At 42.8% G+C, this 288,358-nt stretch overlaps 2 protein-coding genes and 1 pseudogene across 8 annotated transcripts; 2 read left to right on the top strand and 1 right to left on the bottom strand.

Moving 5' to 3' along the window:
• Positions 1-13,391: 13,391 nt before the first annotated feature.
• RPL39L (ribosomal protein L39 like) lies at positions 13,392-31,778 on the top strand. Its single transcript, XM_024244528.3, has 3 exons — positions 13,392-13,679; positions 24,679-24,742; positions 31,397-31,778. The coding sequence occupies exon 3, from the start codon at positions 31,425-31,427 to the stop codon at positions 31,578-31,580; it is 156 nt and encodes a 51-aa protein (XP_024100296.1). The 5' UTR covers positions 13,392-13,679; positions 24,679-24,742; positions 31,397-31,424; the 3' UTR covers positions 31,581-31,778.
• A 42,101-nt stretch (positions 31,779-73,879) lies between these two features.
• On the bottom strand, positions 73,880-230,831 carry ST6GAL1 (ST6 beta-galactoside alpha-2,6-sialyltransferase 1). Of its 7 annotated transcripts, XM_054550434.2 has the most exons (9): positions 230,332-230,829; positions 196,332-196,473; positions 121,742-121,883; positions 113,488-113,619; positions 109,050-109,706; positions 100,954-101,051; positions 79,494-79,592; positions 78,108-78,282; positions 73,880-76,879 (listed from the first exon to the last, which is right to left on the bottom strand). In XM_054550434.2, exons 5-9 carry the CDS (start codon positions 109,654-109,656, stop codon positions 76,638-76,640), a joined length of 1,221 nt encoding a protein of 406 aa, XP_054406409.2. In that variant the 5' UTR covers positions 109,657-109,706; positions 113,488-113,619; positions 121,742-121,883; positions 196,332-196,473; positions 230,332-230,829; the 3' UTR covers positions 73,880-76,637.
• A 7,504-nt stretch (positions 230,832-238,335) lies between these two features.
• On the top strand, positions 238,336-238,810 carry LOC100437982 (large ribosomal subunit protein eL29-like; annotated as a pseudogene).
• The last annotated feature ends 49,548 nt before the right edge of the window (positions 238,811-288,358 follow it).

Below are 288,358 nucleotides of genomic sequence, written 5' to 3'. Positions count from 1 at the left end.
TTCCACTGTGGTGTGAGAAAGTGCTTGATATAATTTCAATTTTCTTACATTTATTGAGGCTCATTTTATGGCCTATCATATGGTCTATCTTGGAGAAAGTTCCATGCGCTGTTGAATAGAATGTGTATTCTGTGGTTGTTCCGTATATATCTGTTAAGTCCATTTGTTCCAAGGCATAGTTTAAATCCATTGTTTCTTTGTTGACTTTCTTGATGACCGGTCTAGTGCTGTCAATGGAGTATTGAAGTCCCCCACTATTATTGTGTTGCCATCTATCTCATTTCTTAGGTCTGTTAGTAATTGTTTTATAAATTTGGGAGCTCCAACGTTTGTTAGGTGCATACATTTAGGATTGTGATATTTTCCTGTTGGACAAGACCTTTTATCATTTTATAATTTATCATTTTATAATGTCCCTCTTTGTCTCTTTTAATCACTGTTGCTTTAAAATTTATTTCATCTGATATAAGAATAGCTACCCCTGCTCACTTTTGGTGTCCATGTGCATGAAATGCCTTCTTCCACCTCTTTACTTTATGTGAGTCCTTATGTGTTAGGTGAGTCTCCTGAAGGCAGCAGATAGTTGGTTGGTGAGTTCTTATCCACTCTGTGTTTCTGTATCTTTTAAGTGGAGCATTTAGGCCATTTACATTAAATGTTAGTATTGAAATGTGAGGTACCATTGTTTTCAACGTGCTTTTTGTTGCTTGTGTACTTTGGGGTTTTTTGGTTTTTATTTTTGCTTTTTCACTTGTATTTTTGTCTTACAGGTCCTGCGTGATTTATGCTTTAAAGAGGTTCTGTTTTGATGTGTTTCCAGGATTTGTTTCAAGATTTAGAGCTCCTCTTAGCAGTTCTTATAATGGTGGCTTGGTAATGGCAAATTCTCTCAGCATTTGTTTGTCTGAAAATGACTGTATCTTTCCTTCATATGTGATGCTTAGTTTCACCGAATACAAAATTCTTGGCTGATCATTGTTATGTTTGAGGAGGCTGAAGATAGGTGCCCCATCCCTTCTAGCTTGTAGGGTTTCTGCGGAGAAATCTGCTGTTAATCTGATAGGTTTGCCTTTATAGGTTACCTGCTTCTTCTGTCTCACAGCTGTTAAGATTCTTTCCTTCATCTTAACTTTGGATAACCTGATAACAATGTGCCTAGGCAATGATCTTTTGCGATGAATTTACCAGGTGTTCTTTGTGCTTCTTGTATTTAGATATCTAGGTTTCTTGCAAGGCCAGGGAAGTTTTCCTCAATTATTCCCCCCAATATGTTTTCCAAGCTTTTAGAATTCTCTTCTTCCTCAGGAGCACTGATTATTCTTAGGTTTGGTCATTTAACATAACCCCAGACTTCTTGGAGGCTTTGTTCATATTTTCTTATTTTTTTCTTTGTTGGATTGGGTTAATTTGAAGACTTTGTCCTCAAGCTCTGAATTTCTTTCTTCGTTTGTTCAATTCTATTGCGGAGACTTTCCAGAGCATTTTGCATTTCTAAAAGTGTGACTAAAGTTTCCTGAATTTTTTTTATTGTTTTTCCTTTAAGCTATCTACTTCCTTAAATATTTCTCCCTTCATTTCTTGTATCATTTTTTGGATTTCCTTGCATTGGGCTTCGCCTTTCTCTGATCCTTCCCTGATTAGCTTAATAACTAACCTCCTGAATTCTTTTTCAGGTAAATCAGGGATTTCTTCTTGGTTTGGATCCATTGCTGATGAAGTAGTGTGATTTTAGGGGGGTGTTGAAGGGCCTTGTTTTGTCATATTACCTGGGTTGGTTTTCTGGTTCCTTCTCATTTGGATAGGCTCTGTCAGAGGGAAGGTCTAGGGCTGAAGCCTTTTGTTCAGTTTCTTTTGTCCTACAGGGTGTTCCCTTGACTCTCCCCCTTTTCCTATGGATGTGGCTTCCTGTGAGACAAACTGCAGTGATATTTGTCTGGGTCTAGCCACCCAGCGAGTCTACCCAGCTCCGGGCTGATGCAGGTGGTTGTCTGCACAGAGTCCTGTGATTTGAACTGTCTGTGATTCTCTCAGCCATGGATACCAGCTCCTGTTCCAGTGGAGGTGGCCGATGGTGCAATGGACTCCATGAGGGTCTTTAGCTTTGGTGGTTTAATGCTCTACTTTTGTGCTGGATGGCCTCCTGCCAAGAGGTGGCGCTTTTCAGAAAGCATTAGCTATAGTAGTGTGGAGAGAGACTGGCAGTGGGCACGGCCCTAGAACTCTCAAGGTTATATGCCCTTTGTCTTCTGCTGCCTGGGTGGGTAGGGAAGGACCATCAGGTGGGGGCGGGCCTAGGCATGTCTGAGCCCAGACTCTCCTCGGGTGGGTCTTGCTGAAGCTGCTGTAGGGAATTGAGGTGAGATTCCCAGGTCATTGGAGTTGTGTACCTAGGAGGATTATGGCTGCCTCTGCTAAGTCATGCAGGTTGTCTGGGAAGTGGAGGAAAGCTGGTAGTCACAGGCCTCACCAGGCTCCCATGCAAACCAAAGGGCCAGTCTCACTCCTGCCATGCTCCCCTCAACAGCCCTGAGTCTGTTTCCAGGTGGAGGACGAGATGTGCTTGAAAACTTGCCCGAGGCTATCCGTCTCCCAGCTGCGAAAGAAAAGGGCTTCAGTTCTTCCCCCACCTGTGAAGTCTGCGGTCCAGATTCCCGCCCTCCCCTGAGTTCTGGCCAGGAGGCTTCTCACCCTGTTCAAGTTGTTACAAAATTCAGCTAGAGAATTCCTTCTTCCTGTGGAGTTTTACTCACTGGTCCTCTGGCCACCCTCCCTATGGTTCCCTGTGGTGCCAGGCAGGAATGGGCTGCCTGGGGACGCAGCAAGCTCCTGGGACCTTTCTGCTGCTACCTCTACCCCTGTATTTCACTTAGCTCTCTAACTTGACTCAGCTCCAGGTAAAGTTGGAAACTTCTGCAAACAGATCTTCAGCTTCTCCAGTGGGAGTGTGTGTTCGGGAGAAGAGGGTCTCCCTTTCCCTCTTCTGCAGTACAGTATTTGGGGTGTCTCCCAAGTCCTACAGGAGCAGTTCGCTTTCTTCCGAGGGTCCGTAGGTCCTCTCGGGATTGCCATTTCTTTCTTGCAGTTGATCTGGAGCTAAAATTCACAACGCAAGCCTCTGCATGCTGCTCTGTCCAGAACTTCAATCTAGTCCTGCCTCCCGTCCGCCATGATCCCCTCTACCTCCCACCTGGAAATTTTGATTTCACAATTTTTAAATAATTCTTGGATAAAATGGAAATTTATCAGAACCTGTGGGATATAACTATGGAAGTTGTTCAGAGGAAATTCTATGGCCTAAATTCTTACATTAATAAACAAAACTAAAATAATTGAAGTAAGTATCCAATGTTAGAATTTAGAAAAAGAGCAATAAAAATAAATAGAAGGAAAGTAGAGGGATGGTATTAATAAAGAAAAAGACAGATATTGAATAAATCCAAAATTTTTTAAAAAGTCAGATTTTTTTTTTTTTTTTTTTTTTTTGAGACAGAGTCTTACTCTCTTGCCTAGGCTGGAGTGCAATGGTGCGATCTTGGCTCACTGAAACTTCTGCCTCCCAGTTTCAAGTGATTCTCCTTCTTCAGCCTCCGAGTAGCTGGGATTACAGGCGCCTGCCACTACGCCCAGCTAATTTTTGTATTTTTAGTAGAGATGGGGTTTCACCCTGTTGGTCAGGCTGTTCTCAAACTCCTGACCTCAGGCGATCCACCCACCTCGGCCTTCCAAAGTGCTGGGATTACAGGTGTGAGCCACTACACTCAGCCAGAAGTCAGAATATTTTTAAAGGGTCCAAAAGTTGGTTCTTTGCTGGGCAGTGTTCAAAGCAATAAACTTGCTGTTTTTCAAATTTTTTTTTTTTTTGACAGAGTCTTGCTCTGTCGCCCAGGCTGGAGTGCAGTGGCATGATCTTGGCTCACTGCAAGCTCTGCCTCCCAGGTTCATGCCATTCTCCTGCTTCAGGCCTCCCTAGTAGCTGGGACTACAGGCGCCCCCTACCACGCCCAGCTAGTTTTTTTCTTTGTATTTTTTAGTAGAGATGGGGTTTCACCCTGTTAGCCAGAATGGTCTCAATCTCCTGACCTTGTGATCCGCCTGCCTCCCAAAGTGCTGGGAGTACAGGCATGAGCCACCGCGCGTGGCCTTTTTTTCTAATTTTTAAAGAAAAAATTTAATTATATAAATGAGATATAATAAAAGAAATAATTACAGGTAGAGATTACCTTAACAAAACAATAAAATAATACTTTACTAAACCCTGTGCTACTAAATTTGAAAACCTGGATATAATATATAATGTTCTAATAAAACAATTTTATTAAAATATAACTTCCCAAAATTGGTCTAAATAGCTCAGTTACTATAAACTTACTTAAAACTTTTTAAAGACTTGTCTTCCCCAAAAGACTATGTCAAGACAGTTTCACATGGGACTCTTTTTCCTTTTTTGAGACAGGGTCTCAGTATTTTACCCAGGCTAGAGTGCAGGGGCATGTCATCCCTGCTCACTGCAGCCTCTGACCTCCCAGGCTCAGGTGATCCTCTCACCTCAGCCTCCCCAGTAGCTGGGACTACAGGTGTATGCCATCACACCTGGCTAATTTTTGTATTTTTTGTAGAGACGAAGTTTAGCCATGTTGCCTAGACTGTTCTCAAACTCCTGGGCTCAAGCGATCCACCTGCCTGGGCCTCCCAATGTGCTGGGATTACAGTCATGAGCCACCATGCCCAGCTGGGACTATTTCTAAGCCTATAAAAAACAGATAATCCCGGCGGAGCACTGTAGCTCACTGTAATCCCAGCACTTTGGGAGACCCAGGCAGGCAGATCACTTGAGTTCGAGACCAGCCTGGCCAACATGGCAAAACTCTGTCTCTACTAAAAATAAAAAAATTAGCCAGGTGTGGTGGGCATGCCTGTGGTGCCAGCTACTCTGGAGGCTGAGGGAGGAGAATTGCTTAAACCTGGAGGTGGAGGTTGCAGTGAGCCGACACGGTGCCACTGTACCTCAGCCTGGGTGACAGAGCAACACTCTGTCTCAAAAACAAAAAACAAACAAACAAAAAAGACAGGTAGTCCCAATGCTATTTGGACTGTTCAAGAGCAGGTATCACAAATCCCCAGACCACCAACCAGTACCCATCAGGGCCTGTTAGGAACTGGGCTGCACAGCAGGAGGTGAGTGGTGGGTGAGCAAGCATTAAGGCCAGAGATCTGCCTCCTGTCAGATCAGTGGCAGCATTAGATTCTCAAAGGAGCACAAACCCTCATGTGAACTGTGCCTGTGAGGGATCTACGTTGCCCGCTCCTTATGGAAATCCAATGCCTGGTGATCTGAGGTGGAACAGTTTCATCCTGAAACCCTCCCCCGACCCCCCAGCCTGTCCCCAGTCTGTAGAAAATTTGTCTTCCATGAAACCAGTTCATGGTGCCAAAAAGGTTGGGGACTGCTGCTTTAGAGCATAAAAAACACAGTTTCCATTTTGGAACTACTTCTCCCAAGAAAAGATTCTATAGAGAAAAACATATACAGGAAATAGATATAAAATTCTAAAGAAAATATTAGCAAAGAATTATATTCAAAATCAATACTACATGACCAAACATGGTTTATTCTAGGAATAAAAGACTGGTTCAATATCAGGAAATCTGTTCGTATAAATTACTATATTAGATACTGATAGATAAGTATCATCTTAATTATCATTTCCTTAGATACTAAAAAGCCATTAGATAAAATTCAATACTTGTTCTGGATAAAAACCTTGAACTATAAAATATATATAATATATTTTTAACTGTAAAATGATATATGCTTAATATGATAAAAATTTTTTCTCAATCCTCAAACTATCATTTATATTAAATAAGGGTAGATAAAAAGCATCCTCATTAAAGTCAAGAATAAGACACAAATGTGTATTTCACAGTACTAGATAACATTTCATCTTACAAGCTGCACAAAAGCATATCAGGGTAACAATGGAAAAAATAGAAGTTAAACATCTTATTCTATGCGTAATTATGTTTTTAAAAGAACGAATGACAGTGTAAAATGTGTCCAAAAATAAACTGCAATCAAACTAACTTTCATTACTATGCATGAACGCATCCTGTATGATAATACATGATAATGAAGCTTTGCTGTTCACCTGTTTAAGGTTTTAAGGGATTAAAAGATGTTAGAAGTCTTTTAACATCTTGGTGCTGGAGCAATTGCATATCTGCAGGTGATATGACTTGGCTCTGTGTCCCCACCCAAATCTCATCTTAAATTGTAATCTCCATGTGTCAAGGGAGGGACCTGGTGGGAGGTGATTGGATCATGGGCAGTTTCCCCCATGCTGTTCTCATGGCAGTGAGACAGTTCTCTCAAGATCTGGTTGTTTGATAAGTGTGTGGCAATTTCCCCTGCACTCGCTCTCTCTCTCTCTCTCTCGTTCTCTCTCTCTCTTGCTGTCTCTTACCTGCTGTCATGTAAGACAAGCCTTGCTTCCCCTTCACCTTCCACCATGAGGTCCCCCCAGCCATGAAGAATTGTGAGTCAATTAAATTTCCCTTCTTTATAAATTACCTAGTCTCAGGTAGTACATTTACAGCAGTGTGAGAAAGAACTAATACAGAGAATTGGTACTGGGAGTGGGGCACTGCTATAAAAATAACCTGAAAATGTGGAAGCAGCTTTGGAACTGGGTAACAGGCAGATGTTAGAATAAGTTTGGAGGTCTCAGAAGAAGACAGGGAAATGAGGGAAAGTTTGGAACTTCCTAGAAACTTGTTGAATGGTTTTGACCAAAATGCTGATAGTGAAATGGACAATGAAGTCCAGGCTGAGGTGGTCTCAGATGGAGATGAGAAACTTATTGGGAACTGGAGCAAACGTTACTGTTGCTATGCTTTAGCAAAGAGACTGGCGACAGTTTGCTCCTGTCCTAGAGATCTGTGGAACTTTGAACTTGAAAGAGATGATTTAGGGTATGTGACAGAGGAAATTTCTAAGCAGCAAAGCATTCAAGAGTTGATCTGTTTTTTCCTGAAAGCATACAGTTATATGTGTTCACAAAGAGATGATTTGAAATTGGAACTTATGTTTAAAAGGGAAGCAGAGCATAAAAGTTTGGAAAATTTGTAGCCTGACCATGAGGTAGAAAAGAAAAACCCATTTTCTGGGGAGAAATTCAAGCCAGCTGCAGAAATTTGCATAAGTAACCAGGATCTGAATGTTCATAGGCAAGAGAGTGGAGCAAATGTCTCCATTTCCATGTCACAGATCTTCAAGGCAGCCCCTCCCATCACAAGCCCAGAGGCCTAGGAGGGAAAAATTGTTTTGTGGGCCAAGCTCAGGATCCTGCTGCTCTGTGCAGCCTCACAACTTAGTGTCCTGTGTCCCAGCCGCTCCAGCTCCAGCTGTGACTAAAAGGGAGCAAGGTACAGTTTGGGCCATATTTCAGAGGGTGCAGGCCCCAAGCCTTGCCAGCTTCCATGTGGTGTTGGGCCTGTGGGTGCACAGAAGACAAGAGTTGAGGTTTGGCAGCCTCTGCCTAGATTTCAGAGGATGTATGGAAACGCCTGCATGTCCAGGCAGAAGCCTGCTTCAGGGGTGGAGCCCTCATGCAGAACCTCTACTAGGGCAATGCAGACGGGAAATATGGGGTTGGAGCCCCAACACAGAGTCCCCACTGGTGCACTGCCTCGTGCAGCTGTGAGAAGAGGGCCACATCCTCAGACCCCAGAATGATAAAGCCATCCACAGCTTGCACCTTGTGCCCGGAATAGCTGCAGACACTTAACACCAGCCTGTGAAAGCAGCCATGGGGGCTGTATCCTGCAGTGTCACAGAGGTGGAGCTGCCAAAGGCCTCAGGAGCCTATATTTTGCATCAGCATGACCTGGATGTGAAATGCGGAATTAAAGGAGATCATTTTGAAGCTTTAAGATTTAATGACTGCTCTGTTTGGATTTTGGACTTGCATGGGGCCTGTAGCCCCTTTGTTTTGTACAATTTCTCCCATTTGGAATGGGAACATTTATCAAATACCTGTACACCCATGTATCTTGGAAGTACTAACTTGCATTTGATTTTACAGGCTCATTGGTGGAAGGGAGTTGCCTTGTCTCAGATGAGAGTTTGGAATTGGACTTTTGAGTTAATGATTGAATGAGTTAAGAATTTGGGGAACTGTTAGGAAGGCATGACTGGTTTTGAAATATGAAAAGAACATGAGATTTGGGAGGGGCTGGGGTGGAATGATATGGTCTGGGGCTGTGTCCCCACCCAAATCTCATCTTAAATTGTAATCCCCACATGTTGAGGGAGGGACTTGGTGGGAGGTGATTGGATCATGGGGGCAGTTTCCTCTATGCTGTTCTCATGATAGTGAGTGATTTCTCATGGGGGTGGTTTCTCCAATGCTGTTCTCATGATAGTAAGTGTTTTCACCTGAGATCTGGTTGTTTGCTAAGTCTGGCAATTTCTCTGAGCTCTCTCTCTCTTGCCTGTCTTCACCTTGTGAAGAAGGTACTTGCTTCCCCTTTGCCCTCTGCTATGATTGTAAGTTTCCTGAGGCCTCCTCAACCATGTGGAATTGTGAGTCAGTTAAACCTCCTTTCTTTATAAATTACCCAGTCTCAGGTAGTATCTTTATAGCAGTGTGAGAATAGACTAATACAGCAGGCAAAAAAGCACTCATACCTTATATAACAATTAACTAAAAATGGATCACAGACTTAAATGTAAAATGTCAAACTATAATACTTTTAGGAAAAAAAGAGAAAATCTTTAAGAGCTAGGGCTAGACAAAGAGTCTTAACACTAAAAACATCACTCATAAGAGAAAAGTTGATAAATGTAACTTCACCCATTAAAAACTTTTGCTCTGTGACAGACCCTGTTAAGAGAATGAAAAGATAAGCTACAGAATGGGAGAAAATAATTTGTAAAACACATATCTGACAAAGGCCTAGCATTTTGAATATATAAAGAGCTCTCAAAATTCAATAGTAAAAGGAAACAAACATGGTAATGAAAAGAGATTTTACTGAAGAGGATACACAAGATTGCAAATTGGCAAATGAAAAAAGATGTTCTATATCATTAGCTATTAGGGAAATGCAAATTAAAACTGCAATGAGATATTGATATATACCTAGCAAGATTACTAAAACAAAGAAGTGACAACATCAAATTCTGGTGAGGAGGCAAAGAATCACTCATAGTTTACTAGTGGGAAAAAATGATATGGCCATTCTGGGAATCAGTTTGTCAGATTCTGAAAAATTAAGCATGCAACTACCATATGACTTAGGAATTGCACTTCTGGACATTTGTCTCAAAGAAATAAAGACTCATGTTCACACAAAAACCTAGACACAAATTTTATAGCAACTTTATTCATAATTAGCCCAGATGTTCTTCAACTGATAATGGTAAATACACTGTGGATATTATGGAATATTATTCAGCAATAAAAAGACACAAACTACTGATACAGGCAATAAACTGGATGAATCTCCAGAGAATTATGCTGAGCAAAAAAAAATGCCAATCCCAAAAGGTTACATGATATAGTTCTCCTTTATATTGCGATCTTGAAAGGACAAGTTTATAAAAATGGAGAACTAATGGCATATAGGAGGGGTGGAAGCAGGTGGAAAGTTGCTATGCCTATTAAAGAGCACCATGAGGGATTCTTATGGTGATGGAAGTGTTCTATATCTTGACTGTAACAATGCCAATATCCTGATAGTAATATTATTGTAGAGTTTTGCAAGATTTTACCTTTTGGAGAAACTGGGCAAAGGGCACAAAGAATCTCTGAACTATTTCTCTTTCTTTCTTTTTTTAGAGACAGGGTCTCACTCTGCCAACCAAGCTGGAGTGCAGTGATGTGATTGTAGCTCACTGCTGCCTGGAATTCCTGGACTCAAGCCACCCTCCCGCCTCAGCCTCCCAAGTAGCTGAATTACAGATGCACACCACCATGCCTGGTTAACTTTCAATTTTTTGTAGAGACAGGGTCTTGCTGTATTACCCAGACTGTCTTAAACTCCTGGGCTCAAGAGATCCTCCCACCTTGGCCTCCCAAAGCACTGGGATTATAAGCATAAGCCACCACATTCAGCCCCTATACTACTTCTTACAACTGCAGGCAAATCTGCAATTATCTCAAAATGAAAAGGGTAAGTTTTAAAAGGCTGATTGCTATACTTTGGACGTTCGTCCTCCAAACCGCATATTGAAATTTGATACCTAATGTTAGAGGTGGGGCCTGATGGGAAATATTTGGGTCCTGAGGTTTAAGGTGGATCCCTCATGAATACATTAATGCCCTCTCTGGGGGATGGTGACTTTGCACTCTTAGTTCTTTCGTGATAGGGTTTGGCTATGCCCAACTCAAATCTCATCTTGAATTGTAGTTCCCATAATCCCCATGTTGTGGGAGGGACCCAGTGGGAGATAATTTAATCATGGGGCAGTTAACCCTCATGCTGTTCTTGTTATAGCAATTGAGTTCTCACGAGGTCTGATAGTTTTATATGGAGTTTTTCCCCCTTTTGCTCAGCACTTCTCCTTGCTGCCGCCATGCGAAGAAGGACATGTTTACGCCCTCTTTCACCATGATTGTAAATTTTGTGTGGCCTCCCCAGCCATGGAGAACTGTGAGTCAACTAAACTGCTTTCCTTTACAAATTACCCAGTCTCCAGTATGTCTTTATTAGCAGTGTAAAAATGGACTCATACACCTTGAGTGCTGGTATTTAAAAAGAGCCTCCCTCTCCACTCTCTCTTGCCTCTTTTGCCATGTGATCTCTGCATAAGCTGCTCCCCTTTCCCTTGCACCATGAGTGAAAGCAGTTTGAGGCACTCACTAGATGCAGATGTCGGCACCATGCTTCTTATACAGCCTGTGGAACATGAGCCAGATAAATCTTTCTTCATAAATCATCCAGCCTCAAGTGTTCCTTTATAGCAATGCAAATAGGCCAAAACATTGATATAAAGAGAAGGAGGTTTTTTGTTGTTGTTGTCTTCAAAATTACTGACAAGGAATACAATGGGGTGTTAAGATTTAACACACACATTATTTCAGGAAAATAAATTTTAAAATCATATCCCAATGTCATTATTTGAGCATCAGCTGTAGTTGGGTAGTAAAGTGTAACATCAGGCTTTTGGCAACTAGTTGCATTGTTCATCAACAACATTAAGTCACTAAGCTTAAAACATCACAACAATGAATTTAATCAATGAACAATGAAATGTTATCAAGACCATTCACAAAATTAAAAGCAGGCCTGGCGTAGTGGCTCACCCCGTAATCCCAACACTTTGGGAGGCCGAGGCAGGTGGATGACCAAAGGTCAGGAGTTCAAGACAAGCCTGGCCAACATGGTGAAACCCTGTATCTACCAAAAATACAAAAATTAGCCAGGCATGTTGGCATGCACCTGTAATCCCAGCTACTTGGGAAGCTAAAGCATGAGAATTATTTGAACCTGGGAGGCGGAGGTTACAGTAAAATCGCGCCACTGCACTCCAGCACCGGCGATAGAGAGAGACTCCTTCTCAAAGAAAAAAAAAACTATATGAATTAAATGTTACATTAACAACAAATAAGAGTTTGAATGTGTTTTCCTGCATATGGAAATCAGATAGGTCTTTGAAGAAAAACTGCAACCTCCGCCTCCCAGGTTCAAGTGCTTCTCCTGCCTCAGCTTTCCGAGTAGCTGGGACTACAGGCGCGTGCCACCATGTTTGACTAATTTTTGTATTTTTAGTAGAAACAGGGTTTCACCATGTTGGCCAGGATAGTCTCGATCTCCTAACCTGGTGATCCACCCGCTTCGGCCTTCCAAAGTGCTGGGATTATAAGCGTGAGCCACTGCATCCGGCCAGAAAAACATTTTAAAATACTTTGTACACTATTTGAAATGACTATGGAATGCTTGTTTCAATCAATAAAAAAAAGAAATGTGAAATTGGCTTATCTTTTAGATACATTTAAAATGTCAAAGTCCTCCTTAAGCTTCAAGAAAATAAAATCAATCTCCTTAAAATGAACAAATTATGATGAATTCATCAAAAATATTTATATTGTGTTAACCTCATTTACCAAGACATTTCAAATTTACATCTTAGCATCTGTTAAAGACAAATTTAGAAATACACTGATTTTATTCAAATACAGTTTTTAAAGTTATGATGATTAGATTTAAAGATATGTGTGATCGATCAGTTTATGATTATGTAGAATAACATGTCAATATTTACAGGATAATGCAGGTAGGTAAGACACCTGTTCTACTATTGCATGAGTTCATGATTTAACTGGTGTAATTAGGAAAGGTTTTAGATCTAATTTGAACTGTCATACCCACTTTTTTTTTTTTTTCGAGATGCAGTCTCACTCTGTTGCCCAGGCTGGAGTACAGCTCATTGCAACCTCTGCCTCCAGAGTTCAAGCGATTCTCGTGCCTCAGCCTCCTGAGCAGCTGGGATTACAGGCATCCGCCACCACGCCCGGCTAATTTCTGTATTTTTGTAGAGACACGGTTTCATCATGTTGGCCAGGCTGGTCTCGAACTCCTGACCTGAAGTAAACCATCCACCTTGGCCTCCCAAAATGCTGGGAAGATACACTTCTAATAACAGCATTTCCAACTACATATTTGGTTGAAACAGTTGAAACTGCCATTGCAGTTACAGTAAAGATAACAAGAGGTAAACTTCTAATATGTAACAGGAGATTTGACTTTTCAGAGTTAGAACCAAAATCGTTAAATTTGTATAGATATTTGCATTAGCAGAAATCCCATTTTGTTCATGTTGTTTTTAAATAAAGTGACTCATTTAAAATTTAGTTGCATTTTAAAAATCTGTGTTATGGGAGTGGTAATACTGACTCCAGGCAGGTAGATGAGACAATTGTTACAGAGGCAGGGATGGAGCTGAGAGGTCCTCCTGGTCTCCAATGGCCCGGCGGTGGCGCGATGGGAGGGAGAGCGCCCCCTGGAGGCGCTGGCGGTTCCTGGCTTCTGTGCTTGCGGGAACCCAAGCTGTGAGCCTCTGGCTCCGCCAGGGCGTACGAATCCTTTCCTCGTTTATCCAGTATTAAGTCACGCTGTGTGCTAAGTACCGTGGCCAGGCAGCAGCTAGACAACGCGCTGAGGTAAAATAGAGAACTAAGGGAGAATGGGGGACCCCAAAGCCAACTTGGTGAGATCACACGCTGGAGTCGTACCCAGTGCCCCGCGGGCCACAGCTCAGCGGGGCGGGACCGCCCTGGCCTGGGCGGGGCAGGGGCGGGGCCTGTCACCCGGGAAATCGCCGCCCTAGCATCCGGGGAAATCGCCGCCCTAGCATCCGGGGAAATCGCCGCCCTAGCATCCGGGGAAATCGCCGCCCTTGCATCCGGCGCGCGGCGGTTGAATTGCTGCGCGCAGCGAGGCAACCGCCTACGAACGCCAGTTGGGGGCGAGGCGTCTCGGAGACTCAGAGACACCAAGGCCCCAGCGACAAAGTGGCTGCAGCTAGGCCGGGGGCGTCAGGACAACGGAGCGGGTTCGGGTCGGTGACAAGCAGACCTGAGGGAGCTGGGCCCGCCTTTTCCGCCCGCGCCCCAGGCCCTTGCAGATCGAGATTTGCGTCCTAGAGTGGGAAAAAAGCAGAGGCCAGGGCGCCGGTAAGTAAAGGTCCCTCCTCACCCGCCGCCTGGGCCCGGTCCGCCCAGCGAGCAGGGCGGCGTGAGGGTCACGGGCTGGAAACAATGCCACAGCTCAAGCCGACTCCAACGGTAGTAGCGTTTTTGTTTGTTTGTTTGTTTTTTGAGACAGGGTCTCCCTCCGTCGCCCGGGCTGGAGTGCAGTGGTGTGATCTCGGCTCACTGCAACCTCCGCCTCCGGATTCAAGCGATTCTCCCGCCTTAGCCTCCTGAGTAGCTGGGGTTACAGGCGCGCGCCACCACACCTGGCTAATTTTTGTATTTTTAGTAAAGACGGGTTTCACCATATTGGTTAGACCAGTCTCGAACTCCCGACCTCAGGTGATCCGCCCGTCTCGGCCTCCCAAAGTGCTGGGATTACAGCCGTGAGGCACTGCTCCTGGCCTACAGTAGTGGCTTCTGGAGGCCACTCAGGCACCCCCTGTTTCTAGCTTAGAGAAGGAGGAAATCGACAATGAAGTAGCCTTAAAGGGATCCATGTTCCGCCCTGCCACCTCTTCAGATGTCAGCGTTGTCCAACTAGTGTCCCTAGAATTACCCAGGATGTGAGTGGCACTGATTCATCAGTGGTTTAATCAGCAAAACCAAGTGTCTTACCTATCAGCCTCATCTGCTCACTGCCTCTTTCCAAGGCGTTCTCACAGGCGCAAACACTTTCTCTTCCTCCATTAATTCCAGTAGGTAAGATTTTGTAGTCTCCTTTAAGGTCCCCGTTTCTCAAAGATAGCCCAAGGAATCTCGCCATTTCCTTGCCTTTTACACATCTGGATTCATCCAGAGACATAAACCCTGACCAGGACTAGCTTCAAAGGGGTCCCACCCGTGCAGTCACATAGGGCTCAGAAGGGCCCTGTACTTATTTTCGTGCTCTGCTATGGCAATCTTGAAATTCTTAATTTTTAAACCAGCACCCGCCTCCCCTCCCCGCCATCCCCACAACATTTTCATTTTGCACTGGGCCTGGCCTTAATTCTCAATTTTCTCAAAGGCTGCCATGTAACTATATAAAAATATAGTTAAAAGAGATTCTTCTCTAGACATGCCATTAGTCACTAGGACATCAAGAGACAGGACGGATGCTTCTATTAACTAAGAGTTATTGGAATCATAAAGGCTTTGTAATCCAATACCCACCCTCCACCCCTTCTCAATTTCAGAACCTAAGAGAGTTTGCTTAGAGAAACAACCTGAGAGGTTGTAAAGCTGAGCTGACCAGAGCTCATTGAATCACAAGTAGCTGTTCAGCACTGGAAATGTGGCTGGTCTGAAAAAAGATGTGCTACAAATGTTAAAACGCATACCAGCTTTTAAAGTCTCTTTTTTTCCTTTTTTTTTTTTTTTTTTTTTTTGAGACGGAGTATCCTTATGTCGCTGGAGTGCAGTGGCGCAGTCCTGGCTCACTGCAACTTCTGCCGCCCGGGTTCAAGTGATTCGCCCGTCTCAGCCTCCCGAGCAGCTGGGATTGTGGTAGCTGTGCCTGCCACCACACCCGACTAATTTTTGTATTTTTAGTAAAGACGGGGTTTCACCATGTTGGCCATGGTTGGCCAGGCTGGTCTCGAATTCCTGACCTCAGGTGATCTGCCCGCATCAGCCTCCCAAAGTGCTGGGGATGCAGGCGTGAGCCACCGCACCCGGCCAATTTTTCTTTTTCTTTTTTGGAGACAGTTTTACTGTGTTGCCCAGGCTGGAGTGCAATGGCGAAACCTCGGCTCACTACAGCCTCCGCCTCCCGGGTTCAAGTGATCCTCCTGCCTCACCTTCCCAAGTAGCTGGGACTACAGGCATGTGCCACCACGCTGGCTAATTATTTTGTATTTTTAGTAGAGATGGGGTTTCACCATGTTGGCCAGGCTGGTCTGGAACTCCTGACCTCAGGTGATCCACCTGCCTTGGCCTCCCAAAATGCTGGGATTACAGGTGTGAGCCACAGCGCCTGAACATTTTTTTTTTTTTTTTGAGAAAGAGTGTTGTTCTGTTGCTCAAGCTGGAGTGCATTGACTCAATCATGACTCACTGCAACCTCAATCTCCTCGGCTCAAGCCATCCTCTTGCCGCCTCAGCCTCCCGATCACAGGCATGCAGCACCATGCCCAGCTAATTTTTAAATTTTTTTGTAGAGATGAGGTCTCACTATGAGAAACATACTCACTGATCTCAAACTCCTGAGCTGAAGCAATGCTCTCGCCTCCCAAAATGTTAGGATTACAGGTGTGAGCCACTGCACTCAGCCTAAAGTCTCCTTTTTAATTTAAAATATTTTATCCACCTTTATATTAATTACATGCTTAAATGATATTTTAAATAAATCAGATTAAAATATATTCAAATTAATTTTACCTGTTCCTATTTATTTTTTAACATGACTCAGAAAATTTTAAATTGTAACTATATATGGGGCTCACATTATATTTCTTCGGGAAAACACTATTACAAAAGTTTTGAGATATTGGAAACTTCTTATAATGTTCAGAAAAACTGCCTTTCCCGCCGCCCCCCCCCCACCCAAAAAACTACTCACTATGACTCTTATTATCTCCCAGAAAATACCACTACCTACTCTTATCCTATGTGATCCATATCAAACAACCTTACTAACCTTTCTAACCCAGCTTAACTCAAAGGCCTTGGCAGTTAAAGAACCACAGCCTAATTACAGATGGTCTAGGACTGCAGAGAAAGGCTCAGACTTCCCTCAGCTGTTGCATTAGAACCAATTCAGTTGCTGGCAGACCTATTTCTACTGCTTTGGCTGTTTGATTGTCCAGTTTTGCATAAGTGAACTGTAAAGAAACTATAGAGAAAGGAAGAAAGATGTCATCAGGGAGGGTGGTCACCTCACCAACTTTCACTCGTAATTATATTGTTACAAACTCTGACATTGCAGCATCCTTGGGCTGACTTCTTTTTGTCAGTCACACCACTTTAAAAAGTAATTAGCTTTAGTGAAGAAATTGCCGATGCTCTAGTCTGAAGTGTAGATAGGGACAGAAAATTTTCTGTAAATTTAAGCTTTCACTTGAGCAGTCTCCATTAGTTATGGAATATAAAATGGGTGGACTCCAATATCTCAATCTTTAGTGTTTTGAATGGCTCTCAAAAGCAGTGTGATGAGGGAAGATGTTAGCTCTACATCAGTGTGTACTGGATGCAGTCCTAATCCAGTCCTCCTAGAGCCTCTAGTTCCATGGAAAGAGTTCTTACTCTGTTAGTTCAAAAGAACCTGGCATCTCTCTCTTGCTCTGTCTCGCACCACGCAGCATGCCTGCTCCTCCTTTGCCTTCTACCAAGAGTTAAAGCGTCAGAAGCCTAGCAGATGCTGGTGCCATGCTTGTACCACCTGCAAAACCATAAGCCAAATAAAACTCCTTATAAGTTGCCCAGCCTCAGGTATTCCTTTATAGCAACGCAAAATGGATCAGCACACTTGGTTTATGTCTTCCTTTGGAAAGATAAGGCTCTGTTTGTGAGCTACCTCACCCACAAGTGTGTTTTGCCTATTCACTGCTTACCCGTCTGTATTAGTCTTTCACGCTGCTGATAAAGACATACCCGAGACTGGGCAATTTACAAAAGGAGGTTTATTGCGCTTACAGTACCACATGGCTGGGGAGGCCTCACAATCATGGCAGAAAGCAAGGAGGAGCACGTCACATCTTACATGGATGACAGCAGGCAAACAGCTTGTGCAGGGAGACTTCCATTTTTAAAGCCATCAGAGCTCATGAGACTTATTCACTATCACAAGAACAGCACGGGAAAGACCCGCCCCCATGATTCAATCACCTCCCACTGGGTTCCTCCCACGACATGTGGGAATTGTGGAAGTTACAATTCAAGATGAAATTTGGGTGGGGACACAGCCAAACCATATTACCGTCCCATCATGAGGCTCAGTCTCAGCTATGCTTCTGAACTGCTTTGCCTCAGGAGCCACAGTATTTGACAAAGCCTTAGAAGCTGGATCTCCACCCCAGTAGACACCTGCAGGTGACTGAAATGAGATTGCCCCATCAGAGTGGGAGGATCTACCATCACACAGCCATGTAATTTCTTAAGAATTTAAGAAAGCTTTAAGCAAAAAAGCCTTGGCAAGTTGAGTTGGGAAAGAATGTCTACCACTGGCTCAAATTACTGCCTTTCTGAGGCTTCCCTTTCACCCAACATGCAAAGGTCAATCTTATGTGCAACAGCACCTTTCAACTGTGATCAGGTCAGCACTCTGAGAGAATTGAGGTGTGTACACCACAGAATGCAAAATATTTGGGAATCCCTGGAAGCGTAACAGAGGTGGGAACTGGAAGTTGAAGCTCAAGCATTCCTCCTGGCACTGAGAAAGGCTTGGTCTTGTCCTGATCTCTGGCTTTTGGTAGTGAAGCCATTTGGGCTTGTAGTTTTGTTACAAGATTTTTAACTACACAATTCAACATTTTTAATAGACAGAACTACTTAGGTTATGCACTTACATGAGCTTTGGTGGTACCCATCTCTTAAGGAATTTGTCCATTTCCTTACAAGACTTTGATGACTAAGTTGACTTTATGGGCATACAATAATTTGTGATATTATTCTATCCATTTAATGTCCTGAGACCTGTAGCATTGTCCCCTTTTTCATTGCAGATGTTGGTAATTTGTGTTTTCTCTCTCTTTTTTTTTTTTAATCAGTCAGGCCAAAGTAGTTTGGGCACTACTGACATTTTGGGCTGGATAATTCTTTGTTGTATGAGGCTCACCTGTACATTGTAGGATGTTCAGCAGCATCCCTGGCCTCCACCCACTAGATCTAGCAGCACTCCTCCAGTGGTGACAACCAAAAATATCTCCAGGTATTGCCAAATGTCTCCAGAAAGGCAGAATTGCCCCTAGTTGTATACCACTGCTTTAGACTACTTATCTCTGTTACTGTGTTTTCTGTTTCAAGCATTTTCATTTAATGTATACGTTTTTTTCTGTGCTGAAATTCCCCTCTGGTCATTCATGTTGCTGTCTATTTCTTTCCACTAGAACCTTCAATATATATGATTAATATATTAATGAAATATATTTTAAGTTCCGTCTCTTTTAGTTCTAATACTTAGGTTATCTGAGAGTGTGCTTCTGTTGATTACTTTCCCTCTTCACAATGAGTTTTTTTCTTTTTCATGCTCATGATATTTTATCAAATGCCAAGCATCTTGTGTAGGACAGTAGGGGTTGAGATAATCTATGCCCCAAAATAAGCATGCTTTTTCTGCTAGGTCAGTAATGTGGGGTCTTGAATCAGCCTACTCAGTAGTTAAGCTGGGTTTGGGTTTTATTGGTCCATCTTCAGTACACTACCAGGTTCGATTTCCTCTAATATTACCTTTTGCTTAGGGTAGCATGCTAGAGGGATTTTCTCAATATCCTATTTCATTCTCAGCTTGCAGCCTTCCCAATGAGCCTATACCACACAGGAGTCTCTCTCCATGCTTTTGCCTTTCACCCTGCTTGTTACTTGGTGCTTGCTATCTTGGTAGAGGAGGCCAGAAGACTATTGGTCATCCTGGTCCAACCTCAGTCTTGGGTAAGGAATGGTCTGGGCAGATTTTTTGTCTTTTCCACAGTAAGAGCTTACGTCCCTGTATCAGTCTGTTTTCACACTGCTATAAAGAACTACCCAAGACTGGGTAATTTATAAATTACCAGTTCCACATGGCTGGGGAGGCCTCAGGATACTTACAATCTGGCAGAAGGCAAAGGGGAAGCAAAGCACGTCTTAGATGGTGGCAGGAAAGAGTGAAGGAGGAAGTGCCACTTTTAAACCATCAGATCTCATGAGAACTCCCTCACTGTCACAAGAACAGCACTGGGGAAACTGCCCACATGATCCAGTCACCTCCCACCAGGTCCCTCCCTCAACCGGTGGGGATTACAATTTGAGATGAGATTTGGGTGGGGATACAAAGCCGAACCATATCTTCCCCTAATAGATCTTCACCACCAAGGAGGCTCTCTCTAGTCTCCTGCCTTGTCCCGAGTCTTTTTCATCAGTACCCAGTAGAGATCATGGAAGAGAGACTGAAAGTGGAAGCAAACTGTCTTTATGTCTGAGGCTCCCAGGGGTTTTATACTCTTAAGCTAGTCCACACTTGACCTTTAGCAGTTCATTAACAATTTTAGCTGAATTCTTTTCAGTGTATGAGGTACTTGATGTCTCTTCTTCAGTGCTCATGTCCCTTTGCTCCTTTGCCAGGTCAGTCTTTCCTTGGATTTCAAGCTACTTTATTGGTCTGTGACCTTAGGTGGGGTGACCAGTTGTTCCAGTTTGCCTGGATCTGAGGAATTTCCCAGGATATGGGACTTTTAGTTCTCATACTGGGAAAGTCCAGTTGGTCTTCCTAACCTCAGTCCTCTGGGTTTCAGGAAAAATTATTTCATAGTTTTTCTGGTTGTTGGCATAGGAGTGATGCTCTTTCTAGGTTTCTACATCCTAGGCAGAAGACAAATTACTGAAATATTTATGCATGTTGAATATGGACAAAAGTGGCTCTTGAGATAGTGAGAAACCATACGGGGGAAACATCTGTTTCTTACTAAAGCAGGGAAGTTCTTGTGAAATCGTCCCAAAAATAGAGAATGAGGAAAATCATTTCAGCATCTGCCATTCTTTTGTCTGTCAGCATCAGATTTATCTGATTACCTAAATGAACTCTCGTTGAAGAGGTGGGTCCACACCTATTCCTTCTACATCTGTAGTCAGCATTCAACCAGCACCAGACTTATACTTTACCCCCAGCAACTGAGCATCTATCATAGATTTTTGAGCAAAACTTTTTTCAAAAAAAATCTGTATTCTCTCTTGTCAAAGGAAGATGGCTGAGTGTGGCAGTAATCTTTGAACATTAATATTGACCATCTCTGGGTGAATAAGCCTGTGTGTGACACATGTATGTATAATCTTGCTATCAGCTGCCTGGGGGCATATTTGGTTTATGTTACCATGGGCAGTACCTCTGGTATTGTGTTTTTTTATTTCAGATATTGTGAGAACCAGCAGTGTTTGTGACCCCTACAACCATCACTAATGGTTATGTGGTAGGCAGCCTCAAGGAAATGCTCTGTATCTGGTGTGACGATGAAAGCGTTATCATGTGCTCAATTACTCTTTTGAGCATCCTTGAGTATCCAAAAAAAAATAACCTCTTGAGGAGCTTATAGTCTGTGTATGTGATATCTTCCTATTAAATAGTCAAGATAGTGACATTAGTACAGCAGAATCAACACAGAAATCTTAAAACTGGGAATATTTATAATTTCAACAACTGTAGGCTTTATACAGCTGTAGATATTAACAGCTAAGACCTGTATTGTGTTTATTATGTGCCAAGCATTGTCCTAAATATTTTACACTCATTACTACACTAAATCCTCACCTACATAAGCTTCTTAACAACCCTATGATGTTAGATGTTATTATCCACATATTACAGATTAGAAAAATAAGGAACAACATGGCTAAGAAATGTGTTCAAGGTCACACTAACAGCAAGTGGTGGCAGTGAGACTTGAGCCTGTGCAGTTTGTTTCCACAGTTCTTTTTGTTTGTTTGTTTGTTTTAAATGAGAAGGAGTCTCGCTGTGTCTCCCAGGCTGGAGTGCAGTGGTGTGATCTTGGCTCACTGCAACCTCCGCCTCCTAAGTTCAAGCAATTCTCCTGCCTCAGCCTCCCAAGTAGCTGGGATTACAGGCACCTGCCACCATGCCTGACTAATTTTTGTATTTTTAGTAGAGACAGGGTTTTACCATGTTGGTCAGGCTGGTCTTGAACTCCTGACCTCAGGTGATCTGCCTGCTTCGGCCTCCCAAAATGCTGGGATTAGAGGCATAAGCCACTGTGCCCGGCCCTCCAGAGTTCTTTTAACCACTGTGACAGTGGTCTCAAATACAGAAGAGATAAAATATTTCAACTTGCAGGATGATGTAGAGAAAGTGAGAGTTGTATATGTGAAAAAAACCTTTTAAATACCACTTTGATTTTAGGTCATGTGCCAACCAAGGATGTACAGAAAGCTGAAAGAGGACATGCTAAGGAAAGTAAGTTAGCAAGTGGTATAGTGATGCCCTGGGCTCATAAGTCAACAAACAGCATGAAATACACAGACAGTTGTGCCCATTTGATACAAATGTCATGTGGTGCAGATGACTCAGTAACAGTGGAAGTGCTACAAAAAGAAAAAAACTTGTAAGAACAGCCCTACCTCTGCATATAAAATACTGGAGTACTTTCAGTTTCAAAATTAAAGATTGCTCAGAAACCACCTGCCATACAGAAGAAATTTAGGATGAAAATTTTTGTCAAATGATTGAGAATGTGTTAGGCCATTCTTACATTGCTATAAGGAAATACCTGAGACTGGGTAATTTATAAAGAAGAGGTTTAATTGGCTTACGTTTCTACAGACTGTACAGGAAGCATAGCACTAGCATCTGCTCTGCTTCTGAGGAGGCCTCAGGGAGCTTTTACTCATGGCAGAAGGTGAAGTGGGAGCAGGAAAGCCACATGGCAAAAGCAAGAGTGAGAGAGAGAGTTGGGGAAAGGGAAGTACCACACACTTTTAAATGACCAGACTCACAAGAACTCACTGTCACGACGGCAGCACCAAGCCACAAAGGATCCAGTCCTACGACCCAAACACCTCCGGCTAGGCCCCACCTCCAGCATTGGGGATTACAATTCAACATGAGATTTGGGCGGGGACAAATATCCAAACTATTAGATTGGTGCAAAAGTAATTGTGGTTTAATATATCAGAGAATAAAACCAGTGAATGGAAAGTACAAAGAACTTTGCTTTGAAGGTGACATCGTGGATGTTATCAACTCATGTGAAGCAAAGTAGATTCACAAATGACTAGAATATCTCACAAACCCCGAGACTGGTTCTTGTAAGAGGATACATAGGAAAGACAGGACAGTCAACAAGAACATTCAAAGCATTTGGCAAGGGCTGTCTTGAAGGAGTAGGATGCTTTGAGAGTTCTATGATGGGTTTTTTAAGCCAACTGATTATTATAACAAAGTATATTAAAACTATGTATGAGATGAAGTATTTTAGCCTAGCCCAAGGGAAATCACTAATACCCTCTCTATACCTACTGGGTGACCTAGATGATACAATACAGCTCTCTTATTAAGTCGCACTTATTTATATGTGAGCCTGATATTCTCACAGAGGCAAAAAAGAAAAAAAAAAAAAGGTGGAGGGGAGGGTATAGTGGTGACCTGGGAGTAGGGAGGAAAACTCAGATTGTGTTGAAAAATATAATGCAGCAATTTTATAGGATGGTTTCTTAAGGTTAACTTTATGGTCCAAAAGGTATAGAGGGTTCATAATCCAGTACAATTTGTAGACATTAATGAAAAGATACTACATATTTTGTGCTTTACTGTAGCACATTTTATCCTTAAGACCAGGTAAACACCATTTAATATAACAAGCTCAGCTAAGTCTTGGATAATTTAGAATTTTCTACTCAAAAGAACTGAGTGAGGATGTCCTTTTGTAGAACAAATTATGTGTTTAAGGTATTGTTGTCAATGAGGAGGAGGAGCACTGCTCTCCTAAGATCAGCTCTATTCCGAGGCCATGGTTATGCTTTTGTTTAAAAAAATTATTGCTTTCTAAATCGAAGTGATCCCAGAGAAGACTGGGTTTGAGGCTTGGTGAAGGTTACATTATGAGTAAAGGACACAGAGGACATTGGATTGGCAGTGTTCAGTGTGTGTGGCTTTTCACGTCTCCCCAAATCCGCCTAGGAGATGTATTTAGACTATTAAAACCCATTGTTCTACCTGCTCAGGAAGCGAGCTTATCAAACCTCTTTTATCCTGAACTATATTATCTTGAAATTGCAGTGTATTAACTCACATGGTTACAAAAACTGCCTTTCACTTGTCTGACCATCTGGATCTAACATTCAGTATTCAGGAACAATCCTTGCTAAGCTATCATCACTGTCTTGCCACATTGCCTGCAGTTGATATAATGATTAGGCATCATAACATATAGTCATTTTGCAACAGTGGAAGGAGAGGACGTTGTGAGGGATGGGTGCATACAGCTCTCTGCAAGCAAGAGGTATAATAGGGTCTGGCTAGGTGTTACCACATAAATGGATATTGGACGTGTCGTGATGTTCATAGGCATAATGAAACCCAGCTGCATATGTTTTTGCCATAGCCTCAGTCAGTACCTTGCCACAGGGAGGCATTACACACAGACCTTGCTGTGGGAACTATTTGGTTGTTCAGATACCTGTCTGGTACATCACAAGGCATAGACAGCTACTGCCTAGCTGCCAGAATCAGTAACTATAATAACTGTTATAGGCCAGGCGTGCTGGCACATGCCTGTAGTCCCAGCTACTCAGGAGACTGAGGCAGGAGGATCACTCAAGGCCAGGCATTTGAGGCTGCAGTGAACTAGGATCATGCTACTCTGCTCCAGCATGGACAACAGAATGAGACCCTGCTCAAAAAAGAGGGAAAGAAATGTATATTAAAAAAACTGTTATAATGGTTTCCTCACAGAGGAAAGGTGAGGAGGGCTTGTATAATAACTATGTTGATACCATGAATCAAAAAAAGGCAAATATTACTGTTTTTTGAAGTTTTTGGAAGAATCTAATCCCCCCAAAGAGCTTATTTTTCATAAACACAAGAAACAGGTGTACACATCCCAGATTTTATTAATGTTGTTTGAGGATTTGTGAGTGGGAATTCAAAAGCAAGCACAGGCTGCACTGATCAGTTTAATATTACATGTTTCGATTTTGTTGTCATTGCCTCTCTTTCTGCAAAAAGACTGCCTATATTTTCTCTTAAGGTTTTCACAAATTTCAAGCCAATTGATGAACATTACTTTCACCCATAGGTAAGGTTTAACTGAAAATAGTAGGATCTTACTGTTACCATACACACTGGATATTTTCTTTTCAGATTTTATTTGGAGAGAAGCAAGCATCTCTGCCTCTTTGGAGGAGGAAATTCAGACTTGAAAAAGGTAGGATTTTCTTCCTCTTTCTTTCAACTTGTGAAAAAAATTAAAGTGTAATTTTTAAAATTGTACACTTTGTTAAAAATTTAAGATAGTTTCTTTTTAGTTTTGTAGATATTTTTAAATTAGGGATGAAGGCTGTAGATAGTATATCTGAATTTTAAACAGTGTTTTAAATATGATTTTCAGAAACTTAGACTAAACTTTTCTCATCTTAATTTTCAAAGCTATTTTGTGAAGAATTACATTGCAAACTAAAGTGAAAGGAGTTATGTCTTGGAACTTCACAAACTTTTACATTTTATACTTTAGGCACTGATTATAAATGAAGGTGGTGGGATGATGGTAGACAGGATTTACGCCATGGCATTTGAACTGTATGATTGAATGGGAAAGGGAAACCAGTTATCTCATTATGCATTAAAATAGGCACTAAAGTGTAAATGTGTGGTTTAATAATGACACCTGTGTAATAACTACCCAGGCTAAGAAATAGAAAACTACCAGCATGCTAGGAAATATACGTATATTGCTTCTAAGTAACAGCCCTTCTCCTCTACACAGGTGACCACTATCTTTACCTGTATACTAAAATTCCTTTTTTCATACCAGTGGTTCTCAAAGTGTGGTCTGGCATCAGCATCATCTGGGAATTTGTTAGAAATGCAAATTCTTGGGTCCATTCTCTGATCTATTACATTTATGTATTTTTTATGGGATGTATATTTATATGATAAAAATGTAAAGCAATGATTCTCAAACTTTAACATGCATCAGAATGACCTGGATGGGCTTTTAAAACACAGATGTTGGGTCCTACCTAGAGTTTCTAATGATCTCTTTCTTTTGTCTGTTTTAATCATTGATTCCAATTTTCTTATATGCTGGATATGTTTGACCCTCTGCTAGTCATTGCACTTGAAATGTCATTTTGTGGAAATAATTGTCTGGCCTATAATTAAGATACTTTGCCCCAAAGATCACACATATTTGCTTTTGTTGGGTACCTGCAGGTACCACAAGTTTGGGCCCACCTGTTCAAAGTTTGATATTTCCTGGACAACTCAGGAGTCTCATCGCATTCAGATTATTACAATTCTTGTTCACCTTCACTCTGAGATTTTGGATCCCAGATTGTTGTAGGAGAAGGTCTCCTGACAGACTCCCCAACTTATATGAACCCAGGGTTTTATTTTCAATCTCCCCTGTACTCTGAAAGGCTGTCAAAATGGAGGTCCTAATGTTCTGGAATTAGCAGTGCTTTCAGTGGAAAAGTGGCTTCAGGCTTCTTTACTTCTCTTGATTCTTTGCTTCTCTTAACTTTTGGCCTGATAATTCCTTACTATTTTGTAATTTCTTTGAAGCTTTTAAAAATATTATTTGAAATATATTTTACCCAGTTTTTTAGTTGGTTTGTTTTCAGCTGGCAGACTGACCTAAATAACCTGGGCCACCATTACTAGAAATGGAAAATAAATTAATAAAGCACAGTATTTTTCAAAATACTGTGGTTTTTCAAAACATTAAAAAGCAATAGATGAGCTGGGCGTGGTAGCTCAAGCCTGTAATCCCAGCACTTTGGGAGGCCGAGGCGGGCAGATTGCCTGAGGTCAGGAGTTTGAGACCAGCCTGGCCAACATGGTGAAACCCCATCTCTACTAAAAATATAAAAAAATTAGCCGGGTGTAGTGGCAGGCGCCTGTAATCCCAGATACTCCTGCCAGGCTGAGGCAGGAGAATTGCTTGAACCCGGGAGGCAAAGGTTGCAGTGAGCCGAGATGGCGCCATTGCACTCCAGCCTGGGCAACAAGAGTGAAACTCCGTCTCAAAAAAAAAAAAAAAGAAACCAATAGATGTTTATATTTTTGGGAACAGAAAGTTCTTGTTTTTAGTCTACAAGTTTAATCAGACATGGGACATACAAGATGGTTTGGATACAAAAACTTTTTTGTTAAAAGATTCCCGGAGTTCCATATTTTAAAATATTTTATGACCTTTAACCTTATGACCTTAAATAGTAATATAACCTTTAACCACTCCCGAGTGCTCTGATACTTACTCAGTGGGTTCCAAGAAATCCTTCCCACAACTTCAGAAAGCCTCACAAAGTGCAGAGGTGTGCCTAATACAGATCCACTTCACGATTTGTGATAGTGATATCAAACACTAGGGGCTCAGTCTAGGTCCCATTGCTTACTGCGCAAAAAGAAGCAAGTATTGCCAGAGAAGACTTATTATTTTACAGTTGATGTCAACCAGAGAGACCAGAGCCAAACCTCAAATCCATCTCCTCGCTCCAACCAAAGTTAGGGGTTTATATAGTGGGGAAGGAAAACAGGAGAGGCAAGGAAGAGGAGTTGATCAACAGGCAGCAGGTGGTCGAATGGGGGATCTGGTATCTCACTGTAACCACATGTGGAAAGACAGTGATTAGGGATGGGTGAGGAAGAGGTAGTGGTCAGCAGGCAGCAGGTGCTTCTTATTGTCTGAGTGCGCGATTCAGAAGGCCACAAGATGCAGGAACTCTCCAGTTCCGAGCTACAAATAACGGAGGGTGCTTTTCACATCACATAGAGGCTCTCCAGCCATGATACTTCTTAAGTTACAAGGCAAGTTATGGCCAACCTCCATCCAACCCTTAGTTGATAACTTTTGTTTAAAACAACATATTGACCTTTAAACCAATATGATGCCACCATTATTTTCACACAACTTATCACTTAAAAATCAAAATATTGCTCTCACAAGTATAAAATTTCTTGGTATAAATTTCCATTTCTTATTATAAAATCCTACTTTATGAAAAGGTGTGGAGAGCCAGGACCACCATGAAGCCCACTCAGTTTAACCACTTCCTTATAGACATATCTTATTGCATCCCATGTGTTTTGTTGTCTGGGATATAGGTATTTGCCTTATTTAGTAGCACATGCTCCTCCTCCCTTCCCAGCTAGAATATGATCTAAAGACGTGGTTTTAGACCACATTTATTATGGCTACCATTTCTTTGGCATTACTTTTACATAGCTGGTCGTATATAATAGCTGTATCACTGATTGCTGAGGTTGCCCAGTCAACTGAACTTTGGAAATTATATAACGAATTCTGTTTCTGAGCCTAATAAGAATTTTGAGGAACCATTTAATGGCCCCAGCGGTCTAGTTATGCCCAAATAGCTGCCACTACTGTATTCCTCAGGCAGCCATTGGTGTGCACATGACCCCTATATCCAGTAAGTAGAAGAATGAGGAGTGGGCCTATACTTTTTGCCAAAATCCAGAGTCCAATTTTGATATTCAGTATAGATGTTAAAGAATGGGACCCTTATGAGCACCTTGATTTTACAAGCACTAGTGCCATGAACTCTCAGAATCACCTAGATATGGTTGAAGATTATGCTTAGGACAGCAAGGGGCAGGAAATGTATGTCTCGGGGTTTAGGGATATATCATCTTTCTTGAAGCGCCAGTTAAATGGCCAAGTATGATTGCATCTGATAGAGATTTAATAAATCTCATGAGCCTCCATCTCCACATGTGCTTTCTTTCAACTGCAGCAGGCCTTCCATTTATGATCACTTAATAAACTTTGCCTTTGCATAGGCTATCCAGGTTCTAGAATTTGCCCAGTTTTTTTACTTGGTACCATGATTTCCCATCTCTCAATTTTCTGGAATGAAGTGTGTATCTCCAGTACTTGGGATCTATATTATACTGTATTTGCAGCCTCTAGACTAATTAGATAACTTGGCATATAGCCAGAGGTATGTAATTCAGTATTTTCTTGAGAAAATTTAACTCCTGGAGGTCCTCTGAATCACCTGAGATGTGTAGGGCAATAAGTGTAATCATTCCTTTTAAGGTAAAACTGCCCTCATAACCATTACTATTCTACTAGAATGAGGACTACTGACTTACTGGCTATAAGCTTATTTCAGTTGGCATTATAGCCAGTTCTTTCAGTTCTTTCACTGTCTCCGGTGCAGATAGCAGATATCTCTTTGAGTTTCTTTTTAAAAGTTTCCATGAGAGTTAGTTCTAGCTAAGAGCTGTATGTCACTGGCATTGAGCTTTCAGGAAATACCTGGTCAGAGCTCCTAGCCCAAAGTGTCTCCAAAGGTGAGCACCCTATCATCCTCTTCATTGGAAACGAATACTTGGAATAGTACAGTAAACTCTTTGTCCTACTGTAGTTCTTTATCTTACTACAGTAAATTTTTCTTAGAGAAGACTTTCAAACAAGATTGGCTTCAAGAACCCTAACCAGTACAACCAGGGTTCCCAAGGGAGAGGGTGTTAAGACTCTGGGTTTATTGGCAACCCAGTCTAGTTCTTTCCCTGTATTCTTGAAGACTTTTTTTCTGAAGTGGTTGGAGAATAGTCACTGATAGAGATTGTATAGAGGGAATTAATATACAAAGGGTAGAACAGGGTCTGCTAGATAGCTAGCTAAAGTCCGCATGTGGTCAATTTAAGATGAACTGTGATTGGTAGCGAAAGGTTCTTTGCTGCTAATGTATGGGAAGAAAATAAAAGGATTGGACAGAAATAGTAGTGTACTTTCCCTATCTTTATCACCCATTCGGCATTTTCAGGCCTATTTGTTATTCTCTTAACTTGTAAACTCCTACAAGGATACTTGTGGCTTAGTTTTCAATGTTTTATATTTCATGAAACATTTGTATCTCAACCACACCCCACACTATACCCCAACTTAGTTGCCTACTCATCTGTTACTTGCACATAAAGTCTCCTGCTCCTGAAAGTTCCCAGTGGGAAGGTGTACAAATCTGGGGACGTTGGCCTCCCCACTAGGGCAGTTGTCTCAGAAGTGTCTGAAGTTTGGATATTTGGGTTGAAGGGCAGACAGTATAATTAGCACTCTTCTTTCTTCTGGTATTTCCTTACCATGACATTTATGGGTTGCCCATCAATTTGGACTTTTTTCCCACCCCATTTTTCAATACCTAGACTAATAGGTATTTCTATTGAGAACTTCCTTTTTCTCTTTTTTAAATTTTCCTCTATTTTCTTTTGGTTATTTTGAGAGCTGAAATTCACAGAAGTATCCTAAATTATCTTTTCCAAAATTGTTATAGGAAAGACTGCTAGTTATCTACTCTGCTATTCATTCTTCTTCCTTTTTCTTTAGCAGAACCTGATTTGTGTGGGGTTGGGGGCATCATGTGCTCAGCTAAAAAACTATAGTGCCCATCCTTCATTACTGCTAAGGATGGCAGTGGAACACAGTTCTTGCCAATAAGGTGTAATCAAAAGTATTGAGAGAGATACCTAGTAAAGCTCCTTAAAAGCCGGTAACCTCACAGCATGTCCTCTTGTGCCTTTCTTTCTTTCTTTCTTTCTTTTCTTTCTTTTCTTTCTTTTCTTTCTTTCTTTTCTTCCTGCCTGCATGTTAGGGGAGATGCCAGACATAGAATAAACATCTCACAACAGTGAGCCATAAGACAGAAGCCAAGATAATAGCTTGGGTCACATCTGAAAAGACTGGGTTAGACACTGTGTGTGAACTCAGGCAGTCAGAAACAGTCATACTTTTTGCACACTACCACTATCCCCATTATCTTAGGGTTAGAAAAAAATGCCTTTGTCATGACAGATCCATACTGTTTGTATAACTCCAACACTGTTTGCAGTAGGACTTTACTGCCGTCATGTAATTACTCTCACAATCTGAGATGTAGACGTTATTTTGCACCTGAATCATTAAAAATAACTACTGTGTCTCTGGCCCTAGGTTGATGTTCGTTAATTATGGAGGACCCAAGATCTTTAAACGGAGTGGTAGCATGCAATTCAGTAGATGGCGATGTGGTCAATTTTGATAATTAGATAAAAATACTAGTAGGCACAGCCAGTGGCTTTTAAAATAGTAGTAACATGAAAGTACCATGAGGTAGTTTTACAGCGAATCGCATGTTTTAAATGTATACATTCATATTTTAAGTGTTGTGGGGATGAATTACTTGTTTTATGGGTTTCTATTTTCAACCACGTTTTCCTGTTCTGTACTATTTGCCATAGCAGAACACTGGAAAAGATTTAAGACCTCCAAATGTAAAGGGTTATTGAGAAAGAGTTGCCAAAAAAGGGTCACATATTAGTTAGATAAGTTGTAGTTACAAAATAATACCTACAATATCTCAATTTATAGAAAGACAATATTCTACATGTACATCTGTCTTAACTGGAAGGCTCTTATAATATCAAGTTGTTAATATTGGGGCTTTTTCTAGCTAGATGGGATAATAGTTTTTTTTTAGTGTTCTATTGCTTTAATTTTTCTGTAATGAACTGGTATTGCCTGTTCGTAACTTTTTTAAAGTTGAAAATAATTCCTCTTGATGGACATTTAACAAGAGAAGCAGAAGTATGTTGCTGAGAAATGAGTAGCATCAAGTCAGGAACAGGAGGAACAAAGGGACTCCTGCCTTTGCTGCTCATCCACCAGAACAGCCTTCAGACTCCTCAGACTGCTGCTGGCTCCTGAGCTGCTCCTGAGCTGCCTGTGGAATCCTGAGTGGCAATGAGCCCTCACTGTGGCACCAAAGATGCTCTTTCTTGTCTTGTTATTTCTTCGTGTTACCTTATCCTATCCTATGGTAATATTGTCTCTGTCTCTCTCTCCCTTTCTCCACCATAGTGGTGTACGGTTGACTCTGTTTCTCGCCATGTCTTCTCACAAGACTTTCACCATTAAGCGATTCCTGGCCAAGAAACAAAAGCAAAATCGTCCCATCCCCCAGTGGATTCAGATGAAACCTGGTAATAAAATCAGGCACAACTCCAAAAGGAGGCATTGGAGAAGAACCAAGCTGGGTCTGTAAGGAATTGCACATGAGATGGCACACATATTTATGCTGTATCAAGGTCACGATCATCTTAACGATATCAAGCTGAAAATGTCACCACTATCTGGACAGTTGCACATGTTTTACTGGGAATATTTTTTTCTGTTTTTCTGTATGCTCTGTGCTAGTAGGGTGGATTCAGTAATAAATATGTGAAAGCTTTTGTTTCAAAAATGTCTCTGTCATCTTTAAAAACTGTCCCTTCATTTATTCAGTAAACATCAGGATCTGTGCTATATGCCAAACCCCTGGGTAATGCTGAGGATAAATGCTGAGCCAAATAGACCTTCAGCCTGTGGTGAGAGGGATAGATGCTACTCAGATCATGCAGATGTATAAATGGGACAAAATGAGATCAGGACTACAGAGGAAAATAAGATACAGACGAGGTAGAGTTCTGGGCAAGTGGGGAGACCCACTCTATGCCTTCAGTATGTGTTCAGAACTCAATATAAGTTAAAGACCTATAGGAGGCACGAGTCAAGTAAGTGAAGATTGTCATGGGGAGAACAAGTATTTTAGGCAGAGGAAACAGCATGTTTGAAGGCCTTGAGCAGCAATGAGCATTGTGTCCTTAGGGAAGTGAAAGGAGCATAGAAAGGAGCTGGCTAGAGCATAGAAAGCAGAGGGAATGACTAGGTGAGTGCAGAGCTAAGTAAAGGCCAAATCACATAGGGCTTTATAAATCATAAGAACTTTGTGCCTTTTTCTCCTAAGCAATCAGCAACCATTGAAAGGTTTTGAACTGAAACCATACTTCAATCAGGTCAGTTTTCACACTGGCTGTATTATGGAAAATGGATTTGAAAAAGAGACAAGAATGGTATTGGATGGAACAGGAGGCCATTGATAAAGTGCAAATATCAGTGACCAGTAAAGGGCCAGTCACAGATTTTGTCATTTATATTTCTGCTCTATTTAAATAGGACATTATGCAGAAGCAGTAGTAGGCCATAGTCTAGAATTTCTAACATTTCTAGCTAGCAGTCTCTGCCTGTCTTCTTCACTCTTCTCTACATGTGGGTTCTTGTGTTTGCCATAAACTTCTAGACAGCGGTCATGTCTGAGAGTTATGAACTAAGAGTTATGAGATAATCTTTTTGTTCTTCCCAAAGTATTGCAGCCACAGCTATTAAGAGAATTGAACAAGTAATGAGTGCTTATGATGTGCCAGGCACTATAGTGGGCACTGGCATATGGAGTGAGTAAAGACGGAGTCCCTACATTCATGGAACTCATTAAACTGGGAACAGATATTAAATCTTGCAAATAAGTAATTACAAACTGTGAAGTGACTGTGTCTACTTGCCTTGTCAGTTACTAAAAAAAATCTTAAGGAAATAATCTTCATGGACCCCAGTCCCACGGCTACCTTGTATGATTGTGCAGTTTGGCTGTTAGACAAAGATGGCTGGCCAAGGGAGTCAATCAGGACTACAACTCTGCTAGAATTCCACTTGCCAAGCCGCACCATTGTGCAAAGCTACATCCACCCAGAGAGTAGGATACATTTTTCTTTGTGCTAAGGTGTCATGTAGGTCAGCTTCTTCTCTCCCTCTGATATCAGGAGTGAATTCCCTATTCTCAAAATTGATTGGGAGGCTCTACCTCATAAATATGTAGCTGCCCTGAGCACAGAAGTGTATAGGAGGTGAAGGTCTAGGAATGAGTGTAATTTTATACTTATAAAAAAATGGAGTACACTCAATTCTCCATATTCATGGTCCGGCATCTGCAAATTTAACCCACCACAGATTAAAAATGTCCAAAAATTATAATACAGTAATAAAAAATAATACACATAAAAATACAGTATAACAATGATTTATATACCATTTATATTTTATTAGGTCTTATAAGTAATCTAGAAATGATTTTAAATATACAGAAGAAGTGAATAGGTTATATGCAAATAAGTATGGCCATTTCATATAAAGGACTTGAGCATCTGTGATTTTAGTATCTGTAGAAGTCCTAGAACTAATCCCTGGCAGATAACAAGTGATGACTGTACAAAGAAGGCCTCGGACATAGATACATTTTTAGCACATAGATAATTTTTTTAAGTGAGCCCTTCATCTTCAGGGATTAGATCAATGTTGTATAGACCTAAGACAACGTGTCCCGGTGGTGGAACAGTGGAGGAAAAATCTGGTCTGTGCATCACGAGATGGTTGTACTAGGGTTAAGAAAATTAAGGGAATCATCCTGGGAAAGCTATGATGGAAGAGGAAGGAGGAGCCCATATATAAAATCGAGTATTGGTTTCTATTCTTTTTTTTTTTTTTTTTTTTTGAGACCGTCTTGCTCTGTCGCCCAGGTTGGAGTACAGTGATGTGATCCTAGCTCACTGCAGCCTTGAACTTCTGGGCTCAAGTGATCCTCCCACCTCATCCTCCTGAGTAGCTAGGATAACAGGAGTGTACCACCATGCCCAGCTAATTTTTTACTTTTTATAGAGACAGGGCCTCACTATGTTGCCCAGGCTGGTCTCCAACTCCTAGCCTCAAGCAGACGTTCCACCTTGGCCTCTCAAAGTGCTGGAATTCCAGGCATGAGCCACCACACCCAGCTTGGTTTCTGTATCTTGAGTCTAGTTAATTGAACAAGGCTTTACTTCCATAATCTTAAGATTTCTGACTCAATTTTGAAATAATGGAATCTGCTTGTGGGAGTGATCCTGCTTCTGGGAAGAATTCTGCAACAATAGAAACAAAAAGCAAAGGACTAGGATTTGGGTAGGTTGAAGTTATGGCTCTTCCCAACAGTTTTATGATGTTGGACAACTGGTAGAGAACCTCTCTGGGCCTTAATTATTGTATTTCACCTGAATATATCAGACAGCCGACTTCCTCACTGAGTTACAAGGCTTGAATGAGATTGAAAACAGCTTCATAAACTGAGGCAATAAAACAAGGTTTTCATAAAATGCTGCTTTAGAGTGTCAGAGGTCTGACTCTGAGCTGAGTTGAGCTGGCTGGGTTGGCTGAACCTTTCTATCTTGGTGTGGTCTGTTTCTGAGTGGGGGTCTGGGCTCATGTGTCTTTAGGCTGCACCAAGGGCTGTGACTACACGCTAGCATTGATGATTGAAAACATTTTAATAATTTGCCATAAATATCCAAGACAATAGGTAGTTTTCTGATTCTAATAGATTATGTTCTGAGCATAGGCCATCTGTCACCTAATGAAATCTGAGGTCAATTATAGAGAATTTTTCCTCCATTTGATGGGATCCATAAAATTTAGGTCACTCTCAAGCACCAGCACCAACCTTAACAGAGAGCACATATCAAAAGATACAGATGTCTTTTGTTTGCCACATATCATATGAGAAAATATACTTGAAATTGTAGGATGATGTAAATAGGTATGTTCAGTATAGGTCTGTATTTGATACAGCAGTCCCACTACTGGTATCTACCCAGAGGAAAAAAAGTCATTATACGAAAAAGATACTTGCACACACATGTTTTTAGCAGCACATTTCGCAATTGCAAAAATGTGGAACCAACCCAAATGCCCATCAATCAATGAGTGGATGAAGAAACTGTGATATATATATATATGTGTGTGTGTGTGTATATATATATATAAATATAATGGAATACTACTCAGCCATAAAAAGGAATTAATTAATGGCATTCGCAGAAACCTGGATGAGATTGGAGACTATTCTAAGTAACTCAGGAATGGAAAATCAAATATTGTATGTTCTCACTCATAAGTGGGAGCTAAGCTATGAGGATGCAAAGGCATAGGAATGACACAATGGACTTTGGGACTCAGGGGGAAAGGGTGGGAAGGGGGTGAGGAATAAAAGACTACAAACTGGGTGCAGTGTATACTGCTTGGGTGATGGGTGAACCGAAAATCTCACAAATTACCACTAAAGAACTTAACTTATGTAACCAAACACCACCTGTTCCCCAATAACCTGTGGAATTAGAAAATTTTTTTAAAATGTATTAAATCCACTCTTTGGAACTCAGATAACATCTCCAGAACACCCCAGTGCTTTGTTCCCAACATCCTTCTAAGTGCACCAAACAGCACGGGCACTCTTCCCCTCACATATCTTCCTTGATCATCACTGAAACTTACGTAGAAGGATGAACTGGAGAGCTGAGTGCTGAAAACCCCTCACAGCTGTCTTCTCTTCTCACAGCCTTTCATCAGAATGGCATCACACTATCTAATTTTCCCCATCTGATAGGTGAGAAACGGTATCTCAGTATAGTCTTAATTTGCATTCATTTGTTTGAGTGAGGTTGAACACCTTTTCATATGTGTAAGGGCCATTTTTATATCGTGTGTGTGTAGTCTGTTCATGTTTTAAACCCATTTTCATGTCATATTTTTGGACTTTCTCCTCTCCATTTTTAAGAGTTCTCTATATATTAGGGATATTAGCCCTTTATGATGTATGTTGCAAATTTTTTCTTCAAATTTCTCAGTTGTATTTTTACTTTGTTTATGGTATTTTCCCACACAAAAGGTTTTTTATGCAACAAAATTTACCAAATTATTTTTACTATATCTAGATTCTGAGTCATAATTAGAAATCCTTTCTCTATACCCATTTTTTAAATGAATTTGCCTCACCTTTTCTTCCAGTATTTGTTTCTATGCATTAATGAAATTATTGTCTGGATACAAAAATCCCAAATATTCTATAAAATAGATCCTAGAACTAATAGATGAGGTTAGCAAGTCACAATATATATGGCTAATATTGAAAGCACAATTGAATTTCAGTATTATAAAAATAAATAATTGGAAATTAAAAATTTTTAAGTACTACCATAGTACCATTTACAATACATCAAAAAACAAAATACTTAAGAATAAATCTAACAAAAATATGCAAAGGATTGTATGCTGAAAACTGCAAAACACTGCTGAAAGAAAGCAAAGCCTTAAATGGAGAGATATAGTGTATTCATAGATTGGAGAACTCAGTAGTGGTAAAATGTCATTTATCTTCAAATTGACCTATATATTTAACACAATTCCAATCAGAAACATAATAGGCTTTCCTGTAGAAATAAGTTGATGCTAAAATTTATGTGGAAATGCAAAGAATGTAGAATACCCGAAATAATTTTGAAAAAAGCAACAAATTTGGAGGGTTCATACTGATTTTAGTTTTTTTAATTTTTAAAATTTTTTGTAGAGATGAGATCTCCCTGTGTTGCCCAGGTGGATCTCAAACTCCTGGGCTCAACTGATCCTTCTGCCTTGGCCTCCCAAAATGCTAGAATTACAGACATGAGCCACCACACTGGGCCCTAACTGATTTTAACACTTATGGTAAAGCTATAGTAATTGAGCTAATGTAGGCTTGGTGAAATAAGATAGACAAGTAGAATGAAGAAACAAGACAGGAAATTTAAAAAATAGATCCATGCATAGAGGATCAATTAACTTTTGACAAAGGTGCAAAGGCAATTCAGTGGACAAAGGATAGTGTTTACAACAAATGATGCACATCTACATGTTAAAAAAAAACCCACCTTGATCCATATCTTGTACCATATACAAAAATAAACTCTAATGGGATCATAGACCTAAATGTAAAATCTAATGCTATAAAGCTTCTAGAAAACAGCATAAGAGAAATCTTCTTAGGTTTGGGTGAGGCAGAGTTGTCTTAAATATGACAACAAAAACACAATTCATAAAATTAAAAACTTGGTAAGTTGGACTTTATTAAATTTAAAATCATTTCTCTTTAAGACATTAAGAGAATGAAAAGTAACATCAGAAGCAGAATATTTGCTCTCTCTAGATATCTCTATATACTACATATATCAAATAAGAGCCTTATATCCAGATTATAAAAAGAACAATCAAAAGTTCAATAATAAGGAAACAACACAATTTATAAAACAGGCAAAGAATTTGAACAGATGCTTCATCATAGATGATATGTAGTTGGCAAATAAGCACATTAAAAGAGGTTCATAGTGATATGCAATTAACATCATTATTAGGATATACAAAATAAAGCTACAGTAAAATACCACTATTGACCTATAAGAATGGATAAATATTTAAAGAAAAGCAAAAGAATACAGTTGACAATAGCAAGTGATGTCAAGGATGCAAAGCAACTGAAATTCTCATACATTGCTAGTGGGAATAAAAAATAGGGAATAATTTGGGCATTGTTAAAGTTAAACCTGTATTTACTCCTGGAAAGTTTTCTTCTTCTATTACTGTCACCCAGTTCAACAGTTCAATTATAGTTTTAAATGATAGTTACATTGTTTTCTATTTCTTCTTCATGTACTCCAGTTATACCAGTGTTGCTTTGGACTGTCTTCCCTGTCAATCACTTTCTTCCTGACCCGTTTCACTTCTTTATTTCATTTCATTTTCTTGCTTGTTTGCCTTTCTTCAGTGCCCGTATTAAATTTCCATCTGAGTACATTCTCCTTTGGGTGCTATAGCAAGGTGATTATGACCACGCCCACCCCCACACCCCAAAAATGTCTACTCAGAACCTGGGAATATGACCTTATTTGGAAAAAGGGTCTTTGCGGGTGTAATTAAGTATCTCAAGATAAAATCATCCTAGGTTTTCTGGGTGAGCCCTAATTCCAATTGCAAGTATCCTTAGAAGAGAAGGAGAGAAGACACATAGAAACGATGGTAATGTGGGAAGGAAGGCGGAGATTAGAGTGACACATCTACAGACCAAAGAACAACAAGGATTGCTGGCAGCCCCCAGAAGCTATGAAAGAGAGATAGAGCAGACCCTTCCCTCAGAGTCTTGGGAAGAAACAAGCCCTGCCAGCCCCTTGATTTCAGACCTCTGGCCTCCAGAACTGTGGGAGAATAAATTCCTATTGTTTCAAGCTCTCAGTTTATAGTAATCTGTTAAGACAGCCCTAGGAAACCAATATAAGTACCCTCTTAAAATTTATGTTTCAATCCTAAGATTATTTTTCTCTTTCTTTTATTTTCTTTCTGAGTTCAACCAACACACTGTTCATTACTTCCCATTTTTTTCTAAATCCATTTATATTTTAATTTCTGATTAAAGATAGTTTTTCAGGCCAGGCACAGCGGCTCATGCCTGTAATCCCAGCACTCTGGGAGGCCGAGATGGGTCGATCACTTGAGGTTGGGAGTTTGAGACCAGTCTGGACAACATGGTGAAACCCTGTCTCTACTAAAAATACAAAAATTCCCTGGGTGTGATGGCGCCCACCTGTAATCCCAGCTACTTGGGAGGCTGAGGCAGGAGAATCTCTTGAACCTGGGAGGTTCAAAAAATAAATATAGTTTTAAAATTTATTGTTTGAACCTGGGAGGTTCAAATATATACATATATATCTACATATATACACATATATACATATACATATATGTATGTTTATATATGTATATACATATGTATATGTAAATATACATATATGTATGTATATTTATATATGTATATGTAAATATACATATATGTATGTATATTTATATATGTATATGTAAATATATATGTACATATATACTTACATATATACGTATATATATAGCTTTTCACATGTCTGTATACTTGTTTGAGGTTGAGTCTGGAGTGTAGCATTGCAGTTTTCCTCTGCTTCATGGTCATTTTTGTATTTACCTCTCTTGGAGTGGTGGAAAATTTTTATCACTTGAGGTGTGTTGAGTCTCTTTCTTTCTTTAAGAAGCTTTGCATAGATTTATTCCATTTTTTGTAATTCTTTTTGTGGATGTGGGCTAATTTACAAGATTCTTCGTTTAATGGTGCCCTCTTCTGTCAATGTGGTGAAGTACAGCTTCTTTAATGATCATGTTTTGGTATTTGGGGGAGGAATAGTGTGTCTTCCAGGAGATATCCAAGCCTGTTATGCACACTAAAAAATATAAAGCTCTATCTTAAAGGCTTTACCTTTCAGATTCAGTATAGTTGAAATTTATTGTCTCTGAAGGAAGAACCTCCAAGAGCACACAACACGGTGTCCTTGCATTACTGTGAGGTGGTAACTTCACATTTCCTTATATGGGATGTTTCCTCTGAGCCATCCATTCCCACCTTCACCCTGCTGCCTCCTCCCGTGTGCCCTCTCTCTCTAAAAACCACGTTCTGGTATGTCCCACAAAAGTAAGGAGATGTAAACCAAGAAAGAAGCAGTGTGAAGGAAAAAGGAGGAAGATTCACAGAGGAGCAAAGGAAATTCCTAAGATGATGATGAAATGAAGTTCTAGGAGAACCCTTGTTTAATGTAGGGTTGGAGATCACTAGTTCAGGAGGGACAGTGCCCCCAGAGACTCCCCTCAAAAATGAAGGTTATAGGCCGGGCGTGGTGGCTCATGCCTGTAATCCCAGCACTTTGGGAGGCCAAAGCGGGCGGATCGCTTGAGGTCAGGAGTTCAAGACCAGCCTGGCCAACATGACAAAACCCTGTCTCCACTGAAAATACAAAAATTAGCCAGGTGTGGTGGCACACACCTGTAGTCTCAGCGACTTAGGAGGCGGAGGTGGGAGAATTGTTTGAGGTAGGGAGGCGGAGGTTACAGTGAGCCGAGACCGTGCCACTGTACTCCAGCCTGTGCGACAGAGTGAGATTCTGTCTCGAAAGAGAGAGAGAGAGAGACAGGAAGGAAGGAAGGAAGAAGAAAAGAGAAGAGAAGAGAAGAGAAAAGAGAAAGAGAAAGGAAGGAAGGAAGGAAGGATTAAAAAGAAGCTTATAGAATATTTAATATTTATAAGTAATTGTACCAACGAAAGTTTGACAGCTGTGTCAGAATTTGGGGATAAACTGGTGATATTGCAAAAGAATACTAAGCAAACAAAAAAATGTAATCATTAACTCCAGGGTAGGGGGATGGTTAAAGAAAAGGAAAGAGGCCAGGTGCAATAGCTCACGCCTGTAATCCCAGCACTTTGGGAGGCCGAGGCTGATGGATCATCTGAGGTCAGGAGTTCGAGACCAGCCTGACCAACATGGAGAAACCCTGTCTCTACTAAAAATACAAAATTAGCCGGGCATGGTGGCACATGTCTGTAATCCTAGCTACTCGGGAGGCTGAGGCAGGAGAATCGCTTGAACCACAGAGGCAGAGGTTGTGTTGAGCTGAGATCATGTCATTGCACTCCAGCCTGGGCAACAAGAGGGAAACTCTCTCTCAAAAAAAAAAAAAAAAAAAAATGCAGGGGGCGGGGAAAGAAAATATAACCATGAAACCCATACATAGCTCAGCTGTCAATAACATTTACGTAGTCAAAACATATAATCTTTGAATATTGACTTAACCAAATATGATGCTATTATAACTACATTAGGAGTGGGGTATAGAAGAATTGTATGTGGATGAGGGGTGAATTGTAAGATGGCTAAATCTTTATCATCTATTGTAGTAAATAATATTTAAAGTCAAAAAACAAAAACATGGCAGTATAATCATATCCTTTAGGAAAATGAAAGTAAATACTATAATAAATGGTGAAGATTTGAAAGTGGTTGCCTCTGGGAACAGGAATGTATAGGTGAATGGGAGAGAAGAAATGGAGAATGGGTGCTTTCATTATGATACTGAGGTGATGGTCTGAGGATCATGCAGAAGTATTAATGTAGCATTCTCCTGACTCTTCCATATCAAATACAGGCACTCCTCGACTTAAGGTGGGATTAAGTCTGAACAAACTGATATTTTCAACTTATAATTGGTTTATCCTGATGTAGCCCCATTGTAAATTGAGGAGCATACTGAATGCTTATAACTTTTGTACCATCCTAACATCAAAACCTCTGAAGTTGAACCATAGTAAATCGGGGACCATCTGCGTCTTCACTCACGCACACTACAGCTCCTTTGTAGGCCAATTCCCCTCCACCATCTCTACATCTTATATTCTAAGACTCAAATCAGGTCCCATATTCTCCTGAAAGTCTTCCCTGTTTGCTTGAACAAAACTGGTCTCTGAGCACTCATATTCATAATCTGTTACACTTCTTTGGGCAGTTCATCATATTCTCTTTCATAGTATTAGGTAAGAGTGATTTGGAACTTGCAGCAAATGCTAAGCCCTCAGAGGAGGCAGGGAAATCATAAATGCTTGTTCAATTAAAGCAAACACATCCTGAGAGAGGATGCAGTGTCTTCAGAGCCCTTACTGGTGACCAGCACCCAATACGTAGAAAAGAGGAAGGGATGGGAAGGAAAGAGTGGGGAATGGGATGGGGAGCAGGGAAATTAGGTAAAGATGGTCAGCACTCACCCCTCCAGAAGACATTTCTTAGAGGAGGACTTGAAATAAATATGCAGGAGAGATTAGTGAGAAAGGGTAGATAGTTAGGATGTTTGTGTTTTTGTTCTATGTTTTTTCTCCAGCCTAGGAAACGCACTAAGGAAAGTGTCAAAGAATCTCAACAGCAAGTACTGTGGTGATCAAATCCTGTTCCTCACACCCTTTTATGTTCTAGGCACTATTGACAACCCCACTAACGTTAACTGCGATGCCGTTGGTAATAATTGGAGTCAACGTCCACTGACTCTAGATTAATCTGCCTCAAGTCTGACCTCCAGGAAGCCTTCTTTGACCACTCCATCTCACACAGGATTGCTTGATTCCCTGAACTCAGCACGTTTCTTCCTGTATCACTTTGGAGTAGGCATAAGAGTGCCCTGGCCAGATCCCCTGAGATCCCTCTTCCCAGTTCTGTGCCTCCATCCTCTAGCTTCTACATGATCTGCAGCAGCAGCCAACACCTGTGACCTTCAGAGACCTTCTCCCAGGCACTAGGGCTGCCTGCCCCAGCTGAGAGCAGGAAGTGCCTGGGTGCTCTGTATCTAATTCTGCCCCCTCTCCCCAGCTCCTTTGCTGTGAAACTAAATGAGGAGTCAATCGTTACTCTCTACAAATTTGGGTTGAAACTGAGACTTCACCAAAAGTTGATGTCTTGTTTAGTCTCTTTTCCTCTCCTCTGCTGCTTCTCCCACTTCCTTACTGGTTTTTCCCTTAATAAATCACTAGCACCTGAATCCTTGACTTGGGATCTGACTCCAGGAGAGCCTATTTTAAGACAGTTGGCCCCAAAAGTGGTCTTAGGATGCACACTTTATGGATGAGATTCTGACCAGATGAAAATGACTTCATGTCTTGTGTTAATAGGCCCTGGCAGGCCATAGCAATGCCATTCCTAGAACTTTCACCTGTGGTTAACTAAGACAGGAAACAGAAAGGAATACTCTGATTTGTTCAATATCTTCAGCGTTTGAGAGATACAAAGGAAATCATTTATAGCTACTGCAGAACAATTTGACGACTATTGCTGAGTGTCCTCGATACACTGAAGAGAGAAAGGCCATGCCGTTCAAAGCATAAAATTATATACCATATGAAAAGCAGCTCCTGGCGAGGTAGGTATTAAGCTCTCATAGAGACGACAGAGCATCTCATCAAGTGACTCTAGGATCCAAGCTGCTTATCTTGAGCTGAGAACTTTCAGAACTACCAAGTCATAACGTTGGGCAGGCTCCACAGCAGTCTATCATGTGATAGAAGTGGTAGGTTCTAGATGCAGCTGCAGCAGATCCAGAGGGCACAGTAATCTGCATGAACAGGTGGCCCGAATCCCCATCACTCATCACCAATACAATGATACTTCTCCTTTGCTAACCCTTTGGCCTCGTGTGGGAGTTTCCTTTGACCAGCTATCAGAGGAGGAAAATTACCAGGTCTGATTCGTGGATACATTATTGAATATCTTGGTATGAACCAAAAATGGACAATTACTGAACTGTATCCCCACTCCTGGGTGGCCCTAAAAGACAATGGTGAGAGAAGTTCTCTAAGTGGACAAAGTTTGGACGTTGCATCTGGTCACCTACTTTGTGTACAGTGGGAAGTGCTATATGGTAATGATATGTGTACAGGAGGCCCTCTATATCCACTGGTTCTACTCTGAAGATTCAACCAACTGCAGATATCAGAAATATTTGGAAAAAAAGGCAACAATAAATAAAACAAATTTTTAAAAATATATAGTATAAGAACTATTTACATAGCATTTACATTGTGTTGAGTATTATAAGCAATCTAGAGATGATTTACTTTATACGGGATTGTGTGCGTAGGTTATATGTAAATACCATGTCATTTTATATAAGGGACTTGAACATCCACAGATTTTGGTATCCAAGGGGAATCCTGGCAACAATCCCCAGTGGATACCAAGGAATGACTGTATATAGCCTCATGGATAGCAGTGGCTGATTAACCAGGGGCCTAGAGGAAGAAAAATTGGAAAATCAGGAATAAATAGTCTGGAGATGAACATGTGGATTAACCTATGGAAGTGGTCTCAAAGTGTTAGCATCTTTATAGCACATATTTAAGGCCCACAAGTAAGCGTCTACCCAGAAGAGACATTAACCAGCTGAACAGTGTAGCTCTTCCAATGGATGTGAGCTCACCTTGGTTCTTGGCCATCCCAATGTTTGTGCAATAGGCCCACGAACAGAGAAGCCAGGATACCAGAAACAAAGACACTATGTACAGACCCATGGGCTCCCTCTTACCAAGGCAGATCTAACTACTGGCATTGCTGAACGTCTGAGCTGTCAGAAACAGAAGCTTACACTGGAGCCCAAATATGGTACTAACCCTCAAGTAAAACAACCAGTCACTTGGCAGCAAGTTGATTACATTGGACTCCATTCACTCTGGAAAGCCAAACATTTTCTTCCCATTGGGATTGTCACGTATTCCAGGAATGGGCTTGCCTTTCCTGCCCACAGGCCTCAAACAGCATCACTATCTGATGAAGGGTTAAAGAGCATCTGATTAACCATCAAGGCATACTATGTGACAATGCCTTGGATGTCTGGCCATGGGCACAAGACTGTGGAATCCACTCGTCCTACCACGTACTATATCATCCAGAGGCTGCTGGCCTAATAGTGTTAGACAGAGTTGAGGTGCCAGCTTGGAGATGATAATCCTCTGAAGGTGGGGTCCTATGTTGTCAATAGATAGAATAATTGATTCCAGAATTCAAGTGGTGAGAGTAGAAAGTGGACCTACTTACCGTCATTCCCACTTGGTGAATTTGTACTTCTTGTCTCCCCAAACTCAGCCACTGTGGGTCTCAAGTTCTGTTTCACAGAGGAGGTATACTTCTACCAGGGGACACATTAAGAATTTCATTTAAAAAGCTAAGACTGCTAACTGGTTGCTGCCACTATACCAGAAATAAAAGTCACCATACTAGCAGGAGAGTTGACCCCGACATCATGAGGACGTAGAATTGCGCTACCTAATGAAGGTGTGGAGGAATATGTTCAGAATTCAGGTGGTTCTCTGGGACATTTCTTGATATTCCCATGGCCAGCATTAAGTGAGAATGGGTAGTTACAGCAACCGTGGCCTGATAAAAGCACAGTAGCCAGGGGCTCAGGCCTTTAAGGGTTGAAGGTCAGGGTCGTGTCACCAAGAAAGCCACCTAAACTAGCAGAAGTGATAGCCAAGGGCAAGGGAAATCTAGAAAGGGTGGTAGAAGAAGAAAAGCACAAATAGATGGTACAATCTCAAGACAAACTGCAGTAGTGAGCATTCTAGCTTATTCCATTAACCTACTTCTTAGAAGTTTCCCCCAGGATCTTTAACCAACCAGAATTTTGAAGATGCAGTGATGAGATGGAGTGAGCTTAAGGATGGAGTGAGAGAAGCAAGCTCATCTGTGAAATACAAGAGGTGAACTATAGCAGATACATTGATACTCACCCTCCAGATCCTCTCAGACCTCTTCTATCAGTTCCGTGTACCCCAGCTTCTGCATGCTTTGTTGCAAATGGCTTAAACCCAAGATAATAAAAGGACTGATCTTGGGCATTGGAGCTGCCTACCCTGGTCCACCATTTCCACCACTTGACTGACATACCTAATATGCATGGGATTTTTACATTTTTCCTAACCACAGGGAGACTCACGAGCCAATTATTGATGGGGGGAGCATTCAGATACTCAGTTCCCTTGCTTCTAGGCAGGTAATCTGTATTAGTCAGGGTTCTCTAGAGGGACAGAACTAATAGGATAGATGTATATATAAGGGGAGTTTATTAAGGAGTATTAGCTCACACAATCACAAGGTCCCACAATAGGCTGTCTGCAAGGTAAGGAGCAAGGAAGCCTGTCCGAGTCCCAAAGCTGAAGAACTTGAAGTCCAATGTTCGAAGGCAGGAAGCATCTAGCGTGGGAGAAAGATGTAGGCTGGGAGGCTAAGCAAGTCTAATCTCTCCACGTTCTTCTGTCTGGTTTTATTCTGGCCAAGCTGGCAGCTGATTAGATGGTGCCCACCCAGATTGAGGGTGGGTCTGCCTTTCCCAGTCCACTGACTCAAATGTTAATCTCCTTTGGCAACACCCTCACAGACACATCCAGGAACAATATTTTTCATCCTTCAATGAAGTTGACACTCAGTATTAACCAACACAACATGCAAGGTATAATTTATACTCCAATATTCTCCATGGAATGGGGCTGAAGCTAGACCTTCCCCTGAAAGTACCCTTGTGCTGGCTTCTTCCTCTTTCCTATCTTTTTTCCATTCCTTACTGATTCCTCTAGAGAGCAATTTCCTAATCAATCATGACCATCCAAATCCTTAACTCAGTGTCTGCTTTTGGGAGAACCTGATGTAAGACACATTCCCTTGTACTGTATGAAACTATCCTATGCCATTAATTTTGCAAGCTTGCGTTGATACTTAGAACCAACAGTGTTAACTTCACTCTTTTATGCACACATAATTTGACTTCTTACTACTCTGTAAACTCCTTTGAAAGCAAAGACCATGTCTCATTAATCTTAGTTTCCTCATCTGCACATGGTAATAATAGTATCGTCTCATAGTTCAACAGCTAACAACTTCTCAATAGTTGTTACAAGGATTAACAGTTAATACGTTAAGAGCATAGAAGTGTTCCTGGCAAGTGGCAAGTGATATATAAGAGTCTGTCACTAATGTTGTCATTGTTATTTTTGTAACTCCCTCACATGGCACCAAGACTAGGCACAATGTATTTATGCTAATATCTCTCAGTTGAATGAAAAAGTGAATGGGTGGATGGATGGATGACAGAACAAATGTAGTAATTTTTAAAAGTTCTGAAAGAGGAGGGTGCAAAGAGATAGCTGCAAGATTAGGGGCACTGTATTAAAATACTTTAAAATGTTTTAAAGTAGAGAATCTGTTATAACTGAAAGTTGCTGAATTAGGCAATAGTAAAAAAAACTTCAATGTAAGGACAAATTTGGAAAGTGTTACACTTCATAAATTCCACAAAAAGGTGTGTTTCAAAGTTGCTGAATCAAAACACAGGTTCCACTGTGTTATATAAAATAGCACATAACAAAGCATTTTCACTGATGGCTTGTTTCTAGTTTTTAGGGCTGGATATTCATATGTTAATACAAGGGCTCAATAGACTCGGAAATGTCACTGCTTAGATTCTACAAAAAGTGCATTTGGGACCTGTTTCCTCAAAATGCAGGTTCAATTCTGTCCACTCTTGAGTAGTGGGCTGGTGTTGGTGTCCTTCCCGCTGGTAAACGTGAAGCACTGCTATGAGGCTCCTAGTGGAATTTACTGTGGTCTGGTGAGAAATAACTCACACAAGTGAAACTGACGGAAAAAGAGGTGGAGATTACTAGCTGCTGGCCAAGAATAGCAGACAGTGAAGTCAGCTTCGTTACCACAGGCCAAACCACTAACCCTTTTCTCTTCGTGAATACTGCCTGGGACATTATAATCTACCACAGTTGTATTATTTGATTGAAAAAGCAGCTACTCAGGGTTTCTATATTTTGGCTTGCTCCTAGAATTCTCAGTGGAATACTACTTTATAACTCAGTGCTTCCCAGGGCCACACACTTTCCCTGTGCAATATGTTCCAAGAATGGGATGTTCCACATTTGGAAAAGAAATACTCATATAAAGTCCTCACAGACATTTCTCTTTTGATTTCCTTCTACCATGATTTATGAAGCGGTCACAGCATTTGTCTCAACTGAGCTGCAGAGTTGAACAGATTTTCAGCATTTTCAGAGGAGTATGCCTGTGCCTACAGACCAATCCTTTTCCATTCATGTAACCGGGTCTCTAGATATGCCTTTGCCAAGCGGTTTTCTGAGCTTCCTGATGAAGAACTTTATGGAACTTCTCCCCACCTGTTTTAAGGCTCCTTCAATCTCTCTTTGGCAAAATGGTAAAACAAATATCTGAGGAAGCACCAGTGAGTGCTTGGATCATGCCCGGCCCTGAGCCTTCAGTCCTGGCCCCTGTTTATTCAGCTGGGCAGGCTCACCCGTAGGCTTCCGCAGAGCAGAGATGTGGCCAGCAGTGACAAACATAAGACCCCATCACCACAGAAAGACAGGCCAGATCTCATGTCCGGGGGTAAAAAAAAAAAGTCACTTTTGTCACTAATGACTTTAAAAATTCACTTATTCAAGCAAGCACACTACACTGCAGCTCCCACTATCATCCTGACTGGCCTGTGTATGCGCGTGCACAAGGACTTCTCGGTCACAGGCCATTTTTGCTTCCTGAGGTGTTGCTTTGACCTAGATCCTTTAGTTGGGGATCTAGCCCCCTGAAATGCCTACCCGAAAAGGACAGAGAGGGCTGGGTGCGGTGGCTTACGCCTGTAATCCCAGCACTTTGGTAGGCCGAGGAGGCGGATCATGAGGTCAGGAGATCAAGACCAGCCTGGCTAACATGGTGAAACCCCGTCTCTACTAAAAATACAAAAAATTAGCCAGGCGTGGTGGCAGGCGCCTGTAGTCCCAGCTACTCGGGAGGCTGAGGCAGAAGAAAGGTGTGAATCTGAGAGGCAGAGCTTGAGTGAGCCAAGATCGCACCACTGCACTTCAGCCTGGGCGACAGAGCGAGACTCTGTCTCAAAAAAAAAAAAGAAAAGGACAGAGAGGCACTGAAGCTGTCATAACAGCCATCACTTTCCTCCTTTTCTGTCTTTCTTCTATGAGCACTAATGCCAGACACCAACCATTCTTGTGGCCTCTTCCTGCTAACGCGATGCTGCCACTGAAGCTGCAGACTTCTCATGACACACTGAGATTTCAATATTTCATAGGTATTGCAGATAATCTGAACTCATGGGGTCTTCTCATATTTTCACTGTAGTCCTCTCTTCCTAGCCCACAAGACAGGGCCATAGAACAATCAGTGTTCCTATTCCCTTCTATTGTGGCCTCTTGAACTTAGGCCTCAGGTTCACCTAAGCTCTGCCCCCTCCCCTATGGACGATCAGGGAGCTCCTTACCGGTGGGGCCTGGGGCACGGAAGGCTGGAGGCAGTGAGGGATACAAGACTACATACTTGGTACAGTGTACACTGCTCAGGTGACGGGTGGGGTACGGGGAGGCCCGTAGGGTCCCTATTTCCAGTCTCTGAGAGAGAGCCACATGTTTGAATGAACCCAGATTCTGCTGAAGTAAAACTCCTGTAACATATTTATTTCAAGTTTTAATGAAGAGATATTTCAATTTCTGACCAAGATGGAGTAAAAGAGACTGGATTTACCCTCTTACATGAAACAAATAAAGAACATGAAAAAAATAACAATATTTAAGACACTGGAAATCAGGTAATAATGAACAGTAGATTCCTGAGGAACAGGAAACAAGCTTAGAAGTGGTATCCAAAGGGAACAAATTGTTGCCAGGAAACTTAATTGCATCCCAGAACAAAGCTCAAGATATTGATCAAAATACAAAAATATCTAGCACCCCAAAAGAAAATATTTGCAATGTCTGGCGTCCAATAAAAGATTAACAGTCATGCAAAGAAGCAGGAAAACGTTATCCATAGTTAGGAGTAAAATCAGCTAGAACTGACCCATAGATGATACACTTGATATAATTACTAGACAAAGACATAAAAATAGTTGTTAAAACTGTATTTTACATATTCAAGAAGCCAAAGGAAAGATCAAAACTATAATATCTCAGATAAAAACACTCTGGATGTGATTAATGGCAGACTTGATATTGCAGAAGAAAATATAAGTGAACTTGAAGACATGGCACTAGACACTACCCAAAATAAAATAGAAGAAATAATAATTTAAACAATTTAGAAAGGACCAATGAGCTATGGAACAGCCTTAAGCAACCTAACATTCATGTTATTTGGTTCTCCAAAGGAGGGCGGGCATGGGGGTCCATACCTATAATCCCAGCACATTGGGAGGCTGAGGCAGGGGGATCACTTGAGCCCAGAGGTTTGAGACCAGCCTGAGCAATAAAATAAAAATTTTCTTGACGAGACAGGGTCTTCTATGTTGAGGGAGCCAGGCATGGTAGCATGCACCTGTGGTCCCAGCTACTCAGGAGGCTGAGGTCGGATCGCTTGAGCCCAGGAGACTGAAGCTGCAGTGAGCTATGATCACACCACTGCACTCCAGCCTGGGCAACAGGAGGAGACTCTGTCTCAGGAAAAAAAAAAAAAAAAAAAAAAAAAGATTTTCCAAATCTGATTAAAACTATAAACACGGTTCCAAACAGCTCAAATAACCCTAAGCAGAAAAAAAAAAAACCCACAAAGAAAACTACAAGAAGGCATATCATACTCACATTACTTAAAACTACTGATAAAGATTAAAAAATCTTAAAAGCAGTAAAAGAAAAAAGACATTGAGAATGACATCAGCAAGATGACAGAATAGGAATTTTCCAGCTCCATTTCTCCTCCCTCACCACACATACATACACAAATCCACTGGCAACTACTCACAGACAAAAACACCCTTGTCAATATTCCAGAACTTGAGAGTGAAGCTAAGACACCCCCTTGCACCACAGAACTGAGAACAGCCACAGGCCAAGAATAAGAGGAGTAGTTTCACTTTGGCCACATTGCTCCTCCCCCAATCTGGCAACATGCCACAAATAGAGGATTCTCTGGGACCCACGGTTGTTCCACAGGGAGGAGAGAGTTGGAGGTGAACATTCAGCTTTGCAACCATTCTGGGACCCTTCACAGGAAGCGTTCTCTTGTCTCATCACACAGGAAGCACTGGGAGTATCAGCAGAGCTAGACATCTGAGATCACTTGGAGATAAAGAACAGATGTGGGGCTCACATCAACTAGTGCAGGAATCTTGGCAGCTGTCCTGCATTCAGGCCACTGGAGGTGCACCACCAGAGAGGCTAGCCAACAGCGCTGCTCTGCACGAAGCACAGTCAACTGGTCTCTCAAGTTCAGGTAGCTGGCCAGCTTCCACAGCCAGTCCTGTCACTCTCCTTGAAATTTACCCAGGCTGGGAGATAGGGGCAGGGCAGTGATTATCTGTAAAGGGAGTATCTGGCCCCACCCAGCTCCATCAGCCAAAGAGCTAAAACACCAAGCCTCAGTGCTCTGCTTAAGGTTACCCTGGGATGAGAAGCAAGCTCAAGTTCACGCATATCTGTGAAGCATCACTTCTGGCCCCATCCACCCGGAGTAGTTAAGTAGTGATCCGAGAAGCCTTGCTCAACCTCAGAGCCCACCCAGCATGCAGTCCTGCCCAACTACAGATTCAAAACTGCAGTACTGGCCAACCAGAGAAGACAGCCTACAACATGGCCTGTCCAGGAGCAATCAAACAGCTCAGCCACAACACGGCCTGTCCAGGAGCAATCAAACAGCTCAGCCTTACTGCAGAGTCCAGCCACTGGTCTCATCAGACTGCGGAGCACAGCCAGCATTTCGGTTTTTGTTTTTTTTTTCAAAGGAGGACATTTTATTAATACTAGCTATTTTCAATAAATTCTTTGAATTCCTGTAATGTTGTCTTTCTCTGTACTTCATGCCCTTAATATTTACAGTCATTTCTTTTATATATATGGTAAATTTAATTTCTCCTTTCTTAAAATTATTATTTTATGTCAGTAGCTTTTGGGGGTACAAGTGGTTTTTGGTTACATGGATGAATTCCATAGTGGTGAAGTCTGAGATTTTAGTGCACCTGTCACCCGAGCTGTGTACACGGTATCAAATATGTAGTCTTTTATCCCTCACTGCCCCCAACCTTCCCTGCCCCATGTCTCCAAAGTCCATTATATCACTCTGTATATCTTTGTATCCTCATAGCTTAGCTACCACTTGTAAGCGAGAACATATGGTATTTGATTTTCCATTCCTGAGTAATTTCACTTAGAATAAAGGCCTCTGGCCCCATCCAAGTTGCTTCAAAAGACATTATCTCATTCCTTTTTATGGCTGGGTAGTATTCCATATATCACATTTTCTTTATCCACCCATTGGTTGATGGGAACTTAGGCTGGTTCCATATCTTCACAATTGTGAATCGTGCTGCTATAAATATGTGTGTGTATGTGTCCGTTTCCTATAATGGCTTCTTTTCCTTTGCGTAGACACCCAGTAGTGGGATTGCTGGATTGAATGGTGAATCTGCTTTCAGTTTTTTTAAGGGATCGCCATAGACGTTGTGCTAATTTACATTCCTACCAGCAGTGTAAAAGTGTTCCCTTTTCATCACATCCTTGTGAACATCTGTTTTTTCTTAATTCATTTTTTATTTTTTAATTATGGCCATTCTTGCAGGAGTAAGGTTGCATCTCATTGTGGTTTTAATTTGCATTTCCCTGATGATTAGTGACGTTGAGCATTTTTCATATGTTTGTATACTTCTTTTGAGAATTATCTATTCCTGCCCTTTTCCCACTTTTTGAAGGGATTATTTGGTTTTTTACTTGTGGATTTGTTTGAATTCCTTGTAGATTCTGGATACTAGTTCTTCACTGAATGTGTAGTTTGAAATATTTTCTCCCACTCTGTGGGTTGTCTGTTTGCTGATTATTTATTTTGCTGTGCAAAAGCTTTTTAGTTTAATCAGGTCCCATTTATTTATGTTTGTTTTTGTTGCATTTGCTTTTGGGGTCTTGGTCATGAATTCTTTGTGTAGGCCAATGTCCAGAAGAGTTTGTCTAACTTTATTTTCTAGAATTGTTATGGTTTCAGGTCTTAGATTTAGGCCTTTGATCCATCTTGAGTTGATTTTTGTATAAGGTGAGAGATGCAGATGGTTTCATTCTTCCACAGGTGGCTTGCCAGTTCTCCTAGCACCATTTATTGAATAGGATGTCTTTTCCCAAATTTGTGTTTTTGTATGCTTTGTTTAAGATCAGCTGGCTATAAATATGTGGTTTATTTCTGGGTTATCTGTCCTGTTCTATTGGTCTACCTGCCTATTTTTATACTAGTACCATGCTGTTTTGGTAAGTATAGCCTTGTAGTATAATTTCAAGTTGGAATGTGATGCCTCCAGATTTTTTTTTTCTTAGTATTAATTCTTTCCATCCATAAACTTGGGGCATGTTCTCATTTGTTTGTGCCATCTGTGATTTCTTTCAGCAGGGTTTTGTAGTTTTCCTTATAGAGATCTTTCACCTCCTTGGTTAACTATATTTCTAGGTATTTTACTTTTTTTTTTGCAGCTTTGTAAAAGGGATTGAGTTCTTGATTTGATTCTCAGTTTGGTCGTTGTTGGTGTATAGCAGTGGTACTGATTTGTGTACAATGATTTTGTAACCTGAGGCTTTACTGCATTTGTTGATCAGATCTAGGAGCCTTTTGAATGAGTCATTAGGGTTTTGTATGTATACCATCATATCATCAGCAAACAGTGATAGTTTAACTTCCTCTTTTCCAAATTGGATGACTTTATTTCTTTCTCTTGCCTGATTGCTCTGGCTAGGACTTCCAGTACTATATTGAACAGAAGTGGTTAAAGTGGGCATCCCTGTCTTGCTCCAGTACTCAGGGGGAATGCTTTCAACTTTCTCCCATTCAGTATGATGTTGGCTGTGGCTTTGTCATAGACGGTTTTTATTATATTGAGGTAAGTCTCTTCTATGCCTAGTGTGTAGAGGGTTTTTATCATAAAATGATGCTGGATTTTATCAAATGCTTTTTCTGCATCTATTGAGATGATCATATAGCTTTTGCTTTTAATTCTGTTTACGTGATTTATTGCATTTATTGATTTGTGTATGTTAAACCATCCCTGCATCCTTGGTATGAAACCCACTTGATCATGATGTACTATCTGTTTGATGTGCTGTTGGATTCAGTTGGCTAGTATTTTGTTGAGGATTTGTGCATCTTTGTTCATCAGGGATATTGGTCTGTAGTTTTCTTTATTTGTTATGTCCTTTTCTAGTTTGGGTATTAGGGTGATAATGGCTTGATAGAATGATTTGGGGAGGATTCCCTCTTTCCTTATCTTTTGGAATAGTTTCAGTAGGATTGGTAGCAATTCTTTGAATGTCTGGTAGAATTCAGCTGTGAAACTCTGTGGCCCTGGACCTTTTTTGTGTCGCCAATTTTTTTTTATTATGGATTCAGCTTGTTGTTGGTCTGTTCAGGATTTCTGTTTCCTCCTGATTTAATCTAGGAAGGTTATATGTTTCCAGGAATTTATCCATTTCCTCTAGATTTTCTAGTTTGTGCACATAAAGCTGTTCATAGTTGTCTTGAATGGTCTTTTGTATTTCTGTGGTATTCTGTGTAATGTCTCCAGTTTCATTTCTATTTGAGCTTATTTGGATCTTCTCTCTTCTTTTATTGGTTAATCTCACTAACAGTCTACCAACTTTGTTTATCTTTTCAAAGAACCAGCTTTTTGTTTCATTTATCTTTTGTATTTTTTTATTGTTGTTATTGTTGTTTCCATTTTGTTTAGTTCCAGTTTGATCTTTATTTCTTTTCTTCGCCTGGCTTTGGGTTTAGTTTGATCCGGTTTCTCTTGTTCCCTGAGGTGTAAAATTTGGTTGTCAATTTGTGTTCTTTCAGACTTTTTGATGTAGGCATTTAATGCTATGAACTTTCCTCTTAAGAAGCACTGCTTTTGCTGTATCCCAGAGGTTTTAATAACTTGTGTCGATTATTATCATTCATTTCAAATAATTTTTAAATTTTCATCTTGATTTCATTATTAACACCAAAATCATTCAAGAGCGGATTATTTAATTTCCATGTATTTTATAGTTTTGAAGGTTCCTTTTGGAGTTGATTTCCAGTTTTATTCTACTGTGGTCTGAGAAGATACTTGACATGATTTAGATTTTCTTATATTTATTGAGACTTGTTTTGTGGCTTATGATACAGTCTATCTTGGAGAATGTTCCATGTTCTGATAAGAAGAATGTATATTCTCCAGTAGTTGAGTAGAATGTTCTGTAAATATCTGTTAAGTCCATTTGTTCTAGCGTATAGTTGAAGTCCACTGCTTCTTTGTTAACTTTCTGTCTCAGTGATCTTTCTAGTGCTGTCAGTGGAGTATGGAAATTTCCCACTATTACTGTGTTGCTGTCTATCTCATTTCTTTGATTTAGTAGTGATTGTTTCATAAATCTTGGAACTCTGGTGTTAGGTGCATATAAATTTATGGTTGTAATATCTTCTTCTTGGACTGATCCTTTTATCATTATATAATGTTATTGTTTGTTTTTTGTTTGCTTGTGTTTGGCTGTTGTTGCTTTAAAATCTGTTTTGTCTGATATAACAATAGCTACTCCTGCTCACTTTTGGTTTCCATTTGTGTGGAATATCTTTTTCCACTCCTTTACCCTGAGTTTACATGAATTTTTATGTGTTAGGTGAGTCTCTTGAAGACAGAAGATATCTAGTTTATGTTTTTTTTAATTCATTCTGCCATTCTGTACCTTTTAAGTGGAGCATTTAGGCCATTTACATTCATACATTCATTACATTTTATAGGCCCTATAGTTTTATGCTTTCAGGAGGTTCTATTTTGGTGCATATCAAGCTTTTCTTTCACGATTTAAAACACCTTTTAGTATTTCTTGTAGTGCTGGTTTGGCAGTGGCAAATAACCCCAGCATTTGTTTGTCTGAAAGAGACTTTATTTCTCTCTAATTTATGAAGCTTAGTTTTGCTGGATACGAAACTTTTGACTGAAAATTATTGTGTTTAAGGGGTCTAAAGATGGGACACCCAATCTCTTCTAGCTTGTAAGGTTTCTGCTGAGAAGTCTGTTGTTAGCTTGATATGTTTTCCTTTATAGGTTACCTGATGCTTTTGTCTCACAGCTCTTAGAATTCTTTCCTTCATATTGACTTTAGATAGCCTGATGACTTTTTGCCTTGGTGATGATCTTTTTGCAATTAATTTCTCAGATGTTCTATGCGCTTCCTGTACTTGGATATCTAAATCTCTAGCGAGGCCAGGAAACTTTTTCTCAATTATTCCTTCAAATACGTTTTCCAAACTTTTATCCTTCTCTGTTCCCTCAGGAACAACAACTGTTCTTAGGTTTGGCCATTTTACATAGTCCCATATTTCTTGGAGACTTTGTTCTTTTGATTCTTTATCTTTATCTGATTGGGCTAATTCAAAAGCCTTGTCTTCAAGCTCTGAAATTCTTTCTTCTATTGTTCTAGTTCATTGTTGAAAGTTTCCACTGTATTTTTATTTCCCTAAGTGTGTCTTCATTTCCAGATATTCTGATTAGTTTTTCCTTATATCTATCTCTCTGGAAAATTTCTCATCCACATCCTGTATTGATTTTTAAATTTCTTTATGTTGGTTTTCACCTTTCTCCAGTATCTCCTTGAGCAGCTTAATAATTAACCTTCTGAATTCTTTATCTGGTATTTCAAAGATTTCATCTTGCTTTGGATCCAGAGCTGGGGAGCTAGTGTGATCTTTTCAGGGCATTATAGAACCCCATTTTGTCATATTACCCGAATCACTTTTTTGGTTCCTTCTCATTTGGGTAGACTATTTCTTCTAATTGTTGTTGAATTTATTTTTGGTTTCATTTTTTTTTAATTTTTTTTTCTCTTAAGGATGTGACTTTAATATTTATAGTTTATTACAGCTGAATTTGGTTCTTGGTGCTTTTATGAGTGAAGATTCTGTAGGAGTTCCTTGCTTATAAAGAGTCTTTGTGTGGTGGCTGTCTCAGATGCTACTTGTAGTATGTATGTACTTGGTATAGGCAAGTTCATTGTCTCCTGTGGGATTGGAATGGCAGGGGTCTTTTGAAGCTTATCTGATTTCCCTGTGTTGTGCACTTTTATTTATTTATTTTTTCTCCACTATTTTATTTACTGAGTTAATGGCTCAAGCTTCAGGACAGTAGGGATGGTATTATATCCCTGGGTATGAACTGGTTGTACCTAAAGCAAGTGGGTAAATGCAATACCCAATGGTGGGCAGAGATCCCAGCCTTGATTAAGGTTGCTTGGGGGAGCTCCCAGATAGATGCACTGAGGTCTTATCAGAGTGAAGGTTGGGAGCTACCTCAGCTCCGCTGCCAGGCCAGCAGAAAAGCTATCCACCTCCCAGCCTCACGCCTGTCCCAGTGTTCCAGCTATTCAGATTAAACAGGCACTTCTTTTTGTCTGTAGGACTATTGATGTTTCAAGTAGAGAGAAATTGTGAGTCTGCTTCTTGTGCAAGCCCAAACCTGGGGAATGCTCCTCCTGTGGGGATGCAGTTACCCTGAAGTGTTCCAGGAAGGCTCTCTGTAGGTGAATCCACACAGAGTTCCTGTGAGAGAAGCCCCAGCTGTGTCTGCAGTGGTGGACAAGTGGAGAAAGAGGACCCCTTCTCTAAGACCCTTCATGAGCACCAAGCCTGTCTGACTGCTGGGTAGAGACACAGACGTCCCCTGCTGAGTCCAGTACTGCAATTGTGTCTCTGCTGAAAGAAACTTTCCCACAGGAATGATCTGGGACTCAAGGCCTGTCACCCAGATTATTTTGTCCCACATGGTGTTCCCATGATGTGGTACTCTCCCCCTTTTCCTAAGAGGAAGACCTCCTGAGAGTCAGACTATAGTGATTGCTATTACAGCCAGAAGTTTTGCCTGACACCAGAGCACAGTTAACAGCCCAGCCCAATTAGAGAACATGAAAGCAAAGTCTACCTGTCACCACCTACTGGCCCAACTAGAATCCTAGGCTATACTAAATAGTGAAGATCTGCACTGCCAAAGAATACCAGCAAAGACTGGAAAGTGTTTCTTCAAATGTGTAGGTACCAATGCAAAGACACAAGGATTATAAAAAATGAGGGAAGGCTGGGCGCAGTGGCTCATGACTGTAATCCCAGCACTTTGGAAGGCTGAGGCAGGTGGATTACCTGAGGTCAGGAGTTCAAGACCAGCCTGGCCAACATGGTGAAACTCCATCTCTACTAAAAATACAAAAACTAGCCAGGCATGGTGGTGCGTGCCTGTAATCCCAGCTACTTGGGAGGCTGAGGCAGGAGAATTGCTTGAACCTGGGAGGCAGAGGTTGCAGTGAGCTGAGATCGTGCCACTGCACTCCAGCCTGGGCGACAGAGTGAGATTCCGTCTAAAAAAAAAAAAAAAAATGAGGGACATGCAACTAATAAAGTTCTAATAGTGGACTCTGAAGAAGTGGAGATGTATGACATGACTGATAAAGAATTCAGAAGTTCAGAGAACCACAAGAAAATATAGACGAAAAATTGAATGAAACTTTGGGAAACAATTCATGTACTAAATGTGAAGTTTGACAAAGAAATATAAACAACAAAAAACCCAAATAGAAATTATAAAGCTAAAGAATACAATAACTAAATTTCTGAAATTAATAGAAAGTGTCAATAGCAGGTCTTGACCAGCAGAAGGAAGAATCAGTGAACTTGAATACAGGACATTTAAATTAGTCAGAGGAATGAAAAGAAAAAAAAAAAAAAAAAAGAAAAACAATGGAAAAGGCCTATGGGAATTATGAGACATTATCAAGAAAACAGATCTACGCATAATAGGAGTTCCTTAGGGAGAAGAAAAAGAAAAAGAACCAGAAAATTTATTTAAGATAATAATGGCTGAAAATTTCCCAAATCTAGGAAAAGATGACAATATCCAGGTACAGGAAGCTTAGAGATCGCTTATCAAATTTAACTCAAAGACAAGTTCACCAAGACACATCACATTCAAATGATCAAAAATTAAAGACAAAGAAAGAATACTGAAAGCAGCAAGAAATAAGAGGCATATTATACTGAACGGAGTCTCAATATAGCTATCAGTGAATTCCTAAGTAGAAACCTTGTAGTCTAGGAGACAGTGGGATGATACATTCAAAGTGCTGAAGGATAATAGACAACTGCCAATCAAGAATACTTTACCCAGCAAAGTATTCTCAGAATAAGGGAGAAATAAAATTTTCCAAATGAAAGCTAAGGGAGTTTACCATCACCACCAGGCCCACTCTACAGGGATTGCTAAAGGGAGTTCTTTTTTTTTTTTTTTTTTTTTTTTCTGAGACAGAGTCTTGCTCCATCACCCAGGCTGGAGTGCAGAGGCACAATCTCAGCTCACTGCAACCTCTGCCTCTAAAGGGAGTTCTTTAAGTGGAAACAAAAGACTACTAACTAATAATACACAACATATAAAATAAAAAACTTAATGGTAGAAGAAATACATAGTCATATTCAGAATACACCAAAAATGTAAATAAAGGTTGTGTGTAAAGCAATTTTATCTCTACTATGAGGGCTAAAATAAAACCACTAAAAATTGTAGCTACAATAGATTATTAAGGGATACAAATTATAAGAAAAGGAAAATTTTGACATCAAAAGCACAAAAGGTAGGGAGAAGGAGTAAAGTGTAGAGTTTTTGCTTGCAATTATAATTGTTATCAGTTTAAAATAGCCTGTTTTAAGTTTAAGATGTTTTATATAAGTTTTATGGTAACCATAAAGCAAAAAACTATAATAGATGCATAAAATATAAAAATAAAGAATTAAAAACAGACCACCACTGAAAACCATCAAACCACAAAAGGAGAGAGCAAGAGAGGAAGAAAGAAACAAAGAATCTGTAAAACAACCAGAAAACAAATTACAAAATGGCAGTAGCAAGTCCTTTACCTGTCACTGATTACTTTGAATGTAAATAAATTTAATTTTCCAATCAAAAGACATTGAGTGGCTGAATGCATAAAAAGAACATTCAGGCCAGGCATGGTGGCTCATGTCTATAATCTCAACATTTTGGGAGGCCAAGGCAGGAGGATCACTTGAGCCCAAGGGTTCAAGACCAGCCTGGGCAACATGGTGAGATCTCATTTCTACAAAAAATAAACAAAATTAGCTAGACATGGTGGTGAATGCCTGTAGTCCCAGCTACTTGGAAGGCTGAGGTGGGAGGATTGCTTGAGCCCAGGAGGTCAAGGCTGCAGTGAGCTGAGCACTGCACTACTGTACTCCAGCCTGGGCAACAGAGTAAAACTCTATCTCAAATCAAACAAACAAACAAAATACCAATATTCAATCATATGCTGTCTACAGGAGACTCATCTCACTAGGACACACATAGACTGTACATGAAGGGACTGAAAAAGATATTCTATGCATATGGAAACCAAAAGAGAGCAGGGTTAGCTATACTTATATAAGAAAAAATAGACTGTAATTCAAAACCTATACAAAGAGATCAAAAAGGCCATTATATAATGATAAAGGAGTCAGTTCATCAAGAGGACATAACAATTGTAAATATATTCATCCAACATCAAAGCACCTAAATACATAAAGCAATTATTAAGTGATTTCAAAGAGGAGGTAGACTGCAATGCAATAATAGTACGGGTATTCATTTTTAATAACAGACCATCTAGTTAGAAAATCAATGAGGAAACACTGGACTTGAATTACACTTTAGAACAAATGTACCTAACAGACATATGCAGAACATTGCATCCAGCAGAAACAGAATACACTTTCTTCTCAAGGGAACATTCTCCAGGACCACATGTTAGGCCACAAAACAAATCTTTTCAAATTTAAGGCGATTCAAATCATAGCAAGTATCTTTTCCAATCACAATGCCATGAAACTGGAAATCAATAACAAGAGAAATCTCGGGAAATACTGGAAAATTCACAAATGTGGAAATTAGTATGTGGAAATTTTGTGGAATTTTTATGATTTTTATGTGTTTATAAGATTATGCCATCAGTGAAGACAGAAAACTTCACTTTTTCCTTACCTATTCGATGCCTTTTATTTCTCTCCCTTGCCTGATTGCAAGACCAGAGTCACAAAAGAAATAAAAAAGGAACGAAAAATGTACCTTGAGACAAAAATGAAAATATATCATACCAAAACTTACGGCATGCAGCAAAAGCAGTCCCAAGAGGAAATTTTATAGCAATAAATACTTATATCAGAAAAAGAAAGATCTCAAATAAACAACCTAATATTACACCTCAAGGAACTAGAAAAAGAACAATGTTAGCAGAAAGAGAGAAATAACAAGAGCAGAAAGAGAAAAAAATAAATGAATAGAGACTAGCAAAGTAATAGGAAAAATAGATAAAACCAAGTATCTGTTTTTTGAAAAGATAAATAAAAATGATAAACCCTTACTTAAAGTTAAAAAATAGAGTGACTCAAATAAAATTAGAAATGAAAGTGGAGACAATTGATAACACAGAAATACAAAAGATCGTGACAAATTACTTGGAATAATTATATGCCAAAAAATTGGACAATCTAGATAAACAGATAAATTCCTAGACACATTCTACCTACTAAAACTGAATGATGAAGAAATAGAAAATATGAAGAGACCAATAAAAAATAAGGAGATCAAATAAGCGAGAAATCAAAGAAAGGCTCAGAACCTAATAGCTTCTTCACAGCTGAATCCCACCAATAACTAAAGAATACCTGATACCAAATTTTCTCAAACTATTCCAAAAAATCAAGGAAGAGGGAATACTTCCAAACCGATTTTATGAGACAAGCATTTCCTTGATACCCAAATCAGACAAGAACACTACAAAAGAAAAATTTACAGGCCAATATTCCTGATGAACATATATACAAGAATCTTTAGCAAAATACTAGCAAAACAAATTCAACAATGCATTGAAAGAATCATTCGCCATGATTAAATGGGATTTATCCCTGAGATGCAAGGTCGTTAAAGTATGAAAATCAATCAATGTGACTCATTACACTAACAAAATAACTAATAAAATAACTAATAAAAACCATATGGTCATCTCAACAGAGGCAGAAAAAGAATTTCACAAAATTCAACACCCTTTTGTAATAAAACCTCTCAACAGAATAGTTATAGAAAGAATGTACCTCAACATAATAAAAGCAATGTATGACAGACCCGTAACTAACATACTCAGCAGTAAAAAGCTGAAAGCGTTTCCTCCAAGAACTGGAAAACAAGTATTTTCATTCTCACGACTTCTATTCAACATAGTATTGGAAGTCCTAGCTAGAGCAATTAGGCAAGAGAAAGAAATAAGGCCGGGTGCGGTGGCTCACGCTTGTAATCCCAGCACTTTGGGAGGCCGAGGTGGGCAGATCACAAGGTCAGGAGATCGAGGCCATCCTGGCTAACACGGTGAAACCCCGTCTCTACTAAAAGTACAAAAAATTAGCCGGGCGTGGTGGCGGGCGCCTGTAGTCCCAGCTACTCGGGAGGCTGAGGCAGGAGAATGGTGTGAACCCGGGAGGCGGAGGTTGCAGTGAGCCGAGATCATACCACTGCACTCCAGTCTGGGCAACAGAGCAAGACTTCATCTCAAAAAAAATAAATAAATAAAAATAAAATAAAAGGCATCCTAATAGGAAAGGAAGAAGTGAAATTGTCTCTCCTCATTGATGACACAATCTTACAGATAGAAAATCCTCCCAAAAAAATTCACAAAAAAACTGTTAGAACCGATCAACAAATTCAGCAAAGTTGCAGTGTACAAATCCAATATACAAACATCAGTAATTTTTTATACAGCAATAATGCATTACCTGGAAAGGAATTAACGAGAGGAGCCACAGCAATACCTGGGTATAAATTTAACTAAGGAGGTAAAAGACTTGTATACTAAAAACTATAAAACACTGATTAAAGAAATTGAGGAAAACACCAATAAGTGGAAAGATATCTCATGTTCATAGATTAGAAGAATTAATATTGTTAAAATGTCCACACCACTCAAAGAAATCTATAGCTTCAATAAAATCCCTATTAAAATTCTAATGTCATTTGTCACAAAAATAGAAAAAATAATTCTTAAATGTGTATGGAACTACAAAAGACCATGAGAAGCTGAAACAATCCTGAGTAAAAAAAATGAAGCTGGAGGCATCATAGTATCACACTTCAAAATATATTATAAGGCAATTGTGGTCAAAACAGCATGGTTCTGGCATGAAAACAGACTCATCAACCAATGGAACAGGTAGAAAGCCCAGAAATAAACCCACCTGTTTATGGTCAATTGATTTTTGGAAAAGGTTCCAGGCACACAATGAGGAAAGGAAAATCTATTCAATAAATGGCATTGGGAAATCTGGTTATCCACATGCAGAAGAATGAAATTAGACCTTTACCTTACACCAAGCACAAAAATCAACTCAAAATGCACTGAAGGCTCAAATGTAAGACGTGAAACTATAAAACTACTAGAACAAAACACAGGGAAAAACACCTTAACATTGGTCTGGGCAAAGATTTTTTTTTTATATGACTCTGAAAGCTCAGGCAACAAAACCAAAAATAGACAAATGAGATTGCATCAAACCAAAAAGCTTCTGCACAGCCAAAGAAACAATCTGCAAAGTTCAGAAGAGACAGCCCACACCGAGTGAGAAAAAGTATTTGGAAACCATACATTTGATAAGGGGTTAATACTCAAAATATATAATGAACTCAAACAACTCAATAGCAGGAAAACAAATAATCCATGGGCAAAAGACTTGAGCAGATATGTCAAAAAAAGACATACAGATGGCCAACAGGTTACAAGAAAATACTCAGCATTACCACTCATCAGGAAAATGCAAATTAAAACCACAAGGAGATATCACCACACACCTGTTAGAATGGCTTTTATCAAAAAGATGAAACAAGCATTGGTGAAAATCTGGAGAAAAGAGAACATTTGTACACTGCTGATGTAAATGTAAGTTGTTACAGCCATTATGGAAAAAAGTATGGAAGTTCCTCAAAAAACTAAAAATAAAACTGCCATATAATCCAGCAATCTCACTTCTGGGAATATGTCCAAAGGAATTGAAATCAGTATGTCAAAGGGATATCTGCATTCCCATGTTTATTACAGAATTATTTACAATACCCAAGAGAGGAAATCAATCTAAGTGTCCATCAATAGATGAATGGATAAAGAAAATGCATATATACACAATAGCATGATGCTATTCAGCCTTTAAAAAGAATGGAATTTTGTCATTTGGGACAACATGGATGCATCTAAAGAACATTATGCTAAGTGAAATAAGCCAAGCACAGAAAGATAAATACCACATGATCTCACTTACATATGAAATCTTAAGAATGCTGAATTCATAAAAGTAGAAAATAGAAGGATGGTTACCAGATACTGGAGTCAGGGGAGTGAGAGAATGGGGAGTTACTACTGGTCAAAGGGTACGAAGTTTCAGCTAGACGGCAGGAACAAGATTTGAGATCTATTGGACACCAGGCTGGCTATATTCAATAATATGTTGTATATTTCAAAATAACTAAGAAAGTAAATTTCAAATGTATTGCCACAAAAAATGTCAAATAATTGAGGTGGTGAATATGTTAATTAGCTTGACTTAATCACTCCACATGTATGTGTATGTGTATACATCATATTGTATTCCATACATGTAATACAATTATGATTTGTCAATTAAAAATAAGTAAAAGTAAATTTTTAAAAAGACACATTATGGTAGCTGCACGTGGTGGCAGGCACCTGTAGTCCCAGCTACTCGGGAGGCTGAGGCAGGAGAATCACCTGAACCCGGGAGGCGGAGGTTGCAGTGAGGCGAGATCGCGCCACTGCACTCCAGCCTGGTGAAAGAGCGAGACTCCGTCTCAAAAAAAAAAAAAAAAGACACATTACATACAGAGGAACAAAGAAAAGGATGGCAGCAGATTTTTCACCAGAAACAATGCAAGAAGAAACTGTCTTTTTTTGCAGATGAAATGACTACCTATTAAAAAAAAAAAAGAAAAAACCAAAGAATTTACAAAAAAAAGCCCCTAGAACTAAATTTAGCAAGATCACTGAACACAAAATCAAGATACAAAAGTCAACTGTATGTCTATATACTAGCTACAAAGATTCAGACATTGAAATTAAAAACAAACATTTACAACGGCATCAAAAATATGAAATAGGGGGATAAATCTGACAAAAGATGTGCAAGACTTATAAACTAGAAATTACAAAGCATTTCTGAGAGAAATTAAAGAATTATATACAAAGCTAGTATATAGACAAAAGTCAACTGTATGTCTATATACTAGCTACAAAGATTCAGACATTGAAATTAAAAACAAACATTTACAACGGCATCAAAAATATGAAATACTTAGGGGGATAAATCTGACAAAAGATGTGCAAGACTTATAAACTAGAAACTACAAAGCATTTCTGAGAGAAATTAAAGAAAACCTAAATAAGTGCAGAAATATATTGCACTTACGAACTAGAAGACTTACTATTGTTAAGATGTCAATTTTTCCTGAATTGATCTATAGATTCAATGCAATCTCAGTCAAAATCTAGTAGGCTTTTTTTGTAGATGCTGGCAAGCTATTTCTAAAACTTATGTGGAAATGTAAAAGGACCAAAGATACCCTCTCCCTCCCAATTTTTTTTTTGTTGTTGTTCTTTGAGACAGGGTTTTGCTATGTTGCTCAAGATATCCTTGAACTTCCTGGGCTAAAGTGATCCTCCTGCCTCAGCGTCCCATGTACCTGGAACTACAGGCATGTACTACCATGTCTGGCTATACCAAAAAAAAATTTTTTAAGAAATTTGAAGCTACAATAATCATAACAGTGTGTAACTAGCATCCAGATAGGCAAATAGACCAATGGAACAGAGCAAAGTTCAGAAGTAAATCCATACATATATGGTCAATTTTTTTTTTTTAACAAAAGTGCAAAAGCTATTCAGTGGAGACAGCATATTCTTTTCAACGTGTTGTACTGGAACAATTGAATATCCATATGCAAAAACCCCAACTTTGTTCCATACATTGCACCAATACAAAAAAATTAGGATCATAGACCTAAATGTAACTAAAACTATAACGCTTTTAAAAGAAATCTTTATAACCTTGGGGTTAGGCCAAAACATCTTAGTTATGACACCAAAAACATGATCAATAAAAGATAAATTGGACTTCATCAAAATTTAAAATTTGATTTTTAGAGGCATTTTTAAGAGAATGAAAAAAACAGACCACAGATTGAGAGAAAGTGTTTACAAATCACAAGTCCTGATAAAAGCCTTGTATCTAGAATATATAAATATAAGATATAAATAATTTATATAAATTTATACATAAATATATAAATTCTTAAAAACTCAATAATATAACAATAAACAATCATTGTCCATTAAGAGATGGACAAATTATTTGAAAAGATTCTTCATCAAAGAAAATGGATAGGAAATAAGCACATGAAAAGATGATGAACATTATATGCCATTAGGGAAATGCAAATTAAAACCAAAATAAGGTAACACACCTATTATGATGTCTAAAATTAAAAAGACTTATACTAAGTTTAGCAATAATGTGTCAGAATTAAAATTTTTATGCACTACTGGTGGAAATTTAAAATAGTACAACCACTTTAGGAAACAATATGGCAGTTTTTTTAAAAATTAACTAAATGCCTATAATATGACTCAACCATTTCACTCATACAAGTCACCCAGCAGAAATAAAAGACTTGTATACAAAGGGTCACAGCAACTTTATTTATAATATCCCCAAACTAGAAAACAATCCAAATGTTCAACAACAAATATAACTGTTATACAAATACGGTATATCCACAAAGTGGAATACTACTCAGCAATAAGAGGAATAAGCTATTAATATACACTACAGTATGGATGAATCTCAAAACATTATGCTGAGTAAAAGAAGCTGGACAAAAAAAAAAAGAGTTTGTGGGCCGGCACAATGGCTCATGCCTGAAATCCTAGCACTTTGAGAGGCCGAGGCAGGTGGATTGCTTCAGCTCAGGAGTTCAGGACCAGCCTGAGCAACATAATGAGACCCTTGTCTCTACAAAAAACACAAAAAGTATCTGGGTATAGTGGTGTGCACCTGTCATCCCAGCTACTCAGGAGGCTGAAGTGGGAGGATTGCTTGAGCCCAGGAGGTGGAGGTTGCAGCGAACTGAGATTACACCACTGCACTCCAGCCTGAGCAACAGAGCCAGATCCTGTCTGAAAAAAAAAAAAGAGTATGTGGTTTAAGTGATGGATTTGTAAAGTTGTACTTGGCCAGTCTAAACCGTCCAAGAGTTCTACTTCCTGTATGTTTCCTATCAGAGTTAGCAACAAGGGACTTTAGAGGGTGGGAAAAAGGCAAAGGCAACAGCTATTTTGAAGCAGCATCTGGGCCTACAGTTGCTCTACTACCTACCCTTGGATTCACCAATTTTTCTGACTTTGGGACCATGTATGGGTTTAGTTCTGTGACAAAGGGCCCTGGCTTCTGCAGGATACCCTCATCACCAACATCAGAGGCAACAAGAATGGACAAGAGTTTCAGCCTGTCTTTGTGAGGCTCCAGCTCATGCTTCCCCATGCCAGCCCGCTTGCGATCGTCTTGACTTTTTGCCCAGTAGACTTCCAGCTCTAGCATCAGACATGGAAACAGCCTTAAAGAGACTCCTTGACCAGCTGCCACAATTGCATAAAGCCAATTTCCTGTAACAGATTCATACACGTATTTTACCCCCACCCCACTCTCTTTTGTTGAACGCTGACTGGTATAGATACAGGGTCCATACTGTATGGTTGCATTTATATACAATTCTGAAAAATGCAAACTAATCTGTAGTGCAGAAAACAGAAAGCTCCTGGGAATAGGGAGGAGCAGGGAGGGATGGAAGGAAGGGGTTATCAAGGGAATGAAGAAACAACCTTAGTAGGTGATATGTTTACATTTTGATTGTGATGATGATTTCACAGTTGTATACATAAGCCACAATTTATCAAATTGTGCAGTTTATTTTATGCCAATCATACTCACTGTTAATTTTTTTTTTTTAGTGCAGAAAAGAATTGGCACACTAATTTCCTGACACTAATTTCCTAGTTTAAGCTGCCTGGAAATGAAATTCTAGGAATCTTTCGGGCTTTGTTGTGCCACCTCCACTGTGCAGAGGAAGTTGTAAAAGATAAATAAATGACAGGAAGCTCTTTTAATTTACTCTTAAGAGAGACATAGCAAATTTTGGTCTAGAAAGAAATGTAACAAAGTGTGTTTTTATTTTCCTTTTATCTATACTAGTATGTTTTCCCACAATGAACATGAAGTAATTTTGTAATTAAAATAAAAGGAAAATATGGCACATCCTCCAGATGTATTTTTCTTTCTCACTGAAAGTCCCTTTTTATGTGTTTAAAGAAATATGCTGGCTGTGTTGGCTCAAGCCTGTAATCCCAGCACTTTAGGAAGCTGAGGCGGGTGGATCATCTGAGCTCAGGAATTCACGACCAGCCTGGGGAACATAGCAAAAATGTATTTTCTCTATCAAAAATACAAAAAATTAGCCAGGCATGGTGGTGCATGTCTGTAATATCAGCTACTCGAGAGGCTGAGGTGGGAGGATGGCTTGAGCCCAGGAGGTGGAGGTTGCAGTGAACCGAGTTTGCACCACTGCATTGCAGCCTGGGTGACAGAGTGAAACACTGTCTCAAAAAAAAAAAAAAAAAAAAAAAAAGGAAAGAAAAGAGAGCAGAAAAGAAATAAGAGAAAATAGAATTTCACAGGATAAGGTTCCTAGAGTAAATGACTATTGTCTGTGACACAAGAATCTACAAAGGGTCTGTGAAGCTATGATATAACAGAAATGTGGAATACTCTCTGACCACTGAGACCCCATCAATAAGGATTTGGTTATTTAATTATTTTATTAAACTTACCATTACTTTATTCCTCTGGAAGGCTGAGGTGATGAAACACTGTTCTGAGAAAGCAAGAGCATTTGCTTTAGAAACAAAGTGGGTTTATTGACGCATATTACCTTGGGCTTCTCACCAGCCCACTTAGCATAGGACATGAAACACCTAGGGATGAAATGTTCTCTGTTGATTTTTTCTTTTGAATGTGAAATGTACAGTTTTTGAAGTCACAACATTAGCACAATTAAGAAGTTTATCTGACAATAACAGAACCCAAGGAAATTGGTTAGTATTGTGTTTCTAGAATACTGTATCTTCCTGTTCAGTTTAACTAACTTTCAACCAGTCAATCATCAACATCAATTTTTTTTTTTTTTAGACAGAGTCTTGCTATATCACCCAGGCTGCAGTGAGTGGTGCCATCATAGCTCACTGCAGCCTCGACCTCTCAGGCTCAAGTAATCCTCCCACCTCAGCCTCCTGAGTAGCCAGGACCACAGGAGGGCATCACCACACCCAACACATTTTTTATTTTTTGTAGAGACAGGGTTTCCCAATGTTGCCCAGGCTAGTCTTGAACTCCTGGCCTCAAGCCATCCTCCCTCCTTGGCCTGCCAAAGTGCTGGCATTACAGGCATGAGTCACTGCACCCAGCTCATCTTCGTCTTCCATAGACACAAAGACAAATCAGACCCAAGCCCTGTCCCAAGTAGGCTCAACACATTACTTTACTGTAATGCAACGTATGCGGAGACAACCGCAGAATGGAAAAGAGAAGCACAGGGGCACCTACCAAAGCTTTCTTAGCGGGGAAGAGCTGCAGAATCAGGGAAAGCTTCTCAGAACAGATGGTTGACTTTGCCTGGTGGTCCTTCCAAGCAGACAGACTTCTTCCGAGGCCTGGGCCTTTGGGAGCAATCTACATAACTACATAGAATAATTTATGTTTTGCCTAACAAGAATCCAATTTCAAACTTTTGCTTTGCTAGCAGATGTTTGGCCTTCTCTGCCTCAGAGAAAGGGGAACTTCAGTCAAAGGCAAAAATAGAAGATCATCCTAGGCTTTTGAGTTTCCAAGGGCCCAGCCCTGGCATGATGGACATTTTAAGGAATTAAATTCAGGAGTGATTTTAACTTCTATGCATGATTTTTGCCTTCTATGCTAATTTTTTAACCTTGCAACTGAATCAGAATGATTCCACTGTACAGTGTTTTAAAAGAAAAAAATGTTACCTCTAGAATTTTACACCCAGGCAATTCAACTTTCATGTATTAAAACAGCTACATTCTCAGATATGCAAGGATTCATGTATCCTTGAAAAAATTATTTGAAGATGTACTACAACAGAGCAATAAATGGAGCAAATAAAGGGCATTAAGAATGGAGCTGTCAGCCAGGCATGGTGGCTCATGCCTGTACTCCCAGCACTTTGGGAGTCCGAGGCAGGTCGATCATGAGGTCAGGAGTTCGAGACCAGCCTGGTCTACATGGTGAAACCCCATCTCTACTAAAAATACAAAAAATTAGCCGGGTGTGGTGGCATGCACCTGTAGTCCCAGCTACTCAGGAGGCTGAGGCAGGAGAATCGCTTGACCCCGGGAGGCAGAAGCTGCAGTGAGCTGATATTGCGCCACTGCACTCCAGCCTGGGTGACAGAGTGAGACTGTGTCTCAAAAAGAAAGAAAAAGAATGGAGCTTGGTAATTCCAGCTACTTGGGAGGCTGAGACAGAAGAATCACTTAAACCCGGGAGGTGGAGGTTGCAGTGAGCAAAGATGGCACCACTGCACTCCAGCCTGGGTGACAGAGCAAGACCCCGTCACGAAAAGAATGGAGCTGTCACGTATAAAAGGGTAGATGCTGAGAAATTAACCAATTTAAAATAGAAATGTACCCTAAAAATACATTTGTAATTTTGATTATAAAGCCGAATGATATTACCAAAAATTATTTTCCAAAGAACAATGATATTCTGAATCCAAAATTCTAATGTTAATAAAAACTAAGGGTGGGTGATTAAAAAATAAAAGTGTGTCAAACTTCTTATCTTACAAAAATACAAGATACTGTTTCATTCCTGACTCTGGTAAGAGAGGAAATATAGGTTAAAGTATATTGTAAAACATAAGGCAACAGAAAACTTGGTAGTTTGAAAGGCAGAATGAAATATAGGGTATAGGCTGGGTGCAGTGGCTCACGCATGTAATCCCAGCACTTTGGAAGGCCGAGGCAGGCAGATCACGATGTCAGGAGATCGAGACCATCCTGGCCAACATGGTGAAACTCTGTCTCTACTAAAAATACAAAACTTAGCTGGGCATGGTGTTGCATGCCTGTAATCCCAGCTACTCAGGAGGCTGAGGCAGGGGAATCACTTGAACCAGGGAATCGGAGGTTGCAGTGAACACAGATCGCGACACAGCACTCCAGCTTGGTGACACAGCCAGACTCTGTCTCAAAAAAAAAAAAAAAAAAAAAGAAAAAAGAAAAGAATGAAATATAGAGTATATACTATACCAAGCTCTGATGATAATGAAGCCCTAGCTGCCATCTTGGCTGCAATCTTTGAGACCCCAAGCCAGAAGTATCTAGCTAAATGACTCGTAAATTTCTGACTCATAGTAACTGTGTGAGAAAATAATGTTTATTGCTTGTTACGAGCTCAACTGTGTCCCGTCAGAATTCATATGCTGAAGTCCTAATCCGCAATCCTCAGCATGTGACTGTATTTGGAGGGATGGCCTTTAAAGAGGTGATTAATTTAAAATGAGGCCGTTAGGGTGGGTCCTAATCCAATTTGACTGGTCTCCTTATAAGAGGAGTTTTGGACACAGAGACAACCAGGGATCAGCCATGTGAGGACACAGGAAGCAGGTGGCCGTCTGCAAACCAACAGGAGAGGCCTCGGGAGAAACCAATCCTGATGACAGTTTGACTTTGGACTTCCAGCCTCCAGATCTGCGAGAAAATAAATTTCTGTTGCTTAAGCCACACGGTCGGTGGCATTTTGTTATGGCAGCTTTAGCAAACTAATATACTTTTGTTTTAAGCTACTAAATTTTGAAGTCATTTGTTAGCCATATATAACGAATACAGATCTTCGTTTTGGAGGTTCTTATGACTAATTTGTATGGAGAAACAAACACCAAAAAATAACAAAATAATTAACCAGAGAAAGTAACAGAGTTCCCAGTAATCCTATAATGCTGCCTTCAGTTTATTCCCTGGTCTGTCTTTTTCTAATTCTGTAAGACTGTTCCAGAAGTTCCCCTAATATGATTCTGAGTTTCCCAGCCACAATTCCTGAGGGGAAAATAGTACCCAGCCCAACCCCTGAACCCACTTCTCACCTCAGGATACAATCAGAGATGAGAACATGTGCTTATTAAATATTTGGTATTTTGGAGAAAACAAATGTAAATAAACTGCATGCTCAACTCTAGGAACAAGTTGTGTGTAAACTGTAACCCATCCTTATGATAGAATATCATTCAACCATTACAAAGCCTGTTTTCAAAAAGGTCCTTAATGATCCAGAGGCATTTTTATAATGTATTTTTTAAATAAAAAGATGGGTTTTTATTTGTATAAAAATATTGTATTTTAAAGTAGGATTGGAAACTGCTGGTAGAGGTTACCTTTGGATCATAGGATGTGGAAGATGATTCTTTTTCTCTTTTTAAAATTTTCTGTTCTTTTGACACTGAATATGTATTACTTTCATAATCAGAAGTTGCATTTTACTTAAAGAAAAAAGAATCTTGCCCATCCTCAAGACTCCCCAAATCTCCCCGTTAAAATGAATGTCTCCTCTATAACGCCATTATTTTACTTTACCTTGTATTATCGCATGTCTTCATATTTGGCATTTGCATACTATTTTTCTTCTAAGCAGTTATGGATGTGTGCCTAACAGTAGCAGTGTTATCCAGGTTTAGCTTTCCAGAAACTAACATCACTAATCTCACATTAGTATGATAATACCTATCCACAGGCAGGGCAGGCCCATTCCCGTGGCCCTTCATTTCTTTGAGAGGCAGGTGCTGTGGGTTTTCATCCTGTTCCCCGTGCCAGGCACATGATGGCTGTTTAATGTATATTCACTGGATCAAAGAGAATTCCTCTTCCCATTATAAACTTGTTTTCTGATTAATCCTGAGAACACCTGGATGGGGACATCAATGCTTTGGGTGGTGGGATTTCAGGGGTACTGAGAAGGCCTTTTCCTCTCTCCTGAGCTGATGCCATTATCCCATCCCATAGCATGAGATTCTTGAGCGAGTGTTCCTGGCCTAAGTGAGAGTGGAAAGCGGTGTTAGAGCCACTTTCTGTCACATTACAACACATCCCAGAGGCTGCGCTGGGGGCCATGAAGGAAGTGGAAATCAAGGACATCCAGAGGACGAGGACCTGGGACTAGGAAGGAGGTGGCAGTCTCTGAGTCCTGTGTGGCCCTTCTCCCCATGTTGCTCATGGCTGTAGAGGCCAGGCGCTGGTACGGGTTCAGCACACTGTCAGGCCATGAAGCACTCTCTAAGAACAGTATCTAAGACACTGGAAGTCGGGCTTTGTCAGTGAGGAGAACCCTACTAGTGGGGTGGGAGCGGAGGTTGCAGGTGCTTGGTATCTGTGTGGGCTCAGCCTTCGTGGTGTTCTCCCTGTGTGCATGCCTGTCTCCAAATTTCCACGTTTCAAAAGGACACCAGTCATACTGGAGCAGGGGCCCAACCTAGTCCAACATGACCTCATCTTAACTAATTACATCTGCAATGACCCTATTTCCAAATAAGGTCATATTCTGAGGTACTGGGGGTTAGGACTTCAGACATCCGAATCTTGGGGGGACACAATTCAACCTGTAACAAGGGGGTGGGCAGTTCACAGGAGAAAGGAATTATCCTCTCTCCCCTAACTCATGCTCCTTCTCAAGATTTGTGTCCAAACATTTTCAGTCCTTTTAAGACATCATTCATTTAAGGATTTTAGAGTTTTGGAAACCGAGGGAAAGGTCTTCCTTATGTGCTGCTTTCTGCCCGACTCCATCTCTTCTTTGATGCAACAGGTTAGTTACGTGAATCCAGGCAAGAGCAAAAAATAAAAATAAAAAAATCAGTAAACCAGTGAATATTTCAAATAAAGTTCACATTTCTTTTCCTGGAGTATGGAAGAGTAAGTCTAAGGCTAGAGGAGCTAGTGGGTAAGGACTGGGGGGTTCAGGACCGCAGTTGTGTCCTCTTTGGAGATAAAAGTTGGCAATCAGCAGTTGTTCATTTAGCAAATAAGAAGACAGAAGCAGCTTAAAGAAACACACACATATTTATTTTAAAATTTGACATAATCCTTGGGTAATTATTAGCTTAGGCATTTTTCAGAAGTTTCCGAGACTGATATCTCAACTCCAAACCAACAGCAATAGCTTATTTAATTGGTGGAAGGATGAGAGAGGGTCCCATGATCCAGATGAATAGATGGCTATCAAAGAAGACAGAACCCCACAGACAGAGGCAGCATTAAGTCATAATTTTTAAATTAACTGTCACAAATATGAAACATCTCACCAGACCAACAATAACGTCCATATCATAATTTGCATTTTACCGGTGTCCACATATAGACAGCACAGAACTAAAAGCTCTGTAGACTTCAGAATCATATTTAAATTAATTTGATCCTTTATATTAATAATAATTAAAAACTAGATTCTACCCAGTGTCGTCCCAGTCTCCACACCAACACGTATGTCCTGCTGTCAGAATGCCACCTCCTCTGCACTCAGTGGTCATGATTCGAAGATTAAAATCAGTGTGTCAAATCAGAACATAAACCAAGCCAGGAATTCATGGGCCCAGAGAGGGGTAAGGGGCTTGTCCTATACAGCAGTTAAGCAGCCCACGTGCTCCGCCCGTTCCCAAGCAGAATCAGACTGGAGCTGCAGGCAGCGAGGAGGAGGGCATGTTCTGTGTTGTCCACTGCTTTGCATGGTTTCCTGGGTGTTCCAAGGAGGATAGTTGTTGTCTCCCAATAAGACAGTTAATTCCCTGAGGACAGGACCTCTTCCGCACTAGCCTCCGTCACAGCAGGGTGCATGCAGCCGAGGTGTGAGCACAGAGCAGGTCCCTACTGAAGGCAGGAAGGAAACCAGCATGAACTGAGCACCTACTACGTGCCAGGACGGGTGCTTTCCTGTAATCCTCACAAAAGCAGTGAGATAGGATCATCATCCCCACTTTACAGGTGTGGAAACAGAGGCTCAAGGAAGAGCATTTGCCCAGAGTGGCACAGCTAGTCAGTAGGGGAGCATCAATTTGAAAATCCAGGCCTTCTCACTCCAGGGCCCTTTCTAGCTACATAATCTGAGGGTTTGGCAGTAAATGAGGATCCCGGCTCCGAGATGGTTGGTTTGGAACCCAGACATTAGATCACCTTGAGCACATGGGGCCAGCCTTGAGAGTGCAGAGCCCTGGGTCTAGGAACCCTGGCTCTACAGCATGACTTGGTGATCTTGTGCAAGTCTTTTAACCTCTCCACACCGGGGCTGCACTGGTCCAGCAGGATTCCCTATCAGGGAGAGGGGACTTAATAAAACCATCTGGAGAGCATGTCTGCAAACTACAGTGGGACAGCCTCTGCCCAGAGACCCTGATGTTGCTCACTTGCAAGGAAGAGGTGCAGAGCATTGCAATCTGCTGTCACACCTCTCACACCTGGTGACAATCAGTTCTGATCTCCAAGGTTCTGACCTCTGAGAGTGACGTAAGTCCAGAGAGCCACACCACTACACCCTGAGAGACCTTCGGCAAAAGGCCCGTGAGCTCAAAGAAATTGGGGTCAGGATGCTTTTAAAGCAAAAAATGCTTAAAAAAAAACCAAACAAACAAAAAACAGATGGTGGTTAGGAGAAGATTTGGGGGGTAGGTATTGAAAAGGAAGAATGGGACTGTGGTATGCAAACCCAGCTGACAGCATTGGGTCAAGCCAGGCAGAGCCTGGAGAAATCAGGTTTTGCGGCTCTGGATTGCCTGGTATCTGTCGTGAGGCTGCACTTGCTACTTCAGACATGGGCAGAAGGTTTCCTAAAAAATTATCTTCAGTCTCTAAGTTCAGGTAGATCTTAGAAAATAAACATGGGAAGAAAGAAAAACACAATTCGAACGGCTCAGATGTAATCTGCTTGCCATGTTTCTTCTCTTCCTCTAAGACTCATCTGAATGCCCCGTGCTACAAAGCCTTCTCTGATTCACAAACACAGTTTAAGTGCGTGGCCCTCCTGGGTGCACAGAGAGAGCAAGCCCATCTCTCTCCAAATCCCCAGTGCACTGAGCACACTGAATCTTACCTGCCTGTTCAGATGTCTGCCTTTCTCACTGAACCGTAGCAACTTGAGGATAGACACTGTATCCTTCTCTACCTTCCATCTCCACATGGAGAGGGAAAGTGGGCTAACCAAGACCCTTTAATCATAAGCACCCAGTCTAAGGACCAGCCCAACCAGCCAGAGTGATAGGAACATGTTCCAGGGGCAAGGACCTCGGGAGCAACTTTTTTCTGGAGGCGCGGAGCATGTTTCCAATCCCCTGTACCACCTACTTGCCCCCCAGAGCCACCCTGCATTGGGCACAATTGTAATTTGGGAGAATTTCTTTAAAACGTGAAACCAATATTTAGATGCAGACTTCAAGCAATATAGAGCATTGGTTTGTGAGAATGGCATCATTCTGTTGGGAAAAACAAAGCCCAGCTTTGGCAGCCTTGATGGGAGAGGTAGATCTTGCATCTACCAAGGTGGAAGGTGGGGAGGATGCTGCCTGGAAAGAATGCTAGATATGTGTGCATGTGTGTGGCGGGAGGCTCTGGGCTCACAAACTGTCTGGCTACGGGGAAGGCTGGACCTGATTTCCTGACCACAGGCTCTTGAAGCCCCCGTGCTCTTGCTGACAGAGGCCCCTAGAGTAAAAGGAGCAGGCTGGAATTGTTCAGGAAAATGTTCTTCCCAGGCTGGGGTGGCCAAGAGACCATTCATTTAATGCCTGATGGAGAAGAGTGGGGAGCCTGTGCTTAGCAGTGAATGGTCCGGAAGCCAGGCAGTGTGGCTTTTCCAAGCAGGTAGATGTCCTCATCTGTGCCCTGGTTGAGATGCTTCACCAAATTCTTCTCATAGAGCAGCGGGTGGTAGGCACCCATCGTGCAGGCACTATCAAAGAACTTCTGGTAGTAGTAGCACACGTCAGTCTTGCGCTTGGATGGGAGGAACTCATAAATGTCCACCTGGTCACACAGCGTCATCATGATGATGATACCTGGAGAGGGGAGCAGAGGTGAGTCATGCCTGACAACCCACCCCAGCACCCCAGAGCTCTGCCCAGTGGGTCCAGCAGCTCATGACCCCAAATTTGGAGAGCTTTCCCTATGGAGTTTCTATTTATGACTGTGATTCCCAATCTAAGTTTCAGCAAGCCAAGCCCAGCAGTGTTCCTTAGGATGCAGGGCTGTGTGAGGGTTATACACCCTTGAATCCCCAGCACCTAGGCCAGGGCCTGGTGAAAAACAGATCCTCCCTAAATGCTAGTAGATTAAATGACTCCATCAATCAGCCAATGAATGTATCCACGGAATAATTTATTGGGAGAAAGAGAACAAGATTACTGAGCTGACTGAGGAGACAGTGGCATCATGTGTAGTTAGCACTTTCTAGCACTGTGACATCCTGCAGAACCTCTTGGATGGTGCTATTTGGGAGCAGATTTTTCCTTATAGCACTTGCATGAAACAGTGTTGGGGAGGGAAGACTTTTCTTCCCTTAGCTGGGCAAAGAGACAGCTGGAACAGGAGCACTCCACAGTCTGTATGATGAGGTGTGGAGAAAATCCAAGAAGAGGGCCCCTGGCCAGCATTGTTCCAATAAACTCTGCACAGCACCGTTACTGATCCTATCTTTATTTAAATATTTGATATTTCACTCATCATAATTTTTACATTAATTGTGTTTTCTGAAGATACTGTAGTAAAATATTATTTATCTGGATGACTGAGTTTTTAAGGGGTACCCCCTTAAATTGTACACCTGAGAAAAGTGCCTTGCTCCCCTCATCTGAGGTTCAGCCCCGCTCCTCATTTTCCCACCTCCCTCCCCTGTTCATGGCTTCCCTTCCCTCCATCTTCCTCTGCTAAACTCTCCCCTCTCCAAAGCCTACTGAACGCTACTTCCTCCATGAGGCTATATGCGACTGTCCAGCTAGAAGGTGTCCTCTCTCCTATGACACCAGGTTGTCTCTCCCTTCTGGCACAAATTGAATATTGCCTCAGACATCTGATTGACCTCACCAATAGATACCCTCAGGAAAAAGGACTTTATCTTATTTCCCTCTGTATTTTAGATAGAACTTGGCACGGTCTACAAGCAGAGCAAAATCCTAGCAACTGTTTAGTGAGCAAGCGAACGAATGAATGAATGAATGAGACCCCAGAAAAAAAGCTCATCTCTTCTAGAAACAAACATGCAAGGTCTTTTCCCCGACATGAACTCACCAAGCATCCCAGAGGATGGGGGGTTTGGCTGAATCTCTTCTGGGGAGATTTCTTGAAGAATGTCCCATAGCTCCCAAGGCATCTGGGGCTTGAGGATGTAAAAGGGCTGATTGGGGTGCAGCTTACGATAACTCTTGTAGTTATTAAAGAAATTATAATCTGGATTCTGGTACCACTGAAAAAGAAAGAATTGGTCCTCTCAAGGGAGAAATGGGCCAGTGAGCTGCTCCCCCCAGGAGTCATCCTCATCAGTGGACATGGGGAGGGGAAAGGACCAACAAGGGTTGCTCTTGAGGCACAGCCCTTTTCTTGCAGCAGACTACAGGCTTCTCTTCCAGCCGCAGGTTTCACTGGATAGCAGGGTGGGGCCTGGCCTATAGCCTGTGCTTTTGGGGAGAGTTGAGCTTGGCGACCCAAGATCAGCTTCAGGCTTCAGGATCAGAGTCGGGGAATATTATCAGAGCTGAAAAGAGCCCCAGGTACCATCTGGACCCATCTCTCATTTTTAAAGGGGAGAAAACTAGAGCATAGGACATCTATGAGTTCAGAGTCCTTGTCCTGACCTAGGCAAATTTGAGTTCTAAGTGAGATCAGTGCAAAACTGTTGAAAGTCAGATAGTGAGGGTGCCAGGGGTCGCCAGAGCCTGTCAGGCATTGGTAGATCCAACTTAAGAGTTAAGTGTCCCAAGATTAGTGCTCTCTCCCCTTCTCAGGCCATGCTCCTGAGGCCACAGCAGCCTACATCAGGGAGAGGTCAACTGACATGCATTAACAGTGAGAGGACTATTCCAGAGAGGTTAGAATCCAGCAGGCCTGCCACTCATGTCTCCTTCCCTGGAAACAGCTGCTGTTGCAGATCTGCGCCTTCTGCTTAGTAAATCAAGCCCTGGAATGGGGGACTTTCATTCACCACATTCCAATTTCCCCATCTGTAAAATGGGAACAACCACGCTTCCATCTATCGCCTTAAATTGTTAGGAGAGTGAAATGGGAAGAATTCTGGATATTGGAAGTGTGAAATAAAAGTGTGCTAATATTATTTACAGGAGTAACGGCAACTACTCTTGAGTTCTGCTGATGCCATTAGGAATAATTGCATTAATGAACAATCTACCCCAGATGTTGGGAACTCCAGCCACTATCCCAGTAAATACTGTAACTGGGAGACAATACCTGGCAGTGCTTGGCAGGGCAAGGAGAGTAGCTGGCATAAGACAGGAATACTTCTGAATCTGCTAGTCCAGATGAAATGGGGTACCCTAAAACTCAAATACCCAGCCTTTAGGGATAGCCAATGTCAGCCATGACTTTAAAAACCTAGGCAATCAGGAAAATCTGTAGACAGACAGGAAACCCAACCCCTATTTCCCATGGACACCCACTTACCTTTGGGATATCTGAATGGTATACAGATGGGTCCCATACAATTAGGATTCCTTCATTGTACAAACTGTCTTTAAGGAAGCGCTTCTCTGTGGTAACCAACTGCGGGAAGAAAGAGATAAGCTGTCATTTGAACATTCATATGCAAATGTTTGACATGAAGTAATAGCTGACATAGCACAAGGTACAGCCTGAGGCCCCAGAGCCCCATGAGGCTTCTAAGTTCTGGTGCGGCACTTAACTTTGGTGAAAGAAAGGTAAAGATACCAGCCTGCGCTGTGTTGACCTGAAAGGACATTTATCACAAGCCACTAGCCATAGAATAGGAAGGGTTCCATCCAGTCAGGCTTTGAGATTACAGGGGCAAGGGTACAGTGAAAATAGATGGCATCCCAGCCTCCTGGAGTCACACCTTGTGTGGGGGTCACAAGAATGGAGTCTGAAGTCAGGGACTCATATAATCAAAATTATCTCTGGAATCCTTTCAGTCACCTAGAGAGTCCAGTACACTACATACACATCATGATGGAGACTGACATAGGATCTCTCACGAAGTCCAACACAGCCAATAGTTTCTGCAGCACGGAACAGATGGCTGTGCTTGTGGTTGAGCACCAGATGAAATATTCAGTTTGTGTGCAGAGGCCAGAGTGCATGCAAAAATGCACACCTCCCAACAGGAGACCCTCACCGGGCTGGTGAGACGCTCATGTGTGCCTCTGCTGGCTGAGGGAACCAGCTATGGCTGGCTATGGCCTCTCCCCACCACACTGGCCCCTGGGCTGGCCTGCACATGGGTGTTACACCTGCCTTAAACATGAGTGTAACAACCTTGCTTGAAGAATTCTGCAAAATGTATTAAGAGCATTTTTTTTTAAGCACATTTATACTCTTTGACTCAATAATTCTATGTTTAGGAATCTATCCTAAGAAAGAATTCAAATTCTGGGGGGAAAATAATGCATGTAAATGTTCATTATTTATCAAAATATAGAAAAGTATTTGCAAAAGATACTGGTCTTGGATCTTGAGCAAATAGAGTAATCTTACTAGGCCCTCATTTTCTTTTTTTTTTTTTTTTGAGGCGGAGTCTCGCTCTGTCGCCCAGGCTGGAGTGCAGTGGCGCCATCTTGGCTCACTGCAAGCTCCGCCTCCCGGGTTCACACCATTCTCCTGCCTCAGCCTCCGAGCAGCAGGGACTACAGACGCCCGCCACCACGCCAGGCTAATTTTTTTTTTTTTTTTTTTTTTTTGTATTTTTAGGAGAGACGGGGTTTCACCTTGTTAGCAAGGATAGTCTCGATCACCTGACCTTGTGATCCGCCCGCCTCGGCCTCCCAAAGTGCTGGGATTACAGGCGTGAGCCACCGCGCCCGGCTGGCCCTCATTTTCTTACCTGTGAAATGGGAATAACACATTTGCTCTGCTCTCTCAAACACGAGCTGTCTTGCCGATCAGATGGAAATCATGAGTGAATGAGAAAGAAAAGTAGCCCCAAAGGCTTAAGAATGAAGGGAGCCATGTCCCTCTTAAGAAAGCCAGAACTCATACATGAAATCAGCTGTCAACATTCACCTTAAAAAGCAGGCGAGAGATGATGTTGCCCAGGTAAAAACTGAGAGGAATAAATGGCAGAAATCAAATCAAGAACTGACAGAAATGAAAGCAAGAATCGTGACAATAATCCCTCTCCACCTCGGCCTACATCGCTAAGGCTGAGACCTAATCAATGTCACTGCAGTATCTGGAAAAAACTATGGCAAGAGAGACAGCCTGTGTGCAACTCAAAGAACAGCAATCTGCCACGAGCCTCTACAATCACTGAGCTATCCCCACGCCCATACCTTCCTACAGATGTAAGGAAGTTCATGGAAGCCTGAAGAATATACTCTCATTTCCTCAATATATCTTTGAGACAAGAAATATTGGTGGTCGGTCTACCTTGGCTGGAGATTGTGCAGCTATGCTGGGTGCTAAGAAGCCGAAGGAAAGACACAGTCCCTGTCCTCCAGGAGGTCACAGGGCAGTGGGAAAGGTAAACAATTGAACGATGGTTAACACGCTGTGATGGTGCAACAACAGAGGTAGTATGAGGATGGCCATAAAGTGAGCGAGTGTTGGGCCGGGCGCCGTGGCTCACGCCTGTAATCCCAGCACTTTGGGAGGCCGAGGCAGGTGGATCAAGAGGTCAAGAGATTGAGACCATCCTGGCCAACATGGTGAAACCCCGTCTCTACTGAAAATACAAACATTAGCCAGGCATGGTGGCGGGTGCTTGTAGTCCCAGCTACTTGGGAGGCTGAGGCAGGAGAATCACTTGAACCCAGGAGGCAGAGGTTGCAGTGAGCCAAGATTGCACCACTGCACTCCAGCCTGGCAACAGAGTGAGACTCCATCTCGAAAAAAATAAAATAAGCAAGTGTTAGGGGGCAAAAAAGAAGATGCCAAGCAGAGACTGTAATCATGAGAGAGGGGATGTCTGAGACAAAGGGAACCAAGTGCAAACCCCTGAATGTGTGAGTGTGTGGCAGAGACTGCTAGATGTTACCCAGTATCCATTCTCTATTTCTTCTTTGACCACCAACACCTCTGGTTTTTACTTTTGCACACGGCAACCTAAAATAGAATCCCTGAAATAAAAAAATTTCATAGCCTCTCTTTATAGATAAATATGGCTGGGTGACTAATTCTGGCCAACGGTATGCAAGCAAGTGTGACTTCCAGGAACTATCCTTAGAGGCAAGGTTATGCCTTTCCTTGTTCCTTCTTCCTGCTGGCTGAAATGTGAATGTGATGGCTGGAGCTTCAGCAGTCATTTTGGACTATAAAATGGAAGTCATATGCTGAGAACGGCAAACCCACAAAGTAGAAAGAACTTGGATTCTGACACTGGAACACCATATTAACTTTGGAATGTCTACCTTTGGACTGCTTTTGCATGAGAGAGAAATACATTTTTTGTTTTGTTAAGCTAGTGTGGGGGGATGTGTGTTCCTGTCTCTTGCAGGAACAACTAGTACAGTGTGTACCCTGTTTGGGAATTGCAAGTAGTTCGGTATGGCTAGGATACAGAGAAAGAGCTGGAAGAGATCAGAGAAATGTAGACAGAGGCCAAGCCAGGGAGCTTAGGATTTCTTCAGTAGGTTATGGGGACCAGGAAAGGGTTTTAAGTAAGGAAGATCTAAACACGCTAGAGTTCTGAATTAGTGTTTTTAGAAAAAAGAAGACCACGTAGAAGCTCCTGTTGTCACCCAAGAAATAATGGAGTAAAGAAAAGAAGTTACAATTGTCGGCTGTAGACGTGAAGACTAATTGAATGTTGACAGTGAGGGGAAAAGGGGACCAAGGGGACTCCTGGACCTCAGGCCATTTCCTGCATAAGAACAGAGAAAAAGGAACAACTGGTATATGCCTGTGGGAGTGAGGTGGGGTGGAAATTTGAAGTTCAAGGATGAGGGCTGGGCGCAGTGGCTCACTTGAGGTCAGGAGTTCAAGACCAGCCTGGCCAACATGGCGAAACCCTTTCTCTACTAAAAATACAAAAATCAGTCGGGCATGGTGGCGGGCACCTGTAATCCCAGCTACTTGGAAGGCTGAGGCAGGAGAATAGCTTGAACTCGGGAGGCAGAGGTTGCAGTGAGCCAAGATCGTGCCACTGCACTCTAGCCTGGCAACAGAGCGAGACTCCGTCTTGAGAAAAAAAAAAAAAAAGAAGTTCAAGGATGAGACTACTGGCCGGGAGTTCCCTGGCTGACAGGCCATAAGAACTAAGAACAGAACCCACATCTTGTAACTTTTAAGTACTGTCCTCCTTCCAATGGGAACATTGTAACTTACAACAGCCCTTCAGGTCTGTAGTCCAAGGGCAGAGCAGGCTTCCTGCTAGACAGGGATTTGTAAGATAGACGTGATTTAGCTGGTGACAGGGAGGCCTGAGGACAGAGGGCCAGTACTCCCTATCCTCATCCACCCTATTCCCCTGAAAACAGCTGGTATATTAAAAGCAAAGTGTCTTTTCTTTAGCTATGCTTCTTTCTATGCAGAGTACTGATGCCAGGTGATATATACATACTCACGAGGAATAGCAATAACTGGGATTTAAAAAAAATGTCTCCCCCTGCTATAGCCCCTTTCCAGCAATTTTGAGTATGCAAAGCAGGGGACCAGCAACTCCTGGCTCCCTGAGACTTTCCCAGCTGTGGCTTCACTGTCCTCAGAAATTCCAAGAGATGCACGAAGCTTTCTTCTTTACAATACATGAAAACAACAGACGCCATTTACTGGTGCTTACTACATGCTAGCTACTGTCATACCTCAACTCAGTTTATCTTCACAATAGCCCTAGGAAGTAAGTGTTAATATGCTCATTTTATAATTAAAGAAATAGAGATGCTAAATGCTAAGTAATTTGTCCAAGTTACACAGTCAGTAAGTAAGAGAGTCTGAATTGGATTCTTAGGTCTGGCTCCAGAGACCACACTTTTTTTTTTGAGATGAAGTCTTGCTCTGTTGCCTAGGCTGGAGTGCAGTGGCACGATCTCAGCTCACTGCAACCTCTGCCTCCCAGGTTCAAGTGATTCTCCTGCCTCAGCTTCCCAAGTAGCTGGTACGACAGACGTGTGCCACCACACCCAGCTAATTTTTTGTATTTTTAGTAGAGACGGGGTTTCACTGTGTTAGCCAGGATGATCTTGATCTCCTGACCTTGTGATCCAAACACCTCGGCCTCCCAAAGTGTTGGGATTACAGGCATGAGCCATCGCGCCCGGCCCAGAGACTACACTTCTAACCTATGTGCTACAATGCCTCACATAATGTGGGTGGGGTAGGGTACCACAGCTCTTGGGGGAGGATGTCGGAGAACACTGGATAGGAGTATGGAGTGTTAGGAGAATTTGCTTCTTGCCTGAGTTGCAGTATGTCACAGCTGGATGATACTCAAGGTATTAAATTCAGACCCATCATTTTCCAGATGGGTAAACTGAGGCCCAGAGAGACGAGAGAATTATCTAAGGCTATGATGAGTTTGGGGCACAGTTAGAACCAGAGCCCAGAGGTAGGCTCCTAACAGATATTCTTTCTGCTCCAGCAGGACTACACCCATAAAGCCATCAGACATTCAAATAAGCAAGCACACCATGAGGGTCAGGTCACCCTCAGTCCTCCTATACCCAATGGAGAAATAGCCATTCACTTGAGCTACTTGAGATGAATGAGACAGTAATCCATGAAAATGGAAATAGGTGAAGATGAATGATAGTTTTATCCAGAGAAGAGAAACAGAAAGTGGCTGGGGCTGGGATCTGATGGAGGGATAAGGGAGAAGCCAGCAAGTACTCCCCTCCTGGAACTTTAAACGTGGCTCTGAACTTACTCACATTAATACTGTCTATATGAAGTTCAAAGATTTTCTACCAAAAAAAAAAAAAAAAAGGTTGCCTTGCCAGGTGCAGTGGCTCACACCTGTAATCCCAGCACTTTGCGAAGCTGAGGCAGGCAGATCACCTGAGGTCGAGAGTTCGAGATCAGCCTGGCCAACATAGTGAAACCTCGTCTCTACTAAAAATAAAACAAATTAGCCAGGCATGGTGGCGGGCACCTGAAATCTCAGCTACTCAGAAGGCTGAGGCAGGAGAATCGCTTGAACCCGGCAGGCAGAGGTTGTAGTGAGCCAAGATCGCACCACCGCACTCCAGCCTGGGCGACAGAGTGAGACTCTGTCTCAAAAAAAAAAAAGAAAGAAAGATTGCCTTAAAACTGGATGGGGAATTGCGAGCATGGGTTCCAGTCCTGCTCTGTGTCTAACTCACTCCATGGTATCAGATGGACCATTTCACATCTCCTGGCCTCAGGTGCCTTATTTAGACATAACCACCTTGTAAGGCCCTGCTGAGGGGACCAGCTGTTCCTGGAAGAATAAAGCTGTTGTCAAACGCCTGTACTTACCTGCAGGGGGAGTGTGACCTGGGTTTGGAGATCCTCTTAGGGGGCAGGGGAGGAGTTCATGCTGAGAATAAGTCATTGGCAGAGCGGCAGAGCCCTGGGGAACATCTGCCAGGGAAAGGCTACACCAGGGCATGGAGTGCTGCTGCTAAAGACACTGTTTAAAGTAACCTTCTCAGTTAGAAAGTAACAAACGCTCACTGGGGACAGTTAGAAAATGCAAGAATAGAAACACACACACACACACACACACACACACACACACATCTTCAGATACTACCACTGTGCATATTTTGGACTTTTTCTTCTCAAATCTGTTTTCCCTCTGTTATGGACTGAATTGTGTGCCCCTAGAATTCCTATGTTGAAGCCCTAATCCCTAATGTGACTAATACCCTGTTTGGAAATAGGGCTGTGAGGGAGGTAATTAGGATTAAATGTGTCATGGGGTGGGGTCCTAATCCCATGGGGCCAGTGTCCTTACAACAAGAAGAGACCCGAAGAGCTCTCTCTTTCCACCACCCACAGAGGAAAAGCCACGTGAAGACAGTCTGAAGGCATCCTTTCTCTGATTCGGAGAAATAGTGATTGAGAGTGTGTCTGCTGGCCCAAATCAAGAAGCCCCAGAACTCATGATTGCCATCATGATTAAATTTTAGCTCCAATTATGATATTAACAGACTGTATGGCAGGGGTTCCATCAAAATCACCCAGCTCACCATTGCTGGTTTTAGACCCGTTGTTGATGGAAATCTCGCCTGCCTCCCACCTGCCTCGCCAACCCATCCAGATACCTGTCTTTCAGTATCTTGAGAAGAAAAGTTGGAGCTTCCAGAAAGCTTTGGTGATTTAAAGTGCTGGTGGCACCTAGATCCAAATCCCACCTCTGTCGCTTCCTTTCTGGGCTCCTCTGAGCAACTTAAACTCTGGGAGCCTGAGTTCTGAGGTAAAATAGTGGTTGGTGGTCATATCTCACAGGGTCTGCCATGAAGATCCAATGAGATAAGGCATGTAAGACCCTTAGATGGTATATATAATATATTTAACAAATGGCATCAACTATTATTTCAAGATAAGCCCCACTGAGTAATCTGGAAATGTCCTGGCTGCAGTACAGTCAGCATGGACTGTCACTAGACATGTAGGAAGTAGGTCTTCTCTCTCCAGCTAGCACAAAAGCTTCCAAGGAAGCCATTGGGTCTTCTTGTCCCGTTGTCTCCTCTCTCGGGCCCACTGGGTACAGGAGGTACTGAGTTGAGTCTCACAGAAACCTTCTTACACTTATAGTCAAAACTGCAGTTATTTAAAGACCCGTCCATTTACATATATCATTTTTCCTGTTGACTCTCATAGCCACACCTGGCACAGAAGCGTCACATGCCTCACTAGGTCTGCTGGCCTGAAACCTAACAGTATGACACCATTCTCTATAAAAAGCCACCTTCTCAATAAGAAAAGTGCCTTTTTTGTTTTGCATGCCTTCATCATGGCCAAGGGAGGGGAGCTGAACAAATGTGGGTCCAGATGGCTTAGAAGAGAGCTGCTGAAGCCGGGCACGGTGGCTCACGCCTGTAATCCCAGCACCTTGGGAGGCCGAGGCAGGTGGATCACCTGAGGTCAGAAGTTTGAGACCAGCCTGGCCAACATGGCGAAACCCTGTCTCTACTAAAAATACAAAAAATTAGCTGGGTGTGGTGATGCGTGCCTGTAATCTCAGCTACTTGGGAGACCGAGGCAGGGGAATCACTTGAACCCAGGAGGCAGAGCAGGGAGCCGAGATTGAGCCGCTGCACTCCAGCCTGAGCGCAAGAGCAAAACTCTGTCTCAAAAAAAAAAAAAAAAAAAAGAAAGAAAGAAAGAAAAAGAAGAGAGCTGCTGTCAGGAGACCTCTCCGTCTGGGAAGAGAACAAGCCACTCAGAGGCAGAATTCTACCAAAGCAACAGCTATTCTCTCTGACTTCTGGGTGCCAGATGTTCTCCTTGTGGAGTGGGGGTGGGGACCCCGTTTGCTAATCCACAGAAACAGACACAAAATAGTTAGGATAACTGACCAGGACAAAAGATAGAGAAGACAGACCACCAGCTTTTTAGGATATCAAGGTAAGAAAGGGCAATGATAGAAAGTGTCCATCACAGTTCAGTAACACAAATGCTGTCATTGAGTGGCCAGGACTCGAGTACGAAAGGAACAGCCAGATACTTAGTGTTGCTTACAGGAGGGGAGAAAAGAGAGCTGACTTGCCTAAGAAGAAGCAGGAAAGGCTCTCTTGAGGGTGGGTAATGTATCCCGGGAAGTGGGCCACCTTCCTCTCAGCCCTGGCACAATGGTGCACACAGATCTAGAAGTGTAATGGGAAAAAAATCTGCTTCAGTAGAAAGCCATGCATTTTCTGAGCACACTCTTCCTGCCTATCAGATTCTGATTCCACGGGAGCTATTTCGCCACCCTTTGTGAATTGTAGGCGACTAATACAAGTGCCTACTGGGCAGGATGCTGCCCGGGAGAGTTTCAATTGACTTGGCCCCTCCCCTTGCCTTATCTCACAGAAAAACTAGTTCAACTCCTTTACTCCAAATTTGTGTTGCTTTGACTTTTCCTTTGAACCACTTGTAATATCTGCCTGGTTCCATCATACGAGTAAAATAGAATCTTCATGATGAACTCATTTTTATATCTGTATGAGAGTCATCATCTTACCTTTTTTTCCCTAAAAATTATCCTTTAACAGAAGTTTTGCCTCCCTTCTGCTAGATGCCTCTCAAGTGGTCTCAAGCTGACTCACCTTCCCTGTTGGGATTTGGGAAGGTGGAGTCATTCGCAAACAGGCAGAGGCAGACCTTCAGGTTTCAGTAGTGCCCATCGCTACTATTTACAAAGTCACCAGCCTCTGGGTGACATGCTCCACACATGGTAACTCCTTTGATCCTAAAAAAAAAACCCTGGATACTAACTATTCATATTTCTATCTTACAAGTAAGGGAACTGAGGCTCAGAAAGGTAAAGTAAAGCAAAGCAACTTGCTCAAGTCACTCACATAGGAAGTGCTGGGGGAGGGATCTGATCAAAGCCAGTCTGACTCCCGTACTCTTAATTCCCAGGCAACCTTACTTTGGCCTTAAATACAGTTTCAGAATCTTTGCAGGATTGGGGTTTTGTTCTTCACAGTGAGGAAGACTGAATCATCACGAAGAGATGCTCAGAGAGTAGGCAGCCTCCGCAGTCCAAGAGAGTGCTCAGGGAGGACTCCTCCCCTCTCCCCTCTCTTCTTTGCTGCTGCCTGCTTACCTCCAGATCCTACCATCCATGCATCAAACAGAGATTGGTTTCTCTCTAAATTCATTCTCTTCAACCTCAAAGTAGCCCAGCATGGCCTGGAAATCCTACTCCATTCATCAGGTTTCCTAACTGTCCCACTTACCTCAATGACAATTATAAATCCCTTTGTTCAAACCTTCTCTACTAAAACCTCTTTCCACCTCAACCTCCTTCTGACTTGGCCTTGCATCCCACTTTGCAGAGAAAATAGAAGCCCTCTCATCCTTCTAATACCAACTGCCTCCAGCTACACCACTCCCCCCTTCTTCCCTCTGACTCCCGCCTGCTGGGGTTCATCCTCCACCATGCTTTGGCTCCACCACCATCATGTTCTGGGTAACTAATCATTCTCTCCTCTTTTTAGTATATTCACTTTCTCCCTCTATCAACTGGTTTCTCCCTGTTGATTTTAAAAAAAGCTTTTAAAATATACCTAACGTAAAATTGACCATTTTAGCAATTTTAAGTATTCAGCTTAGTACATTCATATTGTTGTGTAACTATCACCACCATCTCCAGAACTTTTTCAGCTTCCCAGAATGAATCACAGTATTCATTAAACAATAATTCCACATTCCTTTCTCCTCCTAGCCCTTGGCAAACATCATTCTACTTTCTGTTTTTACTCCAGGTGTTTCATATAAAGTGGAATCATACAGTGTTTGTACTTCTGTGACTGTCTCCCCTACTGACATTTTTTCCAATCTAAAAAATTGTATTAAAATACATATAACATAACATTGACTATCTTAACCATTTTTAAGTGTATAGTTCAGTGATATTAAGTACATTTGTATTGTTGTGCAACTATCACCACAAACCATCTCCAAAACTTTTTCAATCTTGCAAAATTGAAACTCTATACTCATTAAACAGTAACTCCCCATTCCCCCTCCCACCTCACATTCCCTGGCAACCACCATTCATATAGCATTTTGTGTGTGTGCGTGTGTGTGTGTGTGACTGGCTTATTTCACTTGGCATAATGTCTTCAAGGTTCATCCATGTTGTAGCCAATCTCGGTATTTCCTTCCTTTTTAAGAATAATATTTTATTATATGTATAAACCAGCTTTTGCGTATCCATTCAGCATCAGTAGACACTTGGGTTGCTTCTGCATTCCAGCTATTGTGAATAACAGTAGTCTGAATATGGGGGTATGAATATCTCTTCAAGACCCTTCTTTCAATTTCTGCACATATACGCCAATAAATGGAATTATTAGATTACACGGTAATTCCATTTTTAAGTTTTTGAGGCACTGCCATACTGTTTTCCACAGTGGCTGACCATTTTCCATTCCCATCAACAGTGCCCACGGATTCCAATTTCTGATCATAGACGCCATCCTAATGGGTGTGAGGTGGTACTATATTGTATTCTTGGGTTGCATTTCCCTAGCAAAAAAGAGTTGAGTCTCTTTTCATGTGCTTACTAACCATTTGTATATCTTGGAGAAATGTCCATTCAAGTCCTTTGCCTATTTTTAAATTGGGTAATTTGATTTTTTTATTGTTGTTTGATGAGTGTTCTATATATTCTGTACATTAATCCCTTATCAGATAGATGACTTGCAAATATTTTCTCCTATTATGTGTGTTATCTTTTTACTCTATTGAGAGTATCTTTTGATATACAATTATTTTTAATTTTCATAAAGTCCAACTTGTATATTCTTTCCTTTGTTACGTATGTATGCCTTTGGTGTCATAATGACGAAATCATTGCCAAATCTGATGTCATAAAGTTTTTGCCCTATGTTGTCTTCTAAGAGTTTTATAGTTTTTGGTCTACATTTAGGTCATAGATGCATTTTGAGTTAATTTTTATTTTTGGTGTTAGGTAAGGGTCCAACTTTATTCTTTTGCATGTGGATAGCCAGTTTTCCCAGTATCATTTCTTAAAGAGACTGTCTTTTCCTCATTGAACAATCCTAACACACTCATCAAAAATCATTTACGCATATATACAAGACTTTATTTCTGGACTTTCTATTCTATTCCAATGGTTTATATGTTTGTCTTTGTACCTCACTGTTTCAATTATTGTAACATATGTATTTTTTGAAATCAAGAAGTGAGAGAACTCCAGCTTTATTCTTATTTTTCAGGATTGTTTGGTTAATCGGGGTCCCTTGAGGTTTCATATAAATTTTAGGATAGCTTTTTCTATTTCTGCAAAAAAAGAAATATCTTTTGGATTTTCACAACGATTGCATTAAATCTGCAGATCATATTCGGTATTATTGACATCCTAACAATACTTTTTTCAATCTGTGAACATGGGATGTCTTCCAGGTTTTTGTGTCTCCTTTAATTTCTTTCAGAAATATTTTGTAGTTTTCATCGTACAAGTCTTTCACCTCCTTGGTTAAATTCATTCCTAAGTATTTTATGCTTTTGTATGCTATTCTATTGTAAATGGAATTGTTTTTTAAATTTCCTTTTTAGATCATTCATCGTTATTGCGTATAATAGAAAAAAATGAATATTTTTTGTGTGTTGACTTCGGATCCTGCTACTTTATTGAATTTGCTTATTTATTCAATATTTTATTGTACTGTATCCATCCTTCTTCCTGTGATGAAGAAGGGACAAAGTAAGATGTGTAAGATTTCATCCCACTTCTCAGAACAACGTGTCATTTAAAACTTCTGAATTGCTTATTTCTGGAATTTTTCATTTAATATTTCCAGACTGCAGCTGACCACAAATAAATGAAACTGCAGAGAGTGAAACAATGGATAAGGGGCTGACTTCTAATTTCAACTCCTAGCTGCCAAGTTACACAAGAAAGAAACCAAGCTGCACCTTTGGCCCCTCTCCCTTTACTTCTCACATCCAATGTGACATTAAAACCTGCTGACTGCAAATCCCAAGTAGCCCTTAAATACATTCTTTTCTCACATTCACCTTCACCCCTACTCTTGTGCAAGCTATCAGCATATCTAACCCAGACTACTGCAAGACCTTCTTAACTATGTATCTTCATCTACTGCAGCCCCTCTGCTCAGATGGAAGCCAGTGATGGTTACAAAATGCAAATCTGATCATGCCGTAAAGAAAATGCCTCACCCTGCCAGGTGCAGTGACTCACTCCTGTAATCCCAGCACTTTGGGAGGCTGAGGCGGGTGGATCACCTGAGGTCAGGAGTTTGAGACTAACCTAGCCAACATAGGGAAACCTCGTCTCTACTAAAAATACAAAAATTAGTCAGGTGTGGTTGTGGGCGCCTGTAATCCCAGCTACTCGGGAGGCTGAGGCAGGAGAATCGCTTGAACCCAGGAGGTGGCATTTGCAACGAGCCGAGATCGCGCCACTGCACTCCAGCCTGGGCGACAGGCCAACCCCCCTACCCCCACTGAAAAAAGAAGATGCCTCAGTGCAGCACCATGGCTTGACTCCTTCTTGCTTTTAGCCTTGTCTCTCACCACATAGCCCCACATATACTCACCTCTTCCTGAGTCCTTCCAGTCCCCCATTTCCTTCCACACAAAACTGTACCCATGCTGTTGCCTCTTCCTGAAAAGCTCTTATCCCACCCTTTTCAACATCCACACGTTCCTTCTACACAGCCAAGTGCCATCTACTTAGGGATTCTGACCTCCTTGAATAGCTCAAATCTCCCCTTTCAGGGCTCTCCTAGTACCTTGACCACTCTCTTCTCTAGTTCTCTTTTGCAATTTTATTTATTTGTAAAGCTATTTGATTGCATCATAAGAACAGAGGCTGAGTCTGTTTTGCTCACAATTGTACCCTCCACTACCAATGTCTGCAAATATCAATAGTAAGTGCAGTTAACGTTTATTGATACATGTGCCAGGTATTGTTCTAAGTGCTTTGCACAGATTTTTCTTATTTATACCTCACAACAACCCTGTAAGGGAATTATTCTCCCTTTTTTAGAGAGAAGTAACTTGATGATCCTTCAGCTAGTAAGAGACAGAGCTGGATTTCAACCCCAAGCAGGCTAACTATAGAGTTTATGTACTGACTGACACACTCTACTCAATACTGAACATATTTGTTGAATGAATGAATGAAGAGTAAATGAACATCTCTCCTGGATATTTAGGTAGCATCTTATGTAGAAGTAGAGATGAGGTTTTAGTGCTCCCTAAAGTGCTCTCCAGCTCCAGGGTTTCTGACTAGGCATGAGAAGAGAAAGGGGCAAAGCTGGTCCTAACCCTCTGTCTGAATTTCCAGACTTGCCAGAGCACAAGTAGCCATGAAGGTCCAGCTTCATCTCTCTCTACAGGGCAACCCCAGCCAATTCTTCCACACCTCCACCTCCAACTTAGCCAGGAGTATCTGAATGTCTCCCTCATTTCCTATGATCACGCCACTGCACTCCAGCCTGATCACTAATAGGGGAGTGATCATTACGCTACTCTTGGAGTGGTGTAATGCCTCCCTCGTTTCCTGTTCTCCTCTGTCTTGCCAATTCCACTTTCTGGAGTGCCCATCTATTGCTATTTCCCCAAGTCCTGCCCATCTTTCAAAGTCTAGCTCAACTGTCATTTGCCCCAGAGAGTTTCTTGCTAGCCAGTCCATTCCTTTCAATCCTATCTCTTCTAGTAATAATAAAAGTAGGCCAGGCACGATGGCTCATGCCTGTAATACTAACACTTCAGGAGGCAAAGGCGGGTGGTTACTTGAGGTCAGGAGTTCAAGACCAGTTGGGCCAACATGGTGAAACCCCATCTCTACTAAAGATACAAAAATTAGCTGGGTATGGTGGTGCATGCCTGTAATCCCAGCTACTCAGGAGGCTGAGGCAAGAGGATCGCTTGAACCCAGGAAAAGGAGGTTGCAGTAAGCCAAGATCACACTACTGCACTCCAGCCTGGGTGACAGAGCGAAACTCCATCTCAAATAATAATAATAATAATAATAATAATAATAGTAATAATGAAAGTAATACCAAAAGCTAAAATATAAATTTGAACAACAAACAGGCATTGGAAGCACCTAGAGGCGACTGGAAGATGTGATGGTGATAGAAAGTGATTTTCTTTAAAACAAAAATTAAAAGGTATTAGACGAAGAACAAAAAAAACAAGACAGTGACCACTTACAAAGAATTTAAGTTCCTCAATTTCTATCCCATTATAAAAATATTCTTATGATGGCCAAATAGGAACAGCTCTGGTCTGCAGCTCCCAGCGTGATCGACAAAGAAGATGGGTGATTTCTGCTCTTCCAACTGAGGTACCTGGTTCATATCATTGGGACTGGTTGCACAGTGGGTGCAACCCGTGGAGGGTGAGCCAAAGCAGGGCAGGGCATCGCCTCACCCAGGAAGCGCAAGGGGTCAGAGGATTTCCCTTTCCTAGCCAAGGGAAGCCGTGACAGAAGGTACCTGAAAAAAACAGGACACTCCCGCCAAAATACTGCGCTTTTCCAACTGTTTTAAAAAACGGCACACCAGGAGATTATATCCTGTGCCTGGCTCAGTGGGTCCCACGACCACAGAGCCTTGCTCACTGCTAGCGCAGCAGTCTGAGATCGACCTGCGAGGCAGCAGTCTGGCGGGGGAGGGGTGTCTGCCATTGCTGAGGCTTGAGTAGGTAAACAACACAGCCCTGGAAGCTCGAACTGGGCAGAACCCACTGCAGCTCAGCCAGGCCTGCTGCCTCTGTAGACTCCACCTCTGGGGGCAGGGCATAGCTGAACAAAAGGCAGCAGAAACTTCTGCAGACTTAAACGTCCCTGTCTGACAGCTCTGAAGAGAGCAGTGGTTCTCCCAGCAAGGTGTTTGAGCTCGGAGAAAGGACAGATTGCCTCTTCAAGTGGGTCCCTGACCCCCATGTAGCCTAACTGAGAGGCACCTCCCAGCAGGGGCCGACTGACACCTCATACGGGCGGTTGCCCCACTGGGACGAAGCTTCCAGAGGAAGAATCAGGCAGCAACATTTGCTGTTCTGCAGCCTCCGCTGGTGATACCCAGGCAAACAGGGTCTGGAGTGGACCTCCAGCAAACTCCAACAGACCTGCAGCTGAGGGACCTGACTGTTAGAAGGAAAACTAACAAACAGAAAGGAATAGCATCAACATCAACAGAAAGGACATCCACACCAAAACCATCATCAAAGACCAAAGGTAGATAAAACCACAAAGATGGGGAGAAACCAGAGCAGAAAAGCTGAAAATTCTAAAAACAGAGTGCCTCTTTGCCTCCAAAGGATCGTAGCTCCTTGCCAGCAACAGAACAAAGCTGGACAGAGAATTACTTTCATGAGCTGACAGAAGCAGGCTTCGAAGGTCAGTAATAACAAACTTCTCCAAGCTAAAGGAGGATGTTCAAACCCATTGCAAGGAAGCTAAATACCTTGAAAAAAGATTAGACGAATGGCTAACTAGAATAAACAGTGTAGAGAAGACATTAAATGACCTGATGGAGCTGAAAACCATAACTATGCGATGCATGCACAAGCTTCAATAGCCAATGCGATCAAGTGGAAGAAAGGGTATCAGTGATTGAAGATCAAATCAACGAAATGAAACAAAAAGAGAAGTTTAGAGAAAAAAGAGTAAAAAGAAATGAACAAAGCCTCCAAGAAATATGGGACTATGTGAAAAGACCAAATCTACGTTTCATTTCAGGTGTACCTGAAAGTGACAGGGAAAATGGATCCAAGTTGGAAAACACTCTTCAGGATATTATCCGGGAGAACTTCCCCAACCTAGCAAGCCAGGCCAACATTCAAATTCAGGAAATACAGAGAGCACCACAAAGATACTCCTCGAGAAGAGCAACCCCAAGACACATAATTGTCAGACTGACCAAGGTTGAAATGAAGGAAAAAATATTAAGGGCAGCCAGAGAGAAAGATCGGGTTACCCACAAAGGGAAGCCCATCAGACTAACAGCGGATCTCTCAGCAGAAACTCTACAAGCCAGAAGAGAGTGGGGGCCAAGATTCAACATTCTTAAAGAAAAGAATTTTCAACCCAGAATTTCATATCCAGCCAAACTAACCTTCATATGTGAAGGAGAAATAAAATCCTTTACAGACAAGCAAATGCTGAGAGATTACAGACAAGCAAATGCCACCAGGCCTGCCTTACAAGAGCTCCTGAAGGAAGCACTAAACATGGAAAGGAACAACTGGTACCAGCCACTGCAAAAACATGCTACATTGTAAAAACCATCCATGCTAGGAATAAACTACATCAGCTAATAGGCAAAATAACCAGCTAACATCATAATGACAAGATCAAATGTACACATAATATTAACCTTAAATGTAAATGGGCTAAATGCCCCAATTAAAAGACACAGGCTGGCAAATTGGATAAAGAGTCAAGACCCGTCAGTGTGCTGTATTCAGGAGACCCATCTCACATGCAGAGACACACATAGGCTCAAACTAAAGGGATGGAGGAAGATCTACCAAGCAAATGGAAAGCAAAAAAAAGCAGGGGTTGCAATCCTAGTCTCTGATAAAACAGACTTTAAACCAACAAAGATCAAAAGAGATAAAGAAGGCCATTACGTAATGGTAAAGGGAACAATTCAACAAGAAGGGCTAACTATCCTAAATACATATGCACCCAATACAGGAGCATCCAGATTCATAAAGCAAGTCCTCAGAGACCTACAAAGAGACTTAGACTCCCACACAATAATAATAGGAGACTTCAACACCCCGCTGTCAATATTAGACAGATCAACAAGACAGAAAGTTAACAAGGATATTCAGGACTTGAACTCAGCTCTGCACCAAGCAGACCTAATAGACATCTACAGAACTCTCCACCCCCAATCAACAGAATATACATTCTTCTCAGCACCACATCGCACTTATTGTAAAATTGACCACATAGTTGGAAGTAAAGCACTCCTCAGCAAACGTAAAAGAACAGAAATCGTAACAAACTGTCTCTCAGACCACAGTGCAATCAAATTAGAACTCAGGATTAAGAAACTCACTCAAAACTGCACAAGTACATGGAAACTGAACAACCTGCTCCTGAATGACTACTGGGTAAATAACAAAATGAAGGCAGAAATAAAGATATTCTTTGAAAGCAGTGAGAACAAAGACACAACATACCAGAATGTCTGGGACACATTTAAAGCCATGTGTAGAGGGAAATTTATAGCACTAAATACCCACAAGAGAAAGCAGGAAAGATCTAAAATCAACACCCTAACTTCACAATTAAAAGAACTAGAGAAGCAAGAGTAAACAAATTCAAAAGCTAGCAGAAGGCAAGAAATAACTAAGATCAGAGTAGAACTGAAGGAGATAGAGACACAAAAAACTGTTCAAAAAAAATCAATGAATCCAGGAGCTGTTTTTTTTTTTTTTAAAGATCAACAAAATTGATAAACCACTAGCAAGACTAATAAAGAAGAAAAGAGAGAAGAATCAAATAGATGCAATAAAAAATGATAAATGGGGATATCACCACCAATCCCACAGAAATACAAACTACCATCAGAGAATACTATAAACACCTCTACGCAAATAAACTAGAAAATCTAGAAGAAATGGATAAATTCCTCGACACATACACCCTCCCAAGACTAAACTAGGAAGAAGTTGAATCTCTGAATAGACCAATAACAGGCTCTGAAATTGAGGCAATAATTAATAGCCTACCAACCAAAAAAAGTCCAGGACCAGATGGATTCACAGCCAAATTCTAGCAGAGGTACAAAGAGGAGCTGGTACCAATCCTTCTGAAACTATTCCAATCAATACAAAAAGAGGGAATCCTTCCTAATTCATTTTATGAGGCCAGTATCATCCTGATACCAAAGCCTGGCAGAGACACAACAAAAAAAGAGAATTTTAGACCAATATCCCTGAAGAACATCAATGCAAAAATCCTCAATAAAACACTGGCAAACCAAATCCAGCAGTGCATCAAAAAGCTTATCCACAACGATTAAGTCAGTTTCATCCCTGGAATGCAAGGCTGGTTCAACATACGCAAATCAATAAACATAATCCATCACATAAACGGAACAATGACAAAAACCACATGATTATCTCAATAGATGCAGAAAAGGCCTTCGACAAAATACAACAGCCCTTCATGCTAAAAACTCTCAATGAACTAGGTATTGATGGAATGTATCTCAAAATAATAAGAGCTATTTATGACAAACCAATATCATACTGAATGGGCAAAAACTGAAGCATTCCCTTTGAAAACTAGCACAAGACAGGGATGCCCTCTCTTACCACTTCTATTCAACATAGTGTTGGAAGTTCTGGCCAGGGCAATCAGGCAAGAGAAAGAAATAAAGGGTATTCAATTAGGAAAAGAGGAAGTCAAACTGTCCCTGTTTGCAGATGAGATGATTGTATATTTAGAAAACCCCATCATCTCAGCCCAAAATCTCCTTAAGCTGATACGCAACTTCAGCAAAGTCTCAGCATACAAAATCAATGTGCAAACATCACAAGCATTCCTATACACCAATAACAGACAAACAGAGAGCCAAATCACGAGTGAACTCTCATTCACAATTGCTACAAAGAGAATAAAATACCTAGGCATCCAACTTACAAGGGATGTGAAGGTACTCTTCAACGAAAACTACAAACCACTGCTCAACAAAATAAAAGTGGACACAAACAAATGGAAGAACATTCCATGCTCATGGTTAGGAAGAATCAATACTGTGAAAAAGGCCATACTGCCCAAGGTAATTTACAGATTCAATGCCATCCCCATCAAACTACCAATGACTTTCTTCACAGAATTGGAAAAAACTACTTTAAAGTTCATATGGAACCAAAAAAGAGCCTGCATTGCCAAGACAATCCTAATCCAAAAGAACAAAGCTGGGGGCATCATGCTACTTGACTTCAAACTATACTATAAGGCTACAGTAACCAAAACAGCATGGTACTGGTACCAAAACAGATATATAGATGAATAGAACAGAACAGAGGCCTCAGAAATAATACCACACATCTACAACCATCTGATCTTTGACAAACCTGACAAAAACAAGCAATGGGGAAAGGATTCCCTATTTAATAAATGGTGCTGGGAAAACTGGCTAGCCATATGTAGAAAGCTGAAACTGGATTCCTTCCTTACACCTTACACAAAAATTAACTCAAGATGGATTAAAGACTTAAATGTTAGACCTAAAACCATAAAAACCCTGGAAGAAAACCTAAACAATACCATTCAGGACATAGACATGGGTAAGGACTTCATGGCTAAAACACCAAAAGCAATGGCAACAAAAGCCAGAATAGACAAATGGGAACTAATTAAACTAAAGAGCTTCTGCACAGCAAAAGAAACGACCATCAGAGTGAACAGCCAACCTAAAGAATAGGAGAAAATTTTTGTAATCTATCCATCTGACAAAGGGCTAATATCCAGAATCCACAAAGAATGTAAACAAATTTACAAGAAAAAAACAAACAACCCCATCAAAAAGTGGGCAAAAGATATGAACAGACACTTCTCAAAAGAAGACATTTATGCAGCCAACAGGCACATGAAAAAATGCTCATCATCACTGGTCATCAAAGAAATGCAAATCAAAACCACAATGAGACACCATCTCACACCAGTTAGAATGGCAATCATTAAAAAGTCAGGAAACAACAGATGCTGGAGAGGATGTGGAGAAACAGGAATGCTTTTTACACTGTGGGTGGGAGTGTAAAGTAGTTCAACCATTGTGGAAGACAGTGTGGCGATTCCTCAAGGATCTAGAACTAGAAATACCATTTGACCCAGCCATCCCATTACTGGGTATATACCCAAAGGATTATAAATCATGTTGCTATAAAGACACATGCACATGTATGCTTATTGCGGCACTATTCACAATAGCAAAGACTTGGAACCAACCCAAATGTCCATCAATGATAGACTGGATTAAGAAAATGTGGCACGTATACACCATGGAATACTATGCAGCCATAAAAAAGGATGAGTTCATGTCCTTTGTGGGGATATGGATAAAGCTGGAAACCATCATTCTGAGCAAACTATCACAAGGACAGAAAACCAAACACTGCATGTTCTCACTCACAGGTGGGAATTGAACAATGAGAACACTTGGACACAGGGCAGGGAACATCACACCCTGGGGCCTGTTGTGGGGTTGGGGGCAAGGGGAGGGATAGCATTAGGAGAAATACCTAATGTAAATGACAAGTTGTTGGGTGCAGCAAACCAACATGGCACATGTATACCTATGTAACAAATCGGCACGTTGTGCACATGTACCCTAGAACTTAACGTATAATTTAAAAAAAAAGTTTCTTAAGGTTGTGGGCTTCAAATGGAAAGTGGGCTATGCAGGAAGCAGCTTCTGCCTAGCTGGTGAGTTCCTGAAAGTAAGGAAGTGAAGAGACAGATATAGGGAAGTGGAGCCCTAGTAGAGAAGGAAAGAAACACACATTCCACTAGACACTGCTGAAAAGGCATTTCTGATCTGTTCCAGGATCCACCCCATGCCCAGGACTCCTAGGGAAGTATGCAGACTAAACACTGCCATAAAAACACCCAGAGCACATATGTTTATTCAGAAAAAGGCAAATGTTGGTGGTTATGAGATGGGCAGCTTGCAGCCCTATTGTGCAATTTTTGATATTTTGATATATGTGTAATACAGTTTTTCCCACTAATAAAGTCTACTAACAGAACCCTGTGGCAAGAATATTTCTCAAGTTTCCCTTAGTATTGAGAAATCGGCATGTGCTACCTGAAAATACTCCAGGAACCTAATTATCCAGGGGAATTTATGAAATAGTTCATGAATTCTAGTGCCATATTACACGTAATTACATGGCGATACTGTCTTATAGTAGTTGTATAGCATTTTACAGTTCATAAAGTGCTCTCCTGTGTATTGTTTCATTCACTTTTCACAACACTACCCACTCTCCCCTGGGTGTTCTGGGCTCTGCTGTCCCTCATGCAAACCTCCAGGTACGACCTTGCAGGAGCAAGGACAGCTCAACTCTACTTTCCTGGGTACCAGACACCTCCATTAGCAGACACTAATACTAAAGGGTTTTTCTTTAAATAAACACATCATCAGGTTGGGTCATGGAATCATTGTCTTCTTCTCCAGTGAGGAAATCAGGAACTCAGGAAGATCAAGAGACTTAATTGGCAGCCTAGATGTGCTCCCAGTAGATACATTCCACATTAGAGACCACACTGGGGTCCTTCTCTTACTCCATAGCTGCACAGAAGAAATTTTACCTGAGAGTTCATCAGGCGAATGGTAGTTTTTGTGCCCACATCTTGTTGGAAGTTGGCTGTGGGTGCCCCATTAAACCTCAGGACTGCATCATGATCATCTATAAACCACAAAGAAACAGAAAAGAGGTGATGAGCACTGGCAATATGCAGAAAAAGAGAAAGGCAGGAGGCGGGGGAGGGGCAAGGAAATAATGCTTCCCCATCTTTACCCCATCATGATCCACAGGGCGAAATGGCAGTATTTGTGTGGTGCTCAGGTAAAGCTCCTAGGCAGAGATGACCACCTGTCTGCCAGCCACTGTAAGGGCTGAAGGGGGCCATACTGTGGCATTCCTGAAACCCATTCAAAGACACTCACTTGTGCCTGGGCACAGCAGAAAAGTGAACAAAGCCAGTGTGCTACTTACAGTGGAATAGCTACTCCAGTTATCAAAGCAGCAAACCAAATATTCTCTTGGTATCACCAGTAGATTATATTTCTATCTCTGTCAGAAAAATGAAAACACTACCATACGTTCAGTGTATCCCACAAGTGCAAAGGACCCCATTGCACTCTGAAAAGCATGCAGTGCTCAGCAAATGGACGGGATTTAACTATGGCATCCAAGACAACCCCCAGGTGTTCCATTTAGGAACCTGAGGCCCAGGGAAGAGTCACAGACCTGGTGTGGCAGAAATGGAAGAGGAGGTCAGAGGGCTAAACTAACTTCCTTCCCTCCTCTCTCTCTCTTTTCCTTCCTTCCTTCCCTGCCTCCCTCCCTCCCTCCTTCTCTCTCTTTCTTTCTTTCTTTCTCTTTCTCTCCTCTCTCTCTCTCTCTCTTTCTCTCTCTCTCTCTCTTTCTTTCTGTCTTTCTTTTGTAAGCCATTGTCAGAAACAATGTACTAAATCCAGTCAACATCAAACAGGCCATCTTGAAAAACCTAAAAGCTTCCTGGGCTAGCTCCTTGTCTTTGCAACTGTTTAAGCAGTGTTTGGAAGACTTGGAAAAGTTTCTCTACCCCACGTTGACCTATCTGATGGAGGAGGAAACTGAAGACTTTAAAGAGCCATCCAAACCCTGTGATCCTATGAGAACTTCTTTCAATCTTACTTGCTCAAGCAAGTTTGGGGCTCACCGCTGAAATCTACGCCGGATCTGGGGGTCAGCTCTATTGTTCTATTCAGGTTTGTTTTGGGTCATTCTTTATCCACACAGGATTTGGGGAAGTGAGGGCATTTGACTGAATACAAGATGATTTAGAAAGAAGATATCCACAGAATTAAGGATGAAAGCCTCTCTCTTTGTTTCAGTTCCAACGTATGTACTAAACCTCAGGAACACAGAAACCTCATTTATGAAAACAACACAACCCTATCTTCAATCCTAGGGCAAAATTTCATCAAAATGGTTTGAAAATTACCTGAGAAGGGCACAGTCCAAACTGTTATCATCTTACAGGGCAGGTACACTGAAGTGCACATAGGGCAGGAGGTACATCTTTACACAACTCAGAATTACAACACATTTTGTCAGAATCAGTCACTGGTTCAAAAGGGATCAGTAGTAATTGCATGAGAAACACAGATCCATCAGAAACTTCAGTTAGTCAACTTTTCCATTTCACAGATGAATAAATTATTGGTGAGAATCCCAGTAGAAAAGAGACGAGAAGCTCCAATGGAGTAATTGAGAGATTCATAAAAGGACTACTTACCAAGTTGGGGTAGAGTTTAAAGAAATCAACATGGAATAGGCTAAAGCCACAGGGTTGATGACTGCACAGTGTCATTACTACCCCAAGTCTACTGTGGCCTGATGAGCGGAGACCTGAGCTGAGGAGGGACACCTGTCGGGAGCTGTTGCCTTCAGGAGAGGAACACAGCTATTGCCAACCTCTGGCCAGCAAGAAGGAGCCTGAGGGAGTCAATATCCCAACCTGGTTCTGCCCCTTCCCTTGGATCTCACAGACCTGAAGGGAAAAGGGACAGAGCAGGACCAAGACTGGGACGGCCTCCTGGCAGGATCTGAGACCTTCAGTCAAGAGAAAGATATAGCTTGAGTTTACTCTGCAAGGCGAAACATGGCCGAATAGGTGCCCTGACCTTAGTCTTCTTCTCAGCTTTAATGCCAGTGCTTCTCCTGGCCAGTCCCAAAGAAAATCCAGAGAGTGAGAAATGCCAATTAACGCAGTTCAAAATTTTACTTTCCCAGCTGGGCGCAGTAGTTCACGCCTGTAATCCCAGTACTTTGGGAGGCCGAGGCGGGTGGATCACCTGAAGTCAGGAGTTCGAGACCAGCCTGACCAACATGGTGAAACTCCATCTCTACTAAAAATACAAAAATTAGCTGGGCATGGTGGCACGCACCTGTAATCCAAGTTACTCTGGAGGCTGAGGCAGGAGAATCGCTTGAACCCAGGAGGCGGAGGTTACAGTGAGCCGAGATTGCATCACTGCACTCCAGCCTGGGTGACAGAACGAGACTCATTCTCCAAAAAAAAAAAAAAAAAAATTCAATTTCTCAGGGACGGAGCCAGATAGAAAAGGGTGAGAGTGGGATTTGAAGGTGCAACTGGAGAACATCCACCAGCACAGAAGGCTTACTTACGTTAGAACAGATGCTTGATGTTGACCATAAGAAAGGAGAACTGTTTTGTTCAGTCAACAAATACTGATGAGCACCTACTCTATGCCAGGCACAGTTTTAGACACGGGAGACAACAGCTGTGAGCAACAAAGACAAGGTCCATGCCCTCAGAGATATTACATTCTACTGCACGGAGATAGACAATAAAGACGCACAACAACCTACATATAAGATAATTTCGGATTGTGACAGACACTGTGACACTAACAAGCTGAGCTGTGTGCCAGAGACACTGAGGGAATTTCCTTCATAGAGTGATGATTCAGGGAATGCCTTGGAGCTGAGACCCAAAGGATGGCCAGGCTTGGGAAGGGTTCAGAGAAGTCCACCAGCCAGAGGATGCAGCAAGTGTCAGGACCACAATGAGGGCAGGGACTTGACTGTAGACAAGGGGTGAGGGGAAGAAAAATCAAAGATGCAGTTACAGAGGTTGGCAGGAACCAGATCATACACGGACATGGGATATGAAGGTATGAAGGTATGAAGTTTGGACGTGATTCTAAGAAAAAAGCCAATCAGGCCGGGCATGGTGGCTCACACCTGTAATCCCAGCACTTTGGGAGGCCAAAGTGGGCAGATCACGAGGTCAGGAGATCGAGACCATCCTGGCTAACACGGTGAAACCTCATCTCTGCTAAAAATACAAAAAAATTAGCCGAGTGTGGTGGCAGGCACCTGTAATCCCAGCTACTTGGGAGGCTGAGTCAGGAGAATGGCGTGAACCCAGGAGGTGGAGCTTGGGTGAACCAAGATCATGCCACTGCACTCCAGCCTGGGCGACAGAGCAAGACTCCATCTCAAAAAAAAAAAAAAAAAAAGAAAGAAAAAGAAAAAACGCCAATCAAAGAAGAAAACTTTTTTGAGGTGATGGATATTCTAATTACCCAATCTGATCATTGTGCATTGTATGCATGTACCAAAATATCACATGTACCCCATAAATATGTACAATTATTATATATCAAATTTTTAAAAAGAAAACTTTAAACTGACTTGGGTACTTAAAGAGAAAAAAATCCTGTTTGTCAAACCTCCCTTCTAATTGAAAGTTGAACTTTCAAACTCAAATAGGCCTCTAGGAAATCACCAAGAGAAATCCACAACTACGGAGATCCCAGCAAACAAGCCTAGCGAGGGGGAAAGGCTGCAGAAAAAAAGAAGCTACCACCTGTCTGTAACTTAGAATTAGAGCTCAGAAAAAGAGACAAATTAGGAGAGGAAAAAATAAATGCATCACTGTATTCAGATTATACAATCACACGCCTAGAAAATTCAACAGAATCAGCTCAAGTTAGTAAATTCATAAATACATCAAAATCCACTGCCTCTAGGTGTAGTTAACTCTAAATAGCTAGAAGTTATTATGAAAGAAATTTTATCACAATTTATCACCAAATGCTTTTATATTTTCAAGTTAGCTTAATACATCCTAAAACCATTTATGGAAAATTACATTCTGATTCCGGTTGAAGAAAACAGACATACTATAGATCCGAGTTAAAAAAAATTACGACTTGGCTGGGCACGGTGGCTCATGCCTGTAATCCCAGCACTTTGGGAGGCCGAGGCGGGTGGATCATGAGATCAGGAGATTGAGACCATCCTGGCTAACACGGTGAAACCCTGTCTCTACTAAAAATACAAAAAATTAGCCAGGCGTGGTGGCAGGCACCTGTAGTCCCAGCTACTCGGGAGGCTGAGGCAGGAGAATGGCATGAACCTGGGAGGCGGAGCTTGCAGTGAGCCGAGATCGTGCCACTGCACTCCAGCCTGGGCAACAGAGCAAGACTCTGTCAAAAACAAAACAAAACAAAACACTATGACTTGCAGGACAAATCTGGTGCATCCCTCATTTTGTAAATAAAGTTTTGTTGGAACATAGCCAGGCCTGTTCATTTACTACTATTGTTACTTTTGCAGTACAACAGTGGAGTTGAGTAGTTGTGACAGACATCATGGCCCTCAAAGCCAAAACTACTATCCGGCCTTTTAAGAAAAGCTTGCTGACCCCTGATATAACTGATCATGTTCTCCAAGCTACTCAGTTCACAGATGTCTTCTCAGTCCTTATTCTGCCCAAGAATATGTCCCACCTCTACAGACTTTGATACCAACAGCCAACATTCCTCAAACTCCATCCCCCTTTGCCTTCCATTGTATGGTGCACACCTAGTTCTCCTCTAGCCGGTCTCTGACCCTTCTGACTTTTCCTGCTTATCCCTGTTCTTTTCTTTGTCCTTTAAATGTAATCTTTTTCTAGGTTTTCTAATTGGTCCTCTTCCCTGGATTATAACCATTATCTCACCTTGATACAAATGACCTGTAAATCTATCTCGACATCTGACCCTTCTCTAGAATTAAATACTCAACAGCATAGATATCTACCCAGGGAAATCCACACACACTTCAGTCTCAGAACATGCAAAGTGGAATCTGCGTTCCTCTGGAAGCATGCTCCCCTTGGTAAGATACAGCCTGCTCCCAGGCTAGACATCCTGGCTCCTGCCTCTCACTCAAGATCATCTCCAGCTAGATAGTAAGTTCTGCCTCTTACTTCATGAGGCCTCTCAGGTAAGGTCCTTTCTCTCCATCACTGCCTCCACAGCCTGGGCAGGCCTGGCACTTCTGACCTGGTTGTGGCAATAGTCCCTAATAATGGAGACATTATACAGTACAAAACAGGGACTCATAGAGAAGTGAGAAGTCTCCCTTGTTCAAAAACCTCCTAGGGCTCTCCATGGCTTAAAGAATGAAACCTAAAGTCCTTATTGTGACTATCAACATTCTCTAAGAGCTAATGCCTAGCTACCTTTCTGGTCTCATTCCTCACCCATCTTCACCCACAAGGATCCACATGCCATCCAAACAGGATTATTTGTGATGCCCAAATACACTTTTCCTCATGCAGCATTTGCTTCTTGCCTTTGCCTTAACTCAGAATACCCTTCTCTTTATCTCTAGGACAGCTAATAGACAAGAATATAAGAAATTTTTTAACATAACAAAAGAATAATCACACCAAATTTTATTATGAAGCTACAATTATTATGAGGCACAACAGCAGAGGCGCTAAGAGTGGGGTCTTTGAAGCAAGCACTCTGCTTTCAAACCCCAGTCTGCTATTAGCCAGTTGTGTAACCACTTGAGCCTCCGCATTTAGCTCTCCAGCAAAATGAGACCAATAATCTTATCAACCTCACAGGACTTCTGGGAGGATGAAAAGAGCAAGGCATGTTAGGAACTCAGCAGATGTATAATAAGCATCACTTGTATTGATGATAGTGTTTTAAAATTATGCTACTGTTTGACATGAAAATTCCGGCAAATCTAAGATACTTAACATGTATGAGTAAACTATCAAAAATAATTGAAAATGACTGAGCCCACCATTGGCTGGTTTGTGAGACTGCTGGAGGCAGAGTATGTTATTACACTCTCTCTGATAGAAAATCTTGCTATGGACAAAAAAAAAAAAAAAAAAAAAAAGTCATAAAATGTCTCTTACTCGTGTCTTCTAGCCTCACTTCTGAGGATACTTCCCTGTTGAATGTCAATAGTGGTCACCTAAGTTATCTGCACAAAAACCTTGTCAGCAATGTTATTTGTAAAAGAAAACCATTTGAAATAATCTGATCCATTCAATAGTTGGGAATAGACTCAACAAATTCCACATGCAGGAGGAAGTGTATGGGCCTGGCACGCTGCCTGCAACTCAGGCTTCAACAAAGAGCCTTTCGCTTCCCCTTCCCCTTTGGATTGTTGATGAACCCATCAATAAATAAAAGAATACATGAATGTCTTAAAATATTTGTTAGACAAAATGCCAAGAGAATATATACCCCGTAACAGCAGAACATTCGAAGTCTAACATGCAATTTTCATTACATCTCAGGATCAAAGTCCTTCTGTGGAAATCCTTATTTTGAAGTTGAAACTGCAGTCTATAGAAAAATATTATTTTTATTAATGTTTATTTAAATCACTCCAAACCTTTAAGGAGTGCATAAAATTAAAGCTGTAGTTCTAATTCACAGAGGTAACAGGCCCTGTCTCAAACTTCAGTACAATTTCAGCCAGGCACGCAATATTAACTTGACATGAAGAAGGATCAGCTAATACCTAGGATATCCCAAACATTTGCTACAAAAGCAGCAAAAATGGAGAAGAAAGAAAGAAACTTGGCTCCACTATGGATGAACAAAAACCAATCACATTTAGTTTCTTGAAAACAAAGTCCAAGAAAAACCAAAAATACAGAAGCAAAAGTTGAGGTGGGGCCGGCCAGCGGGGCAGCTGCCTATTTGGGGAGGTAGAAACTGTGATCTCACCATTTCTTTCTGCTCTAGAGAATCCAATTTGGGCCTAATTTTCTTCTTTGAGAGCCTGTGCTGGGTTTCAGACCATTTTTCCTGGCAGTCAAATGAAGGAAATAGAAAAGGAGACGTATGACCTCACCTGCTCCAGTACCTCCAGGCTGACAGAGGAGCAAAGCTTCCTGTGCTTTGCTTTCTTTAGCTGACTCATTTCAAATAATGGAAAACACATTCAGCATAAGAGAAATAAGGCTCTCTGTTACACAGGTCTACAAATATAGAGAGACTTTCTATCTTGATTCACTACAAAGGGTTTCAAGAAAAGCAAATTAATATGTTGTGACCAGTGACTCTGAAACCTTTTTGGGTCACAGATCCCTTAGAGAATAAACTGCAATCTACAAACTCCCTTCCTGGAAAAATGCACAGACACACTTATACGCACACACATACATTATACACACCTAATCCACAGACAGTTTTGCATGCAATTGCAGGGATTCATGACCCTCTGAAGTTGGTCCATAGCCCCCAGTTAAGAATTACTGACCCAATTAAATCTTTTCAAAGAGAAAAGCTGAAAATTACCCAGGTTGTTGAGGCCAATAAGAGTCCTCCACTAATCAGGTAAAACAACAGAATTTCAGAACCTGGAAATGATGTAGAGATCTATGCTTCAAGTCTTTTCAAAGGTCAATTGTAGGCTTTTGATTATTGGTAGCAGCAGAACTCTTTTTCAAACGAAATCTTCTGCACAATTCCAATATTTAAAACAGATCAAAATAAAACTATTCTCTTCCCAACACAAAGAAACAATAAATGTTCAAGGTGATAGATATTCTAATTACCCTGATTGGATCATTACACATTGAATACATGTATCAAAATATCACCATAAATATATCTAATTATTATATATCAACTAAAAATATTAGGAAACAATAATGAAGCTCTTCTAATTGATAAAGATGCCGGGGGCCTAGAGCGCCATCTGTTCAACTCCCTCTGTGTCACCTGTGACTCCGAAAAAAACACTGCCCTGGGCCCACTCCACTGGTCCACAGAGCCACACTTGGGCCACTTGTCTCCCATACCATCAATATGCCCAGCCAGTCCCAATAAGCACTGCCATTCACAGAACAACCCCAGAACATACCGATTTCTCTGCCTAGTTGGGAGGACTTCAGAGATCCCGCTGATGACACAACAGCACACCTGCCCCAAGGCCCAGCCTTGGTCCTAATGCTCTCCTTGGGCAGATAACCCTCCCATTCAGAGGTATTGAAGGGAAAATCTGTGGCTTCTACCATGGATACATTCACATGGTCCCGGAGGTGGCAGCGCAGGGCCTCTGCACTGAACTTGATGCCTGGTCCTGGCCCCTTGTAGGACACTTTGTACTTGTTCATGCTTAGGTAATTCTTCCAGATTTTTTGCAGCCTAGGGATAAGGTTTTTGGAAGAGCTGTCCTTGTTCCACACCTGGAAGGAGGCCTCTGGTTTGGCCTTGGCTAGGCCTCTGAGACTGCCGAGGGTCTGGCGGCCCCTGTGGGGGTCCTGGGTGCTGCTTGAGGATACAGACTGGGAATCAGACCCCATGGCCAATTTCCCCAGACTCTTCAACACCTGGAATTCCTTGGTTTGCAATTTAAAGGAATCATAGTAACTCCCTTTCTTCTTTTCCTTCCACACACAGATGACTGCAAACAGAAGAAAGACCAGGACGCAGCAGCTGAACTTTTTCTTCAAGTTGGTGTGAATCATAATGAAGATGTGTTCAGAGAAGCCACTTTGTTCTGAGCAGGAAAACAAGCCTAAAAAAAGTGAGACAAGGAAAAACAAATGATGTAAAGAAAAACCCAATGTGGCATGAGGCGGAGCGATGGACTGAGCAATAGATTTGAAGTGAGGTGACTTGAATTCCAGCCCTGCTCTACCTCCTAGCCACCTCTGCAGCCTGTTAAGCAACTCTCGACAAAAGTCAGCCTCAATTTGGGCTTTGAACGTGGACAGCAGTCCCTCTTCCTCTTCCACTCTTCCACTCCCTTCTTCCTCTTGAGCCATGAACACTTTATATGTCCTCCCATCATTACTTTTTCTATGCTGAATATTAGTTTCTGGTTGCCTTGGTCTACCTCCCTGACTGCATTCTGAGTTTCTTGAAGTCAGAAACCACATCTTGCAAATCATTCAGTTCCTAGAGCCTTGAAACATTTGTTAAATGAAGCCACGCATGCTTGAAAAAAAAAAATAGAATAAAAAAAGAGCAGGCTGACTGTTTTACATCACCAAACCTAAACTTTCTAAAATAGTAAGTGGCCCAACACCCTTTCAAAATGGCCAGAAAAAGATTTCTCGTTATAGATGATGCCATAGATTTCTGATGCATCTCTCTAAGGGCTGTGATGTTGGACTCCTGCATGAGAAGATCGAGGGTTATCTCCACCACATAGTTTCGTGCAGTGCCCTGCAAGAAGAGCACTACTGAGACAGGAAGCTGACTCACCTCATGATAGAGGCTAGGAATTCTGGGTAAGATAGCAGACATGTAGCCAACTAACGAAATGGAAACAAAAATTCATTAAGCACGCTAGATGTTATTTCACTTAACTTCACCATAATCACGGCCACCATGAGACACAACTCTGGGGGAACCACGCATAGCATAGTCTAATACGAAGTGCATCTCCTAACCTGTACAGGGTTCACTTCAAAGGTGTTATAATCTCCATTTTATGGATTAGCAACCTGAGGCTCTGAGAAGTCAAGGGAAGTGCCCAAGCTCATAGAGCTGAGGAAATGGTTGCACTGAGGTTCAAATCCAAGTGGACTTGATTCCATAACCCATGTCCTTTCCAGTACAACATGCACAGAACTGCAAAAAGCTCTGGTAAATAGATTTCACTGAGCAAATAGAGACTGAATAGTCCTCTTTATTTCTGAGTAAACACCTACTTTGTTTTCTCAGAATTTATTGTGTAACTGAATGGAAACTGGAAGCACTTTGAACTCAAATAATGTCTGTATCTTCTGGAAAACATTACATTCTTTCCCCAATCACTGGGTTTATTTACAATAATAAATCAAAGCAATCACCTCCGGGGTTTTGCTAACCCACTAGGGGTCTGAGGTCCCTTCCCATGGAGCCCGCTCCTAAGGATATCAGGAAAAGGTAGTAGGAGTACTGGACTGGGTGTTCACAAAACCTGGGTTCTTATCCCCATTCTTGGTGACCTTGGGCAGGTCACTTAATATTTCTGCCCCTGAGTTTTTCAGAATAATTATCTCTGCCCTATGTGATTTGCAGAGTGTTGGGAGGGCAAACCAAGAGGATGGTATTCATTGGATTTGAACTAGGTAAGCAAAAAGGCACAGGAGGCGTTCTGAACAGACAGGAGAGCAGCAGCTCAGCCTGGGGGCCATGTGGAGGTGATACGGGTAGTGAAGACAGTGGTGTGAAGCCACAGCCATGACTCAGCAGCCCTGAGCTCCAGGCTATTCCCTGGGAATCCTCCATGAACTGACATCCAGCTCATTCCTGGAATCCATCGGCAGTACCAACCAAAGCAGTGCTTCCACCATCCCAGACCTCAGGAACCAGTGACTCTGGGAACGATGGGCTCCTATCTTGGGTTGCTGAAGTTGTGGAAATGATTAAATGTACACAGTGGAAGAAGAATTCAGATATAAGATCATGAAGTGGAGGGTGGAAGCTTGTTGTATTACCAGAAACTAAGGAATTCAATTTCCGCAGACACCCAACACAGGTAATCACATGACCATATGACAACTGAAGAAGAACTAGAGCAAAGAAGGAAAGTGGCATTTAAGGAGGGCCTACTACATGGTAGTCACTTTCCTTGCAATATCTCATTGAACCTTTACTACAACACTATGATAGAGATATTGACAACCCTATTTTAGGAAATGAAAAAAACTGAGGCTTAGCAAAGTTATAGGGTTTCTCCAATGTCAACAGCAAGTCAGTTCGAGAACCAGAATTCCAGCCCAGGTCTGTCTGACTCTAAAAGTTCATAATCTTTCCACCCAAGGACATGCATCTGTGATAACGGACAGTGAGAAGTCAGTGTGATCAAGTCGGACTCAATGTCACTAGAGAGGCAACTTCGTCTGTCAGACAGTCGCAGACAAGCCACCTTCACCATCAGTGCTGCACCTGCCATCCCTCCTGTGCACTGTGTTACCACTCAGGGGTACTTTCCATATTGGTAAGGTTTTCCAGACCTATTATACTCCTGTGAGATAAGCACAGCAGATTTTATGAGCTCCATTTATAGCTGAGTATAGTGAGGTTTGGAAATACAAATAATTTTCAAAGTTGCATGAGTCATTTGGAAATAGTGGACTTGGAACTTGACTTTGACATGTCTGAATGAAACAAGATGGCAGGAAGGGCCTGATTCACTGTCACAGGAGTGGAGGCTCAGGGAGCAGCTGCCCAGTACCTACTCTCCGAGGTGTGGTTTCCCAGGAAAGAAGACTTCCTCCAAACAGCTCAGTCCAGCAACAGTCTTGCAACCATCAGACAGCCTCAGCCTTCACGGCCTGTGCCCTGTCATGGCCTCAGGGCACTCATCTGAAATCTCGCATAAGGGCTCATGTGGTCCCTTGACACCACCGTTGGTTGAGGCTCCAAGTCCACCAGGTGGCTGGAGTTTCTGGTCACAGGCACTTATAACTGCAAGACCCCTTCTCATCTCTCAAATTGAAGAAGGCAGAGGCTGAAGAAGCTTTCTCTAAATGGCATAACCAAGGGAAAAGAGTAGCAAACTTTTCTCTACAAATGTTTTGGAAAAACACACTAAGCTTTGAATTTTCCAATTACATCAGACTGTGTTAAGCCTCCAGGTGTCTGCACTGCTGCACTCTTTTCTCCTTGTCCATGTGCTTGCCAGCTCTGACAATATCAGCTTTCTGCTTCTGAAGGTCAGTGGAGGCCACCTCCCCTTCCGCATTATCCCTGCTCCCCTTTGCTGCCAGCCAGAGCTTTGTAATGCTTGCTTTTCATGCCTGACTTTGCTGCTAAAGGAAAACTCCTCCTGGCATGCTTTCTGAAACCCTAGTACCCAGCACAGTGCCTGGACCAGAGCGGATACTCAATGAAAGATTATTGAACTGATGCAATTGTATCAGAGAATCTTTACAATCATCATGAGGCTTCTAGAGGAAGAACACAGCAACTTGCATTATCACCTTCAAAGAACTGGCCAACACTGAACTGGCAGAAATTAATGCTCAAAGCAAGGAAATCCTGTCCCGATCCACCCATCACGACATACTCAGTATCAGTTGCATTCGTGGCAGGTAGTAGGTACTCAGAACGGTTGACTGAAATACAGAATAACTTAAATCTTATATAGTTAATAGAAATGTACAAGCCATTTCTCTACACCCCCCAACCAAGCCCACACTGAATCAGCAGTTAAAGAGGACTAAAAAATACATACAAAAAGAAAACAGCAAAGCTGGAGCCAGATACTGAGATCCTGAGATTCCCTGCCAGCACATCTGCCACACCAGCTTTTACTCAGGAATGTACCCCTTTGCTAGCCCATGCCTCTGTGTGTTCCTTACCTGCTTCTGGCTAATCCCCCACGGGCGGCAGGCCCTTCAGGTCCTCAGGAATCAGCACTATTCTCCATGGGAGGAAAGATTTATTGGGTCTGGAGGCCAAGGCCCATTTTTCTCAGGATGATCAAAACTCATCTGCAAAGGCAAAAAATAAGAGACAGAAAGAGAGGAGGTGAGAGCTGTTTTCCAGCAGAGGCAGTGTTAAACATTAACAAGATGGAAAGGTGCTTATGCAGACCTAGGCTAGGTCTCAATCCAGGAAGCCTCCAGGGCTCAGGAAAAAGAGAGAGAGAAGAGCCTATTAAAGGTGCAATGCTCTGGATCTGTGAACAGCACAGATAGCCTAGAAATAGACTTGACACTGGCCGGGTGTGGTGGCTCACACCTGTAATCCCAGCACTTTGGGAGGCCGAGGCGGGCGGATCAGGATCATGAGGACAGGAGATCAAGACCATCTTGGCTAACACGGTGAAACTCCGTCTCTATTAAAATACAAAAAAAAAATTAGCTGGGCATGATGGTGCACACCGGTAGTCCCAGCTACAAGGGAGGCTGAGGCAGGAGAATTGCTTGAACCCGGGAGGCGGAGGTTGCAGTGAGCGGCGATCACGCCACTGCACTCCAGCCTGGGCAACAGAGAGAGACTCTGTCTCAAAAGAAAAAAAAAAAAAAGAAATAGACTTGACACCAGATAAGAATGGGCTAGAAAGCTAAAGCGGCCACCATGGACCAACCTGGGAAGAACAGATTGTTTAATTGCTGGCTTGGAGATAAATAGGGAGTAATTAGGTCCATCCTGAAATAAACTTCAGACAGATTTTCAAAAAATTATTTATTTTCAAAGAATATTTAATAATATGTGAAAGTTCAATCAGTATAATTGTAACTGAACAAATAGGTTATAAAACGGTAAATACTATCCAAATTCAGAAAAAAAAATACATTTAAAAAAACATGAAAAAGTACTAGAAAAAAGTACACCCAGAATGGTAATAATAATAGATGTTTTCATTTTTTATAATTTTACATATATTCCAAAATTTCTAAAATGTACATCCATTATTCTTTGACTTTGAAAAAATGTACAAAAGTATAAAAATGTAATTTTAAAAAGCTAAAAATAAGCCAGGCGTGCATGCCTGTGTCCCAGTTACTCAGGAGGTTGAGGAAGGAGGATCATTTGAGCCCAGGAGTTAGAGGCTGCAGTGTGCTATGAGCGCCACTGCACTCCAGCCTAAGTGACAGAGTGAGACCTGTCTCTAAACAAACCAACAAAAAACAGCTAAAAATATAAATATATACTTGTCAGCTCTTTCTTCTTTTGATGCGATGTAGGAAAATAGCAAAGGAAAAGTTTAATACATTCAGCTGCAAGAAAATTTCAACATCTATACAGTGAAAAATACTGTAACTACAATAAAAAGGAAAAGTCAAAATATAAAAAGGGTTAATATAATAAAAGTCTCCCAAAATAAAGAGGTAATCAACATGAACAGACTAATCACAAAATAAAAAGCACAATTAACAAGCATATAAAGTTATGATTAATCTTGAGAGAAACCCAAGAGGGGCAACTAGAATACTAAGAAACTAGTTTATAGAATTTACATTAGTCCGCAGTTTTCTACATGATAATACTCATTGCTGGACAGATTATAATTAAATTGATATACATTCAAAGGATCATATAAATTAATTTAATCTTTCTAGAATGTATTCAGGCCATAGAATTAAGAGCTCCTGACCATGGACCATGCTACTGTACTTCTAGGAAATAAGAGTGAATGAATAAATAATTCAAAAGAAAAAAGATTACATACTCCAGTTTCCCCACATGTAAAATGATTCTCTACATTACATAGTTCTGATGACAAATGAAACAGGATTAATGAGATAAAGAATATGAGTTCTATAAAGCAATATGCATGCAAAGAAGCATAGGGTTTTTTTAAAAAATAATTTTAACTTTTATGTTAGATTCAGGGGGTATGTATGCAGGCTTGTTACCTGGTATATTGCACAATGCTGAGGCTTGGGGTATGATTGATCCTGCCATGCAGGTACTGAATAATTCATTTTTTAGCTCTTTCCCCAGCCTCCCCCGTCTTGTAGTCCCCAGTGTTTATTATTGCCACCTTTATGTCTATCAGCATTCATTGTTTAGTTCCCACTTATAAGTGACAACATATGGTATTTGGTTTTCTGTTCCTGCATTATTAATTTGCTTAGGATAATGGCTTCCAGCTGCATCCATCTTGCTGCAAAGGGCGTGGCTTTGTCCTTTTTCATGGCTGTGTACTATTCCACGGTGTATATGTACCACGTTTTCTTTATCCAGTCTACCACTGATGGGCACCTAGGCTGATTCCATTCTTTGCTATGGTGAATAGTGCTGCAATAAACACACAAGTGCATGTCTCTTTTTGGTAGAAACATTTATTTCCTTTTGGATATATACCCAGTAATGTGATTGCTGAGTTGAATGGTAGTTCTGTTTTTAAGTTTTCTGAGAAATCTCCAAACTGCTTTTCATGGTGGCTGAACTAATTAACATTCTCAACAACAGTGCGTAGGTGTTCCCTTTTCCCTGCAGCCTCCCTAGCATCTGGTGTTTTTTGACTTAATAATAGCCATTCTGACTGATGTGAGGGGGTATCTCACTGTGCTTTTGCTTTCTTTTCTCTAATAATTAGTGATACTGAGCATTTTTCATGTTTGTTGGCAGCTTATATGTATCTTTTGAGAATTGTCTGTTCATATCTTTTGCTCACTTTTTAATGTTATTTGTTTTTTGCTTGTTCAGTTGTTTAAGTTTCTTATAGATTCTGGATATTAGACCTTTGTTGGATGCATAGCTTGCAAATATTTTCTTCCATTCTGTAGGTTGTCTGTATATTCTGTTGATAGTTTCTTCTGCTGAACAAAAGCTCTTTAGTTTAATTAGATCTGACTTGTCAATTTTTGTTTCTGTTGCAGTTGCTTTTAAGTACTTTGTCATAAATCCTTTCCCAAGGTTGATGTCCAGAATGGTGTTTCCTAGGTTTTCTTCCAGGATTCTTATAGTTTGAGGTCTCACATTTAAATCTTTAATTGATCTTGAGTTAATTTTTGCATATAGTATAAGGAGGGGATCTAGTTTCATTCTTCTGCATATGGCTAGCCAGTTATTCCAGCATCATTTATTGAATAGGGAGTTCTTTCCCCCGTTGCTTATTTTTGTTGACTGTGTTAAAGATCAGATGATTATAGGTATGTGGCTTTATTTCTGGATTCACTATTCTGCTCCATTAGTCTATATGTCTGTTTTTGTACCAGTACCATGCTGTTTTGGTTACTGTAGCCTTACAGTGCGGTTCTAAGTCAGGTACTGGAATACCTCTGAATTTGTTCTTTTTGCTTAGGATTGCTTTAGTTATTTGTACTCTTTTTTGGTTACACATGAATTTTAGGATAGTTTTTTTCTAGTTCTGTGAAAAATGACATTGGTAGTTTGATAGGAACAGTGTTGAATCTACAGATTGCTTTGGGCAGTGTGGCTGTTTTAATGATATTGATTCTTTCAATCCATGAACACGAAATGTTTTTCCATTAGTTTGTGTCATCCATGACTTCTTTCAGCAAGGTTTTGTAGTTCTCCTTAGAGAGATATTTCACTTATTTGATTAGATGTATTCCTAGGTATTTAAAATTTTGTTGCAACTATTATAAATGAGATTGTGTTGTTGATTTGACTCTCAGCTTGAAAATTACTGGTTATGGAAATGCCATGAATTTTTATACACTGGTTTTGTATCCTGAAACTTTGCTGAAGTTGTTTATTAGTTCCAGAAGCCTTTTGGCAGTGTCTTTATAGTTTTCTAGGTATAGAATCATTTTGTCAGCAAAGATAGATAGTTTGACTTCTTTTCCTATTTGGATGCCTTTTATTTGTTTCTCTTGTTTGATTGCTCTGGATAGCACTTCCAATACTATATTGAATAGAAGTGGTGAGAGTGGGCATCCTTGTCTCGTTTCAGTTCTCAAGGACAATGCTTCCAGTTTTTACCCATTCAGTATGATATTGGCTGTGGGTTTGTTATAGATGATTCTTATTATTTTGAGGTATGTGCCTTTGATGCCTAGCTTCTTGAAGGCTTTTATAATGAAAGGATTTTGAATTTTATCAAAATCTTTTTCTGCATCGATTGAGATGATCATATGGCTTTTGTTTTTAACTCCGTTTATGAGGTGAATCACATTTATTAATGTGTCTATGTAGAACCAACCTTCCATCCCAGGAATGAAGCCTACTTGATCACAGTGAAATAACTTTTTGATGTGCTGCTGGATTCGGTTTGCTAGTATTTTGTTGAGGATTTTTGCATCTATTTTCATCAGGGATATTGGCCTGTGGTTTTCTTTTTTTACTGTGCCTTTGCCAGGTTTTGGTATCAGGGTAATGCTGGCTTCATAGAATGAGTTAGAGAGGGATCTGTCTGCCTCACTTTTTTGGAATAATTTCAGTAGGATTGGTACCAGCTCTTTTTTGTATGTCTGATAGAATTTGGCTGTGAATTTATCTGGTCCAGGGCTTTTTTTGGTGGTAAGTTTTTTATTACTGACTCAATTTCAGAGCTTGATATTGGTCCGTTCAGGTTTCAATTTCTTCCTGATTCAATCTTGAAAGATTGTGAGTTTCCAGGAATGTGTCAATTTATTCTAGATTTTCTACTTTGTGTGAACAGAGGTATTAATAATACTCTCCAAAGATCTTTCATATTTCTGTGGGATTAGTTGTAATGTCATATTTGTCATTTCTGATTGTGATTATTTGTATCTTCTCTCTTTTCTTCTTTGTTAATCTAGCTAGTGGTTTACCAAACTTGTTTATCCTTTCAAAGAACCAACTTTTGGTTTTGTTGATTCTTTGTATGGATTTTTGAGTCTCAATTTTGTTCAGTTTTGCTCTGATTTTAGTTATTTTTTTCTTTTTCTGCCAGCTTTGGGGTAAATTTTTTTTCTAGTTCCTCTGGGTGCAATATTAGGTTGTTAATTTGAGATCTTTCTAACTTTTTGAAGTAGATGTTAAGCACTACAAACTTTCCTAATAACACTGCCAAAAATAAAAATTTTTAATGTCAAACTTATTTATCAAGGTGAAAATCTGCTAACAACTAAGCATCCAGCAATAAGGAAGTAAGAAAACCATGGTATAGCCACCTAAAATAATTTATATAATTGTGTATGAATTTATATAGTAATAGGAAAGAAAATACTTAAAATCTTATAATGAAAAAAGCAAAACAGAAAATGTTATCTGCGTACTCAGATGGCGACTTAAAAGATATGTATATCCAACTGTCTAGAAAAAATGTAAATGGTTGAGACTTGAATACCATTGACGGATAAACTGATGAAAGATTAATTCTTATCAGTTTGACTTCCTTTATTATTTTATTCTTTGTTTTTGAGATGGTGTCTCTCTCTGTCGCCCAGGCAGAAGTGGTGCAATCTTGGCTCACTGCAAGCTCCACCCTGCAGGTTCATGCGATTCTCCTGCCTCAGCCTCCCCAGTAGCTGGGTAATATAGGCATCTGCCACCATGCCCGGCTAATACTTGTTTTTAGTAGAGATGGGGTTTCACCATGTTGGCCAGGCTGGTCTTGAACTCCTGATCTCAGGTGATCTACCCACGTCGGCCTCCCAAAGTGCTAGGATTACAGGCGTGAGCCCCCACGCCTGGCCAACTTCCTTTATTATTTTTATTATGTTACTTGAATAATTAAGGCAAAACCCTTAGGGACAATACTAAAAATACACTTCGACCTTGTGTATCAACTTGGTGCACAATATTAACCTGGCTGCAAGGCCTGTCCTAGGAGATCTAGCATTAACAGAACTAAGAGGAAGCCATATGGACATACTTAACTTCACCCCATGAACCAAAAGAAAATCCTCTGTTGAAGGCTAGGAATTCAGGTTGGGAGAACCCCAGCTCTTCATGACCAGGAGGAAGGCAGGCAGGCAAACCCTAGGTATGACTGCCAGGGAAAAAGTGAGAAGTGCCACTCTGCCCTGTGTCAAAACATTTGGGGCTCTCCTCATCAGCTCAAAGAAGAATAGTTTTCTGGGCAGCATCCTTGGAAGAGTCAGCAAATTTCTCTGATAGTTGTCCCTCTGACATTTTCACAGCATGAATTTCCCTTGTGGCATGAGTGTTTGTAATTATGCAGGCATTCATTTAGTATTTGATTAGTCTGTCTCCTTCCACTAAAAATATAAGCTTCATAAATAGGAATCTTGTCAACCTTCTTCTCTATTATTTCCAGGGAGTATCTCTAAACACTAGATGAATGTCTAGCACTTAATAAGCTCTCAGTATGCATTTGTTGAATGAATAAATGGGTGACGGGTTCACAGCTCTTACTCCTGGCATCACTCATGGAAGAGGCTCTTTCTTAGGCCCCTGTAGAAAACACTGTGGGCAGTCACCAGACTTTTGGATGATACCTCTTGCCTGTGAATGCTGGTTTGCTGCCATCCTCCAGCTGGCAGCCAGGACATGAAACTTTTTGTTTGATACAGCCCACAGACAACAGAAATGTGCATCAATCCCAGCTCTTCCTCCCTCACATCAACTGCATCTGCTCAAAAAACCTTGCCCTCTAAGAAGATAAAAATCACTCTCCATTTTTGATTTTCAAAAATCAACCAATTGAAACAAAAGTGGTGCAACTATCTAGATTTATCATAGGTGATGAGGGCTTTCCAAAAATAGTCCCTGCTGCTGAAGAGATAGCAGCACTACTCATCTTCAACCAGCTGTAGAAGTGATAACAGAACCCTCAACTCTCTGGGTGAGAAACTTTAGCAATCCTGGCAATAATAGCTACCATTTATTTAGCACTAGCTATGTGCCAAGCACTGACTATAGCTTAGGGATGAACAATACAAGCTTTGGAATCAGATTTATCAAGACAAGAGCCCAAACTGCCTTTCAGCAGGTACCTGACTTTGAGCAAGTTACTCAACCCCTTAAGACTCAAGATTTAAGACATCTTTATTTATAAAGTAGAAATAGTAATAATAACAAGTCCTACCTCATAGTGTGATTTACAGAATCAAGTAAAATAATCCACTCGGCCAGGTACTGTGGCTCATGCCTGTAATCCCAGCACCTTGGGAGGCTGAGGCAGGTGGATGACTTGAAGTCAGGAGTTCGTGACCAGCCTGACCAACATGGTGAAACCCCATCTCTACTAAAAATACAAAATTAGCCGGCCGTGATGGCATGTGTCTGTAATCTTAGTTACTTGGGAGGCTGATGTAGGAGAATCACTTGAACCCAGGAGGTGGAGGTTGCAGTGAGCCAAGATCACACCACTGCACTGCAGCCTGGGCAACAGAGCGAGACTCCATCTCAAAAAAAAAAAAGATAATCCACTCAAAGGGATTACAACAGTCACCATCCCTTCCTCTGTGGATACCCTTACTACCCCCATTTTTACAAACAGGGAAACTGAGACAGGGAAGATAAATAATTTGCCCAGATTAAGTAGAATGGCACTCTAAATGTCGAAGATTCTTTCATGCCTTTGCAGCTCTGCACAAGAAGTTCTTCAGCATAGTGTGGTTTCCTATGCTGTTCCCATGGGGCCATGCCCACTCAGCTTCCAACACCAGCTCAAGTGCTCCTTGACTCTCAAGCTTCCTTGGCCTCACAGAGATGATCAGCACAACTCCATAGTGCCTATTCTTCCCCTCATCAAACTATGTGACATTTATCTGTTTGCAGATCTGTCCCAACCAGATTGAGAGCTCCTGGGCCACAACTAGGAAATGTTCAGTCATGTCTGAATGCAAGAATGAAGCTAGCTCCTGACACCATCCCTCCCCACTGCCCACTGCCTTCAATTGCTACAGCCACTCCCTCCCACCTACCCACCCATCACCTTCAGTTGCCAGAATCACCTTGATGGCACCATCATTGCAAATGTTCATTTTGCCTGTTGGATACACTGAATGACAGGGAATTTACTACTGCCCCAGACCACACACAACTGTGCGAGTAGCTCTGCCTCTCAGAAATATATTAAAGTTAATGAAAATCAACTTCCCTGTAAAAATAAATCCAGTGTTGCAGCCGGGCACGGTGGCTCACACCTGTAATCCCAGCACTTTGGGAGGCCAAGGCAGGCAGATCACTTGAGGTTAGGAGTTTGAGACCAGCCTAGCCAACATGGTGAAACCTCATCTTTCCAAAAAATACAAAAATTACCTGGGTGTGGTGGCGGGCACCTGTAATCCCAGCTACTCGGGAGGCTGAGGCAGGAGAATCGCTTGAATCCAGGAGGCGGAGGTTGCAGTGAGCTGAGATTGCACCACTGCACTCCAGCCTGGGCAACAGAGCAAGACTCTGTCTAAAAAAGAAAATAAAAAATGAATAACTATAAACCCAGTGTTTTAAGCTCTACTCACTGGAGCCACATAGACTCAGATGGAGAACCTCTAACACTTGTTGCCTCTAGCAAGTGTTAGAGTGAACCTCTAACACATGCTATTTGTCAGGCTCAAAGTGAAGAGCGTCACATGCATCAATGCATGTCATCCTCACAGAGAACCTGTGCAGACAACGCCATCTATGACCCCACTTACCTGGCTGCAGCCATCTTCTCCCCCACCCAAAATACCGTGCTTCATTGCCTGAATATTTTAGCTCCAACACTGTTTCTATCATAACTCTTTGTGATATTAATATCCACTTATAGGATATTCTAGTCCTCTGGCCTCACAGTCCTTTGATCTCCTCTACCCCAGTGATTGTGACCACAGCCACTCACTCCCAGAGTCGTATCTCTGATCTTGTTATTTCCCAACAATACCTTCCATAATCTTGAGTTCAGGCATCTCATCTCCAATTACCACTCCTGTCTATGCAGCTTATTCCAACTAGTACCCCAACTCCAACAAGCTTCTGTGGTTAATCCTTCCACCTGTCACTGTTCCTCACTTTCCTCATATTCTTACTTCCCTTCCTACACAGCTTAAATTCCATGGTCAAAATCATTAAAATGAGTCCTTTGCCCTCTTTGATCACACATGTTTGGCTAAAACTCAATCCTGGTTAAATCCAACCCTCTGTTCTGCTCCACACCAGCAAACATGCAACTGAGCATGGCTAGAGAAAATTGTACAACAATGCTTACTGACTTCACTTCAAGTTCGTGATCACTAACTGCCAGGAGGTCCTTAATGCTTTTCAGAAATCATATGCTACTTTTCCAGTCTATTCATCTGGCACTCGCCCACTATTTGACTTCCTCCTTTCAATCTCACTCTCCTGTGATGAATTTGCTACTTGTTCGTGGAGAAAACAAAAGCTGCCAGATTAGAACTTCCTCAAACTCCCTAACAGAGCCCCCTTTATCTGCATTTATGTCCATATGCCTCGTTACTATAGATGAACTGGCTATGTCCAACACTTGCGATAACCAACACTTGTCCACTAGATCCTACACATTATTGTTTACTTAAGAAAGTTGTTCTAGAAAACCTCACCCCTTTGTTTAATCGATAACTATCCCTCTCTCAAAGATTACTCCCATCAACATATAGACACGCTGCTGCTCTTAAAAAGCAAAATCAAAACACCTCTCATGAGTCAAGCAGCCATGACCTGACCCTGATCAGTCTTTTAGCATCATTAATAGTGAGACATCTAGATAGTGTGTGCCTTCTGATGTGACGTGATATGAAGCACCTATGAAAAATTCTTTTTTTTTTTTTAGAGACAAGGTCTTGCTTTGTCACCCAGGCTGGAGTACAGTGGCACAATCTCCGTTCACCACAACCTCCGCCTCCCAAGTTCAAGCGATTCTCCTGCCTCAGCCTCCGGAGTAGCTGGGATCACAGGCATGCACCACCACGCCCTGCTAACCACCTATGAAAAATTCTTGCCCAGAATGTTTAATCTGTATATTATCAAGCCGTCATACACAATTCCAGTTTTTAGGAAATACAGAAGAAAGAAGAACAAGTTAAATAGCACCATAGGAAAATTATCAGACAAATCCAGAAGGTAGGACTTCCTATGGGACAACTGAACGGGTTTCATCAACAAGTAAATGGGAATAAAAAACAAATGGCTTCACAGATATAATAATATGTAATATGTACACCTTGTCTGAATCTTGGTTTGATTCACCTTGGGGACAAATGGGGATATTTGAACATAGATTGGTTATTATATGATATTAAGAAATTATTGTTAATTTTGTTAGGTGTATAAAAGTATTATGGTCATATAAAGAAAAAGTCCTATGCATGTGAAGTAGTAAGAGATGAAATCTACTTTAAAAATCTACTTTAAAATACTCCAGTCAAAAAATAGATTCAGCAAATATGAAAACAATGCAATGTCATTTTTTGGATGTATTCAAATTAAGCTATGTAACAAGACTGATTTTCAAACTCCTTTCTTCTTAGACAACGATATAGTTTGGGAGAGGGGAGAGTTTTAAAGAGCTTGAAGAAAAAAGTCACGATAGACAATTGTTTCTGTTTTACTCAAGGAATTAACTAAAAGATATATGACTTTAGAGAAGTCATATATTGAGTCATTCATTGCATGAATTCTAAATAAACTCCACTTCCCTGCCCTGACCCTAAACCTCTTGACTTCATTTCTCTTCTTTAAAATGCCTTATTTCTCTTTCCTTTACAGTGAAACTCCTTGAAAGACTGTCCATAGTCTTGTTTGCAATAGCTATCTTCCCACTCTCACTTGAACCCACTCCAACCAGGCCTCCCCATCTCCATGAACCTGATGTTGTCAGAGTCACAAGGACCTCCACGATCTCCACATTGCTAACCAAGTGGTCAATGTTCAGTCTTCATCTTATTCAGCTCATCAACAGTCCATAACTTCCTCTTCCTTGATGCATATTCTTCACCTAGCTTCCAAAACCTATACTTCTGGTTTTTCTCTGCCTTACCAGTAAAGCCTTACTGGTCTCGTTGCTGGCTCCTTCTCTTCTACCCCACTTTATGCACAGAAATGCCCTAGATCTGCCCTTTTTCTATACTCACTCTCTACTGCTTGTGAGCATCTTGTGGTCAGCTCTCCACCTACCCAGCCCCCTGCAGTTTGCACTCAATACCTGTTTGTTGAAGTGCACTGAGTCGGGAAAGTAGGTTCTGTCAGTGAGCTTCTACAGAAAGGAAGCCTTTGAAATTTTTTTTTGAGAAAAGAAGATGGGGCAAGAAGGGGGGCTGGAATAAAACACTGCACTCACTTCACTATTTACCCTCTTATCTATTATCTGTAGAGAGGAGGCAACATTGAGGAGCACAATGATTCTCAGACTTAGAGCACATCCAAATTATTAAAATCACTTGTTAAAATGCGGGTTCCTGAATTCTGTCTCAATCATTCTGATTCAAGTAGTCTGGGAGGTTGGGGGAATAGTGGGGGGAAGTTGGAAATCTGCATTTAATAAGCATCCCAGGTAATTAATTCTCAGGCAAGTGGTGAGAAACAGGTCGCTGAGAACAGTGCTACTGAAAGTGAGATCTGCAGAGAAGTGCTAGGCTAAGAAAGCTTTTCAAGATGCAAGATGAGAAAAGTACAGAAATGGAGTGTAAGTGACTTTTACAGTAATTTTAAGGAGTAACTTTATGCCTGTTAAATCAATACTTTTTAAAATGGGGCTTGTATTTCAAATGTCCTTTTTCTCATTTCATGATTCTGGAATCCATGCTTTTATTTATTTATTTATTTTTTTGAGATGGAGTCTCCCTCTGTCACCCAGGCTGGAGTGCAGTGGTGAGATCTCGGCTCACTGCAAGCTCTGCCTCCAGGGTTCACTCCATTCTCCTGCCTCAGCCTCCCCAGTAGCTGGGACTACAGGTGCCCGCCACCATGCCCGGCTAATTTTGTTTTTGTGTTTTTAGTAGAGATGGGGTTTCACCATGTTAGCCAGGATGGTCTCGATCTCCTGACCTCATGATCCACCCGCCTCGGCCTCCCAAAGTGCTGGGATTACAGGCGTGAGCCACCATGCCTGGCCCCATTTTTATTGTATTTTACGAAACTACTGATGTGAGAGGAATTGGGGAAAAAATTTGGTTCTTCACCACCAATAGTTTGAGAAGCCTTGGCTTTGGACAAACAGTTCAATCAGGCTCTAGTCTCAAAAAGCTAGATTGAAATCCTGGCTTTTGTACCGTAAGTTATCTTAGGCCAATTAGTTAATTTCTGTGAACCTTGTGTCTTCATCTGTGAAGGATAACAATACTTAAAAGGTTGCCCCTGCAGGGCTGTGCTGACAATTTAATGATAGATTCTTATCACTTTATTTTAGCTAATAATTAATGAGCTTTTACTATGTGCTAAGTAATTTACAGGCAGTAAAGGTCCTGTAATTTGGTGAAGCTCATTTAATTCCTGCAGCAACAACAGTGCCCAAGGCAAGGACTGTTATCACCATGTGCTTCACAGAGTCCCCAGAGGAGCCTGCCCAGGCTGTCTGGCTCCACCACCCCAGCTCCTACCCACTGAGTTCTATCAAGTGGGAACCAACATGGGTCAAAATATTAATCATTTGTCAAAACATTTCTGACAAGTCACTATTTTGCTCAAAAGCGCAGCAAAGGTCGGAAGCACGATATGCAACAAGAAACCGACTTGTAGCTGGTGAATCTGAGAAGACAGTGAAAGAAAGGAAGCCATGAGGGGCGCGCAGTGCCTGAGAGGCTGTGACTGTTAGCAAGTGTTTACCTGAGGACAGGCCCACCTGCACAGCTCATGGTGGGGAGGGGGAGATCCTGCCCAGAGCAAAGCCCTGAAGATAAAGGGCTTTCACTCCTGCCAAGGGTCTCTTACCAGAGATTACATCTTTTCCCAGCCAGGCAGCACTGATAATGAAGTCCTCAGAACATTTCCCTGAGTACATTTCTCCGAGTACATTTCCCCAGAGGTTTTCTAAGAGTCTGGAGAACAGAAATTTGTTGGGGGGTGTTGTGTCCCCACCATGAGGTCAGGCTGCGGTCCCTGACCAGAGCCAACCACTCGGAACTGATTAGGAGAGCTCTGAACTCCAGATTGACACAGCCATGGCAAAGGGAAATCATGAGCCATTTGCTACTGTTTTCAACCTTGCACCCCACGCACAGACAGAGAGACATGTATTCGTAGAAATATCTGCCTTCCTATTTGACGGGTGCCTGGCAAAAAGTAGGCCTTTCGTGCCCCATGAATTCCCTTTCTGTACAATGCCCACTCCCCACTACACACCCCAGCCTCAGTAGGCATCTCCCACATGCTCACCACACAATTTGCACTCCGCTTGGTAAATCAGCATTAAGCAGAGGAGAGCGCAGGAAGGGCCTATATAGAGAGTTGAAAAAACACTTCACCCCTCCCCAGCAACACAGCCACCCACTCTTTCCTCCACATCCCTACACTACACCACACCCCTATGCTACAGAGAGGCAGAGAAGGAAGAAAATGGGCCCGCCATCTCCTCAGAAAGAGGAACTGTCTCACCTCCTAATCTTTACTACACTGCTTCGATTTTTCCTGGAGTAATTTAAAGCAAACGCCAGACTTTGTATCAGTTTCTTGCTACCAGCTCTTCCCAACTGCGGATCCAACAAAAAATTAAGCCTTAATGTCCTAAGACCTCCATTGTATGCAATGCATCAACTAACTCCCATGGCATCTAGAATTACCTATGTACCACCCCTGGGAGAATCGCACCACCCCTGGGAGAATTGTACCACCCGGGAGAGAATTGTACCAACCCTGGGAGAATTGAGAACGTAGACCCTCAGATTCTCTACACTGTGAGACACACACACACAGACACACACACACACGCACCAGGTTCTGCCAGAGAATATACGAATATAAATAATAATTCAATATGATCACAATGCCATTATCACCTAATATCCAATTCACCTTTAAATTTTTACCAATTCTCTCAATAATGTCTTTTACACTAACCTGCTCAAAAGAGGATCCAAACAAGGACGGGACATTTTGTTAAGATGACTGGATGATGTGCCATTTTCAATTCTCTCTTATCTAGAATAGTTTGTCACTCCCTTACTTCTTTTCCATGGAATATATTTGTTGAGAAAACGAAGTCATTTCTCCCGTGGAGTGGCTTATGTTCTGAGCCTGGCTCACGGCTTCCTCAGGGTGTTGTTTAATGTTCTCCTCTCTGCTCTGTGTTTCCTTAAACTGAGTGTTAGATTTCAAGGCTTGTTGAGATTTGGTGGTTTCAAATTCAATGGTTCTCCCAGGCTTTTTTTGTTAAAATATATACACATATACTTTCTCTCTATATATATATAATACACAATACACATATATGTGTATATATATGTGTGTATAGAGAGAGAGAGTATATGTGTGTGTACATATACACACACACATATATACACATATATATAACATTTAGGCTGGGTGCGGTGGCTCATGCCTGTAATCCCAGCACTTTGGGAGGCAGAGGTGGGCAGATCACAAGGTCAGGAGATGAAGACCATCCTGGCTAACACAGTGAAACCCCGTCTCTACTGAAAATACAAAAAATTAGCCAGGCGTGGCGGCATGCACCTGTAGTCCCAGCTACTTAGGAGGCTGAGGCAGGAGAATCACTTGAACCCAGGAGGTGGAGGTTGCAGTGAGCAGAGATCATGCCACTGTACTCCATCCTGGGCGACAGAGTGAGACTCTGTCTCAAAAAACAAACAAACAAGCAAAACATGTATATATGTATATATATAAAACATATACATATATACCCAAAAGGATCTAAGTCCTGGTAGTCTAAGGGAGTTGGAGGTGAGGAAATGAATAGGGAAGGTTGAGTTCTTCTACTTTGTGGTGGCCCCGGGGCCTGTGAGAAAACTTACACCAATACTCATGCGATAGGTTCATTTTTTTTTTTTTTTATACTTTAAGTTTTAGGGTACATGTGCACAACGTGCAGGTTTGTTACATATGTATACATGTGCCATGTTGGTGTGCTGCACCCATTAACTCGTCATTTAGCATTAGGTATATCTCCTAATGCTATCCCTCCCCCATCCCCCCACCCCACAACAGTCCCTGGTGTGTGATGTTCCCCTTCCTGTGTCCATGTGTTCTCATTGTTCAATTCCCACCTATGAGTGAGAACATGCAGTGTTTGGCTTTTTGTCCTTGCGATAGTCTGCTGAGAATGATAGTTTCCAGCTTCATCCACGTCCCTACAAAGGACATGAACTCATCATTTTTTATGGCTGCATAGTATTCCATGGTGTATATGTGCAAATTTTCTTAATCCAGACTATCATTGTTGGACATTTGGGTTGGTTCCAAGCGATAGGTTCATTCTTTCAGCAAATGCTGATTGCCTACTGTGAACCAGACTGCAGACACAGCAGTAGAGAAACCAGCCAGAAATCCCTAACCCCTCCAGCACTCACCTTATAGTGAGGATAAATAAAGAGTCAAACAACATAAATCCGTGGTGCTTTGCAAGGAGATAACTGATATGCAGACAATTAGAGTAGGGAAGAGAGATAGGGACAGCTTGGAGTGGGTGAGGTGGAGATTTAAATCAGATGATCAGAGAAAGCCTCACTGAGAAGAAGACATTTGAGCAAGGGTTGGAAGGAGGTGTAAACCAAAAATAAAATCCTAAGCCCCCCACTAACCAACTGAATGGACTCCTTTTTGGCCACGGGCACCCCCAGAGAAACCTGGAAAACTGAATTCCCAGTCATGACAGAAAGGAGGTTACACCCTCATCATACCCCTCCCTTTTGGGGTTTAGGCACAAGTGACCAGCATTAAGGTAAAATAGAGATTGTAAGACTGACAAAACAGACCCTTTATGACAATAAGATACCAAACTATACACAATACCTAAGGCCATGAAAGGCAAAGATTAAGTCATACCCTACAAACAATACAGTCTCATTAAATGGGTTTTTAAATTAGCCCAGTAAAATGTAGCTTACTTTCCAACCTGACTCTGGTATAGTATCACATGACAGCAGACTCTGAAGGAAATTAAAATATTTTACCCCAAAATACATTTTTTTGACATATTTGGAAAAGGCTGCCAGACAGCCTTCGGACTGCAAAGCCGTCTTTGGTGGGGGAAACATGCATCTCCAGAGAATCGATATTAATGTCTCTTCCCTTGCTAAGCCTTTCCCAGATCTAGGAGAGATTAACTGAGAGTCAGACACCCAAAGGTCTGAGAAGAGACAATCACTATCTATTCACCCAGACGGCTGCTATCTATGAGGCTCCAACCACCCAACCAAGGACCTTGGCCCCCACAACCTCCTTATCTTACTCAGGCATTCCTTCCTACTGACTTCAAGTCACTAGACAATAATTTGACTCTCTCAGCTACGGTTAGCTAAAGAATCCCTAAAACGCGCTTAAGACTTGTAAGGGCCCTCAGCCCTCCCCTAACCCTCAACCCCCCAAGTCCCTGTGTAGGGAAAACTCTCTCTAGCCATCTTTCCTCTGCTGTCACACCACAACAATCAACACAGAAGATGACTTATGTGACCATATGTGTGGGGGTCCCACCCCAACACCAAGCAGTGACACCACCTTGGTGTCCTCTAATTCAGTTCCAACACTATCTACCTGGAAATAGTGTCAGATCCTACAGATTGAGGGCTTAGTGTGCAAGACATCCCCCCTCCACCAGTCACAAGTCCAGGCCTCCAGAACTTCTTTCTGACCAACCAGCTTCCATTGGGGTTCCCCTCTCTGTGGGTTCAATTAATTTACTGGAGCAGCTCACAGAACTCAGGGAAACACCCTACTTACATTTACTGGTTTATCATCAAGGATGCTGCAGAGGATACAGATGAAGAGATGCGTAGAGTAAGGTATGGGAGAAGGGATGCAGAGCTTCCACGCCCTCCCTGGTTGTGCAGCCCTACAGGAACCTCCTCCTATTAAGCTATCAGAAAGCTCACCCAACCCTGTCCTCTTGGGTTTTTATAGAAGCTTCCTTGACGTCAGCATTTCTTCCCCCAGGGCATAGGGTAGGAACCTCTCATGGGAAGGTCTTTTTTTTTTCTTTTTTTTTTTTTGAGACAGAGTCTCGCTCTGTCGCCCAGGTTGGAGTGCAGTAGCATGATCTTGATTCACTGCAACCTCTGCCTCCTGGGTTCAAGCAATTCTTCCTGCCTCAGCCTCCCAAGTAGCTGGGATTACAGGCGCCTGCCATCACACCCGGCTAATTTTTCTATTTCTAGTAGAGACGGGGTTTCACCATGTTGGTCAGGCTGGTCTCGAACTCCTGACTTCAGGTGATCCACCCACCTCGGCCTCCCAAAGTGCTGGGATTACAGGCATGAGCCAGTATGCCTGGCCTCATGGGAGGGTTGTAAGGCCCACAGTCAGGCCAGAAAACATTAAAATCTTGCCTTGGGGCAGGTGAAAGGATGGCAGCAGAGAGATTGTTTCTTAGGGCCTGCCCTTGAAGTCTAAAAAGCCCAACATTCTAGCAAGACTGTAGCAAGGGCTATGGGGCTATGCGCCAGGAAACATGCGTGGAAACCAATACATAGTCCGGGCATGGTGGCTCACGCCTGTATTCCCAGCACTTTGGGAGGCCGAGGCAGGTGGATCATGAGGTCAGGAGATTGAGACCATCCTGGCCAACACGGTGAAACCCCATCTCTACTAAAAATACAAAAATTAGCCGGGCGTGGTGGCATGCTCCTGTAATCCCAGCTACTCAGGAGGCTGAGGCAGGAGAATCACTTGAACCCAGGAGGCGGAGGCTCAGTGAGCAGAGATCACGCCATTGCACTCCAGCCTGGGTGACAGAGCGGTACTCCATCTCAAAAAACAAACAAAAAAAAACCACCAATACATATATCCTAACACCACACCCCCTCCCCCACTTTGAGATGTCTCACATTTTTTGGACAGAACTACCAGTTACCTTCCATGTACTGATTTCCAGATATCCTTGCCTATAATGCCTGTCTCCCTAAAATGTATAAAACCACACTGTGGCCCGACTGCCTCAGGGCCACTCACTCAAGGCTTCTTGGGTTTGTGTTTTCTCTAAGCTACAGTAACTCACATTGCCTCAGGATAAACTTCTTGAAAATATTTTACAGAATTTGGTTTTTCTGTTAACAGAGATGAAGGAGGCGACCATGCAGATTTCTGAGAAAAGAGCGTTGCAAGTAGAGGGAACAGCAAAATACCTACACAGGGGCAGCCAGATCATGTGGCGCCTTACACAGGTGTAGGGGTTTTGGCTTTCATCTGATTAAGACTTTGCTGATGTATGTTTCAAAGGCATCACCGGATGCTGCCTTAAGAATCAACTGTAATAAACAGCAGGTCTTATAGATGTTACCAAATTTAATCCTTACCACCACCCTGTGGGGTGGGGTATTAACAATCCTCTTTTTTAAATAAAGAAATTGAAACTCAGAGAGTTTTTAAGTCATTTGCTCAAGATGTCACTGTAAATGGTCAAACCAGGGTGTGGCCAGATTATTCGTTTTTTTGTTGTTTTTTGTTTGTTTGTTTTTGTTTTTTTTTTGAGACAGAGTCTCGCTCTGTTACCAGGCTGGAGTGAAGTAGTGCGATCTCGGCTCACTGCAAGCTCCACCTCCCGGGTTCAAGCAATTCTCTGCCTCAGCCTCCCGAGTAGCTGGGATTACAGGCACCCGCCACCACGCCCGGCTAATTTTTGTATTTTTAGTAGAGACGTGGTTTCACCGTCTTGGCCAGGCTGGTCTTGAATTCCTGACCTCGCGATCCACCCGCTTCAGCCTCTCAAAGTGCTGGGATTACAGGCATGAGCCACCACACCCGGCTGACCAGATTATTCTAACCGACAAACTGGTCGTGCTCTTCATCCTATGTCCCTCTACTCAGGCCCTTCCAAGGGCTACTGCGAGCCTCTCTGCTTTATCACATCAACTACAGTTGCTAATCACTGTATTGACCTTCCGGTGACACCTGTTTACTCTGACCTGATCTTCATCTCCTTAATCTTTAGTGCACAAACCTCACCCTCATCTGGACCTTAGAACCCAAACTTTCTGTTCTTAGACTTAGAGTGCTTGACACCCTTTTGCCCCCAGAGGGTACCTCCACAAGCCATAGTGCCTCCGAGAGGGGCTCCATGTGTCCTAGCCGCCAGAAACCCTCTCCCATGAAGGACTCCCATTTCTCTAAGATCTTGGATTCTTAATGTGTGCCACCTGAGCTGCCACTTAATGCTCTGACCCCTCTTTCTCTTTCCTCATATCAGGGATAGCTGGCTGCCCCACCAGAAGTGTGCTCCTTCTGCCATATAGTTATTGCTGTCAATTACTGCCCAGAGAGGGATTGCATTTTACACACACACAAACACACACAGCATATAGATGGGATCATTTTACTAGTTATTGGTAAAGAAATGTGAGCAAAAATAACATACATCACTTCTGGGCCGAGATGGTTAAGATGTGAGTTTATTTGCTCTAGCAGCTAGCATTACCCTATAGAGCTACTCAGTAGAGACTTCCTGAATATTTATTTCTATGGTTTAAAACCATCAACAGAATATTCAGCTATAGATTTTTCATATCTCCTCATCCCAACATTTCACAATCCCAGTGAAATAACAGAAGCACACCCTAATTTAATCAAAGCCGAGAGGTCCTAAATTCTTCCACATCAAATCATACCTCTTGTTTCCCCCGATATGATTCCAAGATTTTGAAAGATGTTGTCAACTAACTTTAATTTAAAATTTGAGTTCTTATTTGTTATCAAATGAACAAAGATACTGTTGCCAATCAGAGGTTCTGAACGGCATGAGATTGCCACGACTACCACAGTCAGTTGATAAAAGTTTAGCATAAAACAAAGAAACTTGATTTTCTTGGCTGCACAGGTTTGCTGTGGTGAACACGCTTCTCCCATCCAGCTTTTCGAGATACTCAAGTGTCTGGTGGATCTCTGGAGGCCCTGGACAAGGGACTCTGGTTAGTGGAGCTTACTCCAATAATCATAACTTTGTGATTACAGCCATAGACACAATTCTTGCTTAGCATAACCCTGTGATGGCTAATACTGAGTGTCGACTTGACTGGATTGAAGGATGCAAAGTATTGATCCTGGGTGTGTCTGTGAGGGTGTTGCCAAAGGAGATTAACATTTGAGTCAGTGGGCTGGGGAAGGCAGACCCACCCTTAATCTGGGTAGGCACCATCTAATCTGCTGCCAGTGCAGCCAGAACAAAAAGCAGGCAGAAGAATGTGAACAGACTAGACTTGCTTAGCCTCCCAGCCTACATATTTCTCCTGTGCTGGATGCTTCCTGCCGTCAAACATCGGACTGGGCAGTTCTTCAGCTGTGGGACTCGGACTGGCTTCCCTGCTCCTCAGCCTGCAGATGGACTATGTGGGACCTCACATAGTCCCATTATCGCGTGAGTCCATACTCCTTAATAAACTCCCCTTTATAAATACATCTATCCTATTAGTTTTGTCCCTCTAGAGAACCCTGGCTAATTCACCTCCCAAAAATCAGGTTCTACTGGTTGGCTAGACACAGAAGGGTGCTTAGAAAAACTACCCCCAACAGCCCCTAACTAGGCAAAATTAAGGCATTCTATGTTTCTCCAGAAGAATCTGATTTCATGTGTTTAGAAATCAGGAGAAAAACAATGTAAAATTACGATTTTCCTGGAGTATCAGATCAAACAGATATCAGCCTGCCTCTCCATCTCAGCACTCACCAGGCAAAGGCAGAGTAGCAGTTACATCGGAAACCTGCCTCCTCCGGGACACAGCAGCAGAGCTGTCAAAGATGGGCAAGGAATCAGGCTGCCCGGAATTCTCACATGCTAAGTTGCAAAGGAGAACCAAATGGCAACAAAACAGGAACGATTTCTAGTGAAATACCAAAGATAAGGATTTTCTCTGAAATCCTACTAACGTGGGTCTGATGATTCAAACTCCACTTTAACTGTGTCTTTAGTGAGGACAATGTCTACTAATGTCTTCTTAAACATCATGTCCTCCAGGAATTCCAGGGCTAGGGATTGCGCCAGGCGGCCGTTCTTTCCATCCATGTCCGTCGTGGTTTTCGTGTTATCAATCTGGGCAGGAGGAAGTCTAAGCCAGTCTTCCTTGACATTTTCTAATTGCCAGAATCACTGAAGTGCAACTACCTCTCCTTAAAGTCACCAAGGCAACAACTGTTTACCTCTCTCGTCTTAACAAACTGACGTCATTGCTAGAACCCGTCCAAGGCCAAACGGACCCCCTACAAAGAAAAAGGGGAAGGGAACATGAAGGAGAAAAAGGTTGTTCATGAAGCCATGAAGGTGAGTGGTATAGGTGAAGGGAACCACTTAGAACATTGTTGCTCTATCTTACCTGGGCATAATATCACCTAGGAAGCATTTTTAAAATATAGATGCCTGAAATTATCCTCAGTAGCTTCTGATTGAATGGATCCGGACCAATAAACATCCAAATAGTTTGGAGGAATGTAAAAGTTCACAGAGGGTGGCCTTGGGCAGAATGGGAGAGAGGCCAGGCCTTTCCTCGGAAGGGAGAGGCAACACCAGTTCAGCCTAGGGTAGACATAGTTAATGAGTCAACACACGGCTCAAGCAATTAAAGTCCCCAGTTAACCCAGCCTCCTCCACAACCTAGGAAGTCTGCTGCCCAATAACAGCTCAGAGTTACTGAGGAAATGGCAGGGCCACAGCTTCAATCCAGGGCCCCAGGAATTTCAGGCTACACTGTCATCAACTCTGTCCTTCTGGACTCAAAGGGGATTGCCTGTTATGAAGAATTCACATTGATTAGTAGGCCAAAGTGAGTCAGTACTGCTGGACAAAGAGCTAATCACCCTTGCATTGAGGTGGGCCTTTCACTTCTCTCTCCTCTCCACATGGTGATCTTGTCTTGTCTTTGGTCACCAAATGAAGAGGCAGCAACATGGCTGCAGCTCAATCTCTTGGGCGAAGGGGCTGCTACCCTCTGAGCAATCCCAGGCCAAGCCCAGAACTCAACTTCTGCTCTTGGCCCACATCATTGCCTCCTGGGAGGCAGGGGCTGGTTCTCTGAGGGTTTTCACATTTGCTTCCTCCTTACCATACCTGAAGAACATTTTATATCTGCACTTTCTGGGTTCTTAATGGTGCATGTTGACCAACGTTTGGACATTTTTCTTTGGGGGACAGATCCACAGAAGTCATCACTCAATGGTTCATCTCAACCCCGAACTGCCTCCCCGCATTACTCTTTCCCTTCACTTTAGGTCCCCAAAGGCAGCCCCAGCTCCAGCCCATGTCCCTGGAGAAAGCTTCTCAGACTTTCCAGTGAGGAGTCCTCCACCAGTGTCGACTTCTACTCACACTCCTGACATGCACACACACTCTCCTGCACTCCCGCATGCTTCTCCAGGTGCTGCGTGTGGGAATCTTATTTTTCCAGTCAGAAAAATAAGATTATATCCCTTCTCTGTCTCCTTTTTAGCACTGCCAAGCACAGGATAGGCAAGTGGCACTTGATGAATAGAATGTCTGGCTGGCATCCACCGCGGGGGCTTGTGGTGTGTGTTGGGGTGGAAGATGGTTAGTTTGTAAACAAGAAAATGGTTTTAGACAGGAACCGAAATCATCAACCAGCATGAAGCACCTGCTGGGTCTGTGGCTCTGTACAGAAAGAAAGGAAGGATGAAAAGTGACTGTGATTGCCTCCTGGGGGGTTCCCACGTGCCAGGCACTGTGCCAGCTCTGGACATCCGACAGCTCATTCAATCTCACCACAGTCCTCCAAAGCCGGTACCGTGTTATCCTTTCCATCTTACAGATAAGAAACCTGAATCTCAAGGAAGTTAAAGGACTTCTGCTAGTAAATGGCAGGGCCAAGGTTTGAACCCAGAACTGTCTGAACCCAGAACTGTCTGAATCCAAGACTGTACTCTTTTATTTATTTTTATTTTTTTTCCTGAGACAAGTTGTCACTGTGTCACCCAGGCTGGAATGCAATGGCTCAATCATAGCTCACTGCAGCCTCGACCTCCCAGCCTCCACCGATCCTCCCACCTCAGCCTCCTAAGTAGCTGGGACTCCAGGCACACACCACGACACCCAGCTAATTTTTGTAATTTTTTGTAGAAACAGGTTTCATCACATTGCTCAGGCTGGTCTTGAACCCCCTGGGCTCAACCAGTCCACCCACCTCGGCCCCCCAAAGTGCTGGGATTACAGGCATGAGCCACTGCACCCAGGAAAGACTGCATTCTTAGCCTGAACTAAGATGATCATCTTGTTTGACCTGTGACTCTTTCAGCCAAAGCCATGCCCACCTAACCCTGGAATTTCAGTGATTTTCAGTGAATGAGGAAGGTCCCAAGCCCAGAGCACACTTAGGATGCTGGACACTTAGCATTTTATCTCATTGAATCCTCCAGCAGCCCTGGATCATTGCTAATATTATAGTTGACCCTTGGTATTTACAGAATCAACATTTGGGATTTTTACTTTTGAGAATAACTCCAAAGGTCCCAGATATGAAACAGCCTAAGTCTGCTAAGGAGTAATTATGAAATGTGTGCAGTAAGAAGCTCACAGGGGCCAGTCCCTTCGTATGCAAGAGAGTTCACACTCAGGCTGGAACCCAGTGTGCAGGGGATACTGTACCCTCCATGTATTAGGAAGTGACAGAAATACCTGTTGGCTTGTGAATTATGGCTCCCAGAGAAACAAAACTGCTAGTCCATGTTAGGGAGAATTTACACTCAGTGATGAATTTCCTTTAACAAATTTAGAAATCCCTACTGCCTTTTATTTGTGGAATCAATAAAGAAGAAAGCACTTAGATTTTCAAGTGTGCTTGACTGTATTTACGGTGTAAGGGGGAATTATGTGCTCTGGTGGCTTGTGTGTGATTTTGTCATCTGTCAAGCAAAAACAAAATGCCTCCTCTTAGGCTGCTGTACACAATAAATGAGATCCTGGCAACAATGACCATAAGGATGTTGATTTGAGAATTGGCAAAGATCTCAGGAAAAATCACTCAAGAACATCAACATTCTGACACACTGTGTCAACATTTTATAGATGAAGGAACCACAAATGGGAGAGGCCAGATGACTTGCCCAGGAATGTATTGCAATCATGCCAGTGCCCTTCCCTCCCCACAACCCGTAAGCAAGTCCTCAAAACAGTCCCAACTCCTGCATGCTGACCAAGCACAGAATATGGACTTAGGAGGATGGAGATGTAAGAAGCAGGCCCAAAGAAGGAAGAGAGCTGCCCCTGGGCTGCCTGCCCTCCCCACACCTCACCCCAGTGCTGGCCTGGGAAAGACAGAGCTGTGAACTTGCCTGTTTTGACCACATCCATCCAGGTCAATCAATTCAATCAAGAGGCTGGTAACTGGGAGCTCAAAACGGTGGGCCCAGAAAAAACTAAAGGGGACCAAAGACCAAGACTGAGAAGGCAAAAGACCCTCTGACAAGGCTCAGTTTGGAGGAATGGTGCTAAATTTCATTTGCACCAAGACTTGGAGTCAGACAAATCTAGATTTGGATCCCGGCTTTGTTATTAATCAGCATGCAAATTTAGGCAAATCACATGACAGTCAGGGTCTCAGTTTCCCCATCTGTAAAATGTGTGCAAAAGCACCTACTTCACAGGACTGCAGTGAGGGTTAGAAGTAAGGATTGTGCAGTGCCTGGCACATGCCAGGTGCTTAATAAATGGGAGCTGGCAAACCTGTACCTGCCAGGAAGCAGGGAAGGAGGGTCAGAAGGCTGAGGCCCGGCTTGACTGCTGTTGGGTGTGAAAAGTCTTCATTTTCAAGGATGAGATGAAACTTTCGGGAGTGTCATGAATCAGTATTTATCTTTGGCTAAACACGAGACCTTGATGTTCATCTCAACAAAACCAGTATTTGCGGCTGGGTGCGGTGGCTCATGCCTGTAATCCCAGCACGTTGGGAGGCCAAGGTGGGTGGATCACCTGAGGTCGGGAGTTAGAGACCAGCCTGGCCAACAAGGTCAAACCCTGTCTCTACTAAAAATACAAAAATTAGTCAGGCGTGGTGGCACACATCTGTAATCCCAGCTACTCAGGAAGCTGAGGCACGAGAATAGCTTGAACCCAGGAGGCGGAGGTCGCAGTGAGCCGAGATTGCATCACTGCACTCCAGTCGGGGTGACAGAGGGTGACCCTGTCTCAAAAACAAAAACAAAACAAAACAATAGTTGCCACTTTTAGTGTTAGCTATTTCAAACACTGCTCCACAGCAAAGAGAATAGGAACGTGGGACCCTCGTGGAAGGCAGGGTCAAGGGGGTGTCACTGTGAAGACTGAACTAATAGAAAAAGCCTGAAACCAGAGCACAGATGTGAGGTCCTCCAACTCTCCAACCAAATCACTGTGTGTCCTCAGAAAAGTCACTTATCTTCTCTGAGTCTCTGTTTCCTCATGTGAAAAAAGGGCTTAACAGTCCCTATTTCACAGAGTTATGGGAAAGCACAGGGGAACTAATAGATGGGAGAAGCCTTTAAACTGTGCAGAGGAAATGTTTGTTATTTTAAGTCTCTCCAGACAGTGCTCTTATTTCATCACTTCTATAGAGCCATAGGAATTAAGGCTTACAGATTAAGTCAGCTCCCATTTTAAAGAGGAAAAAGAAACTGTTCAAGAAACACTGAAGACACTAAAGGTCTCCTCCATTGTGAATTGAAGTCATCGTGACTGGTACAGAATCATTTTTGTGTGATCATCAAGATGAAAACACAACATTGTTAAATTCTCCCTGAGCCCTTCCACCTCACCCCTGTCAGCCCTCTGCAGCCCCTGCCTGGTGGAGAAGATTTGCTTTCATTTCCACAGAGCAGGTGCTCACGGCCTGACATAGGAAATGCTGGTAGACCTGACGCCTCACAATGAAGCCTGCTGACTTCCCTGGATTTCCCCTCCATTTGGAAAATAGGCCAAACTCACCGCACCTCCCACCCTCATGCTTAGACCTCTTGCACTGAATGTGCTCAGGGGACGAAAACAGGAAATCACTGAGATGGTCCCAGAGAGAAATCACGGGCAGGCTGGCAGCCCTATGGCCTGGCATCCAGTCTTGACTTCAGGAGAAATACCTCTGTGCCCGATCAGCAGCACCCTTGCTCAGGGCTGAGAGAGTGTGGTGGGGTTTTCTGGCCTCATCTGTGAGCCTGGGCCCAGAAGCACTACTTGCTTGGTGTTCAAATAACCTTAATAATTGCGGCTGGGCGAGGTGGCTCATGCCTGTAATCCCAGCACTTTGGGAGGCTGAGGCGGATGGATCACGAGGTCAGGAGTTCAAGACCAGCCTGACCAACATTGAAACCCTGTCTGTACTAAAAATATAAAAATTAGCTGGGTATGGTGGTGCACGCCTGTTATCCCAGCTACTCAGGAGGCTGAGGCAGGAGAATCACTTGAACCCGGGTGGCGGAGCTTGCAGTGAGCCGAGATCGTGCCACTGCACTCCAGCCTGGGAGACAGAGCGGGACCCTGTCTCAAAAAAAAAGAAAAAGGAAAAAAAATGAAAAAAAAAATGCAGTAAATACAGACAAAGCACTCCTGCTTCTCTCTTGGTCTGCGGGCAGACAGTTTATTGAGAGCCACAGTTCCCGTTTCTGTTTTGGCTGTTCTCAACCTTCTGAAAGAGGTGGCAGATGTGTAGCAAGAGCACGACTAACATAGATGACCGGAGCCTGGGCAAAGAGTGAGTGGGGAGGAAGATGTGAGGCCTGGGGAAAGGGCAGTAAATTGAGGCAGAGACCATAGCTTGGCTAGGCTGCCCTGGAAAGATAGCGTTCCAGGTCTGAATCCTGCTCCGGAGAGTAAGATGAAACAATGTCAAACAAACCCTCCCGAAATTCAACCCAGTCCTCTGAATCAAGTACTGCAAGGTGCATTTCCACTGAATCAAACAAATACCATTAGCAGTTTGAATTAGTTCCCTAAAATGACCCAATTCCCTAACATGAGTTTCCTGGCCTGTGATAGCTGCCTTCATGCCCAGCAGGGAATGAAAGACTGCAGAGCCGGGAGGCTGGAAGAATAAAAGGTAAAGAATTAATGACGCAGATACCAGTAGCAATTCCTGCAAGGGGCCTTCCCTGTGTGAAGGAACCCAGCTCTGAGCTCCTTGCCGCCTCTGAAAAAGAGCAGGAGGTTGTTTCACATCCTGAGCCTCAGCTTCCCAAGGACAACAAAAGCTACCATTTTCAGAATGACCACTGCACCCCAGGCATTTTCTCTATAAATGTCTATTACTTCACAGTTCATGATTGCACTGATTTCTTCAGTAAAAAATCTGAGGGTCAGAAAAATAAAGGTACAAAATCAGTAACTAGTAGGTTGTAGAGCCAGGATTTGAATCCGGGATCTGTCTGTGTTTGCCTCTCATCTTCAAAGTGAAGAATGAGGAAGAGAAAATAAATCCTTTTTCTCCGGGCAAGGTGGCTCACCCCTGTAATCCCAGCACTTTGGAAGGCCGAGGTGGGCAGATCACTTGAGGTCAGGAGTTCGAGACCAGCCTGGCCAACATGGTGAAACCCTATCCCTACTAAAAATACAAAAATTTGCCAGGCATGGTGGCATATGCCTGTAATCTCACCTACTCAGGAGGCTGAGGCAAGCAAATCACTTGAACCTGGGAGGCAGAGGTCACACTGTTGTACTTGACCGAGTTAGAGAAAACGCCACACTTTGAGATGAATTAAGAGTCTGTTTATTTAGCTGGCGGCCAAGAGATGGCTAACGCTCAAAGTTCTCTCAGCCCCGAAGAAGGGGCTAGATTTTCTTTTATACTTTGGTTTAGAAAGGGGAGGGGGGGTCTAGTTAAAACAATTTTACAGAAATAAAGTGGGTAAAAAAGTTAAAAGGATAAATGGTTACAGGAAAGTAAACAGTTCTAGGTGCAGGGGCTTTAAGACTATTACAAGGTGATAGACGCGGGGCTTTGGGCGTTATCAATCAGACTAATTCCTGGGAACTGCAGATATTGCTCGCCACAGTATCTTATCAGTTAATTGCATTCTTGGATGTGCTGGGAGTCAGTTTGCACAAGTTAAGTCCTTGAGGAAGGGGCTGCCAGTAAAAGAGCCAAGATGGAGTCTGTCTGGCTCTCTTAGCTAAGGAAGAGTCAATTCAGGTGGAAACAAGGCTAGGTGATTAAAGGAAAAAGGGAGAGTCTAAAAACAGGGTTAATAAAAACAAGGTTGGGCATTACAACACCACTGCACTCCAGCCTGGACAACTCCATCTCAGAAAATAAATAAATCCTTTTTCTTCTACTCTTCTCTCTGCCTCCTCCCTAAACGGGTGGGAACCAATTCAGTGACAGGCTGGGGATTCAATGTCACTGGAAATAAAAGAAATTCAATTAAAATAATAACATATACTTTCCCCCACCAAATTAATAGACTAAAAAATTACAATAGAGCTGACAAGGTCACTTTTAAGTAACTCATGAAAAATAACATGGAACGTCTTCTCTGAAGGACAATTTGATTAAATATATCAAAGCATTAAAAATGACCATTCTCTTTTAACCCAGTAATTCCATCTCAAAAAAGGAACTATTCAGAGAAGGAAAGACTGCAGTTTTATGTCAGCCCATGCATAACCTGAAATAACCTCAATTCCCAACTAAAGAGGACAAGTTAAATACGTTATGAAATGTCCACACAATGGGTTATAATTTTTCCTTTTTTTAGACAGAGTCTCACTCTGTTGCCCAGGCTGGAGTGCAGTGGCGTGATCTCGGCTCACCGCAACCTCCGACTCAAGGGTTCAAGCGATTCTCCTGCCTCAGCCTCCTGAGTAGCTGGGATTACAGGTGCCCACCACCATGCCTGGCTAATTGTTGTATTTTTTAGTAGAGATGGGGTTTCAGTATCTTGGCCAGGCTGGTCTTGAACTCCTGACCTCGTGATCCACCTGCCTCAGCCTCCCAAAGTGCTGGGATTACAGCCGTAAGTCACCACGCCCAGCCACAACGGGTTATGATTGAACAATTAAAAATAAATTCATAAAAATTTCTTACAGTTTTTACTTTTAAAACATTTATTCACTCACTTATTTTTAGAGACCGGGTCTCGCTCTGTCACCCAGGCTGGAGGACAGTGGCACAGTGATAGCTCACTGCAGCCTTGAGCTCCTGGGCTCAGGCCATCCTCCCTCCTCAGCCTCCCAAGTAGCTAGGACTATAGGCACACACCACCACACTCAGATAAAGTTTTAAAATAAAAAATTGCACTCATATAAAAAACTATAGAAAGTAGTAATAAGGAACCACCATGTATCCATTACCTAGCATCAACAATTATCAATTCAGGGTCAATAATGTTTTATTAATAGCCACCTATCCCTAAGTATTTTAAGTAAATCCCAGACATATCATTCCATCCATAAATACGTAATTATATGCCTTTAAAAAAATACAACCATAGTACCATTATCAACTTAAAAGTTTTTTTAATTATTGACTTTTTAACAAAACAGGAAAATGCTCACAATATAGTGTGAATAAATAAAGAATATTATAAAACTATAAACTATACAATCTTAGTTGAAAGAAAAAGGGAGGAAGAAAGAGGAGAGGTAAGGAAGCAAAGAAGAAAAGAAGGGAGGGAGTGTGGGCAATTTCACAAATAGAGTCAAAGCATTAAAAATGTCCATCCTCTTTTAATTCAGTAATTCTATCTCCAAAAAAGAATTATCAGAAATGCTGCCAAAGACTGTAGTTTCACTTCAGTCCATGCATAACCCAAAACAACCTCAAATCCCAACAAAAAGGAATATTTAAATATGTTATGAAATGTCCACATGAAAGGAAGAGACAGAGAGAGAAAAACCAAAAAAGAAAGAGAGAGAAACGCATATTCACAGAAAAAAAAGACTTGAAGGAAATAAATCTAAAATATTGCCAGTAGTTTGTAGTTACCCATGTCATGAGATTTATGTTTGTGTGTGTGTATTTTTATCAAGGGGAATGTATTAGGTATTTATTATTTTTCCCGCTCTTCTTTTGTTCCTCAAGTTTTAACTTTTCCTCTAGTACAGCTTCCCTTCAGGTTGAAAAACTTCCATTAGTATTTCTTTAAGAGGAGAGCTCCTGGAAATGAAGCCTCTTGGTTTTCCATCACCTGAAAATATCTTTATTTTGCTTTCACTCCCAAAGAATATTTTTTCTGGATATAAAATTCTGGGTGGATAGTTTTTTTTTTTCTTCCAGCATTCTAAAGATGGGGTTTCACTGTCTTTGTCTTCGGCCACCATGGTTTTGGATGAGAAATTGACAGTCATTCGAATAGGTTCCTTCCTTCCTTCCTTCCTTCCTTTCCTTTTCTCTTTTTTCTCTCTCTTTCTCTCTTTCTTGAGTCCTTCCTTTCTTCTCTTTTCTTCCTTCCCTTTTCTTATGTATAATGTGTCATATTTTAATGCTCTTAATGTTTTTTAATCCTTGGTATTTAGAAGTTTTCTTATGAGGTGGCTGAGGAGTTGTCATTAAATTTATCCTGTTTGAAATTACTGAGATTCTTCAATTTGTAAAGATATGTTTTTCTTTACATTTGAAACTATTTTAGCCATTCTTTCTCCAAATATTTTTTTCTGCACCAGTATTTTTCTTTTTACCTTCTGAGATGGAATGCCAATACCAAGAAGTTTCAGCCTTTTGACATTGTCCCACAGTACCATGAAAGGCTTCTCATTTTTCTCCAATTTTTTTTGTTTCATAATGTATATTTCATTGTGTATACTTTCTATTGATCTACCTGCAAGTTCACTGACTCTTTTCTCTGTTATCTTTATTCCGCTACTGAGCCCATAACATCTTTTCAGGTCTAAAATTTCTATCTGATTATTCTGCAGTTTCTATTTCTCTGCTGAGAACTTCTATCTTTCCATTAATTTCAAGAGTGGAGAATGGTCATACCTACTTTAAGTTATTTGTCTAATAATTTCACGATCTAAGTCATTTCAGTGTTACTGCCTATTGAATTGTCTTTCCCTTTGAGTACTGTTTAGATTTTCTGGGTTGTTTTGATATTGAGTAAATTTGAATTGTATCCTGGATTTTTTAATATCATGTTGTGAGACTCTGGATCCTGTTAAAAATCATCTGAAAAATGTTTGTTTGTTTGTTTGTTTGTTTTACCAGGAAATTAATCCACCTAGGTTCAGACTGAAAGTACTGTCTCGCTTTTTATGAGTGTTAGCTCCAGTGTCAGATCAGTTTTCAAAGCTTTTGCTGTGCCATTTGAGTCAATCTGTCACATGCTCCATTCAAGAGTTTGTCTGGGACTTGGGTGGTTGTTAATATCATAGTTAGATTCTCAAAACTTCTTCTGTGCCTCCTGGGTCTGTTCCATGCATGCACACCTTGTAGTGTGCCCAGGACTTTTGTCAGTCCAATTTGTGGATCCCTTTTTCCAGCTCTCTCCTCTCAGGGATTTCCTCACACTCTCTGGCTTCCAGTGGCTTTTTCCCCCTGCTTCCTCTAGTTAGAAAGATGGAGTTATCTCGGACTCTTAGCTTTCCACACTGTTCTGCAAATCCATGTTCATTGTGAGTCATTGTTCAAGTTTTGAACCCAGTACTCTGCCTGCCTGCTATTACTTTTCAGAGTTTTCATGTGGTTTTTTGCATCCTATTCAGCTTTTTGTTGTAAACATTGGTAGAGATTGTGGTTGGATTATTTCATCTTGGCTGTACTAGCAACTCATCCTTCTCAGCAATTTACTTCTCACCCATGTTTCAAAACTCCACTAAAAAACCACTTCCTTCTAAGAAGCCATCCTTTTTCTCCCAGCTAGAAAACTTTCCTCTTCCTCTCATTAGGGAAGAAAGGGATTTGGCAATCTTGAGAACAAAACTTAAAGCCAAATTTTTTTCACGACTCTCTTTGTTCAAACATCTGAGTCTAAGAAGATGACTGGAATGAAATCAAACTTAATCAAGAAGCACAATGGTGGTTAAAAGTGGACTTTGGGGCCAGATTGCCAAAATTCCAGCTCTGCTCATTGCTAGAAGTGTGACCTTAGACAAGTCACTTACTTCTTTTTACCTCAGTTTCCTCATCTATGAAATGAAACTAATAATAATAATACTTACCACATAGAATTATTATGAAGATTAAGTGAGTTAATAGTTGTAAAGCACCTAGAAAAATGCCACACTGTAGGTGATTATTATGAATCTCTCACAGGTTGCCATAACTCTACAGATGAGAGAACCCTATGCAGGGAAAAGGGGAAAGGAGCACACAGGGAATTGGCTCTATTTCCACCTCTTCCTATGTCCTGAAAGTGACCATAATTTTGGTTTTGATAAATACTTGAAAAAGCCCAATTTGTGTTCTGTGTAGATCTGAGAAGTCATGTGGCAGAGTGGGGACATAATTACATGAGGTAGGTTAGATCTGGCTTCCAGACTGGCTCTCCTTTGGGTCTACGTTTTATGTTCTAAATCATGACCACAGAGGTAGACTGGTCTATCTACAAGGAGCCGATGGAATGATCTCTGTAAGAGGCAAATGGAACTGGGTCATTTCTCAGTTTACCCTCCAATGGTTCCCTGAAACACAGATAAAATCTAAATTCCTTAGGCTGTCCCAGAAGACTAGTGACTTTCGCTGCTGCTGCTGTCCTTAACCTCATTTCCTGCCACTCCCCAACAGCCCTCACATTCCAGCCACCCTGAACTCAGGTTGGCTCACCCCACTTGCACCACTTCCCTCATCCTCAAGGTCAGATATCCCCCCACCATCTTGTCAAGGATGCGTATGTCTCCTCTTCCACGCAAATTACTGAAGGGCTTTCCCAGACTCCCCAGGACCCTGTTGGTGGATCCTTCCCTTCTGTGTGCTCCCACAGCCCTCTGACCATATTCTAGTAGCACTTTCTGGTTGACAGTAATCAATTATTTTATAGGTCCCTCTCTCCCTCAATACACCAGTGTTTTTCAAAATACGTATTATTTTACATCAGTGGATCTCAAAAGCAATTTAGGGCACAAGGACCAGGTTTTTAAAAAGAGAATAAACAAGATTTTAAAATATCAGAATCCATTGCATGTAATAAGAGAAAGCAGAGCTTCATTAAACTTTTGTCTGAAATAGATCATTAGAAAGATGGATGACAGATGCTGGGCGCGGTGGCTCATGCCTGTAATCCCAGCACTTTGGGAGGCTGAGGCGGGCGGATCACAAGGTCAGGAGATCAAGACCATCCTGGCTAACACGATGAAACCCCATCTCTACTAAAAAATACAAAAATTAGCCGGGCATGGTGGCAGGCGCCTGTAGTCCCAGCTACTGGGGAGGCTGAGGCAAGAGAATGGCGTGACCATGTTGACCGGGCTGGTCTCCAGCTCCTGGCCTCGAGTGATCTGCCCGCCTCGGCCTCCCGAGGCGCTGGGATTGCGGACGGAGTCTTGCTCACTCAATGCTCAATGTTGCTCAGGCTGGAGTGCAGTGGCGTGGTCTCGGCTCACTACAACCTCCACCTCCCAGCCGCCTGCCTTGGCCTCCCAAAGTGCTAAGATGGCAGCCTCTGCCCGGCGGCCACCCCGTCTAGGAAGTGAAGAGCGTCTCTGCCTGGCCGCCCATCGTCTGGGATGTGAGGAGCGCCTCTGCCCGGCGCCCCGTCTGGGATGTGAGGAGCGCCTAGGCCCAGCCACCCCGTCTGGGAAGTGAGGAGCGCCTCTGCCCGGCCGCCCCGTCTGGGAGGAAGTGAGGAGCGCCTCTGCCCGGCCGCCCCGTCTGGGAGGAAGTGAGGAGCGCCTCTGCCCGGCCGCCCCGTCTGGGAGGAAGTGAGGAGCGCCTCTGCCCGGCCGCCCCGTCCGGGAAGTGAGGAGCGCCTCTGCCCGGCTGCCCCTTCTGGGAAGTAAGGAGCGCCTCTGCCCGGCCGCCCAACGTCTGGGAGGTGAGGAGCGCCTCTGCCCGGCCGCCCCGTCTGGGAGGTGAGGAGCGCCTCTGCCCGGCCGCCCCGTCTGGGAGGTGAGGAGCGCCTCTGCCCGGCCGCCCTTCGTCTGGGATGTGAGGAGCGCCTCTGCCCGGCCGCCCCGTCTGGGAAGTGAGGAGCCCCTCTGCCCGGCCGCCCCGTCTGGGAGAAGAAATTCTTCTGCCTTGGGATGCTGTTGATCTATGTCCTTTCCCCCAGCCCCCTGCTCTCTGAAACATGTGCTGTGTCAACTCAGGGTTAAATGGATTAAGGGCGGTGCAAGATGTGCTTTGTTAAACAGATGCTTGAAGGCAGCATGCTCCTTAAGAGTCATCACCACTCCCTAATCTCAAGTACCCAGGGACACAAACACTGCGGAAGGCCGCAGGGACCTCTGCCTAGGAAAACCAGAGACCTTTGTTCATGTGTTCATGTGTTTATCTGCTGACCATATGACCCAGCAATTGTACTCCTTGGCATTTCTCCCAGAGAAATGAAGACTTATGTTGACACAAAAATCTGTCCATGAATGTTTATAGCAGCTTTATATTCATAATAACCCCAAACTAGAAATAACCCTCCTGTCCTTCAATAGGTAAATGGTTAAATAATCTGTGGTATATTCATATCATGGAAAACTACTCAGAAATTAAAGGAATGAACTATTGATAAATGCTACAACCTGGATGAATATCCAGAGAATTACATTGAGTGAAAAAAGTCAACTTGAAAAGTTACATGCTGTATGAACATTCTTTTTTTTATATATATTTTAAGTTTTAGGGTACATGTGCACAACGTGCAGGTTTGTTACATATGCATACGTGTGCCATGTTGGTGTGCTGTACCCATTAACTCGTCATTTAACATTAGGTATATCTCCTAATGCTATCCCTCCCCCCTCCCCCGACCCCACAACAGGCCCCGGTGTGTGATGTTCCCCTTCCTGTGTCCATGTGTTCTCATTGGTATGAACATTCTTGAAATGACAAAATTATAGAAATGGAGAACAGATTAGTGGTTGCTATGAGTCAGGGAACAAGGGAGGAAGGTGTGTGTGTCTACAAAGGGGCAATATGAGGGGTCTTTGTGGTGGTGGAAATGTTCTGTATCTTAAATGTGTCAATGTCAATATCCTGGTTGTGATACTATACTAGAGTTTTGCAAGAAGTTGCCATTGGAGGAAATGAAATAAAAGGTACACGGAAAAAAAAATAATAAAAAATAAAAAATAAAAAAAGAGAATGGTGTGAACCGGGAGGTGGAGCTTGCACTGAGCCGAGATCGCACCACTGCACTCCAGACTAGGCGAAAGAGTGAAGATTCCGTCTCAAAAAAAAAAAAAAGAAAAGAAAAGAAAAAGAAACATGGATGACAGATAATGAACCCCCACAGACCCATGACCAGTTTCAGTATTATCAACTCATGGTCAATCCTGTTTTATGTATACTCCACTCACGCCTATATCCCTAGATTTTGAAACAAATCCTGAACTCATCATTTCATTCATAAGTGTTTCAATATATAACCCTTAAAAAAGAAAGACCTAAAAAAATAACTGCAATACCATAAAATGTACTTCTTATTGATGGTGGCAGTCAAAAAAGTTTGTAAGACTTAGAAGCTCCTAGGGAGAGATGCCACCTCATTTATCTCTGCATTTTCATGCCCTGGCACTCAATAAGTGCTGAGTAATGAAAGGAAGAAGAGGAGAAAGAGGAAGGATAGAAGATAGAAAGGTTGTAAAAGGGAGAAGAAAGATGATTTTTTCTCCTTTAGCTTTGAATCATCTTGAAAGTATTTTCAATGAATTTCTCTAAAGGAAAGAAACACCAATTTAGCTTCCTCATCAATAATTAATTCCTGAATAAGTAAGGTTTCTGTATTTGTTGTTTTCTCTCTGGGATGTCACATATGACTGTACAAGTTGTTCACTGCATAACGGCATCTGGTCCTGGCTGAAAGGGCATCCTTTCTTAATAGCACGAAAGTGCTGTATAGGCTAACAGGACACCATTCTCGCTCCCGACTCTAGTGTATTACATATTGTTACCTTGGTCCGCTCTGCTGTTTTCTTCCCTTCCTCCTGCACTGCCTAAGGAGGCTACAGGCAGGAGATTCTTCCTGGGCACCTGGAGGTATCTTCTCAGTAATGCTTATAAAAGGCCATCTTTCTACAGAAAAACTTTGGTATCAGAAGCAGGACCTCTCTCTTAGGAAAAGTCCTGGGCTCTGGGGCTGGCTCTGCCACTTGCTAGTCATAGGACTTTTAGATAGTCTCCCTGTGTTAGTCTGTTCTTCCATTGCTATAAATACCTGAGACTGGGTAATTTATAGAGAAAGGAGATTTAATTGGCTCATAGCTCTGCAGACTGCACAAGCATGGTGCCAGCATCTGCTCACTTTCTGGGGAGGCTGCAGGGAGCTTTTAATTATGGCGGAAGGTGAAGCAGAAGCAGGCACATCACATGGCGAAAGCAAAAGCAAGAGGCAGTGGTGGGGAAGGTGCCACACACTTTTAACCAACCAGATCTCACAAGAACTCACTGTTGTGAGGACAGCTCCAAGCCATGAAAGATCCACCCCCATGACCCAAACACCTCCCAGCAGGCCCCACCTCCAACACTGGGGGTTACATTTCAACATGAGATTTGGTGGGGACATATATTCAAACCACATCAATCCCTGAGGCCACATTTCCTTGTCTGAAAGTAGCAGCTCTTCTTTCTCTTTCTAAGAACCCTTATGAGGACCAAAGGAAAAAAAAATGTTTTGGCAATAATAAAGTAGCATAGGGATGTAAGGAATATTTTATTAATGATGTATGGTTATGTCCAGAATGGTAGTTCCTAAACTTCACTGCTGTCTGATGGATTTTCAATTATCCTTCTCCTAAAAATTCTCCATTATAATTCTTCAAAAGCAAAATTTCACAAATCATTGGAAAATATATCTTACATACTATTTACAGTAGCAAAGTATCCAATGCCAAGAAGCAAATTTAATTAAAGATAGGCAAGACTTTTTACTGAAAACTACAAAACACTAGTGAGAGCAATAAAAGATCTAAATAAATGGAGGATATACACCATGTTGATCAACTGAAAGATTCAATTTTGTTAAAATGTCAATTTTCCCCCAAATTGATGGTGATGGCTGATTTTAAGTGTCAAATGGACTGCGCCACAGAGTACCCAGATATTTAGTCAAATATTCTGGGTGTTTCAATGAGGTTGTTTTCGATAAAATTAGCATTGGAATCAGCAGGCTGAGTACAGCAGATTGCCCCCTCTCTAATGGTGGGCCTTATCCAATCAGTTAAAGGCCTGAATACAGTAAAACAGGCTGACCCTCCCACAGGTAAGAGGGAGCTCCTCCTGTCTGACTGCCTTGAGCTGGGGCATTGTTTTTGTTGTTGTTGTTCTGGTTTGGTTTGGTTTTGGGGTTTTTTCCCCCTGCCTTTTGACTCAAACTGAAAGGCCTTAAGCCAACTGGCATTTGCACTAGAACTATGCCATTGGCTTTCCCTGGTTCTCAGGCCTTTGGACTCAGACTGGAACTGCACCATTGGTGCTCCTGGGCCTCCACCTTGCCAGTCGCAGATCTTGGTAATTGTCAGTTTCCATAATTGCATAAGCCATTGTTTTATTTCTCTTACTAATGTTTTATAGTCTTCAGTAAAATGTCTTGCCTATCTTTAAACTTGCTTCTTGCATTTGATATTTTACTACTGTAAATAGTATACAAAATATATTTTCTAATAATTTGTGAACCTGTGCTTTTAAAGAATTATAATGCAGAATTTTTTGGATAAGGGTAATTATGCACACATACATACATGCTATTGATTCAGAATCATCTGAATCAAGGGACATTTCAGAACCCTTTCTGCTGATATGCCCAGAGTTGAGATTTTATCCAGAAACAGAAACAGACAAATCACAGAACTTTCCTCACCCCAAATCCTAAGCAAAGGTAATCAGCACAGACAGGAATTGATGAGATGTTGGCAGAGAGGAGATGCTTAGCGGCAAGAAAGCCACAATGAACCTCCCAGCCAATGCCTCGCAGAGTGCAAGGCCACTTAAAAAATGAGGGAAAGAAGTCCTTGGCATTTTCCAGACATAATGACTACATTGACTTTTCCTTAGCCTGAGCAGATAATGGCACCTCTCTTCTTCTTGTTTGGCTTTGCAGATCCACCTGTCTTTATTATACACACTTCTATCATCACAGGAAGATTTTTACAAGTTTATTCATTCAGCCAACAAACACCCATTACCTAACACCCGGCCTGAACATCTCAGCACTCCATAAATGCCTCTATCTCCAGAAAGGGGCAGGGAGGAGGACATGACAGCTGCAGAGTGGCTCACCATTCAGAGGACCCAGCTCCCAGGCTGGATGGTTCAGGGAGGCTGCCGGGGAGACGTGTCTCAGCTCAGACAAGAAGATGAGGGAAAGTTGGACAGACCAGGGAGAGGAATGAGCTGTGCTCAAGGGTCTTTTGCGTCATTTCTTTGCATTTCCAAAAGAATATGTTTTTTACCTTATCATGTAGACAACTTTGATCTGTGCTGCTGAGCATAAAGAAACATTTGATAGCTTCCATAAACCTGACAGTTTCTTTTGACACTAAGTGTGGGAGGGAAATCACTAAACTAATAAGTATATGAAATATCATCCCTACTTTGTGGAATTATGAGCTCATTCATCTCCGAAACACAATTATATTAAAAGCTTCAGACACATGAAAATGTGTCTTCAGACACAAAAAAAGGCAGGGGTTGCAATCCTAGTCTCTGATAAAACAGACTTTAAACCAACAAAGATCAAAAGAGACAAAGAAGGCCATTACATAATGGTAAAGGGATTAATTCAACAAGAAGAGCTAACTATCCTAAATATATATGCACCCAATACAGGAGCACCCAGATTCATAAAGCAAGTCCTGAGTGACCTACAAAGAGACTTAGACTCCCACACATTAATAATGGGAGACTTTAACACCCCACTGTCAACATTAGACAGATCAACGAGACAGAAAGTCAACAAGGATACCCAGGAATTGAACTCAGCTCTGCACCAAGCAGACCTAATAGACATCTACAGAACTCTCCACCCCAAATCAACAGAATATACATTTTTTTCAGCACCACACCACACCTATTCCAAAATTGACCATATCCTTGGAAGTAAAGCTCTCCTCAATAAATGTAAAAGAACAGAAATTGTAACAAACTGTCTCTCAGATCACAGTGCAATCAAGCTAGAACTCAGGATTAAGAATCTCACTCAAAACTGCTCAACTACGTGGAAACTGAACAACCTGCTCCTGAATGACTACTGGGTACATAACGAAATGAAGGCAGAAATAAAGATGTTCTTTGAAACCAATGAGAACCAAGACACAACATACCAGAATCTCTGGGATGCATTCAAAGCAGTGTGTAGAGGGAAATTTATAGCACTAAATGCCCACAAGAGAAAGCAGGAAAGATCCAAAATGGACACCCTAACATCACAATTAAAAGAACTAGAAAAGCAAGAGCAAACACATTCAAAAGCTAGCAGAAGGCAAGAAATAACTAAAATCAGAGCAGAACTGAAGGAAATAGAGACACAAAAAACCCTTCAAAAAATAAATGAATCCAGGAGCTGGTTTTTTGAAAGGATCAACAAAATTGATAGACCGCTAGCAAGATTAATAAAGAAAAAAAGAGAGAAGAATCAAATAGATGCAATAAAAAATGATAAAGGGGATATCACCACCGATCCCACAGAAATACAAACTACCATCAGAGAATATTACAAACACCTCTATGCAAATAAACTAGAAAATCTAGAAGAAATGGATAAATTCCTCAACACATACACCCTCCCAAGACTAAACCAAGAAGAAGTTCAATCTCTGAATAGACCAATAACAGGAGCTGAAATTATGGCAATAATCAATAGCTTACCAACCAAAAAAAGTCCAGGACCAGATGGGTTCACAGCCGAATTCTACCAGAGGTACAAGGAGGAGCTGGTACCATTCCTTCTGAAACTATTCCAATCAATAGAAAAAGAGGGAATCCTCCCTAACTCATTTTATGAGGCCAGCATCATCCTGATACCAAAGCCTGGCAGAGACACAACAAAAAAAGAGAATTTTAGACCAATATCCTTGATGAACATTGATGCAAAAATCCTCAATAAAATACTGGCAAACAGAATCCAGCAGCACATCAAAAAGCTTATCCACCATGATCAAGTGGGCTTCATCCCTGGGATGCAAGGCTGGTTCAATATACGCAAATCAATAAATGTAATCCAGCATATAAACAGAACCAAAGACAAAAACCACATGATTATCTCAATAGATGCAGAAAAGGCCTTTGACAAAATTCAACAACCCTTCATGCTAAAAACTCTCAATAAATTAGGAATTGATGGGATGTATCTCAAAATAATAAGAGCTATTTATGACAAACCCACAGCCAATATCATACTGAATGGGCAAAAACTGGAAGCATTCCCTTTGAAAACTGGCACAAGACAGGGATGCCCTCTCTCGCCACTTCTATTCAACATAGTGTTGGAAGTTCTGGCCAGGGCAATTAGGCAGGAGAAGGAAATCAAGGGTATTCAATTAGGAAAAGAGGAAGTCAAATTGTCCCTGTTTGCAGATGACATGATAGTATATCTAGAAAACCCCATTGTCTCAGTCCAAAATCTCCTTAAGCTGATAAGCAACTTCAGCAAAGTCTCAGGATACAAAATCAATGTGCAAAAATCACAAGCATTCTTATACATCAATAACAGACAAACAGAGAGCCAAATCATGAGTGAACTCCCATTCACAATTGCTTCAAAGAGAATAAAATACCTAGGAATCCAACTTACAAGGGATGTGAAAGACCTCTTCAAGGAGAACTACAAACCACTGCTCAAGGAAATAAAAGAGGATACAAACAAATGGAAGAACATTCCATGCTCATGGGTAGGAAGAATCAATATCATGAAAATGGCCATTCTTCCCAAGGTAATTTACAGATTCAATGCCATCCCCATCAAGCTACCAATGACTTTCTTCACAGAATTGGAAAAAACTACTTTAAAGTTCATATGGAACCAAAAAAGAGCCCGCATCGCCAAGTCAATCCTAAGCCAAAAGAACAAAGCTGGAGGCATCACGCTACCTGACTTCAAACTATACTACAAGGCTACAGTAACCAAAACAGCATGGTACTGGTACCAAAACAGAGATATAGATCAATGGAACAGAACAGAGCCGTCAGAAATAATGCCACATATCTACAACCATCTGATCTTTGACAAACCTGAGAAAAACAAGAAATGAGGAAAGGATTCCCTATTTAATAAATGGTGCTGGGAAAACTGGCTAGCCATATGTAGAAAGCTGAAACTGGATCCCTTCCTTACACCTTATACAAAAATCAATTCAAGATGGATTAAAGACTTAAATGTTAGACCTAAAACCATAAAAACCCTAGAAGAAAACCTAGGCAATACCATTCAGGACATAGGCATGGGCAAGGACTTCATGTCTAAAACACCAAAAGCAATGGCAACAAAAGCCAAAATTGACAAATGGGATCTAATTAAACTAAAGAGCTTCTGCACAGCAAAGGAAACTACCATCAGAGTGAACAGGCAACCTACAAAATGGGAGAAAATTTTCGCAACCTACTCATCTGACAAAGGGCTAATATCCAGAATCTACAATGAACTCCAACAAATTTACAAGAAAAAAACAAACAACCCCATCAAAAAGTGGGCGAAGGACATGAACAGACACTTCTCAAAAGAAGACATTTATGCAGCCAAAAGACACATGAAAAAATGCTCACCATCACTGGCCATCAGAGAAATGCAAATCAAAACCACAATGAGATACCATCTCACACCAGTTAGAATGGCGATCATTAAAAAGTCAGGAAACAACAGGTGCTGGAGAGGATGTGGAGAAATAGGAACACTTTTACACTGTTGGTGGGACTGTAAACTAGTTCAACCCTTGTGGAAGTCAGTGTGGCGATTCCTCAGGGATCTAGAACTAGAAATTCCATTCGACCCAGCCATCCCATTACTGGGTATATACCCAAAGGACTATAAATCATGCTGCTATAAAGACACATGCACACGTATGTTTATTGCCGCATTATTCACAATAGCAAAGACTTGGAACCAACCCAAATGTCCAACAATGATAGACTGGATTAAGAAAATGTGGCACATCTACACCATGGAATACTATGCAGCCGTAAGAAATGATGAGTTCATGTCCTTTGTAGGGACATGGATGAAATTGGAAATCATCATTCTCAGTAAACTATCGCAAGAACAAAAAACCAAACACCGCATATTCTCACTCATAGGTGGGAATTGAACAATGAGAACACATGGACACAGGAAGGGGAACATCACACTTCAGGGACTGTTGTGGGTTGGGGGGAGGGGGGAGGGATAACATTGGGAGATATACCTAATGCTAGATGACGAGTTGGTGGGTGCAGTGCACCAGCATGGCACATGTATACATATGTAACTTACCTGCACATTGGGCACATGTACCATAAAACCTAAAGTATAATAATAATAATAATTACAATAAAAGAAAAAAAAAGAAAAAAAAAAAAAAACTTAAAAAAAAAAAAAAAAAAAAAGAAAATGTTGATTTGCCTCCCATTTGTTTCATGATGGACTTACACCTAGAATGTGGACTTAAAAATACACCGTAACAGAAAATATGCTCAGATCTAAGAGCTAATTACAACACCAATGTAAGGCAACAAAGCTCTCTCTTTGGTAGAGTAGAAAATAAAGCTAAAAACATTGTTCGTTTGTTTTGTTTTTGGGGTTTTTTTTTTTTTTTTCTTTGAAACAAAGTCTCACTCTGTTGCCCAGGGTGGAGTGCAGTGGCGTGATCTCGGCTCACTGCAACCTCCGCCTCCCGGGTTCAAGCAATTCTCCTGCCTCAGCCTCCTGAGTAGCTGGGATTACAGGTGCTTGCCACCACGCCCAGCTAATTTTTGTATTTTTAGTAGAGACAGGGTTTCACCATGTTGACCAGACTGGTCTCAAACTCCTGACCTCGTGATCTGCCCGCCTCGGCCTCCCAAAGTGCTAGGATTACAGTAGTGAGCCACTGCGCCCCGCCGTTTGTTTGTTTTTCATTACATTTATGGTGGGCCCTTTATGTGCAGGACACTGTGTGAAATGCATTTTCTCACTTAAACCCCTAACATGCTGCTGAAGTAGATGCCATAATCCCATTTTACAGATGAAGCTGAAGTCCAGAAAGGTCAGCCATTTGACCAAAGTGGGCCTCCAGAAAGCACTGGAAGTGAGATCCAAACCCATGTTCACAACAGTTATTGAGTACTAATTATGTGCCAGGCACTGATCTCAGCACTTTTCAAGTATTAACAGATTTAATTCCCACTGCAATATTACAGGGAGACATTGCTGTCACCTGATTTTAGATGAAGAAATGAGGCAGAGAGAGGTAAAATAATTTGTCCAAAGTCACACATCCCTTTGATTCAATGCCTGAGACAGATCTATGTGCAGTGGAGGGTATGGAAAGTGACACGCAGGTCATCCCTTTCCTCTGGCTGTGGACACTTCAGAATGTCCAGGGTTCGGGTAGGAACACTGAGTTCTACCCTGCTTCTGGGCCACTGTGGGAAGTTGAGGCCAAACTTAGTGAAGCCACGTGGCCAGCTTGAAACCTGTGGGTCTTCGGGTTCGGCTCTCACCATTAATCTGCAAAGAAAAACTGTTTAACCCACCTTCTCCCAAGGAAGGCACCTTTCTGCCAACGATGGCCTCACCTGACACTCTGGTCAGTTACACAGGCACTGTTCTAAAAAGCATCTGGGGAAGTACACACAAATGCTTGGCCCATTTCTACTTCAGTTAAATTTAGCAAAACTTTGAGTAAATTTTCACACCCAATGCTGGTGATTAATAGCAAAACGGTTGTGCTCATATATCACTCATGGCTGGGAAAACAGAAGTGAAACCTTACGAAAATAACTCAGAACAACCAACAATAGTTGAAAAACAGAAAAGAAACATAAATTTGTGGGTGCCTACTATAGCATCAAATGTAATGCTGAGAAAATTTGGAACAACCTAAATATCTAGCCATAGGAACAAGCAAAATTGTGATCCAGAAGTCCATGATTGCCTATGAAGCCATTAACACACAACATGCGCTATAAAGATGAAAAACAATGTTTATGATAACAAGAGAAACAAAATAAACTTTTTTTTTTTTTTTTTTTTTTTTGAGCCAGAGTCTCGATCTTGTCACCCAGGCTGGAGTGCAATGGCAAAATCTTGGCTCACTGCCACCTTGGCCTCCAGGGTTCAAGCGATTCTCCTGCCTCAGCCTCCTGAGTAGCTGGGATTACGGGCACCTCCACCAAGCCCAGCTAAATTTTTTTTTTTTTTTTTTTTTTTTTTTGTATTTTTAGTAGAGATGGGGTTTCACCATGTTGGCCAGGCTGGTCTCAAACTCCTGACCTCAGGTGATCCGCCCACCTCAGCCTCCCAAAGTGCTGAGATTACAGAAGTGAGCCACCACATCTGGCCCAAAATAAACTTTTGATCAACACTAAAATTGTAATTCTATTAAAAGCTTGCTTTGCAAACAGACTATGATGACAAGGGACCACTGTTACAAGTGAACAGTAATGTGTCAGGAGGCAGGATTTTTAAAATGTATCTTGGCTGGGCACCATGACTCATGCTTATGAATTCCATCACTTTGAGAGGCCAAGGCAGGAAGAATGCTGGAGGCCAGAAGTTCAAGATCCGTCTGGCCAACATACTCCACAAAAATGTTCTTAAGATAGCTCAGTGTGATAGCGCACGCCTATAGTCCCAGCTACTCAGCAGGCTGAGACAGGAGGATCCCAAGCCCACAAGTTCAAGGCTGCAGTGAACTACAATAGCCACTCCAGCCTGGGCAACAGAGGGGGACTCTGTCTCTAAAAAAATATATAAATAAATAAAAGTGTACCTTTACTGCTGTCATAATGTTTGTGAGTAAAACAAGAAAAACAAGTTTAGCACCAAGTTTGTTGCCCCCAGAGCACGCACATGGCCCTCCTACTCCACTTACCCTCCATTAGAATATAGTAGTCTTGGCTGGACACGGTGGCTCATGCCTGTAATCCCAGCACTTTAGGAGGCCGAGGCAGGAGGATCATGAGGTCAGGAGATCGAGACCATCCTGGCTAACACGGTGAAACCCCATCTCTACTAAAAATACAAAATTAGCCAGGCGCAGTGGTGCACTCCTGTAGTCCCAGCTACTCGGGAGGCTGAGGCAGGAGAATGGTGTGAACCAGGGAGGCGGAGCTTGCAGTGAGCCGAGATTGCGCCACTGCAATCCAGTCTGGGCAACAGAGCAAGACCCCATCTCAAAAAAAAAAAAAAAAAAAGAGATTACAGTAGTCTTCCTTAAAGGCGACAAATCCGGGCCTACTTCTTCCCCGGATGTCTTGCCTTAGCATAGGGGACAGAAACACATTTATTCAGCACCCATAATGGCCTGGCCCTGGCATAGCTGAGCTGTTCCTATGCATTATCACCTTGAACGACACACACCTTCTAAGAGGAGAGTGGTGTTAATGGTCCTAGACGGAGGCTTACTGCCTAGTGAAAGGATTCCCTTAACTTTTGCATAAGCATCTAAAAAGGAGGATTCCCTTTATTTTCCCAGGACCAACTGCCTTCACAAGAGCAAGTTTAACGATGGTTTGGAAATTAGCTCCCCTGCATTGCCCCCGGGCCCCCTTCCTGGTCGGCTGGCAGTCGGCCACAATGGGAAGAGGAAGGAGAGGCCAGGATCCAGTTCCGTTGCTTTCCAGCTTCGTGCCCCCCAGGCAAGTTACCTAACTTCTCTGGGCTTCATTTCCTCAACCATTAGGTAGTACTGTAATAAACTTTTCACATGATTGTTGAACTATATGAAATAATATACATAAAATGCTTAGAACTGGGCTCCACAATGCAACAGCCACTAGCCAGATGTGGCTAGGCCAAATGAGATGTGCTCTAAGTGTAAAAATACACATCGTAGATTTCTTATGGAAAAAGGAATGTAGAAAGTATGATTCGTAATTTTATATTGATTACACGAGAAAGTAAGAGTATTTTGAACATATTGAGTTAAATAAAATACAGTTGATCCTTAAACAGCACAGTTCCATTTATATGCAGATTTTTTCAATAAAAGTTACCCTGAGTGTGCCTGTCTCTCCTGCCTCCCCTCGCCCTCCTTCTACCTCTGCCATTCCTGAAACAAACCCAACCCCTCCTCTTCCTCCTCCTCAGCCTGCTCAATGTGAAGATGAGGATGAAGACCTTTATGAGGATCCACTTCCACTTACTGAATAATAAATACATTTTCTCTTTCTTCTGATTTTCCTACTAATATTCTTTTCCCTAGCTTACTTTATTATAAGAATACAGTATATAAAACACATAACATGTAAAATACGTGTTCATCAGTTTTTTACGTTATCAGTAAGGCTTCTGGTTAACAGTAGGCTATTCGTATTAAGTTCAGGGGGAGTCAAAAGTTATACATGGATTTTCTTTCTTTTTCTTATTTTTCAGAGTCTACTTTCAGAAAACATACAAGGATTTTCAACTGCACAGGGAGCTAGTGCCCTTAACCCCTGTGGAGTTCTATATTGTTTAAATTAATTTCATCTGTTTCTTTTTACTTTCCGTGTTTTTTTAAAAATTAAATTTTATAAAAATAACAATAGAGACAGGGTGTTGCCCAGGCTGGTCTCTAACTCCTGGGCTCAAGTGATCCTCCTGCCTCAGCTTCCCAAAGTGCTGGAATTATAGGCATGAGCCACCATGCCCGGCCTCTTTTTGCTTTTTTAATGTGTCTGTTACAAATCTGAAAACTACGTATGCAGCCCACACTTGTGGCTTGCTTTCTATTTCCATTAGATAGCACTGGCTGAGAACACAGTTCTGCACAATGTTAGTTCTTTATTTCTCCGTCCCCACTCACCAGTCAACATTGTCTCAGTGTTGTCAGCACTGTCTAAAATCTTTTTTTTTTTTTCTTTTTGAGACAGAGTCTCACTCTGTCCTAGGCTGGAGCGCAATGATTCCATTGAGGCTCACTGCAGCCTCGATCTCTCAGGCTCAAGTGATCCTCTCGCCTCAGCCTCCTGAGTAGCTGTGACTACTGGTGTGTGCTACCACACCTGGCTATTTTTTTAAATTTTTGTAAAGACAGGGTCTTACTATGTTGCCCAGGCTGGGATCAAACTCCTGGACTCAAGCAATCCTCCCACCTCGGCCTCTCAAAATGTTGGGAGGCATGAGCCACCACGGCCAGCCTAAAACCCTTAATCTTTAGGCTGGGTGAGTTCCTTCTCCTTTCCAAGCCTCAGTTTACCATCCTGAGACAGATGATGAAGAGTGGAATAGGAACTAGACTTAGAAGACTGGGCTCCAGCCCTGATTCTAGCATTACTAACTAGATGACCTTTAGCACGTCATTTCATCCCTCTGAGTGACAGTTTTGTCACTTACAAAACAGGGGGTGACACCCTGGTCATTGCATGAGATAACACGTATGACAGTGCTTGATAAATGCAAAGGACTATAGAGGTCAGTAGGAAGTAGTGTAACGTGCCCAGTGAGGAGGTTGGGCAGTGCTGCCTGCCTCCTCTGATAGTCCATGCCTCCCATTTTATATTATTACTTAACTATTTTCCATGTCTCATGTCTCTAAAGACAAATTTCCCCAAGAATACACTTCTTCCTTCGCACCTGCCCGCCTCCAACATGACCAAAGCACAGGGTACAGACAGAACCCCTCAAAAACCACACAGACCAAGTGTGCTGTGTCAGGTGGTCGTGAAGAAGCTCAAAGTGGAGATGGCTTTGGAAACAAACTGGCAATACAAGGTGGAAAGTGGGTCCACATTCCAGGGACCCAAGCAGGGTACCAGTGTAGCAGGGACCCACGCAGAGAGGGGCAAGAAGCGGGAGACACGTATGTAGTGGCCAACAGGAAGGACTCTAGAGTGCAGACATTTGCAAAACAGGAGAGCAGAAAGGTATGCATGAGCCTGAAATTCTATAGCATGTAATGCAAATAAAACATCAGGGTATGATGTACAGTGGGCCACCTATGAGATGAGCCCTGTCACCAGAGATACCTGGTTGGTAGGTCCTTCCACAGATGGAACGCTGTTGCCTTCTTGCCTTTGCTACTTCAGGTTCTCCAGCTCACCTATGATCCACTCAAGCAGGTGTGCCGTAAGTTCTTGGAGCTTAAGTACCACCTGCAGCAAATGCGTAACCCTCTGCTATTTGCACAGAGGCTTGTGAGAAAAGAAGTTCCTGTCTCACAATACGCTGTTCCTATTCTTAGCCAGGAGACAACTAACCACCTACACTCTATCACCCCCTTCCAAGGCCACAAAGCATGAAAAGCACAAAGCTATGCTATCATGTAGGTAACAGAGCAGGCTTTTCTACATCATAACATGTTTCTTCCTAATTCCAAAATAAGATCTGGATTATTTCTAGTTAAGCTAAGCTGCAAACTCTTACTGTATCAAAAACGCAATTGTCTATCTGAATGGCCCAGGAAAAGCAAATACACAAAGTTTCTTGGGTGAAGATCTGAAGTCAAGGCTTCTACAGCTGACTAGTCCTTCAAATATTACTGCTATTCAATATACCAGTCCTTCAAATAGACTCTGTATTCAAACATTTAAAGAGAATAAAAGAATCTCAAATATCATATTCTTATTTAAAAAGACAAATGATCAGGAAGCAGGTGTTTGTGAGAGGAATGGTACATGCGATGGGAGTAAACACATACCGATAATATGGCCGCTGCATCTGTTGGCCTGTGTCTACCTATACAGAGCCAGTGCAGCCACACACCTCACCCAAAGATTATATCTCAAATCAGTGTCCCCTCCTGTGGGAAGTTATTGATTAAAAGCATTTATTAAACAATCTTTTTTTTTTTTTTTCAAGACAGAGTCTCAATCTGTCACCTAAGCTGGAGCACAGTGGCACAATCTCGGCTCACTGCAGCCTCCGCCTCCCGGGCTCAAGCTATTCTCCTGCCTCAGCCTCCTCAGTAGCTGGGATTACAGGCATAAGCCACCATGCCCGGCTAATTTTTGTATGTTTAGTAGAGATGGGGTCTCGCCATGTTGGCCAGGTGGGTCTCGAACTCCTGACCTCAGGTGATCCACCCACCTCAGCCTCCCAAAGTGCTGGGATTATAGGAGTGAGCCACCATGCACAGCCTGCATTTTAACAATTTTTTTTTTTTTTTTTTTTGCTCTGTCACCCAGGCTGGAGTGCAGTGGCACAATCTCGGCTCACTGCAAGCTCCACCTCCCAGGTTCAAGCAATTCTCCTGCCTCAGCCTCCCGAGTAGCTGGGACCACAGGTACACGCCACCACACCCAGCTAATTTTTTATTTTTAGTAGAGACGGGGCTTCACCATGTTGGCCAGGATGGTCTCGATCTCCTGACCTCATGATCCGCCTGCCTCGGCCTCCCAAAGTGCTGGGATTACAGGCATGAGCCACCATGCCTGGCCCATTTCAACAATCTTAAAGGTCTTATCAATCTATTGCATTTGGATTTTATCTGGATCCTAATTTGAATACACAAACTATTTTAAAACTATACACACCCTTATCTATACACATACACACAAACACTAATATATACACATACACACATATATATATAATAATTGAGGAAAATTGAATATTTACTCCATATCTGGTATTAAGGAATACTTACTTATTTGAATGTGATAATAGTATCTTGTAGTTTTTATTTTTAAAGGGTCTCTTTTTTTTTTGAGAGGTAGTCTCGCTCCGTTGCTCAGGCTGGAGTGTGCAGTGGCGTGATCTTGGCTCACTGCAACCTCCACCTCCTGGGTTCAAGCAATTCCCCTGCCTCAGTCTGCTAAGTAGCTGGGATTACAGGCGTCCACCATGCCTGCCTAAATTTTGTGTTTTTAGTAGAAACGGAGTTTCGTCATGTTGGCCAGGCTGGTCTCAAACTCCTTGGCCGCCTTGGCCACGCAAAGTGCTGGGATTACAGGTGTGAGTCACTGCGCCCGGCCTATTTTTAAAGGATCTCTATCTTTTAAATATACATACTGAAATATCTACAGTAAAAATGAAAAAATAAACAGCTGAATTTGAAGTCAGTTAAAACAATATCTTATTTTGTATGACTATTCATGTGCAGTAAATGAAAGTTAAACAAATAAAAAGTCCCCCCACTTTGAATCACCTATGAAATACAGAATATATGGTCTGTTTATGCAGCCCTGAACACTCATATAAAATTCATTCAGTGAATCTAACACAGAGACTCCAGCCCTGAAAGGGATCAGGATGTGCACCAGAAGAAGTAATTGTCTTCAGTTTACTACCATGTTACACTAAAAAGACAAACATTTAAATACTGGGACCACAACTGGCCCAACAAGCTGCTCACCCTACAGAGACTGAGAGAACTCTAATTCATGTCTCCCCACCTGCACTTGTGGGCTTTCAGCTGATCAAGTGGCTGTCAGAACTGTGGGCATTATTTCAATTACTCTCTGTTTCTCAATCTCTCTGTTTTAAAAAAGTTGCTGAGTAGAGCTGAATCGACATATTTTTCTCCTCCAAGGTGAAGCTGTACTAGGTTTCTACTAGTTGATATTTAAGGATTGAAGACAATCTCATCCCAACACATAGAAATATGTGGAAGGCAAGGAGCCTGCCGAGTGCTTCAGGCCACAGGGACCCTCTGTGATGAGGAAGTAGAGCCATGTCTACCCACACGCAGCAGCAGAGAGCCCACTATTTCACTGTTATTATGATGATTATTATTAACATTATCATCATTGTTATAAGTATCGCTTATACAAAGTAATGTGCTAGGTTCTCTCTTTTATTGTAAATCTTCTGAATAACGCTGTGGGTTGATTATTTTACAGGTGAAGAAGCTGAAGCTCAGAGGAATCAAATGATTTTCGAAAGACCACACAGCTAGAAAGTGACAAAACCAAAATTCAAATCTAGTTTCCCAGGCCTACCCTTTTCTTTTCTAGCATGCTGCTACCCCTGGGTGGAAAGAAGGCCTTTAAGGCACAGTTATTTACCTAGGCCTCTTATTTTCCTAAAACATAAAAATAAATAAATAAATAAATAAAACCCTGTCAAGTTATCTAACTGAGAAGCAGAGAAAAACTGCACCCCGTGATCCCAAGGGGTAGCTTCTGCAAGTCTGCGCCTCTGTTTAGTTTCGCTTCCAGCTTCTCTGGCCACCATTATGTCTTCCATCTCACTAACATTCTTGAGAGAACAGGACAAGACATGCTTGACTTTTTTGTTTAGAATGAAAGACGTACAGGTGACCCTATGCCAAAAACGGGAAATCTTAACTCCATCGGGTTATTATGGCCACTTAAGAACCAGACTGGATGTTTATGAGAGTGAACTATCAAAGGATGTGCTCTGCCCAAGGGCCACCAAACAGGGACCACAGGGACCCCACCAGCAGTGTGCCCTCAAATTAGATTCCTTTATGAACTTGTTATTTCAACTCCTCTTGCAGGTGTTTATCGAGTACCTGCAAAAGCAGCCCCCACCCGAAGCTAAACGCACTGGGGACAAAAACACTCAAGTCAGAGTTGCAGCCCACAGCTATGGCCAGGAGACAGAGGAGGCGAGTTATGGGAGGGAGCGGGGAACAACTGTCCTCTGTCACAGGATCTAGCTGCTGTCAATCCAGGAAGAACTGCACAGGACAGGCAGTGTTAGGCAAGTTAGTAAACAGTTTGCCTCATAAACACTGACCAGCAGTGGAAAATATCTGACCTAGATAGATAGTGGACTGTGAGCACCGTAGGGGCAAGGACCACGTCTAATTTGCTTTTCTGTTCTCAAAAAAGTAGGCCTCAAATATTTGTTGTTGTTGTTTTTGAGACAGAGTCTCACTCTGTTGCCCAGGCTAGCATACAGTGGCGAGATGTCAGCTCACTGCAACCTCTGCCTCCCAGGTTCAAGCGATTCTCCTGCCTCAGCCTCCCGAGTAGCTGAGATTACAGGCACCTGCCACCAGATGCAGCTAATCTTTTTTGTATTTTTAGTAGAGACGGGGTTTCACCATGTTGGCCAGGCTGGTCTTGAACTCCTGACCTCAGATGATCCACCAGCCTTGGCCTCCCAAAGTGCTGGGATTACAGGCAGGAGCCACCGTGCCCGGCCATGTTGTTTTATTTATTTATTTTTTAAGGTCATGATTGTATTAGTCCATTCTCACACTTCTGTGTGAGAACTGCCGGAGACTGGGTAATTTATAAAAGAAAGAGTTTTAATTGACTTGCAGTTCCACATGGCTTGGGAGGCCTCAGGAAACTTACAATCATGGTGCAAGGCAAAGGGGAAGCAAGGCACCTTCCTCATAAGGCAGCAGGAGGAAGTACCAAACACTTAAAATACCATCAGATCTTGTGAGAACTCACTCACTATCATGAGAACAGCATGGGGGAAACAGCCCCCATGATTCAATTCCCTCTACCTGGTCTCGCCCTTGACGTATGGGGATTACAATTCAAGATGAGATTTTGGGTGGGACACAGCCCAACCATATCAATGGTCATGTACTACATTTAGAATTTTGGAAGGTATTTATGGCGGGATACTGAAACTGTTTTCACGTACCACAGCAGAGTCTGAAGGGCTCAGTTTGAAGAACTGGATTCCCAACCTCAGGATCAATTTGGCCATATGGGAGGTCAGCTGGAGATGAGGGAGATTGAAAATTGGAGATAACCCCAAAGATGATGGGCAGGTTACCCTCTGTCCTCAGATGGGAGGGGAGGTGGCTGGGGAAAGGATTCCAACTCTGAGTTCTGTTGTGGGAAGGTAAGCACAGTCAAGCTCTGTGGCTCAGTGGAACTTATTTCTGCCCACAAGCTCAACATCTCCACCTCTGCCCCCAGCAGTGGAGTTATGAGAGCAAAGGAGACAAAGTGAATAGGGATCACCCCAGAGGATCAGTATGGGATGAGGCCAGCCAGTGAATCACCCGCACTCCCAAGGAACCCAGGCCACAGGAACACACACCTCCACTGGTGAGACTCGGAGAGGCCAGAGGAGATAAACCCTTGGGAGAGTGAGTGAAATGGCCTGTATCAGTCCATCCAGGGAGGAACCAGAGACACCCTTTGACTCAACGTGTGGAAAGAACCAGCAAGTCTGACATAAAAAGTGTATCAAATAAGAGGTAATTTAGTATCAGGAGCCAAAGCCTCCCTGATCCCCAGTGTGAGTTAGGCACCCTTCCCTGTGCTCCCACAGCACCCTGTACAGACCCCAAGACAGCGCCCCTCCCAGTTTCTATGTCCGTTTCCTCTATTAGGGCATGACCTTTCAGAGAATTAGGAACTGTCCTAGCCTTCTCTGAAGCCCAGGTACCTACCACACCGCTAGGCCCAGGCTGGGTCCTAAGAAATGCCTTTTGTATGCCCTGAACAAATGAATCATGAGTGAGGTATCTGTGGGAGAACCACACCCCACCCAAGGGAAAATAAATACCTGGCCTGGCTGAAAAGCCAAATCACAGCAAGTCCAAGAGAAGGTGACTAGCTAGGTGCTATCTGTCTCTCCCACATCATAAACAAAAGGCTTCAGTGGAAAAATCGTGACCACATGAGAAAAAGAAAAAGGTCAGTTAGCTACCACCAAGCACAAAGGGCAGAAGCCTGGCAAGGTGATTCACGCCAATACTATGAAACCCGGCCCAGCGGTCTGCAGATGACCTGGAAGCAGGGGTGGAGGAGGTGGGGAGGTGGACAAGCATGAGAGGGAGTGAGGAGAACTTACTGGAACAAGCATCTAGGTCAGCTGCTCCTGGGTAATGCCAGAAGCTGGTTTATATCCTTTTTTTTTTTTTTTTTCTTCCTTGAGACGAAGTTTTGCTCTTGTTGACCAGGCTGGAGCGCAATAGTACGATCTTGGCTCACTGCAACCTCTGCCTCCCGGGTTCTAGCGATTCTCCTGCCTTCTACCTCCTGGTTTATTTTCTTTATTGAAATTTTTTAGAGGAAATAAAAAAAAAAGAGCATCCTGTAGGAAGGGATTTGTCTAAGAGGGAGGGACGGGAGAAGGTGGCCAGGGTTGAGGTGAGGTAGAGAACTCTCCTCAGCCCCAGCCAAGGAATTCTTCACACCAAGTAGCTACCCATAGATGACTGAATATAGTCATCAAGTCTATCAATAGTCTATGCCTATCATCACAAATATTAACACCATTGACTGAACATGAACACATGCTACTGCTGTGCTGCTGGGCAGTTTCTCTCGCTCTAATGATCATTAAGAACCTGGCAGGTGGAAATGAGTCACCTGCATTCAATAGATAGAGATGAGAAGCTTTAGGCCGAGCTTGGTGCCTCACACCTGTAATCCCAGAAATTTGGGAGGCCAAGGCGGGCAGATCACTTGAGGTCAGGAGTTCGAGACCAGCCTGGCCAATATGGTGAAACCCTGTCTCTACTAAAAATACAAAAATTAGCCAGGCGTGGTGGCACATGCCTGTAATCCCAGCCACTGGGGAGGCCGAGGCAGGAGAATCACTTGAACCTGGGAGGCAGAGGTTGCAATGAGCTAAGATCACACCACTGCACTCCAGCCAGGGCAACAGAGCAAGATGCAGTCTCAAAGGAAAAAAAAAAAAGCTTTACATGAAGAACTAAGCCACTTGCCCAAGGTCATGGAGCTGGTACAGAGCTAGGATTCAAACCAACTCATCTAACTCCAAAGCCTGTGGCTACAGCACCCAGAGGAAAGACTGCCCCTACAGATAAGGGTGGATAAGGAAGGGTTCCTGTGAAGTAGGAGTGTTGACCGGGACCTTGCTGGAGCAGTGCTGGAAGGACATCCAGGAGGTGGTCCACAGGGTCCCTGAGATCCCTTGGGAGAAGACATGCAAAATCAAATGCCCTCAGTTATTCTGTTATTTTTCAAACAGCAAATGCTACCTGGTGGGCACCTTGGAATACTAATTATCTTACATAAACTCAAATTGATATGTTCTCTATGCTGACAGCAAGTCAAATACAGAAAGCTTTTAATCATTAGCTTTGCATCCAAAGCTCAAGCTTTCTGCCAGCTCTGATTAGCCTGCCAACAATGTTATCCAGGTTCCCTTGAACACGGTGCATAGGGCTTCATGCTCTGTGAGGCCTAGCATCACACCATCACAGCTAGAAAAGATCTTAGTGGACATCAGCCCAATCCTCTATCTGATGAATAAAATTCCCCACTCAATAGCAACAAAAAGTGGCCAGCCAGCATCTACTTCCACATCTGTTAATAATGATAACCCTTCTTTCAAGACAGCCTGTCTGCAGAGAGCAAAATATTAATTAAGAAACTGTTTTATATGTTGAACTGAACTCTTCCCCATTCCCCTAAGCATCCATTTCCTGGTTCTAACAAATGTCTGTTCTTTTTTCCATAAAACAATCTTTTAAGACTATGGCACTCTTCTAAACCTTCTCTTTTTCAAGCTAAATAGTCTCAGTCTTTGAATCATTCTTTAGATAATATGGTTTCTGAATCTCCTAACTTTTCTGTTTATTGTCCTCTGGGCCTATTTCCATTTGCCCCCCTCACTCTTAAAAGAATGACAGTAAGCTCAGTTCCAGGTGTGACCCAACTACTGTAAAACAAGAGGAATGACTACACCTCTACGATGCAAATACTGCAAGTTTCTGGTTAGTTTTTAGTAGCTTCATGTTAATGATTCTTACTTAGTTGAAATCAGGTGCACTGGCCTTTTTTTGTTTTGTTTTGTTTTGTTTGTTTTTGACACAGGGTCTGGCTCTGGCTCTGTCGCCCAGGCTGAAGTGCAGTGGTGTGATCTCAGCTCATTGCAACCTCCACCTCTCGGACTCAAGCCATCCTTCCACCTCAGCCTCCCTAGTAGCTGGGAATACAGGCACACACCACCACCTCCAGCTAATTTTTGTAGGGATGGGATTTCACCATGTTGCCCAGGCTGGTCTCGAACTTCTGACCTCAAGTGATTCCCCCCCACCTCAGCCTCCCAAAGTGCTGGGATTACAGAGTGTGAGCAACTGATAACCTCACTATCTTTTCTTACAAGTTCTAATTCTTAACCCCACCACCGCCCACCCCCACCCCCACCCCCACCCCCACCCCCCCCCACACACACACAGCCTGGCTTAACCATTGGTATTTGGAGCCTACAGCTAGGTCTTTACATTTATATTGGTGCAGCCTGTCTTTCTTCACTCAGTCCTTCCCGTAGGCTGTTAAATTTATAGGGAATCTTGATTCTGGCATATACAATATTTGCTACCCCTCTCAGCTTCAAATTTTCTGTCAATGTGATCAACAAGCCCTTTATGTGTTCAACTAAATCACAGGTTAGAGCTCAGGAGAGGCATTATCCCCATGACCAACACAAATTAGCACCCGTTAGAGACAGTTCCAGAAGCACTACATGTAAACCAATTGAACCATCATCCAGTCTACATTTACCATCTCGTCTATGAGAATAGAAATCCTGTTACTGAGGATACAAAGATGTTCACTGTCTAATCGAAGAGTTTTAAGTTAATTACCACCACAACCAATGTCAATTAAAGTTTATGCTTCTATATCATACAAAAATGCCTGACCACTGAGGAGATACTTGGGATGGTCTTTAGCATATAGGCTATATGGCCGTATATAAATTTTACTGTGCTGACACCACAAAGAGGAACTAAAGCAGAGGTACGAGAAGCTAGGCATGACTGCCAACTGGGAAAGAGGTTACCTTACACCATGAGACATTACGCATAGAGAAAAACTAAAGTGCTTTTAAATATGAGCCCCAATAACTCTGTGTCTCAAGTTCCAGCATAAGAAGCAGCAGCAGAAACATATTTATTTAATGATAATAATAATTCCCTTAAATATCATAGTTATCACTTGTTGAGTACTACCATGTGCTACGCATTTTACATAGGTCATCTCAGTTACTGCCTGATACAGTTGGTTTATAATTGTTCCTTTTGAAAATTTAAATTTTATTTCTCTCCCCCTAGGTTTCTCCCATCTCCATAAGACCTTGAAGACCTTCAACCGCACTTCAGCAAAAAACATTTTCAAGTTTCCTCAGGTAATTCATTCAACCAACCAACCATCCCTTAGATAAATAAATATTTCTCAAATTCTCCTAAGAATAAGACACTATGATGGGTGCTGGGGAATCTGGCTGACTTTAAGCGACTACATTTCTTGGCTTTATTTCTTGTGGGCCATGGGCTTCAATTGTCACCCCCAAAGGCTTGTTGTATCCTCTCTCCCCATTGTTAGCTGTGGACCTTGGGTGGGTCACCTAAAACACTGATGTAATGCCCTTCACCGGATAAGGAAGGTGGTAAAGTATGCATGTGCCTAGCATAGTTCCAGGGACATAAGATACTTACTAACCTTAGGGGCTTTTTCTTTCTTCTTTCTTTCTTCCTTTCTTTCCTTTCTTCCTTCCTTCCTTGCTTTCTTTCCTTTCCTTTTCTTTCCTTTCCTTCCCTCCCTCCCTGTCTCTCTTTCTTTCTCTTTCTTCCTTCCTCCCTCCCTCCCTCCCTTCCTTCTTTCCTTCCTTCCTTTCCTATGCAGTCTGCCTGACTTTTCTCAGAAACGGTAAGAGTAAAATAGAAGTTGATTGTTCTGTTTTCCCTCAGGACATCTGTGAACATTACATCATTTGCCACCATTAGGGAACTAAGCCTGTATTCACTGTATATCACTTATTTTAAAAAGGAAAGAAGGAAAAACTTTGGTCCTGAGTATGTTTAGCAAGTCATGGTTCCTTGTTTTTCTTTTTCTCCTGACACTGTTCTTTCTATAAAATCCAAAGGAAATGACCTTAGATCATTTAAATCCAACTTTCAGAGAGGTGGCTCGACTTGCTGTAAGATGGATCTGATTTGACATCAGGTTCTTCTCATCGCAAGTCCAGGGTCTTTCCGCCTCATTTGGCCAACTCTCTTGTCCCCTTGCTTCCCCAGACTCACCGTGATATTCCTTTACCTCCGTCCAGAACTCAGATAACATGTCACTCTAGTCACCCTGAAGATTCGCCTCTTGAAAACATAATTGCCGTGCAGTAAAGAGGAGACCAAAATAGAACCACATACAGCTGCTGAAAGCGCTAAAGAATATGTCGCTAAGGAGAGAAAGACACCACTAGCCAAAGGCAAGTGGATCAAAAAGCAACCCCTACATTGGACATTCTTGTTATTTTGTTGTTGTGGTGGTGGTGATGGTGGTGGTCATTGTCGCTGTTGTTGATACAGGGACATGTCTAAATTCTACAGTATTTAATATTGTATTCAACAAATATTTATTGTTGAATATTTATTGAATACAATATTCAACACTATGTGCCAGGCATGATAGAGGTCTGGACTGAGTAGCGACTCTTTGGTATGAACCAGATACAACTTGCACGATGTTTCACAAGCTGGTTTGGATGTTATTAGCTTACTGTGTCATTTCCCCCATCCCTACTCACACCCAAAACATGATATTTTGTAGAGCTAAAAAAAAAAAAAAAAAAAAAAATTCCTTAAACAAATCACTTCCTCAAACGGCAACCTAATCTCTGCTTCCTTATGGCAGGGTCTCTTGACTTGCTTACACTTGCTTACACTTCCCCACTTTCTACTGGTTCCTCAAATAACTGAAGTCGGTTCACATCATTCCACTGAAACTGCCTTTCCAATTGCAAAATCTACAGAGTCCTTTCCAATACTTATTTCAAACAGGCCTCTCTGGGTCTTTTTCAAACTCCCTCCTACTAATGCCTTTCAGGCAACCTCCCCAGCTTAGGCTCTTCTGGGACCAGCTTCCTGCCAGTCCTGAAATGCCCACATACACAGGGAAGATTCCTGCTTCCACACGGCCAGCCCCCAATGACATCTCCCTCAGACTCCAGACCTCATCTTTTTTTCTTTTTCTTTCTCTTTTTTTTTTTTTTTTGACACAGGGTCTCATTCTGCCACCCAGGCTGGAGTGCAGTGGTGCAATCTCGGCTCACTGCAACCTCCACCTCCCAGGCTCAAGCAATCCTCCCTCCTCAGCTTCCTGAGTAGCTGGGACTATAGGCATGCTCCACCATGACCAGCTAATTTTTTTTTTTTTACTTTTTGAAGAGACTGGGTTTCGCCATGTTTCCCAGGCTAATCTCGAACTTCTGAGCTCAAGATGCACCCACATTGACTTCCCCAAGTGCTGGGATTATAGGCTTTAGCCACTGTGCCTAGCCTCAGACCATATCCTTTCAAAAACTTTTAGAGACCTGCACAAAAGCTTTATATTCTACGCTTACTCACTTTAAAAAAATTTTTTTAAACATTTGCTAAGTGCTAAGTATAATTCTTAGTGCATAGGATACTACAGTGAATAACCCAGATGAAGATCAACACCCTTAGAGTTTTACATACTAGCAGAGGGAGCCGTAAATACAACAAATTTAAAAAACTATTTAGTATCTTAAAAGATGCTAAGTGCTTAGAGAACAAAGTAGAGTAGAGTACAAGAAAGGGGGGATCGGGCCAGGCGCAGTGGCTCACGTCTGTAATCCCAACACTTTGGGAGGCTGAGGTGGGCGGATCACTTGAGGTCAGGAGTTCGAGACCAGCCTGACCAACAAGGTGAAACCCCATCTCTACTAAAAATACAAAAATTAGCCATGTGTCATGGTGGACACCTGTAATCCCAGCTACTCAGGAGGCTGAGGCAGGAGAATCACTTGAACCCAGGAGGTGGAGGTTGCAGTAAGCCGAGAACATGCCACTGCACTTCAGCCTGGGTGACAGAGTGAGACCCTATCTCAGAAAGAAAGAAGAGAGAGAGAAGAGAGAAACAAAGGACAGAAGGAAGGAAAGAAGGAAGGAAGGAAGGAAGGAAGGAAAGGGGGGATCGGAAGTACTGGGTTGAGGTAAGTTTCCATTTTCAAAAGGGCATTCAGAGGAGACCTCACTGAGAAGGGGACATTTGAACAAAGAGTTGCAGATGGTGAAGGAATGAGTCCCACAATATCTGGGGAAGCGTGTTTGCAGCAAGGCTCAAGGCAGGAGTGCACTGGTGTGCACTGGTTGGAAGGAAAGGAGCAAGGAAGAGGGTACATGGAGACGGGGTCCAGGAGGAACAAACAATGAAGTTGGGGAGGTGGAGGAGACTGGGCAGGGCCTTTGAGGTCTTGGCAAGAACTCTGGCTTTTAGCAAATAAAATAGGAACTGCTGCAGGAGGCTGAACAGAGGAACAACCGGATCTGACTTAATATGCCAGAATTGCTCAGGCTGCCACGTGGGAACAGGAATAGGAGACAGGGATAGTAGTAAGGAGACAGTAGTAGTCCCAGTGAGCGATGCTCTTGGCATAGACCAGGTGATTGCAGTGGAGGCAGAGAAGTGGGTACATTTCAGATGTGCTTTGAAAATCATGCCTGATATTCTAGATGTGAGTGTGAGAGAGAGAAGAGTCAAGGATGATTCCAAGGGTTGGAGCCCAAGCAACTAGACGGATGATGCTACTTTAATGGAAAAAGAGGAGACAAAGGAAGAGCAGACCTAGGGGCAGAGGAAATCTGGAGTCCAGTTTTGGATATTCTGAGTTTGAGATGAGACTGTCAAACAGAGCGTAAAGTAGGAAGCCTGATAGGAAAGTCTAGAGGTCAGGGAGAAGGTGTAAGCTGGAGATACATATTTGGGAGTTATCAGCCTGAGAGTTTTTCGGATGTTCTTGATCAGCTAGTGGAATTTTTCTCCACCCAACTGCATGACTGTTTACTCTGGAGCAAGAATTCCTGGGCATAAACCTAACTCCTCCACTCCTCAGAGGTCTGATCTTGGACAGGCTACTCAACTGCTCTCAGTGTCTGTATCCTCAAAAGTGCCTACTTCTTTTATTAGGAGGGAAAAATGAGGCAATTCATGTTAATTACCTTGCACATAGTAATAAGCACTCCCTATATAATAACCATTATAATCCCCTCCCTCCCTCTCTCCACCTCTTACTATCTTGCTAAGCTTGGTATCTCCAACTTTCCTTTTTTCTCACCTCATATTCAACTCATCCCTCACCCTGAGTGCCCCTGGATCACTGTCCACGCCAGTACCTCACTGCCCCTAGAGCAATCCTATAAACAGTGTTGATTCCAACTGAATACAGGTCATAAGCTTCTATTTCTACTCTCAGAATATTTCTTAAATCTGCCTCCCTCTCTTTGTTTTCTCATTATTTCTCATCTGAGTTCCCAATAAATTTTACTTAAATCTCAGTTATATTCTAATCAAATTAAAATGTCATTTTAATTTGCCTACATGTCTGTCTTCCCTTAAAACTGTAAGCATTTCAACTGCCAAGTAATAATTATCACTGTATCCCTAGCACCTTTATGTCCAGTGCCCAAACCGTGGTAACTATCCAATAAATATTTGGTGAACGAATGGAAACATTTTATTGGCTAATTATTACCTGCTAGACACTCTGTGAAATTAAAATACAACCATCACTACCACATAAACTACAATTCCTGCCCACAAAGAGTTTTGAGAGACAAACTTAGCATACCTGAGACAGAAAACAAAGCAGCCAAATAAATGTAATTAGATTACTATTAAAAAGAGAGAATTGGGGGTGGGCACGGTGGTTCACACCTGTAATCCCAGCACTTCGGGAGGATGAGGCGGGTGGATCACCTGAGGTCAGGAGTTCAAGACCAGCCTGGCCAACATGGTGAAACCCCGTCTCTACTAAAAATATAAAAATTAGCTGGGCATGGCGGCGGGCGACTGTAATCCCAGCTACTTGGGAGGCTGAAGCAGGAGAATCACTTGAACCCGGGTAGCGGAGATTGCAGTGAGCCGAGATCACGCCATTGCACTGCAGCCTGGGCAACAAGAGCGAAGCTCCATCTCAAAAAAATAAGAGAGAGAGAATTATACACAGACACTTTTCAATTTACGATGTGATGCCATTATATCTGGATAAACCCATCCTAGTTAAACTTAGGGTACGTTCCCTTTGGTCTCAAGCTCAAGGTTGATTAAATGATACACGGTACATGCTCCCTTCCTCTCACTTCCTGTACTCAGTTGTCATCGCTCCTCAAAAGTAGTCAAATTCCTGGCCCTCAATGTCTTTGCCATACTGCCCCATAGTTGCAGATACATATTCCCCCTAACTGTCTGCCATGATTCTTGGCGTTACTGGGTCTTCACTGAGAGTCATGAGCAACCAACAGTCCATCTTACTAAGAAATGACTTGATTAAGGTCATGCTTATCCACATGGAAAAAGATTAGGAATGATGTGATGTTAGATGTGAATGTAGGGATCTGCCACCCTTTGATGCAATTTGTACATAGCTTTGCTTTGTATCACCAGTCAGGGTAACCAATCTCTAAATTTCTTCCTCACCAAAAAAGGAAGGACTTCCTATTATTCTAATGAGGCAAAATGGTATAAGCATAATAAGTGTTCATTTGTGAGCTACACAGACCTAGGTTTGAAGTCCAACTCCACTGCTAACCTAGGGAAATCTAGTTGAATTTTCTAGGCCTGTTTATTCATTTGTGAAACAATACCAGTGTGACCTGTATCATAGTGTGACTGCTATCAGAGAGTTGTTAGGAGAATTAAATGAGAAAATATATGTAAAGCACCCAGCACAGCACACAATCACTGTACACAGTGGCAGCTATTATTATGGATTCTAACTCCCAGATAATCATCGTTCTTAGTAAAGGAGGTATTCAAGGGTGGTCATTCAGTGGGTTTCCTTCAGCTTTAAGCAGTGTCTTATAAAGTGCTCTTAGTCTATAAGAAAGCTTCTGCTGAGTTTTGTCATCAAAGCTGAGGTTGGAAATAGGTCAGTGGACCAGGATAAGGGTTAAGTCTTTCTCCCAGCTCTGATGGGACAATATTTCCTGACTGCCTTCAGTAATTTATATGCCCAAAAATGGACCTTGAGAATTCAAAAATAAGATGAGACTTGGAATGCTAATAAGAGATAACAAGACATCATCAATCTCCCTGAGGAAAATGAAGTGCCTTAGTATATTGGTGGCATGACAGCGGATCTAGATGCTCTGAAGCTACAGAGAAGGCTTCATGCAGGTTACCCAGGGTACAAGGCAGTAGTGATGGCCCTCAAATATCTGCTGTCTTCTACCTCTGCCATCCCTCTGTTAAAGCAAATAAGAAGGAGGCCATTAGCCTGAGGTTGTCTCCATAACCAGAGCTTCTACATAAGCAAACCAAAATCCAAATCAATGTAAACAGTAAAATGAAACTAGAGGCTTCACCAATCAGAAACCGCCAACTAACCTCTAACTAGGGTCTTCCCACTCTAATAAAATATATTTTCTTAGTCTTCTTTCCACGTTCAGCCTACAAAAGCTCACTGTCCTCGCTGCGGCAGCAGAGCTCTCTGAACCTCTTCTGGTTCTGAGTGCTGCCCAATTCACGCATGGTTCTTTGCTCAGATGAACTCTGCTACATTTATTTTCTCTAAAGTTTTTCTTTTAACACCTCCTGCCTTCTTCCTTACTTTGCATAGAGTATAGATTCATTGATCCAGAATCTACTTCCCCTTGACTTCTATCTTTTTTTTTTTTTTTTTTTGAGATGGAGTCTCTCTGTCACCCAGGCTGGTGTGCAGTGGCATGATCCTCACTGCAACCTCTGCCTCCCAGGTTCAAGTGATTTTCCTGCCTCAGCCTCCCTAATAGCTGGGACTACAGGCACTTGCCACCTTGCCTGGCTATTTTTTTTTTTTTTTTTTTTTTTTGTAATTTTAGTAGAGAATGGGTTTCACCATGTTGGCCAGGATGGTCTCGATCTCTTGATCTCGTGATCCACCTGCCTTGGCCTCCAAAAGTCCTGGGATTACAGGTGTGAGCCACCGCACCCGTCCGACTTCTATCTTTAAAATCTAGTGTCAGGACTAATAAGCTTTTTAAAGATGTACATTCTTTCACAATAAGCTGTCCTTTCAATCCACTTATATTATAATACTAACAGCTAGCATTTCTTGAGGGCCAACCATGAGCCACACCTTACAGGCAGGAAGGCACAATGTAGTGTTTCTTAAACTTGCCAGATCCTATTACCATCCAGGGTGCCCATTGCATCCACTGCTCCCCAGGCTCCACCCCAGCTGGGCTGAATCAGAATCTGAGACAGGGCCTGGGAATTGCTCTTTTAACAAGAGTCTCAGGTGATTCTTAGGATCAGGCAAATTGTAGACCAATGGCACAATGGTTAAGGTGTGACATATCAGGGTCCATGATCTGATTCCATCATCGTTTGTTTTATGGCTTCAGGCAACTTACTTAACCTCTCTGAACCTCAGTTATATATCTGGAATTTCAGAATGATGACAGCATCTGCCTGTAGGGTATACGGAGGAATAAATGAGATAATGGTCATCAACCACTTAGCATAATGCCTGGCACATAGTAAGCGCTCAACAGTATCACCAACATCACTGACCTGAATGGCGCTATAAAAGCTGCATCCCTATTATTTTTGCTCAGTGCTACACAATTAGCAATTAAAGTGCCCGAGACCAGGATTTAAACTCACACCTGACCATCTCCGAAGCATTAAGCGCCTACACAGCAACTTCTCAGAAGCCTTGGCAGCCGGGGAAGGAGAAATTAAAAGGGCAGGGGGCCCGGTGGCATAGAACAACCCACATATTCAGGTACTGGCTCCAAATTCATGTTTGAATTCAGCTCTTGTTGCATTCTTAGGAGCAGCTATTACGCAGATGCTACAGCCAGAAGGATGCCCCCGAGCACCATGTATTAAGGAAGGAAAGTTTGTCTTGGACTTCCTCCTGTCTCTGTTTTGACTCCTCTTCTGCACAATACACACCCCTACCCTCCACTGGGGACCATCCAAAATCCCCACTTTTTCTCCAGGTCTGCCCAAGGAGTTCCTCTCCTGGGAGGCAGATCAGGCACAGAGTTTGAGTCTGGCCTGGAGAACAGGGAAGACCTAAGCTTCACTTCCCAATTGTAAGGCCTCCCACTGTTACTTCACCCCTGGGACCTTCTCTCAATAGGTCCTAGGCTCATTTGCAGTAATGCTTCAGGCAGAGTGCATAGCTCACGGGTCAACTAATCAATAACGCTAGGCCTCAGGGTATCATCTCTCCTTTCTCTGAATTCCCCCAACCTAATCTAACATTTCAGTTAAAGTGGGGCCACCTGTGACTCATACTTTATATACAGTTTGTTTTATAATGAGCCCTCATTCATTTGTTCACACAAATATGCCCCAAATACAGACGATACAGAAATAAATAGGGCCCAGCTCCTGCTGCTGAGGTCTTAGAGAAAGACCATAAACTAGTGGGTGGAAAATCATGTAAAACATTAAAAACTAAGGGCCGAGGAGGTGGTGCCATCTCTACTAGAGGAAGTAAGAAGTCAGAAAAGGTAAAGTTCATCCTGGGTTTTGAAGTTTGAATAGGAGTTCACCAAGCAGAGCAAGGCATGCCCAACAGAGAATAGCAGTGCAAAGGCTCAATCATGAAAGCGGCCCATTGTGTTCAGGGATAGGGAGAAGCTGTGAGGTGAGACAGGGTATAAGGGCTGCAGTGATGAGAAATGGTCTTCAACAGGACATCTGCTCCAGACAGAGGTATTTCTAGTCCCAATTTATCCTGCAAGCGACTGGGACTGGTGGAGGTTTTCTAAGCAAGCAAATAACATTATTAGATTGTTTTCTCTAAACTCCATGGTGCGCTCCCAGCACTAAAAAGGAGCTTTGATGGAGCATGAAGAGGTGAAGAGGGGTCATTTCCGTGAATAAAGGACAGGGTGCCAGAGACCATCTTTTCTGGCTCCTGGGTCTGGCCTGCAGCCCCACCATCCACCCAGCTAACCCCTGGCTCAGCAGATAGTGAACTCTGGTCAAGTCCCTCCTGGAACACCAGGCTCCAGAAGCTGTTAACAGAGTAACGTGGAGAGAGAGGAGTGGGAACCAACTGCACAGATAAACTGAGGAGGAGTCAGAGAAATATGATGAGTCTAGTGACACAACATCCTGAAAGGAGCATGAGCTTCCAGCTAGATAGACTATGTTCAAATTCCACCTCTACCCTTTACTACCTGGCATAACCTTGGGTAATTCCCTTAACCTCTATGAGACCGTTTTTTCTTTTTACTTTTATTTTTATTTATCTTTTTTTTTTTTGAGACGGAGTCTCACTCTGTCACCCAGGCTAGAGTGCAGTGGCATGATCTCAGCTCACTGCAACCTCCGCCTCCCAGGTTCAAGCGATTCTCTAGCCTCAGCCTCCCAAGTAGCTGGGATTACAGGTGTGCGCCACCACGCCTGGCTAATTTTTGTACTTTTAGTAAAGATGGGGCTTCACCACGGCCAGGCTGGTCTCAAACTCCTGACCTCAGGTGATGCTCCCACCTTGGCCTCCCAAAGTGCTGGGATTACAGGCGTGAGCCACTACGCCCGGCCGAGACTGTTTTCTTATCTATTAAATGGCAGTAACAAGTCCCATTCACTTCAAAGGCTTGTTCTGAAAATTAAAACTATTTCAAGTGATGAGGATAGTGACCACTATAAGGAATAATGGCTCTCTAAATATTATTAAACTGATTATTAATATCTTCATTTTTATCTTATGTGTCTTTTACATGATGTGATAAAATCCCTCAGGCTAAAAGATCTTCAAATACAGCAGGCCCCTGGAGGCACGGGATGGAATTACCCTCCTGAGACGCTCCCAGGACGGCTGTGTCTCCTGCGTGAGACTCTGACCGGTTCCTTCCAAGTTGCTTTCCGCCCTCGTTGGCTGCCTGCAGTTTCTGTGGGATCACATTTCCCACCTGACCCAGTGGGCCCAGGAGAGCTGTGGGCCTTGTAGCTCGGAGCTTTTCAGAGGTCTCAGATGACAACCTGGCAGGGTGCAGCTGTTCCCGGCAAGGGCATTAATAATACAGGCCTTTTTCCGCAAACTCTGGCAAACAGTCTAAAATGACAAGTGAAAACACTGAGTCCAAATTCTCACTGGGGCTTAGGGCAGAGCAAGCCAAAATAGCTCGCCTTTATCAGGGCTAAATCGTGGAACTAAATCAGGGTTCTGCTCGTGGTGGTGGCTAAGGGAAATCGCTGGTGATCAAAGCAAAGAAATGGGGGAGAAGCCGTGGGGGAGGCAGCCACAGTCACACTCTTTACAGAATAAACTACCTCGCCTGGGGCAGTTTCAGCAGAAGGCTTCAGAGACCCCCGGGAGCAGACAGAAAGAAGTCCATATGCCTTGCTGGCTGAGGAGCAAATCGGGCCATGAATTTCTTCTCAGCAATAGCCAATAAACACAGCAGCTGCTATACCCAGCCCTGAGACATCTAGCACAGCAGACTTTATAAAGAACAAGCCGAACTCCTCTGGCAAGCAAGTGACAAATGGAGAAGGTCTTGGCAGGATTTTTGTGTCCTTTATTCATATTGTATCAGCACCTAAAACAGTGCCTGCCTGGCATTAAAGCACTCAGTAAATATGAGTGACTGAAGAAATACATGTGTGGGGAGAGAATATAAACCAGCAGCACCAGTTAGTAACTATACAAAGGTAAGCAAGCCATTCGGTCTCTAGGAGCCTCTATTTCTTCATCAGGAAAATCGGGTAATGACACCTACTTTGAAAGGGTCTTATAAGAATTAAGGCCAGGCACAGTGGCTCATGCCTGTAATCCCAGCACTTTGGGAAGCCAAACTAGGTGGATCACTTGAGGTCAGGAGGTCGAGGCCAGCCTGGCCAACATGGTGAAACCCTGTCTCTACCAAAAATGTAAAAAAATAGCCGGCCAGCTACGTGGGAGGCTGAAGCAGGAGAATCGCTTGAACCCGGCAGATGGAGGTTGCGGTAAGCCGAGATAGTGCCACTGCACTCCAGCCTAGGCAACAGAGCAAGATGCTATCTCAAATTAAAAAAAAGAATTAAATGAAATGATGTATGTAAACACCTCTAAAACAATGCTTGGTAGAAGTAGGCACTCAATAAATGGACTTCAATCTTCAGCTACAAATTTGACCTCAATCTTCAGCTATAAATCAGACCTCAACTATCAACTCTCTATTTCCAATTCTTATGGAGGAGGGGAAGGTTAGGGGGAGGTGAATAAAAGGGGAGCGTAAACCAACTGAAGATGATAAATCAAAGGAAAGCAAAGGAAGACCCACAAGGTCACACCTCACTGGATGACCTTGGACAAGTCAGGTACTTTGCTGGGTCTCAGAATTCTCTGTGGTAGGATGCGGGGAGGTGAGTTTGATCTGTGGTCTTGAAACTATGTGGAGGAACTCTAGCAAGCCCATGGAGACCCTGAGGGGTTGTCTTGGGGTGGGGAAGAAGGAGACCAGTGGGTCCCGAGCAGTTTCAGGCAGTTTCCTATGGGAGGCTGGGAGGCTGTCCTCGGAAGAAACAGTCCCACACTTGGTCCAGTTTGTTGTAAACTAATGCTTTCTCCGAGGTCCCCAGTTCCCCCCAGGGCCAGGATTGGGATGAGGTAAGGAAGGTCTCACCCTAGTCCCAATCCTGAGTCCCCCAGACCTCCTTCAGTGCCAGCCTCACTCACTTCTGTGGCATTTGGCACAGCCAGCCACCCTCTCTGGAAGTCTCTCTCCACTGCCTGCCCTGGCACTGCCTTTCACGGGTACCGTGTTCTGTTTCTCTCCATGTCTTTCGCTGGATCCTCTCCTTCCTCCTGGGCAAGAGAAGTAGAACAAGAGGGAAGAAGTGAATGGGAGAGTACAAAGACGCCATGGGAGAACACGCTGTGGGGAAGCTCCGGTTGTGGACAGGCAGAGGGAGACTGGTTGAACGGCAAGAGGCAGATGGCCAGGCAGGTACGGACCTCAGGGACAGAGAAGAATCACTCCCCATCACCTGGCAGAACTTTCTCTCCCATGCACTTCTTCTTTCCTTGCCTCACTGCCCCTGTCTAAGTCAAGTCCACATCATCTAATACTAGGACCCTCACAACAGTCTCCCAACCCATCCCCCGCTTATCTCCTTACAAAAGATTAATCTCCTGAAGTCCAGCTCTGAATCATTAAGCTCCTCCTCAGACACTGAAATTGCATCTTCCATGTTTACTCCATTAAGTGCAAATGCCTCGGTCTAGTATACAAGGCCATACTCCCACACACTCCCCAGCCTCCAAGCAACACCCACCGTGCACACAGGCACCCACTTCCCTGGATTCACCCTGGCCACCGGCCCTGACTTTGCCTGCACTCCTTTCCTCCCTCAGCGCACCCTCGCCCCAATTTCACCTGTCAAATCTTTGCACTGTAAACAGCACACCCACTCTCCTCTTTTCCAAGATCCTGCATCCAGGCCTGCCAAAGCCCGGAGCTATGTGTAGATGTTGGCGAGCACACGTCTCTCTGTCTGCTCAGTCAATAATTCACTGCAATACCAGGTATTGCAAAAGAAGGCGTTTGCCTTGCCTTCAAATAAGAGCTACAGGGTAGAAAGCAGAAACTTCCCCTGCAGCTGCCATGAACCCCATCTGAGTAGGCAAGTTAGGCTACACTTAACAGCGTATCTTCAGCGGGAAGCTCATCAGCCACAGTGAAGCAGCCCCCACCACTTGTTTATTTCTTTATTCCCTTTTGCACCCAGCCCTGCTGTGCCCCCCCACCAGGCTCTCAGTAAATACTAATTGAATTAATTAATTAATTAGTGAGATCTTCCTGCTGGGAGCACAGAACTAATTCCATAAAAACACAAATAATTCTCCCGTCTTTTGCATCTACAGCTGACCCCACCGACGACGGAAATGTTCTATAACTGGATTGTGGCAACAACCGCACAGCTCAGTAAGTTTACTAAAAAAGTCACTGAATTGTACACTTAACATGGGTCGATTTCATGGAATATAAACTGTACCTCAATAAAGTTGTCTTTAAATATCTGTATGATGATCAAAACCACCATGGTGACTCACTCTGCTCGGCTGAGTGATAAACTGAGTTATGAGCTAACCCAAAAATAAACAACAGAAAAGATGCTCCAGGTCTGTAAGGTGTGTGATCCAAGCTCAGTCTCGGGTTCCTGCAGTATCCGCAGCACCTGTGAATGGTTGGATATGGGTAATCTCACGGAGCAGTCTAGGCTGTTGGAGGGGGAGGTGAGGGCCCTGGGGTGGCCAGGTGCCTGGTCAGCCTATAGTCAGGATGTAGCATGAAGTGGACTGATCCTACTGAATCTTCCACATTGGCCTCTCCAGTGGCCCAAAGCTAGACAGTCAAACCTCAGGTTGAAATCACTTTCCTGAGGAAGTATCCACTGGCTTCCCAGGCTATGGTTCATTCACGCAGCACCACAGAGCTTCCTCCACAGCAACCCCCACAACTCATGGTTTCACATTTGATTGTTACTATTTAATTAGCATTTGTCTCTCTCTCTTTAGACCACATGCTACAGGAGGTCAAGTGCCATGGCTCATGTGTTCATAGTGCCCAGCACAGAAGCAAGCACACAGTAAGTGTTCATTTAAAAAGTCGATTGAGACACACGCACACGTATGTTTATTGCGGCACTATTCACAATAGCAAAGACTTGGAACCAACCCAAATGTCCAACAATGATAGACTGGATTAAGAAAATGTGGCACATATACACCATGGAATACTATGCAGCCATAAAAAATGATGAGTTCATGTCCTTTGTAGGGACATGGATGAAATTGGAAATCATCGTTCTCAGTAAACTATCACAAGAACAAAAAAACAAACACCGCATATTCTCACTCATAGGTGGGAATTGAACAATGAGAACACATGGACACAGGAAGGGGAACATCACACTCCGGGGACTGTTGTGGGGTGGGGGGAGGGGGGAGGGATAGCACTGGGAGATATACCTAATGCTAGATGACGAGTTAGTGGGTGCAGTGCACCAGCATGGCACATGTATACATATGTAACAAACCTGCACGTTGCGCACATGTACCCTAAAACCTGAAGTATAATAATAATTAATTAATTAATTAATTTAAAAAAATAGTTTGTTATATCCTAAAGAGATTTAGAAAAATATGACAAAAATAAACATACAGTTGCAAAATTCAAAAAAAAAAAAGTCGATTGAATGCTGAATGAGTGAATGGACACTTTTCACTGACTGAACTTGGGTAAGGCACATGTCCCTGTTTTCTTTCAGTGCAGCACTGCCCTACAGCTGGGTGTTCATGAATAGGGCCTCCAGGAGAGGAGGAGAGGCAAAGAGTTAGGAGAGGGAGTCAACACTCCCTAAGACACTTCTTCACTTTGCCATCACGACAATCTATAAACCAGCTATTATTATTGCTCTGTCTACAGGTGAGGCAACTGAGGCGTTGCAACTGGAACTCAGAACCGTCAGGCTAGAAACCTCTTTCCCAGACACCCCTGATGGGCAAGGGTGACATGAAGTGGATGGGAGTCCCTACAATGCAGTCAAGGTTACCGCTGCACAGGCAGGGGGTTGAAAATCTGAGGGCCAGTGCAATCATGTGCTATCTTCCAAGGTCCAGTCCCCTGTGTCATCCTCCTCCAGCCTCTTCCTGCAGTGTATGTGAGCCGGCCCTGAGTGCACAGCAGACTCAGAAAACGGAAGAGGGCCGGGCGCAGTGGCTCATGCCTGTAATCCCAGCACTTTGGGAGGCCAAGACGGGCAGATCACATGAGGTCAGGAGTTCAAGACCAGCCTGACTAACATGGTGAAACCCTGTCTCTACTAAAAATGTAAAAATTAGTTGGGCGTGATGGCGGGCGCCTGCAATCCCAGCTACTCAGGAGGCTGAGGTGGGAGAATCACTTGAACCCGTGAGGCGGAGGTTGCAGTGAGCTGAGATTGTACCATTGCACTCCAGCCTGGACAACAAAAGCAAAACTCCACCTCAAAAATAAAAATAATAAACAAATAAATAAATAGAAGAGTATCTTCCCAGCGGTGATCCACAGCCTGAGCCCACTCACACCTGGGCAGCCCATGGCCAATGCAGGTGTCCAAAGACCTCTCCATTCCCCCTGGAAATACACTCACTTCTCAATACTCCATTTCCCATCTCAACATCCCAAACTGCTCCTGTCCCAGAGAAAGCTCATGGCAAATCCTCTTCTTCCCACATGCTCCTAAGGGGAGACACCAAGGTGTCTGCCCAGCTATAGGGCAGTGCTACACTGAAATCAAACAGGGAGTATGTGCTTTACCCCAGTTCGTCAGTGAAGAGTGCCCACTCAGTCATTTAGCATTCAATCAACTTTTTAAATAAACACCTACTATGTGCATGCTTCTGTGCTGGGCACTGTGAACACATGAGCCGTGTTACGTGGCATCATGTGTGTGCCACATGAGGTTCTATCCACCCTAGTGCAGGTAATGTACACATAGTAACAAGCAGTGGCCGGGCATGGTGGCTCATGCCTGTAATCCTAACACTTTGGGAGGCCGGGGCGGGCAGATCACGGGAGGTCAGGAGTTCGAGACCAGCCTGGTCAACATGGCAAAACCCTGTCTCTACTAAAAACACAAAAAAATTAGCTGGGCATGGTGGCTCGTGCCTGTAGTCCCAGCTACTTGGGAGGCTGAGACATGAGAATCGCTTGAACCTGGGAGGCGGAGGTTGTAGTGAGACAACATTCCTCCCAGGCGCACTCCAGCCTCGGTGTCAGAGTGAGACCCCATCTCAAAAAAAAAAAAAGAAAGAAAGAAAGAAAGCAGCAGGTAGCATAGCATAACGACTAAGAGGATAGACGCGGGTGTCATACTCCCCAGGTTCAAATTCCAACTTACTACCTATGAGACCTCTCTATGCCTGTTTCCTCATTTATAAAATGGAGTTATAAATTGTATCCAATTCTTAGGGTTGTCATGGGGATTAAGTGAATTAATATACATAAAACACTTAGAGCCTGGTCCACAAGAAGTGCAATATCATCATTCACTGTCATCGTTCGTTTCTTTCCCCAGTGCATTGAAGTTGCCTCTCCATCTGTAAGAGGAAAGAGTAGAAGATGCTGAACTAGGGAAGGCTTGAGGCCATGGCAGCTGCCCTTGGCACTGTATGATCTCTAAACACTGAGAAAACAGTCCTCCTGGGCCAACTCTTGAGGTTTCTTCAACTAGGCTGCCAGTAAGTAGAGATGTTGGCACGCTGGCACCAGGGAGGAACAGGGTGGAAAGCACAGTAAAAAATCAGCACTTACAGGATGTTTGCTCATCTGTGAATAAAAACAATCCTCCCTGGAAAAATACACAGCTCTATAAAATATCACTTTTCATGGGCCACCCAGGACAATGACGAAAGATTTCCTATAACTGGTGAACTGGGCTGAAGAACAAGGAAGTCAAATTTCTGGGGCAGCTCTGAAAATGATGGGAGGGGGTTTGTTAGCACCAAATCCTCTTGCTTCCAACACTTAAGGAATACAGGCTGTGGTCTAGATTCAGACAGCCAGACTGGGGGAGCAGAAAGAGAGGCACACAACCAGCTGTTAGGGAAACACAAATTAAGACCACAATAAGATATAACTATACGTCTATTAAAACAGCTAAAGTTGGCCGGGCACAGTGGCTCACGCCTATAATCCCAGCACTTCGGGAGGCCGAGGCACACGGATCACCTGAGGTCAGGAGTTCGAGACCAGACTGGCCAACATGGCGAAACCCCGTCTCTACTAAAAATACAAAAAAATTAGCCAGGCATGGTGGCGCACACCTGTAATTCCAGCTACTCGGGAGGCTGAGGCAGAAGAATCGCTTGAACCCGGGAGGTGGAGGTTGCAGTGAGCCAAGATAGCGCCACTGCACTCCAGGCTGGATGACAAGAGTGAAACTCCGTGTCCAAAAAAAAGGGAACAGCTAAAGTTGAGAAAAAGTGACAACATCAAATGCTGGCAAGCATGTGGAGGCAGTGCATTATGCTGCTGGTGGGAATGTAAAGTGATACAGCCACTCTAGGAAATGGTTTGGCCGTTTCTTCAAAAACAAAATAATATGCTCACCATGCAACTTAGCAATTGAACTCCTCGGCATTTATATCAGAGAAGCAAAAATTTACGTCCACACAAAAATCAGAACACAATTGTTCATAGCAGCTTAACTTGTAATAGCCAAAAACTGAAATTAACCAAAATGCCCTTCCACAGGCAAACAGTTAAACTGTGATACATGCATACCATGGAATACTATTCGGTAATTTAACAAAAAGAGCAAACTATTGATAAATTCAACAATTCTCCCTCCCCCTCCCCCTCCCCGTCTCCGGTCTCCCTCTCCTTTTTTCGGTCTCCCTCTGTTGCCAAAGCTGGACTGTACTGCCGTGATCTCGGCTCGCTGCAACCTCCCTGCCTCGGGCTCCTGTGATTCTCCCGCCTCGGCCTGCCGGGTGCCTGGGATTGCAGGCGCGTGCCGCCACGCCTGACTGGTTTTTGTATTTTTGGTGGAGACGGGGTTTCGCCGTGTTGACCAGGCTGGTCTCCAGCTCCTGGCCTCCAGTGATCTGCCCGCCTCGGCCTCCGGAGGTGCTGGGATTGCAGACGGAGTCTCGCTCACTCAATGCTCAATGTTGCTCAGTCTGGAGTGAAGTGGCGTGATCTCCGCTCGCTACAACCTCCACCTCCCAGCCGCCTGCCTTGGCCTCCTAAAGTGGTAAGACTACAGCTTCTGCCCCGCCGCCACCCCGTCTAGGAAGTGAGGAGCCCCTCTGCCCAGCCGCCCCGTCTGGGAAGTGAGGAGCGCCTCTGCCCAGCCGCCATCCCATATAGGAAGCGAGGAGCGTCTCTGCCCGGCCGCCCATCGTCTGGGAGGTGAGGAGCGCCTCTGCCCGGCCGCCACCCTGTCTGGGAGGAAGTGAGGAGCGCCTCTACCCGGCCGCCCCGTCAGGGAAGTGAGGAGCGCCTCTGCCTGGCCGCCCCGTCTGGACAGTGAGGAGCTCCTCTGCCCGGCCGCCCCATCTGGGAGGAAGTGAGGAGCGCCTCTGCCCGGCCGCCCCGTCTGGACAGTGAGGAGCTCCTCTGCCCGGCCGCCCCATCTGGGAGGAAGTGAGGAGCGCCTCTGCCCGGCCACCCCGTCTGGGAAGTGAGGAGCGCCTCTACCCGGCCGCCCCGTCTGGACAGTGAGGAGCGCCTCTACCCGGCCGCCCCGTCTGGACAGTGAGGAGCGCCTCTGCCCGGCCGCCCCGTCTGGGAGGTGAGGAGCGCTTCTGCCCGGCCGCCACCCCATCTGGGAGGAAGTGAGGAGCGCCTCTGCCCGGCCGCCACCCTGTCTGGGAGGAAGTGAGGAGCGCCTCTGCCCGGCCGCCCATCGTCTGGGATGTGAGGAGCGCCTCTGCCGGGCTGCCCCGTCTGGGATATGAGGAGCGCCTCTGCCCGGCCACCCCGTCTGGGAAGTGAGGAGCGCCTCTGCCCAGCCGCCCTGTCTGGGAGGTGTACCCAACAAGCTCCGAAGAGACAGCAACCATCGGGAGCGGGCCATGAGGACGATGGCGGTTTTGTTGAAAAGAAGGGGGGAAATGTGGAGAAAGGAAGGAGAGATCAGATTGTTGCTGTGTCTGTGTAGAAAGAGGTGGGCATAGGAGACTCCATTTTGTTCTGACTAGGAGAAATTCTTCTGCCTTGGGATGCTGTTGATCTATGGCCTTTCCCCCAGCCCCGCGCTCTCTGAAACACGTGCTGTGTCAACTCAGGGTTAAATGGATTAAGGGCGGTGCAAGATGTGCTTTGTTAAACAGATGCTTGAAGGCAGCATGCTCTTTAAGAGTCATCACCACTCCCTAATCTCAAGTACCCAGGGACACAAACACTGCAGAAGGCCGCAGGGTCCTCTGCCTCGGAAAACCAGAGACCTTTGTTCATGTGTTTATCTGCTGACCTTCTCTCCACTATTATCCTATGACCCTGCCATATCCCCCTCTCCGAGAAACACCCAAGAATGAGCAATAAATACTTCATAAAAAAAAAATTCAACAATTGTAGTAGATCTGAAGGTCATTATGATGAGTGCAAAAAAGCCAACCTCAAAAGGCTGTATATTGTATGATCCTATTTAGAGAATATTCTCAAAAGGAAAAATTATAGAAGTGAAAAACAGAGGTGGGGGCAGGGTGACAAAAAAGGGTCAGCACAAGGAAGACCTTTTTGATGATAAAATAGTTCTGTATCCACCGGGCGTGGTGGCTCACATCTGTAATCCCAGCACTTTGGGAGGCTGAGGCGGGCGGATCACGAGATCAAGAGATAGAGACCATCCTGGCTAACACAGTGAAACCTTGTCTCTACTAAAAAAAAAAAAAAAAAAAAATTTGCCGGGCATGGTGGCGGGTGCCTGTAAACCCAGCTACTTGGGAGGCTGAGGCAGAAGAACTGCTTGAACCTGGGAGGCGGTGGTTGCAGTGAGCTGAGATCGCGCCACTGCACTCCAGCCTGGGTGACAGAGTGAGACTCTGTGTCAAAAAAAAAAAAAGAAAAAGAAAAAGAAATAGTTCTCTATCTTGATTCTAGCGATGCCTATACTAACCTACACACAAGAGAAAATGACACAAACTATACACACACGTTGTATCAATCTCAGATGCCTGGTTTTCATATGGTACTATAATTATGTAAGAAGAAACAAGAAACTAAATGAAGGATGCACCAGGAGTCTCTGTACTATCTTTTCAACTTCCTGTGCATCTACAATTGTTTCCAAATAAAAAGTTAAATAAAAAGAAAAGGCACACAGCCAGTAAGAAAACTGGGATTCCAGTTCAGACTCTTCGCTCCAAAATCCTGGTGTTCCAACCAGGTCAAATTATTCATAGTACTGTGTGTACCACAACATTTCATATTTCCATGCCTTTGCACATACAGACTTCTACTGAGGCTACCCTTCCCTCACCTAGGTAACTTTTCATTTCCTTTAAGATCCAATTCATATAGCTTCTCCTTAAGGAAGCTTCCTTGACTTCCCATCCTGAGATCACCGCTCTTCCTCTGCACTTCCTGTGCACAGCACTTATTCAACTGACTTGCAATAATTAGTTTACTTGCTTCCATCTCCTGTCATGTACAAGCCGCAGAATTAGAGAACAATTTTGCAAAGCATATCCAATAAAGGACTTATCTGTAGAATATATAAGGAAACCTAATCATAAGAAGACAAACAACTCAATTTTCTTTAAATGGGTAAAAAAATCTAAACATTTCACCAGAGGAGCCATCCAGGTGGCAAACAAAGCACATTAAAAATGAAGCTCAATATCATTAGTGTTTATGGGAATGCACAAAAAAACACAATGAGATATCACCATACACCTATTAAAACGAAAAAGATGGGCTACGCGCTATGGCTCACGCCTGTAATCCCAGCACTTTGTGGGGCTGAGGCGGGCAGATCATTTGAGGTCAGGAGTTCAACACCAGCCTGGCTAACATGGTGAAACCCCATCTCTACTAAAAATACAAAAATAGGCCAGGCATGGTGGCAGGTGCCTGTAATCCCAGCCACTCGGGAGGCTGAGGCAGGAGAATCACTTGAACCCCAGAGGCGGAGGTTGCAGTGAGCTGAGATTGTGCCACTGCATTCCAGCCTGGGCGACAGAGTGAGACTCTGTCTCTCAAAAAAAAAAAAAAAAAAAAAGAAAGAAAAGAAAAAAAGAAAAAGAAAAAGATAGATCATACCAAGTGCTGGCAAGGAAGTGAAGTGCCTGGAATTCTAGTACACAGCTGGTGGTGATATAAAATGGTACCCGTGCTCTAGGCAACAGTTTAGCAGCTTCTTTAAAAGTTAAACAAACGCCCACCACATGACCCAGCCATTCTACTCTTAGGAGATTACTCATGAGAAATAAATACTTATGTCCCCACAACATTTTTTTTCCACAAATGATTCTAATGGCTTTATTTTAATAGTCCAAAATTTGAAACAATCTAAATTTGTGTCAACAGGTAAATGGATAAATAAATTGTGGTATATCCACAACTAGGACTACTGATACACACATTGAGGAACAGCAAAATAATTATGCTGAATGAAAAGAAAATGCATGCTGTATAATTCCATTTACATAAAGTTCCAGAAAATGCAAACGAATCTATAGTGTGAGAAAGCGGCTTAGTCTAGGGGTTGCCTGGGGATGGAGGGCAGGAGATGGAAGGCGGCAGGAGGGACGGATAAAGCTCGGAAGGACACTTTTAGGGGTAATCGTTATGTTCATTAACTTAATTGTGGGAATAGTTTTATGACTGTATACATACGTCAAAACTCACCAAGTTGTACAATTTAAGTATGTGCAGGGTTTTGTCTGTCAATTACACCTCAATAAGGGTATATAAAAGAAGATTAATGGGTACCATCTAATAGGCATCTACTTTGTGAGGAAAAAAAACTTTATATAAATAATTATTCATCTTCACTTAAGGTAGGTATTATTCGGCCAATTCTACAGATGATGAAACTGGATCAGAAAGCCGGGAGGTCATGCAGCTATGGTCAAATCAGGCTCAGACCCAAGTCAAATGGCTTCAAAGCTAGGCCACTTTTCTCCGTACTGTGATGCCTTTCTACAGTGTCAAATTCCCAACCTGAAGCCACAGGCCGTAACTCCCCGGCCTAAGCAAGACCTCTAAGAAGGCTCCAAATGAGAATGAGGGGCTGGGGCTGCAGGAGATCTCTGGCATCACTAAAATGACACCCTCTCTCTTTTGGATTGCCACTGCCACAAATACCTCCAACAGCCAAAGCCAGCCCATCCTGGGCCAGATGGGCTAAGGCAGGAAGTGGGCTGTGCCTGCTCCCAGGACACCCTGGCCTCTACTGCCAAGGCGGTTTTGTGTCAAGGACCTGACCAGACAGTCAGCAGAACAGACTCCAGTTCCTCTCATGCTGCAAATAACACCCTTCCCCTTTCTGGACCTCCATTTCCTTAAGTGAAAGACATGATGGCTAACGATCGAGCCTTCCAAGGAGCTCTTTTGGCTCTAATTCATGTTCTGAGTGCCCTGCTGAGCCAAAGCTGAAGGCAGGGCACCACCTCCACTTAGCAGTGCCTCCCCAAATCACTCCCTCTGCCACTCTGCCTCCTCCCCTCAGCCCTGTCCCTCAGCAAGTATCTTCCTCCCCCATCTGCTGGTTTGTTCCCCAGTTAGCAAGTTAGGTGCTTAAAACTCTGTGTTCGGGCTAGGCACAGTGGCTCACACCTGTAATCCCGGCACTTTGGGAGGCTGAGCCGTGTGGATCACCTGAGGTCAGGAGTTCGAGACCAGCCTGGCCAACATGGCAAAACTCCGTCTCTACTAAAAATACAAAAATTAGCTGGGTGTGGTGGCAGGCGCCTGTAATCTCAGCTACTTGGGAGGCTGAAGTAGGAGACTCGCTTGAACCCAGGAGGCGGAGGTTGCAGTGAGCTGAGATTGTGCCACTGCACTCCAGCCTGGGCAACAGAGCGAGACACCATCTAAAAAACAAACAAACAAACAAAAAAACACCTCTTCAGGAGTCTGGAAACCCTGGACACACAGCTACTTGAGACATAATTTCTCCTTTAGAGTTCTTGAAGGAAAGGCTGGACATGAGTGGTGACAGAACGGATGGAAAAAGAAGGTACTAAACAGCCTTGAAGTATGGAAGCTCCTCCTCTTGTCCCTGTCAGATCTGTATGTCCAAGTGTGGGCCAGAGTTTCTTGCCCAAACAAGCTGAGATATTTGGCAGGGCACATAGTAGGCTTTCAGTAAGTATCTGTGGAACTGAATTAAATCCCTCTAGCCAGAGGAATAATCTCTTCCCGAGTTGCAGAGGAAAAGCAAGCATATCTGTCTTTGTGCGCTCCCCGGGAAACAGTTCTGAGAGTCCAGAGACTGACACGCCCGTTGCTTCTAACAGGCGGGGAGATCTGAGGGCCCAGCACCACTGGGCCTCACCTCCTGGGGCATCAGCTGAATGAGAGGACTACACTATAGCACTCTATAAATGCTTCCAGCTCTGATGCTATCTTACTCTACAAGGAAGAGCCCTTGGGGTTTGAAAGGAACAGTGCAGCATTTTTCAAAGCTCCAAGCACTTTGAGCTGCAGCTGTTCACAGAGCTTCTGAGATGGAATGATATTCCCCGACAGGAGAGACTCTGTGTGTCAGAACTGGATTTTGGAACTACCACATGGGCAAGTGCTTGCCATAAAGAGCACTCACTAGCTTTGAGAAGCTGTGGAGGTCACAGACAGCCTTAGTGTATCTCTTTTGCTTATGAGCTGTGAGATCTTACAGAAGTCTCTTCACCTCTGTGAGACCCAATTTCCACATCCGTGACATGGGACAGATACCTTGTTAGCTCATTGCAGAATTAAATGAGATAATGTAGACAGATCACAAAACACTGTGCCGGGAACCATCATGAGCTCAATCAACAGCCTCTTCCCTTCCTTCCCTTTGTCATAAATAGACCTAAAGGTTCTCAGAAAAAGATCTTAGTTAGGTCGGGCACGATGGCTCATACCTGTAATCCCAGCAAGTTGGGAGGCCTAGGCAGGCAGATTACCTGAGGTCAGGAGTTCAAGACCAGCCTGACCAGCATGGTGAAACCCCGTCTCTACTAAAAATACAAAATAATTAGCCAGCGTGGTGGCACATGCCTATAATCCCAGCTACTCGGGAGGCTGAGGCAGGAGAATCACTTAAACCTGGGAGGCGGAGGTTGCAGTGAGCTGAGATCGCACCACTGTACTGCAGCCTGCGCAACAGAGCGACACTCTGTCCCAAAAAAATAAAAAATAAGATCTTAGTTGATTTTGCTGACCAGAAAACCAGGCCTCTGATGGCCTTAAGTCCAAACACACTAGAGAGGCACCTCAGGAAGTACACTAGGATTTCAGATACAGGGGAAGGACTAGGAAGGGAAGAGGCAGGGCTGGCACCTGGAGACCACCCACCACGTTCCCTGCCAGTTATATGTAAGCTCTGTGAAGAGGCGGCCTCCTGAGCAGCGCTCTATCCTCCACCCCTCAACCCAAGCTCCCTTCCTCCCAGGAGTACATACTTTCGCCTCAGGCACTGGTAATCACCAGCTCAGTGGCCTGGGGTTCTTAAAACGAGGGTGTGGGACCAGATGGACTCTGTAGGCCTTACCACCTTTATAATTTTCTGAACCTACAATTTTACAAAGATAAACTGGTGCTTAACGGATGTCCCACCCGCTCCCTATCCCTCCTTTGGGACACATGAAGAGATTCAGGAAGCAGAGGGAGGGGGACAGAGGCTGGGACTTCATTATGCTAATTTATTAGCTCTAATCTGCTGCAACAGCAGGGCTTTGAAGAAAGAGGCTTTTGTTGCAATTTCACATTTGGCAGGAAGTCCCCCACACCCGCATTAGAGATTATGAGTCAAAAGCTCTGATTTCAGTTCTGGCTCTTACATCCTGCATTGCTGAGGCTCCCTTTTCACACTTCTCTGACCAACTTCTTGACTTTTCCGGGAAGGAAATGTGCCCCAGATGTTGGCCAGTAAATGGTGGGTTTTCATCTGCCTTTATAAAAGAGTGTCAGTAATCCGAAGGCTCCCCAAGGAGCAAGAGCCAAAGGGGGAAATGCAGCCAACTTCTACCACTAAACCAAAGGTTGCCCAGTCAACTAAGCCCCTCTCCACAGGGGCAGGGAGGCTCACTGTATGCAAAACATTTCTGTTTTCATTATTTTATGGGACCCTCACGATTGTTGTATGAAATAATGATGGAAACCTCACTTTCATTTATTCACGCAACTCGTGTTACTGGGCACCTACCGTTCACAGGTGAGGAAATGAAGGAATGCATAGGGGAAGTGATTTGCCGGATGCCCCACAGCCTGGGGTAGGGTAAGCCCTGAAACCAGCAGCTTGCTTATCTAATCGGAATTTCCAAAACAAAAAAGCCCTGGGTTGTAGCACTTGCTCATTTCCATGGCATAAGTTTCCCCATCGTGGTCAGTTTCAAGCCACCCATTGTTTTTAATCGTTTTTAACAAGCAGTTTGCAAAATTCTTGAATGTATAAAAATTGGGAAACAGAGTTTCCAGATTAGGGACAAGTTTTCCTTCTGCCTCACCTTTCTACCTCCACACAGGAAAAATCAACATCCTATGGAAGCTTAAAGAGTAACCTTAATAGAATACCAACTGGAGGATTGTTAACAGGGGCAGGGTTTCAGATATATTGTATTTTCTTCCACAACAGAATTTTCCAATCATCCTATAAGCACATATTACCTTTATAATCAGAACATATCTAGGTAATTAAAATCAATTTTTAGTGAGCTTCCCAGAATGTTTTGGGATAACCTCTCTGCATAATGTGTCACTCTGTCATCCTTGGGTTGAAAGAGAGAGAGCGTGGCACGCGCATGTGTGTGTGCGTGTGTGTGTTTCCCAAGAGCTCCCTTGCAGAGCAGAGGAGGTATACTTAAGTTAAGCATTCACCTGAATCCGGTGCAGTCTTACCTGGAGGATAAATGTATTCCCTTGGGAATTCAAATTTCACCAGCAACTGAGAAAATACAACTCCCACCAAGATTCCAAAGACCTGCTCTGACAAACCAGAAGCCTCTTTGGCCACCAACTGACCTTGCCTCCACATGGGCTGAGGCTGAAGCAGATGGTCTGACTGAACCAGAAACAACTAACTGCTCCTTCTTTCCTGAGAAGGCCCTTTGCCTCCTGCCCCTGCAAAAAAAGGCATTGTGTCTTCTCTTCCTCAGGCTGGGCTTCAAGGGGTCTTACCTCAGCACTGGGATGGACACCTGGCACCAGGGCTTGGGACAGGTTCAAGGGGGCCAGTCCATTTCAGCTGGGCTCCATGACATTCACCACTTCTCCCTGGACTGCTGGCTGCAGGGCTCTGCACAACTGGCTCTCCCCTTGCCTGCAGGGGGTGAAAAACAACAACAAAGCAAAGTTTCACCAGAAGCACATACATTAATACATTCAGGAGGAAAGTGTCTTTGCTCCTCGCACTGTCAGCTCTGGGGCAGCCAGCCTCCTTTCCAGGACCTAAACGAGCTACATGTTCACCCAGACTCATCCCTCTGGGGCTGTACAATTTGAGAGTGAGTTGCAGATTAGGCAAAGCAAACTCTACTACAGTCATGGAATCCTTGTGCTACTCACTACTTGTGGTAAGAAAAAGCAAGGGTTAGAAAGCTACAGATTGGGCCCAAGTCTCGTGTTTAGAGAAGGCCTGCGGACAATGGATTTCAATCAACTACTACATCAAGCTTGTTCACAGTCTCCTTTGACCTATAGTATGTTGTTTATGCTGTTACAAATGTGAATTCACGCCTGTAACCCCAGCTACTTGGGAGGCTGAGGCAGGAGCATTGCTTGAACCCGGGAGGCGGAGGTTGCAGTGAGCCAAGATCGCGCCATTGCACTCCAGCCTGGACAACAAGAGCGAAACTCCGTCTCAAAAAAAAAAATTTTTCTTTAAGTGAATTTAATTTCTAATTCATTTTGGAAGCATGCATAACTGATCCTAAATTTTCAACCCATATATTATTATAGTTGTCTGAATAGAGAGCATTTGTTTTTAAAGTAATTGTTTTTCCTTGTGTCAAAAAAAGTATGTTCAATCTAAAAATTTTAGAAAATATAATTAAATGAAAAGGACAAAATGTACACATTCTTTCTTCATCCAAGATAACTAAAGATAACATACTCTGCCTGTTTCTTGTTTTTATTTTTCAGATTTTTTTATAAAGATGTAATAAAGCTAGGCATGGTTTAGTAAGTGCTGTGTCAGTTAAGTAATCTTCAGCAGCATCATTTTAATGGCTACATAATATATATGTACCCAAGGATCTCCAATTAGCCATGTATAGTACCCCACATAGCTGTACCATAAATTGTACCCAACCCTCAAAGGCTGGACATTTAAGTCATCTCCAACCTTTTGTTTTGTTTTGTTTTTGGCTAATGGCAAATAGTGTTGGAAACAAAATCTTCCAGGGAGCTCCATGATTATTTTCTTCAGACACAGTCTTAGGAATAAAATTGTGCTGGGTCAAAGAGCTTCCAAATTCTTCAGGCTTCTGAACAGTCTTGGCATGCTACCTTCAGGACTACTGGTACCACAGAAACTGCTCCCCGCAATGGAGAAATGTACCCACTCCCCTAACACTCCTCTCTCCCCCAAGCCCCTCCCTCACCCACATATCCTCGTTCACCTGGTGTAACCATTTCTAGTGGGAACGAAGGTGGAGTTCTCAAAGTCTGACTTCTCATTTTTCATGCTCACACTCAGCTCAGCCCCAGCCTAAGATAAGACCCATTATGCTAAATGAACTCTGCTAATCAAGCTTGGGAAAGAGGGGTACATGAATGACAATTCGTAAGGAGAGAAAGAGAAACCAGTGGAGGGACAGGGGAGTGACAGATACACAAGGACGGTGTCCAGGGGAAAGAAACCCTTAGATACAAAGAGAAACAAGAGTCATCCCATGAGACGGGAGACGCTGATGGACAGAACTGGAGCTGAAGTGAGCAATGTGATGGGTGGTAACGTCAAGACCTCACAAAGATTCCGGACAGAACAGGGCAAACAACAAAGGCATCTGGTGAGATGGAAAAAGAACAAGTTGCTTGAGGCTTCGGGCACTTTGCTGCTGTTTATAATTAATGCCAACAAAACATCAGGAGCCAGAGTCACTGTGGGGAAATGAGAGCAGTCAGGGAAGAGGTCTTTACAGGCAAACAGCTGAGCTAGGGTCAGCTAGGAGCCACCCACAAGGAGCCCTCCTGGGGGAACAAGAGCAAAGTGCTCCTGGGGTGGAGGTAGGGTGGGCACTACTGGGCTGACTGCTCTGCCTCCTTAACAGGAAGGAAGACTCCACTCTCCATCTCTCCCTAGCCAGCCTCTTGTATCCTTCCTTTCACTCCAGGCCAAACTTTCAGTGAGAGATGGAGAATTCACCTACACGGACAACTAGGTTTGTCAGCCCTGTGACCCAGGCAAAAGCCTTGGGGACCTGTCTCATGCCCCTTTCCAGCTGACCAGCCCCATGCCCTGCCACTCTCACACACCCTACACCCCAGCCATAGCAATCTGCAGATTCATGAGGGAATGGGGGATTCCTTTTGTGCTTCTTAAGTCCTTTGGAAAATGGTTTGCAGATCTCCAATATTTAGGCAAGTCATTCTACCTGCTCACCCTGCCCCTACCCCACCTACTCATTCACCTGGACTTCCCCTGATGCACAAAGGGTAGAACTCTGACTTAAAGACAATTCATCCGTACATAGGGAAGCTGGGCCAATCTGACACTTTCAAAATTGCAACTGTGAAAAAAGACTCTAGTCAGCTGGTGGTAGACCCTAGAGTTAAGGGAAAGGTAGTGGTGGAACCATGACAAGCAAATGCCATGCACAAGATCAAGTGATGGGGCCGGGCGCAGAGGCTCATGCCTGTAATCCCAGCACTTTGGGAGGCCAAGGCGGGAGGATCATCTGAGGTCAGGAGTTCAAGACCAGCTTGGTCAACATGGTGAAACCCTGTCTCTGCTAAAAACACAAAAATAAGCCAGGCACGGTGGCGTGCACCTGTAATCCCAGTTTCTAGGAGGCCAAGGCAGGAGAACTGCTTGAACCTGGGAGGTGGAAGTTGCAGTGAGCCGAGATCAAGTCACTGCACTTCAGACTGGGCGACACAGTGAGACTCTATCTCAAAAAAAAAAAAAAAAAAGATCAAATGATGGAGCTACAGGGGCTCTATGGAAGGAAGGAGAGGAAGCTGGCCTACAAAGAGAGCAGGGCAGAGGCCCTGGGAGAGGTAGACAGGACACCATGCAGGCCCAGGACAGCAGGTATGTAGTGAGTCTAGTGACCGTGAGGCTCGTGTGTACATACTTCTTACTCCTGCACGCACTCCCTGACCCCCTTCAATTTGGGAGGATGTCTCTGTTTCTTGCAACCAAATTGTTCCACGTAAAACGATCTCTCCAAGGCCCTGAGGCTGCAGCAATCTTGGGCTGGGAAATCAGAACAGAAAGAGCAGGACTTATTTCCAGCTCTGCTCAACACAGCAAATCTATGCAAACTAGAGGCCTGGTACTGAGGGCAGGTGCTGCAAGTAACCCAGCCTGTGAGGCCCGGACAGGAAAAAAGTTAAAATGGGCCTGGATTTCTTCATCTTGTGCAAGAGCTTTGTTTAAATGGGCTCTGGGGTCCCAGCTGGCTCTGGCTCCTGAAGCCTAAGGGGGCTGTAAGTGAGACTGGGGGCTCCCCTATGACCTAGTGCACGTCTTGGGCAGGGCTTGGGCCATCCACTGTAAGCACTCAAAAGCCTATTTTTTTAAAAAAAACTTTTTTCTCAAGTTTGTAGCTGAGTTTTTGATAGATAATCAAAATCTACTGGAAGGGGCCAGGCGCAGTGGCTCATGCCTGTAATCCCAGCGCTTAGGGAGGCCGAGGCCGAGGTGAGTGGATCACCTGAGATCAGGAGTTTAAGACCAGCGTGGCCAACATGGTGAAACCCCGCCTCTACTAAAAATACAAAAATTAGCCAGGCGTGGTGGTGGGCACCTGCAATCCCTGCTACTCAGAAGGCCGAGGCAGGAGAATCCCTTGAGCCTGGGAGGTAGAGGTTGCAGTGAGGCGAGATCGTGCCATTGCACTCCAGCCTGGGAGACAGAGCGAGACAGAGAGTGATGGTGCTACAGAGGCTCTATGGAAGGAGAGGAAGCTGGCCTACAAAGAGAGCAGGGCAGAGGCCCTGGGAGAGGTAGACAGGACACCAGGCAGGCCCAGGACAGCAGGTATGTAGTGAGTCTAGTGATCGTGGGCCGCTAGGGTAGGCAGGTACCAACTCAAAATAAAAAAAGATTAAAAAAATTAAAAAAAAAAAAAACAGAAAACAAAACGAAACAAAAATCTACTGAGAGGACCGTGCTAGATTGCTAAAGTGTAGTTGGATGACTCTTCTATTTTAAATTCTAAAGTTTTTTTTTTTTTTTCTATTAAGTAGATTATATAACTTCCTCCTATCACCATACTCAGCACTGCAGATTCAGCTGATCATAGGGTCCCCAAGCCTCCTATGTACTCACGTGCTTCCTGGCCGTTTTAATAGAGTTTCCACTTAATCCACAACCCTCTGTAATCTGTCACCACAAGTTCTGCTCTCTGACCTCCCTCCTATCCCACAAGGGTCACTGGGCCTGACATCCAGATTTGGTCTCTCTACTTTCCACTCGAGGCCCAGTCAGCCAAGATTGTGCTCAATTCCTTCCTTCTGCTCAGGGCCTGTTCTCTGTTTTATCTCTTGGGGCAGCCCTTACTGCACTGTCCCCCAACTCCAGAGCCCCTGGCAGCAGCTCAGCCAATCCCCTTTCTCCTCTGCCCTTAGACCCAGAAGCATCTAGATGACACAGAAGATGATTCTAAGGAGGAGGGTGACTAAATGAGAGGCTGCCTTGGGCGCAGTGACTCCTTCTTGCCTCCAGCAAATGTTTCCTTCAAGTAAGTGTACAATTTGTGAGGCACCAACCACAGACCCAGAACCAGGATTTGGAGAGCTCATCAGGAACCAAGGAACCCAAAGAAGTTCATAAATTGAGCCAAGAATTTCATGGTCCAGCCCCTCAAAGCAGAACCATTGCTCGAGGGCTCTGTGTTGACTCAGAGAATGGGTTCACCTGTCACAGGAGTAAGGCTGTGGCCTCAAGCCCCTGGCTTCAAGGAGCCATCCCCACCCAGCACACAGGAGCCTTAGGGTGAGATAACCCTTTTAACCCTGGAGCCATTCTTCCACATTGTCTGAGATGAGAGCAATGGTTTTGATTATGTTTGAATATGGAAGCTAAATAAGCTAAGAGCTTTTATTGATCCTTGTGCATAAAACATTCCAGGATCTGGGTCTCTACAAATCTGCTGAACACAGCAGTCAAATCAGAAGACACTGCACCCAAAACATAGTAAGAATGTCTGCTAAGATAAGGAGACTTCCCAGATTATTTCTGTCCCCCTCTTCCTCTCCCAGGGCTCACATCCCTTCTTGATGGTTCATATGGGGAGCCCAGATCCAACATTACGGGGCTCCTGTCCTAGACCTAATAATATTCACCATAAATGTTCCTTTATTTTTAATTTCAATTTTTTTTTTTAGCAACTACTGTGTGCCAGGTGCTTTATGTACTAAGTTATTCATTTATTCTTCACACAATCCTATGAAGCGAGGAGTGTCTTCTCCATTTTCTGATGAGGTGACAAGAGCTTTGGTGACCAGCACAGGCACAAAGCAGGTAAGTGACTAAGCCAGAGTTCCACACACAAAGCTGCCTCCCACAGCTGCCTCCCAGGGGCTTTTCTTTATCTTCCCTCTAGTGCTAGGCCAAGAGATTCCAGCAAAGAGCTGAAACTAAGTATGAGTTGTACACTGAGTACATGGGTGAGCTCTGACAAAAAGAGAAATGGTGTCTGCATTTAGAGAACCAGAAAAGGGAAGCTCTTCTGCCATTGCCATATGCAAAATTTCCAAAGGAGGGTGCCTCTGCACATTTATTTGATTGTGTTGTTAATACGTTCTCTACAGCAAACAATCATTCAGCTTTGATTGGGTGCCTATTTTAGGTGCCAATCTGGATACAGGGGGAGACACTGAGCCCTTTTTAACTTATTTTATTTTATTTTTTTATTTATTTAATTAATTTTTTTTTTTTTTTTTTTTTTTGAGATGGAGTCTCGCTCTGTCACCCTGGCTGGAGTGCAGTGGCACAATCTCTGCTTACCGCAACCTCCGCCTCCCACGTTCAAGCGATTCTCCTGCCTCAGCCTCCCGAGTAGCTGGGATTACAGGTGCATGCCACCATACCTGGCTCATTTTTGATATTTTTGGTAGAGACAGGGTTTCACCATGTTGGCCAGGCTGGTCTCGAACTCCTGACCTCAAGTGATCCACCAGCCTCGGCCTCCCAAATTACTGGGATTACGGGCATGAGCCACAGCACCCAGCACGGTGAGCCCTTTTTTAAATTAAAGCAACACACACCAATGATTTTTAAGGTCCAGTGGTACTGCAAGGCTGTAAGGAGAAACAGCAGGCCCTGCCCCACCCCTCCATATCCCTAATTCTGTCTTTCAATTCCTGTATCTATTTCCAGAGTCATCTCAGTGTATCTAAATAGCACGCTTATATGGCTCTGGGTTTTTTTCAATATTAGATATTATTCATTGACTTCCTATTATAGAAAATAAGGATTTAGCTCCTTACCACCATTCCATATACCACCTCTCCTGTCCCACATTCTCCCAATAGTTATACCATTTTTTATTAAGTCAACACTAATAGCTATGTTATTAAGTTACATTATTTTGTCAAGTAATTATTAAGTTACATTATTATAACCAGATAAATCATTGTTCATAGCTGAGCCATGTGTGGTGTTACAATTAATTCCTTTCATGCATATTTCTTAGTTGCCATTTGTAGAGTCCATTATTGCCTCATTTGTTTGTTTGCTTAACTTTCTATGTACTTGTCACGAATTCAGCCCTCAACATTCCAACAAAACTATAAAACTCATCACAGTACACTAAATATACCATTATGTACTAATCTTTTCTTTTTTTAATTCTTAAAAATCTCCCTTCTGGAACCTTCCATCCTCCTCCTTCAACCTGAAGTGGTTGCTTTCTGTGCTTAAAGGAAGATCCCATTTATTCTTAGTTTACTCTCTAGTTTTGGAGAAACAAATGCATCATAAATTCCTCAAAAAAGGCTGTGTGGGAGATAAAATCATTGAGACCTTTCATACCTGAAAATGCCATTATTCCACCCTCATATTTGATTAATAATTTGTCAGGATCTAATTTCTCAGTTGGAAATACTAGCCTCTCAGAATTTAAGGAATGGCTTTATTGTCTCCTAGCTTCTGTAGAGACAGATGATGTCATCATATTTCTATTCTTATATATAGTCCATTTGGTTGGGGGGAGGATTTTCTCCTGTCAAGAAGCTTTTCTTCTGGTGTATGTCTTTTTTTCAAGTCATAGCCCCAGGTACTCAAGTGGGCCTTTCAATGTCCTTCAGTTCTCAAAGCTTTTCTTGTATTATTTCTTTAATAAATTTTCCCTTTCATTGTCTCTATTCTCTTTTTCTGCAAGTCTTACTATTCTGATGTTGGGCTTCTTAGAATAATCCTTTCTTATTTTTCTTTTCTTTTCTTTTAGGCGGGAGGGACAGGGTCCCACTCTGTTGCCCAGGCTGGAGTGCAGTAGTACAACCTCAGCTCACTGCAATCTCAACCTCCTTGGCTCAAGTGATCCTCCCATCTCAGCCTCCCAAGTTGCTGGAACTATAGGCATGCACCACCATGTCTGGCTAATTTTTGTATTTTTGAGTAGAGGTGGGGTTTCGCCATGTGGCCAGGCTGGTCTCAAACTCCTGGGTTCAAATGATCCACTCACCGTGGCCTCCCAAAGTTCTGGGAATACAGGCATGAGCCACCGCGCCCAGCACATTTTCTTTCTTTGACTTTCTGCAAGGTTCCGTAAGTTTTCTTCAATTCTATATTCCAAACCCTCTACTGATTTATTCTTCTATCACACTTTTAATTTCCAAAAGTTCTTTCTTAGTCTCTGAATACTCCTCTTTGTTGCACATTGCTTTTATTTTATTAATGCAACATATTATCTTATCTCTCTTAGACTAGTAATTACAGGTTTTGTGAAGTTTTCTTCTGCTCCCTATCTTTTCTCTATTTCTTGTGAGTTTGTGGTGTTGTTATTTGTCTCTTTTAATTTCCGCCCTTCATGTTTCAAACTTTTCTCATGTTTCAAACTTTTTCAAACTTTTTCTCATGTTTCAAACTTTTATCTGGTGATCGTTAGCTGTCTTTTTAAATTGAAAAGTGAGACACTAAAAACTGACCAGATGTTCTGTGTGCATGATCAGTGCTTCTGAACTGGTGGATCTTATGGGAGGGTGATTGTGAGTCAGCTGTACATTTTGTTTGGAACACCCTAAATATCAATATCTATAGGCTTTTTCTCTTGGGCTGTTAAGTTTATGCAGAAAGACTTCTCTAGCCTCGTGACTAGGGAAAGCAGAATCTGACCCTAGTATCCAGCACTGTGTGACAGAAGCAGAAAAAGTGCTGGGAGCAGCGAGAGGCCTCGCTGGTGAGCATGTAGACTTTCCCTCATTCCCTCTGGTATAGAACGGCATTTCACACATGCCCCTCTTAGCCTGGCCTGCTGTGCCTGATCTTAATCGAGTCTTAAAACTGAGCATGTTCCTGGAAAGAGCCTTTAAGGAAATACTAATTACCAGGAAGAAAAAAAAACACACACAAACATTTTACAGGCATAGATTTATAAATAGCCTCACATCAGTCCAAATCAGGTTTTGCCACCAAATGGGTTAAGAATAAAGCTTGACTTTCACAAATTTTTGGACTTGAAAGTTGCAGATAAGGACTTGTTTGTGTATGCATTTCCTACACCTCCAGTCACACTTGTAACATTTTTCACAGGGATTTTTCTCACTCTGTGGGACCGGCTGCTTGCAACAAGATATGAAAAAAACAAGGCAGTTGAGATGTGGGTGCAGGCCAGGCTCCATAGAGAGACGATCTAAGGACACAGTCACTTGGCAGGTTTGAGTCCTAGTTCTACACTAGCAAGCTGTGTTACTCTGAAAAAGTCGTTTAACCTCTCTGCACCTCAAAAATCACAAGCATTCCTATACACCAGCAAAACACAAGCAGAGAGCGAAATCATGAATGAACTCCCATCCACAATTGCTACAAAGAGAATAAAATACCTTGGAATACCCCTAACAAGGGAAGTGAAGGACCTCTTCAAGGAGAACTACGAACCACTGCTCAAGGAAATAAGAGATGACACAGGCCAGGCATGGTGGCTCACGCCTGTAATCCCAGCACTTTGAGAGGCTGAGGTGGGCGGATCACAAGGTGAAGAGATCAAGACCATCCTGGCCAACCTGGTGAAATCCCATCTCTACTAAAAATACAAAAATTAGCTGGGCATGGTGGCGCACACCTGTAGTCCCAGCTACTCGAGAGGCTGAGGCAAGAGAATCACTTGAACCCGGGAGGTGGAGGTTGCAATGAGCCAAGATCACACCACTGCACTCCAGCCTGGGTGACAAGAGTGACACTCCGTCTCAAAAGGAAAAAAAAAAAGAGAGAGGACACAAACAAATGGAAAAACATTCCATGCTTGTGGATAGGAAGAATCAATATCATGAAAATGGCCATACCACCAAAAATAATTAATAGATTAAATGCTATTCCCATTAAACTACCATTGACATTCTTCACAGAATTAGAAAAAAAACTACTTTAAAATTCATATGGAACCAAAAAAGAGCCCATATAGCCAAGACAATCCTAAGCAAAAAGAACAAAGCTGGAGGCATCCAGCCACCTGAGTTCAAACTATACTACAATGCTACAGTAACCAAAACAGCATGGTACTAGTACAGAAACAGACACACAGACCAATGGGACAGCATAAAGATCTCAGAAATAAGACCACACATCTACAACCATCTGATCTTTGCCAAATCTGACAAAAACTGGCAATGGGGAAAGGATTCCCTATTTAATAAAGGGTGCTGGGAAAATTGGCTATCCATACACAGCAAATTGAAACTGGACCCCTTCCTTATACCTTATACAAAAATTAACTCAAGATGGATTAAAGACTTAAATGTAAAACCCAAAACTATAAAAACCCTAGAAGAAAATGTAGGCAATACCATTCAGGACATCGGCACAGGCAAAGATTTCAGGACAAAATCATCAAAAGCAATTACAACAAAAGCAGAAATTGACAAATGGGATCTGATTAAACTAAAGAGCTTCTGCACAACAAAAGAAACTATCATCAGAGTGAACAGACAGCCTACAGAATGGGAGAAAATTTTTGCAATCTATCCATTTGACAAAGCTCTAATATCCAGAATCTACAAGGAATTTAAACAAATTTTCAAGAAAAAAACAACCCCATTAAAAAGTGGGCAAAGGACATAAACAGACATTTCTCAAAAGAAGACATTTATGTGGCCAACAAACATATGAAAAAATGCTCAACACCATGGATCATTAGAAAAATGCAAATCAAAACCACAATAAGATACTATCTCATGCCAGTCAGAATGTCAATTAGTAAAGCCACGAAACAACAGATGTTGGTGAGGCTATGAAGAAATAAGATCGCTTTTACACTGTTGGTGGGAATGTAAATTAGTTCAACCATTGTGGAAGACAGTGTGGTGAGTCCTCAAAGATCTAGAACCAGAAATACCATGTAACCCAGCAATCCCATTACTGAGTACATACTCAAAGCAATATAAATCCTTCTATTGTAAAGATACATGCAGGCATATATTCCTCACAGCACTATTCGCAATAGCAAAGATACGGAATCAACCCAAATGTCCATCAATGATACACTGGATAAGGAAAATGCGATACATATATACCACGGAATACTATGCAGCCATAAAAAGAAAAGAGATCATGTCCTTTGCAGGGACATGGATGGAGCTGGAAGCCATTGTCCTCAGCAAACTAACAGGAAGAGAAAATCAAACACCATATGTTCTCACTTATAAGTGGGAGCTAAACAATAAGAACACATGGACACAGGGAGGGGAACAACACACACTGGGGCCTGTCAGGGGGCCTGGGGGAGGGAGAGCATCAGGATAAATAGCTAATGCATGTGGGGCTTAATACCTAGGTGATGGGCTGATACGGGCAGCAAACCACCATGGCACATGTTTACCTATGTAACAAACCTGCACATCTTACACATGTATCCTGGAACTTAAAATAAAATAAAATTTAAAAAAAAAAAAACAAAACCTCTCTGTGTCTCAGTTTCCTCATGTATACATTTTGGTTTTTCCAACTAATTTTGAAGTGTCATTGTGAGGATTTTGTTAAATTCAGCCAACAAATGTGGATTATGCCTATGATTCCTGAGGCATTGCTCTGGGTCCTAAAGAAATAGCTGTGAGCAAAAGAGATAACATCCTTGCCCTCATGGAAGCAAGTTCCTAGTGAGAATAGACACGGTAATAACTCAGATGGCCACCTACGCTATTGAAGAGCAACAAGGAAGGATAAAAGGGAGAGAGCCAAGTACGACAGTGGGAGGAGACAGGCAGGAGATTATAATCTTATATAAGGCTGTCAAATGGCCTGTTTGACAAGGTGACATCTAAATAGAAACCTGAAGAAGAGAGAAAACAATGGGATACATGAAGGAAGGTGTCCTGCCTGGAGGAAGCAGTGGAAAGGCTCTGAGACCAAAGTGTGCTTTATATCTGAGGAGCAGGCTCAGTGAGGTGAAGCAGAATGAAGGGGTGGAAAAGAGCAGGAGATGAAGTCTGCAGGGTCTGAAGGTCGGGTCACACAGAATCCTGTAGGCCTTTCTAAGCTCTGAGTAAAACAGGAAGCCTTTCCTGGTTTTTGAGCAGAAGAATGACACATTACTACAGCTTTTAAAATGATCACTCTGGTTACTGCTTTGAGAACATACCACAGGAGCAAGACTATAAGCAGGAGGCTCAGTTATGAAACGATTCTAAGAGAAAGAACAGGTCTTCTGTCCCGGACCAACATGAATTTGATGAATTGAATAAGTAGTTGTTTCTTAATTTATTGTGAAAGCACAGCTGACATGGTTTGCTAACAGAGTGGGTGCAGCGTGAGAGAAAGAGAATTTAGAATGACTCCAGAGTTTAAGCCCTAAAAGATGGAAAGATGAAATTGTTGTCCACTGAAATGAGGATGGCTCTTTTAGGGAGAAAAGCAGCAGTTCGATTTTGGGCTTGTCATATTTGAGATGTATATTAGATGTCTAAGGAAACTTGTCAAGTAGATGGTTGAATATCTGAGCATGGAACTCAGGGGAAAGGTGTGGGTTGGAAATATAAATTGAGGGTTGTCAGTAAATGGATGATATGAGATGGCCAGGGCATGAGGAGACAGAGAAGAGGCCAAGCCCAAGGGCCACCCCCGGGGGCACTCCACAGTGACCAAGTGAAGATAAGCCAACAGAGAAGCGCTTGAACCCGGGAGGCGGAGGCTGCAGTGAGCTGAGATCGCACCACTGCACCCCAGCCTGGGTGATAGAGTGAGACTCCATCTCTCAAAAAAAAAAGAAAAAAAAAGGAAAAGAAAAGAAAATGAGCCAACAAAAGGAACTGAGAAGGAGAACCTAGTGAGAGAAGAGAAAAAGCAAAGACAGTGATGTTCCAGAAGCCAAGAGAAGAAACTATTTCAAGGAGGATGGAATGGTCAACTGTATCAAAAGCTGCTGATCAGTCAAGATAGGGACTGAGATCTGACCACTGGATTTGGCAAGAGAGGATACTGGTGAGCCTGACCGGTGTGGTTTTGGTGGTGTGATGGGTACAAAAGACTGATCATATTGAGTTTAAATGAGAATGAGAGAAGAGGGAGTGCAGGGTGCAAATGCAGACAACTCTCTCCAGGAGCAGAAAAACTAGGCACACCCCCTCCCTCTTCACCTCCTGCAGCGAGTAAAAGCTTCCTGAAGCCTCACCAGAAGATGATGCGGGTGCCATGCCTGTACAGCCTGCAGAATCACGAGCCAAATAAACCTCTTCTCTTTATAAATTACTCAGTCTCAGGTTTTCCTTTATAGCAATGCAACATGGACTAATACAGTACCCTTATAAAAGAGGCTCTGGAGAACTAGTGAGCCCTGTTAGCATATGAGGACACAGTGAAAAAGCACCATCCGTAAATTAGGAAGCAAGTTCTCACTGGATGCCGAATCTGCTAGTGCCTTCATCTTGGACTTCCCAACCTCCAGAACTATGAGCAATACATTTCTGTTGTTTATAAACCACCCTGTTTACGGTATTTTGTTATCACAGCCTGAATGGACTAAGACAAAAGGTATGAAAGTTTTCCTCTGACTGCCATTATTTTTTCAGGAAAGTTTAAAACAAGGTTATCAACTGAGAGTGTGGATAGGGAAGGTGTTAGAGGCTTGAAGAGAGAGAAAAAGGTGCGAAACAGTCATCTAGATGACAGAGGAATGGTCGTGGGTCTCAACTATCATTCATTGGAATTAACAGCACAGGTTAACAAAGAGATACTGGTGCCCAGGTCAACCTCACAAAGACTTTGATTTCATTAGTTTGAGAGAAATTCAGGCAGCAATACTTGTAACAATTCCCACCAGTAACACTAATGACAGCCAGGGTTGAGAACCAATGGACCAACAAAATGAAGCGACATGGCCTACAACACCAATGTCCCCTTAAGAGTCATGGCCAAGAATTACGGCCGGGCACAGTGGCTCATGCCTGTAATCCCAGCACTTTGGGAGGCCGATGTGGGCAGATCGCTTGAGGTCAGGAGTTCGAGACCAGCCTGACCAACATGGTGAAACCCTGTCTCTACTAAAAATACAAAAAATGAGCGGGGCATGTTGGCAGGTGCCTGAAGCTGAGGCAGGAGAATCGCTTGAACCCAGGAGGCAGAGGCTGCATGCAGTAAGCCAAGATCACGCCACGGCACCGCAGCCTGGGCAACAAGAACGAAACTCCATCTCAAAAAAAAAAAAAAAGAATTAGAGTGGGACCATTCAGGATGACACTATGCTTTTCTACAGTCACACTCAGATTTGTGGAGTAGGTATGGTGTTCAAAGAGCTGGATTGAGCCAGGGCTAAATGAGATACTTGTAAAGCATATAGCATGTCTAGACATGGTAAGAATTCAATAAATGAAAGCTTCCATGTTTGTTTTTATTGCCACCTAAGTGACACACGACATGCATGCAGCAAATAAAATCCTGTTTTTATCTCACCCAAATGATTCACCCAATCATATCATATCACGGAACTTTAGAGTCATTTGTGAATAACTAAAACCACAAATGTGTCTCCTTAACCATCAAGGTGGTTTTCTCCGGTTCTTTTTATTTGACACTGAGCACTGCACAAAGGGTCACTGGACTTCCCAGCAATCACAGAAGTCACAGGTCACCCCTCCTCTCACCTACCTGCTGTCTGAATTTGGTAACAACAGTTTTGTACCACTTTGTGAAGCCCCTCCATCCACACTACCTGGAGCCTGCACTTTAGTGAGCTCTGCCTTTGCAGTTCGTGTCTGGTAATCTGTCCCACTCCCTCTGAGGAGGCCCACTCCTGCTCCTAGCCCCAAGCCTGGAGCCCAGATACCTATGGAGAGATCACTGGGATGACAAGTGCCACCTCAACACACTCTCCCCCAGTCAGGCCTGGCCGGGTTCCTGCCCACGTAAAACCACCTGCTGGGAAACGACTGCAGACTCTATCCTGACCCAAACTGAGTAGGCTCAAATGCCAACAGAGAGGGGAAGCCCGAGGGCTCACCTGTCCAGGGAGCCTCCACTGTTAGCTCTGCCCTCCCTGATGAGTGGATCCAATGCCGCCCCCGCCCCAACTGCCTGGCAGATTCTTCTTCATTCTTTTAAAGCCTTTGAGGATATCATCTCCTTTTCTGGCCTTCTCTGCCCCTGCGTCCTGCTCCCTCCACAACCTGTACAACTTGCTTTCCTTTGTGTCCCCTTCCACAGGCCTGGCTCTCCTCCTAGACGGAGAGCTCCTCCAGGGAGAGGCTGTATCTCATTTCCCTTTATATCCACAGCCCCTAGCAAAGTGGCCCATCAGGTGGCCAATAACTGAGAATAACCATTAACATGTGCTGTGATATTAAAAATAACCACGATTTATTGGTCTCCAACCATGTGCCCAAAACTAGGTTAGGCACTACATCTAGGACTCACGCCAATGTTATAAGGCAGAAAGGATGAATATAGACTAAGATGGGAAACTGAGGACCAGAGAGGCCAAGCTGCCAAGCTTGCACACCTTAGAAGTGGCATATCTGGAATTTAAACCCAAGTCTGTCTGGCTACAAAGCGTGTGGTTTTTTTTCTGAATGATAAGGTCTTTCTGAGGAAGGTGACCTTGCAAATGGTAGTTAACAGAGAAGACAGTGAGTTGCCTCCAGGCCCTCCTACTGTGAGTCACTGGATCTGGCTGGGGAGACAAGGGCAGGACACTTCAAGTACAGAAGGATTCCCTGTGAGACGCCTTTGGTTCATCTCCTCCTGGCCAGTTTTTTCCCCTCATCCAAATTTGCAGCCCAGAATAAGATGTTCATTGTGAAAAGCAAAAAGGGAGTCGTCACAAGCCCTCTGGCAGGAAGCATCTTCTGGGGATTCATTCCTCACACCGTCAGCCACCACCTCCAGCTCAGGCCCAAGGGCAGCCTCCTCCCAGCACCAGCACTGTGCAGTCCACAAAGGCAATCCCTGAGGCAGGCTCTTAGGTAACTGATAACTCAGCCTGGCTGCTGCATCACAGCTCCCTAGCTGCCTTCTTCCCTCTCTTACCTGGAACAAATTCCTATGAACCTGGTTCCCAAAAGGATAAGACAAGAAGAACAAGGTCCCAAGCTTGACTCTCCTCCAGGGCTCAGATCCATGAATCATCCCAGAGAATTTTCCCTCTTTCGCCCGGCTGCTTGGCTTTCATTTCCAAGGCTAGAATTGGCAGGTAGGAAAAATGACTCTCTCTGGTGGAGCAGGAGGGCCCACTACAGCCTCACGGGCTTCCCACCACGGGCTACTGCAAATCCACTGCCTGCTCTCACACCTTGATCTTACCGAGAGAGCACCCACTCAACTCACTGGTGGCTGGATGTGTCCTTACCTCAGTGGACAAACAGGAGCATCAGGGGGGCTGAGCTCATTCCATGAGGGCTCCTAAGGGCTGGGCAGGATACTGGGCCCAGGGCCGTGCAGAGAAACCGGTCATCATCCCCACCATCCAGGATGTCACGGTCTAACACAGCAAATTTCACATAGCATAGTGAGCATGGCACAAGAGATCAGAGGTCTTCTCTCTCCTTTGTGGGCCATGAATTTGAAGGGGCTCCTCCAGAACTGAGGCTGGCTGGGGCTGAGGCTGAGCCAAAGGGGTTGGTATAGCAGAGAGACCAGTGAGATAAGGAAGAAACGGATCTCTTCAGCAATATGGAATAGCCTGGGTCTCTCTCCAACGACCACATACACACACACACACAAACACACACACATACACACACACTAGAGTTTCTGAACCCCCAAGAGCATACCAGGCCCCAACCTGCACCCTACAACCATCCTGATCCTTCCCGGAGCAAACGTCAGGTGCCTCCAGCCACACTAGCTCAGTGCAGACGTCTGGCTGCCCGCCCAGTTTGATGAGTGTTGTCAGAAGCCCAATTTCTTTGAGGCCAGGGCCTTGCTTTGTCCTCATCAGTACTTCTGGAGAATAAAGCTGGCCACCGAAGTCCCCCGACAACCCTATCCTTCCTGGTCGCTCTTTCAGACCACTGGCCTCTACCAGACATGGCAGTGCCTGCTGGCGTGGCAGCTCCAACATTCATTCCTGTAGCTTGGCACGTCTGGAACAGCCTCCTCCACCCTCACCAAGCTGTTGACAGCCATCCCGACGCAACTCTGGCCCAGAAATTCCCCAGCAACCAGGAAGGCAGGCAGGAGCGGTCTCTCACCCAGGCAGGGAGAGAGCCAGACACACTCCCTGCCTCCTCCCTCCCTCACTCTCTGCTGCCTTTCACCACAGCCTCCAGCTGGTTATCTGAGTCAGGGAAGCACAGTTTCTTGCCTGTTGACCAGGTTGTTTGTTTCAACCCTGTAGGGGCTGTGTCTATGACTGTGAACGTTTTCACAGACACCTGTGGGTGCTTTAACAGATGTATGCTCTCAGCAGAGCAAGGGGTGTGTCCGCAATAACAAACCCTTCTGTGTGCCTCTTTCAAACTGTCTCATCCTTAACGTCTATGATCTAATTTGAACATAAAAACTAATCTCAGGCTAGGCAGTGGCACAATTATTATCCCCTTTTATAGGCAAGGAAATTAGGGTTCTGATTAAGTAGCCTGGGGCCACACGGCTGCTGGATGGTGGAGTCTGGACCATAATGTAGGCTCATATTTACCTAAAAATTTACCTACAAAATTTACATCTAAAACATGTTTTATTTTATAGGTAAATGTAAATAATAATAAATACAAATCTAAACATAAACATAAATGTATAAAATAGACTTACTTATAAAATATTTACCTACACAATTATTTTTACATTTTGTGTTTCATAAAGGTGGCTGATTCCGGTCTCTGTGCACCACAAATCATAGCACAATAGAAAAACCATGGGCGTGGTTTAGAAAAAACCTGTGCAGGCAGCACAGGGAGCTCAAATCAGTTTCACCACCATGCGACTCTGGGCAGATAAACATCACTATTTTTTAATGCTCACCTTCTCTGTATCATTGTACTTTTCGTGTATGTGCTGCTGAAGCAAGCACAGATCTCTCACCCTTAACTTCAGTTCCCTCACGTGTACAGTAGAGATAATTGTACCTGTGCTATAGGGTTGTTGGGCAACCTAGAGATATCTATGTGTAGTATCTGGTGTGCTGTGGACACTGTATGAACAGCAGCCCTGTTTTCCTCCATCCTTGCTTCTCCAACCACAAACCACCAACAAACTGCTCCCAGACATGCCACGCCCCTTCATCCCCAGGCCCGTGCTCCTGCTGCCCCCAGGCCAGAAAGGTCCTTTCTCCCATTCTCCACCTATCAAAACTCCATCGGTCTCCTAGGTGAAACCTTTCCCATTGTCATGTGGGCCCCAATCCCTGGCTGTCCATCTGATTGATAATGTATTTTGTTCTGCCTAGAGTGGGGTGTTTGCATAACTGACTCTCAAATCCCCCACAGTGTTCATCCCTCTGTATCTCCACTCCCACTCTTCACTCCCTGGGAACCAGTTTTTAATGGTGCCTTTCAGAATAGCTTCAGTGGTCTTATTTAAGTAAGACTAGTTCATTATTTTATAAAATGTCAATCAATATGCGAAACTGTATAGAGCTAAAAATCACCCAAGAGCCCTCTATCCAGGAAAAAATAAATGAATTAGTATCATTCCTCAAGTCTCTATATCTGTATATGGATAGAAGTGTGGAGGATGGAAGAAAGCATGCATGAAAGGATAGATGGGGATTGCTTTACACAATAGCTGTTTTGGGTCAGGAGCAGTGGCTCAGACCTGTAATCCCAACACTTTCGGAGGCCGGCGGAAGGATCACTTGAACCCGGGAGATCGAGTCTACAGTGAGCAGTGATCGCGCCACTGCACTCCAGCCTGGGTGACAGAATGAGACACTGTCTCAAAAAATAATAATAATGTTTTTTTAAAGTAAAATAAAATAGCTAATTTTATTATTTTATTTTATAAGGAAAAGGAACACTTTTTTTTTTAAATGGAATCTCACTCTGTCGCCCAGACTAGAGTGGCGCGACCTCAGCTCACTGCAACCTCCGCTTCCTGGGTTCAAGCCATTCTTCTGCCTCAGCCCCACCGAGCAGCCGGGATTACAGGCTCCCGCCACCATGCCCAGTACAAAATAATTTTTGTATTTTTAGTAGAGACGGGGTTTCACCATGTTGGTCAGGCTGGGCTCGAACTCCTGACCTCAGGTGATCCACCTGCTTGGCCTCCCAAAGTGCTGGGATTACAGGCATGAGCCACCGCGCCCGGCCAGAAAAGGTACCCTTCTATTTTTTTTTGACGGAGTCTCGCTCTGTCGCCCAGGCTGGAGTGTAGTGGCGCGATCTCTGCTCACTGCAAGCTCCGCCTCCTGGGTTCACGCCATTCTCCTGCCTCAGCTTCCCGAGTAGCTGGGACTACAGGCGCCCGCCACCACGCCCGGCTAATTTTTTTGTATTTTTTTTAGTAGAGACGGGGTTTCACTGTGTTAGCCAGGATGGTCTCGATCTCCTGATCTCGTGATCCACCCGCCTTGGCCTCCCAAAGTGCTGGGATTACAGGCGTGAGCCACCGCGCCCAGCAGGAAAAGGTACACTTCTAATTAAAGTTAGCACTTAACATCTCCTCAGGTCTCCCCTAACCCCCTATTTCTGGTATATTCTTTCTACTTCCTCACATTCTGTTCCTTAGTCCTCACTGCCCATCCCTGCCCCTGCTTAGGTTTGCTTCTCTATTTGAACGGATTAAGAGTTCACCAATTGGCCTTCTAAGTATGTTTGTCGATTAATCTTTTTCATCCTCAAGTGGGTTTCCTGAGAAGGCCTCTTCAGTGCTAGATTCCCTAAATTCTTGCATGTGTGAGGATGTCTGCCTGACATACTTGCAAAGTAATTTGAGTGTAAAATTCTTCAGTCCCATTGCTTTTGCCCCGGAACTCTGTAAACAATTTTTTTTTTTTTTAAATAGAGATAGGGTCTTGCTCTTTCACCCAGCCCAGAGCACAGTGGCACAATCATAGCTCACTGCAGCCCCAAGCTCCCGGGCAAGGGATCCTCCCACATCAGTCTTCCAAGTAGCTAGGACTACAGGCATGCGCTACCACATCCAGCTGATGATTTTCATTAGGGTCTCACTATGTTGCCCAAGCTGGTCTCAAACTTCTGGCCTCAAGCGATCCTCAGGCTTCTGCCTCCCAAAGTGCTAGGATTTTAGGCATGAGCCACCTCACCTGACCTCTGTAAACCTGTTTAGTCATGTCTGAGACCAACATGACTTCCCTTAAAGCAGATACTAGTTGATCCCAATATCCAGGTTTTCCTTTCAGTAGCAGAAAGCTTTCCCAAAAACTGAGTTTTAAGAAGGCATATGGCCTCTCAGCTGGAGACTTTTTCCCAGAGTTACTTACAGCCAGGTGTGTCTATCTATGTGACTAAGTCTTGGCCAATGGATTATGAGCAAAAGCGATGCGTGCCTCCACAGACTCTCCAATTACCCTTTTAAAGGTTCACCTTTGTATGATCTTTAGATCTTTGATTTAAGTGCTTTATCTTTTTTCTCAGCATAGGCTGTGATTTTCCTCAAGCCTTCCTTCTCTGTTAGCAATTTAATTTTCAACAGATTCTGTTATGTTTCCTGTTAACTTTTTCTGTAATAACATTGTTTTTATCCTCAATGTCTTCCTTGGCTCTGTAATTACCTTTTTTATTTCATTGAGTAGTTTCATCATCTTGTCTTTGGGATCCAATTAATTAGTTTTCAATAATCTTGATTTTGCATGAATGAATTCCCCATACTGCCTCTCCTACCCGAGAGCCAACTCTAACCCAGGAATTATCTTGGAGGATGGGGAGAATAGGCAAAAGATGTCCCATTCACCATTAAGTGAGACAATAATTTTGCTCACATGTTATGCCCCTCCACCTTCCCAACTCCTACTCGTCCTTAAAGGGACAGCTCAAGGCCCATTACCCCACGTTCCTCCAGCCAACTGCTGTTCCTGTTCCAGTCCCCAAAGAGTTTCTCCAAACTAAAGGATTCGCAGGCACTACCTGGGCTCACAAATAAACCTGGATCTTTTGAGAAACGAGATGAATCTTCTCCCTCTTCACACATGGTTGGGCACATAAAGATTTTATTTGAAGATTTCTGGATTACTGACTGGCTGGATAAAAAGGAAGGTAAACCCTAGAACCAAGACCCAGAAAACCTGTCAACATCAGACCCACTAGTCCCAATTTGACAAAAAGTTGGATAACACCATGAGGCAGGTGGAAAGAAGAGGATTCGGCAAGAGATATTGTCCTTGAAACATTAAAAGAGAGGGAACAATCGTCTTAGCCAGCAAGCCAGACCTTCACAGCCTGCCTTTGCAGGCACTGAAGTGGAGGCTGAGACATGGGCTCTGGAGGCAAGCAGGCCTATGTTCAAGTCCACACAACTCAACACACTCACGGTCTAACTTTGAGCAAGTCACTGAATCTCCTTCAACCTTTGTTTCCTCGCCTATTAATTTGAGATAATAGGCCGGGCATGGTGGCTCATGCCTGTAATCCCAGCACTTTGGGAGGCTGAGGCGGGCGGATCACAAGGTCAGGAGTTTGAGACCAGCCTGACCAACATGGTGAAACCTCGTGTCTACTAAAAATACAAAAATTAGCCAGGCATGGTAGTGTGTACCTGTAATCCCAGCTACTCAGGAGGCTGAGACAGGAGAATGGCTTGAACCCGGGAGGCGGAGGTTGCAGTGAGCCGAGATCACACCACTGCACTCCAGCCTGAGCAACAGAGTGAGACTCCATCTAAAAAAATTAAAATTAAAATTAAAAAATTAAAAATTGAGATAATAATAGTGTATGCAATGTTACGAAAATTCTATTAAATAACGCATGTAATGGTTCCAGCCTCAAGTCCCGCCACTTCATGCCTCATGCATTTCTCTCCAGGAATATCAACCTGCTAGTGTTTCCCTGACATATACAAAATGAGCCATTTCTCACCCTCAAATCTTTGCTCCTGCAGCCTTCCCCTGCCTCAAAAATGCTCATTTCCCGGAGGCTAACAGCTACTACCTTCTAAGACACAGCTTGTGTGTTGCCTCTTCCAGAAGTCTTTCCCAAACTCACTGGATCTTCTTCCCATCATCTGTGCACACCCAAATCATAATATTTATCACACTATATTGTAATTAATATGTGCATATCTGCCTTCGACTAAGCTCTGGAAGCAACAGACTATGGGGATTATTTGGATCTATGTTCTAAAAATGAGCATTGCAGTCCCAGCACAGTGGCTCACGCCTGTGATCCCAGCACTTTGGGAGGCCGAGGTGGGTGGATCACCTGAGGTGAGCAGTTTGAGACCAGCCTGGCCAACACGGCAAAACCCCATCTCTACTAAAAATAACAAAAATTAGCTGGGCGTAGTGGTGGGCACCTGAAACTTTGGATGAGTTTCTGGCCCTTTCTGAAGCTTGGTTTTCTTATTTGCAAAATGGAGCTAATGATACCGACACAGCAGATCTTCCTATGATGATTGGATGAGAGAACACACAACATGCCTAATCAGGGCCAGGCACACAGCAAAAGCCCAGAAGATGGTAAATTTTGCCACGTTTCCTTCACCAGACTTGGTTAAGACTTAAGTCAAAACATTCTTCTTCACTTGCTGGAAAGAAAGGGATCAGCCTTAAACATGGTGGGTGCCCTCAATTCCAGCACAGAGGACCGTCGAGAGGTTGTAAAGGGTACAGCGTTCCTAAAATTAAAGCTGGAAGCTCGGCACTGTACTAAGGAAAACTCCATCAACCAAGAGATGGATGCAGATTTACAAAGACTGCAATGAAAAAAATTTACAACCATCCTCCTGGGACATGCAGTACTTTTCCAGGTGCCAGATTTCCTGATCATCCAAAGTGTATGTAATGTATTTATTCCTGTGGAAATAATTTATGAATACAAGGTCAAAAGGAGCTGAAGCCAAGGACAGAACAGGGAGAGAGTTGCCAAGATCCAAGGGAAACAAGGCTTAAGCCTCCTTTGATGGCTTCCATCTTATTCCACCTTTTTAGAGCAGGTGAAAACTACTTCATTACATTGTCTATAACTTGTCCCACCCCTTTAGTTCTAGTTTGCACCTTTCTGCTTCTTGCCCCGTGGTCACAGACTCTCAAAGCTGGAGGGGGCCTAAGTGGGCATTGAGGTCAACCCCTCTGCAATGCAGAAGTCCTCTGATGGCAAACAAGTTTACTTGCAACTTTTCTTTTCTTTTTTTTTTTTTTTGAGATGGAGTCTTGCTCTGTCGCCCAGGCTGGAGTGCAGCGGCACGATCTCAGCTCACTGCAAGCTCCGCCTCCTGGGTTCACTCCATTCTCCTGCCTCCGCCTCCCAAGTAGCTGGGACTACAGGCACCCACCACCACGCCCGGCTAATTTTTTGTAGTTTTAGTAGAGACGGGGTTTCACTGTGTTAGCCAGGATGGTCTCGATCTCCTGACCTCAAGATCCGCCTGCCTCGGCCTCCCAAAGTGCTGGGATTACAGGCGTGAGCCACCGTGCCCAGCCTACTTGCAACTTTTGCTTGGATCACTTTATAACACGGCAGTGGCTTCCTTGTAACATAGCTTGTTCCATTGTTGAGTAGCTCCATTAAGTCAGTTCTCCCTTATTTGTTTTCCTGCAACTCTTTCCCCTCCTCACCCACCCCCATCTTGCTTCTCCCCTCTGCAGCAGCCACTCAGTGTGACTCTAATGAAGTGTGATTTCTTCCACATGAAAAGGATGCCTCTTATTTTTATCTCTTGCAAACTAGAAAGTCCTAGTTTCCACATTTATTCCACCTCCGATATGCTGTCCTAAGCCACTGTCATCCAAGTAGCCAATTTCTGGGTGTGCATCATTTTATCACTCTCTGGAGGGGACCCAGGAAAGCATAACACTCCAGGTAGGTTTGAACAACCAGACAAAGTACAATATAACTGTAACAATTTCTCCTCCAGAGCCCAAGATCAAACACTCCTTTTCTTCAGCTCTCTCTCCTCCCTCCCTACCACTTAAGTGCCAATTCTCCCACGAGGTCCTGTTCCTGATCCTGAGACCAGAAACAAACTTGGAAGGCCCAAGGATGGTGGGAGGGGGAGGGGAACGGGATGACGCAGCTCAGTTTTTGCACTTCAAGCTGAGGACACCAAACCAGGCAGGCTACCTCCAAAAATAACCTTCCATGCAAACAGCCTCTTGGTAGCTTCCTGAGAGCCCTTCAATTCAGCTTTCCAGAGTGCAGACCCCAGTGTTTCTGTGCCCACTCTCTCACCATCCTTTCCAGAACTTGATGGACTAGGTTCATTTAACCCACTGACATTTACAACCATCTTTCCATATGTTTGAGGTCTAAAAACACTTCGAAATATATTTTTATGGGAATACATAAATGTCCATCAACAGAAGATTGGTAAGGTAAACACATTCAAAATATAGAATGCAATGCAGCTATGAAAAAAAAAATAAACACTGACATGGGAAGACCTCCAATACATACAGTAAAATGAACAAGGCAAGTTTGTAAATGGACTAGGATAATGCCAGGAATGTCCGATCTTTTGGCTTCCCTGGGCCACATTGGAAGAATTATCTTGGGCCACACATAAAACACACTAACACTAATGATAGCTGATGAGATCAAAGAAAAAAGAAAAACACAAAAAAACTCATAATTTTTAAAGAAAGTTTACGAATTTGTGTTGGGCCGCATTCAAAGCCATCCTGGGCTACACGCGGCCCGCACGCCACAGGTTGAACAAGTTTGATCGTAATCCATCTACTGAGTTTTAAAAATGTATTTGCATATAACCATAAATACACTATAAATGTGTACAAAGGGGCTGGAAGGACAGACATCCAACTTCAAACAGTAGTCACTGCAAAGAGAAGTGGAATGAGGGAGGAATGGCATAAGCTGAGGGGTTAATTTTTTACCCCATTTGAATATTCTAAAAAAAAAACCATTTCATTTATTATTTATGTGAAGAAGCCTCCCAGTCCTACATATATGTTTCATTTGATAATCTCAGAGCTGGAAGGGGCTACACAGGGCTGAGAGTTGATTCTCTGAGGTGGCATACCCAGGGTGGCATGCATTTGTCCGAGGTCAGAGAGCTAGCCACCAACAGCCAGAGACCACAAGTCACAGTCCAGGTCTTGAAATAATGGGTGTCCCAGTGGATTAAGGAGAGGACTTTGACTTGATTACTAAATCGGATAGACTTTCCTATTTTATTTGAGTCAAAAATTCCTACTTGGGTGTAACAGCAAGTTAGAGGAGACCAAGAATCATTAAAATCAGAGGTGGAAAAGGGACCCTGTCTTCCCATAGAAGGGGTGTGAGAGAGGGCCTGCTACCAAGGACTGGGACCTTCTCTAGGTCCCCCGCCCTCATCCATAAAGCAAAGGGAAGGGACTAACAGAGGGGATGGGAGATTTGCAAGCATGGGGCGTTGTGTGTGTCAGGTGTTCATCTGAGCTACCACCACATCTTCGGCATGAGAGACCGGCAGCAACGCTCCCTGAATGCATTCTGGTGAGGCTGCAGGTGGCAGTCAGGGACCTAAACTGCATATGGAGGCTGCCTCCCAGGAAGGGAAGGCTGGGCTCGAGTCTGATTTAGGTCCAACTCATATTGAGCCACTTGAGCTGTCACATGGGTTATCTCATTTAATACTCACAAAATGTTTACAAATATGCTCCAAGAAATTCAAAAGTCACTTTCTAAAAGCATAAATCCATTAAGGGGTGGGGCCCTTATTTGAAATCAGGTTTCCTGACTCCGAATTCAGTGCTCCCTCCACCCTGTCTGTTTGCGACACAGCAAGGCCTCCTTACTTGGGCAGTAAAGCTTAAGAAGTGCCCAGGTTGGAAGCTGGGCACAGTGGCTCATGCCTGTAATCCCAGCACTTTGGGAGGCCAAGGCAGGAGGATCAGTTGAGCCCAGGAGTTCAAGCCTGGGCAACACGGTGAGACACCCATCTCTACAAAAAAAATAAATAAAATTAACTGGGTGTGGTGGTGCGTGCCTGTAGTCCCAGCTACTCGGAGGCTGAGGCAGGAGGATCGCTTGTGCCTGGGAGGTCAGAGACTGCAGCGAGTCATGATCATCCCACTGCACTCCAGCCTCGGTGACAGTGCAAGGCCCTGTCTCAAAAAAGAAAAAAAAAAAAAAAGGTCCTAGGTTGACTTTCTGTCTCTCTCCTAACTCCCAATCCTCCCTACACACACATACACACACACAGTCCCATGACGGCGACAGCAGAGACAGGCTCCTAGCCAGCACAACTCAGTGCCTCAAATATGCATCATGTGACTGAAATAGCTATGGCTCGGCTGATAAGATGTCTGGGATGTACTTTCGTGTAATCTGGGGTTGACGATGGGGTTACGGATCAGCCATGCGTTTCAGTCATAGTTGAAGCCAGGTGATATGATACAGGGTTCCTTACACTCTTCTTTGTGCTTTTGTATGTTTGAAATTTTCCATAATAAAAAAGACTTTTTTTTTCTGATGTATCATGTGAGTGATCATTTCTCTCTCAACTTGTCACTTGGTGGGGGTTTCCATTTTAATTAACTTTCTGCTTCCCTCAGCACAGAAAACCAAACAATGGCCTGCTGTCATGGTAAGAAAAAATATCAGGAGCAAAAGCGTGCGGCTTGTGAAAACCTCAGTTATAACAATAACAGCTATTACTTAACTGAATGCTTCTTGTATACCTGGCACTGTACTGAGCCTTTTACCCACGATTTCATCTAATGCTCATAATCGCCCTATGAGATAAGGTCTGTTATCCCCATTTTACAGAGAAGGAAATTGAAACTTAGTAAGCTTAAGTAGCTTGTCCAAGTCTACACAAGTGATACATAGTGGGCAAGAATGCAAATCCCGAATTGCTTGTGCTGTTAGTTTTTCCCATTCCCACAATAGATATTTAGCTACTTTAAGACTTTATAGGTAATTGAACTAAATCCATGAACTTTTAAAAATGGTCATACCCTTTAAAGTATAACCCACTAATTTCAACTTTAGGACTATCCTATGGGAATCATCTGGAAAATGAACAGAGATTCCTTCATAAATATTTTATTTTATTTCATTTCATTTCATTTTGAGACAGAGTCTCGCTCTGTCACCCAGTCTGGAGTGCAGTAGTGCGATCTCAGCTCACTGCAACTTCTGCCTACCAGGTTCCAGCAATTCTTCCACCTCAGCCTCCCGAGTAACTGGGATTATAGGCACCCTGGCCACCACGCCTGGCAGTTTTTTGTATTTTTGGTAGAGACAGGGTTTCACCATGTTGGCCAGGCCGGTCTCGAACTCCTGATCTCAGGTGATCTGCCTTCCTCAGCCTCCCAAAGTGCTGGGATTACAGGAGTGAGCCACCACACCTGGCTCTTCACAGATATTTTAATCACAGTGTCAATTACAATAAGCGAAAGTTAGATGTGGTTGGCTGTCCAGTGTGGCCTCATGCAGGAGGCCTTTCCCACTGCTCCAGTCATTGGTGACTCCCTCCTCAAGGTCACACGGCATCCCGCACTAATCTCTTGTTACCCCTGCCTCCTCCTTTGAACTATCAGCTTCTAAAAAACTAAGCTCTTCTTATTTGTCTTTGGTTTAGAGTGGGCACTCAAATATGTGGTGAATAAATTAATGTGACCCTGGAGCTGCTCATTTAACACATGCAGACGTTGAAGACTGGGGTATTAAAGTTAAGTTTTTGAAGGTCACAAGGGCAGACTGGAACTCAACACCATGAGCAGGGCTCTTCTCTCCCCACTGTACTGTCAGTACCTGTAGACTTCTCAAGAACCGATGGGTGACAGCTGAACATCTGAGGCAACAGTGGGAAAGGCAGAGGCAGTTGGAGGCTCCTGAAATTTTATAGGCCCTCACTGAAATGATCAGATCCCAGGGGCCCACACAACCTTGGAGATGCCGAACAGCTGATATGGGTGACGAATGAAAGGATACAGCTTTAATGCAATGTTAACCATGAAATGTATATATGGGAAGGTTAAGCAAGAAGGCAAGAGACATAACTGCACATACAGTATGTTCTCAACCATTTACAAAAAATAAATCCATTTAAAAAAAAAAGAAGAAGGAAAATTGCCAACTGTTAAGAGGGGTTGTCTTTGGATAGCGGAATTTTTTTCTGTTTCTCTCTGCTTTTTTGTACAGTACTTTCCAAATTATCCTCAACGGTCAAGTCTTTTTTTTTTTTTTTGAGACAGAGTCTTGCTCTGTCACCCAGGCTGGAGTACAGTAATGCAATCTTGGCTCACTGCAACCTCCGCCTCCAGGGTTCAAACGATTCTCCTGCCTCAGCCTCCAAAGTAGCTGAGATTACAGGCACCCGCCCACCATGCCCGGCTGATTTTTGTGAGATGGGGTTTTACCATGTTGGCCAGGCTGGTCTTGAACTCCTGACCTCAGGTGATCCAGCTGCTTCGGCCTCCCAAAGTGCTGAAATTACAGGCATGAGCCACTGTGCCCGGCCCCTAGCTTTATTTTTATAATCAGAATAAATAAAATTTAAATCACTACATTGACTCTGAAGGCTAACCTGACCTTTCTAGTATAATAATTACTTAGAAAATCATCTCAGTATTTTAATATGGTGAAACTGCACTGCTCAATGCTACTGTTACATATAAGCCTATCAAAAATACATCTATAGGAGTCAGAATGCCATCGTATAGTTTTCTGCAGACAAGCAAGAAAAAATTCATTTGCCTCTAATTCAGTTTTTATAGAACAAATCACTGATACTACATCGGAGCAACTAATTCCCTGTCTAAATTCTTAGGAATCTAATGGTCCAGAACAATTACTATGAATTTCATTAATGAATTATTCCTGTATATTTTTAATGCAACCATGTCCTCATATGTATGAAGGACCAGATTTTCTCTGAAGCCTTCCCTCTTGTACTCTGTCATTTACCACCTGCTCTTGCCTTTATTCATGAAGAGAAGGGGACCCCAGAGGTCAATACTGAGATAAATTAGATCAATTTTCTCTGGGCTCCTGAGAGCAATTTCTAAGGGAGAGCCAAAAGTGTTTTAAGCAAGGGTGGTGGAGCTAGGCTGGGCTTCCCTCAGGCAAAGAACGGGTGGGTCTCCATGCTCTTTGTAATCCCAGGCTAAGCACAAGACCCCCTCCACCCCCACCACCTGTTTGTCAGTAAATACAGAACACATAAATAGAATGACTTGAGATTTTACTCACTTATGTGTGAAGGTTCTGGTTTTAATTTTTTTTTTTTTTTTTTTTTTACTAGTTCTAGTCATCTTAGAGTCACACAAACTTCACAACTACTCAAAGCCTCCCTTGATAGTTTGGCAGGCCTTGCTTTACACCTCTTTGTGACAGGTGAGGTCTTCTAATCTAAGCACATGAGCTTACCCTATGGGGTCATTCCCCCACTAACATTCCCTACCCCTTTAAAAGCTGGCCTCACACCAGTCAGAATGGATATTATCAGAAAGTCAAAAAGTAACAGACGCTGGCAGGGTTGCAAAGAAAAGGCAATGCTGATACACTGTTGGTGGGAGTGTAAATTAGTTCAACCATTGTAGAAAGCAGTGTGGGGATTGCTCGAAAAACTAAAAATAGAACTACCATTGACCCAGCAATCCCATTACTGAGTAAATACTCGAAGGAATATAAATTGTTCTACCATAAAGACACATGCACGCATATGTTCACTGCAGCACTATTCACAACAGCAAAGACCTAAATACCCATCAACAGTAGCCTAGATAAAGAAAATGTGGTACATATATATACTATGGAATACTATGCAGCCGTTAAAAAGAATGAGATCATATCCTCTGCAGGAACATGGATGGAGCTGGAGGTCATTATCTTTAGCAAACTAATGCAGGAGCAGAAAACCAATACCACATGTTCTTACTTATAAGTGGGAGCTAAATAATGAGAACACACGGACACAAAGAGGGGAAACGACAGACACCAGGGCCTTCTTGAAGGGTGGAGGGTGGGAGGAGGAAAGGGAGCAGGGAAAAGAATTACTGGGTACTAGGTTTAGTACCTGAGTGACTAAATACTCTGTACACCAAACCCCCATGACACAAGTTTACCTGTATAACAAACCTGCACACGTACCTCTGAACCCAAAATAAAAGTTAAAAAAAAATAAAATTTTTGATCGAGACCATCCTGGCTAACAAGGTGAAACCCCATCTCTACTAAATATACAAAAATTAGCCGGGCGTGGTGGTGGGCACCTGTAGTCCCAGCTACTCGGGAGGCTGAGGCAGGAGAATGGCATGAACTCAGGAGGCGGAGCTTGCAGTGAGCCGAGATCGCACCACTGCACTCCAGCCTGGGGAAAAGAGCGAGACTCCGTCTGAAAAAATAAAAATAAATAAATAAATAAATGAAAATTTTTAAAAGCTGGTAAGCACTCAAGCCTGCCAAGAGGTCTGACCAGTCATAAGAATGCGTCATGTGACTTAATGCCCTCAACAACCCCAGGAGATTCATACACCTTACTCCCCTCACTTTACACAACGCAGAGGCTGCCTGCTGGTTTTCTGTGGTTGTTGTTTTGTTCTGTTTTCTGTTTTTGAGACAGGGTCTCGCTGTGTCCCCAGGCTGGAGTACAGTGGTGAGATCTCGGCTCACTGCAACCTCCACCTCACAGGCTCCAGCGATTCTCCTGTCTCAGCCTCCCAAGTAGCTGGGACCACAGGAGTGTGCCACCACGCCCAGCTAATTTGGTTCTTTTATTTTTTGTAGAGATGGCGGTGGGGGAGGTAGTCTCACTCTGTTGCTCAGGCTGGTCTCAAACTCCTGAGTTCAAGGAATTCGAACTCTTCCCTCCTTGGCCTCCTGAAGTGCTGGGATTACTGGAGTGGGCCACCGTGCCTGGCCCAGCCTGCTGGTTTTAAAGTAATACTGGAGACAGGAATATGACCCCAAACCCCTCCTATGGCCTGAGCATCTTCCGCTCCGCTGGAACAGCCTATGCAGAGACTGGGCAAGGATTCTCACTGTACAAAGAAGGAAACTGGAGCCCAAGAGGTTAAGTAGCATGAACAGCTAAGTGCTGCCTCTCTCTTCTGTCTTCTCACTGCCTGTTGCTTTATGATTTCATACAAAGCAGCCCCTAAATGGGGAAGCACAAGACAGAGAGACATGGAGGAACCCAGCACAAGAGTAAAGTGAACCGTTCAGCAAACACTAAAGAAAGCTGATCCCCAGAGATAACTGCACTATTCAGCATACCCACCACTGGGATCCCTGGCTTTGCTTAATAATCAAACCTATTTAAATCCGTAAGGAATTGGTTCTCTGACTTAAAGGGTGTTGTTATAACAACCATAACTTTGGCTTTTCTCTGGAGTACCAACTACTGGTTTGATGCAACCATTTCCCTTTTACGCAAAAAGGTGCACTAAAAGTAGACCACGCGTTGTTGTGTATCATGGGCAAGTAATTTCTCTTCTCTAGGCCTCCGTTTTCCCATCTGGAAAGTAAAAGGGTCCAGTCACATGATTTCTGAAGTTCCTTACAGGGTCAGCGTCCTGGTGAGAAAACTATACTGCAGTGCCAAGAGGAATTGATGTAGGATTTTTCTTCTTGGTCCTCCAGCCAGCAACGCCCCACCTGTGCCTCGCTCGGCCATGCAGGTGTGTCCCAGCTCACTGTATTATAGCTTGTACCCGCGTTCGGTGGTTCCGAGCTCTTGCAGCACACCAAAGAATAATGAGGATACACTGGACATTGAAGGGAGAGGAAGGCAGATAAGAATTTTATTGAGTGTTGAAAACAGCTTTCAGCAGAGAGGGGACACCGGGTTGGTCCCCTACCTGAAGACGGAAAAGTTCCCCAGTGTGGCTGGGTCAGGGGCCTTTTATGGACTCAGAATAGGGAGTGCATGCTGACCGGTTTGTGAGTATGCAAAAAAGATTAAAGCAAAGACACCACTCAAAGGTGGGCACGGCAGCATAGAAAACCAATTAGGAAAAGGTGGGTATATGTAAAATAGGTGAAAGGTAGGGATCAATTAGGGGAAAGCACGACAAACAGACAAGTTCTCACTCTGGTCTGAGGATTTAACTCTTAGCTTGGCTTTCAGGCTTTAAACTGTCTTTGGCCTGGAGGTGGGGGCTTCACCGGGTACCCGCCCCTATCTGCCTAGGCATCCGGCTGCCTCCTGTTGCTACCAGAATCACACTGAGAGTGAAACACGCTGGAAACTCTAAGGAAAAGAAACAAGCGTTAACTAGGAGATAACAGGGACAGTGCAAAACAACACGTTAACTTTGGGGAAATCCGGCTTCTCAGTGTTTTTTTGGTTTTCCTACTTCTTTGCCAAGTACACAAATAAGCAGCTACTTCCATGGGACTCTCATTAAAAAAAAGTAACTTTAACAAGATCAATGAAAACAACGCTTTGTTCTCCCACGAGTGGCTCAGGAGTAGCTTGCTAAGAGACACTTTCTTCCCTGTGGGGCTGATGTCAACAGCCCGTGCTTTTGCCCAAAGAAAGGCCTCCTGGCACAAGGATGAGAGGCAAAACATCTGAGTCTCCATAGCTGGCCTTATTCCAATTTGAGGGGAAGGGGCAGCCAGGACAGAAAAATAACTAAGCTTTTGAAAGGCTAGAAGTAGAGTAAGGAATTACTAAATCTATTTTTTCTCAACAGAATAAAGAACTCTTGAAACGGATAATGGAAGGGTGCAGCTTTCGATTTGAATTACTCTTTGTTTAACCCTATTCTGCCTAAGGCCACTGCCTTTTAAGCCAATCACAGAATCCCGGTTTTGCCTTTAGTTGCCCGCAGAGCGATGCAGTGGGAGTTGGGAGACCCACACTCCAGTGTTCTCTCTGTGGCCCGTTTCACCCGGTTTAAACTTGGACAAGTGGCTGAACTCTCCGGCCTCAGCTTCCTGCCTGTAAAATGAGAAGGTTCCCCAGATGCTCTCTAGACCTTTTCAATAACAGTGGAATAGGATTGGAGGCTCTCCAGTTCCCCCCGGGGACAGGTTAATCTTCAGCCACACTAGCCAAGGTGAGGCAGCAGCCCGCCCGCTCAGCAGGCACACACTGGGGCGGCGGCGCCTCCATTCCTGCTCACACTGCACGCCCACAACCTGCACCAACACCATCGCCTCAGAGACCAATTCACCGCGAAACCATCTCCCTGCTGCAGATCGTGTCTGATTAACATCTGCAAAGCTGAGCTGAGCATACGTAAGCAAAGAAAAAGCAAAACAAACAAGAGTCCTCTCTTTCCGGACCTCGGAATTTCTTTCAAATAAACTCAGAATTGAAAATTGCACGTCCCCAGCTAGAACACGAGGTTTCGGCTGGCCTTGCTTGCGAAAATGCATTAACAAGCCAAAAGGGGCTAGTGACATCTGGAGTGTCTGGGCACACGGACACGGGCCTTAGAGGCAAAGCGCAAGACCGCACTGGGCGACGCGTACATTCTTCCCGCAGGCTGAGGAAGCGCCCAAAATATCCCCCACAGAGGGAATCGCCGGAATGCGGGGACAATAGTGCGCCCAGCACTCTCTTTTTCTGAGGGGCACCCTTAGACTTAACCCAACCCACATCTCTAAGAGACCTCCAGGAGGTGAAGGTGAGGGGTGGTCCACTTCACCCAAACGAATCCGCCACGGCCGGGGACCGACTCTCAGCCTGGAGTAACCTTTTTGTAGCTGCTTTCTTGTTTTGGTTTCCCTTTTTAAGTCTGGCAGTTTAGTCTGACGCCCAAGCGGTACCTTTTAAATGTCTCTCTCGCCCTCTTCCAGCAAGTGGCGCCTCTAGAGCCACTCCCTCCCCCGAGGCTGAGACAATGGCTCGGCACCGCAGGGCGGCCCCTAAGGGTTTGCGGTGCGTCCAGATCTCCGGGCAGGGCGCACGTGCATTTGTTATGGTGCCTGTGCCCTCTCCGCTGCCGCGGGCCTCTATTTGTCGATCCGTAAACCCAGAAGGCAGGATTTGAAGGAACCCGGACTCTGCAAGGCGCACCGCCCCCCCGCCACCCCACCCAATACTGACGGTGCCGTGGAGAAATCCGTGTTCCCCGGGGCTGCGCGCACGTGGGTTTGTTGTGGATCCGCAGGCTCGCGGAGCCAGAGAGAAGCCAGGGTGGCGCTTTGGCCCGGACAAAAATACACACACCCCCAGCCAAAAGGCGGCCAGCCCCGGAGCCAAGGCAGCTGAGGCGGAGCTGGAGAGAGATTCCCTGCGCCCTACGCGCGCCACTGGCCCCGCGGCTCCGCTATCCTCCCGCGCCCCTTTGCATCACACTCCTCCCGGGATAGCCCGGGCCGGGCCGCGCCGCCGCCCACCGCACCCCCTACTCACTCGCTGCACTCTCGGCCGCGGAGGCTGCGTTTGCTCAGCCCGCTCGGTGGCGGCCGCCCGCTCCGCGCCCACGCCGGTCGGTACCGGCTCCCTTTGTTAGCGCCGGGCAGTGCCCCAGGCGTCTTCCTCAGCCCGGCCCTGCCCAGGACTCCCCTCCCCCAGGTGACTCCAGAAAACGCGCTCGGCAAGGGCAGGAGCGCCCGGGAGCTGGGAACCCCACTAGGGAGTCTCGGAGGAGGGGTCCGCTGGGGAAGAACGGGGGACAGAAGACGCAGAGTGGAAGGGACTGGAGAAGGAAGGAAGAAGAGCGCGGCGGAGGGGCGGGAAGGAAGCGAGTCGCCTCCGTATGCAAATAGAGTTGCGAAGACTGGGTCGGTCTCCGCCCCCACTCCACCTCTCGCCACCGGCCACACCGCGCCCCAAACCGGCCTGGAGGTCGCTAGCGAGTGGGCTTGGGGTTAAAGATTCCTGATGAAGGCACTGAGTGATGCTAGAATCCTGCCTGCCCTCAAGGAGGGTGGATCGAGGGCCGAGTGGGAGGGGCCACGCGGCTGCGCCAGGACCCCTAAATGCCTCTTCCCCGCTTGGCCGCGAGGGGTCAATCCAGCAGTGTCCGGCTTTTGGTCCTAACATTTGGGCACTGTACACCCGGTCTCTGCTACCGGCTGACTGCGAGACCCTGAGGAAGTCGCTTAACCTCTCCGAAGACTCCTATTGCTCTTATCTAGAATAGGAAAGAACAAAATCTTTCACTGCGTTTGGCATTAACCGCCTAACATTGAGGCATGGCTCCTACTGGGCGCTCTCAAATGGCAAATACAGAAGGAGAGGAGCGTCCTCGAACCCCTGCACCCAGAGGCTTCCACCCCAAGCTGCAAGCTGAAAGACCGAAGCCTCAAGCCGGATGGTGAAGGGAGCGAGGTTCTTTCTTTTCACCCGGACGACGGTGGGGCTGCTGGGGAAGGAAAGAGGATTAACCAAGCTGCGTACTGACCATCCCCGATAGCCCCAGTGATTTCCCTAAGACAGAAGAACTGCCCAACAGGAGGGCGGGAGGGGCCTTTAAGGCCTCCACTCCAGCCTCCCATAGCCCAAAGAGAGGATGCGACTACCAGAGGCAATAGTCATATGCCAGTTGTCTACTGAGTGCACACTAGGCACCAGGCTGTGTGCTGGGTGGGAAGGGGGAAAGGAAGGAGATACTGGAAGGTTTGGGGGTCCTCTGGGAACACAAAGTCCAGTGCACACTTAAAATGCCTGAAGCCCAGGCCCAGAGTTCTGTCTCCAAATGAGGTGCCTACTCCCCATCACCAACCTTGGAAAGGGAAGTTACGTCCGCACCCTGTCCCCAGCACCCTTCTTCCAAACGCTGCTTCCTCCCTGTCCTGATCCTGGCTCCCTTCTGCTGATACTGTCATTCCCTTCCCTGCTGCCCCTGAGGCATTTTTGCTCAGTACAAAGAGCTCCAGTTGAAGGGAGTTCCAGCCAGAGTGAATTCAAATCTCTATGACCCACTCACTGTGCCTTCTTGGGTGAGTTCCACATCCTGTGAGCCTCCCTTTCCTCTTCTGCAAAATGAAGATATTAAGGAAAGCATTGTTTTCAGGATTCTGTGAAATGACCTATGTGAAACACTTAGCTTAGTGTTTGGCATATAAGAGGTGCTCCTGACAGTAAAATGTATGTATGCGTGAATGAATAGAAGCAGACAAGTTCAGAAGACTATTTCTGGAAGGATGCTACATTGAAGATTTTAGGCCCTATTCTAAAAAGGGAGGGGGGGGGAAAGGAGGCTATTAAAAGATTCTGTGCAGTAGCATGACATGCATCTTTGTATTTTACAAGGATTCCTCTGGCACCACACTGGAAAATAGATGGCAGAAGCAGAGAATGCAAGAGACTAGATTGGAAGCTGACATCAATGGAGATATAATAAGAGCCTGAACTGTGTCAGTGACTGTAACAACACAGAAGAAAAGGACATCTAAATAATAGCTACCATTTGGAGATCTGACGTGGTTTGGCTCTGTGTCCCCACCCAAAAATCTCATCTTGAATTGTAATCCACATGTGTCAGGGAAGGGACCTCATGGGAGGTGATTGGATCGTGGGGGCGGTTTCCCCAATGATGTTCTTGTGATAGGGAGTTCTCACGGGATCTGGTTGTTTGATAAGTGTCTGGCATTTCCCCTGTATTCTCTCTCTCACCTACCGCCATGTAAGATGTGCCCTGCTTCCCCTTCACCTTCCACCATGATTATAAGTTTCCTGAGGCCTCCCCAGCCATGCGGAACTGTGAGTCGATTAAACCTCTTTTGTTTATAAATTACCCAGTCTCAGGTAATTTATAATTTTCTCAGTAATGTGACAATGGACTAATACAGGATTCAAAGCACCTTGTTTATTACATTGTCTCTCCTTTTCATCAGATAATTAATGGTCTTAGTCCTATTTTGTGGATTAGGAAACTGAAGTCATCTAGGAAGTGAAGAGAGAATTTGACACATTCTTCCACATTCTTTGAAAGCCTTAATCATCTTCATCATCACCCATGTGTCAGCACTACTTGAGAACTAAGAACAGCCAGGCGCGGTGGCTCACGCCTGTAATCCCAGCACTTTGGGAGGCCTAGGCGGGCGGATCACGAGGTCAGGGACCGAGACCATCCTGGCTAGCACAGTGAAACCCTGTCTCTACTAAAAACACAAAACAAATTAGCCGGGGCCGTGTGTGGTGGCTCACGCCTGTAATCCCAGCACCTTGGGAGGCCAAGGCGGGTGGATCACGAGGTCAGGAGATCAAGACCATCCTGGCTAATATGGTGAAACTCTGTCTCTACTAAAAATACAAAAACAAAAGTAGGCAGGCGTGCGGTGGCGGGCGCCTGTAGTCCCAGCTACTCAGGAGGCTGAGGTGGGAAAATGGTGTGAACCCAGGAGGCGGAGCTTACAGTGAGCCGAGATCACGCCACTGCGCTCCACAAAAGCAGGAGAGGCTCTTTCAGAGGTTGTCCATTCCACACTCCCCAGTTCTGTTTTCCAGAGAACTGGAAAACCAAATTAAGGAGAAAACAAGGGAAAAGGTTATCTCAACACTGAGATAAGCACAGATGATATGACACGTGCAAAAATTTCCTGGGCATCTGAGACAGATGAGTGGGCAAGCAAGGATGCTCCTGGTAAAATCCCAGGATGGGAGCCGTTGTGGAGCAGCCTCCACCGAGGTTCTCTCTCATCAGTTGGGACCCTCTGACCTATAAGTGAGAGGCAGAGGCTGGGGCATTACTTTGGAGATGATTCTGTCCTCCCCAGTCTGTACGTGTGAGGCTTCTCCTCCCCATTTTCTCTGGGGTCCCTGCCTTGACTGGTTGGTTTTGGTTTTTTTGAGGAGTACAGATAGCCCACTTTCCCTCTGGACAGTATCTCAGTTCTGGGCCCTCCACCCACACCTTCCTGCTATGGTCTGAATGTTGTATCCCCCCAGAATTCGTACAATGAATTCCTAACCCCCAAGATGATGGTATTAGGAGGTGGGGCGTTTCGGGGAGGTGATTAGGTTGTGAGGGCAGAGCCCTCACAAATGGAACTAGCGCCCTTATAAAAGAGACCCGGGCCAGGCATGGTGGCTCACACCTGTAATCCCAGCATTCTGGGAGATTGAGACGGGCGGATCACCTGAGGTCAGGAGTTTGAGACTAGCCTGTTCAACATGGTGAAACTTCATCTCTACTAAAAATACAAAAAATTAGTTGGGCATGGTGGCACTCGCCTGTAGTCCCAGGTACTCGGGAGGCTGAGGCAGGAGAACTACTTGAACCCAGAAGGCAGAGGTTGCAGTGAGCCAAGATCACGCCACTGCACTCCAGCCTGGGCAAACAGAGCAAGACTCTCTCTCAAAAATAAGTAAATAAATAAATAAATATTAAAAAGTAAAATAAAAGAGACTCCAGAGAGCTAGCTAGCCCCTTCCAACATGTGAGGCTGCAGCTAGAAGGTACCACTTATGACCGGGAGACTGAGCCTTTTGTAAACACCAAGTCTGCCATCATTTTAATGTTGGACTTACCAGCCTCTCAAACCATAAGCAATAAACTCCTGTTGTTTACAAGCCACCCGATTTATGGTGTTTTTGTTATAGCAGCCCAAACAAACTAACACATCCCCCATCCCTCCCCCAACCCTTGACCTCAACCTTAGCCAATATATAATATTTTTAGGTAATGCATTGCTCAGTCATCATTTCAGACATCTTATGGATTAATACACATAATTTTCATTTACAACAATCCACCTGCAAATAATATGTTCATAACACTCTTGAATTGGAGGTGATGTTTCATGAGGGAAAAAAAAAGACAATAAGCAGTTGAAAATTTCCTCCCAAATCTTTCTTCCCCACCCACTACAGATGTTCATCAAGTTCCTTAAATAAACCTCACAGTTCTCCTCTTCATATCACATCTCCTCTTCAGTACATGTTGTCTAATATGAGGATAGGTTCAGGGGCCTAAAAGAACTGTGGTTTGCCTGTGCCCACCATGTTGTCTTTCAGTGCTGCCAGCCTTATGGATGATTATATATATATATATATATATGTTCACAGCTAGTCTACTAAGTCTGTAGAACTCAAGTTTAAAAGTAGAAAGAAAATAGCAGCATGCTCAGCCCCCTTGCCGTGTGATGCCCTGTGCCACTGTGGAAATCTGCAGACTCCCCACTTGCATGAAAGCTCTCACCAGATACAGTCCATTACCTTGGACTTCTCAGCCTCCATAACTGTAAGAAATGACTTCCTTTTCTTTATTAAAAGAGAGAGAGAATAACAGCACCTCTAATTTAAGCACACAGGGATGGCTCCTGCTGATTGCTGTGAGGCAGACCTGCACAGATGGGCTGATAAAGCAGAGTGGGGGCGGAGAAGAAGAGTGCTAGAATGCAGGGGCTGGAAACTAGAAACAGGTCTCATGAAAGGATCACAGCCACAACACTGGGAGGATGGCTGGCCCCGCAGCCCCGAGTACATCAAGAAGTGACTTGCTGGCTCCAGAAACCTCAGAGTAGAACACGGGCATGACAAGATCAGGATAGGTCAGAGAAATAGACATATACGTATCATGTGGGCACATGAGTAGTTAGGCTGCCCTTCACCCAGTTATCTTCTGTGTCCAACCCCATCCTAAGTCCCTGGGAAGATACGAAGAGAAACCAAGACTATTCCCAAATCACATATGTTTTAGCAAAATATCTCAGTTCGTAATAATAATTTTCATGTATTGAACATCTACTCATAAGCTATGCCCGGGAGACCAGATACACTGATAATGGCAGGGAATACAAGAGCTCGGGGACTCTGAGGATGCAAAGATGCTTGTAATAAATTCTCTCAAAAAAGATTCAGGAAATTGGCTTCTCTTGGGAGACTTCTATCAGAACCAAAGTAGAAATTGCCTTCTATGTATTAATGATCTAAGGATGACAGAATAACTCGTAGGAATAGTCAATGTTTTATGCAAGAGGTTCATGGGTCAATGAAACTTCTTTGCAGTTAATTTCTTTGAGTGGAGGAGGATCAGTATTTGCTGCCTGTTGGTGATCTGTCCTGAGCCTGCGTCTGTAAGGTCTCATGTTTTTAATAGTGTTTTTTCTGATGTTACAGTTAACATTTGCTTTAGAAAATTCAGAAAAGTCAGACAAAGTTAAAGAAGCAAGGGGGAAAAATTGTCAGCCCATCAACCACAAACAGAATTAACCATCTGGCCTATTTTCTTCCCGGGCATTTTTCTGCAACTCTCTATATTTAAAATTATAATGTACATACAGTGATATCCGGCTTTTCTCCCCCATTTAAATATGTCATAAGCATTTCCTATGTGTATTTAACAATAAATGTAGTCATTCAGTTTAGCCCTTATTACATGCAAAGCAAGCATTCTTCAGCAAGTTATTAGTGGTTTATTGTACTAATGGTTGGCTATACAAGAGACAGTTTAGTGGTTGAGTGGATACTCAAGTCAGGTTTGAATCCTGACTCTTCTACCTCCTAGCTTGGTGACTTTGGACAAATTACTTAACTTCTCTGGCTCTGTTTCCTTAACTGTAAAGTAAGGATAATAGTATCTGCCCCATAAAGTTATTTTAATTAATAAATGGGCCGGGCATGATGGTTCATACCTGTAATCCCACCACTTTGGGAGGCTGAGACAGATGGATCAACTGAGGTCAGGAGTTCAAGACCAGCCTGGCCAACATGGCGAAACCCCGTCTCTACCAAAAAATACAAAAATTAGCCAGGCATGGTGGTGGGCACCTGTAATCCCAGCTACTCGGAAGGCTGAGGCAGGGAGAATTGCTTGAACCTGGGAGGTGGAGGTTGCAGTGAGCTGAGATCACGCCATTGCACTCTAGCCTGGGCAACAGAAAGAGACTCTGTCTCAAAAAAATAAATTAATTAATAACAAGAAAAGTGCTTAAAGCAATACCTGGCACAGTAAGCACAGAGTAAGCAGTAGCTATTAACAATATGTGAATGCATCGTAAATTGTTCAACCATTCTCCTGCAGCTGGAAATTAAGGTTGTTTTTGGTCATGCCTGTAATCTCAGCACTTGGGGAGGCAGAGGCGGGTGGATCCTGAGGTCAAGAGTTCGAGACCAGCCTGGCCAACATAGTAAAACCTTGTCTCTACTAAAAATACAAAAAATTAGCCGGGCGTGGTGGTGGGCGCCTGTATCACAACAAGCTAATTTTTTGTGTTTTTTGTAGAGACAGGGTTTCAACATGCTGCCCAAGCTGGTCTCGAATTTCTGATCTCAAGTCATCTGCCTGCTTCACCCTCCCGAAGTGCTGGGATTACAGGCATGGGCCATGGCACCCAGCCAGTGAAGCTTAATTCTTTCTTTTTTTTTTTTTTTAGACGGAGTCTCGCTCTGTCACTCAGGTTGGAGTGCAGTGGTGCGATCCTGGCTCACTGCAACCTCCACCTCCTAGGTTCAAGCGATTCTCTTGCCTTGGCCTCCCGAGTAGCTGGGATTATAGGCACCCGCCACCACACCCAGCTAATTTTTGTATTTTAGTAGAGACAAAGTTTCACCATGTGGGCCAGGCTGGTCTTCAACTCCTGACCTCAGGTGATCCGCCCACCTCAGCCTCCCAAAGTGCTGGATTACAGGCATGAGCCATGGCACCCGGCCAGCGATGATGAATTCTTAACCAAAATATTTGACTAATTACAGCAAGTGACGGCCAGCGCTGAGTCCTGGTGACTTGAACATTCAGTTCAAAGGATTACCCCGTCACAGACTGTGTTTTACGCACATGTGTTTTCTACATCTCTCCCCAAGGAGAGCCAATATTTTTTGAGAGAGGCCACATAACACACAGCACACCAGTTTAGGAGACAGCAGGCCTGCATTCCACATTAAACTCTCACAACCAGCCTGCAGACCTCAGCCAAGGCACTTGCCCTTTCTTGTTCTCAGTTTACTACTTTATGAACAAGGGCAGTTGGATAAAATAAGTTGTTTTCAAGCCTGGCTGAACTTTGGAGTCACCTGCTGAAATTGTTTATAGTATAAATTCTCATTCTCCTCCCCAGGATATAATGGTTCTGAGGTCAGACGCTGGGTATCTATAATTGTTAACAAATTTCCCAGGCAATGCTGATGAGCTTCAGGGTTTGCAGACAAGTCAGCTGGGTTACCTCTAAGGCTCTTTCTAGCTTCTCACAAAGAAATTCCTCCAAAGGGAAAAAGCCACCAACCATGCCTGAACATGTTCGTGCCCCATCACCAAGGGAGCTTTCTCTGCTGGTGCTGCCCTGAGTGAGGTACCCTTTGCCAAGGGACTGTGGGCTTTAGACAGCAGAGGCGTGGTTGCAGCCTCAGCCACATTCTCATTGATTGTCATCACCAGTAGTTAATTAAGCACAAATAGCTGGGCAATAACCTTTGGAAAAAGCCACATTTCTTATTACTAAGATATTTCCTGCTCTTCCAATTGTAGGTGCTTCAGGAGCCACAGCTTAAAGTGCAGACATGGCCAAGTCCAAGAACCACACCACACACAACCAGTCCCGAAAATGGCACAGAAATGGTTTCAAGAAAGCCTGATCACAACGATATGAATCTCTTAAGGGGGTCGACCCCAAGTTCCTGAGGAACATGTGCTTTGCCAAGAAGCACAACAAGAAGGGCCTAAAGAAGATGTAGGCCAACAGTGCCAAGGCCATGAGTGCACATGCCGAGGCTATCAAGGCTAAGCCCAAGATCCCAAAGGATGTCAGCCGCAAGTTCAATCAACTTGCCTACATTGCCCACTCCAAGCTTGGGAAGCGTGCTCGTGCCTACATGGCCAAGGGGCTCAGGCTGTGCCGGCCAAACGCCAAGGCCAAGGACCAAACCAAGGTCCAGGCTGCAGCTCCAGCTTCAGTTGCAGCTCAGGCTCCCAAAGGTGCTCAGGCCCCTACAAAGTCTTCAGAGTAGATATCTCCGTCTGCCAACATGAGGACAGAAGGACTGGTGCAACCGCCCCCCTCCCCCCGCCCCCGCCGACTGCCATCTGCTTGGGGCTGGGGTCCTTCTGTGCTATTTGCATAAATAAACCTGAGGCAGGAAAAAAAAAGTTATTGCCTAAAGTTTAAATACCTCCCTATGAAACTACATTAATTTTCTAGTCCCTCTTTGTACAAGGCTCAAGGTAAAACCTTTGACAGCTCCCTGTTAGAATCCTGAGTGCATATGGGTATTGATTCCGTTTCTTGAAGGAAAAGAAAAAAGAGGAAAAAAAAATCCCTGAGCGTACAGCCTCAGCATCCTCCTGGCAGGAGCTGATGGAGGAGGTGGTGATTTGGATTAACCTATAACCAGCTCTGCTAAGGTCTAAGTGTTCAGACAATAACATGTGCATTTGGGAAGCACTGAAATGGTTCAGTGCAGGAAATAGCCCCTGAACAGTGCAGCCTTATCCATTACAGTCTTACTTGGTGATATCATAAAGCACTCAACTGTCCAGTTCAATTACCAAGCAGGCAGTCTATAATGATAATAAGAGCCTGCACTTCTCTAACCAGACAGGCTCAGACAAGGCCATGACGTGAAGGCCTCAGAACTTCATCCAGCAGGCAGGGACTCCAGCTCAGGCCCACTGAGGTGGAAGATTTGTGTGTGTTTGTGACTGTCTGGGGGAATGTAAGCACAGGCACTTGTATTAACCATATATATGATTGTATTCAAAGGGTTGGATCCAATCTGCTTGGGGTCCCAACCCATCAGCTGGGCTGTAATTCTACAGACCAGGTTCCTCTGTGATGCTTTTCTCAAACTTACAGGAAGGATTGTTATTAGGAAACTCATTTTCTTCCCCAGAATAGATGCAGAGGTCTTAAGTCCACATTCAGAGTAGACTATTGAAGAGGTATTTTATTGCAGAATCTGGGACTTCTCTGGTGGTTGGGTTAAGCTGAAAGGGGTACAGTGCGCCTGCTTGATTAATCTACTCACTTTAACATGCATTACACATTTAGATGACTTGCAAGGTGCATTCCTATACATTTTTTGATTGATCCTTATTTTACTGATAAATCAACTGAGGTCTAGAAAGTACAATAACTTGCCAAAGATCACCTAGCTAATAAGCGGCAGCAGTTGGACTACAGCCCAAATCTTCTGACTCTGTTGTAAATGCTAATAAGGGGCCAGAGGGTAGCCCAGAAAAATGTAAAAAGAACAAAAGACTTGAGAAAAAGCAGAAATTTCAGTGGCTTGTCCTTCACAATGAGGCCCCTGAGAGGAATCAGGACCTGCTCATTATTTTCTGACTTTTCATACTGCTCGGGGATCATTAGCCTGGGTTTTCAGCCTGTCTTTTCAAAGTGCCAAGAAAAATGTGTAAAGTGATAAGTGGAGATTATAGAGAATGGCCAGAAGTCTGGTGGGATATTGCCGTTGTTGCTGGGGAGTAGAAGGAAGACACTCATTTGAGATGGCTTCGTGTGAATCTAGACTTATGATAACACATTTCCTTCACCCCAGTGGTTTTGACATAGAGAGTTGAGGTAGTTTTACTGCTTCAAAGATCTCATGAGCTAGAAGAAATTGTAATTTCCATTGGTTACTGAGATGAAATAGAGCATGGTTGAGATTTGTATCTGGATATTCCAGAATGATCTAAGAGATAATAATGACTTCCTCAAATTACTGAAGCAGGAGCTGAAATGGTTATGATATTTAATCCTCATAAAGATCCTGGGAGGTGTGTGTCATTAACCGCGTTTGGAAATGAGATTACTTAGGAAGTTTGAATAACTGGCCAAAGGCTTGTAATTGCAAAGCTGGAAATTGAACTAGGCTGTGTATGACTTCAAAGCCACTCTTTAACCAATAGGCTCATCTGTTTTTCATTGGAGGCAAAGTGATGAGAGGATGACCTGACTGTCTCCTCACTGTCTCTACCACTAGGACTCACTTCTTCATTGCTCTGAAAAGCCTCCTTCATCTCTCTCCGCCTTCAAGCCATCCTCTAAGGTCTGGTTCAATCCTAAGCTCCTCCTGGAAGCCTGGCATCCACATTGATCTCTTTCTTCTCTGAAGTCTTGTAGACACATGCAAAAATTGCTGGGACTGTACCTTTTGCTTTCTCATGTATTTGATGTATAACTAAATCAATTTGGTTTTTTTTTTTTATTTTTTATTTTTATTTATTTATTTAGAGACAGAGTTTCCCTCTTGTTGCCCAGGCTAGAGTGCTTTGGTGTGATCTTAGCTCACCACAAACTCCGCCTCCCGGGTTGAAGCAATTCTCCTGCCTCAGCCTCCTGAGTAGCTGGGATTACAGGCATGCGCCACCATGCCCGGCTAATTTTGTATTTTTAGTAGAGCCGGGGTTTCTCCATGTTGGTCAGGCTGGTCTCGAACTCCCAGCCTCAGGTGATCCACCCGCCTCGGCCTCCCAAAGTGCTGGGGTTACAAGCGTGAGCCACCGCGCCTGGCCTGGAATTTGGTTTTTAATACCGTTTCAAATAAATACGCATTAGGTGTTTCATGAAAACACACTTTGTTTTACACAAATAAGTCCACAAATCAGGACAAAATTGTCTTTATCAGATTTAGAATTGTAAATTAAATCAGATCGGAGCCTTCCTTCCTCACTTAGCCACTCCCCAAATTTTGGCCCAGGACCACAGAGGCAGGGAGGGAAGGAAGTGTCTCCTAACGCCATTCATGGCCAGGAAATAGGCTTGCTCCTTTCAGTTGACATTTCCATCTCTAATCCCCTCCAAGGTCTTTAATAAAACTCCAAAACGGGCCAGGCATGGTGACTCACATCTGTTATCCCAGCACTTTGGGAGATTGAGGTGGGCGGATCATGACATCAGGAGTTCGAGACCAGCATGGCCAACATGGAGAAACCCCGTCTCTACTAAAAATACAAAAAAAATTAGCCGGGTGCGGTGGAGGGCACTTGTAATCCCAGCAACTCAGGAGGCTGAGGCAGGAGAATCACTTGAACCCAGGAGGCGGAGGTTGCAGTGAGCCAAGATCGCATCACTGCACTCCAGCCTGGGAGACAGAGACTCCATCTCAAAAAAAAAAAAAAAAAGAAAAGAAAAAACTCCAAAAAGGCCATGTCTCTGCAGTGTGCCTCTCCATCGGCTGCTGACAGTTCATTTGTTAGGTAACTAATGAGACAGCAGCTAACTCAGTGCTGTGGCGGTGCTTCAGGAGTTCTTTGGGGCCAAGCAGAATGGAGTTTGCTTCCAGTCTTGGTTTTTACCAGCCAGATAGCTTTTAAAAAGGCCCTTAGCTTCTCTGAATCTGTGAAATGGAAGTACTGCATTCCTCGAAGGATCACAGCAAGGATCAGCAATAATGCTGGTGTGTGCAGTGGCAGGCTGTATATCAACTACATACACAAAAAGAGAAAGGTATTATAATTATTAGATGTGAAACCAATCAGAAGGAGGTGAACAACTAATTTTTTTTAACCCTAGGACCAATGCAGAAAACCCAGATTCCTATGGCCTGGCATAGGAAGCCTCCTCCTCCTCTTCTTCCTCTTTCTTTTTTGTTCCTCTTTCATCCTTTAATCTTATTCAAAACAAAACACTTGCCTGGGCACAGTGGTTCACGCCTGTAATCCCAGAACTTTGGGAGGCTGGGGCAGGCAGATCACTTGAAGTCAGGAGTTCAAGACCAGCCTGGCCAACATGGTGAAACCCCGTCTCTACTAAATATACAAAAATTAGCCGGGCGTGGTGGCAGGCATCTATAGTCCCAGCTACTCAGGAGGCTGAGGCAGGAGAATTGCTTGAACCCAGGAGATGGAGGTTACAGTGAGCTGAGATTGCACCACTGCACTCCAGCCTGGGCAGCAGAGCGAGACTCTGTCTCAAAAAAAAAAAAAAAAAAAAAAAATCATTGTAACTGTGATTACCTACTTTATGAAACAAATATGTAGCAGTGAGAAAGTTAGCACTGCTTTTTAGCCCCTAAAAGATTTCTGCTCACATCTGTGCATACTGAAAAAGAAGCAGTGTGGAGACAGCTTTCTCATGTTTAACCCAGAAATTACAGGCCGTGGGCCAGATCAAAGAGCTCAGGGCCACAGGAGGGTCTTATGTTAGTGTTTCCTCTTTGCCACGTGAGAAAAACCTAAGATATTACTGGAATATCTTACTACACTCTCAGAATGTCAAAGATGATCTCATTTCCCTCATGAAGAAACAGACACCAGACTGACAGAAGCAAACCCTGGTCTCCAGGCACTCAGATCTCTTTCTGCTACCTCCCAGCCATCAGTTTGAGGGCCTTACTGAGTAGCCCTTGTGCACTAACTGTGTGCTTTATGGGGTTGGAAGGCAGAAGAGGACCATATCCCAGCCCTGCAGGAGTACACAGAATGGAAGAGTAAGAGGTACTCACAGACTGTCATCAGGAAATGGCTCAAGACCCTTTACGATCCAGACTCAGTAGGGCAGCTCAGGCTGTGAATTCATTCCAGAGGACAGAAGTGTATTTGCTCTGTCTACTTTATTCCCTAGAATAGTCCAGCTAAGGCAGTATTCATAAATGTTAATACAATTAATGGACTCAGAGCCACAGTGGGTGGTGTTAAATCCCAGCTCACCCAAGGAAGAGCTGAGCAATCTTTGATAAATTACTTACCCTCTCTATGCTTCAGTTTTCCTATAGGTAAAGCATGGATAGTATTGTAAAAATGAAATGATATAATCCATGTAAAGTGCTTTAAAAAGGGCCAACATAGAGTGAGTACTCAATAGGCTTAGCCATAATCATTGTACTAACCAATCACATTAGAAAAAAAAATTTGATAAACATACACATATACATATTTGATATGTCATAAAATAATATTTGAGGAAAAAATGAATGAATTTGAGTCAGAGAAGGAAGGGATTCTTGCAGGCTGAAATTCTCAGGGTAGGTTTTTTAGAAGAGGCCAGATCTGAGCCTGGTATTTAAGGAGATGTAGGATTTAAGCAGGATGAAAGAAGAAGAGAAGAAAAAATGTTCTACTTTCAGAAGGTCTTTTACACATAGACTCATGTTGAAAGATGTTTATTAAAGTGTTATTTTATTAGCAAAATATTAAAAACTGCCTAAATAGCCACTGAGACCATTAAGTACAATTTGATGAATCCATAAATGAATTTCTTTGAATCCATTAAAAGATATTCAAACAATACTTAATGACAAATATGCTGAGATTATAATACTAAATTACCCAAAAAAATCCCACATTATAGGCAGTATAATTTCAATTAAGTAAAAAAAACTCCATTCGAATACAGAAAAGAAGAAAAGAAATACATATGCCAAAATACTAGAAGGAAAGAATATAAGTAACTTTGTTTCTTCTTTAAATCTTTCTTAATTTTTCAAATTGTCTATAATGAACATGTATTATTTTACCAATTTTGTTTGTTTGTCATTGTGGTAAGGCATATGTAACATAAAATTTACCATTTTAAACATGTTACTTAATAATATTTTCGAAAGTCTTTTTGTATCTTTATCCAGCGAAGAAGACTCCCAGGCTCAAGGAGCTTGTTCAAGTTATGGTTCTCTTGGAGTAGCCCTGGCAGGTGCTGTGAATAAAAGCACAGCCACTGACAGTGCCTAAATGCTGGACCCCTTCACCCTGGTAAATACCATTATGGTTTTGGAGCATGCAACCACCTGCTGAGAGTTGGCATTTCAGCCCTCTGGTGTGAGTAATAGTTCCTTCCTGAAGTCAGGGTGTTACAAGCTTGTCACGCTTGGAGAATGAACGCCTCCTCCATCCCCAAACCTATCCATTCTGTTCTCTGCTACTGCCCCACCCAAATGCAGCGTTCAGACATTTCCTCCAATGCTCACGAATCCAGGGAGGTCCACGCAGCCTCCAGGATCCCCCCAAAATTCCTCTGTGCCTTCTGGGAAGTGTACAAAGCAGGGATGTGGAGACTCTTCCCCCAGTTCTGCAGGATCGGCCTCGTGCTGCGGCTTGTGTCATGAATCACCGCACAAATTAAAGAGAACACGTTGTGTAACAGAGCCTGGCCAGAGGGAAGAGCTACCTGGCCACAGGCCTGTGTGTCTGTTACATGTCCAGCTCCGATGGGGAAATGCCAGCCTTGAAGCAGCTTCTCAGTTTCCTGTAGTTAGTTTCACCATTTCTTGTATCCATTCTCTTCCTCCTCTATTTTCATGTATCTAATTCATTTATCCAACAATCATTATTTACCTCTTACTACATACTCGGCACCATGTTATGGATGAGATACTGCCACTGGAGATAATGGTAATAATCTTATTAACTGCCAAGCTCTGGGCTAAAAAGTTTTACCCGAACTATCTTATCTAAACCTTATAACACACTCCACAAAAAACTCTTTTGCTTATGTTATAGATTATAAAGCTGAGGCTCTAGAAGAATAAACGATTTGCACAAGAAAACTTCTGGATAAAGATGGCAAAATGACTCTAGATGATGTAATCTCTCTCCTCCAAACATTTAACACCATGAACAGCAAAAGTAAAAGCAACAGAAAAAAAGTACCAGCAATTTCCACTTTTGGTATGGACAAATAAGCATCTACCAGATCCTGGTTTCCTACAGATAATACATATAAACTCTGGATGAAATAAACAAAGAAACAAACAAAAACAAAAAGCCTGAAGGCACTAAAGAGTAAATAGAAGCAGACAGAATCCGGGGATGGGGGGGTCAAAATTTGGATAAGTGAAATGGCAAGGGATGAATTTCCTATTTTTATAGTTTTGTAGCCTGAGCACAGGCTGAGGTTGGTACTACGTGGGATAGCTAAAACTCTAATACAGCATGCTAGAAAGCAGGAGGTGGGAGGATACTAGAAAGAAATGAGCCAGAGTGAGAAAGACCTGGATCCTGTGTATAAACTCTGATCAAGATTTGGGCAGATTCCTGAACCACACTCACATAAGGCATGCTCAAATCAGCCTACCTAATGGTAGTGAAAATGACCCGAGAGGTGAGTTGCTGTCCAAAGGACAGAGTTTTGCAGTTTGAGATCAGCTAAGTTAAGTGCTTGCTAAAACAAAACATCAACATTCTCGGAAGAACGTAATAGGATGTAGAATCTCCAGAACATCAAATTTATAATGCCTAAATATACTCAAAAATCACATACTATGAACAGAGCCAGAAAACATGATCCAAAGTTAAGAGAAAAAAACAGCACAGAGCCAGAGAATATGATCCAGGGTTAAGAGAAAAAACAATCATCTTGGACCAACCCCAAGCAGCAGATAAGAACTCTCAAGCAGGTATTACAACTCATCTCAGCAAAGTAAAGGAAAGTATACTTTAATGAATGAAAGGCAGGAAATCTCAAACAAGAAATAGAAACTATATAAAAAAGAACCAATTGAAATTTAGAACTGACAAATGCAATATTTTAAATTAAAAATTCACTGGATGGACTTGATTTAAAAAGAGGGAGAGAGAATTTCTATAGCCATAGAAATTGTCCAATCTGATGACAAAATAATTGAAAAAATTGAACTGGGTCTCAGGGACCTGTAATACAATATAAAAATACCTGCATACAGGTAATTGAATTCCAGAAGTAGAAGAGAGAATGAGACTAGAAACAATTTTGAAGAACAAATGGCTTAAATGTTCCCCAATGTGTTGAAAGACATACATTTATAAATTCAAGTTCAGTGAACCCCAGGCAGCATACATGTAAATAAAAACACATATAGGCCTATCATAGTCAAACTCCTGAAAACTAAAGAGAGGATTTTGAAAGCAATCAGAGAAAAAAATGATACCTCACATAGTGGAGTAGCCATTTGAATCACTTCTGAATTCTCATGAGAAAATATGGAGGGCTGGGCACAGTGGCTCACACCTGTAATCCCAGCACTTTGGGAAGCAGAGGCGGGTGGATTACCTGAGGACAGGAGTTCGAGACCAGCCTGGCCAACATGGTGAAACCTCATCTCTACTAAAAATACAAAAATTAGCCAGGCATAGTGGCACACAGCTGTAGTCCCAGCTACTCGATAGGCTGAGGCAGGAGAATTGCCTGAACCCAGGAGGCGGAGGTTGCAGTGAGCCGAGATTGCACCACTGCACTCCAGCTTGGGCAACAGAGAGAGACTCTGAAAGAAAAAAAAAAGAAAGAAAGAAAGAAAGATAGAGGAGGGAGAGAGAGAGACAGAGAGAGAGAAAAGAAAGAAAGAGAGAAAGAAAGAAGACAGAAAGAAAGAAAGAAAGAAAGAAGGAAAGAAAGAAAGAAAGAAAGAAAGAAAGAAAGAAAGAAAGAAAGAAAGAAAGAAAGAAAAGAAAAGAAAAGAAAAGAAAAGAGAAAATATGGAGACCAGAAGATAGTGGACCATCTTTAAAGTGCTTGGAGGGAGGGAAGGAAAGAACACCTGCCAATCTAGAATTCTATATTCGTTGAAAATATCCTTCCAAAATGACATTGCAAAAAATCTACCAGCAGCAAGGAAAGAGATTCAAGCTTATGCCTTAGCTGTTGAAAAGAAGTTGTCAGAGGAAGAAATATAAAGTTCTGATCTGGTGACACAGCGATCATAATTTCATACTTACCTTTTCTAGAAGTAGTGTGAAGGGAAGTAGATACAATGGCAATATTTCTAATAATTTTTAGGAATCGCTCTCCCTGTTTCAATCTGCAGAGAATCTGACTGAGAGGATGAAAAGGAAGCTTGAAGAAAAGTCAAGACAAAATGCTTAGAAGCAGAAGCCACTACATACCACCATAGAAATTGCAGAACAGCCAGGGCCTGACAGCTTCCAGAACATGTGCTGGGTTAGGGCAGGCACACAGGAGCAGGGTACAAAATTGGACATCTTAATGAGATCTCAGAAAAGTGCCATGCCCAGGTCCTCTAGCAAGGGCTGTGTGCAGCTCCATGCCTTCCTCATGCCCTCAAGTTACAGAAATGTAGACAGGAGGCAGCTCCTGTAGTCCTGATAGAAAGACTACTGGGTTTTACATGTGATAGAAGGGCTTCAAGGAGAAGTCACCCACATATAACCAAATAATGGAATGAGATTACCAAACCATCTGTGTCAATCATGGGCTAGATAACAAAAAGAAACAGGGCAGAAGCTAGGAAAGCATTCGATATAGAGAAAAGTAATCCAATCTGGAAGAAAACGTAGCCCAAGCCAAGGAACAGTGCAATACTCATTGTGAATTCATCACTCTTCAGACAAATATCATATTCTAATAAAGTATACGATTTTAACAAAATAACACAAAGACAAAAGGATAAAATAACAGCATAAGATTAAAAGGGAGATTAAAGTACTAAGGAAACAAGTTGTGTAGCAAAATCTCAATTTACATCTAACAAATAACTTTGAAAAATAACCAAGTAACAAAATAGAACCAACTGAGCATCAGATTATTTTTGTGGCAGGAAGGCTTGGTATAATCAGAATGAAAATGGAAAGAAAGGACAAGGAATTTAAGACACATAAAGAATAGATGATAAAAACCACCTAACATAATGACTACTACTGTCCTGGAAATAGAGTTACAACCATTAACTAGGGAAATTATCTAGAAATGTAATACAGGAAAATCTCTCCAAAGTGATTCTGTTTTTCACTCAAGAAGATGTATTGTTTTCCAACAATATTGGTTGAAAAAAGATATTTAGGCATATGCCTGTTAAAGTTGAAGGCAAAAAAAAAATTCTTTAAATATTCAGAAAGAAAAATCCAATCACCTCTCAGGGTTTTTTAAAAAATCAGATTTTTCTCTAAAGAACAGTGCAACGTGGCCGGATGTGGTAGCTCACGCCTGTAATCCCAGCACTTTGGGAGGCCAAGGCGGGTGGATCACGAGGTCAGGAGATCGAGATCATCCTGGCTAACACGGTGAAATCCCGTCTCTACTAAAAATACAAAAAATTAGCCAGGCATGGTGGCGGGCACCTGTAGTCCCAGCTACTCGGGAGGCTGAGGCAGGAGAATGGTGTGAACCTGGGAGGCGGAGATTGCACTGAGCCGAGATCGCACCACCGCACTCCAGCCTGGGCAACAGAGCGAGACTCTGTCTCGAAAAAAAAGAACAATGGAGTGTAATGGCTACAGAGTTGTAAAGGAAAGAAAAAGTGACCCCAAAATATTACATCACATCAAAATGTCATTCAAGTGTAAATGCAAAAGGCAGGCATTCTGAAATATGCAGGAACTCAAGAAGATAACATGCAAGCATAATCCTTTCTTGAAAACATAAACTCCAGGTGATCAAAATTTGAATCAGAATTTAAAACTCAGAAATAAAAATTCTGGGGCAAAATTCCTGGTGGTAAGCATCAAATCCATTTACATATAAAACATAGAAAGTTTTTCTAAGCTCTTTACACATATTGATTTACCTAATCCTGTCAATAAACCCATAAAGCAGAGTCTATTCCTAGCCCCATCTTATATTAGAGGAAACGAAACACAGAGACATTAACTAACCCACCCAAAGCTCCAAAGCTAGCAAGTCATGGAATCAGAATTCAAACCCAGTCTGGAGCCACAGCCCAGGTACATCTCCTCCAGCCTTTTCTGTCCCTCAGTGAGTATGTGAAGTGGCCAGGTTGAGACAATAGGGGATGGGCACAAACTCAGCAAGTTGGAGTGTCAATACCCCTGACCCTCACTAAGGCATTTAGTTTGTTGTTGTTGTTTTTGTTTGAGACAGCCTTATTCTGTCGCCCGGGCTGGAGTGAAGTGGCACTCTCTCGGCTCGCTGCAACCTCCGCCTCCCGGGTTCAAGCGATTCTCCTGCCTCAGCCTCCTGAGTAGCTGGGATTATAGGCGCGTGCCCCCATGCACGGCTAATTTTTTGTATTTTTAGTAGAGACGAGGTTTCACCGTGTTTGCATCTGGATCTCCTGACCTCGTGATACGCCCGCCTCGGCCTCCCAAAGTGCTAGGATTACAGGCGTGAGCCACCGCGCCCAGCCTAGTTTCTATTTCTTTAAATTAACTGTGTGAAGCCAATCAAACTGCCCCTGTGGGTTAATATGTAGCCTGCTAGACCCAGGCTGGGGCCCTGCTTAAAGGGTTTAAAAGAGCAGCCAATATCCCAATATCCTTCATGGTAGAGAAACATTACCTGAATCTCAGCAATCCTTTTTTTACTTTTTTTTCTCTTTTTGAGACGGAGGCTTGCTCTGTCGCCCAGGCTGGAGTGTAGTGGTGCATTCTCGGCTCACTGCAACCTCTACCTCCCGGGCTCAAGTATTTCGCCTGCCTCAACCTCCCGAGTAGCTGGAATTACAGGAGCATGCCACCATGCCTGGCTAATTTTTGTAATTTAGTAGAGATGGAGTTTCACCACGTTGGCCAGGCTGGTTTCGAACTCCTGATCCACCTGTCTCGGCCTCCCAAAGTGCTGGGCTTACAGACATGTGTGCCACTGCGTCAGGCCCTCTTTTTTCACTTTTAAACAACAGAATATAGAATATAATCCTAGGTTATTAGTTTTGAATTTATTTATGTATCATTCTAACATACAAATCCACTTGGAAATATCTATAAGCATGCTCACAAATTTTAATCTTATTTCTAAATGGCGGGACGTGGAGGTCATTTATTGTTTTCTTCTTTCTACTTTTCTGGATATCATGTTATCACTTTGGTTAAAAAAAAAAAAAAAAGCCCAACAACCGTTTTTTTGAGCAAGAGAAATGGGAAACTTGTTTAAATTCACATAGATTGAAGCTGGGATGGGAACTCATATCTCCCAAACTTTAAAAACTATGAACCTGGCCGGGCATGGTGGCTCATGCCTGTAATCTCAACACTTTGAGAGGCCGAGACAGGTGGATCACTTGAGGTCAGGAGTTCAAGACCAGCCAGGCCAACATGGTGAAACCCTGTCTGTACTAAAAATACAAAAATTAGCTGGGCATGGTGGCACATGCTGTAATCCTAGCTACTTGGGAGGTTGAGTCAGGAGAATCGCTTGAGCCCAGGAGGTGGAGGTTGCAGTGAGTCAAGATCGCACCACTGCACTCTAGCCTCGTTACAGAGCAAGACTCACTCTCAAAAAACAAATAAATAGGCTGGGTGTGGTGGCTTACACTGGTACTCCCAGCACTTTGGGAGGTCAGGGCGGGAGGATCACCTAAGGTCAGGAATTCGAGACCAGCCTGACCAACATGGAGAAACCCCATCTCTACTAAAAATACAAAATTAGCTGAGCATGGTAGCACATGCCTGTAATCCCAGCTACTCAGGAGGCTGAGGCAGGAGAATTGCTTGAACCTGGGAGGCAGAGTGTGAAGTGAGCTGAGATCACACCATCGCACTCCAGCCTGGGCGACAAGAGTGAAACTCCATCTCAAAAATAAATAAATAAATAAATAGAAAGAAAAAGAAAAACTATGAACCTTACTGCTCTCTTACCTCCCATACCCTGAGGTTAAGGAACTTGAAGACTTAATATGATTAATAAATTAATATGCCAGAAATTATGATGCATTTAAAGTGCTTGACACAGTGTCCAGCAAGTAATACATAGATGTTTGCTGTTATAATAACGGTACTTATCTTTATTTAATACTACAGTATGATATTAAAAATGCTATGATAGGCCAGCCGCAGTGGCTCATGCCTGCAATCCCAGCACTTTGGGAGGCCGAGGCGGGTGGATCACCTGAGGTCAGGAGTTCAAGACCAGCCTGGCCAACATGGCGAAACCTCATCTCTACTAAAAATGAAAAAAAATTGGTGCTGGCAAGATGGCCGAATAGGAATAGCTCCGGTCTGCAGCTCCCAGTGAGATCATGCAGAAGGCAGGTGATTTCTTCATTTCCAACTGAGGTACCCAGTTCATCTCACAGGGACTGGTTGGATAGTGGGTGCAGCCCACGAAGGGCGAGCCAAAGCAGGGTGAGGTGTCGCCTCACCCAGGAAGCACAGGAAGCACAAGGGGTCGGGGGATTTCCCTCCCGTAGCCAAGGGAAGCCGTGAGGAACTGTGCTGTGACCAACAGAGCACTCTGGCCCAGATACTGTGCTTTTCACATGGTCTTTGCAACCTGCGGACCAGGAGATTCCCTCCAGTTGCCCATGCCACTGGGGCCCTAGGTTTCAAGCACAAAACCAGGTGACCATTTGGGCAGACACGGAGCTAGCTACAGGAGTTGTTTTTTCATACCCCAGTGGCACCTGGAATGCCAGCGAGACAGAACTGTTCCCTCCCCTGGAAAGGGGGCTGAAGCCAGGGAGCCAAGTGGTCTGGCTCAGCGGGTCCCACTCCCACGGAACCCAGCAAGCTAAGATCCACTGGCTTGAGATTCTCGCTGCCAGCACAGCAGTCTGAAGTTGACCTGGGACATTCAAGCTTCGTGGGGGGAGGGGCATCCGCTATTGCTGAGGCTTGAGTAGGTGGTTTTACCCTCACAGTGTAAACAAAACCGCCAGGAAGTTCAAACTGGGTGGAGCCCACCGCAGCTCAGCAGGGCCACAGTAGCCAGACTGCCTCTCTAGATTCCTCCTCTCTGGGCAGCGCATATCTGAAAAAAAGGCAGCAGCCCCAGTCAGGGACTTACAGATAAAACCCCCATCTCCCTGGGACAGAGCACCTGAGGGAAAGGGCAGCTGTGGATGCAGCTTCAGCAGACTCAAACGTCCCTGCCTGATGGCTCTGAAGAGAGCACAGTGTTTGAGCTCTGATAAGGGTCATACTACCTCCTCAAGTGGGTCCCTGACCCCTGTGTATCCTGACTGGAAGACACCTCCCAGTAGGGGCCGACAGACACCTCATACAGGAGAGCTCTGGCTGGCACCTAGCGGGTGCCCTTCTGGGATGAAGCTTGCAGAGGAAGGAACAGGCAGCAATCTGCTGTTCTGCAGCCTCCGCTGGTGATATCCAGGCAAACAGGATCTGGTGTGGACCTCCAGCAAACTCCAGCACACCTGCAGCAGAGGGCCCTGACTGTTAGGAGGAAAACTAACAAACAGAAAAGAATAGCATCAACGTTGACAAAAAGGATGTCCACACAAAAACCCCATCCGAAGGTCACCAACATCCAAGACCAAAGGTAGATAAATCCATGAAGATGGGGAGAAACCAGCACAAAAAGGCTGAAAATTCCAAAAACCAGAATGCCTATTCTCCTCCAAAGGATCACAACTCTTTGCCATCAAGGGAACAAATCTGGATGGAGAATGGCTTTGACGATTTGACAGAAGTAGGCTTCAGATGGTGGGTAGTAACAAATTCCTCCGAGTTAAAGGAGCATGTTCTAATCCAATGCAAGGAAGCTAAGAACCTTGAAAAAAGGTTAGATGAATTGCTAACTAGAATAACTAGTTTACAGAAGAACATAAATTACCTGATGAAGCTAAAAAACACAGCACCAGAACTTCGTGAAGCATACACAAGTATCAATAGCCTAATCAATCAAGCAGAAGAAAGGATATCACAGATTGTAGATGAACTTAATGAAATAAAGTGAGAAGACAAGATTTGCTTGTTATAATAATGGTAATTATCATTATTTAATACTATGGTATTTTCAAAGAATGAAAAGAAACAAACAAAGCCTCCAAGAAATATGGGACTATGTGAAAAGACCAAATCTATGTTTCATCGGTGTACCTGAAAGTGACGGGGAGAATGGAACCAAGTTGGAACACACTCTTCAGGATATTATCCAGGAGAACTTCCCCAACCTAGCAAGGCAGGCCAACATTCAAATTCAGGTAATACAGAGAACACCACAAAGATACTCCTCCAGAAGAGCAACCCCAAGACACACAATTGTCAAATTCACCAAGGTTGAAATGAAGGAAAAAATGTTAAGGGTAGCCAGAGAGAAAGGTCGGCTTACCCACAAAGGGAAAACCATCAGACTAACAGCGGATCTCTCAGCAGAAGCCCTACAAGCCAGAAGAGAATGAGGGCCAATATTCAACATTCTTAAAGAATTTTCAACCCAGAATTTCATATCCAGCCAAACTGAGCTTCATAAGTGAAGAAGTAAAATCCTTTACAGACAAGCAAATGCTGAGAGATTTTGTCACCACCAGGCCTGCCTTACAAGAGCTCCTGAAGGAAGCACTAAACGTGGAAAGGAACAACTGGTACCAGCCACTGCAAAAGCGTACCAAATTGTAAAGACCATCTACAGTATGAAGAAACTGCATCAACTAACAGGCAAAATAACCAGCTAGCATTGTAATGACAGAATCAAATTCACACATAACAATATTAATCTTAAATGTAAATGGACTAAATGCCCCAATTAAAAGACACAGACTGGCAAATTGGATAAAGAGTCAAGACCCGTCAATGGTGCTGTATTCAGGGGACCCATCTCATGTGCAAAGACACACATAGGCTCAAAAGAAAGGGATGGAAGAATATTTACCAAGCAAATGGAAGCAAAAAAAGCAGGGGTTGCAATCCTAGTCTCTGATGAAACAGACTTTAAACCAACAAAGATCAAAAGAGACAATGAAGGGCATTACACAATCATAAAGAAATCAATGCAACAAGAAGAGCTAACTATGCTAAATATGTATGCAGCCAATACGGGAGCACCCAGATTCATAAAGCAAGTTCTTAGAGACCTACAAAGAGACTTAGACTCCCACACAATAATAATGGGAGACTTTAACACTCCACTGTCAATATTAGACAGATCAATGAGACAGAAAATTAACAAGGATATTCAGGACTTGAACTCAGCTCTGGAACAATAGACCTAATAGATATCCACAGAGCTCGCCACCCAAAATAAACAGAATATACATTCTTCTCAGCACCATGTCGCACTTATTCTAAAATTGACCACATAATTGAAAGTAAAGCACTCCTCAGCAAATGCAAAAGAATGGAAGTCGTAACAGTCTCTCGGACCACAGTGCAATCAAATTAGAACTCAGGATTAAGAAACTCACTAAAAACCACACAACTACATGGAAACTGAACAACCTGCTCCTGAATGACTACTGGGTAAATAATGAAATTAAGGCAGAAATAAAGATGTACTTTGAAACCAATGAGAACAAACACACAACATACCAGAATCTCTGGGACACATTTAAAGCAGTGTTTAGAGGGAAATTTATAGCACTAAATGCCCACAAGAGAAAGCAGGAAAGATCTAAACTTGACACCCTAACATCACAATTAAAAGAACTAGAGAAGCAAGGGCAAACAAATTCAACAGCTAGCAGAAGACAAGAAATAGCTAAGATCAGAGCAGAACTGAAGGAGATAAAGACACAAAAACACCTTCAAAAAAATAAATGAATCTAGAAGCTGGCTTTTTGAAAAGATCGACAAAATAGATAAACTGCTAGCCAGACTAATAAAGAAGAAAATATAGAAGAATCAAACAGAGGCAATAAAAAGTGATAAAGGGGATATCACCACTGATCCCACGGAAATACAAACTACCATCAGAGAACACTATAAACACCTCTGTGCAAATAAACTAGAAAATCTAGAAGAAATGGATAAATTCCTGGACATGTACACCCTTCCAAGACTAAACCAGGAAGAAGTCGAGTCCCTGAATACACCAATAACAGGCTCTGAAATTGAGGCAGTAATTAATAGTCTACCAACCAAAAAAAGTCCAGGATCAGACGGATTCACAGCTGAATTCTACCGGAGGAACAAAGAGGAGTTGGTACTATTCCTTCTGAAATGATTCCAAACAATAGAAGAAGAGGGAATCCTCCTTAACTTATTTTATGAGGCCAGCATCATCCTGATACCAAAACCTGGCAGAGACACAACAAAAAAAGAACATTACAGGCCAATATCCCTGATGAACATCCATGTGAAAATCCTCAATAAAATACTGGCAAACAAAATCCAACAGCACATCAAAAAGCTTATCCACCACGATCAAGTCGGCTTCATCCCTGGGATGCGAGGCTGATTCAACATACACAAATCAATAAACGTACTCCATCACATAAGCAGAACCAGTGACAAAAACCACAAGATTATCTCAATAGATGCAGAAAAGGCCTTCGATAAAATTCAAGAGCCTTTCATGCTAAAAACTCTCAATAAACTTGGTATTGATGGAACGTATTTCAAAATAATAAGAGCTATTTATGACAAACCCACAGCCAATATCATACTGAATGGGCAAAAACTGGAAGCATTCCCTTTGAAAACCAGCACAAGACAAGCATGCCCTCTCTTACCACTCCTATTGAACATAATATTGGAAGTTCTGGCCAGGGCAATTGGGCAAGGGAAAGAAATAAAGGGTATTCAATTAGGAAATGAAGAAGTCAAATTGTCTCTGTTTGCAGATGACGTGATTGTATATTTAGAAAACCCCATCATCTCAGCCCAATATCTCCTTAAGCTGATAAGCAACTTCAGCAAAGTCTCAGGATACAAAATCAATATACAAAAATCACAAGCATTCCTATACACCAATAACAGACAAACAGAGAGCCATTCACAGTTGCTACAAAGATAATAAAATACCTAGGAATCCAACTTACAAGGGATGTGAAGGACCTCTTCAAGGAGAACTACAAATCACTGCTCAGTGAAATAAGAGAAGACACAAATGGAAGAACATTCCATGCTCATGGATAAGAAGAATCAACATCGTGAAAATGGCCATACTGCCCAAAGTAATTTATAGATTCAATGCTATCCCCATCAAGCTACCAATGACTTTCTTCACAGAATTGGAAAAAACTGGTATGAATTTCATATGAAACTAAAAAAGAGCCCACATTGCCAAGACAATCCTAAGCAAAAAGAACAAAGCTGGAGGCATCACATTACCTGACTTCAAACTATACTACAAGTCTACAGTAACCAAAACAGCATGGTACTGGTACCAAAACAGATATATAGACTAATGGAACAGAACAGAGGCCTCAGAAATAATACCACACATCTACAACCATCTGATCTTTGACAAACCTGACAAAAACAAGCAATGGAGAAAGGATTCCCTATTTCATAAATGGTGTTGGGAAAACTGGCTAGCCATATGCAGAAAACTGAAACTGGATCCCTTCCTTACACCTTATACAAAAATTAAGTCAAGATGAATTAAAGACTTAAATGTAAGACCTAAAACCATAAAAACCCTAGAAGAAAACCTAGGCAATACCATTCAGGACATAGGCATGGGCAAAGACTTCATGACTAAAACACCAAAAGCAAAGGCAACAAAAGCCAAAATTGACAAATGGGATCTAATTAAACTAAAAAGCTCCTGCACAGCAAAAGAAACTATCATCAGAGTGAACAGGCAACCTACAGAATGGGAGAAAATTTTTGCAATCTATCCATCTGACAAAGGGCTAATATCCAGAATCTACAACGAACATTAACAAATTTACAAGAAAAAAACAAACAACCCCATCAAAAAGTGGACAAAGGATATGAACAGACACTCCTCAAAAGAAGACATTTATGCAGCCAACAAACATATGAAAAAAAGCTCATCATCACTGGTCATTTGAGAAACACAAATCAAAACCACAATGAGATACCATCTCACGCCAGTTAGAATGGCAATCATTAAAAAGTCAGGAAACAACAGATGCTGGGGAGGATGTGGAGAAATAGGAATGCTTTTACATCGTTGATGGGAGTGTAAATTAATTCAACCATTGTGGAAGACAGTGTGGTGGTTCCTCAAGGATTTAGAATTAGAAATACTAATTGACCCAGCAATCCCATTACTGGGTGTGTACCCAAAGGATTATAAATCATTCTACTATGAAGACATACGCACATGTATGTTTATTGTGGCACTGTTCACAATAGCAAAGACTTGGAACCAACCCAAATGCCCATCAGTGATAGACTGGATAAAGAAAATGTGGCACATATACACCATGGAATACTATGCAGCCATAAAAAAGGATGAGTTCTTGTCCTTTGCAGGGACATGGATGAAGCTGGAAACCATCACTCTGAGCAACCTAACACAAGAACAGAAAACCAAACACCACATGTTCTCACTCATAAGTGGTAGTTGAACAATGAGAACACGTGGACACAGGGAGGGGAACATCACATACTGAGATCTGCCAGGGGTTGTGGGGGGTAAAGGAAGGATAGCATTAAGAGAAATACTTAATGTAGATTATGGGTTGATGGGTGTAGCAAACCACCATGGCACATGTATACCTATGTAACAAACCTGCACATTCTGCACACGTACCCCAGAATGTAAAGTATAATAATTTAAGAAAATTTAAACAAAATAGCTGGACATGGTGGTTTGCACCTGTAATCCCAGCTACTTGGGAGGATGAGGCTGGAGATTTGCTTGAACCTGGGGAGGCAGAGTTTGCAGTGAGCCAATATCGTGCCACTGCACTCCAGCCTAGGCAACAGAGCAAGACTGTCTTAAAAAAAAAAAAAAAAAAAATGCTATAATAGAACTAAGCACACGATGGCACAGAAATATAGAGAAGGAAAATCTGCTAATCCTTTTGATGAACCAGGAAGATGATCCAGGGTGTCTTCCTGGAGGAGATAACAGAAGCTGACTTTAAAGAGTAAGTAAAGATTTAGCCAGATAAAAAGTGAGGAGATGAGGGTATTACTGGCAGGGAGAACAGCATGATAGATTAAGAGAACTGGTCTGGCTGAATTGGAAGACATGTGGAGAATGTGGCTGGAGAATAGGTGGAAAACATAAGTCATTGCTAGATAAAGAGTTTACATCATATGCCCTATGCTAAGGAGTTTGGACCTTAAAGTTAGTGGGAACTCACTGAAGGGTATTAAGCAGAAGAATGTCCCACTGATACTTTTCTGAAAGCTCACTCTGGCTGTGTGGAAGACTGATAGAAGGGGACAAGTCTGGAGAGAGAGAGAGAACCGGTTATGGTGATGATTACTGTAATAGTCTTCCTAAGAACTCATGAGTCCTAAGGCAGACGTAGAGTGATGGAGAGTTCTTTAATACCGTGGTTATCAAAATGTGGTCTACAGACACTTTCAGGGGGTCCATGAGGTCACAACTATTTTCACAATTACAGTAAGATCATATTTGGGTTTTTCACTGTATTGACATTTGCACTAATAGTGCAAAAGAAATAATGGGTGAAACTGTTAGTGTCTTAGTACAATGAGGCACTAAAGTCCACTGGTAGTCTTGCGTGCTTCACCTCCATCAACTCACAGGGAAAAAAAGGTTTTTTAAATATCCTTTCTGAAGCAATAAATATTATTAATTTTTATTAAGTCTTGACCTTTGAGTATATATCCTTTTTTTTCTTTTTTTTCTATCGTTCCTGAATCACCAGCCTCTTTTTTTTTTTTTTTTTTTTTTTTAGGTAGGGTTTTTGCTCTATTGCTCAGGCTGGAGTGCAGTGGCGTGATCTCGGCTCCCTGCAGCTTTGACTTCCCGGGCTCATGCAATTCTCCCACCTCAACCTTCCTAGTAGTTGGGACCACAGGCATGCACAACCAGGCCCAGCTAATTTTTGTTTGTTTGTTTTGTAAAGACAGGGTCTCACTCTGTTGCCCAGATTGGTCTCAAACTCCTGGGCTCAAGTAATCTGCCTGCCTCAGCCTTTCAGAATGCTGGGATTACAGGCATGAGCCACTGCGCCCACAACCTTTTAATACTCTGTGTGATGCAATATACGAAGGATATACAAAGCATTTTAGTTGCAGAGTAAAATATGATGGTTGTCCCAAGGAAAAGCGCTTTTGAAGTTAAGTTATGAACTGAACTAACCGTTTTTTTTTTTTTATGGAACATGAAAAAAACTTTTATATTAAAAGTTTTACCATACTTTTAACTTCTAGTATGGTAAATATGATTTCACCTGAAAGAAAATCACTAGTATAAACTAAGGTTATCAGACTTGCATATTTGGGAGACATTTTCTTAAAAGTCAACAAAGTGAGCCTATCACTTTAAGAATAACAAATTTTTCTAGTTTTTATTTTAGTGTTTGTTACTAGTTGTATTTTTTGCCAATGAGGAAATCTAAGTTATCAGGTAAAAAGTAGAATTTTGGAAGACTTGTATCCACCCCTGTGAATCTGACAGCTTCCCAATTCTTGAACATTTTTCTGATGACACTAATGGGTGTTGTGGTTTGAATTGTGGCTCCAAAAAAAGACATGTTGAAGTCCTAATTTTTTGTATCTATGACTGTGACCTCGGCAAACAGGGTTTTCAGACACACTTGAGTTACCATGAGGTCATACTGGATTAGGGGAGGCCCCAAATTCAATGAACTGGTGTTATGAGTATAAATTTGGATACAGAAATGTAGCCACACCCAAGGAAGTAGGCCTGTGAAGACAGAGGCAGAAACTAATGTAGTGCAGCTACAAGCCAAGAAATACCAAGGACTTCACGCCACCACCAGAAACTCAGAGAGGGGCATGAAGGGATTCTCCTTTAGCCCTTTAAGGAGGAAACCACCCTGCCAACATCTTGATCTCAGACTCCCAGCCTTCAGAACTGTGACAGAATAGATTTCTGTTATTATAAACCACACAATTTGTGGTACTCTGTTACGGCAGCCCTACAAAGCAATACAGTGGTGCAAACATCAAATGTGATTACTTGACATTTAGATGGAAATGGGTCAATGTCAGGAAGGTATGCATGACTCAGTGAATAAAATTTCCAAAGCCCAGCACACAATATCACAAAGTCATACATTAAGGGGTAAAAGATTCATTCAAAGTATAAAATAACCCAGTAGATTTTAATATAACAGAGTACAAAAAATTCACTGATATGGTTTCAGAATCTTCTTTATATCTAACCTTTAAGAAACTACCACTTGTTGAGTTTTGGTGTAGCAACAAAAGAATAATCTACAATTACCTAGAAATGATGTTAAAACTCCCCTACCTTTTCCATCTACTTATCTGTTTGAGGATGAATTTTTCTCTGTATACAAAATCATTGCATTTTGGTTGCAACTAAATATATTGCAAGAGAAGCAGATATTGTAATTCAGCTCCTTCTGTTAAGCAGGAGGAGATTTACAAAAATGTAAAGCAGTGCAACTCTTCTTATTTTTTTTGTTTTGGAAAATAGTGTTCTAAGAGAAATGTTAGCGTTAATGTGTCAATGTATGATTCTTGTAAATATGTGGTGGGCTTATTATGTCAATATGTGATGGGTTTATTATTTTAAATAAATATTTTTAAATTTTTTATTTTAGCTTCTAGTATGGTAAATATCTGTAAATATGGCTCATTTACATAGAGTCTCTTTGAGATACCAATGATTTTTAAGAGTGTAAAAGGATTCAGAGACCAAAGTTTGAGACCCACTAGTTTAAAAGGTAGAAATAATGGCTGGGTGTGGTGGCCTACACCTGTAATGCCAACATTTTGAGAGGTTGAGGTGGGAGGATCACTTGAGGCCAGGAGTTTGAGATAGCCTGGGCAACATAGCAAGATCACCAGATCACCACACACAGATTTTTTTTTTTCTTAATTAGCCAGGCCTGGTGGCACACACCTGTAGTCCTAGCTACTCTGGAGGCTGAGGCAAGAGGGTCACTTGAGTTTAGGAGTTCAAGGCTGCAGTGAACTGTGACTATACCACTGCACTACAGCCTGGGTGACAGACCAAGACCCTATCTCTGAAAAAAAAAAATGTAGAAATAAAAGAATTTGGCAAGTGATTGGTGGGGTTGGGAGAGAGAGAAGGCTTGTTCCAGTCTTAGGAATTATTCTCCTGATTGGGTTATGTCAAAAAGAAGTGGCTTTATGGGAGATGATATGTTCAACCTTGGAAATGATCAGTTTAGGTTGCCTGAAGGACACTCTGATAGAGCCAACCATTAGCCAAAGATCTATGGGTTTGGAGTGTGGCTGTTTGAGCATATGAAATTCACATAGCTGCAGTAACTAATGCCCCAGTCAAGGAGACAATTACTAAAGTACAGAATCAAGTGAGAAGAGTGCTCAGAATGGAGCCCAGGGTTATATCAATATGAAGGCATAGCAAGAAAACTGGCTAGAAACCAATCTATGGGTCTGAAAAAGAGTACTCAGTGGGAAGAGAAACCCCGCAGGGAGTGATGTCACACAAACCAAATAAGGCAGAATTTTCAAGAAGGGAGGGGTTAATATCAGCAAATATTGCAAAGATACCAACTGCATCATTACTGCCTGGCTGGCAGCAGTTTTAGAGGCGGTAAGAGAAGTCATGGAGGGAACAGGTATGGTCTGCTCTTTAAATAACAAGCTTGAATTGGACATTCATTTTTTTTTATTTTTTTATTTTGAGACAGCTGATGCCCAAGCTGGAGTGCAGTGGCGCAATCTCAGCTCGCTGCAACCTTTGCCTCCCTGGTTCCAGCAATTCTCGTGGCTCAGCCTCCCAGGTAGCTGGGATAACAGGCGTGTGCCACCACACCCAGCTAAATTTTGTGTGTGTGTATATATATACATATATAATATATACACATATGTATATACATATATAAAAATAATACATATAAATATAATATATATTATATATATTTAGTAGAGACAGGGTTTCACTATGTTAGCCAGGCTAGTCTCAAACTCGACCACAGGTGATCTACCTGCCTTGGCCTCCCCAAGTGCTGGGATTACAGGTGTGAGCCACCGCTCCCGGCCACACATCCATCATTTAAACACTGCCTGGCAAGTGGAAAGTGTTCAGCCAACTAGTGTTACTGCTGAGACCAAAGGGAAGGGAGAAATGCTGGCATCCATAGCCCATCCAAGTTCCTAGTTGGAGGGACACAGTGTAGCTGGCTCCTGCCTGACATGCCACCCTTTTCTGGAGTAGATATGAGAAGCAGGTGGTCCTGCTGGGGTTTAAGGAAGATGGCAGCATTCTAAAGTATAATGATGGGGCACAAACACAAAATTGTTTTCTTTTTGAGTTACTGTCTTCAACCACCCTCTTTCAGATCCCGCTTTCTAGTTTATTAAAAGGTAGTTTAAAACCTCAGACTCAGCCAGGCGTGGTGGCTCATGCCTGAAATCCCAACACTTTGGGAGGCTGAGGCGGGTGGATCACAAGGTCAAGAAATCAAGACCATCCTGGCCAACATGGTGAAACCCTGTCTCTACTAAAAATACAGAAATTAGCTGGGCGTGGTGGCGGGCGCCTGTAGTCCCAGCTACTTGGGAGGCTGAGGCAAGAGAATCTCATGAACCCAGAAGGCGGAGGTTGCAGTGAGCCGAGATCACGCCACTGCACTCCAGCCTGGACAACAGAGTGAGAGACTCTGTCTCAAAAAAAAAAAAAAAACCTTCAAACTCACTTATCAAGATTGGAGCTGGAATTCTGATGACAACCAGCACTTCCAGTGAGGGGTGGACAAGAGAGAAGGGCATGGGGTGAATGTCACTCTCTAACCAGCCACTGTCACGATCCTGTCTGTGGTCACCCTCTGGCTAACACAGGCTGGCCTCCTTACCCTCGGGGTAGCAGGCATTTAGGTGCCGGGACCGCCATGGGCTCAGGTTAGAGCTCTTCTAGGTGCTCCCAGATGGGAGGTCCACCTGTTATACCCAAACGAGTTAGAGAAAATGCCACACTTTGAGACGAATTAAGAGTCCTTTATTTAAGCTGGCGGCCAAAGAGACAGCTAACGCTCAAAATTCTCTCGGCCCTGAGGAAGGGGCTTGATTAACTTTTATACCTTCGTTTAGGAAGGGGAGGGGAACTCAAACACAATAATTCTACAGAAGTAAAAACATGCAAGCATCAAAAGAAGCAAATGGTTACAGAGAGATAAACAGTTTAAAAGACAAATGGTTACAAAAAGCAACGGTACCAGGTGCAGGGCTCTAAATCCTTCATTAGAGTTAGATATAGATGCTATGCCGGACACGAACTCAAGGCTTTATGTTGTTATCTCTTTGAGAAAAATCCTGGGAACGTCATACATTGTTTGTTCCAGTATCTTATCAGTTAACTGGGCTCCTTTGAAATGCTGAGGATCTGCTTACACAGGTTAACTCCTTAAGGAGGGGCGTTGGGTATGGAGCCCTTAATGTCTTGTAAATCAAAAGGTCAAATGGAGTTTGTCCGGCTTTCCCAGCCGGGGAGACTCTATTCATATGGGAAACATGGCTGGCAATTAAGGAGACAAAAAAAAAAAGGGGGGAAAATTTAAAGCAGCAAGCTAGAGTAAAAAACAAGGTTAGGCATTACACACCTCTGCTATCTTCCCGCCTCCACTGCTCCCAACCCAATAGTCTGCCCCTCTGCTGAGTGGCCTTGCCCAGGGCACAGCCCTCCAGTGTGAAATGCAGCAAGCCATGTCCTCAGGATACTCTGCTGTCTGCCTTTGCCATCTCCATCACTCTACCACCCTCCGTTCTCCCCAGACTTGGGATGTGGGGGGGGGGGGGGGGCGTTTGTGGTGGTTGGTAGGGCATCAGGGCTGTTCTGCTAACTCTTAAAAAGCCCCAGGAAGGTGGTTGTGCCCAAGTTGGCAGCTCTCTTTAGGAGGGAGAGTACTGTTGCCTACTGTTTTCAGCTGTTGGCTCTGGTGAGTGGAGTAACAAGAAAAGCCCCCCTCAGACCGTTAAGTGGCAATGGTGAGAAATGGGAAAGGGGCTGACTGAGCCCAGAGCTCCAAGAGATAAGTTTACAGCAAACCAAGGCCAGATCTCAAGGCAATGATAATTCAAGTTAACTCATTTGGGCCTGATCCTGAGGTTTAAGGGGAGTCTTTGAAAGGTTTTATGGAAGAGAATGACATAATCAGATATGGGTTTCAGAAAGATCAGTCTGGTGAAAGACAAGAAGAATTAGAAGACTACAAAATGATTCAGGAGAAATACGGTAAGGGCCTACATCAGGATATGATGGGGAACAGAACAGAGTCACAGTTAAGATACGCATTGCCTTTGACAGCCCCCCAGAGCTGAGCACCACCGGCCCTTCTGTGTACAGCGCTGTGCTTTGCCCACCAGCTAGAACATCTCTTCCTCAAACGGGGCCCCAGAGCTGATGTGGGTTAGACTTGGCCAGAGAGACCTCTTCTTTCTATATCTGCAGCTGGGCCTACTCTCTATCCCCTAACCCACTGTCACAGGGTGGGTTTTCCAGCAGACATTAAAAAGGAGTTTGGGGATACAATACGCTTATTAATGATCAGCACCTCTGAAAGGAAAGGGAAGAAGCAGGATCAGGCCCAGGAACAAGTTGAACTGTGATGCAGGCCTGACAAAATGCTCAGGAGCCCCTAGTGGAGGTGGGGAGTGAGGATTGCTTGTCAGCATCTAAGATTAGGTCCCCACTTCATTCGGTCACCAGATGCAGGCTGCCCCAGGAGGGGCATGACTGTGTGTGAGGCCACTTTACAGCTGAGGCAAAGCGCAAATCAACTGAGCCCTGGAGTCCCTGCAGCTGGGCGGCAAGCCCTCCCTTCGAGGGGAATATAGATAAAGCATCTTACTTCTGTCCTGCTCTTGCCTCTGGGCCTCTGGTCAGGCCCGCTCCCCGAGCCTGCCTCACCCACCTCTGCAGCACCTACGGCTCAGGCAGCTTTGCCAGAAGGGCTTTGGAGAAGGAAGCAGGAAGAACCTTAGTCTTTGGAAATGCTATTTATCTGTAATTGTAACCCCAGGCATCCATAATTAGGAGGGTAAGTTTACTTCTGAAGAAATTGTGTCATGCCTTCCCTGCTAAAACATACTTGGGGATTTTCTGCTCTTATAGATTGTATCTGACTCCCTTTCTGCATCAAATAACGTAAAATCAAGAATGCTAATCATCAAGAGTTGGGCCGAATTAATTGCAACAGGAACACGCCCTTCAGACACAGATGGCTCAGGTTTTTGTTTGTGGCTTAAGAATGCCTTTAAGCAGTTTTCCGCCCTGGGTGGGCTAGGTGTTCCTTGCCTTCATTCCCGTAAACCCGCAACCTTCCAGCTTGGGCATTATGGCCATTATGGACATGTTACATTTATTTATGGCCAGTTTTGGGGCCAGTTTATGGCCAGATTTTGGGGGACTTGCTCCCAACACCTGACCTAGAACCAGATTCTTGAAGAAGTGTCTAGGTTGGGTGCAGTAACTCACGCCTGTAATCCCAGCACTTTGGGAGGCTGAGATGGGCGGATCACCTGAAGTCAGGAGTTCGAGACCAGCCTGGCTAACATGGTGAAACACCATCACTACTAAAAATACAAAAATTGCCTGGGCACGGCAGCAGGTGCCTGTAATTCCAGCTACTTGGGAGGCTGAGGCAGGAGAATCGCTTTAACCTGGGAGGCGGAAGTTGCGGTGAGCTGAGATCGTGCCATTGCACTCCAGCCTGGGCAATGAGTGAAACTCCATCTGAAAAAAAAAAAGTCTGATTCTGCCATGAACTTTATCTGAGATGAGCACAGCTCTCAGTCAGCCACCCCAGTCATTAAATTCCTCTGAAAAGGAGAAAGCAGTTTTTATTTTTAGAAAGGTGGATAGGCAGGCAGTTAGAGACCGAGACAGACGAGGATGAAGGGACAGAGGATCTTCCCAAAGGGTAGTTTCTGACCTCAGTGTGTAATAGAAAGGCATAAATTGTGGTCCGGTGACAGGATTCACGTCTGTAATCCCAGCACTTTGCAATACCAAGGCGGGTGGATCACTTGAGGCCAGGAGTTAAAGACCAGCCTGGCCAACAGGGCGAAACTCCATCTCTACTGAAAATACAAAACTTAGCTGGGCTTGGTGGCACACTCCTGTGGTCCCAGCTACTTGGGAGGCTGAGGCAGAAGAATCGCTTGAACCCGAGAGGAGGAGGTTGCAGTGAGCCAAGATTGAGCCATTGCACTCCAGCCTGGGTGACAAGAGCAAGACTCTGCCTCAAAAAAAAAAAAAAAAATGAAGAAGAAGAGATTATAGGATACAGACACACACAGTGGGAAGACCATGTGAAGAGACAGGGAGAAGACAGTCATCAACATGGCAAGGAGAGAGGCCTCAGAAGAAACCAACCAACCCTGCTGTCAAGTCAGTCTCAAATTTCTTTCATCCAGAATTGTGAGAAATAAATTTCTCTTCCTAAGCCACACAGTCTGTAGTATTTTATTATAGCAACCCCAGCTAACTAGGGCTTCGAAAGTGTGTATCTTCACCCAAAGATATATATAAGTGTATATCTTATACTATACACTTATGTATAAACTTATGTATATCTTTGGATGAAACATATATATCCTTTTATATTCACAACTTTTAACATATTATAAATACTATTATGCACTTTGCTTTTTTTCATTTTAAGCTGCATCTTAGAGATCATTCCAAGTCAGTACACCTAAAGCTCCTTTATTTTTTTAAAAGACTACAGCATATTCCGTTGTGTGGATGTTTGGTAATTTATTTGACCTCTCTTTATTTGTTTATTTTATTTTACTTTTTCTTGTTTTTAGAGACGGAGTCTCGCACTGTTGCCCAGGCTGGAGTGCAGTGGCGCGATCTCGGCTCACTGCAAGCTCCACCTCCCAGGTTCACGCCATTCTCCTGCCTCAGCCTCCTACCCTAAGTAGCCGGGACTACAGGCACCCGCCACCACGCCAGGCTAATTTTTTTTTTGTATTTTCAGTAGAGACGGGGTTTCATCGTGTTAGCCAGGATGGTCTCGATCTCCTGACCTCGTGATCTGCCCGCCTCGGCCTCCCAAAGTGCTGGGATTACAGGCGTGAGCCACCGTGCCCAGCCTTGACCTCTCTTTATTAATGAATTTCAAGTTGTTTACAAAATTTGCTATTCCAAAGAAAAATGCTCCAGTGAGTAACCTTGCATACATGTCATTTCATAGATGTGTATGCATACGAGTAAGATATTAAATTCTCAGTAGAACTGCTTGGCTAAAAATAAACAGATTTAAAATTTTGACAAATATTGCCAAATTGCCTTTCAAAAACTTTATACCAATTTACCCTCCCACCAGCAAATATTTCTGGTTTTGTTTTTGTTTTTGTTTGAGGCAAGATCTTGCTCTGTCACCCAGGCTGAAGGGCAGTGGCACAATCTTGGCTCACTGCAGCCTTGACTTCACAAACTCAAGCAATCCTCCTACCTCAGCCTCCTGAGTACCTGGGAATACAGGCATGTGCCACCACACTCTGCTAATCTTTGTATTTTTTGTAGAAACGGGGCTTTGTCATGTTGCCCAGGCTGTTCTCAAACTCCTGAGCTCAAGAGATCCACCCGCCTCAGTCTCCCAAAGTGCTGGGATTACAGGCATGAGCCACCGCACCTGTCCAAATGTTTCTGTTTCTCCATAACATTACCGATATGTTGCTTCATAAAACTTTTTTATTATTAACAATATAGTTGATAAAAAATAGTATCTTGTACTTAAGGTTGAGTGACTTTCCACATGTTTAAGTTTTTTTATCTAACTTGATGATTGAAATTTTGGCATTTTTCTTTTTTTTTTTTTTTTTTTTTGATAGTTGTCAGAAATTTTTATTTATTTAAAGTAACATTGGTTATTGATTAGACATATATCATTATGGTTTAGGGTATGAGATATAGTGTCCAATGCAGTATTATTAGTTTAATATATATCTACTTGTGGCAATAGTGAACAGTTTCAAGAGATGAATACATAATTTAAATGGGAGAATGACATAACTGCACTTTCATTTCAATGTCTGAGTTTGATAATCAAAAAGACTTGCATTTTTAGATAAACATTTTCTATTTCCCAAATCTCAAGACCTGGATACAAAATGTAGAGCTGCAGATTTAGGGCCCGAATGGCTGGAGTAGCAGCAGGTGTTACCTGCACATTTGTGAACGTTTTACCAAGAGAAAAAAGGGTAAAGTGGAGATTCTCATGTCTGCATGTGTACTCAATGAACACGTTAGTCTGATTAGGTTTGTGGGCCCCATGGTCTCTGAATCAGTTTCAGGTCTGAAGATAATAAGAGTCATTGACATAAAATGATTCATTGTTGCCCAGTGAAGTTGGTAGAAATTTGGTCTAGTCTCTCTAGAAGTGACTGTAGAGGACTATAGATACCAAATAGGCAGAAACAGTTCTGCCTGCATATTTAGGGGACAGCATGCACTTTGTTGCACAAGTGTGAGCTGACTGGAAGTCTGAGAGGGAAAGTCCCCTTTAGAGTAAATTCCGGTTGGCACCTTATGTGTTTATATCATGTCTGGTAATTATAGACAGTGTTTGGAAAAAATAATTAAAAGAATTTTCTCCAGCCCCAGAAAAACTCCACAATAAAACAGAAAGAAAACTGTTTTATGTGACATGCATCATAGTCAGTCTGCTTAAGAGACTGCAGAGACAGAAGGGTCACCAAAATTAGTCCACAAGTAGAGGAATTTCCAGCACCATGTCATACATAGTTCATCCCAAATTCACATGTAGAAGAGGCCATCTGTATATGCTAATTGTTTATATTCAATAACAAACTTTTCACATCTTCATAACAGGAGGTAGTTTAGCAGCTTGAAGCCAGGTACTCGCTGAAGGTAGGCTTTCACTCTGCTACAAAAATGGTTGAAAAGCATTCTATCCTTTTGGCTATTTACATTTTAGAGCAGTGGCTGTCTGTGCTCCATGGAATTGGGCTACAGCACTTGCTTGCTTTTTCCTGGTTGCTAGTGTCCTCTCTTGACATCTATCATCTGCCACTGAGGCACAGCCTTGAGCACAGCTCAGTTTATGTGAACCCCATTTCCCACAGCAGCACTCTAGTGTTACATCAGACAGGAAAGCCTGAGCTGCAGGAGAGCCTGCAGGCCTTGTGAGTAGAATTGCACCTTCACAAGAATGGGAATGTGACCAGTGTTTCAGCCCATTTTTAATTATCATGGTGACGTGGAAAAAAATTCGGATGAATTTCCAGCATGAGTACAGAATTTTGGCATTTTTCGTCTTCCACCCTGCATGGAATTCTGGGTAGCATAACCACTAACCCGGCCCTAGCTGTCTGTTACTCTGTAGTATTTGATGTTTTATCTTCCTGCTAAACACAGTATTGACTTTTTTTTTTTTTTTTTTTTTGAGACAGAGTCTTGCTCTTTTGCCCAGGCTGGAGTGCAGTGGCGCAATCGCTCACTGCAACCTCCACCTCCCAGGTTCAAGCGATTCTTTTGCCTCAGCCTCCCGAGTAGCTGGGACTACAGGCGTGTGCCACCACGCCCAGCTAAGTTTTGTATTTTTAGTAGAGCAGGGTTTCACCATATTGGTCAGGCTGTTCTTGAACTCCTGACCTCGTGATCTGCCCACCTCACCCTCCCAAAGTGCTGGGATTACAGGCGTGAGCCACCGCACCCAGCCTCAGTATTGACTATTCTTTAATACTACAGTGTGCTTCTTCTGGCTTCTCCACAGTTAAAATCACAATCACCATGGTTGTCACTGAGAAAGTCACAGTCTAGCACATTTAGCAGATGTATACACAAAATTTGCAATTTTGTGTCTACCTGGTGGAGCCCAGGAAGGTTTTAAAGTGGAGATGATACTTGAAGTGTGGATGAAAGTGAGCCAGATAAGAAGCCACTCTAGGCAGGTAAAAAGGCATAAAATTCACAACATTCATACTTGGGACATGAAGTAGTCTGGTAGGACATTGAATGGAAAGTGGGAAAGAATGTGGTTGAACAGCCTCAGCCTCCTTATAAAGGTCTGTAAATGGCAGTGATCACACCTACTTCTGGCATATAAGCCCAGGCTTTGCTCCAGCACCCACAGGTATGCCCCACCCCTACTCCTCTCTGGACTTCCCTCTCTTCAAGCAATGTGCTCTCACAAAGAGAGATAAGACAAAGCAAAATGACTTTAAAATACCTTCATTGATTTTTCTGATTACAATAGAAAACATTGTATAGAAAAGTCAAGCAATACAGAACACTATGAAAAAATTTAAAAGAACAAAATACTAACCCCCAGAAGTAACCACTGCAAATATTTTGTTAGTAGTCTTTGCAGAGTTCTCCCTAAACATACACCCTAAACATTACACACACACATAAAATGTTAATTATATGTATTCACATATTATATATAAATTACATAGTATCTAAAGGTTTTATGTAAATGATAATATTTTTCACTAAAAAATACTTCATAGAAATTTTTCAAGCCAATGAATATAGAACTGCATTATTGTCTACTGCCTCCTGACTACTGCCTACATAGCATTGCATTCTAAAGGTACTAGAATTCATTGGCTAATTCTCTATTATGGACATTTAAGCTGTTACACAAACATTGCTACAATGGACAACCTTGTATATTTATGTATAACATCAAGGTTATTATATTTTTGGTGTTATGACATGTTTTAATTGATCAGGTGACTGTTGAACTGACCCCAAGCTGGCCAGGTCTTCCTGAGAAAGAACAACTTCTATTCATTGCCTCTTAGACTCCATTCCTCTCGCCATCTTGGTACAAGTTTCAATTTAAGAAGTTTTATTCCAGACTGGGTGCTGTGGGTCACACCTGTAATCCCAGCACTTTGGGAAGCCGAGGCAGGTGGATCACTTGAGGTCAGGAGTTCAAGACCAGCCTGGCCAACATGGTGAAACCCCATCTCTACTAAAAATACAAAAATTAGCCGGGTGTGGTGGCACATGCCTGTAGTCCCAGCTACTTGGGAGGCTGATGCAGGAGAATCAATCACTTGAACCCGGGAGGTGGAGGTTGCAGTGAGCTGAGACTGTGCCATTGCACTCCAGCCTGGGCGACAGAGTGAGACTCTGTCTCAAAAAAAAACAAAAGAAGAAGGAGAGGGAGAAGGAGGAGTAGAGGAAGAGGAAGAGGAAGAAGAGGAAGAGGAAGAGGAGGAAGAGGAAGAGGAGGAGGAAGAAGAAGAAGAAGAAGAAGAAGAGGAAGAAGAAGAAGAAGAAGAAGAAGAAGAAGAAGAAGAAGATTCCTTACATCTTCCTCAACCTCAAGCCTCTCAGATTTGTCCTATGCAGAGTGGGCAGCATCTCCCCCTTGGTGAGTGACAATGGAGATGTGAATGAGATGATCATGGGTATCTTTTCCTTCCCTCTTGTTTTGTGATGTTTTCGTGATGAAGTTAGGATCTGAAGGATTCTCCCTGGGCTCTTAGAAACATGGACTTATTATCGTGACCCCCCAAGGACTTGGGCTGCCCTCTAGGTTTGGCGTATGTTAGGAAATAGCCCCTTTTATCTGCTACTCCACATAAGTGACTACAGTATGTCCATTCAGGTTACTTTGCTGTACTGTAGATTCTTGTCATTGGAGAAGATAACATTGAATGTTTCATCTAGTCACTGAGTATGTCAGATATATTCAGTGTCACCAGTAGCTGACATTTTGTGGGTGCCAAGAACTACCCCTGTAGATCCTACTATAAGTCACTCCTCCAATTTAAGCCTCACCTTTTCATTAGTAAAATGAGATGGTTGGACAAGAAAATTTCTGAAGTCCCTACAGCACTTGAGGCTGTAATAATGAATGGACTAAGCCAAATGCATGAATGAGCATATTACTTAAGGGCACTTTTCTTATGATTTAACTGGAAATCAGAGATATAAATTGGTGAAAAGTTCAGCAATTTATCACCTCAATAACAGCTCAGGACCACAGTGAAAAAAGTGTCCCAAGGATATTATGAGTAACTATAACAATAAGCACAGTAAGAGGCGACTTTAAGGAGGTAGATATTGAAGCAGGCAGAGGTGGCCAGGGAAGGGAGGCCTCAATCAATTTACAAAGAAGAATCTTACCCTGAATCCTGTCTTTCGTTACATCTGCAAGGTGTCAGGTTTCCTGTACTCTGTTCTTTAGTACCCTGTCCCTAAATCGCCCTGTACATGTTTGAATTGTCAGTCTCTTTTCACCCTTCCCCTGCTTGATGACTCTTCATTCCAACCCCCCCCCCCGCCCATAACTGGGTTGGAATTCACGTTCATACACAGCTGCAATGATATAAATAGAAGTAATAAAGGTTCGAAGGAGGAACTGGCAATGTCAACATCTGACTGGAAGAGATAAGGGTCTAATGGGGAGCTTGTAGGCACTGGCGCAGTCCTGTGGGGGAGAGAGCGTGGTGGTGCATATTCACGTTGATGGCACCATAGTTCATATTAAAAACAAAGAGTACTCTTAGAAACAAAGCCCTCGAGAAGGAGCATTTAGGACAAAACAATAAATTACCAAAGGGGATGGAATTCTGATTCTCATGAATTCTTCTATATACGTATATATACATAAATATGTATATATGCAAAGAAATATATATATATGCAAAGAAATATATATGTATATATATTTCTAAATAACTCACAGGGTATTATGCTATGTATAAGCTATAATCTTTCAGGATTTGCTCTTTTCATTTAATATTATATTGCTAAGATTCATTTATGTTACTGCATGTCACTACAGTTCATTCATTTTGACTCCTGTATAATATTTAATTGCATGAATTTCACTAAGTTTATGTTGTTCCTTATCCCACTGAGGGATATTTGGATTCTTCAGATGTCTGCTATTGTGAGGAATTCTGCTATGAACATTCATATACATCTCATATCTCCTGTTATTCATGGGCAACTATCTTGGGCGTTCACCTTCAAAAGGAGCTTCTGTGTCATATAGAGTGTGTGAATGTTCAACTTTAGGAGGTAATGGTCATCACAAACCGTTTTCCAAAGTGACTACACAAATTTATATTTTCACTAGCAGTGTGTGAAAGATCCTGAGGATCTACACCTCTTCTCCCATATTCATTATTACACTTTAAAATTGTTGCCAAGCAAATGATCAGGGACTAATTTTTACTTTCAAGTTATTGGTTCAAGGACCACCCACCCTGGGAAGCGGGAACTCACACCCTTGATTCCCAGGAGTACTGGGCTTGTGTTGCAAATGCTCAGGAGACTCTTTTTTTCCTTTACCCAGACACAGGCTGAAACAAATGAGTTGCTTTGTTTTTTTTCTAGGATGAGGGTGGGAAGAGCATTGCTTTCTAGTCCACTCTTATTATGTTCTGAATTCTCACTTCATCAGGGCACAAGTTCTTTACTCCTTGCATTGTAATGTGTTAAAAGCCATGCCCCTGGGTTGCTGAGGCCAAGGCCCCAAGACAGCCTTAGCCTGAGCCCATAATGATTGCTCCAGTTACCTCTCTCTCTATTTTTGGCCCCTTGTGATTTTCTTCACTTTTCTGTTATCCAGCTGTGCATTTAAAAGAATGTGGACTATATTTTATTCAACTCTTTCAGAGGTTTTGAAGAGGGAACTACTTTAGGTTGTCTAGTATGATGTCATTCCCTCGCTTCAAAGCTGCCAGGGCACATATTCCCCATAATGCAGGAATTCCTGGAGGTTTGTTCTCCATCCCCACACTGAGGAGTTTCTGTGCTGGGTTGGTTGCTCTGTATCTGGGCCTCTGTCTTATGCAGAGGGAATCTGCTCCACAGACAGCCCCGAGTCATGCTCAAGTTCATTCTTACCATGCTCAGGACAGTGACCCTGGGACCCAGTCTATGTCCACTCCTCATCAGTAATAGGAGCCCCTTACCCACCCGGACCTTTCTGATTTGAGGACTGGGTCAATAATCATCCATAATGATTGCAACTGGAAGTTACTAATTTATTCTATGCTAGTGGGTCAATAAGGATTGGCTGTGGTCTGAGAAACTATGTGTTTCTCAGGGTGGGGTAACAGGAATTCATATGGAATTGCAAGGGACCCCAAAGAGTCAAAACAATCTTAAAGAAGAACAAAGTTGAAGGACTCATTTTCTAATTTCACAACTTACTACCAAGTTACAGTATCAAGACAGAGTAGCCCTGACAAAAGGATAGACATATAGATCAATGGAATAGAACTGAGAGTCTAGAAATAGATCTCACATTTAGAGTCAATTGATTTTCAGCAAAAGTGCTAAGACAATTCAATAAATGGTGCTGAAACAATTGGATATGTACATCCAAAAGAATGAAGCTGGACTCTTACCTCACACCACACGCAAAAGTTAACTCAAAATGGATTAAAGACCTAAACATAAGAGGTGAAACCATAAAACTCTTAGCAGGCTGGGAGTGGTGGCTCAAGCCTGTAATCCCAGCACTTTAGGAGGTCGAGGTATGCAGATGGCTTGAGCCCAAGAGTTTGAGACCAGCCTGGGCAACGTGGCAGAACTCTGTCTCTACAGAAAATACAAAAATTAGCCGGGCGTGGTGACACACACCTGTAGTCCCAGCTACTAGGGAGGCTGAGGCAAGAGGTTTGCTTGAGCCTGGGAAGACAAGGCTGCAGTGATCCGTGATCAAGCCATTGCACTCCAGCCTGGGAGACAGAGAGAGACTGTCTTGAAAACTAACTAAATAAACAAATAAAAGCAAGAATCTAAATTGGTACTTCTGCAAAGAAGATACACAAATGGTCAGTAACCACAAAAATAATGCTCAACATCATTAGTTCTCAAGGAACTGCAAATCAAAACCACAATGAGATACCACTTCACCCACTAGGATGGTTATAATTTAAAAGACAGATAAGAGCATGTGTTGATGAGAATGTAGAGAAACTGAAACTCTCATGCACTGATGCCAGGAAGGTAAAATGGTACAATGCCTGGGTGACAGAGTGGAGAATCTGTCTCAAAGAAAAAGAAAAATTTTGAAATTGTGTCTTGTGACTTTGGAAAACAGCCTGGTAGTTCTTCAAAATGTTAAACATAGTTACCATTCCTAGGTGTATGTATACCCAGAGAAATGAAAATATATGCATACACAAAAACTTGTACACAAATGTTCTTAGCAGCATTATTCATAATAGCCCCAAAGTGAAAACAACCCAAATATCCATCAACTAATGAATGGATGAATGTAATGTTGTACAGTAGTGCTTCTTCTCATCCGCAGTTTCACCTTCTGCAGTTTCAGTTACATACAGTCAATTGCATTGGGAAAATGTGAAATGAAAAATTCCAGAAATAAACAATTCATAAGTTTTAAATTGTGCGGGCCAGGTGCAGTGGCTCACTCCTGTAATCCCAGCACTTTGGGAAGCCAAGACAGGCAGATCACTTGAGGCCCAGAGTTCAAAACCAGCCTAGCCAACATGGTGAAACCTCATCTGTACAAAATATACAAAAAGTAGCCAGGCTTAGTGGTGCATGCCTGTGGTCCCAGCTGCTTGTGGGGCTGAGGCAGGAGGATTGCTTGAACCTGGGAGGCAGAGGTTGCAGTGAGCAGAGATTGAGCCACTGCACTCCAGCCTGGGTGACAGAGTGGAGACGCTGTCTCAAAAAAAAAAAGTTTGAAATTGTGTCTTGTTCTGAGTAGCATGATAAAATCTTATGTCATCCCACTCCATCCTTCCCGGGAAGTGAATCATCCCTTTGTCCTGTGCATCTATGCTCTCTATAACACCATTAGTCACTTAGTAACTTATCAGATTGACAGTTATAGTATCACAGTGCTTGTATTCAAGTCACCCATATTTTTCTTGATAATGGCCCTAAAGCACAAAAGTAGTGATGATGGCCTATTTTTATGAATTGTTCTATTTAGTTATTGCTGTTGTTAATCTCTTACTGAGCCTAATTTATTTTTATTTCTACTTTTATCTTATAATTTATAAATTAAACTTTATCCTATGTATCTATATATAGAAAAAAACATAGTATATACAGGATTTGGTGCTATCTGTGGTTTCAAGCATTCCCTGGAGAACTTGGAACATATGCTCCCCAGATAAGAGGAAACTACTGTGTATCCACATGAGGGAATATTAAGCAATTGACAGAAATAAAGTACTGGTAAATGCTATAACATGGATGAACCTTCAAAACATTATACTAAGTGAAAGAAGCCAGTCGTGAAACATCCTGGTGTAATGCATTACATGAAATGTCCAGGCTAGGCGATCTATGGGAACAGAAACCAGATTAGTAAAAGCTAAGACTGGAGGAGTTCAGAGGAAATGAGGAGTAACTGCTAATAGGTATGAGGTTTCCTTTGGGGATGATAAAATTAGTCTAAAATTGGTTGTAGTGATGGTTTCACAATTCTGTGAAACCCAAAACGCATTGACTGGCAGGAGAGGGGACTCCTTTAAATGAGTGAATTGTATGGTATGTAAACTATATTTCAATAAAGCTCTTACAAGAAAAAAAAAGATGGCTATGACATGATTCTTGCTTTGGAAGAGCACGACTCAGACATTTCGAATCCTCTGCATTGCTATAAAAATTTCTGAATTGTTTTAGTGTCTTCCAATAAAAGAGGAAACAGCGGGTACAGAAGAGAATCAATAGAATCATCCCCTAAAATATAAAAAGGATTACAAAATAAAAGAGTTTCACCAACACTCCAGGCAACGGGGCTAGAGATTAACATCAGCTCTATTTATACTGTTTGCACATAATTGCATATGGTTACACATGCTTAAGTTGACTAAAAATTACATCTAGGCCAGGCGCGGTGGCTCACACCTGTAATCCCAGCACTTTGGGAGGCTGAGGTGGGCAGATCACTTGAGGTCAGGAGTTCGACGCCAGCCTGGCCAACATGGTGAAACCCCATCACTACAAAAATACAAAGATTGGCTGGGTGCGATGGCTCATGCCTGTAATCCCAGCACTTTGGGAGGCCGAGGCTGGCGGATCACGAGGTCAGTGTAGTTCGAGACCAGCCTGACCAACACGGTAAAACCCCATCTCTACTAAAAATACAAAAATTAGCCAGGTACAGTGGCGCACACCTGTAATCCCAGCTACTCAGGAGGCTGAGGTAGGAGAATCACCTAAACCTGGGAGGCAGAGGTTGCAGTGAGCCAAGATTGCACCACTGCACTCCAGCCTGAGCCTGGTGACAGAGCGAGACTCCATCTCAAAAAAAAAAAAAAATTATCTGGGTGTGGTTGCGTGCATCTGTAATTCCAGCTACTGGGAGGCTGAAGCACAAGAATTGCTTGAACCCAGGAGGCGGAGGTTGCAGTAAGCTGAGATCACGCCACTACACTCCAGCCTGGGTGATGGATACTCTGACTCAAAAAAATTTTTAAAAATTATAAAAAATTACGTCCAGGTCAGTGATTCTCAAACCTTAGTGTTCTTACCTGAAGAGCTTTTAAAAACACATATTGCTGGGCTCCACCCCAAAAACTTCTGATTCAGTAGGTTTGGGATAGATCCCAAATTATTTGCATTTCTACAAAGTTCCCATGCTGATGCTGCTGGTCTGAGAACTGCTTGGAAAACTACTGGCTCAGATCTTTTCAAGATGTCATTCTCAGCTCATCTTCATCTCATTAGGTTAAAGAAGTCCTCTAGATGTTGGGAAAGTCAAGATGCACCAGACAGGCTTGCTGACAATGGTAGCTAACACTCTGGCATTCAAGAGGGCAAACCAGGTGCACCAGGGCCTCTTCTACTTGTTAAAACTACATCTTACACCATGTTACTTCCTATTACAACAGTAGCTGTTGCAATTTTGTTCATTCTGCCTCATATTGCAACAACAAAGATTCTTTCTGGAGTACCTTTTTTCTGTTGGTGCTTATTGAGAGTGGAGGAAAATAATGAAAGCCATCACCCCTAATCACAAGGCATCAAAGCTGTTTTTAGGGGCATGTTTCCCAGCAAGATTTCCTTGAAGAGAAACCAAGGGCTTGGTCATCACTAGAACTTCACCTCTGAAATCTGACCTCACATCTGCAAATCATTCTCTCTCTCACTCACTCTCCCTATACCTTCTTTTTCTCTTTGCATTTCTGTTATGTTTGTTTCCTCCTTTCTACCCATCTGTTTAATCTGTGTAGGCCTCCGTGGCTGTACCCATTGTTGACCCCCTAAGCTATTTTCACAGGCCTCCTAGGGTCCAGCACCCTACCTGTCCAATGCTAAATTAGTGCTATAACCACCACTTTTCCAGTCCTACACCTGAGCCCTTTGTTTTACCCTCTCAATCTTCCGCCAGACTAGAGAGGGACAGTCATCATGCTGCAGGTTTAGAGTAGAATTGAAACCAACTTGTCTTTTTTAAGCCCATATTTACTCCTATTGCAAGAGATACTTGGTGCTGCCAATTCCTGAATCTTTTGTGTGTTTTGGGAAACATATATAGTACTTCTTTGCATTTTCCCTGCCAGCTTAAGAGTAACTTTTTCAGTCTGCTAGATCATTATCATTAGTTATGCCTTCAACTTGTTATTGCCCCTGTCTACCCTCTTCTTCATTTGCTTTTGTGCAAACATTTATGCTTTTAAAAAAAATTTGCTGTTGTTTTAGTGGAATTTGGAGAAAGAGCAGAGGCAAATACATGTGTTAATTTCAGCATCTTTATCAAAAGCCTTGCATGTTTCCTCCTAGAGAGAGAGAGAGAGAGAGTGTGTGTGTGTGTGTAATGATTGTGAGATTCATCAGACTGATGTTTGTGGCTTTAGGTCATTCAATATTACTATTTTACAGTATCCTATTGTTTGACTATATAAAACTTTATTCATTCTTTTTTTGATGCACATTTGGGTTGTTTCCAAGTTTTGCTCTTACAAAACAATCTGCTATAAAAATTATTGTGTGTGTCTCCTTGTACACCTGCATGAGAGTTTCTCTTAAAATGGTGGAAGATAGAATGGACTGTAAACTATAAGCCTCTTCAGCTCTAGGAGATAATATGAAATGGATTTCCAAAGTGATTAGATCAACTTGCACTCCTACCAGCAATTAATAATGACTTTGCACTTATGTTAACCCTTGGTATTATCAGATTTTTAAAATTTTTGCCAATCTAGTGGGTTTAAAAGGAACAAGTGATCATTGGTGGATGCCAAAACTATTGCTTGTAAATTGCAGAAAGAAAAATGGACCACTACAATGGAGAGATCTGTCTGTCACCACCTTAGCTGAGTGACCAAATTTGACATGACTAATAATAAGACTATCTGGCATTATGGGTCCCCTGATGTAATGCAATATTAATTATCATGGATTTACCTATAGAATAATTCTTGTCAGAAATTATAACCCGAATCAATCAAGCTCCAGGAGAAGCTTCCACTTTACAAGAAGGTAAAGGGGATCAAGTAGCAAGGTGACTATTACTATGAGGAAACAGACAAAGCCAGAATACAGGACTTTCCACATCTGGTGTGATGACTTTAGAAAATCAGTATCATAAGGGAGGAAGGTAACTGTGTTAGATTAAATGAGACTAAAAGGACAAAACAAAACACACTTCTTGATTAAATGCTAATTGGGATAGAAGAGAAATTTGGAGACTGGGAAAGTTTGAGTATTGGGCAGATAAAAGATAATATTAATGAATTATTGTTAATTTATACAGGTATAAAAATGTAATAGACATTGATAAATTTAATAATTATAATAAATATAATTATAAATTTAATGGTTTACTCCAGTGTATGTGTATATTGTTAAAATTGTACATTGTAAAAATTTCACCATATTTGCTTTAATAATGGTGAAATCTAGATAATGCAGAATGGATATAAAGAGAATAATTGTATGGTTCTATTTTTATGTCTTTTTGAAATTTTTAATTACATATCATAATATTAGAAAAATGTATATCAGGCTGGGTGCAGTGGCTCATGCCTGTAATCCCAGCACTTTGGGAGGCCAAGGCAGGCGGATCACCTGAGGTCAGGAGTTCTAGACCTGCCTGGCCAACATGGTGAAACCCTGTCTCTACTAAAATACAAAAATTAGCCAGGCGTGGCGGTACGTGCCTATAATCCCAGCTGCTCAGGAGACTGAGGCAGGAGAATCACTTGAACCCAGGAAGCAGAAGTTGCAGTGAGCCAAGATTGCGCCACTGCACTCTAGCCTGGCCAACAGAGCCAGACTCTGTCTCAGAAAAAAAAAAAAAGAAAAAGAAAAAGAAAAAGAAAAATGTATCTTATTTTTATTATTGTGGTAAAACATACATAACACAAAATTTAGCATTTTAACCACTCTTACGTTTTCAGTGGCATTAAGTACACTCACATTGTTGTGTACATCATTGTGTTTTTAATCAAGTTTATTGAAGTGTAATTTACATACAATAAAATACACACGTTTTAAGCATATGAGGTAATAAGCTTTGAAAAGTGTAAATTCCCATGTAACCATCTCTGCATCGAAATAAAGATTTCCACCTGTAATCCCAGCACTTTGGGAGGCCAAGGCGGACAGCTCACGAGGTCAAGAGATGGAGACCATCCTGACCAACATGGTGAAACCCCATCTCTACTAAAAATACAAAAATTAGCTGGGCATGGTGGCACATGCCTGTAGTCCCAGCTACTCAGGAGGCTGAGGCAGGAGAATTGCCTGAACCCAGGAGGCAGAGGTTGCAGTGAGCCGAGATCATGCCACCGCGCTCCAACCTGGGCGACAGAGTGAAACTCCATCTCAAAAAAATAGATAGATAGATAGATAGGTAGATAGATAGATAGATAGATAGATAGATAGATAGACAGATAGATAGATAGATCGATCGATCTATCTCCGGCCTGGTGCGGTGGCTCATGCCTGTAATCAAAAAACTTTGGGAGGCCAAGGCAGGTGGATCACAAGGTCAGGAGTTCAAGACCAGGCCAATATGATGAAACCCCATGTCTACTAAAAATACAAAAAAATTAGCCAGGCGTGGTGGCGCATACCTGTAATCCCAGCTACTCAGGAGGCTGAGGCAGGAGAATTGGTTGAACCCAGGAGGTGGAGGTTTCAGTGAGCCAAGATGGCACCACTGCACTCCAGCCTGGGCCACAGAGCAAGACTCTGTCTCAAAAAAATACAGATAGATAGATTTCCTTCATGTTCTTTTACAGCCAATTCCTCCTCCTCACCACCACCACCACCACCACCACCACCACCTTATGTAACAACCACTGATCTTATTTCTATCATCATACATTTATTCTGCACAATCTACACCTATATATATAAAGGGAATCATACAGTACTTAAAATTCTGAATTCAGCTTTCTTTCACTCAACGTAACATTTTTTCGATTACTCTCTACTATACTATTTCAAATATCAGAAATGTCCTTTTAATTGCTGAGTGGGTGAATACACAACAATTTGTTTACTATTTGCCTGTAGATGAAGTTCTGGGTTGTTTTTAGAGGCCATTACGAGTGGTGAATAAATCCACTCTGAATATTCATGTACAACTTTTTAACAGACAGATATTTTCATTTCTCCAGGCTGGGTGGTAAATGTAAAACTTTATAAGGAACTATCAAATTGCTTTTCTATAGTGGTTGGCTATTTTACATTTCTAACCACAGAGTAAGAGAGTTCCAGTGGCTCCACGTTTTCATTGATACTTGGCATAGTCAGACTTTTTAATTTTAGTCATTCTAGTGCTTATGAAGGGGTATTCATCATCTTAATTTACATTTTCCTAATGATTCATGATTTTGAATGTATTTTTATTAACTCATTGGACATTCATATATCTTCATGTTTCTCTTTTTAAAAATATGGTTATTTGTCTTTTCATTACCAAGTTATAAGTGTTCTAATGTGTAGGTCTAATTCTGGGTTCTCTATTCTTATCTATTGATCTATATGGCTATTCTCTGCCAATACCGTGCACTCTTGATTTCTGTAGCGTAGGTCTCCAAACTTGATTCTTTTTTTTCTCAAAATTGTTTTGGCTGTTCTAGGTCTTTTGCATTTCCAAATAAATTTTAGAATGAGCTTGTGAAATCCTACCAAAAAAGACTGGTGGGATTTGGACAGGGATTAAATTGAATCTACAGATCAATTTGGAGAGAATTGATATCCCAGTAATATTGAAACTTTCAGTCCATAAACATGATATATTTTCATTTACTTTGATTTTTTTTAAATATCAGCATGTTTTATGGTTTTCAATGTAGATTCTTTAAATAGTTTGATGTTACTATAATTAAATTTTTTAGATGGTATCTTATTGTGGTTTTAGTTTTAATTTCCTAAATTACTTATAAGAATAGCCATCTTTTTGTATATTAATGACCAATCATGTATCTTTTGATACTTTTATTTAATTTTTATATGACTGGTTTTTAATTCTTTATGTCTTCTGAATGCTGATTTTTTACCAGTGACATGTGGTGCAAATAACTTTCCCCCTATTCGTGGCTTGTCTCTTTCACTTTCTTGAAGATTATTTTCTGATTAACAGAAGTTTTTAATGTTACTGCAACAAGATATATAAATATTTTCCTCTATTGTTTATATCTTTTGAGTCATGTTTATAAAATATTTTCTTACCTTCATGTTTTCTTTTAAAGTTTTAGCCAAGCCTGGTGGCATGTACCTGTAGTTGCAGCTAGTCGGGAAGCTGAGGCAGGAGGATCACTCGTGCCCAGGATTTGAGGCTGTAGTGAGCTACAATTGTGCCACTGTACTCCAGCCTGGGCAACAGAGCAAGACTCTATCTCTAAAATATAAATAAATAAAATTTTAAAGTTTTTATTTAATATTTAAGTCTTTAACTTTCTTGGAATTAACTTCTTTGTATGGAGCAAGAAAGGAATTCAATTTCATGATTTAAAAAATCTTTAGAGTCAGTAATCCCAGCATCAGTAATTAAATTATCTATAATTTTCCCACTGATCTGTTAAGCAACCTTCATTATGAATTATTTTACATGAACATATGAAATAAAATTCTCATATATTCACTGATTCATGTCTGGTTCTGTTTATTTTTTTGTCCATGAACTAAACTTCATTGTTTTAATTACTATGGCTTTGTAATAAGTCTCATTATCCAGAAGGACAAACTCTCTATCCATGTTCTTTATTTAGAAAAATTTGGCTTTTCTCAGCCCTCTCATCCTGCATAAAAATGTTAGAATCAGCCTGGAAAATGCCATGAAAACTTTGTTGGGATTTAATTAAAATTGTATTGACTGTACGGATTAACTTGGAGGGGTGGAAATGACCTATTTATACTAATGAGTTTTTCTGTCCATGAACGTGTCTCATTTTCAAACTTATCTTTTGATCTCCATCAAGCAACCCAATAGCTGGCCCAGAAAAGAAAGAAAAGGAGACATAGATGATTTGGGAGACCATCAAAACCATTTTTAAAATTTTTTTTCTTTAGTCAAAACCAGTTTAAACAAAACAAAGTTTTTTTCAATGTGTTTAATAATCAAGAAAACTCACAGAATCACTTTTATTTCTATTGTTATAGAAAAGGGTCCAAGTAAAGTGTTCATCTTAATCCCGTGAAAAATTTAGTTTTACAGATTTTAATTCATTGCAGTCTTAAGAAAAGATTAGGCCAGGCGCCGTGGCTCACGTCTGTAATCCCAGCACTTTGGGAGGCCGAGGCGGGTGGATCATGAGGTCAGGAGATGGAGACCATCCTGGCTAACACGGTGAAACCCCGTCTCTACTAAAAATATAAAAAATGAGCCAGGTGTGGTGGCGGGCGCCTGTAGTCCCAGCTACTCAGGAGACTGAGGCAGGAGAATGGCGTGGACCCGGGAGGCAGAGCTTGCAGTGAGCCGAGATCGCACCACTGCACTCCAGCCTGGGCAACAGAGCGAGACTCCGTCTCAAAAAAAAGAGAAAAGAAAACATTAGTAAATTTACTGTTTAACATTTACATAAACTAACACAGTTTGAATTCATCATCAGTTCTCCTACGAGACACCAGTTTATGATACATAATATAAACAATGCATTTATTTTATTTTAGAGACAGGGTCTCACTCTGTCACCCAGGTTGAAGTGCAGTGGTGTGATCATAACTCACTGCAGCCTCAAACTCCTGGGCTCAAAACATCTTCCCAGATCAACCTCCCAGGTAGCTGGGGGTGGCCTGTGCCACTGTGTTTAGCAAATAATATGAACAATGTAACAGAAACATTTTTTGAAAAAGATATTTGGCATATGAAAAAATAAGCTATTGTTATGGTCTGAATGTATCCCCCCAAATTCATGTGTTGGAAACTCAATCCCCAATGCAACAGTGTGGGGAGGCAGGGTCTTTTGGAAGGTATTTAAGTCATGAGGGCTCTTCCCTAACGAATTAATGAATGACATTATTAAGAAAAGCTTGTTGGAGCAGGTTTGCTCTCTTCTGCTCTTCTGCCATGTGAGGGCACCGCGTTCCTCCCGTCTGAAGGATGCAGCATGCAAAGCACCATCTTGCAGGAAGAAACCAGTCCCTCACCAAATGCCGGCACCGTGATCTTGGACTATTCTTTATAAATTACTCAGTCTCAGGTATTATACTTAGTAGCACAAAATGGACTAAGACAGCTATCAAAGTTATGATCACTAGAAGAAAACTCTTCCCCTGATAAAACTGTCAGTGGCTTAAGAAAAAAAATTACCAGTCATATAAAGGAGGTAGTAGAAATGTATTCACTTTGAAGCATTTTTATCCTGCAACCTTGGATATAAGCACTATACTAATTAGAAGCCATCTGACACTCTTAAATGAGAAATGTTTATTTCTAATCTTAGTTAACTTTCATGGAGATCTTTTTGCCTATCAATGTCTCCTATCATGACACACAGCCCTGTGCAGAGGGACGGCATGGCAGGCTGTGTGTCCTGGATATGGCACCCCCTTCTAATTCTCGAACTTTCCATACCCCAGACAAATTGTAGGACTTCACATTCTTTCTCCATGGCTGGCCTTACTAATTTCTCCTGCTTGATTTCATGTTTGATTTATGGAAGATTTTGCTCAGAAACAGGAAATCATTAGGAAAGTGCTGATTTTGGGGGAAAACAGGGGTAAGAAAAGGATGTTTACCTAATCAAGGAGGAAGCCAGACTCAGTGATAAGCTGACAAAGGGAAGTGGTACGTCTAGATAATCTGGCCAACTGAATGCTGTGTGCACTTCCTGCCCCTTTCTGAGAGACCATAATTGACCTGAACATTTGCTTGGATAGGCTGAAAAGTAAATCAGAAATATCATCATAATTGGAGAACCAGGCTCTTACCGGTTGTGATCAACTCCTGAAAGGTCTTCATCAAAAGGCTTCCACCAGCCTCGGAAGACACTTTCATAAGGCTTGTAGTTATATAAATTCTAAGTACGTCACCCCAACTATTCATAACATCATCCCTCAACCTACAGAGAGCCCTTTGCTAAGATAACTCGCAGAACAGCATGAAAATCTAAGATGACAAAATAAATGCACTAAAAAGCACTAATTCTCAATACAAAGGTAGCATCCAGAGGGCACATTTAATAAAGTGGACTTCCTAAGAGAAAGCACTCTTCCCGTAATTGCAATTGTTCAAATGTGAGGGAGGTCACAGAGGACTTTCCTGAATGGACTGGCATATCCACCACTTTCTCAAGAGCACAGCCCGCATCTGATAGGATAGAGATATGTGGCAAACTCTGTGTCTGTTTATTCTCTAAGAGTAGCGGCCAAGTCTCCCACCTCCACCTGACGCGCACTCATACGTTCACGTGGCTCATACCCACATTCCAATGGAATTAAACAGCAGTGGTCTATTATTTTATATCCTAACTGTATAATTCTAATACAGAAATTTCTCCAGGATTGAGTCTTCAATTCAATTACCACTGCTTTTGTCTTCATTTACTGGGACCAATAACAAATATCTTCCAATTATCAGTAACTCCAGCAGGTGACCTTGACATAAGGTCAATCTGATCATATTTTGCTCCTGCTTAAAAGTTCTTTGTTGGCCTCCGTCATGGAAAGATGAAGTCCAGATACTTTCTACTCTATCTGCTTTGCTTGGCCACATTCAACTTTATTTCTGACCTTCTGTCTTACATATTTTTTCTCAGCCACACTGAACTTCTCACCTTGCCTTATCAATTTATTTATATTTTGTTTGTTTTTTGACTTTGCATCTGCTCTTCACCATAAATGGAATATCTTCCTTTACTCCTCAGTTTAGCAAGGCCTAGTTCAAACATCATCCCCAACACAAAGACCTCCTGACATTTCCATCACCCTAAACCATCCCTCCTCTTAACTCCTGCATCGTATTTTATAAATTTTTATTAAGTTAAAAGGAAATTATGAGTTTATATGTCTAGGTTCTCTAGACAAGATGGAGGAAAAGGCAGGGTATAACGGTAGCTTCTTTTGCTGTGTCTGGGAAATCGTGCCATACCACTTTTGCTTTTTTTTTTCTTTTTAATTTTATTTAACAGAGTGTCAGGCAAACATCACTTGGAAATACCTCAAATCTCTATCACACCTGAGTTCCGCTCAGTATCCTTTCTTTTTATTACTGAAGAAAACGGGCACGCTAATGCCTCGACTGTGTCATACTTTCCAGTTTCCAGAGAAAACACTCATTGAAAGCAGTTTGGCATGCAGACATTACAGCATTTATAGCAATGATAAATTGTTTCAGCATTGTTTCATTCCTCACAGAATCATCCATCATGAAATTATTGTGAGAGAAAGTTTTCCAGGGTGGGAAAGCAACTCAGTCAAACTTTTTCTTCAGCTGAATACCAGAATTTATTCTTTCTATTTTATGGCTGTGATTTTTCTCATGAATAAGGAAGACAGTAAGGTCTTTGTCTTTAAGGCTGAGATTTAATGTATTCATACTTACTGAAAGGTGTCTGCCAAGTAAGCAAGACTAGGAGTCAGACAATATCTTGTTTCCAATAAGTGAAAAGGAATGTGTGAATCTGAGAAAGAGCTGCTACTTCAACTCTTAACACTGATTTGCCTTTGCCAAACCTCAGCCAGTTAACAGATGTGTGTGTGCAGCAGTGGAATATTAAGGAAGTTTTCTACAAGCTCAAATTATACAAAATAGTTGAGCTTTTATAGGTCTGGATTTTATAATTTACTCTGTTAATAACATCATACAAACACATTCATGAGTCTGTGAGGCATTCTCCCCATCTCCCTTTTCCAGTTGTGACTAACACTGAGCCAGTTGGCTCAGAGTGGAGATGTGCAAGTCATTTGGGCTCTGACACCATTTTTCAAAGTACTCAGACATTTTGCTCCAACTATATACACATTGCAAACAAGTCTCATTTCTAGGCATAAACATTGCTCAAATAAATGACAGTGACATCCATATAATGAAACATTATGCATCTACATACAAATCACATTTGAAAGACATCACATTTGAAAATTATATTTTGTGGTGTAGAAAAACATTCAAGTCATTTGACAAGGCAGGGCAAACAATAGATGTTCAGGATGATTCCAATTTTTAAAAAAAATTTTTGTAGAGACAAGGTCTCCCTGTTTCTCCCAGGCTGGCGTCAAACTCCTGAACTCAAGAGATCCTCCCACCTCCCAAAGCGCTGGGATTACAGGCATGAGATTCCAATTTTTTAACAAATATATTGTGTAACCCAAGTTTACCATTCCTTTGAAAGGATCTGTTTTGTCTAAGAAGAATAATGGGACCAGGCGTGGTGGCTCATGCCTGTAATCCCAACACTTTGGGAGGTCAAAGTAGGGGGATCAACTGAGGTCAGGAGTTTAAGACCAGCCTGGCCAGCATGGTGAAATCTTGTCTTTACAAAAAATACAAAAATTAGCCGAGCGTGGTGGCACATGCCTGTAATCCCAGCTACTTGGGAGGCTGAGGCAGGAATATCAATTGAACCCAGGAGGTG

Source organism: Pongo abelii, chromosome 2 (genome assembly GCF_028885655.2).
Source record: "Pongo abelii isolate AG06213 chromosome 2, NHGRI_mPonAbe1-v2.0_pri, whole genome shotgun sequence".
NCBI classification, from domain to species: domain Eukaryota; kingdom Metazoa; phylum Chordata; class Mammalia; order Primates; family Hominidae; genus Pongo; species Pongo abelii.
The sequence above is the reverse complement of the archived record's forward strand: the minus strand, read 5'-3'. Positions and strand labels throughout refer to the sequence as shown.

Excerpts from the sequence above, each read along its gene's own strand:
- RPL39L (XM_024244528.3), top strand. The coding sequence starts at position 31,425 with ATGTCTTCTCACAAGACTTTCACCATTAAGCGATTCCTGGCCAAGAAA.
- ST6GAL1 (XM_054550434.2), bottom strand. The coding sequence starts at position 109,656 with ATGATTCACACCAACTTGAAGAAAAAGTTCAGCTGCTGCGTCCTGGTC. Across the intron at positions 79,593-100,953 it reads TTCGCCTGATGAACTCTCAG|TTGGTTACCACAGAGAAGCG; the intron begins GTAAAATTTCTT and ends TTCTTCCCGCAG. Across the intron at positions 78,283-79,493 it reads ACCATTCAGATATCCCAAAG|TGGTACCAGAATCCAGATTA; the intron begins GTAAGTGGGTGT and ends TTTCTTTTTCAG.